Source organism: Tiliqua scincoides, chromosome 1 (genome assembly GCF_035046505.1).
Source record: "Tiliqua scincoides isolate rTilSci1 chromosome 1, rTilSci1.hap2, whole genome shotgun sequence".
NCBI lineage: Eukaryota > Metazoa > Chordata > Lepidosauria > Squamata > Scincidae > Tiliqua > Tiliqua scincoides.
The window spans coordinates 217,740,388-217,994,049 of NC_089821.1; the positions used below are offsets into that span (position 1 = coordinate 217,740,388).

The 253,662-nt window shown below is 42.9% G+C and overlaps 3 protein-coding genes across 10 annotated transcripts; 2 read left to right on the plus strand and 1 right to left on the minus strand.

Moving 5' to 3' along the window:
• Positions 1-12,409: 12,409 nt before the first annotated feature.
• Positions 12,410-190,578, plus strand: TIAM2 (TIAM Rac1 associated GEF 2). 5 transcript variants are annotated; one of them, XM_066615857.1, is made up of 28 exons: positions 12,410-12,478; positions 48,087-48,212; positions 81,798-81,890; positions 83,219-84,415; positions 86,608-87,043; positions 93,428-93,600; positions 94,343-94,567; positions 100,624-100,809; positions 102,754-102,900; positions 106,677-106,748; positions 112,527-112,694; positions 116,433-116,537; positions 117,894-117,972; positions 120,225-120,317; positions 121,740-122,000; positions 133,958-134,061; positions 171,210-171,383; positions 174,642-174,710; positions 175,107-175,232; positions 177,512-177,620; positions 180,060-180,239; positions 181,061-181,179; positions 181,983-182,091; positions 184,101-184,159; positions 185,007-185,112; positions 187,256-187,343; positions 187,676-187,830; positions 189,344-190,578. In XM_066615857.1, the coding sequence occupies exons 4-28, from the start codon at positions 83,225-83,227 to the stop codon at positions 189,982-189,984; spliced, it is 5,175 nt and encodes a 1,724-aa protein (XP_066471954.1). In that variant the 5' UTR covers positions 12,410-12,478; positions 48,087-48,212; positions 81,798-81,890; positions 83,219-83,224; the 3' UTR covers positions 189,985-190,578. The 5 variants fall into 5 exon arrangements, with proteins under 5 accessions (XP_066471954.1, XP_066471982.1, XP_066471972.1 ...); XM_066615885.1 differs by having other exon boundaries at positions 112,530-112,694; XM_066615875.1 differs by lacking the exons at positions 12,410-12,478; positions 48,087-48,212 and adding an exon at positions 60,346-60,428.
• Positions 185,431-233,386, minus strand: TFB1M (transcription factor B1, mitochondrial). Of its 4 annotated transcripts, none has more exons than XM_066615930.1 (8): positions 233,322-233,386; positions 229,716-229,873; positions 224,616-224,767; positions 222,347-222,455; positions 220,580-220,731; positions 217,246-217,365; positions 192,594-192,721; positions 185,431-190,877 (listed from the first exon to the last, which is right to left on the minus strand). In XM_066615930.1, the coding sequence occupies exons 2-8, from the start codon at positions 229,846-229,848 to the stop codon at positions 190,604-190,606; spliced, it is 1,068 nt and encodes a 355-aa protein (XP_066472027.1). In that variant the 5' UTR covers positions 229,849-229,873; positions 233,322-233,386; the 3' UTR covers positions 185,431-190,603. The 4 variants fall into 4 exon arrangements, with proteins under 4 accessions (XP_066472027.1, XP_066472000.1, XP_066472018.1 ...); XM_066615903.1 differs by having other exon boundaries at positions 233,206-233,361; XM_066615921.1 differs by having other exon boundaries at positions 233,201-233,361.
• Positions 208,044-208,709, plus strand: CLDN20 (claudin 20). The gene has a single exon (XM_066611846.1). The coding sequence runs from the start codon at positions 208,044-208,046 to the stop codon at positions 208,707-208,709; it is 666 nt and encodes a 221-aa protein (XP_066467943.1).
• Positions 233,387-253,662: the final 20,276 nt, after the last annotated feature.

Here is a 253,662-nt window from a genome sequence, read left to right on the forward strand (position 1 = left end):
AAATGATGAAGGGCACTTCAATGGCCTGCTATGACCAGTTGGATTAGTACTTGCTGGATATACTCCTCACTTCCATCATGAACACCACTTTAATGAGTCTTGTTGAGGTACATTTGGTGCCAATTTGTTCTGTGATTATGAATTATTTTCAGCCTGTTCTACTTGAGGATGTGGACAGGATTCTCTGCAGTATATGATCATCTATGTGTGCACTCAATCCTTATCCTTCCTGGCTAATAAAAGCTGCCAGGGCGGACTGTCCTGTTCTTGATGGAGTTACGCTCCCCTTGAGGAATCGGGTCTGCAACTAACAAAAGATACAGAATGAACATATTTTAGGATGCAATATTGGGGTGAATAGGGACAGTTACTCCCCCCCTGCCTGATATAAGAGGAGCATCACTTTAAAATGTGCCTCTTTGCCCAGTTAAGTGGGAGCTTTGCTCCAGTTTCAATAGCTGTGGAGATGAAGGGAGTACTGAACTCTTCCTCTATAATTTTCCCAATCATCATTTCCCTCTCTCCAAGCTGTTGTTCTTCTTCTCAAGGGGGGGGGGGGGAGTGATATGAACAAAAGATCTTTTCTTTTATGATTGGGAAAGTGGTGGGGTGAAATTTGATCTGGAAAATACCTGCAAACTGTATTATTGGAATGCCATCCTAAGAGTTTGTGCTAGTGAAGTACTAAGATTTTGGGCTGTGAGCCATGAATGGTTTGGACAAAATAATGCGGGTGTCAGGACCAGAAAGTGACCAGTTTGTCCAAGCAGTTCATGGCTAAAGCAACCAGGGATTTGAACCAGAGAGTTTCTAGTCTCTTGGTTACTTTGCTAGCTCAAACACTTAGGGTAGCATTCTAATGATACGCTTTGCAGCAGAGTCCATACCATGGCCTCATCACAGCAGTGTTATCTCAGGGCCAAATCTTATCTTAACTGTCCATCCATGGCGTAGCCATGCCAATGGGGCTTGTGCTGCATCCTGTGGTGGGAGGGTAATTATGGAGGCCTCCACAAGGTAAGGGAGCATTTGTTCCCTTGCCTAGAAGCTGCTTTGCAAGCAGCTGCAAAGTTGGATAGGATTGGGCCCTCAGTTTCCAGAGGGTTGATCGGGAAGAAGTACAGAGTGAGATTCTCTCGTGGCCCCAGAGGTGGCACAACCCAGAAAGCAGCCTTCTGCCATCTGGGGTCCGCTGCCTCTGCACTACCAAAAAACTCAAATCCTTACCACGTTCCTCATGCACCAGCAGTTCTGGTTTCATTTACAGAGGCAATGTAACAAGTGAGCAGGAAGCATTGTGGTAGGTTGCATGGAGGCAGTGGCAGAAGTGTCAGGGTGATAGTCACCCCACATCTCCTGCCCCCTTGGACCCCTCTCAATCTGACACTGATCAGCTGCAGGTCACTGATCACTGACTGACCTGATGCAAGCTGCATCAGGTGGCTTCATGGATGGGTTACCAGCATGTGCCCCAACCACACAGGCAAGAGTGGCAGTGCAACAGTTCCCAAGTCCCTGGACAGAGGCATAATGCACTGCCTTGGCACCCAGGGGAAGTGATGTCAGGATGTCATATGACATTGTGTCATGTGACATGTCTCTTGGATTCTCCCTGGAGGAGGGGCACTCACTGCAGTGCCTTCATGCCTCCTGTTCTTTCTCCTGTAGAGGCTCTCCTTTGAGGGGAGATTCCACAGGAGAAGGAATGGGGGTGTGAATCTGCCAGTGCCTCCTTCAAAATTAGGGCGGAGAAGTTATGCACCCTCCTTGGTGTAGCACCTGAAGCCGGTACCCCCAAGCTCCACCTTAGTTATACCTCTGCCTCTGGAGTAACATGCTGGCCAGTTCCTGGTCTTTGCTTACCAGCTGCAGTATGGAGATAATTGAATGAACCTACCTGACAACATTGTATGAAGTGCTTTGCATGGGCACTTTGGCAAGTTATTCTTAACAAATTCAGTATTTAATTAAACCATCTCTGAAGATGCTTATCATGTAAAACCACACTTTGTTCCATTGCTGAAGTACATTTTAAGACAACAACGTTATTATCTATGTTCAGGAGGGTTAAAACTCGAAGTTAGGAATGACCTTGAGAGCTTTAAAAAAAAATCCCTACCCTGACGTTATATTTATTTGTAAAAAGGATACTGCTTTCCCATCACAAGGATGTCAAAGGCGTTATGGATGTATATTAGGATTTGGCACCGCAGGTCTCTTGAAGACTATTAATGCTTTAAACTCATTCAGAGAACTGTCATTGCTAAACTGAACGTATTGTGCAAGATGTAAGCATTCGCATTTCCTTCCTTTGAGCACACAACAGTAAATCTTCCCTCCCGGTGTGCAGATGGTAAGGCTGTGACCTGAAGGGAGAACTGAGCTGCGCTCATCAAAGTACTCTGTCCGCATCAACTCCCTTCATCTCAATGGCTTGAGCACCAAGATGGTGCTTGGAGGATTGGGCTGCGAGTTCACTTTGCCTGAATCCTGGAGGGAGAAAAAGAGCTTGAAGAAATTGAGCAATGAAGAGATCTAATAAGCTGCATTTTTATTGCTTTTTTCTAGCAGCACACCATAAACTGAATAAATTGGGAAGTGTAAAACAAAGAAAAGCCTTTCTTTTTCTTAATGCATTGATGGTTTGCCGCTCTGGAGAGATTTTGTACTTGTAACTGAAGTGTTATTCTGGGTGTGTTTTTAAGGAGATGAGGAAGGGAATTTAGGGTGCAATCCTAACTGTACCCTGGGCCAGCCCAAGTCCCTTGCGCCGGCCTGAGAGGGTCACAAAGGTGCCGTAAAGCATGTTTGCGCCTCCTTAGGAGTAAGCTGGGCCAGCACATGGAGGTGTGCCAGCCCACGGAGGCTGCACCAACAGAAGATAAGTCCACACTGGCCGAGTTTGGCTGGTGTGGGGGTCTTGGGGGGCATGGGGAGGAGGTGGAGATGAGGTGTTTCAGGACAGGGGAGGGCAGTTAGGCCCATGGGTGGAAGGCAGGGAGCAGGAGGTAGGGCTAGGACGTGGCAGTTATGCTGGATCCTGACCCCATTCCCAGGCAGCACAGAACAGTTCCAGGTTGCTCAGTTCTGTGCCACCTCTTTAGGTGGTGTAGATCTGAGTAGACCCATTGAGGCTGCAGTGGACCTCCCCGGGGGAAAGGGGAAGCATTTCCCCTTGCCCCAGGTTGAGCCGCTTGCAGCCTAAACTCGCACAAGATGCGGGACATGCCTGTTGGCCTCCCTGTTCCCATGCAAGTTAGGATTGCACTGCTTGTAGAGCAAGTATAGCCCAAATGGCTTCCTTGTGACTTAAATCACTATAAATGGACCCTTGTATAAGGTCCAGCCAGAGCCTCCTGTCTAACCCCTTACCAGCTGTTTTTAGAAGGTTACAGGGATAATGTTTTGACTAAGATTGGAGATCTTGTAGATTTCATTAAGGGCCCTTTTCCACTCACACCTGTAGTTTGAGCTTTCAAATTTCCCTGAGGAATTTCAGTTTCCTCTGGGCTGAGTTACATTATATTGGCAAACACAAGTTCCCACACCTGAGCTGAGGTAATACAAGGTGGGGTGGGGTGGTTGCAGGCTGGTAGGCAGGCAGGAGGACGGATACTCTGCAGTCACCAGCAATTGTTCCCTTAAGGTTACTTTTCCCTTAGTCAATCTGAGAGCATTTGTGGGGGGAAATAGGTCAAAAAAAAGTCTTCCTTTTCACTGTCTTCTGCAAGCACCCCACAAACCTCCACATTAGTATCATGAGGTAAACATGGGGCTGGGAATCCTGTATTTGTCTTGGAATGTGTAATCTTTCCCTTGCATTGAGGGCTGCTGATAGCAGAAGTTTGTTCACAGTTTGTGAAGGTGTTAATCTGAACCGGTCCCCCTCATCTGAGTTAAACAGCAAAGGGTGGTCAATTTCTTCTCACGTGAACAAGCTTCACAGTCAAATCCCTTCATACCTACTTGGGGTGAAGTCTCAGGCAAAAATTGTGCTAATGAAACAGCTCTTGACAGTGTTAAACTAGCACAGCATATTAATGCTGAATGGTGGCTTGTGTAGAACCGGATTTTAAAATTACTTTTACTATTGCTTTGTGACAGAATAATGGTTTGCAACACATGTTGTCTAAATTAGACACCATCTGGACACAAACATCTATAAAGCTTAGGAACAGAGAAAACGGCCTTCTGTGGAATCAGTCCAGGGAGCCTGAGACGTGAGGCAGCCCTACCACGAGGTGACCTGATGCTGCTTGCATCAGCAGTGGATTGCAAGGGGTTTGCAAGGGGCAGCAAGGGGTGGCAGATTTGGGGTGCCTTGAATCCAGTTCTGTTGCCACCTCCCTCCAGCTTCCCACAGACACAAGCCGCATTAATCTGTTTCTTGCTTGCTCTTTACTGTGCTCCTCAAACCCAGAAGTGCGGGACTTCCGATTTGTTTTGCAGGGACTGTGCGAACAAAGGATCACCCTTCATTTGTGGGGTCCCTGTAAGTAAAACTGGAAGTCCCACTCTTTTGGGTTTGAGGAAACTTCATGAGGAGTATCACAAGGAGCCTTTTTTCCATACAGCATGCCATAGCAGAGGCAGTGGTGGTGGCAGGTGGCAGCCACAGTCATGCCTCTACTGAGGTGGCATGCCAAATGCTTCCAAAGGCTACACCTTCCTTGCCTGATGATGTGTCAGCTTCTGCTCCTCCCACTCTCCAATGTTATAGCTCAGTATTCTCCTCTCATCCACATTTTCTCTTTTTCTCAGTCCCCCTCTTCCTTTACCAATACAGGAATAGGAAGGAGAAGGAGGAGCAGTGAAGGCAAGTAGGCCAGGGGTTCCCAAGCCCTGGCCCTGGGGCCGCATGTGGCCCTCGAGGCCTCTCAATGTGGCCCTCAGGGAGCCCCCAGTCTCCAATGAGCCTCTGGCCCCCCGGAGTTTTGTTGGAGCCCGCACTGGCCTGATGCAACTGCTCTCAGCGTGAGGGTAACTGTTTGACCTCTTGCGTGAGCTGTGGGATGAGGGCTTCCTCCACTTCTTGCTGTTTCACATCTGTGATGCAGTAGCGTCAGTAAAGGAAAGGCCAGCCTTGCTTTGTGCAAGGCCTTTTATAGGCCTTGAGCTATTGCAAGACCTTCATTCATTCATATAAGTTCCACCTCTAGTATATTAATTTATGTAAACTTATGTAAATTTATTCAAATTTTAAATGTAAATTAATTCTTTTTTCCCCTGGCCCCCGACACAGTGTCAGAGAGATGATGTGGCCCTCCTGCCAAAAACTTTGGACACCCCTGAAGTAGGCCAACAGAGATGAGCTGCCCCTACCAATCTGCTGCCTGATGTGACTCCTTCAGTTGGCTTTATGGATGGGGTGGCTCTGTCACCTTTTTATCCATGGGTTCTGACTCAACAGCAGATAGCCATGGCCATTTAGAAAAAAAAACAAAAAACCCTGTCCATTTAAAAACATGGGAAATGTTGAACAAGTGGGAAAAAAGCAAAAAAAAAGGTTCCGTTATGTCAGCGCAGCAAGCTGAAGGGTTGAAGGGCAGTCTAAGGCACTCCCAGAAGCAGGTTGCAGGTCCCTCCCCCCCTCGGCCCTGCATCATGCCAGAATGCATTGTGGAAGTGCTTGGGGTGCATGGTAAAAAAAATGTACACATGGTGAAAAATTGTTTCCTCTTACACACGAGATTACAGAATACAGATTTTGGGTACTCACATTAGGTACAGCCCATTATAGCTGTAGCCTCACTGGGTCTTTCCTAGTGAAAATATCTATCATATACACCTACGGTGAGGCCTGCTTCCTAAACCAGATGGTTCACAAACTGCGCAAGTCTGAGATAAATATAAACGTTTCACATTATTGTTGGTGGCCACCCTGAATGTAAAAATGGAAGCACACAAACTAACAGCTACTCCTAGTTCATACAAGACAACTATTTATTATTTATTTTCCAGAGTTTTATACTGCTCTTCCTCCACGAGCTCAGGGCGGTGTACACACAGTAGTAGTTTATCAACATAGCCCAGTTCATTCTCAGACAGTATCTTGGAATGAATGCATAAGTGGAAATATACTTCCATCCTTTTGTCCTCACTACAACCCTGTGAGGTCGTAGTGACTGGCCAAAGGACACCCAGGGAGCTTCATGGCTGAGCAGTGATTTGAACCTGGATCTTTCGCATCTAAGTCAAACACCACAACCCTACTCCATTCTAGCTCTCAGTTTCACACCCTCTCTAACTGGTGAGTTTTCTTTCACACCACATAATTTGCAGAGCAGATGGATTTTGCCACCTTTCTTTCTGCTGCTACATTTTGTACCCATGAAGCTCAGTCATCTGCACAGATGCTTGCTTTTTAGCTGTTACATTTTCAGCCTTCCAACCTATCATGGAGACTGGGCAGCCCCATCCAGATCTGATTTTTTTCTCTGTGGTTCATCAACATAGCCCAGTTCATTCTCAGACAGTATCTTGGAATGAATGCATAAGTGGAAATATACTTGACACCATGTGGCTAACATCTTACTACTCATTAAAAATACAATTCTATGCTCACTTACCTAGTAGTAAAAGATAAACTACAATTCACAAACCACTTTATCAGTGGAAACTATGAGACGCTTCTCCACTGCTTTACCACAGGATGTGATGTCTACAACTATTTCCAGGTGTTTAATGGGGGTACTTCTTGGGTATATTTAAATGTGTGGACATACTACTGAATTCAGTGGATTTGGTACCAGACCACCTGAAAACAAATGGATATTCATTCAAGGAGTTGTTGTGTTCATGATTTTGAACTGCAAATGAATAAAGGTCCAATCCCATCCAATTTTCCAGTGCTGGTGCAGCTGTGCCAATGGGGCATGCACTGCATCTTGTGGTGGGGAGACAATCATAGAGCCCTCCTTAGGGTATGGAAACTTTTATTCCCTTACCTTGGGGCTGCACCGTGGCTGGAAAACTGGATAGGATTGGGCCCTAAGATAGCTACTTGCTGGGGATGAGAGTAGCAAACCAGTCCTAAACTCCACTGGGTGAAGGTGCCAAAATAGCTACCAGTGTAGTGGGGCCAGGGAGGCCGCTGGAGGTCTCCTCAGTAGAAGGGGACTTTTGTCCCTTTCCCCCAACAAAAGCTCTAGGCCCCACAATGGGGCTACTCAAGTCTGTGCCAGCTATTTTGCTGGAGCAGACTTGAGAAGCCCCATGTGGGGCTTTGCAGCTTGACGGTGGGCATAGGATCCGGGGCAGGAGGATCCTGTTGGTCCCACCTCCTCCAGGGCCAGTGCCTCCCCCCGATTCACCCTCCACAACCCAAAACTCTTCCCCCCATCCCAAAAGGCTGCACCACCACCTGGCATCCGCCTCCTCTTCCTCCTGGTGCTGAAGCCCAGTGCTGATGCACGTTTGGGACACCCAGAGCCAGTGCTGAGGATAACAGGATTGGGCCCTAGGCCTCTACAACTTCAGCTATATATGACAGCCACCTTCTTTTCCAGCAGCTCAACAAATTTCCTATCTTTGCTTCTACCTGGATAGTCCTAGATAGAAATTATCAAACACCAAATAGGTGACAGGTCTGGAACAGTGAGTCTGGAATATAGGTTTGGAATAGCGAGTAGATTCCACCCACCCGTATCAATAGTCTGGTAGACATTGAGGAAAGCTGAACAGAGGAAGAACGTCACATTTGACAGGCTTCTTTTGTGTCACAGGGAGGAAGTCCAGATGAATATTTCCTCTGTATGGAGAGTTTGTAAGGCTCCATGCATGTCTCTGTATTTGCTTCTTTCAGACAGTCTTGGCTGGCATGCTTGTAAAATAAAACAACTACCCCCCAAAAGACCATTGTTTGTTGTTGTCTTAGTACAAAAAGTAATTTTCTAAGAATGCGAAACATTGGTTTAGTGGTAAGCTAAGACACACACACACGGCACACTGAAAGTAAAGACAAAGAGGAATCCTGCCCAGAATGTCAGCCAAAGACATTTTTGATAAAAGCTCAACTGAAAATTAGATCACTTAGCGGTTATGTTGAAGTCCCAGATATTCCAACAGAGAGACAGGCTTACCCTCAACACAACACAGTGGCAGGAGTGGTGTAGTGGGATATGAAAACATACATTAGGGATTATGACATAGAGAGGCAAAAGACACTTTAATCTAATTCAGCACTGGTTTCTGTGTTGCTCTGCACTGCAGTGCACAAAATAGAACATTTGAGCTTGCTTGGATATTTCCAGAAATGTCTCATTTCTAACGCAGGTATAAAGAACATCAGACATCTTTATTTGGCTCTTCACAAATTTGCCGTTCCTATTAATTTTCTTCAGATAGATTTTAGCAGAGCAACCATTTTCATGGCCTCCGCTGCTTTGGAGTTCTGAGAACCATGGACAAAGCCTGGTGCTTCCTTCCAGGGTAGTGAAATCAGCATGAGAAGAAGCAAACATAAGTACCTCCTCCCCTAACTTTTATTCCTACTTGCAGCACACATGTGTATACCCATGAACACATGCCCATACATGTTCATGCACATACAGGCACTCTTTTTAAGTCCACCATGAAGCTCTCCGGTCTAGAACATTTTTCCTCACGGAGGGGTGCCTCTTCTGCAGGAAGCAGATTAGTTGTAGGAAGATGATGGGGCATCTTCCCAACTCAGGCACAAAGCTTCAACTTCAGATGCAGCGAGCATCTGTTTTGCTACGAAGGGAGACTGGCAAAGTTTTCAGGCTCAGCAGTTTTCTCTCTGTGTGTACCTAGGCAGGGACAGCGGCAGCCACAGCATCATCAGCCTATGGTAAAGAAGGTGGTGGTGGGGCACTCTGTACCCCTATACCAAAGATATGGTACAGGGGCACAGAGCTGCTGGCATCCACAATGTGCCTACCTGTCTCTAGTAACACACTAGTGATAGGCAGAGAGGATGCAAGGGCAGGGAGATGGAAGGCACAGAGAAGTGCTGGCAGGGCACTGATGGGCCCTGCTGTGCATTTAGGTGTTTGGCCAAACTCATATGTCTGCCAACAGCTCACATGCATGCCTCTGGCATCCCTTCCTTCTGTTTCTCTTGGTGGAGCTGCCCACCATGATCTTTGTCCTGCTGGCTCCCTGAGTAGGCAGGGAGCAAAAGAAGTTCCATTCTCTGCCTGCCTCAGCCTGTTCAGAAGGGGAGCCAGTGTTTATTTTGCTATTTATTTCATGTATTTATATTCCTCCTTTCCTTCACATTGTGAGTTGACTGGGGTTGTGGTGGAGGAGGTATTGTCTGCATTTGTCTGCACTGATCTTTTCTCTGCTCACTTCCCTTTTGGATGCAGGAAGGCCAAGGCAGTGGCTGTGCTGCAGTACTTCCCACAATACCTGCTTCTCTTCCTCTGGCACAGCCTCCACTGTGATTTTCTCCCCACTCATTGCCCTTTCCAAAAGAGATGCAGATCTCTGATGTGGATTCACATGCCAGAGGAGAGACTGGGATGAGTAGTGCGCCATGTGGCAGGCCAACGAAAGTGAGGGACAGGCAAGCAAAGGGCACCCAGCCAGTTAGCTGCTCCTCCTGACCTAGACCAATGCCTAAAGCAATTGCTTCACCCTTGCCACTTGTCATGTTGAGGTCATCTTCTTTAGTACTTAGCTTGCACATGGGAAGCAGGTTGTCCTCTCAACCAATATGCTGCTGTAGATGCCGCTGGGATCTGTGTGTCATTCATGCTGGAATGGCTAGCAGGAGAGTGGCTCTTGCCAGTGACTTTAAGCCATTTCTGCCCAATGTTGCACATACACAACAGGGACTAACAGCCCAATCCTATGCAAGTCTACTCAGAAGTAAGTCCCCTTAGAGTCACTGGGACTTACTCCCAAGAAAGTGTGGATAAAATCGGGCTGTAAATGTGTACACCTGTGGGCTGGGCAGAAATGGGTTAAGATGACAGACAGCAGCATCTATTTTAAGCACAGTGCCTTCATGGGCATTCACTGGGCTCCACAAGAGGTTGCAGATATTTCTATACTTCTTTAGTGAATTCAGCTCACTCTCCCTTGCTGAATTTGGGTGACTTCCCTATCTAGCATTCACTTCTCTTCATTAGAATAAGCATAGTAACATTCAAGCATTTGAGCAAGGCTTTGTGGGTGAACAGCTCAGGAGCAAAGAGAGAACCGTTACACAAGTTCAGGACAATTATTTTAGTCAGGAAAATAACACTATGGCAAACATATGATCAGAAGCATAAAAGAATGTTTAAAGTACTGTAAAATTCTGACTGCTTAGATATGGCAAAATCTAGGATATGTTTTTGAATGTCGAAGATAAAGGTACTGTACTTTACAAAGTTATAAAGAACAGTTACAAAGAATGCACTCTTAAATGACTATTTTGTTCGGGATAACACAGGCTGTCAGATACAATACATCAGGTATCTTAACATCAGGTGTCAATACAAACAGTACAATGACACACCATCTCATGGCTTTCTGTTTGAAGGAAGGAGGACATCAGGATCCTTTCTTCTGAAATCTTCACTATGTATGGATTTGCGCAAAGAATGCAGGAGTTCATGGAAAGGAAACTTAGAAATACCATTAATGTTATTAGCCCATGTCATCACCTGGATGAGCCTGAGAAAACAGTCACAGAGCAAATGTATTGGATAAGCAAAGAAAAGATGGGCAACCCAATCCTAACGTGCTCTGGGGGAGGCAGACCTGCCCAGCATTCAGAGCAGGGTTGGGGCCAGTTGCGGTTTAGTCTGGGGCAAGGGAAATTCCTTCCCCTTACCCAGGGAAAGCCCCAGCAGCCCCAGTGGGTCTACTTGGATCTGCGCACCTCGAAAGGTGATTCAAATCTGAGCAGCCCAGAGCTGCTCCAGGCTGCATGAAACCAGGATTAGGATCTGGCACAGGTGCCAAATCCTGGCCCCACCCCCAGTTCACCTGCCGCCTGCCCGTGGGCCTGCCCCCAAATGCCTTTTTCCCACCCTCCACCTGCTCTCCCAGATCCCTGTGCTGACCTCTTGGTCGATGCAACCTTACTGGTTCACTGGTCCAACGGGACTTGGGCCGGCCTGTTTCCTTGAGCGGTGGCGTGAAAGTGCTTTACGGCACTTTCACAACACCACTGGGCTGGCGCAAGGAACTTGTGCCCACCCAACATGAGGTTGGAATTGCGCCCAGAACAGGCATCTCCAAACTTTTTGGTCAGAGGGCGCATTAAATATCTGGCGCAGTGCTGAGGGCTGGAAAAAAATTTAAATATAAAATTTAAATAAATAAATTAGAGATGGAACTTAGATGAATGAATAAATGAATGAGTGGGCTCATTCACTCAGCCTCTCTGGCCCTCAGAACACCCTCCAGATGCCCTCTGGTCATGTTCAGTTGGGTGGGCCAGAGGCTTTCAGGGGACAAGAGGCTGGCTGTGGGCCGGATAGAGGCTTACTGTAGGCCGCATCTGGCCCCCGGGCTGGGGTTTGGAGATCCCTAGTCAAGAAGATTCCAAAATAATACACAGTACACATTTCGTAATTGTTGCTGCAGTGGGTTTTCTATATCTGATTTAATGTTAGGAATGAGCATCAGCAGAAATTGTGGTAGCAGGCAGCATTTTGGAAAGGAAACTGATGCAAGGCAAGAGTGCTTTGATTCCAAAAGAATGTCAGGCTTTTAGTCAATGGGTTTTTGAAATCCCCCCACATGATGGAGTCATGCGGAAAGGTTGCATCAGCATGAGACACCAAACTCTTTGAAGGAAAAACCTATGAACTGGTTAAAATGCATACTTAGACCGACTACAATCCAATGAAAAAGGATCTTTGAATGATCCTCCCATGGAATAACCATCCCCAGAGGACGATGACAGAGAGCAGCACTCCCGCGGGCTGCAAGACCTTTCCACGTGTTGGACGTTCCTGCGATCACTTCGGGACAGTTCAACATTGCTGCACCAGAACCGAGAGAGGCGCAGGGTTAAACCTCCCCTGTTGAATGCCTGCCTGCCTGCCTGCCTGGGGAAACTAGTCAGATAGCCGCCTGGCGCCTGCTCGTTCTGTAAGTAACCAATGTGGAACTGAGACCTCAATCCTCCGCATGTCTACTCAGAAGTCAGTCCCATTACCATCAATGGGGCTTACTCCCAGGAAAGTGTGGCTAGGACTGAGCCTGATTCTGCGTGTGCCTACTCAGAAGTCAGTCCCATTATAGTCCCCGGGGCTTACTCCCAGGAAAGTGTGGCTAGGATCGCGTGGACACAAAGGGGCCCCAGTGCCGCCAAGGCGGAGGGCGAGGGGGCGGGGGCGGAGTTGCTGGGAAGGCGAAGGAGGAGGAGCGCCTCCGAGGGAGAGGTCCTGCAGGAGGCTGCGCGCCACGGCCGTCTTGGCCACACTCTCCCGGGGCTGTGTGTGGAGCGGGCGGCGCTGCAGCGGCCGCCGCCAGAGCCGCTTCTTCCTCTCCTCCTCCTCCCTCCGGCGAGGTAAGGAGCGCGCGCCGCAGGGGGAGCCGTCCCGGGACCTCCTCCGGCCACAGCCTGGCTGGCCGAGGGGCTCCGCCGCCGGGCTGGGTCCTCTCGCGGGGTGTTGGAGGCGGACAGTCCTCAGCCCCTTCCCTTTCCCGGGGGACTGCTGTCCTCCCCTCCCCGCGCCTGGAGTTGGGGCTCCAGCTTATGCCTGTCTACTCAGAAGTAAGTCCCTTTAGAGTCAATGCGGCTTACTCCCAGGTGGGCGTGGATAGGATTGCAGCCGGACAGCCCATTCCTGTGCATGTCTACTCAGAAGTAAGCCCTATTATAGTCAGTGGGGCTTCCTCTCCGGTAAGTGTGGATAGGATTGAAGCCTTAATGTGGTGCAGAACAGCGGAGTAAGGCTGCATCCTAGCCAGACTTACTAGAGGGTAAGCCCCATTGACTATAATGGGGCTTACTTCTGAGTAGACATGCATGAGGTTGGGTTCTAAGTGGTGGTCTGGTGGGTGCCTTGCGGCGATGCTCCTGCGCGCTTAGAGCCTGATCTACTCAGAAGTAAGTACTGGGGCTTACTCTCAGGAAAGTGTGCCTTGGATTGCAGCCTTACTTGTGTCTTCTTGTTGCCTGGCGCTGCTGCGCTTTAAGCGGCTTTGAATGGAGTGTGCTTGAGCTGGCAAGGGTCAGTGCAGGCAGGTGACTTCTTGCCTTCTTGAAGCGTAAGGCGATGGGGTGGGTGAGACTGCATGTAGGGTGTGAGGCTGTGTGGCTGTGCCAACCAGGTTGCAGATTCTTCTGCACACCAACTATGCTAACTGCCCTGCTGCTCACTTGACAGTGGTGGGGGGTCCTTGGTGCAGATGGTGGAATCTGAGCATTGGGAAGATGCGCTTGCTCTGCCACAGGTTATGTCTCTCTTTTTGGCACCTGGTGGCACATTTTCAGGTTACAATGCAGAAGCATTGAATTGGGAAGGTGGGAATCTCCTAATGCCTTTGGTGCAGTCGTTCTTAAAACCCACTTCTGCCAAGCCCACAGGTGTACTCATTTGATCCCTGTTGCATATATGTGACACTGAGCAGAAATGGCTTGACTCTTTTGGGGTCATGGACCCATTGGAAAATTGCTTTGAAGCTACAGATTCTCTTCTTAGAGAAAAATGCACATAAATGTGTACCCAAAAATAAAAGAAAATTTTTTTTGGTACCTGATTCATAGACACCCCTCCCCCTGGGGCTGGTGGACCACAGATTAAGAAACCCACTTTACAGTGAGTCTACTCAGAAGTAACTCCCATTGTGTCCAATAAGGCTTGTGTATGAACAGGATTGTGTACAACAGTGGTTCTCACACTCACACATTTAGCATCGGGACCCACTTTTTAGAATGAGAATCTATTAGGACCCACCAAAAATGATGTCATGACCAGATGTGACATCATCAAGCAGGAAAATTTTTAACAATCCAAGGTTGCAGTTCTACCCACACTTACCCAGGAGTAAGTCCCATTGACTATCATTGTTAAAAGAATATACATATTAGTTTGTTAAAAGTACAGGTCTGTAGCATTTTCCCAAATGCAGTCAGATGCTATGGTAGCATCAGTTATAATATACTGCTCAAAACAATAAAGGGAACACTCAAACAACACAATGTCACTCCAAGTCAATCACACTTCTGTGAAATCAAACTGTCCACCTAGGAAGCCACACCGATTGACAATCAAGTTCACATGCTGTTGCACAAATGGAGTAGACAACAGGTGGAAATCATAGGCAAGTAACAAGACACCCCCAATAAAGGAGTGGTTCTGCAGGCGGTGACCACAGACCACTTAGCAGTCCCTATGCTTTCTGGCTGATGTTTGGGTGACCTTTGAATGCTGGTGGTGCTGTCACTCTAGTGGTAGCATGAGGCGGAGTCTGCAAGCCACACAAGTGGCTCAGGTAGTGCAGCTCATCCAGGATGGCACATCAATGCGAGCTGTGGCAAGAAGGTTTGCTGTGTCTGTCAGTGTAGTGTCCAGAGCATGGAGGTGCTACCAGAAGACAGGCCAGTACACCAGGAGACGTGGAGGAGGCCGTAGGAGGGCAACAACCCAGCATCAGGACCGCTACCTCCGCCTTCGTGCCAGGAGGAACAGGAGGAGCACTGCCAGAGCCCTGCAAAATGACCTCCAGCAGGCCACAAATGTGCATGTGTCTGCTCAAACGGTCAGAAACAGACTCCATGAGGGTGGTATGAGGGCCCGACGTCCACAGGTGGGGGTTGTGCTGACAGCCCGACACCGTGCAGGACGTTTGGCATTTGCCAGAGAACACCAAGATTGGCAACCTCGCCACTGGTGCCCTGTGCTCTTCACAGATGAAAGCAGGTTCACATTGAGCACATGTGACAGATGTGACAGAGTCTGGAGACAGCAGGGAGAACGTTCTGCTGCCTGCAACAGCCTCCAGCATGACCGGTTTGGCAGTGGGTCAGTAATGGTGTGGGGTGGCATTTCTTTGGGGGGCCGCACAGCCCTCCATGTGCTCGCCAGAGGTAGCCTGACTGCCATTAGGTACCGAGATGAGATCCTCAGACCCCTTATGAGACCATATGCTGGCGCAGTTGGCCCTGGGTTCCTCCTAATGCAAGACAATGCTAGACCTCATGTGGCTGGAGTGTGTCAGCAGTTCCTGCAAGATGAAAGCATTGATGCTATGGACTGGCCCGTCCGTTCCCCAGACCTGAATCCAATTGAGCATAAGAACATAAGAACAGCCCCACTGGATCAGGCCATAGGCCCATCTAGTCCAGCTTCCTGTATCTCACAGCGGCCCACCAAATGCCCCAGGGAGCACACCAGATAACAAGAGACCTCGTCCTGGTGCTCTCCCCTACATCTGGCATTCTGACTTAACCCATTCCTAAAATCAGGAGGTTGCGCATACACATCATGGCTTGTACCCCATAATGGATTTTTCCTCCAGAAACTCGTCCAATCCCCTTTTAAAGGCGTCTAGGCTAGACGCCAGCACCACATCCTGTGGCAAGGAGTTCCACAGACTGACCACGCGCTGAGTAAAGAAATATTTTCTTTTGTCTGTCCTAACCCGCCCAACACTCAATTTTAGTGGATGTCCCCTGGTTCTGGTATTATGTGAGAGTGTAAAGAGCATCTCCCTATCCACTCTGTCCATCCCCTGCATAATTTTGTATGTCTCAATCATGTCCCCCCTCAAGCGTCTCTTTTCTAGGCTGAAGAGGCCCAAACGCCGTAGCCTTTCCTCATAAGGAAGGTGCCCCAGCCCCGTAATCAGCTTAGTCGCTCTCTTTTGCACCTTTTCCATTTCCACTATGTCTTTTTTGAGATGCGGCGACCAGAACTGGACACAATACTCCAGGTGTGGCCTTACCATCGATTTGTACAACGGCATTATAATATTAGCCGTTTTGTTCTCAATACCCTTCCTAATGATCCCAAGCATAGAATTGGCCTTCTTCACTGCCGCCGCACATTGGGTCGACACTTTCATCGACGTGTCCACCACCAGGTGGTGGTGCACATCTGGGACATCATGTCTTGCTCCATCCACCAGCACCAAGTTGCACCACAGACTGTCCAGGAGTTGGCGGATGCTTTAGTCCAGGTCTGGGAGGCGATCCCTCAGGAGACTATCCGCCACGTCATCAGGAGCATGCCCAGGCATTGTAGGGAGGTCATACAGGCACGTGGAGGCCACACACACTACTGAGCCTCATTTTGACTTGCTTTATGGACATTACATCGCAGTTGGATCAGCCTGTAGTGTGTTTTTCCACTTCAATTTTGAGTATGACACCAAACCTAGACCTCCATGGGTTAATAAATGTGATTTCCATTGATGATTGTTGTGTGATTTTGTTGTCAGCACATTCAGCTATGTCAGGAACAAAGCATTTAATAGGAATATTTCGTTCATTCAGATCTTGGATGTGTTGTTTAAGTGTTCCCTTTATTGTTTTGAGCAGCTTATATTAAAAATATAATATTGAAATAAACGGGGACCCACCTGAAATTGGCTCGCGATCCATCTAGTGGGTCCTGACCCACAGATTGAGAAACAGTGGTGTACAGGATTGCAGCCTTAGTTATTCCTCAAGATCATGCATATTATATTTGAAATAGCAGAGTTGTTAAAAAGTTTTTCCAGGGAGTAAGATTTTCCCTCATCTTCTTCATGCATGGGTGAAGTGGGGACTCTGGTTTTGGTTAAGGATTTTCTGATTGTGGAACCAGATGGGATGGGTAGCCTGAGCCTCTAATCATTCAGAGTCCCTGGGTGTGTGTTTGTGTGAGTGAGTGAGTGAGAGACAGACAGACAGACACATTAGACCCCTATTATACTCAAGAGCAACTAAGCTCACTTACACTTCTTATGTTGTTGCAGTTATTTTAAGCTGCATGAGTTGAATTGTAGGCTCCTGGCTACAAATTGTTGCTATGTACACGTGCTTTCCTTCCTACCCTTCCGAGGAAGGCAAACCTACTCTGTGTGTCTGGTTAATTTCATTGCTGGCCTTTCATCAGAGAGCATCTAAGAGGATACTAAAAATATGTATGTTAACAGTTGAGAAAATGTTTCTGAACTTCTGTTGCTCTCAAGTCCTGGGCTACACAAATAGATTCGCACAGCAATTGGTTTACATTAGCTCATAAGTATTTTTCTTGCTGCTGCTTTAATGGTTCTTTGTTTAGGGGAGAAGCGCAAAGAAATGAGACAGACTGCTGAAGTCTCTCCAAGTTCTTGGTTTGTTTGTGGGTCTTTAACAAAGCCTGGAGACAGATGATAGTTTTCAGAGAGCTGAATATAGTTTGAAAAGAGGAATTTTGTGCTCTTTGTGTGTATGCTATTCCCACTTTAGCCTGTAGTAAAATGAGATCTGCAAGGCTTGTTATTGTCCCAAACCTGTTTGATTTGAGGCAAAATATTGACCCCATAGGAAGCAATGCCTTTTTCAGTCACTTTAAACTTTTGAAAAATGTCTGTTTCCTACAATCAGAGAATGTGGAGTAAAAAGGAGATGGTGGTGGAGACTCAACAGTCAAGAGCCTTGGAACTAGAAGAATAGGCAACATTCCTTACAGATTTATTAGGAACAAATCTCACTGAAATAACCTCAGAGAAAACACGCTAAGGACTGTGTTGTTAATCGGGTATAAAGACAACATAAGAAATCAAAGTGTTGTTAGTATTTATTGTAGTAAAGTCCAAATAATGGTCCTTCTCATAGTTAGATAAACTTTGAAAAAAACTTGCAGTTCTTTTCTTGTTTCTACCTCAAATGAGAAGGCAGCTAGAAATCAAAGTACTGACTAGAGGATTTGGGTGTCAATGCTAATAGAAAAGGGGAGAACAGACTCGTTCAGCACACTGGCTCCTTACACTCCTGAAGCTTGAAATGGAAATAGGGCTTTATGTGAAGACTGTCAAGATCTGCTGCCCCCTAAATCCTGTACTGCTGGAGCTCTTGCTGAACTGAGGGTCCCCGGTGCATGGCCTCAGGTGCCCACTGCCTGGTGACACTTGTAATGTTTAAGGCATCTGAGTGTTGTGATAAGACCATTATTCAAAAATAAGATGTTGCTGCCACCTTCAATCTCTTCCTCCCCCAGCTGCTATGGCTGTGACCTACTTATTAAAACAAGAGGCACCTGCTTTTCTTAAGCCTCTTCTTGAATTTAGGTTTGTACATCCCTTAACAGTTTTTAGAATCAAAGGCTACCCTCTTGTGCTTTAAAATGTATTTAAAACTAAAAACACTCAAGATGCGGAGTTTTTTGGCATCAGTAACCTTTGCATGGGAACTTTTTATTGGAAGACAGAGGTAAGACAAGTAGTGTGCCCAAGCTTATGGAGATGGTTGTGAGCTCCCTTTTCTGCTGTGAAAATATTTGCTCACTGTTCAATCATTTTCAAAAGCCAGACATCTTAGCAAGAGAATTTTTTTTTATTGTTTTAGTTTAGTAGCAGTAGTGCTGTGAAAATGGTGCCTTTTGATTGGAGAAGATTGGTCAAAATGTTTCCCTGGGGTGTGTGCACATGGCTGTTTCTCCTTTTGAGAGGATTGGTGTGTGAGAATCTGAGGCAATAACAAAATGTGTCAAGGATTTTATGCAAGCTGCATTTCTTGCTCCCGCCTCCTGGAGCTAAATGAATGTGTGTGCGAGTGTTTGTGGTGATACTACGTGGCTTTCTATATAAAGTTACATCTGAGCAAGAATGGACCATCTTGCTGAACTAGTGAGGAATTTGCATGCTCAATAAATGCAGAGTGAAGCTTGTTCTCTGGGTTGTTAGACATGCTTTTTTCAAGGGTGTTTCTAACAGCAGGATATGATGAATCCATTTTTTTTTGTAGTTTATGTCTTCATACAATACAGTGGATACTCCCTACATTTTTAAAAGAGCCTGTACGAGCTCAAAAGTGATTTTTTAAAGCCTTGATGTGGCAATCCGAGTTTTATTATTTTTCTCTTCCAAACTCCTCATGCACTAAATCTTGTATGGCAAACTTGGACAATGGTTAGCACAATATGTTTTCAGTTATCCTGCTAATCTTGGAGAGAGGGTGTCTTCTTAGATGCTTGAGTAACTATTTCTAAATGGAAGTATCCTAAAAGTAATCCCATGTATTTAATAACTATTTGAACAAAAATTGTACTAAGGTGTGATTAATGCTGTTCTAAAGCGTGGGAGTCAAAAAATCTGTCTTCTCCACAAATATACTCGCATCTGTGTGTCCCACCCAGTCTACACCATTTCAAGAAATCCTCTGTGCTGGCTATGGATTCCAAATGTATTATTCCTCTGATAATTTCCTTTATCATTCTGTTTTGTATTTTCTCTCTGACCCTAACCCCAGTGTAGCTGTAGTGAATTTATTCTTTTTAGGAAGTTGCCCACAATGGTTCCAGTACAAGTTAGGAATGTGTGAATTTTCGGTTATGCTACATACTGAATATTGTCATCCATTTGTCTTGGTTTTACTGAACATTTTCTCTAAGGGCATAAGAAAAGCCCTGCTGGATCACGTCAGAGGGCCAAGTGCTCTAGTACAGTTTCCCACAGTGGCCCACATTGCCTCTGGGCTATATTTTGTCTAAGGGGTCCATGCTATTGTGTAGTACCCTTCTTTGGCTGCAAAGTATCTCAGCAATATCACAGCTTTGCAATAACATCTCTATACACTCAGCAGTTAGATTGCATGTCATCGCTGAACTTCGAGTCGCTGACCTCTGTGCTGTACAGAGCTCAGCTTGGAGTTACAAGGCTTATAGAGAACACTCGCTGTGGACCTCTGGTAAGCCCGCGAGCTAGAGAGAAAGAGGCATACTTCTCTCCCATCATTGTTCCCTTTAACCTGTATTCAGAGTCATGATGCCGCTGGATCTGGAGATAGCTCATAACAAGAGCTCTTTACCCCTTTTACAGCTATCCGTGCTAGTGGCCATCACTACATTTTGTGGCAATGAATTCCACAAACTAATGGTGCACAGTGTAAAGAAGTACCTCCTTTTGTCTGTCTGAAATCTCCCACCAATTGATCCCAATCATGGTTTCTGTGACTAGGTTGCTTTTTAAGCATATGTAACATGGACGCATGGAGAATAATCAGCTTGTGTGCAGGGATTCTTTGTTGTGACCAGTGGCATGGCTATACAGTTCAGCGGTAAAAGGACAAGGTGACATGAACAACAAAAAAGATTTTTTTTGGTAGTGACTTAACAGAATAAAAAGGAGGAATAAGCCGTGCCTAGCTGAGTTTATTCACTTGTTCACTGTTAGCTAGACCTGGACATAAGTATTTCTAACCCCACACCCAGAGTTACTGACCCCCACAGACACTAACAGCCCAATCCCAATTATGTTTCCAGAGCTGATGCAGCTGTGCTAATGGAGTGCCTATTCCATCCTGCAGCGGGGGTCCTCAAGGTCAGGGAACATTTGCCTGGGGAAAAGGGGTGTGTTGAGAACAGCCCACAAAAGTTAGTGGACCAGCCCACAATGGCTCAGAGGCTTTGTTTGTGCTTGGGGAAAGAAAAGTTGGAAAGGAAAGGGGGAGCGGGGTGTTACTGGTGGGCTGTCTTAAGTGATGTTAGCACCTAGTTTAATCTGTATCTTTCAGTCTACATATAAAGGGTTCTTTTAGCCCATCCCGGTGAGAAAGGGGCTTATAGTCTAGTGATTATAGCTGAGAAAGGGGCTTATAGTCTAGTGACTTACAGGCTCGACTTTTTCTGTAGAAGCTACTGACGCTATGAAGACAGTGTATTTGGGTCAGATAAAAAGTGGTCAACATTGTGATCTTGTTATGTGCACATATGAATACTGCTGCTCTTGAGACAACTGTTGAATGAGAATTTAAGGATATACAGCAGTGGTTATCAAACTGGGGCGTTGTGACGCCCTAGCCTGGGGGCCCTGGACACTGCCCCCTTAAGGGGGGCGGGGGAAGGCAGCAATGCAATCCCCAGGATTGCATTGCTAAGGGGGGTGCAGGGGCTGGCATGTACTTACCAGTCCCTGCAGCAGCCTTCTGGGGGTGTGGAGAGCCCTGCGGGGTGCAATTACTCCACTTTCACTTTCAAAAGCTCGGGGAGCCCTGCGGAGGGTCGTGCAGGTCTCCCTGCACCCCGGGAGGCTGCTGTAGGGACTGATAAGTGCATGCCAACCCATGCACCCAACTCTTAGCGACGCTATCCTGGGGATCGCATCACTGCCTTTCCACTACCCCTGCTGCCTTCCATGCTCCACCACACATACTTACAGCAGTTCTCAAGCTCCCTGGGAGTTTGAGAACCGATGATATACAGTAATGAATCTCTTCAGGGACTTCCTGCATGTTGCATTTCTTCAGAGTTCTGGAAGCTGGTGGGCCGCTGTGAGACACAGGAAGCTGGACTAGATGGGCCTATGGCCTGATCCAGCGCAGCTGTTCTTATGTTCTTGTGAATTGGGTGCATGGGTCCTTATTAAATTAGCTTGCTGCTATCATGTCTGGATAAAAAGAGAATAGTCTTCAGATATTCACAATATGGAGAGCAAATGCATGTTAGGAGGCTTCTGGTGGGGCAGATACTGCTTAGCTCTACTTCCTGCATGTGAACTCCTTCTGCCCCCTGTGTGTTCAGTGTTTGGTCTGCATGGGATTGTTTCTCCCTTTGGTTGTTATTCTGGAACATTCCACCCAAGACCTATGCTGAACATGTAAGGGTGGGTGGGGCTTTGGCACATGTGGCTGTTGGGAGTGGGACTAAGCAGTGTGATCCTTAGGGCTCCGCATGCATGCACTCTCCACAGAGTGATTATCTGAAGAGGACTAGAAAGATACTGGGAAATGCAGTTAGAATGATCATATTACACATTCCTTAGATCAGGGGTCTCCAAACCCTGGCCCGGGGGCAAGATGTGGCATGTAGCGAACCTCTATTTGGCCCGCGGCCAGCCTCTTGTCCCCTAAAAGCCTCTGGTCCACTTGACTGAACATGACCAGAGCTGTGCTCTGATGGCATCTGGAGGGTGTTCTGAGGGCTGGAGAGGCTGAGTGAATGAACCCACTCATTCATTTATTCATTCAACTAAGTTCCATCTCTTATTTATTTAAATTTTATATTTAAATTTTTTTCTGGCCCACAGCACTGTGCCAGATATTTCATGTAGCCCTCTGGCCAAAAAGTTTGGAGACCCCTGCTTTAGATAATAAGTGTGTTTGGTCAAAAACATAAACATCTGTTTGCTCTGAGTGTACTGATATTTTATAGCTCCCTTCCCTCTGGTTCCTGAAAAGTTTCACACTGTGTAACCATAGAAATGCATAGTCTCTTTAGAAAGCCGTTTTCTGTTGGCCTGTGGGCAAGAATAATTAGCTGCCAACTGCTTACCAGATGTAAATTGGTTTATTTTCTAAGTGTTGATTAAAAATGTCTTTGTTCCAACTCTTCTTTTTTTAAAGATGGATATTATAAAGAGAACATAACCACACCCACTTGTGAAAAAGTTAAAGTGATGGAGTTTAAGCATCTTCTCTGGGGAAAACTAATTATACACCTTACAATATTTTAATTTAGTGTAATGCTTCTTTCCTTGTGTGTTCTCACACCCATGCTATCTCCTCAACAACTTAAATTATACTGTGTTAAAAAATTATACAGAATCTGAATAATCCAGGACCTGGGGACATCTGGAGCATATTGTTTCAGTATATTATGATCAGTTTGTGTGGCACTCTAGTAACAAACAAAAGATAAGCCTCTCTTCCGAGGAGTGTTCAGTTTATATTGGGCAGGGATATGATGGAGGAGAGCACAGCAGAAAAAGGGTACCTGTAATTGGATTTCTGCATTCTGAAACTTAGTTCTAGGAGGGAATAAGACATGGGTTTTATAGAAGATGTTGAGTCTGAGGTGGGATTTCAGTGGCAAGAGGGGGGTTATGTATAGATATTCAAGGAGAACAAGCCTGGCCTAGACCCTTTTGACACCTGCAGCTGGGCCTCTGAGATGCCCCGTCTGCTCCCCTTTTCTTCCCTCTGTCTCAGCATGACATGATCTGGGTCCTCCCTGGCTTCTTCTCTGTAAGCACTCTCCCCCTGCTTCTATTCCCCTTCACTGGTGATAGTGGAACGGGGGTGCATTTTCCTTTATTGGTTCTCCCTGGGCTGGTTTGGGACAGCAGTGAGGTAAATTGTTAACTGTCCTTTCCCCCCCATGCTTTGGTCCTGATCCAAGTCATGCCCTCAGTGATTGGTGCTTAGGGGAAAACATGGATGGAGAGCCAGTACTTAAAGCAACGCTTTGGCCCCCTACTGAATAGCAGCCCTTCCTTCCTGGACTAATAGTGGACCTTTTGGGTAAGGTCCATAAAATTTTTAACATTTGCTTTCATTGTAAGTATTTTACCACTTGGGTTTCTGTACCACTGTGGTTGTAAGCTATATTAATTTATTTTAAAAAGAAGTACGCATGCCATACATCAAGAAGTTAGACCTGTTTAGTCTCTTGTGGAAATATGTTAGTCTGCATTCTTTGCAGCCAGTGTGAGCAATAGTAATTCTGCATGCATTGTCTGCCCAAAAGGAAATTCCTACTTTACAGAGAGAGGGAGAGTGGCTAAGGAAAGGAACATATTCTTCTAATTAATTCAATCAGTTTGCATCATTAGGACACCGCAAACCTATGTGCTTCTCTTAGGGAACAAGCATAGGAGAACCACACTGGAATTATAGCTGTAGAGTGGAATGCACTGGTTTTAAATTCAGCTGCAAGTATGGGCACTGAAATGTAGACTGAACCTATATTCTGTCAGATGATTATCTAACAACCCAGTCCTAATAAGGCTCTGCGACATCATGAAAGCACGTATGACAGCATCCATGCCTTTACAATGCTGCAAACACTGCAACACCAGCAGCCATTTTGGGGATGCCACTGAAAATGGCCGTGATGGTCCCCGTGCAGTTCCACAAATGGTGACCTGCACTGAGGCAGGTAAGCTGTCATAGGAGGTGGGCAGTGAGCAGGGGGTGTGTCAGGAGTGTGGGAGGTGAAATGGGAAGGGGAGGGGATGGATCTCAGTGGCATTGGCATGTGCCAGGATCCTAACCCTGTTCCCTCTCCTTGAATCTCCTTGGACCTGCTCCAGGAAAATGGCTGGCACAGATCTGAGATGACCCATTAGGGGAACAGAGGCTTACCCTGGGGTAAGGAACAAGAAGGTATCTGGGACTGTCCCCTGGCAAGATTCAGTGTAGATCCATTGGCATGACTGCATCAGTGGAGAGGGGGGGTTAGTTAGAATTGGATTGCGAATATTTTAAAATTGTTTGCATATTCCCATGTTCAGAATTACTATATGATTGGTAAGTAATCATTTAGAAACGTGTGCTATAAAGGCTTTGCTCTTTTGTCATTAGCAGTAGAAAACACATTTGTATCAACTAAGTTGAAGAGATTCTTTACATAAGGAACAGAAAGTTAATTGGAAATCTTCAGTTATCTCTGTGCTCTACCCCAGTGAACATTGATAGTTTTCATTAATGCTCTTTGGTAATTGGCAAGGTGTAGGCTTTTCAAAATGGCTCCACAATTTCTGTCCTCATAATGCTGACTGTAGATGTTTTCCTTCAACAAGTGCGCAAGGTGTGAATGACAGATGCTCATCCTGATATTATATTAGCATGTTGAGCAGCACTGACTGCTCTGTGACTCCCTGATGTTTATACAGAGGTGTTGAAGAATGCACATCTGTCATTCTTCATGCTTATGTTTGCTGAAAGAAACCCCAATGCAATGCTGGTGTACCTGTGGCAAATGTGAATGTTTGTGTACATTGTGATGCTGCTCCTAGTCACAGCCAGCTGCTAGAAACTGGGAGATTTGCTTCATTGTGATGTGTAAGGAGTTGCAGGCTAGACTAGTGCTTTGAATACTAGGCAGTGGCATTGCTGGGAGGGTTGCGGGCTGCACCGGGTGACGCATGTGGGGGGGTGACACCACTACTGGCCAAAATTGTAAAAATCTTGGTATTTTTGAATAATATCATGTTATATGTCACTCAATGCAGAATTTAATGCCAAATGCAATGAAACAAACTGCATTGAAATGTATGTGTTCTATCAAACATTATGATCTCATAACTAGAAAAAGAAAACTCAACTGCCTTATGGAACAAAACGTGAATTTTCCTAACTCAGAACTGACCAATGAGACTGATTGTTATGAGAGCCAATGAGGTGTTGTTATGACACAGCAGGGAACCAATAAAATGTTAGTATGTGTCTGCTCTTGTGTCCATGTATCAGAGCTAATACTACAACATTATTCAGCTGTGTGAGTGTCATCGGGTTAGCCACTGATTTTTTTGTTGGTTACTGATTTGTTGGGTGACCTGTACTGTTATACATTTAATAAATAATGTTAAATGGGGGATTACACCAACCATAATTATGCCACTGCATTTCGGTTGTGCATATGATATTGTTATTTATCCTGTATGGTTGGTAGGGGAGGAGGTCCATCTTGCGGGTGATGCGGAGCCCAATCCTATGCATGTCTACACAGAAGCAAGTCCCACTATAATCAATGGGACTTACTCGCAGGAAAGTATTGATATGATTGTAGCCACAGTAAGCTCTTGGGTGACACAAACCCTAGTGGTGCCTCTGATAGGAGAGTCTAAATAGGAATTATTTGCTGCCGCTCTTGAACAATTGAAGCTCAGTCTCTGTGGAGCAACTATTTTCAAAGGAAATGTACTTAGGAGTGTTGCTGCTTTACAAGATCCCTTTGCGCTTTGTATTTATGTGTAAGTGAAAACACTGGGTATGTGTTTGACGTTTTCAAGGAATAGGCTTTCTGTGAGTCATAAAGGTGTGTTCAACATCCGAAGCTGTCCTTGGCTCATACTGTTCAGAGTTTATTTTGTGTATTTGAGGCGACCTTTGCTTCTGTTATGAACTTTCCATGAACTAACAAAAGTAGGTTGGGCAAAAATGTAGAAGCTGAAAGGAGGCTTTTGAGGTGACTTTGGACATTTTACACTGAAAACAAGGGAAAAGATTCTCAAGCAGCTTGCACTTCCTATGTAGTCTTAGGGCAAGTCATGCATTTCTCTCACTGGTAGGTGCATGCACACTTGGCTGCATGTATGTTTCAATCCTTTCAATCCTTTCAATCCTCCCTTTCAATCAGGAAGGAAGGAGGGAGGAGGAGCCAGCCAGGAGCATAAAGCTAGGCCTGCCATCACGTGAGGCTCTCTCCAGACGTGTGGGGCCTCTGGGAACCCTAAGTGCCTCTGGGACCCCAAGTGCCAGGTAAACTGAAAGTTTAGCATCTGGGCGAGTTCAGCAGCAGGGCGAGGAGGCCAGGGCCCCATACACTGCCCTTCCTCTTCCCTTGAGAAGAGGGCTGCTAACCAGTGTAGGGTTTATAAAAGTACCCCTAAATAAAACAACAACAACAAAAAAGCTATGCAGTCAGACAGCCAGCAGCAGGGAGGGGGCTTTCCAGTGTTCTGCATTGAGTGCCACATGTATGATTATATGCCTCTGGGGCATAAGTCATGGGTGTGTCCTCGGTGCAAGGAGCTCCGGGGTCTCAAGGAACGCGTCTGCTCCCTTGAAGCCTTGGTGGCCAACCTGGAGAAGCGCAGGCAGGCAAAGGAGGACCGTGGGGAGACTTCCGGGGACGATCAGGCTTCGTCCCAACATCAGGCGTGCAGCTCCTCGGCTGCCCGGGTGGGAAGTCTCAGGACTGGAGGACGTCATCCTGGAGAGGAGGGAAACAATCCCCTAGGGGGGACCCCTTCTCCAGGGGATGGGCCCGTATCCGAGCGCACTCGGGATACTCCTCGGCGGGAGGGGGGTCGGGGGCTTCTTGTAGTGGGGGATTCGATTATTAGAAACATAGAGGGGGGTTTGCGACGGATCTGAGGACCGCATGGTGACTTGCCTGCCTGGTGCGAAGGTTGCGGACATCACTTCTCGTCTAGACAGGCTAGTAGACAGTGCTGGGGGAGAGGTAGCGGCTGTGGTGCATGTCGGCACCAACGACGTGGGCAAGTGTAGCTGGGAGGTCCTGGAGGCCAAATTTAGGCTTTTAGGCAGGAAGCTGAAAGCCAGGACCTCAAAGGTAGCATTCTCTGAAGTGCTACCTGTTCCATGCGCAGGGCCAGCTAGGCAGGCGGAGATCAGGGGTCTCAATGCGTGGATGAGATGGTGGTGTAGGGAGGAGGGGTTTAGATTTGTTAGGCACTGGGGAACGTTTTGGGACAAGCGGGGCCTGTACAAGAGGGACGGGCTCCACTTGAACCAGAATGGAACCAGACTGCTGGCGCATAACATTAAAAAGGTGGCAGAGCAGCTTTTAAACTGATCCCTGGGGGAAGGCCGACAGGAGTCAAGGGGCATCCGGTTCGGGACTCCTCATCCCTATGGGATGAGGATGGGGAGGTTAGAGAACAACAAGACAAAGGCAGAGTAGGAGAAGAAATTGGGAAAGGTAGCGTGCTGGGATGTGATAGACGGTTTGGCACACTGAGAGGATGCGGGGACAAAGGAGCGAATAAGCAGCCCATCCTAGGGCATTCCATGTATAAATGCTTTTATGCGAATGCCCGAAGTCTACGAGCAAAGGTGGGAGAACTGGAATGTCTGGTGACAAGGGAAAACATTGACATAGTGGGCATAACGGAAACCTGGTGGAATGCGGAGAATCAGTGGGATACCGCAATCCCGGGCTATAAACTCTACAGGAGGGACAGGCAGGGGCGTGTTGGAGGTGGGGTGGCCCTTTATGTTAAGGAAGGGATAGAATCCAGCAAAGTAGAGATTGAAGGTGGGTCCGACTCCACTGTAGAATCTCTGTGGGTTAAATTACCAGGCTTGTGCTGTGATGTAATACTGGGGGCGTGCTATCGTCCTCCAGACCAGAAATCGGATGGGGACCTTGAAATGAGGAAACAGATCAGGGAGGTGACAAGGAGGGACAGGGTTGTAATCATGGGGGACTTCAATTATCCTCATATTGACTGGGTCAATTTGTGTTCTGGTCACGATAAGGAAACCGGATTTCTTGACATGCTAAATGACTGTGGCTTAGAGCAGCTAGTCACGGAGCCCACCAGAGGACAGGTGACTCTGGATTTAATATTGTGCGGTATGCAGGACCTGGTTAGAGATGTAAACGTTACTGAGCCATTGGGGAACAGTGATCATGCTGCGATCCGTTTTGATGTGCACGTTGGGGGAAGAATACCAGGTAAATCTCTAACAAAAACCCTTGACTTCTGACGGGCAGACTTCCCCCAAATGAGGAGGCTGGTTAGAAGGAGGTTGAAAGGGAGGGTAAAAAGAGTCCAGTCTCTCCAGAGTGCATGGAGGCTGCTTAAGTCAACAGTAATAGAGGCCCAGCAGAGGTGTATACCGCAAAGAAAGAAGGGTTCCACTAAATCCAGGAGAGTGCCCGCATGGCTAACCAGCCAAGTTAGAGAGGCTGTGAAGGGCAAGGAAGCTTCCTTCCGTAAATGGAAGTCTTGCCCTAATGAGGAGAATAAAAAGGAACATAAACTGTGGCAAAAGAAATGTAAGAAGGTGATATGGGAGGCCAAGAGAGACTATGAGGAACGCATGGCCAGCAACATTAAGGGGAATAATAAAAGCTTCTTCAAATATGTTAGAAGCAGGAAACCCGCCAGAGAAGCGGTTGGCCCTCTGGATGGTGAGGGAGGGAAAGGGGAGATAAAAGGAGACTTAGAGATGGCAGAGAAATTAAATGAGTTCTTTGCATCTGTCTTCACGGCAGAAGACCTCGGGCAGATACCGCTGCCCGAGCGGCCCCTCCTGACCAAGGAGTTAAGTCAGATAGAGGTTAAAAGAGAAGATGTTTCAGACCTCATTGATAAATTAAAGATCAATAAGTCACCGGGCCCTGATGGCATCCACCCAAGAGTTATTAAGGAATTGAAGAATGAAGTTGCAGATCTCTTGACTAAGGTATGCAACTTATCCCTCAAAACGGCCACGGTGCCAGAAGATTGGAGGATAGCAAATGTCACGTCTATTTTTAAAAAGGGAAAGAGGGGGGACCCGGGAAACTATAGGCCGGTCAGCCTAACATCCATACCGGGTAAGATGGTGGAATGCCTCATCAAAGATAGGATCTCAAAACACATAGACGAACAGGCCTTGCTGAGGGAGAGTCAGCATGGCTTCTGTAAGGGTAAGTCTTGCCTCACGAACCTTATAGAATTCTTTGAAATGGTCAACAGGCATGTGGATGCGGGAGAACCCGTGGACATTATATATCTGGACTTTCAGAAGGTGTTTGACATGGTCCCTCACCAAAGGCTACTGAAAAAACTCCACAGTCGGGGAATTAGAGGACAGGTCCTCTCGTGGATTGAGAACTGGTTGGAGGCCAGGAAGCAGAGAGTGGGTGTCAATGGGCAATTTTCACAATGGAGAGAGGTGAAAAGCGGTGTGCCCCAAGGATCTGTCCTGGGACCGGTGCTTTTCAACCTCTTCATAAATGACCTGGAGACAGGGTTGAGCAGTGAGGTGGCTAAGTTTGCAGACAACACCAAACTTTTCCGAGTGGTGAAGACCAGAAGTGATTGTGAGGAGCTCCAGAAGGATCTCTCCAGACTGGCAGAATGGGCAGCAAAATGGCAGATGCGCTTCAATATCAGTAAGTGTAAAGTCATGCACATTGGGGCAAAAAATCAAAACTTTAGATATAGGCTGATGGGTTCTGAGCTGTCTGTGACAGATCAGGAGAGAGATCTTGGGGTGGTGGTGGACAGGTCGATGAAAGTGTCGACCCAATGTGCGGCGGCAATGAAGAAGGCCAATTCTATGCTTGGGATCATTAGGAAGGGTATTGAGAACAAAACGGCTAGTATTATAATGCCGTTGTACAAATCGATGGTAAGGCCACACCTGGAGTATTGTGTCCAGTTCTGGTCGCCGCATCTCAAAAAAGACATAGTGGAAATGGAAAAGGTGCAAAAGAGAGCGACTAAGATGATTACGGGGCTGGGGCACCTTCCTTATGAGGAAAGGCTACAGCATTTGGGCCTCTTCAGCCTAGAAAGGAGACGCCTGAGGGGGAACATGATTGAGACATACAAAATTATGCAGGGGATGGACAGAGTGGATAGGGAGATGCTCTTTACACTCTCACATAATACCAGAACCAGGGGACATCCACTAAAATTGAGTGTTGGGCGGGTTAGGACAGACAAAAGAAAATATTTCTTTACTCAGTGTGTGGTTGGTCTGTGGAACTCCTTGCCACAGGATGTGGTGCTGGCGTCTACCCTAGACGCCTTTAAAAGGGGATTGGACAAGTTTCTGGAGGAAAAATCCATTACGGGGTACAAGCCATGATGTGTATGCGCAACCTCCTGATTTTAGAAATGGGTTATGTCAGAATGCCAGATGCAAGGGAGGGCACCAGGATGAGGTCTCTTGTTATCTGGTGTGCTCCCTGGGGCATTTGGTGGGCCGCTGTGAGATACAGGAAGCTGGACTAGATGGGCTTATGGCCTGATCCAGTGGGGCTGTTCTTATGTTCTTATGTTTGATTGCTTGTATGTTTGGTTACCATATATCTTCCAGCAATGAGAGGTGGGACATGTGTAGCTATCTTTTAAATGTTCCATCAGAAGCAAGCAAAGTGGAGGCATGAGTCAGTTACACATCCTTTCCCCCTTGCTTCAGCAACATCAAAGCTGCTTCCAAAAATATCAGTTGCTTCTTGAGGAGGGGGCTAGGTTTAAGTTTAGGGCTGATGACAGACAATTGTGATTGGAAAGACCCCGACTTTGGTGGTCAGATGAAAGTTTGTGGGGTATGTGCTAATTCTGTGCAGTGCCAAGCTTATCTAAAGCAGTGGTTCCCAAACTTTGTAGCATCAGGATCCACCTTAAAAAAAAAAAAAGTTTTGCTTTACCAACTGCTCAAGCTTCTGTGCTTGAGCTGTAATGGTGATTGGGCAGTAGTACTTCCACCCAAGTAGCAGGTTGTTTAACCCTTGTTGCACATAGCCTAATCTGCCTTCAGTTTTGCAGTCAACCCAAAAAGGCTGGTGGGCCCCGGACCTACAGTTTGGGAACTGCTGACTAGATGAAAATATAAGTGACTATACTTCCTGGCAATCAGGCTGGAACATGGTGAGTGGAACCAGGATGTGGAATAGAATGTCTGTATTTTTTAAGATAAGTACTCTTTGTGAAATTGTATGTGAGATCTTTAGTGTGTCTATCGCTCTGTGTGTGTGTGTGTGTGTGTGTGTGTGTGTGTGTGTGGAGGGGGTTTTTTCCATATGCAGAATAGAGCTCTGAATTAAGAGAAAATAATTGAGAACATGACATGCTTGCACACTTCAATATTATCAGAAGCGGCTCTTGAGCTATAACTTGGAACACTGTTTCCATTTGTACACCCTTTTTACCCAATGCTATTTCCAAGGTCCAAATAATTGCTTACAATAGCTTCTTTCACATAATACCTTGTTACCTGTGTAACAAGGTCCAGTAGGCTGTGGGTAGGTTGTAAGTATTGTCAGCCCTCATGCAAGATTACATTCTGAGGTTGGAGTGTAAAGCCAAAATCGTGTTTAGTCAAACCTATCTTAAATTCAGAAAATACACGCTGTCTCTTTAAGTACAAGAGGCACGCAGGAACTGAGACAACAGCAGCTTCATTCTCCCATCTCAGACTTGCTCCAGAGGATATATTGAGTAAGTAGATGGGTGGGTGGAATCACCTGCATTATTTAAACTGTTGTTTTCCTTTGTCTTTTTTTTCTTGGTTGAGCACTTGTACTTCAATTTGTGTATGTAAAATGTGTGCAAGATGTGGACCAACAATACTAACCTGGTTCTGTAGGCAGATTCTGGTGGTGTAGCACCAGCATCTTATAGCACTACTGTCATACTCACAGGAGGAGTGATTTGGTGAAGTATTGCAATTGGCAGTGTGTTAGCAAAATGACTCTTGGTACAAAACCTGGTGAATGAGTGCCTTCTCTTATGAATTCCATAACTGAAGCAAGGCTGGATATAAATAAAACACTTGTGTTTTGCCACTTGACCAATCGCTCTCTACACTTTTATCATGAGTCACTGGAATATTTGATGCAATTGTTGCCAGGCTGCTCTTCGTTTCTTCTCTTCCATCTTAAAGTTTGTGCCTGGATCCTGTGTCTGAATAAGGTTTGAGGTTTCAAAAACTCCTGCCTAACTATTGCAGCTGGGGTGTCCAACTTGTTTCATACAGAGGGCCGAATAGCATTCATGATGCCATGATGATGGTCAGAAGTAATGTCATTAGGCAGGAAGTGATATCATTAAACTGGTTATAACCATAAATAAGCACTTTTTCTCACATCAGAACTCATTAGCAAATGACAAAAGAGAAAATATGCAAATCTTGATCATATTTCAAGAAATGGGAGAGCCCAATTTTCATGTGGGCTGCCCTTTCAGCAGTAACACTTCAGCACTGCTTAGCAACTGAGAGCCCAAGGGCCAGATAAAAAGCTGCTGTAGGCCACATCTGGCCCCCAGGGGTGTCTTATGTTTCACGCCCCTGTATTACAGTGTCAAAATGACTTGTGATGGCAAGATTTTTAGCTAGTTGCAAGGGGATAAAGTGGCAAAATGAAATATCTGCTGTGATCTTGAATGTCTGTATATTTATTTAGTAATACTTGACCAAGTTCTGAGTCAAATAGCTCCAAGGCAACGATGTTTGTTCCATATATTCCTGCTTTCAGCTTATCATTCTGTGACATTAGCAGTTTGACTCTAATAGGTATGTATGAAAGGGAAGTTCTTGTCATTGTTTTAGAACATAGTAGTGGGGAGAAGAAAGGAAATCATGATACATAGTGACACATTGGTGTAATTTGGCACTTGTACTCTCTGCTTTACTTCTAAATTACATGCAGTATTTCTTTCCATAATTAACTGAAACTCTTGATCTTTTTAGGAAACTATCCTAGATCATAGTCCATGGCAACCCTGCCTTCTGGCACATTGCTTTTCTGATGGATGCTGTCTGACCACTGGCTAAGCAATAAATGCAATGAAAACATCACTTAGAACCTGGCATTTTCTTGACATTTCTAGGCCATGTACCAACTTGGATTTTACAATGGCTTGCTTGGCTGTAATGTGCTTTGATACTCTCTCCCTGGTAAGAAATCAGCTTTGCTTTGTGGATGTTGTGTACAATCTGCGTATTTATTTAGTCTTAAGGCCCAATCCTATTCAAGTTTCCAACCAATGCAGTCACCGTACAGCCCTGAAGTCAGAGAACAAAGGCTGCAATCCTATCCACGCTTACTTGGATGTTAGCCCTATTGACTATAATGGGACTTACTTCTGAGTTGACATGCATAGGATTGTGACCAAACATTCCCTTACCTCGAGGAAGCCTCCATGATGGCCTCTCCCCTTACCACAGCATGTGCCCCATTGTCATGGCTGCCTTAGTGTTGGAAAGGATTGGGTTGTTAGTATTGGCAAGTCATGTATCAAGACTCCTGTCTGTTTTCTTTCAGATAGCTTCATAGGGGAACTTTGAAACCAATGACAAAATCGATTGCAGTTGCTAGAAGAGAAGAATTTTATCAAATAATGTATGACAAAGTTACAATTTACTCTACTTGCATTATTCTTTAATCATTTTTTTTTGGAGTGGGGTTGTAAGGAGCAAGAAAGGAGGAAGAGGAGTTAAGAACAGAAGGTAATAGAAGTGTTTGGATCTCTGCAATGCATAGAAGCCTGATCCTATGCTAGAAAGAAATGCTGTTTGATTTTTTTCTTTCGATTTCTGGCTAGTCAGCATACAGAGCTGGCATTTGAGAGTTTATTCTTAAATTTCTGGATTATAATAAGTTCCTCAATGTGTCTCTGAAAAAAGAAGTGTGTGTGCTTGCATGTGTGTGAAATGTGGCCAATTGCTTTACAGTTGTGCTTCTCTTTGAGATTTGACTGGTCAAACCCTCCCCCTGCACCATGAGACCTTCTGTTAAGGCAACACCTGGGTTTGCCAATTTTGTTTCAGCTGCACCAGCTTCTCTTGCAATATGGTTCCATGTTTATAAAAGAATTTCAGCTTTCCTAACACACCCATCAAATAGTTGCAGTTTTATTAGCACACAGAGAGCTATTGTTTGTTGAGACTCTCTGCTGATGTATAAAAAGTCTCTAGGTTGGATTTTGAAAGTGAGATAATGAATAAAATGCAAGGTTCTCCTTAAGGAAAGCAAAACTGTGTGTTTTTAATACCCAAATTGGTTTTTAAAAACAACTTAAATCACAGCCATTGCAGAAGTTTGAGTGGCACTGCATGTTATAGGGGGACAAAAACCAGAAGTTTCCCCATTATGAACAGTGTGCAACATTCTCTATTTTAAAAGCTAGTTGGAATTGGCATGCTATAATTTGGCATACAAATGGAAGTAAAACCCAGATGCTTTGGGAAGCGTACTGAATATTTCTCAAAACTAATTGATGGTTATATTTCCCCCCTTTTAAAAAAGTATCCAAAACCATAAACCACATACTTTCACTTTTTATATTTCTCCCTTCACCCACATTTTCATAGATTCTTGTTCAAAAGCAGTGTATAGATGGATTGAAAAAGGACAATAAATAATTCGCATACTAGGCGTGTAAGTTATATGCCCACAGTGCATTGGGCTATGTCTGCATGTCTTCCTAGTCAACATATAATATAGCAACGTTCTTATAGTGATTGATATACATTAGTTGCATGCTTAGCATTGGTAAACCTGGAGCATTATGTACAGAGAACGATAGTACTCGGGACCAGCTCATCCATGATGTGAATGATGCATTGAGCTCTGAATAGTGCAGGGTGTTTGTAGCAGGCTTGGGATGCATTTCACCTCAAGTCTTCTGCCATCTCCTTCCAGATAGCTGCAGATGGAGGTGCTCCAATCAGCTTCTCTACTCCCTGAAAGGGGTCTTTCAAGAAAGGAGCCAGGCGAGTGGGCAAGGAAGCAGATAGCTGCTGCCCGCACACAAAAAAAAACCCCCACATGAGCAACAGCATCTTCTTCACTCACCTTACTCCTTCCTGGTGTGGTCATTTTAAATGCACAAGGAAGGAGCAAGGTGATGGGTTAGGCAGGCTTAGCTTAGTTTGCTCCTCCTTTGCAGTTCCTAGAATGATCTGCACTTCCTGTTTTGTCAAAGGGTTGCACAGGAAGGAGCAAGGTTAAGTGGCTGCAACTTGTTTTCTTTATGGGTTTTTGGGGGGGCAGCAGTGGTGTCAGGTGACAGATCTGGTTGGGCTGTACTGGATAGTACTGGTAGTTTACTCTTTGTTCTTCCTGTACCATCTTATGCTCAATCCTTATTCATCAGCTTAATACTATTTGGCCGATGGCTCAAGTTCCCAAGTACGTATTCAAGAAAAACCCACAAACAACCCATTTTCTTTGGCACCAAGGAATGCATGTATGCACAGAGCCTCCTAACACTGAAGGTCACCACTCTCAATGCAAATTGTCTTTCTAGTTCTATGCTATAGGACTGTATGATATACAATGTGTGTTTGGAGGATGACTGGCTGGTTGTGGCAGGGCTGAGAAGTGTGTTTTGCCCCATTTGCCATTTGTAGAATGCTGATTTTTGTGACTGTAAAAGCAAACTGCTGGCTTGTACGCAGGCTTGGACTGTCTGTTTTCTGCACTTCTCTAATTCTAACTCTTTTGTGAATTCTTTTTCCAGGAATGTTTTCTCTGTTAGTTACAAATGTGTAGCAAAAGTTGATCTCTCTTTGTGAAGAGGAATTCTCTTTGCTTTAACTTTGGGAGTGAAACTATGCGTTCTCTCACCCTTTATGATGTAACACTTCTGGGTCACTAGGCCTCCGAACGTGACTGGAACGTTGTTTCAGTCGCGTCCAGAGCCTTTCTGCCAGTATCAGAAAGGTTCCTGGATACAACTGGTGAGCATCTCCATTATGCCTGGAAGCACAGGTCTGGGAGATCAGGTGAGGCTCTGCCTCGCCTACCTTCAGTGACCACATGTCCCTGCTGAATAAATATGCAGCTTGCATGATGAACTTGAAGCAGGGCAGACCAGAGGATCTAGGATAGCCTTGTAGTGGCTTGATAATCTAATGGTTGTATTATTGAAAACTGTAGGTAGCACAATAGTTCAATGTTTTTAGAATCTTTTCCTCGAGCATAATGGCTAGAAATGCAGTTGTTAAAATAAAATCTTAGATTTGTGAACTTGCAGCTGCTATCAATTTTCCAGCGCCAGTGTAGCCACGGTGCAGTTCCAACATAAGGGAACAAATGTTTCCTTACCTTGAGGGAGCCTCCATGACTGCCCCCCCACTTCAGAATGCAGCACACACCCTGTTGGCTGTATTGGTGCTGGAAAGTTAGTTAGAATTGGGCTGTAAATTGGATTACATGGAAGTGCAAAGTAAAAATGGATGACATTTATGGTGTTCTACAGGACTGAGAATCAATTAGGCACATTTAATAAGACCTCCTGCAATAGTTTTCATTGACCTAACTCTTTTGCACAGGCCAAACCTTGCAATAACATCATGCTCTAGAGCAGTGGTTCTCAAACTGGTGGGTTGCGACCCACCAGTTTGTGTAAAGGTTCCCCGTCCCTTTAAGGGGCGGGGGAAGGGGAGAGGCAGGAAAGTGATCTCTAGGATTGCATCCGTTTGGGGGAGGCAAGGGGGATGCTTGTGACTTACTTTCAGAAGGCAGGGCTGCTGCAAGAGTTGTGGGGAGCCCTGCACAGCGCTCCCTGAGGCTTGGAACGTTCACTGAAAGCGGGCGCAAAGTGCCTCCTGCAAAACGGAAGTGCTTTGCGTCCACTTTCAGTGAAAGTTCCAAGCCTCAGGGAGCGCTGCGCAGGGCTCCAAGAACCTGCTGCAGCCCTGCCTTCTGAAAGTATGTCACAAGTGCCCCTCTCGCCCCCCCCCTTGGCAGCGCAATCATGGGGATCGCGTTGCTGCCCTAGCCCCTCCCCCACAAAGACTTACTGAGGGAGTAAAGCTCCCTCAAAGTTTGAGAACACCTGCTCTAAAGCAGGGGTCTCCAAACCCTGGCCCGGGGGCCAGATGCGGCCCTCAGCAAGCCTCTATCCAACCTGCAGCCAGGCTCTTGTCCCCTGAAAGCCTCTGGCCCACTACAACTGAGCATGACACAAATGTGCTCTGATTGTGTCTGGGGGTGTTCTGAGGGCCAAAGAGGTTGAATGAATGAGCCCATTCATTCATTTATTCACTCATCTAAGTTCCATCACTTATTTATTTAAATATTATATTTAAAAATTTTTACGGCCCTCAACACAATTGCAGATATTTGATGTGGTCCTCTGGCCAAAAAGTTTGGAGACCCCTGCTCTAGAGCATTCTGTTCTGCTGCTGTGGTTTGCTACCCAGATATGACTGCTTTGGCCCTCATCCCACCTTCAGTCTTGAGTTAGGAGAACCAAATGATTTGCCAGCAGCAGTTTTAACATGACACAATATTATACTTGATGACTGAGGGCTCTGATTTATACAAACCTCCTTCCTCCTCTCTTTATGAATTTTTATTTTCTCTTTGTACATTAATAGCAAACGTTTTTATTGGAATATGATAAAGTGCTGTATATGATACAAGTGCAAGGTAATGGCTAAGTGTCGTTCTGGACTAAAGCTGCAGCCTTAAAGCTGAATGTGAGGTGTGTGTATAGCTGGCATAGTAAAAATGTGGTATAGTGACACTATAATTTTTTTTAATTTGTCCAGTAAATATGTAGCTGTAGCCTGCTTGAAAGTATCTTTATGAGGATAAAAACCATGCACAGCTTTCGTCTTGAATGTCATGAACGGGCCTGGAAAGATTCGACAGTATAGCCTGAACAGCTTTCGTACATTTTTCACCTTATATGGAAAGGTGTCTGCAACTTGTCAGGCAGAAGTAATTTTTGCAGCTGTTGTCATGTTGCTTGAAGTTAGAAGAAATTGCTTATTCTTTACTGATATAATTGTTTGCTCATCCTCCCCCCATCCCGGTTCTGTTTCGTTTTTTAGCCAAATCGGTTCTGTTAATGCTGGGTAATTATTGTAAAACAAGACAATACCTCTGTTTATTTTTAGTGCTTTGTTAGTGGATTTTCCCCCCTCTTTCTTGGGCAGAGAACCACAGATGTCTGAAGCTAAATTAATGATCCTATTTGCAAGGGCAGTTGGTGTTCCCAGAATGGTGGAAGTGTTACAAGTCACATCCACTGTACCAAGCCTCTTCACTCATCAAAAGCCCTTCATCCTTGCTCCACCACAGTTCAACTCATAGAAGCCCCTCTAAACCACTCTGATCTCTGAATGGAACCTCCACATTCTGAGGAAGTATGCCTGCTGTATGCTGGCCAGATGTCCCACTTGTGAACTTCTAAAAGCATTTGGCTTGAAAATGTTGGGACACGTGATGTTAAACATATAATTGGGCTTTGTGCTGAAGTGGAGTAGATCGTAATAACCTCCCAAGAGCACAAACCTTGTCCAAGGCAGGGTGCTTAACCCTGTAGCAACCCAAATGCCATGGTGGCTGGGTGAACAAGTGAGCATGTATGCTCCTGTCCCTTTATTTACCAAGAGCATGGCATACAGTTTCCTTCCTCCATGCAGTGCTGGAGGGAGGAGGAGGCTGCCACCGCTGCAGTCTTCTCTCATCCGTTCAGAAGAGAGTCAGAGGGACAGGTTGGAGAGGATGGTGGCCAGGCAGGCTGTGTGCTACCCTGTTCTATTTTTGGGGGAAGGACTGTTGCTCAGTGAAAACATATGCTTTGCATGCAGAAGGTTCCAGGTTCAATCCCTGATGCCTCTAGGCAGGGCTTGGAAAGCCCACTGTCTGAAACCCGGGAGAGGCACCGCCAGTCAGTGTAGACCAGGGGTGCTCAGTACGTCGATTGCGATCCACCGGTCGATCGCGAGGCAAAATGAGTCGATCACAGGCTTCTCTCCAGTCCATGCATCCCTGGGAGTGAGCTCCGTCCTGGGAGTGAGCTCCCTGGGAGTGACGCATCCCTGGGAGTGAGCTCCTGTCCACGCATCCCTGGGAGTGAGCCCCGTCCTGGGAGTGAGCTCCCTGGGAGTGACGCATCCCTGGGAGTGAACTCCTGTCCACGCATAATAAAGACATTGGTTGTATTTTGTCATGAAACCCATCTTTCCAGCTATAAGGAAATGGCCTTTTAGATTTTTCTGAAATAAAATGGCAAGTTCAACTAATGAGAAATGCAGATATCCAAATATACAAGGGGTGTGTGTGTTTTACAAAACTGTGCGTGTTTTAAAGATGCTTATTTTCACACCATGCCCAACACTTGAAAGGTACTGAAAAATATTTGACATACCACATCATGTTACAGTTTGCAGAATCAAGCCAAGGGCCCAATCCTATCCTGCACCGATGGAGCCACTTTGGACCCCAAGAAACATTCCCTTACCTTGAGGAGACCTCCATGACTGCCTCCTACTACCACAGGATGCAGCACACAGTCTGTTGGCATGGCTGCATTAGTGCTGGAACGTTGGATAGGACTGAGCTCCTAGTGTTAAGCTGCTTACCATAGTACTTTAAAGTTCTGCATTTGGAACTTAAAAATGTAACTTTTATGTTGAGGTATCCATGTATTGATTTGGTGCAGGGTTAAGAAGCTTGCATGTTTTCCTTTCTTGCTAGTCCGTGTCTCAGATGAACTGAAGCTCTCTTACCATACCACTTCTACAAGGTTTTAAAAGTGCCCATATTTATGCTTCAGTTTCCACCCATGGGCTTGTGCTTTTCTATTTTAGTAGACTGAGAAGTCTATATATAGGAATGGTGGTAAATTAAATATTGTAGCATACGTTGCTGTAAAGATAGAAAGTTTTGAAAATCTAGTTATAAAGTAAATGATATTGTATGAAAACCAGACTTAAAAGGATTTCATTTTGGTTTGTTACTAAGCAAGTGACTAATGTTTCTGCTGGCATGCAGACCCTATAATTGGAGAATCTAGCATGCAAATGTTTTAAACACTGGGTTTCTTGCATTTGTGGTGCTCCGAACTCTGAAACGAGGATATCCTGAAGGTAAAAAACCTGGGCTTGAAATGTGTTCTTTCTCATTTTAATTTCAGTTGGACTTTGAGAGTAGAAGAGAACTAAGCAAACCTCCAGAAGTGTGTTGAAGGTTGCCATGGCCTGTGAAGAAAATTGGTTTTTTAGAAAAACTTACACTGAATGCAAGCAACATAGGATTGCACTTACATTTTAGGAATTTAGAAACTGAACATCTAATTATTAGTTACTGCTATATGTAACCCAATATAATACTGTCTTCTCTGCCTGGCAGCAACTCTAAAATTTTTAACAATTCTGGGCTGCAATCCTTACTACCCGCTGCTTCAAATTCTTTAACAGTATTTCTCGAACTGTGGGTCAGGACCCACTAGGTGGGTCATGAGCCAATTTCAGATGCGTCCCCATTCATTTAAATGTTTTATTTTTATGAAACTTGATACTACCATGGGATGTGACTGCATTTGGGGAAATGTTACACATCTTACTTTTAACTGGTACTATGTACATGCTATTAACAATGATAGTAAATGGAACTTACTCCTGGGTAAGTGTGGGTAGGATTGTTAAAAATTTTCCTGCTTGATGATGTCACTTGCAGTCATGACATCGCTTCCAGTGGGTCCACTTCTAAAAAGTGGGTCCAGGTGCTAAATGTTTACATTAGCACTACTGTAATGCTGTAATGCTAGTAGCATGATGTATTTAATTTAATAGGGCTTCTTTTCTAGCACTGAAAGGTCTGCAGTGGTCTGCATAGTATGGTTGATTTCAGTATTTTAAAATGCAAAGTGCATCTTTTTTGTATCTAATCAATGGATTGTATCTAATCAATGGATCAATGGATTGTGAGAGAGGTGGCCCTTGATTCATTTTATTCCATATTTGAGACACTCGTTGCCAAGTTGTGGTGTTATGAAGTATTGAATAAAATCTAGTTAGGGAAATAATGTATCCCAGAAAGTTCTGGCATGGAACCTGGGAAGAAAAAATCAAAGCAAACCCATTATTTTTGGAAGAAATTCTCTTTTTGGTCTCTTTTTTTTGTTATTTTTTGTGTGCATGTGGAGTTCCATCTTTCAGAGTGGACTGTGAAACTGTTGAAACGGATAATGAGTAGTACATCTGTATTAGTAACATCTGGCCATCCCAGGATAAAGTGATTAGGTTCAGGCTCATTACCCAAGCACCCTGCATTTGGGTGGAGTTCAGGCATGTTTTTGGCTCCCACCTTCTCTCTAACGTTCTCTGGACCTGAAAATGATCTGAGCAATAACCCACAGCAAAAAGTACCTCAAGCAGCAAACACCAGCAAGCTGCCTCTTGCACAGTTACTGTCTGCACGTGAAGCAGGCCTTGGGCAGTTGTCTTTTTGTACTTATCTTTGTCATGCAGATGTCCCATCATTGCACAGCATGTACAGAAGCTTGCATCTCCTTTGACAGGAGGGAGGGGTGAGGAAAAAGGTACACACGAGCACGACTTTCCAGGCTGTGTTTGCAAAACCCAAAATGTCTGTATCTGTCAAAAACAGAAAAATGATTGCTAGGTTAAGGCTGGAAACGGATGCACAAAGTGATTTGGTGGTGCTTGGCTTATTGGATAGCTGGAGGCAAAGGTTGAAAAGTTGCCATCACTAGGATCCTGGTTGTCATGTTTGCACAAGGAAAGGTCAGCATTTTGCTTCATGAAACTGGACAGTGCAGTGAATAAATCCATGATGTATTAATTTTCAGTTCACTCTGTTGTGGTGGACACCATTACTGTGGCTTTAAGAAGGTGTGAAGGTCTTCCATTTTCCCTCCTGAAAATGAATAAAAATGTCTTGCTATTATTTGAGAATCCAGCCCATAAACCTGGTCACTATTAACTCCTGCATGATTAATTTGCCCCTATTTTGTATTAGTTTTGATCTTAGTTTTAATTGTGTGAGCAAGTAGTATATTAACTGCATCCAGAAGGCACTCGCCCAGTGGCATACCACACGGGAAGTGTTGGGAGCTGGAAGCCCCATGTGCCAGACTGGAAGGGGGTACATGTAAGGCCCATCCATCACCATCTTTTCCAGAACACGAAAGTGATGTCATGTGACGTCTTTGCATCACCTGACATCATGGTGTCAGTGCCCCAGATTCCGTGGTCTTTAGATATGTCACTGTAGTCACCATGCTAGTCAGTAGCAGGAAAAATAGTCTTGTAGCACCCTCTTTGTCACAAAGTGCATTTTTTGATTTATTAAATTATTTTACAAATGGTCTCTTCTGATCACGTAAACATTTGTACGCATGTGTAGTCTTTGCAAAGACTTCACACCCAAAGAATTCACACCCAGCACTTGATATAGATGCAAGACTGCTAGTTCAGAACACTCGCACTAAAAGCCAATGTGAGCACGTCTCAAAGAAGCATGAGCCCCAAGAGCTTGTGCTTTCCAAAAGACCTCGCCTAGTCCTTGGAGGTTGTGCATCTCAATGTGGTACATGATCCATGTGCTCCAGGTACAGAGCAGGTTGTTCAAGTTCTGATGTGAATGTTACAAAGCATAAGAACACAAATGATGTGTACTTCTGATAGCCCCATTTTCCTTAGAATGCCCCAAGACCAGGTGCTTCAGAGTGTTTCATCACCTGCTTGTAGTTGGTGTAGAAATAGTTAACCAAAGAGTGTTCATGTTGGTGTTGAAGAGAGCAATTCATAGCAGAGCTATGACCGACTGAGATGGCTGCTGTGTAGCTGTCTGGTAGTCTGAAGGGCAAATTCAAAAGAGCAAAGTTGGAAGGGAGACTTGGAGAGTCATGGGCGTCCTCTCCTTCCTGCACCTCTCTGTTCCACTGATTGTGCATGTGACACTCTCCTTGCTGCAGGACACCAACCCATTTGGTGGAGAGCAGCAGCAGCAGATTCACACATGAAGAAGTGTCCTGAGCAGTTAACAGCAAGCCTGAGTCACTAACATTTTTCCATGATTTGTAGGGTCTTTCCTTTTCTGAACGTCATGTTGAAAGTGACTATTGTAGTTACGTCCAGGATTCTTGCTTTTAAAGAGACTTTCCCTTGCTCATTAAGGACATGGTTTGGGAATGACAAAATGAACAATCTCTTATGTCTGTGGGTGCCTGAATGTGTTTCAGAGTCAGAAGAGACCTTCAAGGTCGTCTAGTCCAAGCCCCTGCTTGAAGCAAACTAGTAATGCAGGAACAAGTAGCCACAAAGGCAATGGGCCTGCTTTCCAAAGGATATTGACATTTTCATTCAGTTACAGGAGTGCATAAGAACATAATGGTATTTTTCCTCTAGCAAATTTTAACCTGAGGTTTACGTATGTATTCTTGGTGTTGTGCAGCATCTATTAATTTGAATTTTACAAATAAATCTTGCTATATTCCTCACTCATAGCCCTTCAGCAGTTTTAACAGAAAATTGGTTTCTGTTCTGGTTGCATGTGAAGGCAAGAATTTGTAAGGCTGTCATGTCCTGTTTTGTATAATGCTGTAAGTAATGGTTGAAATCTTGACTATTTTTGATCAGCTTCCACTAAGAAATAGAGAGTTGTTTTGCTTTTGGGGAAGAATGTGTAAAAGAAACACAAACAGTTTTAATAGCTGGGAACAAATAATCTCTCAAATCTCATTACTCATGCTTCCTTTTGGGTGTGTTTTCCAGCATGGTATTAGTCTACATCAGCATTTCTCGACGTTTGTCCTCTACTGTAACTCTTCACATGGTCCACCAAATATCATTCCCTGGTACTTCCAAGTTGGGAGGCCGGATGCGACAAGAAAAACTCCAGTAAGAGGCTCAGGGTAGATGGGATGGCTTTTTTTGAGCACAGAAAAGCATGCTTTGGAGCTCTGCCCCCTGAACCAAGCCTCCTCCTGCTGTTTGTCACATTGTGTTGCTGGTTTTGCTGCAAAGAGGCAGAGATCCAGGGCTCCCTCAATTACCTTAGGTGGTACCCATACATGGTTTCACTCCTGCTTTCTACTGTTGTGACCGAGATGGCGTTTTGAATTCTTAGATAATTTGCTGCTGAATCCTTCTGGATCCCAAGCACTGAAATTTACATTAAAAATAAAACTTGAATTTTCCATTGTCAGCTTTCATAGTGTATTTTTAGACTCTTTTTCCATGAAGAGATGTTTTAATGTAATGGCAGTCCAGCACTATTAATTGGCTTTAGCTGTAGTCCTGCAAATAGACCAGATTATTCTGGATGATCCAGTTTAGAGTCTGATTTCCTAAGTCTTGGCATCCAGTGGTGTGTATGTCAATAAATTTCACTTGCCTCTAAACTCCATTCATGTCCAACTTCAAATTTACAGTTCCAAGAAATTAAGATATTTCATTATTAATATTCTAAAATCTTCCCTTTGGTTAGGAGATAGCAGTGCCCCCCCCCCCACACCCCAAGCACAACTATGGTCCATCTAGCTCAGTATTGTCTATCCTGCTGGACAGTGTCCTCATCAGGCAGGGGTTTTTCTTAGCCCTCACTGGATATGCAAGAGATTGAGCCTGGGACTGTTTGCGTGCAAGGAACATGCTTCTCCCCTGAGGTGTAGTCATATGGCTATTGCATGTATAGTGGACACAGGTGAAGGGAAGTGGAAAGTGGTGGTAAGCGCTGCCCCTTGACCTGTGTATGTTCATTAGACAGCCTATATGGTTCCTACACATTTGCAGTTAGAACTCTGCATTTTGCATTGTGCCCATTATGCATAGAGGCTGCTTATATGCATGTTGGAACCATCTGGTGAGCATGAATAGGGAGACAGTGGGGATTACCATTGCAATCCTTTGGCACCTCTCAATCCTTCCTACCTGCCCTGTTGCACTCTCATGTGGGAGTTGGTTTCTCCCTCTGCCCTGCACCTTCCAAAGGTAGATGCTTTTTGGGTCCCACTTGTATTGTTTAACTGAAACAGGAAAGTTTCTCAAGTTGATTTTTATGATCTTTAGAACACCAGTGTAGGAAAAGCAGACATGGTGACAGCCATCCTCTTGACGCTGTCTTGTTTTGGAGTTATCTTGATGAGAGAGCTACAGCAAGAATTTTGGTGTTTGCACCAAATGAAGCTATTTAGAATCCTAGTAATGTTGGAATACATGCTTTCTTCCACCAGGCAGTGTTATAAATTGGAAAGAGCGAACGCTCAAACATATTTGCTTCATCCATCAATTCTTCCAGTAATCGCTTGTATCGACAGTCTTCTCTCTTTGCTGGCGAAGGTCAGGTGCCACTGCTCTGTCTTCCAGCACCAGGACTCATTGACAGGAAAAACAAGGTGTTTCCTTTAAAACCTCAAGATTTTGCAGGATCCCATCTTTCAAGTGACACTCTTTCATAGACTGGGAAATTTTAATTTTAAAATGAATCCATTTCTCTTTCAGTGTGAAACTTTTGCAAATATAAAGATATATTCTGCAACTGCACTAAATTCTGGTATGAAACTGTTGAAAAGCAGACATGTTGGCTTTCATTCCATGTGAGGTGCAACCAACAACATCAGATGTTTTGCCAACTGGACAACTAACGTGGGCCAGAATGAAAAACTCCATTTAGCTATCTTAAAAGTTTATTTTTTGACTAATGAAGCAGGATGGTGATGTCTGACGTTTAGTTGACTGCAAACAAAATGATGGAGCTGGGGGACCAGTTGTTGTCTGGAAGAAGAACTTTCAGATGTAGGCAATGGAAGTAAAACCTCTGGAGCTTTATGTTGGCTGGAAGTTGACCGGAGATTGTATTGTTGAGAACTCCAGTACTCCGAAAGTGTACGTGGGTGTGCACACCCAACCTGTATTCCTTCCTTCCTGCTGTGCCACTGCAACATCCTGGAAAGGTCTTCAGGTTTGGCCTCCTTGGCGGAACGGGTCAATTCATGTCTTCTCTTGCTGGAGCATCCAGCTGAAGCAGCCTGAAGGAAGCAAAAAGCATTCATATAGGGTGGAATGGCTTCAATGATCTAGCTGTATCTGAACTACAGTTTCTGGCATTCTGTGAGGCAGGGTATCCCGATACCTTCACAGTGCATGAGACATTGCTGTGTTTTTCCTTCCTGGGTTACAACAGGCATTTGATATATGAGAGGAGCCCAACACAAGGCTGTTTCTTATGCTTCTGTCACCCCTCATAGAAACAGGGACAGTGCTGGAATAGTAAGGATCTGAGCTGTGGGCTTTTTGATGTTCCCAGCATGGCATTTTCTGCACTGTCCGGTAGTGGCTCTACAGTTTCAAATGGCAGTTTCCCCTAGACTTGCATGGCAAAATTGGGCATTAGACCTGGGTCCCTCTGCGTGCTAAGCAGGTCATCTTCTGCTGATCTTTGTCCCCTCCCCAGTTTTTTTTCCTTACCTATTCTCTGCTTCATGAAAATTCTGTGGACCTGAATGGACCTGAAATATATATATGGGTGGCTATTGACTCAGCTATTTCTCTGTTGGACCTGGCTATTGTGAAATAGCACAGCTTGCTCTGGCCTCCTGATCTGTTGTTGCTGTTGCTGTTGTTCTAAAGAGCAAGATTAATTTCTTAACCATTTATACTTACCTTCTGGTTGTAACAGAATTTCTGTCAAAAGTTAGAAACAAAACAGGAGCAACAGCTAAAAAGTCACATGCATTCTGCTGCATTTTCCCCAGACTGCACCTTATGGACTGGGAGCATATGATGCAGGGCTACTGCCAAAGATACAAGAGGTTGGCCCTGCTGTGACCTACTTTGAAAGGGGGCTGCTTGGGAACTCTGTGGAAGGGTCAGTGCAGATGTTCTACCTGCCAAATAACTGCTTATGCAGGAAAAACTTTGGTTAAGAATCCTCCTGGAAGCTGGACCAGCTGCTTCAGTAAAGTACGCAGTTGAGGATGCTGATGCCACCATTTGTGAAAGCTGCTCTTCCCTTCCACAACTTTTCTTAAGTGTTGCACTGCACAAGAAGGATACTTGTCTGAATAATTATATTTACTTTGTGGGCTAAGACATGGTCTTCAGCTTCAGTTTTTAGACAGGGTTAAAGTGAAGAACATCCTCTTTAAAAATTTTATTCTTGCTCTGACCACTTTTGTCTAATTACAAACATGTAATTCAAGGACTTTCCTGTAGTTGACCAGTTAGTCTGCTTGAGATTTCTCTCCTGGGAAGGTGTAGTTCCTTTTGGAAAGGAGCACACTACCACCTTGCTGGTGAAGAATCAGCTTCCCTTTATATTAGGGGTGTCAAACTCATTTCATACAGCAGGCCAAATAGCATTCATGATGCCTGCTGTGGGCTGGAAGTGATGTCATAAAGCAGGAAATGATGTCACTAAGCAAGTTGTGACCAGAAATAGGCACTTTTTCTTCACTTAGGAACTCATTCGCTGCAAATTACAGAAGAGAAAATAAGTAAATCTTAATCATATTTTCACAATATGGGAGAGTCCAATTATCATGCAGGCTGCCCTTTCAGCACTGACACCTCAACCCAGCTCAGTAGCTGAGAACAGCTGATGGTGGTGCTAGGAGAGGCCAAGGGCTGAATAAAGAGCTTCCAGAGGCTGCATCTGGCCTGCGGACCCTATGTTTGACACCCCACTTTACACTGCTGCTGCTTTGTACTAAGTGTACAAAGTTTCTTACACTTAGGAAGAAGTGTAAGAAGCTTCTTACAATGGAAGCTTCTGCCAATGGTGACGTCTAGTATTGGCCTCCCCACCCCCTACCAGATACTTTGGGATGTGTTTCTGGGATTGATTTCTTTCCAGATAACTGGCAGGAAAGCTGCCCTTGGGGGATTAGTTGGTTGATCGTTTTTGCTAGCATAATAACCTTTTAATGCATTCCCTGCTCTGGGAAGCAGGCGTATCTGAAGCAATGCTGGTTTACTGCTTTATGAACCAGGCTATAGTTTGCTGATTTGGAAAGCTGAACACCAGCAGGTCCTGGCAAGTGACTTCTGTTTCTAAATTTTCCCATGTTCAAATCTTGTTATCTTTCAGAAGAGCACCTCATCTGGTGGAGCAGCAGAGACAGTGCAATGTGCAGAGAAAGCTAACATGCATCTAAGCTGCTGATTCAAGAGGCGGTGGAAGGAAGGAAAAAAGCCACGTACCAGAATTGCCAAGGTTGGGTTTTTTGCCTTTTACATTTGCAGAGAGATTGTAGGAACCTGTATTCACTGAAGTCTTGATCCAAACTTTACTTAAACAAAATCTGTTGCTGTCGTAACTAGGTTAGGTCACTGCTCCTGGATGCAGCGTTGGCAAGGCCGGCACAGGCCTTTGTGCTGCCACTGCTGGCTCACAGGTTGTCGCAAACATGCTTTGTGGCACATTTGCAACACTCTGAGCTGGTTCAGGAAGGGATTGTGCTGTCAGAAGCAACAAATCACTTGGACACTGGGAGACGAAACTGCAGCATGATGTCTATTATTAACAGTATTTATATACCGCTTTTCAACTCATAGTTCACAAAGCGGTTTACAGAGAAAAATCAAATAACTAAATGGCTCTTCCTTAACACAACTCTTATATAAAAATAGATAGGCCTAAATCTTGCTGATGTTGCCCAAAGTGAGGAAGACTAGAAATCCAATATATGTTGGCTCATGCAGTGGTGTTATGCCATAGTGCAAGAGCATCTCAACTGCATTTCACTGCGCAGCTATAATGCTGAATTTTTCTCCAGTATTCTCTTTCCTTGCACACCTGATAGGTCTCACAGTAAGAGGCTGTGAACTGGAGCCCACATGACTAGTTAATGATCAAAATAACAAATGTAGTGCAGTTCAAAGCACAGGTTCAGTTCAGATATCCAGTTAAACCATTGTTTGTGTTGGCCATAATTGAGAATTTGCACTGTGTTTTGAGCTTCCAGGCACCCAATAGGCAAACAATGGTTTAGTGTAATGGTCTCTGCTTTTGTCTTTTTAGCTTCTCAGCATAAATTCACTTCTGTCTATGTAATACAGCAGTCCCTTGAGGCAGAGCAACAGCCATAACTGTAGTTTGAGTGTTTTGTGAACTTACTGCAAACTGTGGCTTGCAAACCAGCTCTATACTGTGGTTTGGAAGCCCCACACAAACCATGGTTTGTTAGGTGATTTGGATTCAGAAATGATAACAAATGATGGGCATTTTACAGCATAATTTCAAATGTCTGAAAGCAGATGCTATGTATTCTCTAAGTTAACTAGCACAAAGTTTTTGTGATTCTTTTTATTAAAATTGTTTCTTAAAACAATTTTAAGAAATACAGTTTGTACTGGGCTAATGATATCCCCAAGTTTGGTGGTGGTTTGGTTTTTATTTGGGTTCCAGGCATGTTGTGCCAGCAGGCAAACTTGAACATGAAACTAATTAAAAGCATTCCAAGATGCTGAATAAAGCTTGCAACTACCATCTGTTCACACTTTACAGAAAGTAATTGGCCAACGAAGCATTTGAAGGCATTTGATTTTTTCTTAAATTACACTTCTGTGTGATCACTGCTGCACAGAATCTACAACACACAGAATTAGACAGTATGTGTTAGTAGTTCTACAACCAGTTTAAACCATTAATTGTGCTATTACGTTGTATTCTGAAGCAGTGGTGTTGATACTCATACCTTTTTTAAGGTACAAACACCCCTCCCCCCAGCCTTATCCAGAATAATTTCTTTCATGTTATCTATAATGTAGTTCTCCATATGGCAAACTATTAACTACATTAATTTTAACACTATTGCTGTTTGGTGATTGAAGGATCTGTTATTTATCCCCCCATCTTGTTTTGTTTCGCTTTCTAAATTAATTGTGCATTCCAAGAATGTAGGGTGGGTAACAATGTAATAACGCAGATGAACCAAGGATATGACATATCTGTTTATTAATTCCTGTCTATTTTTTCCTATAACGTTTTTATCCCAGTCTTTGCCCTCCATGGCAGTGTGCACATGGGGATAAAATACAAAATAAATACACAAGTTACATAGGGCAGTTGTTAATGGGTGTGGTTTTAATACATATGTAACACACGAATACAGGGGAAATGTTTTATGTCAGTAGTTCCCAAATGGGTGGGTCACGACCCACCAGCCAGGTAAGCACTTGTCCCTACCCCTTTAAGGGACAGGGGGGAAGGTAGCAACTTGATCCCAGGATTGTTATGCTGCTGGGGATGGCAGTCCTGGGAGGCCCAGGGGGTCTGGGGAGCCCACTGCAGGACTCTCCAAGCCTCTATAAGTCTGAAAAAAAGAAAAAAAAGAGCACTTCTGGTTTTTGCGATGAAACCAGAAGTGCCCTTTTTTCTCTTTTTCAGACTTAGAAACTTGGAGAGCCCTGTAGAGAGCTCCACAGACACCCTGGACCTCTCAGGACTGCAGCACTGGCTGCAGGTAAGTAAAAACTCCCCTCCCATCCTCAACAGCAGCACAGTCCTGAGGACTGCATTGCTACCATCCCCCTTCCCTGCAACAACTTGCAGTGCTTCCAACTCCCTTGTAGGAGTTTGGGAAGCACTGTATTATGGGCGTGCGGACCGGATGCGGCTGATGGCACAACTTAGTGGAATGATGTACAAGACAGGAGAAGGCAGGCTTAAAAATCTAGCTATAGAGGGAATAACAATGCAGTAACAGGGAAGGGGTAATCAAGTAATAAAATGCAGTGCAGTATCTATTCAATCATTAGCACAAGACCCTAAAGGTAAGTGGTTTCTATGTAAAAGAGAGGAGAAAGAGGAAGTCCTTACAAGGCAAGGGGGGGGCATGTAATGGCACAGGCAAGGAGAGGAAACAGAAAGGGAAATTGGGACACTTGTCCAGGGGATTGGGGCTAGAAACTAGGGGGTTTTATGGTAGCGGGCAGAACTGGGAAGAGGAGTGGAACTGAGGGAAGTGAAGGAAAAGGATCAGGGAAATACTGTAGCTGTAGAAGACTGTTTCAAAAAAAAAAAAAAGATATTGCATCTTGTGGCACTAGACTAATACGTTTATTGTGATACTTTTTAAAGTGGGATAATTTTGTTAGCTTTGACATACCACAAGGTACTTAATTCATAAACTATATTGTTTCCATTAAGAACCAGCCCATACAAAATGTTCTTAATATGTTGCTGGGAAAAGCTGAGTTTTGGGTTTCATTGTGTCTTCAGGTGGACAGACGTTCCATGGTCCTGACACAACCATTGATCCTGCCTAAGGCTATTTCCTGTATAATGCAGGGGGTTGGACTAGATGACCTATTAGGTACCTTCCAACTCTATGATTCTATGATCCACTGGACAACTCTCAATAGGCCTCTGAAATGAAAATAGCTAATTTTTACTAATTTCAATGTACTGAAGATGAAAATTACAGTTATATCTGTCACTTGGCACTGGGCTTTAGGAGAAACTAAACACATTGTTTACATAGGTGGTGGGAAAGATCCTGACATTTACTAGTACATGTCTATGGAACTGTCTATTGCAGTTCTCTTACAAACTGTAGTGTGTGTCGTAGAAGCTAGTTTTTAAGCTACATTTTTTCCTTGAAGCCAGTGGCAAACGAAAAGGAACTCCAAGTGCTATAAATCATCAGCTCTAGATTTAATTACATAATTGTTCAATGCTGTTGTAACATGATGGATTGGACCGCATAACTAATTTTGTGTATCTACTGGTTAAAAAAGAATGATTCTATCACACATTTCACTGAACTCGTGAGAAACTATATTGCTGATTGGTGGCTGTGAAAGGAGGTAGAGTTCTGTTACTTGCAGAGTGGCTGAGCTCATGGTTCTTGAGCTTAGTGGAGGAAGGGTGGGATCCAAATGTGAACAATAAGGAGCAGATATATCAACCATGCTTGGCATGAATTAAAGTAACCCCTTGGGCTTTTGTGTACTTGTGACTTGAGGCAGAACTAGATGAATACTGATTATAAATGTGGGCATTTTTTAAACCTTAGTTTTTCTTTTAAAACAGTTACTCAAATTGTGGGTCGGGACCCACTAGGTGGGTCGTGAGCCAATTTCCAGTGGGTCCCCATTCATATCAATGTTTTATTTTTAATATATTAGACTTGATGCTCCCATGGTATGTGACTGTATTTGGGTAAATGTTACAGACCTGTACACTTAACAAGCTACTATGTATATTCTTTTAACAATGATAATAAATGGGACTTACTCCTGGGTAAGTGTGGGTAGGATTGCAACCTAGGATTGTTAAAAATTGTCCTGCTTGATGATGTCACTGCAAGAAGTGAATGCAGATCCCTGTGACTCTCCATATAAAAGGGAGGTTGTCCATAGCATCCAGCCATGTGGTAAATGGTAAATGTGGTAAATTAGGCTCCAGCAATTGCTCAGAAATCTAGGAAAGGTGACAAAAGAATATAGGATCCTGCCTCTCCATGGGCTGGGGGTATGTGTGTTTAAAGCAGTTCGTGGTTGGCATTCATCTGTTCCTGCTTTTACAAAGGGCTCCTTGGTGAACTCACAATATTTAGCAGTGACCTTTTTTGTCATCGCATCAATATTGTGAGTAGTGAAGGGTCCTTTCATGGTTCAGAATGCTACATCCATTGACCTTTTGGTAGTTCTTTACCTTGTTCTTTCAAGCATAATTTCTGGCTGCATCCTTAGTTACCTGACGTAGATCATCCTGGAAGACTATCCTGCAATGTTGTAGTTGTTTTATCTCTCATTATCTGCATCTGCTGAGCAATGTCTATGTGGCCGGTACTTCCATCAGTCTTAGTTTGTGTCACAAAGCCATAGGAACTGTTGGAAATTTATATGCGTTTTAAAATGTTAGATACAGATTTTATTGCCTAGAATTTAAGAATCAGAATCTAGAGACAACAAGAGTCTGCAGATGTGATGTTTATGAATGAGCATTAGTCAGACTGAAAACTCTCAAGAAAAAAGCAAATGACTCGCACACATACCACCACCACCAGTGGATTGGATCCTATGCTTTTCTAGCCCTTTTGTGAAAGGTCATGTGGTGTGATTTTTTTTTCTTGATATCCCTTCCATCCCCTGCCACACACACACCATTTTGTTCCAGGGGATCTGCTGCCTCTTGGAAGTGGATCTGGGGAATTGCAGGGGCTATCGTGCTGAGGAGGGGAGTGGGGCAAGTTTCCTTGTGTGCTCTTCTTGTCACTTTGCGTGCCTGTTTCATTTGTTCAGTAATTGCCAGAGAAATATTAGATTCTGTCAATTTTGTATTTACACTCTGTCCAGCATCCCAGGATTTTTTAAACCTCATGCCTTGCTGTTTCATTTTTCATTTTTAAAGGAGTGAATTGCTTTAATTTGACTGCAGACTGTTTGAAACAAGATTTTGTTGTTTTCTCCTGTCTATCACACTGCTACTTAAAAAAGATGAAAAAGACCTTTTGCTAGATTTAGGCATACGGTGGCTGCGCTGTTAAAGTTGGACAAAGGACCAGGTTAATAAGTCTTTTATCTTTTGCCCATGTTATTTCTGTAGTTCACAGGCTCCTTTATAGTCACTACTAATCTTCACAACTGAGATGCTGTTGCTAAACTCTTATTTTCACTTTGTGACCAAAGCTGGAATTGCAGAGTGCACTTTGTGTATTACTGTGTGCACACAGCATAATTTACCTCCCCTTGATAACACACTGATAACACCTGTCAAACTAAATGCAGATATTGGTGACCTATGGTATGCCAATTTTTCTGAAGATAAATGCCATTGTAATGTAGTGGTTAGCCCAGTGATTTTCAATCTTTTTTTTTTTTAATCTCACAGCACACTGACAAGGTACTAAAATGGTTAAGGCACACTGTTGGTTTTTTGACAATTGACAAGGCACACCATGCTGTTGGTGGGGGACTCACATTCCCCATTGGCCCTACTAATAAATGACCCTCCCCCAAATTCCCATGGTATACTTGCAGACCATTCACAGCACACCAATGTCCCATGGCATAGTGGTTGAAAATGACTGGGTTAGTTTATAGATCATAACTTGGAAAATCTGGCTTCAAGTCCTCCCTCAGCCATGAAGAACACTGAATGACTTTGAGCCAGTCACTCTTTCTCATTCTAGCCCACTACGCAGGGTTGTCGTGAGAACCCTTAGGGTGGGACCAGAATGCTGTCCTGACCTTCTCAGGGGAAGATTAGGATATAAATATCTGAGAAGAGCAGGTTTTTAAAGTTGGGGCCTCAAAATAGATAAGTGACTTTTCTAAATATGAACCTAGATCTGGTACAGCTAGCAAATGCATTCATAACTGCATTGAAAAGGAAACAGGATGTTGCTAAAAAAATTGTAAGGAAATGTCTAGGACAGAATCATTGTATTCCATTTTTTTGCTCACTTCTTAGTTTGTTGTTATTGGGAACAGACACAAATTGGATGAGAGACTGAAGCAGTTGTGAGGCGGTGATTTTAGATATATGTCCTTCTTTGGTTTTCTAACTTTTCCTTTTCCTCTCAGCTCAACTTTCATACTATATATGAGTTATGATAACCCTGTATTTTTATTGATGTAGAAATGTATTGCTTCTAGGACAATAAAGAGTTATTAACCCATTTTTGCCCGGCCCACAGGTATATACATTTGGTCCCTGTTGCATATATCCAATGTTGGGCAGAAATGACTTTTAACACAGCCTCACTCTGCTATCTCTGGAAGATTGCATGTCTCTTAAAAGTGGGAGTTTACCTAATGGTGGCTGCACCTTGTAGGTAGTTCTGCAAAAATTCCCATGGCTGAGCATTTGTATCTTCTGTTTTGCAGTGCCATACTTATGACACACATTTTCATTGTATTGGTGATAAACTTTTATATCCTGTAAAACTCTATTTGTGTCCAAAGAAATTTCACATAGGCATTCCTATCACGTTGGTGTTGCCCCCTTTTAATGAGTCCAGGCTGGCTTATATATTCTCCTTTTATCCTTTCAACAACCTTGTGAAGTTACTGGATAGAGTGTGACTTGCCCAAGATGACCCAGTGAACTTCATGGCTGAGTCGGGATTTATACCCGACTCTTGTCTCTCTGCTCTGCTCTATCATGATAGCCTTTCTCAGTCTGCTCTATCATGGTAACCTTTCTTTCTTGTGTAGCCATACAGTGATTTGACCAGACACCATGGCCAAGCCATGGTTTGGCAGTTGAGAGCATCCGGAAGGCTCATGCATTCCCTCCTTCCTTTCCTGGCTTGCTCAAACCGAAGTTTGCCATGACATACAAATCAGGCAAAATGATTACTACAGACTAAAACTAGGATCTGTAGTCATAGTTTACCCACTTCATGTGTCACAGTAAAGTATGGGCAAGAAAGGAAAGTGAGGAGAGAACTGAGTCCAACAAGAGAGGAGGGAAGTAGGTTAGACTGTAAGGTGCTCATGTTTTGCCAAACCATGACTTTGCTGTGACTACTTGGGTCTGGCAACAATCAGGCCACTGAAAATCTGATGGGTAATATGCTTATTTTACTCATTTATTCCACTGAGAATTGCAGTTAAAAATATGGTCTTCACCCATTGCCTCTAACAAATTCAATTTATTTTGTTTGTCATAATTGTACTTGCATCACAAGATTATGTCTTCTTTCCTTGCCAGTTTTTTTGATTTGCACAGTTGGCTGTCAAATTTTGATTGACATCAGTGTACTTTAAATCTAAAAAAAAATCCATCAGAAGCTTGCAACAGGAAATATTTTGTATATTGTTGTTTTTATTTAACTTTTTTGAATGGCAATAGCTGGGAGTTTTAGAGAAGCCCAGAGTAATGAAAAGAGACATGCAAACCTACAGCCAAACCTAAAGAATATGCCATTTGCCCTGACCACCTCCCTAGGGGGAAGGGGAAAGTGTAAGTTAGAATTATTACAAGAAAAAAATTATTCATATAAAACATGGACATGAGTCACCTTGTGCTAGTTTTTAAACCGGGAATGGTAGTGTGTATCCTTGTAATAAAAACAAACATGAACCAAATAGAAATTTTAATCAACACATGCACACAATATTTGTCTTTAAAACCCTACTTTTAAATAGAAACAAGGACAGGAAAAGAGTCTGCATTGATTTTGAGGAAAATATAGCTGCTTTAGCTTAACATTTATAAAAGCTTCTGTGTTGCTTATTTAGTAGAAAGAACATTCTCACCAATACAGCACTCAATTGTCAAAAAGAAACTACGATTATGAATTTATAAACCAAGTCAACACATACTGAATAGGATAATTTAAAAACAAATGCTACTAACAAAAAATTTAGGTTGGTGACAAGCCATAACTATGACATTCTGATAGTTCCTTGTGAATAAATTTATGTAGTATTCTATTTATCATTCATGTTAAACTCCACATTAGTTTTAACTCCCAAAGATATGGAGTTAGAGCAATATGAGTTGAGAAATGGGACTTCAAAGTTTGGACTGAGAGCAGATCCATATTGGAACTTGTAGGAACTCTAAGCTAAGTGTTTCTTGTGGTACTGCCATTTTGAGTCAGTAATCCAGGCTTATGTCTGTAACTTGTATTTCTGCCATGCACACAGCTCAGTTCATCCCTTTTTGTCCCACCTCTAAAATGTTTTTCAGCAGAGCTTTAGCTTCCCATTGAAGACCAAATGAAGAATTCTGACAATTTTTTCCGATCGCTCTCCTCAGGACTTGGGCCCTGGCCATGGAGAATGAAAGAACACTTTGCCTGGGTCCATGGATGGGCTGGCCTGGTATGCAAGCCCATTACGAGGAAGACACAGATGGGGCTGCATTGCAAGTCTTGTTTTAGGAATTTTATGCAGATCTGTTTTCCTGTGTTTCTATAGGATGTCCAGATCTTTGAGAGTTGCCAGAGCTGACCAGAAACAGTGTTAAAAGCACAGCAATAAACTTTCTAAGCGTTGAGCCCTTGGTCCAGAAAGACAGCTTGTATGGCAAACTCTAGGACAGCGGTTCTCAGCGTTTGGTCTCCGCTGTACCACTTCACATGGACCACCTATTGGAAGTACCACCGGAAGTAACTGGCAAAGACTTCAACACTCAGGAGAATTCCCAGTGTGTCCTCAGTGAAACTCATAGCATCCCAAGTGAAACTGACAACACTGATTGCCAGAAAGAGAGGCAATACTGTACTTATAAACAGACCCCTGGTACCTAGCATGTTCATAAGTGGGGGAGCTTCTGTATACATATGTATGCCATGGTGCCAAGTCTGAATATAAATATTAATTAGGTAGTCAAAAACATACAAAGCTAAGGGACCTAAGGAAGCTGTAGGACATAGATCAGTCGTCTGATTTTCTGAGGCTGCAATCCTATACAAACTTTCCTGGGAGTAATCCCTGTTGAATGCACCAGAGCTTGCCTCTGAGTAGACATGCATAAGATTGCACTGAAAGAGAGGCAGAGTGTTTGGGTGGGACAGCATGTTTGTACCAAGCTTAGAGAAATTATGCTCAGGCACTGGCTCTCCTATTACATGATATTGAAACAGAAGTTATCAGTTTTGGCCTTTTCTAACCACCCTGTTTCATTGTACTGATGAGAATTCACCTACAGGTCACACATACTGAATGGGAGTAAAAAATGTGCCATATGTACAGCTTATTGCTCCATAGGAGTACTGTACTGTTTACACTTGAGGAAAGGGTGTCTGGGTTTTTTGTTTGACTTTTGGTAAACCGCATTTTTATATTTGTCACCCTGCCTGTTTGTTTTTGTAAGGTGACACAACCCTGAGCAAATGCCTGAATGCAAACAGAAAACTGCTTCTCCTTGTTCGCTGTAAAAATCATTAGTAGCATCTCAGTCCTCTCTCTGTCTTCAGACCCTTATAATTCCTGAAAAGCTCTGAGAAATCTGAAGGACGGCAGATGCCCCATCTGGTTGTCTAGCAGTTGCAAGCTTTAAGTAGCGTGAGTTCGCCTTTGGATCAGAGGTAATCATATCTCTTGTACAAAGCAGAGTGAATGGTGATAAAATGCTGCAGTTGGGTCATGGAAAACTGGATAGTGTATCGTCATCAGTGTCCTAAAGAATATGAACGTACTGGAGTATGGGAAAAGGATGGTGGCATGTGCCCTTTGTGTCTGCCTAGTGACTGGTTGCCAGCTGTGCAGCAAACTAACTTGCTTCAGACTAAAACAATACAAGCTGATTAAGTTAAGACAAGCTAATCAGACAAAGACTGAGTTGCCCCTGTGTCCTAATATCCATAATGAGGTGAATGGGAGGCTGGGCGTCCGATCTTGTCTGCAAAAAAGAAGCCTTGAAGAACAGATTTCAGAGTGGAAGAGCTAGAGTGGGTTTGATGAAAGATACCTACTTTGCTAGCTCTGCATTTGCGGGGGGAGGGGGGGCAACAAATGGTGGCAGGCTAGTAGCAAAGAGGAAAGAAGGTTGATTTTTCTTAATGAAGGAAATTGGCCAAAAGAGAGCCAGCTGGATGAAAGTTTCAAAGTTTACTCATGTGTGTGAAGTGGAGACAGGCAACCAGAATGACACACACATTTATTATAGCACAATTGGCATACAAGTTTAGATGTGGCATTTGCAAGTCAGTCCCACACAGTTCAACAAGGTGAACTTCCTGCTAAATGTGTTTAAGGTGACTGCCTTAGTCAGAGTATTAACATTTGTTGACAAATAGAGTCTAGGATGACAAACTATGTTTAGGAGAAAAACAGGATTCGGTCCAGTAGCAAGAACTATTTGCATCTAAAAATACTATCCCTCCTTAAAGAGAAGTACACAAATATCTGTAGAACAAATATCATTGTTGAGATTGACCAGGTACCCTTTATTAACTCTGAATTTTGCAGAATTTTTTGTAAAAAAACAAAACAAACCCTCAATCTGTGGAAAAAACAAAACCATTTTATTATTTAATGGGGGGTTGCCTGTGGCCGCATCTGCTGACACTATATTACCTATGTAGTATACTTTTAAAGCTATTATAAATATAATGTATACTTTGAATGAAAACATAACATTGCTTTCTGCACTTCTGGAATTCCGCAAAAAAATCATTTTCTTCCATCTCTATAAATGGTATATTGAGAGAGGATTTTCAGACCCCCAAAGTAGCCAAAAGGTATATACCTCAAATCCACATACAGGTGGGGCCTTGGTATCAGTGGGGAATCTCTGCTGTGGTGTAGCTAAGTGTCAGGGGAGCGCCACAAAATCTTATTTGACGCATGTAGCAGATAGATGCCTTAGCTATGACGCTGACTGGGGGAGTCAATAGAGCAGGTGAGTGGCGAGCTTCAGGGAAGAGGGGGCAGGTTTTCCTCCCAATTGTCATTTTTTTAAAGCCTGGGAATGACTTCACATGTGGTTGTGACATCACTTCCGGGGCATCATTTTGATCTTGCACTGGGCTACACAATCATTAGCTATGCCACTGGTTCTCGGACCCCTCACTGACACCGAAAATAGCAGGAAATCAAATCAGATTTTCAGCAGTTTTTCAACCCCTTTCTACCTCCGATCATTTTTATGAAAGGCTAGAAATTCACCTTTAAAAAAATTCATTTCTTTCCCCACTTTGTGTCTTTTAATGTTTCTCTTGTAAATCTTAATAGATCAATATAATGAACTCAAACTGAACTTGTTCTTGCAGAAAAAGGACACACAACTACTTGGGTGGACTCTGGCGCGTGTATCTCTCTCAAGCGGATGTTCAGATAACGCTCAGCATGCTTCCTCCCCCCTTCCTGCTAGTGATTTCCTAAGTCAGAAGATGTACTTTTGGCTATTTCCCCTGAGTTTCACAGACTCCAGCTCAAATTGGTAGCTGCTTTCAGGAGCCTTTGCATTTGTTTTTATTGTGATTGTTCAGTGAGATATATTAGTAGACACTTTCTAGAAGGCAATGATTTCCCCTTGGATACGTTTCACTTACTTTTGGGGAGTGTGTGGTGTGTCATTCTGTCTTGTTATAGGTGATTTTGCTTCGCTTTGGGAACCCAGTGCTGGTAGTCACCAATTTTTAGAAGCCTTTTGATTACACAGTGTTCTGTGCTTTTCAGTTTGGATCCTTATAAAACTGCCTGATGCAATATACATCTTTTTTGTGGTGTGCATGTTTTAAGACAGTGATGTGTATCTGGTTCAGTTTCTCTTTCCCTTCCCTCTCCAGTGTGTGTAGTGGTTGTTCGTTACAGAAGAAAAAACAAAACTATACAAACTGAGCACCCAAATTACAATTGTATATCAACTCTCCCATGCTAACTTAGTGCTGACAGGTGCTCATTGAGGCTGGGTTTCAACTTTTACAGCACTTCTGGAAGGTTGTGAAGAGCTGGACTTTGCTGAAGCTCTAAGGTGGAGATGATGAACTTGTAACCCAAGAACTACATTTGAACGTCGCAGGTAGTGTAACATCTTGCTTTCTGGTGGTACTTTGCAAGGTGATAAACATCCTGTTCCTCTGACATCCCTCCCTGGTTTGAGCCACATATAGGCTCTTCTTAGATAAGCTGTTCAGTGGCTATGTAGCCACTAGGCTATCATCTTGTAGGCCAAAGGTACTCCAGAATTGTTGGGCAGCTACTGATAGTTTTGCTCTACGTGCCTTTGCTGTCCAAAGCTGTTGCACAAAAAGCAGTCAGGAAAACACTGCTGGTTGATATTAAAGGTTGTTATGGATGAAGAAAAATGAAAGTGGTGTGTGTGTGTGTGTGTGTGTGTGTGTAGAAGCAAAATGTTTAAAATTTTGATAGATTACTGGTAATGAAGTGAAGTGCCTTTTAAGGCAAATTTGCAGCAGTATAGATTAAAGCAGGGGTGCTCACACTTTTTTGGCTCGAGAGCTACTTTGAAACCTAGCAAGGCCCGGAGATCTACCCTCCAGGGGGGCAACTTGGGGGTGATGAGAAGTGGGGTGACTCCATGTGTGCGGCCACAGGGAGGGGTTGGTGAGCCCTCCGGGGGGCATCTTGGGGGTGACGGGAAGTGGGGTGACTCCATGTGTGGGGCCACGGAGAAGGGTTGGGGAGCCCTCCAGGGGGGCAACTTGGAGGGGTGATGGGAAGTGGGGGGACACCAGGTGTGGGGCCAGGGGGAGGGGTTGGGGAGCCCTCCAGGAGAGCAACTTGGGGGGGTGATGGGAAGTGGGGGGACACCAGGTGTGGGGCCACCCTCGGGGGATGCGCCACAGCCGGGGCAGCTCCTGCTCATCTCCGCCGCGGCTCTTCGGCACCGGATGCGATGGCGGGCCAATCGGGAAGCTCCGGGGCTCTTTCCCGCCCCTTTCATTGATTGAAAGGGGCGGGAAAGAGCCCCGGAGCTTCCCAATTGGCCCACCATGTTGAAAGGGGCGGGAAAGAGCCCCAGAGCTTCCCGATTGGCCCGCCACCCAATCGGGAAGCTCCGGGGCTCTTTCCCGCCCCTTTCAACATGGCGGACGGGAGGCTCGGCGCGCAATTGACCGGATTTTGCTTTGCGATCGACCGGTCGATCCCGATCGACGTCTTGAGCACGCCTGGATTAAAGTTTTGCTTTTCTGCCTTATGTGATGATTATCTGTCCTTACACAACTGACTGAAATAAGGACCCAGTGTACACAAGGTACATGTGTGACATTTGTACTGCTAGAGCAACTGATGAATGTGGCACTTGTCTTTGATCCATAGAGGAAGTGGAAAATGTGAGTGTTCTTAATCCAACAGTCACACACAATTTGGTTGGCTCTGAAATAGAACTACTATTCAGCTGTTTAGAAAGCACACCTGACTCTAGCCCAATGCTATGGGCTTTGAGCACCGGTGGAATGTGCATTCCACCAGCGCTTGCTGTTAAAAAGCAGCTCTAAAGCGCCTTCTGGCAGGGTGCTGAATAGCACATTGCCAGGACAACAGCAGGAAAGACAAAGCTTCGGCCACCTGTCGAGGAAGGTAAGATGGTGGAGGAGGTGGGAGAGTGGAATGGGGGCAGGGAGCGGATGAAACTGGGCAGGAAGGAACAGGGTACAGGGATGCTGTGGGAGGGGGTGGATCCGGAGGTGAAGGTGCGTGCTAGATCCCATCCCTTTCGTGATCAGCTTCTTTGCCCCCCTTCTCTCCTTGTGCTCACACCAGCTAAAGAGCTAAGGAGACCCATTGCAGAAACAGGTCTAAGGAGACCCATTGCAGAATGGAAGGCTTACAGAGGTGTAAGGGAATTTAAACCCTTTCTCTTCCAAAGCTGTCTCATCTCCTCCCTGCACCCACCCAGCACTGTTGCTCCTACTACTCTTCCCCCATTCCAGTCCTGGGAGTGGGAGGTACAAAGGCTAGTATATCCTCAGGTGTGGAGTGGTAAGGTATTTGGCAGGTTGCTCTGGGGAGAACTCCTGATTTGGTCTGCTGCTCAGGCACTTGTTTCTAAGATAGGGCATGTTCTGTTCCTCCACTTTTTCTCCTTGCCTTGTTTCCATGGCATGAACTTTCACCAAAGGACAAACTGCATTTTCAATACACTGTGCCCTGCTGTAAAAGAGGGTGTAATTAGGCCAGTGCCTAGGAACTGGATTTACATTGGCAGAAGGGCAATGTAAAATCTCTTGCCCAAGATAAGGAAGAGAGAGAAGTGATTGCCCTTGTTCCATACTCTCATGTTTGGTGGAAGATTTCTATGAATGAATGCAGAATAAACATTGTTGGTCATTTTGCCAGAGGTTGCTTTGTAAAACAGTGAGCCTAGACTTTCACTTAAAAGTAACTTGAAGGTAGACTTGGATCTTTTATTTGTTTCATTCCAGTACTGGAATCTGGAATGAATCTTGGGCTGAGTGAAAATTGGAGGGTCCTTTTTCAAAGCTCTGTGAATCAGGCTCCCAGTTGGCTACCTTTTAGATGGGATGAAATGTACACTGGTGCTATAGGGAATCTGTGCTCTGCATCATGCAACAGTGTGGAATCTGATTGTCCTTGTTTCTTGCCAGTGAGCATGCACGCTTATAGCGCGATGTGCAGGCAGCCTGAATACTTGAAGAGTCTAGATCAGCATTTCCCAAACTGTGGGTTGGGACTCACCAGTGGGTGCGACCTGATTGTTGATGGATCATGAAACTGAAAATGACAAGCTGATAGCTGATAAAGTGTATTGAGCCTATGGAAAGTGAAACTGAGCCATACATGCATGTTTAGTCAAGAGTGAGCGAATGTGCCTCAATCTGTTTCTAAGGACAGACTGAGAGGAATGAAGGCCCCAAAAAGCACTTAAAAAGGAATTCTCCCCCTTTAAGCTGACAAGGAAAAATGTATTGAAAGTGAAACTGAGCCGCACATGCGTGTTTACCCATGAGTAGGCAAACGTGCTTCAGTTCTTATCAAAGACCAGGCAAAAGAGAACGCAAAGCCAACAGAATGGTCCTGATCTAATGGACATGGAGTTCAACCAAAGCTCCAAAATGTGATTCCTCCCCACCATAATTAAAAGGATAAAAACTGGCTTGAGCGGCTATTATTTAGTGTCATAAAGCTAGGTGGATCCCAATTGCCTTTTTAAAAGGTGGGTCCTTGTGCTAAAATGTTTGGGAGCCACTGGTCTCGATCAAAGGTTAGTAGGAAGTTAAAACTGCTTCATGTTAATGTTGATTGAGTCTGTTCAAGCATTCAGGCTGCGCAACCTGCCTGCATGTTGTGCTATAAGCCTGCATGCTTATAGCGTCCTGTAAAAAGAAGAAACATTTCCCAGTAGTAAACATTTAAAGGATGTTAATGGGCACAGGGGTCATGTGGGCCGTAAAGAACCAGATCTATGGATACCGGATCCACTGATGGGGGGGGGGGGAGATGACCATTCTCCTTTTTTGGCTTTTCTGCAATAGCTTTCAATTTGAAAGTACATCTCATGAAAAAGGCTTTTGTACGTGAAAGCTCATGCCAAATACGTTAGTGTTTAAGGTGTCACAGCACCGTTTGCTGCTATAGATGAAAACAGTTCCTACTGCATTATTTTGAAATGATTTGTTTATTTAATGCCAGTTGGTGTACTTGCAGGGAGAGAGAGAATTTGAAAAAACTTGTTATGGTAACAGGGGCAATGTCTGTCTTAGGTCCTTACACTCCCCCCCCCCCCCACACACACACACAAGTAATGTCGATTTGTCATATGCTGTGTCTAAAAGGAATCCAATATAACAAAAGTTCTAGGAATTGAAACTGTGATGTTAAAACTTTCAGAGATGAAGGTAAATAGTTAGGCTTCCAGAAACAGGAAAAAAAAAAATCAAAATGAGAGAAGTGAAAGTATATGGCTTAAAGAACAGTAATCCTCCTTGTTCATCATTCTTGCCAGCTCTACAGAAGTGCATGGAAAGCATCTACTTCTGTATTTGAACTTGTTCTGATTGTGAATTACGTTCCCTGCTTGACAACAGCTTTATGAACTGATTAATGATCTGTGTTCCTGTAGGTGTGGGTTTCCTCTTCTGCTGCCAGTAGTGCTGTTAGCATTCCACAAGTGCTGCATTCCTAGAAAATTAGGAAAGCACTCCAAAAGGAAACTCTTGAGCGGCAAACTAAACAGAAAAAGGAGTTAATTTTCCTCTTTGAAAACTGAAGGAAAAGTGACTTCCATAAAATACCACCATCCTGTGTGCTTTTTAGTACCCTGATGACACATCTTCAGTTCACACCTGAATTGAATCTCCCAGCCATATATTTAGTTGCTTTGTTCCATACGTGTTGCTCACTCCTATTAACTCCAATTCTGGGCTGGAGGAATAAATTGCGTGGTGTCAGAACCACTCCCCACAACCAACTCCTGTTACATATGTTGGATAGTTATAATGGTTAACACAACTGGTGACCCAGATATTTTCTAATGCTATAGGTTTCTTAAGAGTGAAGAGCAAGGGTGGGAACTTGACTCATAAAGACTCAATTTTGTTCTGCAAAAACACGTGTTTTTTGTGATTTGTGTTAACTCGAATCATGGATGTCACTGACTTGGACCTGACTCGCGACTTGGGCCAGTGACTTGATAAAGAGTCATGACTTGAATAGATTTGAGTCCTGACTCATTTGTTTGCATGTGTTTGCACATTTGTTGTGTGTGTCTGCTTAACTCTTGCTTAACTCTTTTTTGGCCTTGCGTGACTCACCTTGCAACTTGTTTCTTGTAATGACTCAAACAAGAGTCGAAAATGACTCTACAGTGGCTCGGGATGGGTTGCGACAGCCACCTGTTATGACTTGTGAGTAGACTCAAGTCGACATTGAAAACTTGTGATTCAACTTATGAGTCCGTGCAGTGACTGGCACACATTCCTGGTAAAGAGGCTTTCGTAATTCATATTTAATGGTTCCACCCAGATCTCCTAGACTACATACAGATGTACTTGCAAAGAAGAGTGACTACAGGTTTTCCTCCTGCTTGTGGGCACATCTGCATAAGAGTATGTGTGCCAGAAATGTTTCGCGTGTGTCACAGCAGATTCACTAAAGAAGTGTGTGTGTGTGTGTGTGTGTGTGTGTGTGTGTGTATGTATATATATATATATATATATATATATATATATAATCTGGATGCAACCCTTCTTGTGGTATACTCATACCAGATTTCATGGGGCCATCATTTACCACCCCCCCTCCAGCTGCTTGAATAATGCGTGCAACCTTCAAAACCCGCCTTATTCTGACTAGTAAAATTTTGGGAGCTAATAGCAAGAGGATGGATACCTGACCATGGTTGGTAGAAAGAATGCTGGATGATTGTGGAATATTGGCCCAGTAGTTTTTTTGGTTTTTTTTGGGTGCTTACATGAAATGCCTGAATATTTTAGTCCTTGCAGTTGTTGTTTTCTGTGTTCATTGAACAATTGGTTGTGAGTTCTGAATTGTGAAATGTGGTGTGCAAATTCTCTAAAGCAGCAATTCTCAAACTTTGGGGGAGCTTTACTCCCTCAGTAAGTTCTTGAAGGGGAGAGACTAGGGCAGCGACAGGATCCCCGGGATCGTGTCGCTAAGGGGGGTGAGCAGGGGTGCTTTCCACTTACTGTGTAGGGCTGCAGGAGGTGCAGGGAGCCCTGCGCAGCCCTCTGACGTGCTCCCTGACTCTTGGAATCTAAAATAAAAGTGGGTGCAAAGTGCCTCCTACAAATGGAAGTGCTTTGTGCCCACTTTTACTGAAGATTCCAAGAGTCGGGGAGCGCAGCGGAGGGCTGCACAGGGCTCCCCGCACCTCCTGCTGCAGCCCTACACAGTAAGTGGAAAGCACCCCCCTTGCCCCCCTTAGCTATGTGATCCTGGGTTGCTACCTCCCTCCCTTTCCCCCTTCCCTTAAAGGGACAGGGAAGCGTTACACAAACTGGTGAGTCGTGACCCACCAGTTTGAGAACCACTGCTCTAAAGTTTAAATAAGGTCATTTCCAGGCATCTGTAGTCTCCAAAAATAGTTCTCTTTTGCATTCTGGATTCCTATAAGCCAGACATTAGCTGTGCCACTGCCTTTCTCAGCATAATAGCAGAATTGACATGGAGGAATGGGTGGAAATGAAAACCTTTGTACCAAACATCATCATCTTCAAAGCCCCATGATAACTAGTGCGTCTTTGATGTTGTACTTCCTGTTTTGCTTCTAGGTTAACAGGACCATCATGGGGGAAGCAGTCATCTGGAAGTGGAAATTCTACAATGGGATTGTTTGAGATTAATTTGAGCACACTAGTTCTTTTCTTCACATATTGTGTTTTTCTTATAGTTGTCTGACACTGGATATTTCAACCGCTCTTATGGCAAAACATTTTATTTTAAATAGAGCTACTTAATGTCATCTTCCAGTCACTTCATTACTACCAAACAAAACATATGAGCCTCTGATCATAAACTTAAGCATTTACTTTCATTGGAATCCTTTATCCTGATAGGGTATCACTTTTGAGAATGATTTGTGATGAAGCTAGCATTGAATAGATTAAGTTACATATAACTTTGTACATATTGTTACTCCCTTTGCAAATAATAAATATTTGTGATCATTTCACAAATTGATAATGAACCATTTTCGAGTTTACTCCATAGCCATTTAAACAGCTGGCTGTCTTTTCTCTACAATGTTATTTGTATCTTTCACTAGTAAATGCATACATATCTTATTAAAAATAACATTCAATTATCTCTTCAGAGACCATTGAAATGAGATAAGAATCCTATAGTTTTTCAAGAAAATCATGTAGCTTCTTTGTTCTAAATCTTGTTCTGCAGACTTGAAATCTTCATGGGGGGGGGAAGAGATCAAGCAAGGTAGTTTGAGTAGAGCAGAACTGGTTTCTGATCGCTGATAAGACAGGTCATTGTAAGGAAGCTTGCTGACTTCCTTGACTGAGCTGTTTTGTTACATGTGTTTGCTGTTTATCTGGGTCTTTTCATGGTCATCCATCAAACTGCACAATCCTATGTGTGTGTGCTCAAAAGCAAGTCTCCGTGTGTCTTTATGTGCTAGTGGGGCTTACCCCAAGGAAAGCATGTATAGATAGCAGCTGAAATGATTGATTATAGGGGAAAGGATTACCACACTACAGATTCATTTCTCACTATGATAATTTGTAGGATTAAGTTTTAGTGTTGTGCCTCACGCAGAAGGCGTCTCTGGTACTGTTTAAAAAAGTAAAGTATTGGAACAAGAATGTTGCATTTATTTTTAAACCCATGTCTTTTTAAAGCTAGAGAAGTATGTTCTCAAGTATTGCTCCCTATCCCTTTTGAGGATAAAGGACATTTTTTGTCTATTTAAATTGCATAATTAAAATGGACCACATGGTGGTTCACTTGATTAGCATGATAGGCTCTAAGGGAGTAAAAGACTGCCTGTGTGCCAATTCTTATTCTTCCCTCCCCTCCTTCCCCATGAGTAGATGGAGCCCTCTGAGACTTGCTGAATACATCAGGCCATTAAGAACCTGTCAAGTCAAACAAAAGCATCTCCAACCAGCAAAATGGTTGAGAGTGATTAGATGCCTTGGCAGATGTTGAACTTGTCTGTGTCATTAATTTTGCCTTGGGCAGCTTTTCTTGTTGCTGCAAAACAAATTCCAATACAACATTCAGCTTACAAGTAGTACTGCTGGAGTATTGCACATTTATTTTAAATTTTTCTCCTTCGTTTCATTTAACATTATAGTCCATTTTTTCCTTTGGATGTTGCTATTTTAGGCATGTATTTCTTGTCCATTCATTTTTATGTAGATTCTGTAAAGAAGCACTAATGGATAGTCTTTGGGCCCAATCCTGTCCAACTTTCCAGTGTTAATGCAGCCATGCCAATGGGGTATGTTCTGTATCTTGCGGTAGGGCAGCACTCATGGAGGCCTCCTCAAGGTAAGGAAACACTTGTTCCCTTAACTTTGGGCTGCATTGTGGCTGCATCAGCGCTGGAAAGTTGGATAGGATTGGGCCCTTTGCTTAATTGACAAATGTAGTACCCTGTGTAATATACTGCTTAACATTTGAAGATGATTTCTTTGATCAGTCATGGTGGAACCTGAATTCCCTCCAAAACTGTTACACTTAAACGATGAAAATTAGGGGACTGTTGTGGGAGCCAGTGAACTTTGATTGCATGTTAAAGCAGGGATATGGTGACCTGCATGTTGTTTTACAACTTGGTTCTTGAGAAGGGCATAAGAGCCATCTTAACAAAAATGGGTGCAGCTAAATGGAGTGAACGTGTGTGCTGATGTTTGCCTAGTAGAGAATATAAGAGCAGTACAGCAAGTCCTCGCTTAAAGTTATTACGTTCTTGGAAACTGCAATTTTAAGTGAAACGACTTATAACAAAACCTACTTCACCATTGGCTAATTGATATAGGTAAACAAGAGTTAATTTCCTATAGCATATTTCCGGTCACAAAAACATCACTAAACTTCTAAATAAAAACTCAAAGTACTTCTAATATTAAAAACTGAAATAAATGTGAGCTTTCTGGGGCAGAGAAAACCCACACAGACATGGGGAGAATGTGCAAACTCCACACAGAAAGTGGCCCCTTCCGAAAAACCAGAAATGCCTTTTCAGAAACATCAGGGAGAACTTCTGAGACATGGGGAGGCTGTGTGCAGCCTGCCCACTCCTCAGAAGTCCTTCCAGATGTGACCCGAAGGCACTTCTGGTTGTATCCAGGAGGCCTCTGAGGCATTCCAGGTATGGGCTCGGAGTACCTGCATATATTCAAATCTGTTGCTGTGAAGCCTGAAGATGGCTGACTGTATTAACACCGAGATGAATCTGTTTGCATTCTTTTGCTTCGTTTGTATTCATGTTATTAACGTGAGTTTTTTTCTCTCTCAAAGTCTCTTTTTTAAAGAATTAAAAAAAACTGATTTGGAAGAGATCAAAAGCTGTAAATCAGGTGATCAGGATCTGTAAGTTCTGTGAGACTTGGATAGCGATGACAGTGGTGCAACTGTTACCCTGCACGTGCCCGATCTCATCTGATCTCGGAAGCCAAGCAGGGTCAGACCTGGTTAGTAAGGGCAGGAGGGCTAAGCAGGGCAGGAGGTCTGGTCTGGTCTAGAGGGTAGAGCCTCTGTCTGCCTGAAGATAACATCCACAAGGTCGCCAGTTCGAGGCCACCGGCACTGTGCGACCTTGAAGCAGCTGACAAGCTGAAGCTGAGCTATTTCCGTCTGCTCTGAACGTGGGGAGGATGGCCAGAATGTGAAGCCAGATCAGAATGAAACACCTGAATGTAGTGGTTCTTGAAAGAAAGAACCTTCTTTTAAATTGTAAAAATCCCTATTTAATAAGGGATTTAATAAAGCCTGCCTAAAGACTTGAATAAAGTCTTGAATAAAGACCAAGAAAGGCGGTATATAAATACCTGTTATTATTATTATTAGTAGTAGTAGTACTTGGATGGGAGACAGCATGGGAATACCAGGTGCTGTAGGCTTGTACCATAGTCTTTCGAGACTGAAGGAAGGTTGCCAACCATTTGGTGCCTTTCAGTGTTACCAGTGAAGTGGATGCCTCTCAGCCATTCCTTCATTCCACACTGCTTCTATAACATTTCAAAACCATGGGTGAGGCCTGTCCCATTTGATTGCCACTTTTGGCCAGCAGTGGTTAAATGGGAAGGAGCCATGCAGCTGGCGTTATGTGGTTAAGCCCTGGTTTTAAACATTGCAGCAGCAGTGTTGAATGAAGCCACAGATAAGCAACGTCTGTACCACTGTTACAACATACGGAGGGCTGGCCTGTTATAATATAGTCCCCATTTTCAAAAGTATCCTTTGTATTTTCTAAAAATGCCCTTTGTCTTTTATATAGTCAGTTGCTTTGAAGCAAAGGTCTGGAAGTCTTTTTTTGATCTAGGACCCCAATTGCAAATTTATTTGGATTGTGGATTGTACCCAACACAAATGTTTTTGTGGAAAAGGACAAATTTATTGTGTGTACATGTGTGTGTCTCATGCAAACAATGCCAGCATAATACCTTCCTTGAGTTGCTGCTAAGAGAGAATGAAAAGATGCTCCTTACTTTTAATGGCACTTCCATCTGCTTAGGGTAGTAGAGAAAAAGGCACTTCTGCTCTGTTCTGTGCTTGTGAATGACTTAGCTGTCCAACTCTTTCCTGGTTTTCACATCTCTGAAGGGGCTGTCATAATTTATCTTTGTAGCTGCCTGTTGAATTAATGTAGCAGGCTTACAAAAGCAGCTAGCTTTCCCCCCCCAACTGTCTTATGCTTTCATGAAGTAGCAGCAGAATGTGCAAGAAAGGCAGGCTTGAAAAGAAATGTGTTCCAGATACTTCAGAAACTGGTAAAGGGATCTGTGTAGGAAACGGAAACATAGTTCTTGAATTCCGCTTAAGTTTGTTTTAAAGCCAACCAACCTGGAGAGCTCACAGCCGTAAAGCAAAATTGAGGCAGTTTCTAAAAACAAAAAACACCCAGGTCCATGCTTTTAATGACCTTCATTCAGACTCCTCCTCTTGTTCCCCTTGCTTTCCTCATAATGTATTCTAATAGAGTGTGTGTGTGTGTGGGGGGGGGGGATTGCCCAGTCCTTTACACACATTACAAACCTTTGTTAAAAGTTGATTTAGCAGTATGTGTATGTGCACTGGTTTGTCTGGACAAGCACATGCCCTCCCCACCATCTGTAATTAAGATGATTTCTGGGGGAAATAAGGAAAATGGGGAGGAACCAGGTTTTCTGTGCGTCATGTGTATGCATGTTATTAAATATGGGGCTGGTTGGATGGAAGTAGGCTACCTCAGAATGCCAGCTGCAAGAGAGTGACAACAGGTTGCAGGTCTCTGGTTGTCTTGTGTGCTCCCTGAGGCATCTGGTGGGCCACTGTGAGTTACAGGAAGCTGGACTAGATGAGCTTTTGGACTGATCCAGAAGGGCTCTCCTTATATATGCATCGTCAAACCAACCCTTTCAGGTCTAACCCAACAAGTTTACCTTGTAGTGTCAGCTTCCCTATTATGCTTTCTAATAAGGCACATTGTCCTGTACTGTTTTGTGTGTGTGTGTGTGTGTGGGGGGGGGGGGGATCATGACAGTTTAGATTCCTACTAGTCCATTCTAATGTAGCCAAGCTTATATTGGCCCATATTTCTAGCATTGCTGTAGTAATTGGGGTGGTGGTGGTGGAATCCACTGAATTTTCAACATTGCTTATACAGCACAAGCAAGAAGAGTGTCAGGTTTGCCTCCACCTAATATTATGTAAAATGATAACATTTTCTCAAAACTAAAACCCCTTCACGACTGTTAGCATTCCAACTGTGGTTTGGGAAGTTGTTTGTTTACCTGGGCACCGTATATGAAAGGAAGAATGTTTGAGGTATGCATTATTAATTAACTGTTAGAAAGAGACACTGACCCCCCCTCTTGAGCAAGCAAACCTTTATTCAGCAGGCCTGTTAGTAGCTTTCCTATGGCACTTTGGTGGTAATTCAGGAATGTGGGGTCAAACAACAGCCTAGTCATGGAGTATTCCCTGATGGCTTAGAGGCATTATGGCAAGCTGTCCCGGCTAATCATTTCAAGCGGCCCATGGAAAACCACTTTCTGGTTAAGTCTGCATCATCCCGTTCCACCAATGGAAAAAATTGAACACGACGAGGGTGTGTAGCTTGCAGACAAAAATATATTCAGCGTAGCACAGGATCTGTTTTTAGCCCACAACAGCTGAACGTTTTGGAGAGTTGGACACAGTTTCCTGGCTTTCCAGAGGCAGAGAGACAGAGAGAGAAGTCTGCGCCGCTAGGCACTGAATGATTTTGTGACACGTTTTGGAGAAACGGGCAGGAGCAGAAGCACTCAGAAGTAAGTCTGATGAGCAGTGGTGGGGATGGGGGACGGGACCATGAATCTTGCCAGAATAAGAAAAGGTTGGGAAGGTGCACAAGGCAGATCTGTTGGGAATCTCTCTCTCTCTCTCTCTTGGTTTTGGTGTTTTACTTCCTTTTCGGAACAGATTGGAAGGGATGCTTTTCCCTTTCAGCACTCATATCAGCGACTTTCCTGAGCTTGCTAGTTCTTCTAACCTTCTGAATCTTCTGCTATTCAAATTGCCATACAGTTTGAAAGCTGAGAGAATTATTTTCTTATAGGGAAGATTCCTGTGGTAGAGCCTGTAATACTACACACTAGTATGACTAATGCACAAACTACTCTTGGATTTTTGTCTACCCTGCCCTGTAATTTTGAGTGGAAATATGCAAACGTTAACTAGTTTTAAAACTTATTGTTTTATGCTTCTGTATTATTTTTATTTGAACCCAAATAAAACCAAAAGAGATGAATACTTCAGTCCAGGACTTGCTCTGATATTGGATCAAGTATCTTTTGAATCAGAGCCTAGAAATTTCCTTCTTCCTCAGACAAGATGGAGTGTTAAGGAATTGCACAGTTTCCCAGATGGAATGTCATTTGCCACACTATGTAACTATTCTAATGATACATTTGTTGTCCCAAACACCAATTATCTCACTGGTTGTTCTTGGAAATGGGATGCTAGACTAGAAGGACCCTTGGTCTGATCAAGCTGGTCTATTTTTCTATGCTTACTCAAGCAAAATGCTTTTATAAAGAGGAGGAATTGTCTTTATTAAGAGTGATTATTCTTCTTTGCAGCCGAAGGGACCTGGCCAAGCTGTTACTGCCAACTGCATTTGTTGCTAATGAATGAGTCAATTTTTCTTCTTCCTTTGGTGGGAGAAACTAAAACCCTATTCCAAACACATTATTTGGAAATGGCTCCTGTTGATTTTAATGAAATTTGTTGCAACTTTTTTAAAAAAAGAATTGAAGTGTTCTAAGGCCCCAATTCCATCCTTTCCCTCCCTCCCCACGAATGAAGGTGTGTCACCGAGTGTGCACCACATCCTGCAGGGAGCAGCCCCAAAGGTCTCCTCTGGATAAGGGAACATTCATCTGAGTAAGGAATAGGGGTAAGTCTCCAGAGCCTTCCCTGGTGTGCTTGGACCTGAGCCAGCCATTTCGCTGGTTCAAGTCTGAGTGGATCTGGGAAGGTGGATCAAGGCCTGGACAAGGGAATAGGATATTGGTTGCAATTTTCTGCTGCCAGCTCCTCCCCATTCCGCCCCTTCCTACCTCCCTGCTGCCCCTGCGCTGACTTTCTGGTACCAGGGGATGTGGAAAATCAACTGGTGAGCCATTACTTTCAGTGGCAGCCTAGCTTGCTCTGGACGATCTATAGCACTTAGTGACAGCCGTACCCTGCTGGAATGCTAGTTCCAGCAGCGGACCTGGTGCTGGGCAACGGGGCAGATGCTCTGGGCGCTGAGCTTGCACAATGCTAGGACCATGTAGGAAGCCTCACTGTGGCTGCCGACACTGTCAGAAACTGTGCCTATGGACCTGGGAGTGGGACAGGTTAAGTTCGCCACTGGCTAGTTCCAGCAGCACAAGGCCCACATAGGGTTGGGCTGCCTGTGATACAGTAGTAGCCATAGTATCTTTGTAAAAGATTAAAGGAAAAAGTTGCTTCAAATATTACCTTCTGTAGAACATCAAGAACTTGATAATTTCAGTTGTGTTTAGGAAGAGCACCAATGTTGCCCTTAGCTCCTGTTGATCATCCACTGATCATTTGTCTGGGACCAGTAGTAGCAGTGACATTTCAGAGTACCTCCGCAATGATGATGTTGGTTCACTGCTGCCTTCTTGGGTAGGTGCCAGTAGCTTTGATAGAAGGAACTCTGGTGGTCAGTAACTCTTAAAACCTCTGTTAGGGAATGGAGAGGATCCTCAGACTGGACAGCAAAGACCTTGCATGTCAAGGGAGCCTGTGATTTAGGTGAAGGAAGATAAAGCTGCAAACTCTGGCAAAAACTCTTCTTTCACTTGTACTGAATTGCTTACAGGTTGAGTTATTTGCGGGCATACCATTCCCAGAACTCATGTGGATGGCAAAAATAGCATTAAAGCAAATCAATTTTTTAAAAAAGTCTGTTTGCTAGGCGATTTAAAAACAGCCTTGCTGACTTTTGTGATGTAAGACAGAGTCATTAGGCAGACAATCCATCAATCAGTCTCTCCAGGTGCTTAGAAAGGCTTCACTCTGAGCCAGCGACCCCCCCTTCACCCAGAGTGCAGTGATGAGAGAGAATGCAAAGTGATTATCTTTCTCATGTGCTCGGGGGAAGGGAGGGTTGCTTGCCTTGGAGTGAAGCTGTTCTAAGCGCCTGGAGAGAGAATGGTTGATGGATTGTCAACTGGCTGCCCTCTCTTGCATTAAGGAGACTATTATTAAATGACTTTTTTCCTTTAATTTAAAGGACCCTTCTCATCCCATTTAGATAAAACCACAGGTGAAAAATCCATGGATAATTAGGCTATACCTGTACTGCATAAAGTGCTTTATAATCCTTCTGTTCAACAACTGTATAGTGAGGTAGGTGGAATAACTTCTTACCCTAGAAAACACACAATGTACAGGGATTGGAGCCTGCCTCTCCCACATCCCAACCCTACAGTTTTATAAGAACAGCCCCACTGGATCAGGCCATAGACCCATCTAGTCCAGCTTCCTGTATCTCACAGCCCACCAAATGCCCCAGGGAGCACACTCGCCTTCACCCTCCAATGCAGTGATTTTCAACCTTTTTCATCTCATAGCACACTGACAAGGCACTAAAATTGTGAAGGCACACCATCAGGTTTTTGACAATTGACAAGGCATGCCGTGCTGCCAGTGCAAGGCTCACATCATCCATTGGCCCTAGTAATAAATGACCTTCCCCCAAATTCCTGTGGCATACCCATGGACCACTTATGGCACATCAATGTGCCATGGCACCGTGGTTGAAAGTGGCTGCTCCAATGTCATTATTTAAGTAGTTGACTGACTTTTTTTGTTTTGACTAGATTTATTTTAGCTTTTGCACTGTTGGTCTTCATACCTGTAAACTAAAATGTGTGTTAGTGACACAGTAATTCTAAAACAAGAACTTTGTTTTGGGCCAGATAATACTGTTTCTGAGTATGACAGTACTAGTTTGACAGTACTAGACTCTCATGCGCTGCACACAGTCTCAATCACACTTGGTTGTGTGTGTCTCATGAAGACAGTTTCCATTCTCTTTTTGACTACAGTAACAAAGTAAAAAATTGCCATAATATCTTTAAATCTTGCTGCTGAACTGCAAATTTTCAGGATTCAACTGTAGGTTACATAAACAAACCAACAGCAGCAACAACACACTGATCAGCTTTCATGTGTATATTGCAACAAAAATAATAGCATGGCATGGCCATTAAGTTATAACATTGCATGTGTATCCTTGTTAACTACATGTGACAAATTCAACCCTCATTAAGGTGACTTTAAAATTTAGAAACAAGAACAAGGCTAATTAGAGTGCATGCTCAAGATAATTGATAGTTGCACATATTTACTACTCTTTTTTGTACTGGGATAGATGGTGTGGTACCACAATCTATCAAAACCCTTGCTTTTAGTGTCTCTTAAAGTTGTGACTACTATGTATTAATAATGACCCAATGCTATTCAGCGTTGATCAGTGGGGTTACTGGGCCACACTGAATCCAGTACTGAAATTGAGCAGGGAATATTTATTCCCTTACCCCGTGTAGAGCTCCAGCCTGCTCAGTGGGGCTACTCAGATCTGCACCAGCTAAATTGCTGGTGCAGAACTAAGTAACCCCTTTTAGGGCTTTCAGGCCTAGGAAGGGTTTAGGTTATGGTGGATGCCACTTCTGCCAACCCAACCCCTCGTGGGCCTGAATCACCTCCTCCTTGCCCTACCCCAACTGAAACATCCCCTCCCTGCCTCTGTCCTGCATTCCTTCCTGCTGCCTGACACAGCACTTACCTGCCCCAGCGACCATCGGGCTGGATGCGACACCCAGATTGCAAAGACCTTCCTGCCGGTGCTGCTTACTCTTTGGGTGTTTTGAAAAGTGCTTTATGGCTCTTCTGACACCCAGTGCCATGCTTGCGCTATGAGTGAGTAAGTAAATCTTTTAGATTTAGAAAGCTGAAATAGTATGGTCCAGATTCAATCTCTGAGACAGACTGTGTACAGGAAGGGTCACATATAGCTTCTGTAGTTGAATTGTGTCATGCCGCCATTCTTTTGTGATCATATTGGCAACCTTCAGTCTCGAAAGACTATGGTATCGCGCTCTGAAAGGTGGTTCTGGCACAGCGTCTAGTGTGGCTGAAAAGGCCAATCCGGGAGTGACAATCCCTTCCACACCAGGAGCAAGTGCAGTCTGTCCCTGGTCTGTCTCCCTGGCTATGGGCCTTCCTTCTTTGCCTCTTAGCCTCAGACTGTTGGCAAAGTGTCTCTTCAAACTGGGAAAGGCCATGCTGCACAGCCTGCCTCCAAGCGGGCCGCTCAGAGGCCAGGGTTTCCCACTTGTTGAGGTCCATCCCTAAGGCCTTCAGATCCCTCTTGCAGATGTCCTTGTATCGCAGCTGTGGTCTACCTGTAGGGCGCTTTCCTTGCACGAGTTCTCCATAGAGGAGATCCTTTGGGATCCGGCCATCATCCATTCTCACGACATGACCAAGCCAACGCAGGCGTCTCTGTTTCAGCAGTGAATACATGCTAGGGATTCCAGCATGTTCCAGGACTGTGTTGTTTGGAACTTTGTCCTGCCAGGTGATGCCGAGGATGCGTCGGAGGCAGCGCATGTGGAAAGCGCTCAGTTTCCTCTCCTGTTGTGGGCGAAGAGTCCATGACTCGCTGCAGTACAGAAGTGTACTCAGGACGCAAGCTCTGTAGACCTGGATCTTGGTATGTTCCGTCAGCTTCTTGTTGGACCAGACTCTCTTTGTGAGTCTGGAAAACGTGGTAGCTGCTTTACCGATGCAGCTCATGATCATATCATAATTCTAAGACTGCTAATATCAAAGAGATAGACATTTCTGTTTCCAGCTGTATGAAAGACCCTTGTAACAGGCAGGTAGCAGTACAGCTATATCTGGAGCACTTGTTTCAAATGAGGTAAGGAAGTTGCTGAAGACTAAATCATTTAAAAAAAAATTATAATTGGTTGTTGTTTGGATTCATTGCAAATCTTGGCATATAATTAAAAAAAAACTTTCTCTAAGTATACAATATAGAGTTACATTGGTAAGTTTTTGGCACAGCACTGTGGCTAGGATTGCAGAAATCAAAAACTTTGCTTTTGATTTTTAAGAGCATGTGATTCAAATGCATAGTTTTCAGAACTACATTAAATTCTTGCCAGGAAGTACTCTCTTATTTATTTCAGCTGAAAAGTGAATGTCATGCACAGCTCCAGTTATTTGATATAAAAAGCCACTTGTGGTCATGGCAAAAGGTGCATTAATGTTATTTTGTATGTGAGGGTTTTGTATAAAAATTTCAAATTGTACAGCTTGAAAAGGGAAAGCTACTTTATACTATATTCTTGTGAGTCTGTCAACTATATGAATTCCCTGCTGAGCAAGTCTGCTAATGCAAAAATCCTGATCATATCTGTATATAAACTTATTAGACATAGGAGGGTGAAGGGGGAAAATGATCTTCTGTTCGTAATTTTTGTACCCTGTTTGTACCCCCATTTCTACTCCTGCTAATTGGGTAAGAGGCACTTTTGCAAGTGGGTGCTCCTTTTTTTAGCAGGGGGAGAGTAATTGGCCCACCTCCCCCCAGCACTGTCTGTTCTAGTGGCTGTCTGCTGGTATTCTTTTGCATCTTTTTAGATTGTGAGCCTTTTTGGGACAGGAAGCCATTTTGATATTTCTCTGTAAACTGCTTTGTGAACTTTTAGTTGAAAAGAGGCATATAAATAATAATAATTAATAATTTGTAAGAATTGGAGAAAAGAGGGAGTTCAAACTGTTTTCCACAACAGGTCTGCAAAATAAATAGCATTATGTTCATTGGTGGAGTAGTCAGATGTGATTGTTGTGACCACCAGTGGAATGGCTACTTGACTGTAAATAATTGCCTTTAAGAAGCCAGCAATAACATTTATTATTTGTTTTGTGGATCTACAGTAGTCTCCATCCCACCCCTTCTCCTTGTCTGTTTCCATATTCTCTTCATTCTGATCTTAAATTCTAAGAAACATCCTGAGATCTGGTTATACTTTTCTGTATTGTTCCTTCTAAAATGATCTTCTGGGATAGAAAAGTCACTAGACTTATTTTATTCTTTTTGGTTTCTTCCTGATGTTACGTTAAAAAAAATTATTTGTGCAGTCTTCTATACAGTAAATAGACATACATGAGACCCATCATCTTCCTGCACTTCAGAGCCTTTTGAGACCGCCATCTAGGGCAACTGGATGGTCACCAGTTTTTGGTGGGGATCTGCCAACAAATGTGTGTGTAAACAGAGTAAACTATATTATCTTGGAGTGAGGGAGGCACAGCTCATGAATAAAGTTAACGAGATATAAACAAAACAATGTTGCTTATCAAGAGCAATTGAGACGGAAGCACACACAGTTTTAAGTCTTGGCAAGCTATCATGTTGTCTTTCTGGTGTTAGGAAGTTGCCTTATGTGATAAGAAAATATTCTCCATGACAGCACTTTTCACACGCAGCAGTTGTAGTCTTAACTGTTCATTGTGTTGCATGTCAGCTCATTTTGCATACCTGCCTTTGATAGACGTATTCATTAACCCTCTTCATTGTATCCCTGCACAATGGGAGTTGTATCAGTGGCTTAAGTCTGAAGGATTGGTGCTGTTATATTGAGGTCTATAACAGCAGCTTGCTTGCTATGCACTCTGTTAAAAAGGATTACCCAGTCAGTATGCAATCATGGTAAAGACCAGATGGTCTTTGATGGATTCTTTAGACAAATTGGGTTTTGTGAATGTAGTTTATGCTCCTGTAACATAGGGTTCTGAATATAAATGCCCTCATTGGAGACTTCCCTGTGTTTCAGGGCTCAATAGTACTTTGAGGACTTACATTTACTCAGTACCTGGAAGCTTGCAAAATTTGTGGGAGTGTTTTCTTTCTAGTCATCAGTATTGTTTAGCTTGTATCTTCAGCATAGGGCTGTGCCTGTTAACCTAACTGTGCTTTATGTTGGTGACATTTATATGTTAAAATAATTAGTACTTACAAGAAAGAAAAGTCATAAATATTTACATAGTTCCTTTAAAAAACTCCACCACGGGATGTTGGTGTAATAAAAGTCATTGCACTGTCCCATAGCCTTAAAGCAAAATTCCTTAGTGAAAATGTACGTTGTTTTATGTACATAGTTATTATAGCATATGATCCTGAAAGTTTTTGTCATTTGCTGATTTTCGGCCTTAGGTTTTGCTTCTGACAGTGCTGTTTTAAGATAATTTTTTAAACTTTTAACTATTTTAACATCGTATACATTAACATTGCAGACTAACCAAACGCCAGCAAGGGCAATGAGTTTTTTTTTGTAGTTTTTTAATTACAAAAAATTAAATTAGACAAAAATTAAAATAGAATGTTGGTTTCACTGGGGAAAAATGTAAATGTTATAATCTTTGTTCAGCTGGGGCACATGTTCTGAGAACTCGGGCTACATACTCAGCTTGATACCTAAAAGCTGCAAAAATACTTTTTCTCTTGCGTACTTTTGACCTGCTGCAACATTTTACTGAACAAATGTTTCCCTTTTACTTTGAAATGCAGCAGTACTGATTGTTTTCTGAAAATGAGATTTGTGGTATCCAGTCTCATGCTACCTGTTTTTGTCTCTTGGAGTGAGGCTGCTTCGGCGGAAGAAGCCTGGCCTGGCACAGCTGGCCACGTGCAAGGCGAGACTGGGTACGTCCTGCTCTCTAGCCTTGGACTCAGTGACTTATGGACTCTAAACCCACTGTGTGTTATATAAACCCCCTGAATAATAAACCCCCTGAAACCCCCCCGAAACGACAATAAACCCCCTGAAACGGACTTCCATACTATGCCTGAATGCTCTCTGTTTGTGATCACCAATATTCTCCCAATGTATGTAACAGTGTTTACTGTTTAGTATGCTCTTTAGTAAAGTCAGATGATATGATTCTGTTAAAGGAAGATGTGTTTTTTTTAAAAAAAGCATTATATATTCTAAAGCATCAAGAATCGTACATCCCAATTTTCTCCTTTATTCCAAATTTTGATGCTAAAACTATTTTTTAGCAAATTCCGCTTGTTAAAGGCTGGACCTGAGAGGGTGTGCTGCAGTTTCAGAGTTGTGTTTTACCAGTAGGATGTACAGGCGTGCCCCTGTACCCACAGGTGTTCCGTTCTGGAACCCTTGTACAGGTTGAGACTCATTATTCACGTGGGTTCCGTTCCAAGCACTCATGTGGATGGCAAAAAACGCGCTATAGCAAATCAATTTAAAAAACAAAGTTTCTTTGCTCCGATGATTTAAAAACAGCCTTGCTGACCTTTTGACTCTAAGATAAGTCATTAAGAAGACAATCCATCAATCAGTTGTCCTCCAAGCGCTTCACTCAGCCCCTCCCTTCACCAGTGCAAAGTGATCACCTTTCTTTCATGTGCTCAGGGGGAAGGGAAGGGTCGCCTGAAGAGAGAAGGATTGATGAATTGTCAGCCGCGTGCGCTCTCTCTCTCTCTCTCTCTCTCTCTCTCTCTCACACACACACACACACACACACACACACACACACACAGGAGGCTATAAAGGACTGTTCAGTTTTTCAACTGATTTTAAAGGGGTGCATTTTCCCCTTCTCCAGGGATCAGCACATTCCTTCTTATTTGCAGGGGCCATTCGTGTTGAGTCAAATCCATGTATAAAAAAATGCATGTATGAGTAGGCTGCACCTGTAGTTACTTGAAACCACGAATACGGGCGAATTCCTCCCCCTTCTTCTGAGCCCAGTATAGGCTGCAGACATCCATCTGCGGCCTCTGCCAGCCTCATACGGAGCCTGACATGAAAAAGTGTCTTCCATGATGTTTTTTTATTGCCTTATAAGGCAATAGGAGGCCGGGGAAGCCTCAGAGGACCCTCTGGAGGCGAGGAAAGCGGAGCTCCCAGAGGTGGCGTGGGGGGGGTGCAGACCCAATTCACTGAAATGGGATCCACTGATACAGCCTCCCCCCATTATTGCTGTTTCTCATGATTCTGTTTCTTTTCTCTGGAAGTATCTTACCTGATCCCTGAATGTGGTAGCTGAATGCCTACAATAAAAGATGAATGCTTATGTTTGACTGACAGCACACTGCTGTCCTTGTTTACTCAGAAGTACATCTCACTGAGATGAATGAGACTTACTCTTAATTGCAGCCTTAGATGTTTCTCCTTTGCTTCTGATTCAGGGATCCATATCAAAGTCATTTTGAAGACCAGCTATCAAGATAATGCCAAGGATACAGACTGCTCATTCTATGCGTAATTGAGTGATTCCATAGGTATGTCTGACACAATCCTTAACATTTTGAAAACAATTAAGAGGATTTCACAAAAGCCTACCTGATCATGCAGACTTTACAAACTAAAATAGTAAAAAGTAGTGAAGTATACAGTTATTCATTTTGGATAGTTTGGAAAGTCACTGTGAACAGAGCTTACTCCGGCTCCCTGAGACTCCATATGAGGTCTTTTTTTTTACTAACGGACTGCAAAATACAGGATACATCACACATTATGGAATGTAGGAATTCGTCTTATGTGGAAACAGACCACTGGTCCATCAAGCTCAGTATTGACTGACAGCTCATTGTTGCAGCCAAGCTCACTGTTGACTGGCAGTGGTTTTCCCGGGTTCCAGAACCTGAAATTGTCTGTATACAAAGCGTGTGTTCTGCCACTGAGCTCAGAGGCATGCCTATGGGCTGCAGTGCCCAGGGTCAGGATGTCCCCCAATGGCATCACTTTGGTTTCTCACGAACTAGAAAGGAGACCGCCTTCTCCTCTTTCTGTTTGGCGAAAGGGGAGTCCCTGTCAGAAGGAGGGTGGAAGGAGCCATTGTGCTAAGTAAGCAGAGCAGGCACCCAGGCAGCTGTATGAGTTGCTGAAGTCTGCAAAAGCGCTTGGCTTTTTTCTTTTACCTTTTAAACATTTTTAAAATGGGTCACTGGTATCCACAGGAAAAAATTATTTCCCCTCCTTGGTGTAGTACCTGGGCCCCCTCAGGTTCGTTACACCTTTGATGGAACTACAACCCTTCTCTAAGTAGTTGGTTCCGGATCATTGGGGCAAGATGATTTTGTGATATACTCAGGGCACAATCCTAACCCCTTATGTCAGTGCTTTCCAGCACTGTCATAAGGGCAATGCAGCTCTGAGGTAAGGGAACAAACATTCCCTTACTTTGAGGAGGCCTCTGTGAGTGACGCCCAACTGCAGGATGCATCACGTGGCCCATTGGCACTGCTATGCCAGTGCTGGAAAACACTGACATAAGGGGTTAGGATTGCATCCTCAGTCACCTGAAGTGTGACAATCTAGGCTTTCTTGTTAATGTTAATAAAATATTTATTTTGGAATGAGATAGGAGGGATCCATAGCAGTTGTAAGGCAGCCTTTGACACTTACTCTTGTATACAGTATAGGGGATCTTCATGAAAACTTGTATGCAAACTAGTCATGCTAAGAATGCATTTTGTCACCTGGATAAACCCAAATAAGTGTCATTTCATATAAGCAAACAGGGAAGTTCACAGATAAGAAAGTTTTTTGTTTTTTTTAAATTGACCTAAGTGTGCTGACCTCATTTGTTTATGCTCTCTTAATTTAGTGAAAAATGGGGAATTCGGAAAGCCAGTACAGTATTCAGGGAACAAAAAGTCATGCTAATTCTACATTTGGTGCCAAACAGAAGCCGTGCTCTTTGAAAATTCACAGCATCCCCACAAAAGATGAGAAGTCCTGCTCCTTACATGGATGGGGTCATAATGTCAGTGGCACAAGCTATAAATCCCGATCTCTAGCCAGAAGCTGCCTTTCCCATTTTAAGAACACTCAGCCTTATTCCTCTAGGCTCAACGACACAACAGTGAAAGTGTCCAAGAGCAGCATCCATGCCAAACACAGAACTCACACCTCAGGGAATTACAGCCAAGGGACTAACAATGCATTTTTGCCAGAAAACGGTTTTCACTACATAGACTTTGAAGTTACAGACAACCATATTGCTTCCAGGGATTGCAATGGACACTTCTTAAATTGTTATGGGAAGAATGAGAGCCTGGCATCTACCCCACCATCAGATGATAGAATGAGCCCCAAAGTTCTCATTAAGACTCTGGGAAAGCTCGATGGGTGTTTGAGGGTTGAATTTCATAACAGCAGCAGTTACAGCACAGTGTCTCGAGAAGACTCCAGTGGACCAGTTCAACTCCTAAGGTACTCACCTGCTTCAGAGCTGGAGAGAAATAACTTGCTTGACGTGAAGGAAAGTTCTAGTACAGATGATGGAAGCCATCACCTATCAGCCTCTGACTCCAGGCTTCGATCCAGCAAGGGGAGTTCCATAAGCTCAGAGTCTTCATGGTATGATGCTCCTTGGGGCAATAATGGTGAAATGAACGAACTGGATGGGTCATACATGTCCAGGAGCACCCAAGATGCAAATATCAACTTTCCACAAAATGACTTGAAGAAACCATTGAACCAAAGCTCATCTCTCTCTTCCCTCCGTGATTTATACAGGGATACAAATTTAAGAAGCTGTCAAACCTCTGATATAGGACTCTCTGCAGATTACATCAATACTCATGCCAGCTTAAGCAGCCGTGTTTCCTTTACCTCAGCCATTGATGTTCCTTCCAAGGTAGAGCACAGAGGGCTTCCACAGTACTCTTCCTACACACTTCCCTGCAGGAAATCCACAGGCCTTAATGAAGATGCCACCAAGAAAGAAACATTGAAAAGCCGAATGCGTCGGATCAGTGACTGGACAGGAAGCCTCTCGAGAAAGAAAAGAAAGCTACAGGTATGTGGAGCTTTTCACTGGATGCCTTATTAGGAGTATATGTCTGAGACCCTGACCATTTTGTGAATATGGTCAACTTGGCTTGTTAAATAAACTTCTTAGATAACTTATTTAAACATTAGATTTTCTTCTGAATGGTCTGGTAGAGAAATAGAGCACTGAGCCTTGTATATTTTTAATTTGAAATATTTACCTGCAAGATAGAATTCGACCATGAAACTATGTTGAATATGCGAATGAATTCCTGCTTAGCATGGCTGTCTAGAGCTTCTCTTCCTTAATTGGCAACTGTCTGCATAATTCCTTAGTTCCCCACTTTGTCCTATTTTCTAGTTCACGAGCAAGGGATGTGTATTTTGTTCTATTCACTGAGAAGCTGTGCAAAGTGATGACTTGGCAGAAACTGTGCAGCAGAAAGGGTGGCCCATGTGATAGTTGAGCTGCCCAAGCACTTTGGCAGCTTCTTCCTTTCTCATCCCTCTTGGTCTGCTTCTTGTACCATTCCTTGCTTTATGTGGCCTCCTTCTCTCTTTCTCCCTCCCAGCATCTTGGCAGAAGCAGCACTGCTGAAAGGATGACCTTGGTAGAGCCCAATTATCATGTGGGACACCCTTTCAGCAGTGACACTGCAGCAAAAGTGAAGCTGTTGAAAGTGGCCCACAGGAAAATTGGCTCTCCCAGTGCCACCCTTTTAGTAGTGCTGCTTCTGCCCATGAGTCACTTCACAGCTCTGCACCTGAGAGCAACTGATGGTGGTGCAGGGAGAGCCCAATTATCATGTGGGCCATATAAAGAGCTTCCGTGGGTCCGCCTGCAGACCTTGTTTGTCACCCCTCCCTAGTTAGTTTTACAGCAACAGAAAGGTGGGAAATGGAGGGAATTGTGCACATGTTCTTGTAACTTGCAAGTGCATGAACTTGGACTCACAAAGCACATTGCATCACCACTTGCTTGCTCTTAGGCATGCATTATTGTAAATGCTGGATGTCTGGGTTCACTGAACTTTCCTTTTCTGCTTATGACACTGAATAAATACCATTTGAATACTGACTTTTTATGGGAAACATGACCTTTCCAATGACAGCTGCAGCTGTGGGAGCACGATACTGCTTTTGGCAGCATGTTGGAAGGAAGTGGTCATCCTACTAAAACATGACACAGCTTTTTATGAACACCCTTTAAGGAGTGCACAGAGCTGCATGCCATGAGGACCAGAAGTGTACCATTGAAGACCAGTTCTCTTTGCTCTGCACTTAGATGAAAAAGCAAAAAAATGTGCAAAACAAGCCCTTTAAGAAATACTGTATAAACATCAGTGGAGAAAAAAACTTTGTGGGGATCTTTTGCTGGAGTTGTGAATAGATGCCTTGAATTTCTTTCAGAGTTTACTGACATTAGGTCATTGATCACTTATGAATTATTCTACACTACACATCTGCTACTTTAAGCATTTCAGTGATGGAATGTCAAGTGGGGATACTCGTCCCAGCAGAACTCCTGGTTCTCCTTAATGCCATTAAAATTGTGTCCAAAGATATGGGGAGATTCTCACAGTGTTTCAGAGCTCGGTGGGAATTGTGTAATTATTACCTTAGACAAATGTATTAGTAGGTCTAGGAAATAAGCACCGCCAAATTTAAAATTAAAATCAGATGTAAAGCATTCAACTCTGAATAGTTAAGTGCTCTGCTCTTATAAAAATTCCTTCGTGTAGTCACAGATAATACAAATGGATTAGTTTGCTCTAGTGGGTGATTAGACTTGCCGAACATGATGTTCAAAAAGTATGAGCCAAGTTGAACGCGTGTATGTTCTTAGTTGATAATTTTATGGCATTTTATTCATTTTTAAAGTTTTCGCTCTGCCTTTCTATTCCAACCTGCTTACAGTATTTCAGACTGGTTTGTACCATAAATGACATTCATTATATATCAATTTAAATTGATCAGGGTGTTTAGAAAAACAGTACAGCTTTCTATCAAAGATCAAATGCTTTGACAAAACACAGTAACACACAGTGATAGGTACAAAGATGTAAACGCCAGGTTGCACCGTGCATTTACACGACTACAGGACTACGACGAACGTTCGTGAGGGAACTTATTTGCAGCATATAAACCTATGAAGCCAATCAAGCTATGCTGTTTAATCCCTGTTTTCGTTAATTATGTGTGTGTTCTGCTTATTCACAGGAGTCGAAATGCAAAGATTCAAGTGAATATTTTGACGTTAGAACTGAAGGTCTTTCTCCAGACACTCTTGCTGTTCCACATTTCTCTGGATCTCTGTGGTCACCCAACTCTGGCCAGATCTTTCCCCAGAGAAGTGAATCTGCCAATGCCATCAGCAGCGATGTCCTGAGGCAGAACATTTACGAGAACTTCATGAGGGAGCTTGACCTGAGCAGGACCAACATTGAGAACACAGACACTTCCACCGAAACGGAAGACTCGAGCAGTGAGTCGCTCAGCTCCTTGGAACAACTGGATCTGCTGTATGAGAAAGAGCAAGGAGTTGTTCGCAAAGCTGGCTGGCTCTTCTTCAAACCTCTTGTGACCCTCCAAAAAGAGAAGAAACTTGAGCTGGTTACCCGCAGAAAATGGAAACAGTACTGGGTGACTCTAAAAGGCAAGTAAATGGTTCATTGTGTTTACCTGTGGTTCATTGTGGTTCATTGTGTTATAGAGTCTGTCATTTGGTACTCCACCTTAAATTCATTTCTGCGACAGTTTTTCACAATACCTTCCCACTTACTAGAAAGAAAATTAGCAAAATTATTTTCTGTATATGCTGGTGTGTGTTATGAGGTTCCTTCTATGTACCGACCACATAAGGTCATCTCATGCACAAACATTCACAATTCAGATTCTTTAACATGTATGGTGTATTCTGACTGTTCTAAGCTCATGCGCTGATAACCCATGGCCCATAAACCATGGATTATTTCAACTCTCATTTCCTCTTATGTTTTAGTCCAGTGGTATTCAAACCGGGGCAATCGTGCTCCGCTTCCCATTTTGCGGAGGTGGAGCATGATCGCCCCACTCTCACTTTCCCTTACCCGGGGGACCCGGGGAGCCCTGCAGGCACTTGCGCCCGGCTCCCTGCAGCCAAAAGGGGAAGTGGGGCGATTGCGCACTGACCCCGGAAACCCTGCCGAAGGTCGCGCAGGGCTCCCCGCACCGCCGGGGGGCTGTAGGGGGCTTGGGCAAGTGCACCAAGCCCTGCAGCCCCCCTGAGCGGTGCGATCCTGGGGATCGCACCACTGCCTCCGCCCCCGCAAAGACTTACTGCGGGATTCAAACTACCTGCGAGTTTGAAAACCGCAGGTTTTAGTCTAAAACTGAGCCAGGTGACTTTAAATTGCCCTGAACCTCCTACAGTAAAAGACACCAATAAGTCCTGATACCTTTGGATACCCTATGTGTGATTTTTTTTTTCTCTTAACTGTGTGTCTTTCAGCTCTAGTTGGCTGTTTTATCAGGTAGAGAAGAGTGAAATGTGTTTCTTCTCTTGAAAAGGTGCTGTTTTTGAACAAAAATTAAAAGTACAGTGACGGAAGATACCCGATGGCCTGGGCAGACTGTGGTTACCCAAGAGTCACTGCAGTTCAGGAATGGCATAGTAGACAACATGATAATGGGAAATAATTAAGAAGTTCAAGTGTTTAGTACTGACCTTAGTGGCTCAAATAGCTGATGCTGAGATGCTTTGAAGATTCAGATTAATGGCATGTAATTAGGGGCTGTGTCTGAGCAAAAGCATTAGGACCTCTAAAAGATGCTCTTCTTGTGTCAGTAGAATGTGTAATAATTTAGAAAGTGTTATGCTCATAAATAATTTTTGCTTCCTAATTATCTCTCCTGCTTTCTCCACCCATAAGCTTAATGTACAGGGTGACCCCAAAAAAACCAGAACCCATAAAAATTTTATTAAATCCTACAAAGGTCCAGTAAATTTCAAGAAACTTACTGGACTCAAAGTTATTGAGTTTGAGGAAGATTATTGTTCCAATATTTCATGCACGAAGTCGACCTGTATACCCTGAAAGAAAAAAGAAGAAAAATTAAAATTAACAGTTTTATTCAAAGATTTGTGGGTTCTGTTTTTTTTGGGTCACCCTGTATCTTTCTTCATTCTTTCTAGAGCAGTGAAGCAATCCTTTAAGGAACAATCTGCTTTAAAGATAAATGTCTCTTATGAGTAGCTGGATGGATAATTGACACTATAGCTGCCTATTTTCTGCTTTGGCAGAATGATAGAGACTGATATGTTCTTATTATTTCACATGTTAAAGTGTGAGGTTCACAAATCTGCTTGAAATTTGCTCCTTCTGACCTTATTCCTTTTGTTTAGGGCTGCATGATCCAGAAGGATTAACTCTTCCTGTTAATTGCAATCAAACAGTCATGCTTGTTTGTTGTAGGGCAGAGCACAACTAACCTAGAAACTGAAAGGAGAAGAAAGAAAAGTCTCAGGGTGAAATCTAGATCCAACCCATCATAGAAGGCTTTAAGGTTTCACTCTCCCAAGATCATTCTACTTGCAGTTTCCTAATCCAGATTTTTAGGGGGTCTGGGCACAGCTTTGTGATACGTACTTAGCAAGGAAGGAAAGATACTCCTTCTATGATCAAAGCCCCCTGTTGTTACTTTGCAAAACTGTACTCTGGTATTGGAATCATGTTCTGGGATCAAAGCTCCAATCATTAGTGCTGGATAGATTACATACTGGAAATGGATGACAAGGACTATGCTGGAAAAGTGCATACAGCACATTGAAAGGCATGCATTCGGAATAATGACTTGGAAAAGAATGCAGATTTTTGCAATACTGTAGTCTTTGGCAGTTATTCCTTTTAGCATATACTGCTCCTAAGAAATTTTTAAAAACGTACTTATCTGCTCATCATAATGCTTGGGAGACCAGATGGGGGAAAGGCATTTTTAACAAGGTTTGCCTTTGTTAACGTTTTCAGACTTTCTCTGATGCTGTATAGAAAATGCTGGCGATGCCCAAAGGGTAGAAGAATGTTGGTTAATTTTTTCCTCTAGTTATAGAATTTAGGCCAATGAACCAAAATACCGTTGGTCCAGTTGACAGGCCGCAGTTGCAGTTCTTTGTACATTTGCTTGGAGAATAAGCCTAAAATTCATGAGGCTTATTTCCAAGGCAATATACATAAGCTGCAGAGTGTATTTCAGCCTTCTTTATCAGGGGACAAAGGCCCTTGAATGATGGATTGGATCTACAGACAGCTTATGTAAAAAGGAAGATAACTGTATGTAAATATGTGCTTCCTTTGTTCTTGTTTTGTTGAAGCACAAATACTTGCTTGACTTGCCTTTCACAAACTGCAGCATTTTTCCTTCTCGTACTATCATTGACAGCTTGGTGCGCCTCAAGACACAGCCTAGGTACTTGGAACATTTGAATAATATCACAAGTGATTTCACTCATGTCACTATCTATTCCTTCTCTGAATTCTGATGATTTCTGTTGCTAAAATATCCTAGCCCTGTGGATTTTGAGGCAGAATTCTTATGTTTAAACATTTGCATTGTTAGGCATTTCAAAACCCAGTTTGCCAGCTTTCAATTTGTTGGTGTGTAAATAGCTATGAAAGGTGTATGTGTATTTTTAATTGAAGTCTCACACATAGCAACAAAGACTAGTGTGTTTGTGCTGGAATTTTTTTTTGGTGCCTTCTCTTGAGCTGTATTTAGTTTATCAATAATAGGAAAGATTACAACCATCTGGCTAACCTGCCAGAACAGAATTGATGAGTGCCCTGAGACTTCAGCAGCGCTTAGAGGGCCATCAAGATGATTCCTTTAACATGGAATGTTTTTCATGCCCATCTGTCTTTCCTAATTAATTTATCTGGGCAAGGGATACTGCATTCCAACTACTTTCTGTTCCTAGCTAGAATGCTATAATCTGGCCCTGGGGGCAGTCAGAAGAAGACTATCTAGTCTCATCTATGGGCAGAGGTTCTGACTGCTGTGGATGATTTCTTAACAAACCAACAAAAAATTCTTGCTGCTCCCACACAAAAAGAGGAATTAAAATAGCAATAAGTTTTCATTGTGGTTCAAACAAAATTACTTATTGGATATATTTTGGACTCTTACAATTGAACCTATAAGTGCTGTGCTGTAATTTTTTTATCTTGGAGTCATCTCCAGCAAACCCATCACTTACAAACCATGACACACGCATCCACCAAGAGCAAAAAAACAAAAATTTGTTTTCTCTCCAAACCTCTTGAGAGCACCTATTCTGTATTCAGGAAGAGTTGAAAACATTCTCAACAGTTGTCTTGGTTGTCTAGGTCAGTCTGAGATGTCTTGCCAAGTCTGTGGACCTTTTCATGCAAAGCGAAAAGTGTGACCCACAGTGTTGGCTTTTAGGTGATAGATCCACAAGTTCTTTTTTCAGTTGTAATAGCTTTATATCTTTTCCATTCATAATACACTGAGGAAGATAACTTGCTGCTGTTTCCACTGACACAAATCTGATGTTGTGCACATTTTAGTGTGTAGGAGAAGGCAAAAGGAGTTTGAAATTATTAGAAACAATTAACTAAGCAAAACGTTCCCAACGTGCTAGTCCATTGCTCCAGACTTAGCCGCTGTTTGCTGCTGTAAAAAACCTGATGATGATGATATGCTGCTGGGTAAGCAGGCCTGTGCTGGAGTTAGGCAAAGGGATGGGAGTGGGCAACATATTGAGCTTCAAAAAGAAACACCAGCATCTATAATTGGCTGCGGCTGTGACTCAAGGTCAGCCCAGCCATGATGAAAACTTCATTGGGAAAGGGGGTTGGGTGAGGCTGCAACCTGACAGGGGGCGCTTCATCCCCTACACTCACTGCTTGCCTTGAGACAATCCCCATCCTCTCTTTCTGTACTAGTGGGTGAGAGAAGGATGGGGAATAATAAAACTCCCTCCAGCCTGATGGTGCTGCCTCTGTTGCTTCCTCTAGGGGTTGATGGCATTTGTTTTAATGACAACTGGAGGACACCTGCAGAACCAGCAGTTCTAGATGCCATTAGAGGGAGATCAGCCCTTGTCACCAGATACTACCTTGTCACCAGCAGAAAACAAGTTAAAATCGATGAGACAGCTTGATGAAACAGAGAGGTTTTTACACCTCTCTGTAATCCATCTGTTTGCAGAGTCATGATCTCAAGTAGAAGGGAGTTCCATAGTCTGGGCATCACAACAGAAGAGGTCCTGTTGCATGATCCCATCACCCATATTTTCTGTGGCATCCCCAACTGAGCCTCCCTTGATGACCTCATGGGACAGACAGGTTACTGCTGTACATATTACTACAGACAATGGAAGTGAGACTCCTCTCTGGTGATTGCTGAAGGTATAGGGTCTGAAGGTATAGTGTCTGCTGGTAGAATATATTAAGATTCTGCTAACCTGTTTTGCAAATGCTAAGGTTTCTCAGCTACCTAAGTATAAGAAAAGTCTTCTGGATCAGGCCAAATGCCCATCTAGTTCAGCATTCGGTGTCCTACCAGCAGCCTCTGGGAAGCCCACAAGCAGGAGAGAGAGGCATATTTCTCTCCTACCATTGCTCCTCTGCAACTGATAATTCAGAGTTGTACTCCTACTGGATCTGGAGGTAGCCCATAGCCATCATGACTAGTAGCCACTGTTAGACCTGTCCTCCATGAATGTGTCCAGTCCCTTTTGTCATCCAAGCTTGCAGCCATCACTGCATCTTGTTGCAATGAATTCTGGACTAATTATGCTCTTTGTGAAGAAGGACCTCCTTTTGTCTGTCCTAAATCTACCACCAATCAGTTTCATTAGATGTCTTCTGTATCTAGTATTGTGAGAGAGGTAGGAAAAACTTCTCTTTGTCCATTCTCTCCACACTTTTCCTAATTTTGTAAGTCTCAGGCATATCTACCTTAATTCTCTTCAAGCGAAAAAGCCACAAATACTGTAGCCTTGCTCATAAGGAAGCTGTTTAGCCCTCTTGGTAACTCTCTTTTTCAACGCTACAATATCCTTTTTGAGGTGTGGCAGTCAGAACTGTACACAGTATCCCAAGATGTGGCATCACCTTCATGATCTCAACTAGAAAGGATGTATTAACTCAATCATTGTATTGAAAGTCTTGTTCCCGATTGCTTTCCTAAGCGGAACTGCCTAAGCAAATCACAAAAACATAAAATGTTTTTTTTTGTAATTGCTGTAATAATTTTGACTGATTTTTAAGGTTGCTTGTTTGAGACCAATGACAAATCTCCAGTTTATTTGAATGGATGCTGGTAGTATTGTGTCATTTGCAACTCCTTGTAGAGCTTTTCCTGTGCAAAATGGTTTTCAATACTATTCTTGCAAGTATTGCAACAGGTTTGCACAACAGCTTTTGTGCCACAACTTTGCACAATAGGGTTAAGCTGAGTGTTTGCGGGACAAGGCCAGTCTGTTCCGCAATCCTACTTGACATTCTGTCCGCTGCACTTGGGTGGGAATATCACAGTGACATCCTTGTGCATCCTTTGTTTTTCTTTACATTGTGAGCTGTGGGGAGGAAATGAGTGCTATTGTTTGAAAAATAATCAGTGACATACCTTGTGGTGGAATCATGCCTTGCACATCAGTGCTAAACTTAGGGGCATGTTATGCTGATCATTGTGAAATTCAGGGCAGCTTCACACATTCTTGGTTGATAGAAATAGTGATGTTTAGATCAGTGCTTTCCAAATGTATCTAGTCTAGATGTAATAAGTGGGCCACGTTTTCCAGACATGTACACCAGGGTGTTTTAAAGACATGTTGATGATCGATTTGCTGTGGGGGGAATTGGTGTAACATCAATATTTCCTGCAACAGTCGTAATGTGTGGCATCCCCTCCCTTTTCTCCTCCCCTACCTGGATCCCAACTGTGCATAGGTTCAAAGTGTAAATCCTGTCTTTCGGGAGGGTATAGGTTCGGAAGCCTGTAAACGTGGAATGCCATTTTTTTTCCTTTTCAAAAGGATGCACCTTGCTGTTTTATGAGACCTATGGGAGGAATTCCATGGAACAGAACTGCTCACCTCGATATGCCCTGTTTGCAGAAGACAGTATAGTGCAGTCTTGCCCAGAGCACCCCAAGAAGGAGAATGTTTTCTGTCTCAGCAATTCTTTTGGAGATGTCTACCTATTCCAGGTATTGTTGTTGTTGCTGCTGCTGCCTTAAAAAAAAGTCTGTATGGGGTTTGTTTGTTTTTGCCATATTGTAGTTAATAAGTACAAAATAACTATGGCCAGAATTGTGACCATGCCCTTGGGTAGCAGTTCAAGATCTGGTAGTTTGGCCTGACTTCACACTCAATGCTGCAGAACACTCAGATGTGAACCAGTTCTGCTTCATGAGGAATCCAAGGCACTGGACTGTTCATGAAGTGACGGTCCTTGTAGCAGAATACTTTACAGTGCCATTCTCCAAACAGGTAAGGGACAGGTTGGTTGCCGTGCTAGTAGTTGTGTCATAACGTTTTAGATGTAGCCCATTGGCAGCAGGAAACTGTTTATTTTGCTGTATAAACTATCTTGTGAATTTTTTTGTCAATAAATCAGTGATAGTTCTTTAAAATCAAGACAGTAATGAGCTGTGTAGTGGCCATCCCTATAATGTCATTTGAGTAATTTCATCTTTTGTACACAAAGTGCTTCATCCTTAGACAAAGTAAATGTTTACCACCAATTGTCAGCTCCTCAAGGAAATTGTAGTATATCAGTAAATTTTATCATTTGCAGTCCCGCATGTTGGAATCATGGGGCTGGGAGAATGAGAGGACTCCACTTAAGCTGACCCCCCCATATGGTTATCCTTGCCTGATGTTGATTTTGGAATTGGTTAGATGCTATGCTAACATTTTGTTTATAATAATTGTCTTTTTTTTTTTAAGGCTACAAGCCAGACTGACCTTGAAAACTGGGTTACAGCAATACACTCAGCTTCTGCTTCCCTCTTTGCAAAGAAGCTTGCGAAAGAGGATACAGTCAAGCTGCTGAAAAACCAGACCAAAAGCCTTATCCAGAAGATTGACATGGATAGCAAGATGAAGAAGATGGCTGAACTGCAACTCTCCATTGTTAGTGATCCTAAAAATAGGAAAGCAATTGAGAACCAGGTACTAAGTGATATATTTTCTCCATTTTGTACCTCTGCAAGGGCTTTTTTATTTGTGGTTCAGCTTATACTTTGTTAATACCCTAAGACTAGAGAACTAAAGCCCCAATGGATATATGCACTGCAAGGGAAAAAAATTACAGTTGCATGTGGACTGTGCTTATGTCCCTATCTCTATCATAGGCAGTTGTTCTTCAGCTTGGATTTCCCATGTGTGGAAATGGCTGTTGTTGTACATCAAGGACCAGAGGCTGCTTCATTCTGTTTTCAAAAGCAGCATCCTCTTGGCAACCACTATCTGCTCCTAGTGCTACACATGTGTTCACACACACACTGCTATAATATTTAGATGTTCTTACAGTTCAAATCAACCTTGCTGCAAGTAGATATGAAGGCCTTGAAATTGGGTATGTGTTTCTAGGGTTTTAAATTAAAGTGGTTGACACTTCGAGGAAACACAGTTGGCTCGTCTATATCGTTAGATGTAAAACAAGGTGGTCCTATTTTATTCCCATCCTTAGATGTAAAGACTTAGAAAAATGCCTCGCTTGTGAAAGGTAGTGCTGACTAGAGAAAGAAGCACAAGGAATTATTCCTTTCTTTTCATCGTGGGTTTCGGAGTAAACAGACCCAAGCAAAGTGAGATACTTCCAAAGTTGTGGTTCTGACTTTATGTATATGAGTAGTGCTGTTAGATACACAGGATCATTGCCAAGTACAAGGACATGCTTTCTTTTCATTAATTGTCTTTAATATGAATCATGCCACATGAAATAAGTATGCATGTTCACATGGAAAGGATAGACCTAGTTTCTATGACATAAGGAAGAAAGATGAACTCTTGTGTTCTGATATGTCTCTGTATGTTTTCCTGTATGTTCTAGTTGTTTTGGCTGCAGTGAGCCCCATATAAATACACGAAAATAGCCTCTAGTTAAACTTAGTGCCAGGTGATAGTTAAAAGAGGTGGAACTTCTCTATTGCCCCACATAAGTAAGAACAACCTTCCTGCTATATCTTCTTTTTAGTGTTATTCAGTTAAGCTCCTGGTGGGTTTTAATTTCATTGTACATCTGTTAGGTTGATGTAGTAAAAAGCAGAGGAGTTCTGTGAGCCTCCAAGCCATCCAACACATTTCCAAGGGTGGAAGGAGTGCCTCAGTGATGGGGATAAGCAGTCAGGCTTGACATTAGCCCAAGGGTCCTTTATAGCTGAAGGTTTAACCTGGATTCCAGAGAGCCATGCCAGACAAAGGCTTAGTGAAGCCATAGAAAATCTGTTGTCTAATTGGTTGCTGTGGGATAGGTAGAGTTTGAAACTTGAGAAGTCTCTGGGGAAAGAGGGTGACAGGAGGTGGAAGGAAATGGTACTGCTGAGTTAGTTGACCCTTGCTTGTCCCTTCACCAGAGAACCACCTGCCTGCTGTCTCCCCTTCCACAGCTCCCAGCCTTTATGTGTTCTAGTGAAAGTACTTGACTGAACAAGCTAATCAGAACTGCCTTTCATCCCTAATCTAGCCTGGTCTCAGTTATTCTGTTGCAACTGTAGGGAAGGAAACTAAGACAAGGACATTCAAAAGAGGGGGAAACTAAGTGCAAATGAGTATAAGTTCTTACCCACAACTTCCTGCTTCTTTATTGACTGCCCTGCCCTGGGGAGATGTAGATTTTTCCCTCTCCACATGAGCTTTCAGTTTAGGCTGCCTGGATTTACATATTTACTGCAGCAAAGTGGCTTTCAAAATAAGTTATACTAAAGAGAAAAACAAAACAACCCTAGTGCTTGGTCAGTCATTTGTATGGGTGCCGTATGGATAGTGTGTAAGTTGCAGAAACTGGAGTGTAAAGCATTGTTTGTGGCACTTTCTAATGTGGTTGAAAAACTCATTGTATAACTTAGCAGGGCATTTTGAGGAGAAAAGAATCATTGTGGGGTCCCAATTTCTTTTACTCAGATTGGAACTTAGAAATACTCAAAAGCTTCAGAATACACTATTGCACTACTTATTCATGTCAATAACTCACAAAAATTCTCTAACAATGATACATATACAGGGTACAGAGAGAGAGAGCGCAGGTGCCATTTTATATACAGAGTAATAAACGGTATCAATTTAAAGCTTTAAACTTGGAAAATGAATTGGGGGTGGGGGAGGCTTTTCTGAACTTGCTTTTTGACAGCTAAATAAATGTATTTCTAAAAGCATTTCTGTTTACTGTTTGAACAGTAAAACATGGATTTGCTCATAGGAATATGTTTAAAAACAGATTTCATTTCCTCCTACACAATACTCATCTTCTTGCTTTTGAAGCACATTCTGCATATTAAAACAGAAGCCTAAAATGACACTTTAGTTAAAGTAAAGCACAAACAACCTGGAGGAAGAATGCTTTGTCTTAGAATGTTTTTAGACCCAAAAGATGAAATAACATGCAAAGTAGATTAATCCTGTATCCTTGTAGCGCATTTATCCTACTTAGAAGCCAGGTTGTGTATACATTTTGTGTTAGCCTGTTGTTGCTATATTGAGAAGGAAGGGCTGTAAATGCCTCCAGAAAAGTACAAATTTCCATGTGAGTAGTGTCTGAATTTAATCAGACGTTCCCACCTTGTCTGTGAAAAGCAGACAGGTGGGAAATTCTCTCAGGTGATATTAGTTGCCCCTGGAATCTTATCACACAATACATTTGACTCCTTTCTCAGATTTCACTTCTGAGAGGCTCGTAAGTCAAAGTTGAAGTTCAATTTTGCTAACTCAGTTCTTGCTCACCCCTGCCTTTCCTTAACTACTGTTTCAAATTCTGCTTCTTGAAGGCACCTGCTAAGTTAACAGTGAGGTTCTGTTACTAAAACAGATTTGAACAAGGCTAGGCATCAGAATTCTGAACTACATGGTTTAGGACTGAGTTATCTAAAGGGCTGCTTTCTCCCATATCAGTTGACCTATTCTCTAAGGTTGTCAAAGGAGGCCTTTCTACGTGTACTGTCCTTGGGCAAACCAAGGCGTTTGGAAACTCCCTCTCTTTTAACTTGAGATCAATTTGATCAGCTTTCTGTTCTGTTTGGCTTTTCCACCTTGGGTTTTTCTAAAGCTTAGTCACTGTTTTTGCATTGCCTGTAACGACTGCTGCTAAATTGTTCTTCTCTGGGCTCTTCTACTGTTCTTGATTGTCTTCATTGTATCACTTTTACTGCTTCTACTGTTATGAGAGTACTGTTTTCTTTGCAGCTTGTTCTTCATTGTTACAGGGTATGGAAGGCCTCCTGTATTCGTATTGTTAATACATTATTATGCTTTTAAAATCCATGGCTGTGAGCCATCTTGGGTGTCCCATTTACTTAGCAACAATGGCGGAATAAAAATACGGGTGTGTGTCACTTACCAGTGTTCTAACTAAGATGGTGGCTTGGTGTCCAGAGGTCTAGGAGCCTCTCATAAGAACAGCCCCACTGGATCAGGCCATAGGCCCATCTAGTCCAGCTTCCTGTATCTCACAGCGGCCCACCAAATGCCCCAGGGAGCACACCAGATAACAAGAGACCTGCATCCTGGTGCCCTCCCTTGCATCTGGCATTCTGACATAGCCCATTTCTAAAATCAGGAGGTTGCACATACACATCATGGCTTGTAAACCGTAATGGATTCTGCAACTGCTTCATTGCCACTGCCTGCGGATCTGAAAGGCTGCTCTCAATTCTCAACTTGTTAGCTGCTGTACTGTGCCGCTGAAAGTGCTGGCTGCTCCAACAGCTGGAAATCACCCCAGCCAGCATTGCATGGGGCCAGCTGACAAGCAGCATTGTGGCTTGTTGCTGGCCCATCAGCTGACCATGTGTGATGCCCGCTGGGGTGATTTCTGGCTGTCAGAGCAGCCAGCATTTCCAGGTGTGTGGTGGAGCAGTCAACAAGTGGAGAGCAGTCTTTCAGGTGCGTGGGCAGCAGTGGGGCACTCGGAGTGTTCTCAGTGGGCTTTTGAGGAGGCTCGTAGGTACCTGTTTGATTGACACCACCGCTTTGATTAATGATGGGCTTCAGGGAATGTATCTCTGTTGTTAACTCTCTGTTAAATACTTGAATTTTCTGGATAACTTATTTTAAAATATCAGTCCATACTTCTGTAGCTACTACAGTATTAATTGGGTAGCTGGCCCAATATGACATACTGTTTGAACAATTATTCTGTTCTAAATTGCATTGTGTGATAGTTATCAGCTGTAAACCTTTCTATGATCTGTAAGCATTTTTTTTAGATTTTTCCGGTTTGAAGATTGTAATGTGAGGTTTGTAATATGCTCGTACCTTACACTCCTGTGTTGGCATATAGATAGATGAAGCCACTTTCCTTCTACATTATTCTACTTGTGAAAGAGATGGTTGAAGTGCTGTTGACATTTAGATTACCCTGGGAAGGAATAAGCATTTAAAGAAGGGTAAAGCCTAAACCCTAAATTGTGGGTAATTGTTAAAAAAAAAAATCTGAAACAATAAAATGCATGAACTACTTGAAATGCTAGGTATTTGGGAAAGTGTGTGTCATTAGTTCTGCTTTTTCATGTTCAATTCTGTACATTCTTGAGAGTGTGAATAACCATCTGCAATCACTTCTTTGGGATGCGTACACTGTTTTTCAACTCTGTTCTGTTGTAGTACTAGACCTTCTTGTGAACAGCTTTAGGAAATGGATAGCTCTTAACATGGCATCACATATGTGTTACTGAAAAAGGACTATTATGTATTTAGAAACTGTTGTATGGTTGACTGTAGTTAGAAACCCTTGGGATTTCCTTGGGCATCTCAATGTCTTGTAAGGCTTTAAAAACATCACCTCCGGTTTCATGGAGAAACCATAAGTAGCGTTTTTTTTTTGCTGTTGGGCTCAGTCTGACAGATGTCCACGGCCTCTGCTGGGCCCAAAGGACCCTCCTGAGAGGCATTTGGGGGGGCCTTGAACCCAATCCACAGATAAGTGAATTCATGGATACGGGATCCGTGGATACAGCCCCCACCCCCAGTATTTGGAGAAAAAGGCATCAAATGTACTACCTTATTAGTATTTATTTTGAAATATAATTTTTAAAAGAATTGTTGCACTGCACTGAATTCTTAGCTCAGGACAAAAATCCTGCAAGGATACAGTGATAGCATTTGATTTTGTGGTTGGGGTCTGTGGACCACAACTAGCCTAAATACTTACTGGCATCACACAGAAAGCTTTTACATGGCTGTTCCATGAATCCTGGCTGGCCAAATCTACTCTTAAAGGCAGAGGTTTTGGGGGAAATACTTGAGCAGAGTGGAGCTGAGTTAGCATAAGAACATAAGTTCACACTTTGCTGTTGTGCAGTGCTGTCACCAGGGGTTGCCAAAGTCAGGCACTGGCCAGGCGCCCCCACCTATAGGACTCCACTGACCAGGTCAACCTTTGAAGTCTCAGTACTGATACAGTGGTATGGTACCCAGGGAATTATTGGGGGTGCTTTGTGGGGTAGTGATCCAGTGCAGTCCTTTGCCTGAGTGAGTTCCCTACTGCCTTTCATTTCCTATCTCTTTCCTGACAAACTATTGGTTTTCATGAATTTGACTTGATGGAGGCCTTTCTATAAACGCTGTCAACTTTGGGAGGGGGAGGGATTTGGCACTAAAGGTTCTTGAGTGAGCTATCAAAAACAGCTTTCAAAATTCTGGAGCTAATTTCAGAATAGAATTATGTAACTTCAGAAACCAGATGTTGTCTATAAGTCTTGAGCATCACAAATTGTAAAAAAAAAAAAAAATCCTTTAAAAAAATATGGCTTTTGTGGGTAACAAAAGTACCCCCGCGTTCATAAGTTATAATGTCAGTATACACTGAAGACCACCAACTTTGTTTGTTTCATGCCATCTTTTGAAGATTGGTAATGCAATATGACTGCATACATTTGGGGGAAAGGAACGTGAATCAGGCCTCATGTCACTCCAGATGAAAGCAATTTTGTAGAGGGTTGCAGAGCTTAAACGTTCAAACACAACCCATTATTATTTTTTCCTTCTAATATTTCATTTGTGTATTTAAACAGATCCAGCAGTGGGAACAGAATCTGGAGAAATTCAACATGGATCTCTTCAGGATGCGCTGTTATCTAGCCAGCCTGCAAGGTGGGGAGTTACCAAATCCCAAGAGCCTTTTGGCAGCTGCAGGTCGTTCTTCGAAGATAGCATTAGGGCGGCTTGGCATCTTCTCAGTTTCATCCTTTCATGCACTGGTGAGCTGAAAGGGGGGTTCATGCAAGTACAATATAAAGAAGTTAGTTTGTTGCAAGATGTGAAAACTGTTTTCATAACAAGTACTTTAAATATTCTGCTGGTAAATGGTTATGCAACTCCATAGCCAGATTTATCCTAAAGCCACAACTTGTGTCCCTTTTTCCTGTGTGAGTAAAAACTTCTTTGAACATGACTAATGTTGTATGATGGAAATAATTCCATCTTGGAAAAAGCCTGCAAACTGCTTGTGGTGTTGGCACACGTGATGTGTTTGCTCTGTATCCATGCCCTAGCAAGTTGTAATTGGCTACAGCTTCTCTGCACATAGATGCAGTCAAATAGATGAGCGCATGGTCATTGCACATGATCTGCATGTGGTTTTTCTCTTCCCCCCTCTTTCATAGACCGGCTTACTGTTTAGGAAATATTGTTATTTTGAATAAAAATTAGAAGCAAACGAAGATTTTATTCCCTTTGTCCCCAAGGCAGACAAACAGTAATGATAGCATAACTATTACTTGCTAAGAGTGAGGTATCCAGAAGTCCTTTTCTAGCAAGATAGCATTTAAAATATTCCATTACAGACCTGTAATTCAGCCTTATGTAAAATACTCAGGGGCATCATAGCCATGGGATCAGTTTAGCTCATTGCATCAGGTGGCAGGCTGGGGAAGGCGATGGTGATGCCTAATGCTCTGTGCCCACCATCTGGCTGCCCCCATCCTCATCTTCAGTGCTCAGAGAACATGTGGGAAGGGCTTACCTTCTATTGCTCCAGTTCCACTGCTGGTATGTATAAATTGGCGAGTGGAAAGATTGCTGGGAGTAGAGGGGTTTTCTCCCTGCTGAGCCATTTTGCTAAAACCGGCAATGAAGCAGGAACAGGATGTTGAAGATGGTAAGGTATGTTCTCGTGGGGGAGGTGAATGTGCGTTGTGGGGGAGAGAGTGATAGACTTTGGAGGGGTGAGTTGCAGAATTTGGGCATGGGTTCAAGTGATGCAACTTGACGTTGACCACCCTTGAAAAAACATGGCATATTTCAATGCATCCCTCGTTTCTGGCATTCAGCGAAGGGACCAATCCTATCCAACTTTCTAGTCCAGATGCAGCCCCAAGGTAACGGAACAAATGTTCTCTTACCTTGAGGAGGCCTCTGTGACCACCACCAACCCCCAGTTTGCGGCACCTGCCCCATAGGCATGGCTGCATATGTGCTGGAAAGTTGGATAGGACTGGGTCCTAAATTTCTTTCTAAAAGCTTCTAAGTGTGTGGCAGGAGAGCAAAGACAGAGGGCAACAGGTGCCTTGGTTGTGTGTGTCTTTGGCTGCAATCCTAACCATACTTTCCTGAGAGTAAGCCCCATTGAACAAAATAGGACTTACTTCTGAGTAGACCTGGTTAGGATTGTGCCCTTTGTTTTTAAACATTCTTAAGTGCCTGCTTTTGAAAAGAAGGGAATACCTTTTTGAATAGTTATTCAAAATGGCTAAGCTACTACTGTCATGTTTTCAGGAAAAATTGACACTTTTTCATCTCAGGATGTTTGTTTTCTAATACATTTGCTAAAAAAAATTCAATTGAGTATGAGATACTCCAATGGACCTGTCCATATTGTAATGTTAGATGAAGAGATAGTGTAATAGGTATGTGCAGATAGGATCATAGGGCTTGTAACAACATAACAACCCTCTCAAAATGTTTGGTGATAGGAAGGGGGGGGGGGTTGGACACATTCCTTCAGCCTGAACTGGAATAAGAATTAGGTGTGCAAATAATGCACCCCAGCAGCAGAGTAAAATTCATTTCCTGACCTTGGACATAAAATCTGTGATGAATTTAAAACTTCTTTTATTTCAGACTTAATTGTAATTAAGTTGTTGTCACCTTCTGTTGAACTAGATATGAATATGCCTACACTCACCTCCTCTTTTTAAAATTAGATCTGCTCCAGGGATGAGGCTGCCCTTAGGAAGCGAACACTCTCTCTGTCTCAGAGGGTACAGAGTAAGAAGGGTTTATTTTCTTCTCTGAAGGGACTGGACACTCTGGCAAGAAAGGCAAAGGAGAAACGGCCTTCTGTCACACAGGTAGTTTCTAGATGTTACATGTCATTTTTATACAATCTTCCGTGTTTTTAAAAAAATGTTATAATAACAATTGTACAAAAACAACATGGAAATTCAGTTTCATTATTATTTTGATACCTATACCAAAAGGAGAGAGGATAAAATTTTATCCTATCAAGTATAATGCTATGTGTCATATTAGAATTTGCATTGTTTTGCCGGTATAAAAGGTGTGCCATTGCCCCTGAAATTGGAAGCCGCTCTGAATCTCTTCTTTTACAAATTACCACATGTCCACATTTATAAATTTTTGCTGTTTATCAGTTTGGTTGATCTGTAAAGTGATCTAAAATGCTATTACCTGTCATGATAAAACTTTATGTTCCCATTCTCAATGAGATATAAAAGTATATACGCTTCTTTTCTTTTCATCAAAACTTTCCTGCTGTTTGGTTGGAAGTTAGTAAATGGGCAACCCAATTCTAAACTAATTTTTAAGTGTTCTGCCAGCAATGGCTGAGCTCTGGTAATGCACGCTGCTTGAAGTGCCAGTGGGAAGACTGGAGTGTTCCCGTGCTGGAGGGAGGTGGGAGGGCAGGGGAATGGGGGCAGGGAGGGGGTGAAACTGGGTGGCAAGGGGAGAAGGGGCTGCAAAGGCTGTGGGAGGGGGTGGATCCAGCAGCGCTGGTGTATGCCGGATCCTATCCTCCTTACCTGCAGTATCCCCACTCAGAGGATACTGATTGTCATCAGACTTGCGCTAGCAACATTATTAGCACTGAGAGAGATATAGAATCCTTTATTGGCATAAAAACAAACAAATCTACAACTATATACATTTGGTCTGCCAGATAACAAATCAACTTCTTGATTGCGCAGCTCAATGACCTGATATAGAAAAGTTGCCACAGTGTCTGTTATTTCCTCAGAAAAATCAGTTAGGAGGTAGCGTATTCTTGCCACGTCTGTAAGTCCTCCCCTTGTTCTCAGTATAGGATCCAAATATCTTTGACGGATCTCAGAGTAGAAGGGACAATAAAGAATAGAATGGACAATGGTCTCAACACAGCCCAGCCCACAAGGGCATCGCCTTTCAGAATGAGCTATGAAATTTCCCAAAAAGGACGGCTGACAGGAATACATTACATCTAGCAAGGGAGAAAGCCCTCCTTTTTTTGATAAATGTGCAGCGAATAAAGATATGAGGCTACTTGACCATACAATACAGGGATCTCCAAACTTAACGGGGAACATACTCTGTTTGCTATCCTATAAAGATCCTGCCTTTCAGTGTCAAGAAATCTGCATTTGATGCACTGATATGCCTCTTGATATGGAAGCTAGCCTAAACGTTCAAAAGACAGCCTGACTGATTTAATTTTCTTTTCCAAAATCGATATGGCAAGGGGCCGATTAGATTCAAATAACATCACGTAGAGCAAGCTTCGAGGATCATTAGCACTGCTCTGAGGAAACCCATTGCAGGGCAGGAAGTTTGTTCTGGGCAGGACACAGGAGAGTCTTTATGGCAGTGACACATATGGAAATCCTATCCCCCTTTTCTCACCCTGAAATGCAAAATAACTGGCATGGATTGGAGGAGATCCATTGGAAACCAGGTGGCCTACGGGGGAGGTAAATAAGCAAGTGCAGTACTGGGACTAGCTGGTTCCCCCCCCCCCCCAATAGCTTGAAGTGTACACTCTGGCAGCTGTGCTGCATGTTAACCACTGGTGGGGGATAGGATTGGGCTGTAAGTTTGTTTAATTTATAAACTTTACTGGCACTGAGTGTTAGACTTCACATAAGTAGTATAGTATAGTAGGGGCAGAGATTGTTCAGGGATCTGTCTCAGCGCTCCTCACTATGGTACATTAATACTAATGTTTGAATTTGGGAGTTGTTCATGCAGTGATAATCTGTGGACTAATGACTTGATCATAATAACGACTTTGTATGATCATGATCAAACATAGCACCGGTTTCGTGTTGTAGCCCTCCAGTCATAGTACAGGGCAAAGCAAAGAATCCTGTATTATAGTCAGTGACCCAGTAGGTAAATAAATGTGTCTTAAGCCACTTAGCTAAACCGAACCAGTCTCCCCTTCATCCGAAAAAGCAACATTGAGAGGGGATTCTCAATATGAGTTTCCTAAGCACAACTGGTCCATTGAACTACTTTCAATAAAACAGCATTCCTTTTACGGTGCAGAAATTATGATGAGGTCATTTAGAATTCAATAAAAGGAAAGTGGAAGATATACAAAGAGAGTGCAGCCAGTACAACTCAAGTAGAATTTTATTATGGTTGTGAAATCATCAGTGATACACAAACTGCCTGTTGTTAGCTCCAGAAAGGTAATGAAAGATAAGGAGCAACCTGTTTGATCACTGAATTCTGGTTATTCTGAACATAGGTGGCTAAAAGGTCAAGATGTCCAAGTATTGTCATAAGAATTGTCTTTAGATTATTAGTCTGTGAAATAGAATAGCTTCTGCAAAAAATTCTCCGATTGTACTAGAAAAAAGGGAGAACCCCCCCTCTTTAATCCTTTGTCCCGTTCCCCCCCCCCTTTGTCCTCCAACAAATTGGTGGTTGAGAGGAGTGGTTTGGGCTCAGAGGTAGCTATCTCTGAGCCAATGATCTTCCACTCTCCAGCAAGCAATTTGTAGAAGGGGATTTTGCTTCCTCTGAGCCCAGGCTATGTTAGAACAGGGCAAAAGGTTATCAGCCAAAAGAATTGCTCTTCTACTGCTTGCAAACAGGCTGCTTGCAAACTAAGGCACCAAAAAAAAAAAAAACTTAGACCAAAGGTTAAGATTGAAAGGAAGTTTACTTACAATCTGATGTAAGTAAGCTCATACAGACACTTATATCAAGATTCTCAACACTGAAAGACCAGGAGCCCTCAGTAGTTGCCCCTGGATGCATTCAGGTATAATAAAAACAGTAACTAAAACTGGAGACTAGGAAACACACATCTGTAGTACAACAAAAGGTCAGCAAAAAGGAAGCTATATACACACAAAAAAGAAATCACCTTTTACAATGAACATTAAAGGGACTAGTTACAATATTACTTCAAAGAACTAGATGCTCCTTCTACTGGTGGATACTACTCAGTGTTGCTATTCCCCAACAGGCTATCTACCAATGGTTGCTCCACAGACAAAGGGAGGACTTCAACTTTATCCCTAAAAAAACAATTGGTAGTACATACACCAGAGAGGAGACACTTCCTTTGAATTCAGTTCTTTCTGCCTAGACTCTTTCCAGACTCTTGGGTGGGTGGGAGTGAGCTAATAAGAAGATGGTAGTGTGTTGTGAGAACCTGAATATGGTGGTGGTTTCTCAAAGTCATCCTGTCTGGTTGTTCTTTGTGATGATTGGTGCAAGAAGCGAGGTGTGTGTCTTCCTGCTTGGGTCACATAATTCTCCCATGGCCCTGGCATAGTGTCTTAAAGCTGTCCTCTGCTATCAGGGATAGATTCCTGCAGCATTATGTAGTGTTGGGTGCACAGCAGTTGCCTGGGGTGAGTGCTAGGATTTTGGGGGACTGGTTAATGTTCTGATCCACTATGGTCTCCTTATGGCAAGGGTTTCCAACCCTTCCTTTTTCAGAAGTTCAGCTCTTGGGATGTTCAAATGCCAACATCCCATTTTCAACAGAGATAACTCTTTTGCAGCTGTTCAGCATCATGTATTTATAGTTCCTTTTTCCTTCTGTTTTCTTGTGAAATAGTTATGCTATGCAATGTGTTGTGTATACTTTAACCTACGCATTTATTTTAATTAGATTTTTGACTCTGCTGGAGGACATGGATTTACTGGAAGCCAGCTACCTCAGAATTCCAGTAATTCTACAGAGGTAAGATAAAGTAACCTTTGCACTGCAACATTGCACTTTCTTAATATGTTTCTTAAATCACAGAACGTTAATATATGAAAAAGCATCAAGCCAGAGGGAAGTCTGTTTGGACAAATTGATGGATCTACTACTCTTCTACTGGAGATTGGTCAGACTTGGTCAAATCAGTCAGGCTTCCTGTCTATGTTAATAAAGGAGAGGAAGAGTAAAAACTTCCATGTTTCATTCAGCTTATCCTGTGTGGTCTCCTATTCTGAAATCGTTAATACTATCTCTTCATTTTGGTCCTGCTATCTGTTTTCCTATTTTAACATGGTGCTATTTTATCTGTGTTTGATGTGTTGGTGTTTGTGCAGTTTTATTGTATTTTACATTTTCCTTTTAATATTTTGTAAGCCCTGTGGTTTCCTTTTGCAGAAAAGTGTGATAGAGCTTGGACTCATTTTGTTGAATATATCTATCAATGAATTTACTTTGCCTGGATATTTGTACAGACAGGATTGGGGCCTTGTTGTATCAAGAGCTGACTAGTACATGATCTAAATGCCTCCAAGTATTTTTTTTATTTGTGTTACTGATGAAGAAATGTGCTTTGGGTTCAGCAATCAATTCTAAGCAAGAAATGTAGATTTCTCAAGAGATTACCTGAGATTTCCCAAGTAGATTTCTCAGGAGATTACCAAGAGACTATGGGATTTGAAAATTAGGGGGATACCAGGAAAGGGGGGGGGGTTGAAGACAGAACCCTAATATACAGGGCTTTGTTTCATTTGATTACAATAAACTCCATAGTCCCGCAGGAACCCTTTATTTGTATCCAATCTCTCACCCCTGAGATATGCCCCCTTGGGAGAAGGTGGAGGGCAGGGTCCATCAGAGTGATTTCTGTTTCTTCTCCATCACAGTGAAATATATGAGCTGTGCATATATAACTGGAACACATACAGGTGTTCATATTGCACAGGAAACATGGAAAGAACTGCTTGTTTCAGTATCTGAAATAACTAAATTTAGCCCCCTGTCTCCCTCGCCCCCCAAATTCAGCTGCTTAATACCTTTGTCACCAAAAAGAGTTTAGCCAGTCACATCCATCAAACATGGGCGAGTATTTGTACATGTGAAACTGATGGCAATTCACAACTTAAGTTATTTTTCCCAAACCTGAGTGTCTTTTATTTTGCTGGAATACTGTATCTTTCTCCAACCCCAGTAACAAAAAAAACACACACAAAACAACTCAGGGCATGCTGCGTCTATCTGTATTTAAAATGAGTTAGTTCAATGGTCGTAGTGTGATGCAGATCATTTCAGAAAATTAGGAACTCCCATATTCTTACATCTGGCGTGGCTTACAGTAAAACCAAAGGAAAAATTGTGATCTTTTTTCTCCCTTATATTGGGCTTCCTGTTTGTATTTTTTCCCCTTGTGGGCATGTGCTAGGAATACTTTTTTCCCTCCTGCACAAGAAATTGTCTCATAGATTTCCTTTGGCATAAGCAAACTTCAGGACCAAACCAGCTGTCATAACCAAAAAGCTTTTATTGAGCGAATGTTTCAATAATATCAGACGTGGGGCTGGCCGGGCTTCACTTTGGGGCTGCTCTCTGTGTTATGCAGTAGGGTTCCAAGTTTAGCCCGTGTCCTTTGGCTTTTGCATTCCTGAACACTAGAAGTGTCCCAGCATCCATAGTGAATTGTCCTATTAAACCCCAGTGGATCATTCTTTCAAATAAGGTCAGATTTTGAGGTTGTATGCCATTTGATCCTGCAACCTTGAAAAGCTCCCCCAACAGTGTAGCCGTTCATGTATAGAAGTCCTGCTTCTGTGAAGTACTTGTGCTCCACAATTGGACGATTCCAGTTGTGTTATACAAGGTGGATAAGTTTGTGTTTAACAAGACGATTTTCAGGTTTCACTTCAGAGTTTGAGAAAAGCTTCTTGTTAGCATTGGGAATGTTGTACTGTGCTTTCTGATCCCTTTGCCCTTCTCCTCCAGACAACTGAAATAGCTGCACAAACCCAGCATTTTTAAAATTTATTGGAATATTTGCTCGTGTGTTTCCATCTGTCCATTTTCAGGACAGATGGAAAATCTGTAATTTATAATGAGCCTAAAGTGGGGAGCCACATTGCCCCTTCTCTGGCAGTTGCTCTCCTGAATGAGCCTGTGCCCTTATGAAATAAATAAGATTGGGGCATCCTGGCTATGTATAGGTTTTTTAATTTTTAATTTTAATTTTTTTAAAGGCTTTGAATAACAGTGTCTGCAGCTTTGCAGGGCTTTCTACAGTTCCTTAATGCTCTTCCAACAACTTGAAAAGTGATTCACCGTTAGCTCGCAAAACCACTAGGGCTGGAAACAAGCCTATTTTGTTAGGAAATTTTGAAGAAAAACAAAATCAACCCGTTGCAAGAGACTTCCTGATGAGTTCAATGAAGCACAGCCCCGTTAAATATTCCATGCAGGTTTTCTGAGGTGTTTCATATAAAAACAGTGACAAAGACAGGGAAACTGTGAAGTAACCAACTGCTCTTCAAGCAACACCGTGGCATAACACACGATACTCTACAATCCTGGCACATGTTTCTGGAAAACTGAATGTGTTGTCAGAACTCTGTGTGGCAATGAATGAATAAAGTATTGTGGCATGAGTCACTGTGCAGACATAGCTGGAAAAAACCCCTTAGCTTCAATGGAAAAGGTGGATAAAACATAACCAGCTAAGTGTTTTTGTCAAACATAGAGTGCAGGGGCAGCCCCGTCCATTAGGTGGTTGCCTCAGCAACAGACAGTGGGGACAAGAAGATGGCAGATTCAAGGTGCCCTTCACCCCAAGTCTGCCACCACCTCCTGCCAGCCTGCTGCAGTTGCAACTGACCCTGATCCACATAACCAGCCTTAGGAGCTGCGGGGTCCAATGCAAAACATTTTTGTGGGGGGGACACCCTTGCACCCCCCCCACAGTCACCAGGATGAGCAGCAGCAGTGAAGCTCCTGGCAGCAGCATTGCCACCAACTGCTTGGGGGGGGGGCAATTTCAAGCCAATTGCACCTGGGGGCAGATGGGAGGGAGGGCTGTCCATAGTTGGTGCTTTGCTCGCCGCGCTTTCCTTGTGATGTGTCAGCATAGAATCTTCTATGCCAGAGCATAAGCTACAGAGTGAGGCACCAGATGCAGCTGTGGGCACTTCGCTCACAGCCCCCAGTGTGGTGCCCCTCCGGGCATGGGGCACAAGTTGGTAAAATTGCCAGCCCTGCTGATCCATTTTCCACCCTGTAAGTGAGCAGAAGATGGATCGCCTGCTTCCCTACCTTCCTCCAGGCATGGTAGGAATTCTTCAAACACAGAAGTGTAGGAATTCTAGTTTGATTTACAGAGACCAAGCTAATGAAAGAGCTCCTCTGTTTGCGCAGTCTCTCTCAAACAAATCAGAAGTCCTGCTCTTCTGCTGATGAAGAAACCATGTGAGGAATGTTGTAAGTGGCAGCATTTTTTTGGGAATTGTGCAATGGCGGCATCAGGCAGTGTTCAGGTTGTGCTACCTCTTGATAGGATGCTTACATCAAACCATCAGGCCTTTGCAAATATCTTTGTTCCGTTATTCCTGGTAACTGAACCCTAAAACAGTTTGTACTGTTCGTAAAGACTCATGGCTATGCAGCTGAACAAAGAAAACTCTCACAGAGCAGGCCTTCCACTGTGTTACCCTTAAATTTGTCTCTATCTGTTGGCAATTGTGTCAGTGGATTTGGTAGGCTGAAGATAGAAGTGTGACAGGAGTGCTGCACTGGACACACACTGGCAGCACTCTGAAGCATTTGGGTTCAGGATCGCTAATGTGTGTTCAGACAACCTCCGCCAATGACAGACAATGCTTCTCTATCTTTATACTTAGCAAGGAAGTTACTGCTGGACTACATGCTGGACTAAATGCTACTACTCTTAGTAGCATTTAGCAAGACATTTGACTGCAGATTCAGAGAGATTCTGGGTCTCGATTTCTTTTGCAGGCTTCATATTGGAGGTTTACTGCAGGGAACACCCTCTTCCATGATGTGTATTGGTTGCTTTGTTTCTGTTGTCACATCTTACATGAGAATATCGGATGGTTTTCATAGATGTAGTCATTTTAATATCGGGGAGGTGATAAAACATTTAAGCCTGACTTCTCCATTATTATATTTCCTTATCCAAATGGCATTGAATTGCAGTGCCCTCTGCTGATGAAATGCTTTAATGAGCCTCAAACTTCTGAAACCTATTGAATAAAAGTTCTACTTTAAAAGTACATAGAATGCTCTCAAGCCATGCTTTGTGATGCAGACGGTTCTGGATGCCACCTCAAATGTCAGCCCACTTTAAAGATGGGAGTAACTTGCTTGTAGATCAGCATAGTGGCATGCTTAAGATTGCTCCTGTTCCCTTGAAATCAGTGATGCACTACAGGAACTGAAGTTGCACAGAATCAGAGTGAGAAAGGTCACTTATTCAATTCTTGCACAGAATTTGTGTCCAACTTGCATATTGTGTTGCATACAGGGGACATATCTAGGAATATTCTCATTCTGAATATAAATAATCAAGTTCTGTGTAAGATGTTCTCCAGTAACTGTGCCTTTTAAGAATTGGTTTAATCTTCATTTTCATGGAGCCTTCTCTTGTGAATGAGCTATGATGGTGTGCTGTTAGGAACTGGATGGAAGCAACCAAGTGACTTTCACCAACAAAGGAGCTTTAGAGAAGGGGGTTTATTGCTGTTTGCATATTGGAAAACTGTAATAATTAAAGGGAAAAAAGTAATGTGAAACTTTGGACAAGGCCAGAACATGATGCCAATTTAATAATTTGGGGGTGGTGGTGGTGATATTACAGTAAATTCTAACTAATCACAAACCTGCTTTACACAACAGTATTCTTATCTTCTGTTTTCCTTGGAAGCCTGTATTTTACTCTATCTAATTTTATTTTCTAGTTTTCATATTTTACTGTTTATTTTGTATTTAAAAATACCGCAGTGTACCCTTAATTATCAGCACCAAATCTGTGGGGACCCCAGAAATGCAGTGGAGCAGCTGCACTGATGCCTGCCATCTTGGATGCAAGCACACGTCACATCACCAGCATGCAATGGATGTGTGCATTACAGGAAATCCAAGATGGCAGATATTGGCAGCATGGCTGCAGGAGAGCATTTCATGTAGCTACTAAGGTAAGCCTCCAAAAGATTTGAAGAAGGTTTACCTTAGTGCCCGACTAGAGCACTTTCTGGCAGCTGCACAGCTGGAACTGACCACCTTGAGCATGCTGTCTGCTGGTCTTCTCCACTCAGTGCTGTCTGCTAGGTGCTTTCCCAGTGCTAGGTGCTGTGAGGATTAATGGGGGACCAGCAGGCGTGCTTGCACTGGGACAGTGAAGTAGGAAAGCTGAGTGTTTTTTTGTCTCTGCTTTCCACTGCTACCTGACGTTTCCTTACCAAAATCCTCATGTTCGTCCTTGCTAGCTTGTCTTCCTCTAAGGCTATTGTTCCTCTCTCAAAATGTATTCTGTGTACTAAAATACTACCATAACAAAATGCTGTAGCTGGCATAAGGAAAGCCTGAGAGTGAAGCATTTGCAGCCAATAGTGAGAGAGCTCTTAGGTAAGATTTGTAACCTGTTTATGTTTAAACCATAGACACTTCTGTATTTCAAAATGTTTAGTAATGTGTAGCAATGTCTGGGTAATATTGCTGTATTAAAATTTTGCATGTGTTTCCTTTTTTTCTCTCTTCCAGCAGAAAGTAGATGAATTTCTCAATGTATATTGTTCAGCTCCAGAGAATGTGGCAAAGGAGAACACATGGGACATCCAAACATTTATTCACTTTCCTGATGGCCAAGGAGTAACATTAACTCTCAAACCAGAACAAAGAATAGAGGATGTTTTGGCTCTGGCTTGCAAGGTACACAATTCTGCACCTTATTATAGTGTGTTAATCAACCTAGTTAGGTCTTTAAAGCCCAGCTGTTTTCTTGCAAATGGTAGTGAGGTGGAAATGGTGAAAGCTAGGTGATGTTTATTTATCACATATTCTGAGCTACATGATAAGACAACAGACTGAGAGGGCATATTAACCTCAGAACAATCAAGCATGAGATTTTACATCTTAAACCTTTTTCTGTTTGTTTCAGTATTTTAATAGGCAAATATTTAATAATAAAATATGAGAGATTTAATCCAAGAACCATAAAAAGTACTAAAATTACTACTTGGTTGATAAAGTCAACAACATTCACAATATCTCCTCTCCGAAATCACAGAAATAGTTAAATGGATCAGCCCAAATATAGGGTTGGGCTGTATTTATTTAAATGATTTCTATACTGTTTTTCTATGCTCAGATGTATAGGAAATGGGGATGCAATTCAAGACATACTTGTTGTGAAGCTCTTTTCATGAATGGAAGGCGAGTTGCTCTTGTGCAGGGACCCCTTTCATGAGTACAGTTCTCTCTACTCATAGAAGGAGTTTCCTCAAGTGCCGAATTAAGTTTGAATGTTCAGTCTGTTGTCATCAGTGGCTTTGATCTAATTTATAAGAATGCAGCCATAGTCACTTGAGTGTAACTTGTGTGACAAATGCACAGAATTGCAAGCAATGGTTAAAAGTAGCCAAATGTCTTAAGGACACAAAAACGAACAAAATTTAACAACTGAACACCTGAAAAAACTCAAGTCCAAATTAAGACAAATTACATGGAGGATTTAAATATGATTTAAGCATGGTCAGTTTTTTGAGTGTATCTCTTTTAGGTAGACAAGGGAGGAGTAGAGAACAGCACCGCTTGTGTGTATGTGTATGGTGGTGAAGGAGAGTAGGGTGGAGAATTTGACCCAGAGACTAATTTGCTCATCCTTTATTGTTAGTTGAAATTTAAATTGGTGTGTTCCATCTTATGGATCTTCTTTAACTGCAGCAAATAGGACTGTCTGGGAAACTCCCTGTCTGGCCAGCCCCAATACTTTTCCAACCAGGGTAGATTGCCTTGTAGCAAAGTAGAGAAATACAACTAAGCTTTTTCCTGTAATCCCTATTAAATGAATAAGGGTGCTAAATCCACTGAGCTGTAATTGTTCTGACACAATATGAAGATATTTTATTATTATTGTTAATTATTAAGAATATTTATATATTGCTTTTCAACAAAAAATTCACAAAATGGTTTATAGAGAAAATTCAATAAATAAAAGCTGTCATTGTTCATATCTGTTCCCAGCCTTAATACACACAGTGGACTTCTAATTTCTATTTTTATTTTGTAATTTTGTTTCGTATGAAATAGTAAGGGAAGAAAAAGATGAGCTGTTGTAAGCAATTGCAGAGTGACCACTAGGCGGCATGAGAGAGCTGAAGTCAGGGGAATCCGTTTCGAGGAAAATATTGCTATTTGGACTCAGAAGAACAGTAATTATTTTGGGCAAAGTTTAGTGGAAGCAAATGTTTTGTTTGTTTGTTTGTTTATTTTAGTGGAAGCAAATATTTGATTGATTGATTGATTGATTGATTGATATTCCGCCTTTCTCCCCAAAGGGCACCCAATACTTCCTCTATTGTGAAAGAATATCTATTTATGGAAACTATATAACTTTTTTCTTTTGCGTCTATCACTTCATTGATCTGAAGTTATTTCAATTTCTTTTTCAATTAAAACTTCTTTTCTTTTTTATCTTTCTTTCTATGTTGAATATTTAAATGTTTTTCATAAGCAGTCTCTTAATGCTGACTCCTTTCTGCCACATCTTTCCTGGTTCTTTTTTCTTACCTTTCCACACTTCTCTGGTGAGTGTCGGGAATCTTCATTCTCTAGCACAACATGGTGTTTGAATGTATGTGTGCGTTTGTTCTTGTGTGTGTTGTAGGGTGGTAAAGATAAGGGAGACAAGGGTGCTTGGTTCTTAATGGCTACCATGAGATTTAAGCCATCTAACTGTCACTGTGGAGTAGATGCAGTTGAATAGATAATCTTCGTTATTTACTAACTTGTCATCTGTATGTTTGTGTAAGAATGGTTTTGTTGTACAGTTCTTAAAACCGACTGCTTTGTAAAGCATTCATTCTATTAAAAACGCTTGTGTGCAATCACTATATCCATAAAACGCATTTGAACTTCTAGATGTTTTCAGGCAATTGAGCCATGATTGCAAATGAGCTGTGGAAGGTTTCTGACTTGCATGTCTCTTCCTCTTTCCCCCTTAAGCAAGTGAGGGTAGGAAACCAAAAACATCCACCTTCAGGTTTTAAATAGATTAGTTTTGCATTTTATCCAAATCTGAGAAACTGTGGTTTATTCTAACAAACCAGGATCTGAAGCCATGGTATATGCCTGATTTTTTGGTGTGTTAACCTTAGATGATCACCCACATAGAAATGTCACTGTCTTCTTCAGCAGTTTATATGCATGGCATTTGTATTATTTAGGGTCTTTCAAGTTAGTATCGGGCCTGTGATAGCATTTCGGGTTTTTTTAAAAGAGAAAAGCAATAGATTTTATGTAGTAGGTGATTTTTTAAAGAAATTTGCAGAAAGACATAATTGGAAATGTTGCTATTTTTGCTACTCTTTTCATTGCACATGCATATAATATATATGTGTATATATATGTGTGTGTGTGTATATATATAAATTTTTTAAACATAGTATCATTAGAAGATTTTTTTGAATAGTTTCTTGAGTTAGGCTCACAGTTGTTTGTTCATAGGAATTAAAAATGCTTCTTTTTTTGCCGATACGGTATGAATCGGGAACTATGTAAACAAAAAATATGGGCTATGATAGGGATATTTGCACTGATTTCAGTTGCAATGAATTAAATAAGACATTTTGAAGAAATAGCCAAGGAAATTTTAAATCAAATGATGTTGTGCATTATTTAAATAAAATGTTCTGCTCAGTTGCCTTGTCAAGCTGAATATCTAGTGTCTGAAAATTCTGCTGCATGGAGAAGACAACAGTGTACATCTGGAAAATAGACAATCTATACCACTTGGAACAATTGTGCTATTGACATTAAAAATAGAATCAGTGCATCATTGACAGAACTGCAAGTTTTTAAAGAACAGCATTTCAAGGCCAATATCCTGAGCAAAGAATTCCCCTTTCCATTATTTTGCCTTTCTGGAGATAGCACATGTCATTAAAAATAGGTGGTGTTTCATAATCTCAGAGGAAATTGGCAGTAGAAAATGAAATTGAAGCCAGTCTCATGCATAACACCCTTCTCTTAACAGCCTGTGAGCACACATGGATTTTATGTATCAGATGTGTATTTTTCACTGAGCAGAATTCAGCCATCTGGAAGAGCTATAGAAAGCAAAAGATGCCAGCATAAACTGAAGAAGAGAACATGGTTCACAGTTTATTTACACATCATACCACTTGCTTAACTTTTACACAGAGGAAGTAACTTTATAAACCTCTGGGCACTGAGAAGCAACCCAAATTGGCACTGGTATGAAAATTGTACTGCTAGGTTTGTTTGTGACTGTGCATGGAGGTTTTTTTGGAAATTGTTTGGGAAATGACTCGTTAAAGGTTGCCTCTGCATAACTTGAAGGGCTGCATCTCTGTGTCTGCCATGATGTCTGGACTTGGGCAGATTGTTTCTGAATTCCAAATACAGTACATTCTTTTCATTTCTTAGATGAAACAGCTGGAACCAAGACACTGTGGTTTGCAACTCCGAAGGCGGGTTGATGAAAATATTGAGTACTATATTCCTGAAGCATATGAATACATCCAAGACCAGGCAAGTGGCATTTAATTGAAAGATATGAGATCCCTTATTTGGGATAATGGTTGGTACTGCTGCTGTTGGGTGGGATAAAGAACAGGCAATGCACTGCATAGAGGGATGGAGGTATTAGTGTTTTAGTCCATAAGCTGTTGTCCTAGCTTCTACTGAGGCTTTGCTTAGAATACGAGACCTGTCTGTTCTCTTATTGTTCTGACTTGCCCAGGGTGTGTAACTCTAGTTCAGTGTTCATCAAACTGTGGCCCATGGTCTGGATCCGGCACAACAGTTCTCCCCATTGTGAGCCGTGCTCACTGTTCTGCCACGCTGCTTCTAATCTGTACAGATCTGTACAGAGTGAGCTTTGGGCAGTTGCATCTTCCCAGAAATCCAGGCACAAAGCCTGCTGGGGCAGTGGGCAACAGATGTGACTGCCCAGAGTGTCGCTCTGTACAGATTGAATGGGCAGATTACCTGCATCTCAGCGGAGCAGTAACCACCACTTGGTACAGGGATGACTTTTTTGTTGCACATTGGTTGCATGTTAGGTGACTGCTGCTCTAGTTATATGGTTTTAAAATCAGAGTAAGCAAACTCAGAGGTTCCCAAACTGTGGGTCTGTGGCCCACCATTGGGTCATGACCCAATTTTTGGTGGTTCATGAAACGGACAGGGTATATTGGTAGCAATGGGTCCCAGCAGCAATGGGCCTTTCCCCGGAGCAAGAGGACAAAGAGACCTCCAGACTGCCCAGTTCTCTACCAGGGTGCAGCACAAACTGCAGTGGCACCACTGCATTGATGCAAGGGAATTTCCATAGGATGGAGCTGTAAGTAAAATAAAGCCCCCTTTGTTTAAAGACAAGTTCAGTCTAACGAAGGGAAAACATGGTGATGTTCAAAATGAAACAAGAATTATACATGAATTTGTCTGTCTTGAAATATGAAATTAGTGATATAAATGGAAGGCCTCTCAAAATATATACAAAGCACAGTTTACTACCACAGGTACTAAGGGATCCTGGTGACTATAAGAATCTTGCTTTATATCTTTGTAGTTCATTATTGCCACAGGATGTGGTGACGGCATCTGACCTGGATGCCTTTAAAAGGGGATTGGACAAGTTTCTGGCGGAAAAATCCATTATGGGGTACAAGCCATGATGTGTATGTGCAACCTCCTGATTTTAAAAATGGGCGATGTCAAATGCAAGGGAGGGCACCAGGATGCAGGTCTCTTGTTATCTGGTGTGCTCACTGGGGCATTTGGGGGGCCGCTGTGAGATACAGGAAACTGGACTAGATGGGCCTATGGCCTGATCCAGTGGGGCTGTTCTTATGTTCTTATTGAATGACATTTTCTCTCCTGCAGATATATGATGAAATAGAAATATTTCCTTTAAGCATCTTCCATGTGCCTCTTACTAAAAATGATGGTGCCACTGATTTTGGTAAGTCTGTACTTTCCAATGTGTATCTGTCACCTTGTTTCATTTAGTTTGTTTCTTATTTCTTGACTGACCCTCCTTCACTTTATTTTCTTCTGTAATGTCTTTTGTCCCTAGTCTTTTGTCCCTACCTTAGAGTGCAAATCTGTGGACAGGGCCTGTTTTATTACAAATTTTAAACACAAAATTTTTTTTAAAAAGTTTCCAACAGTGCTAGGAAAATGCTCTGGGAAGTTTTTGAGCAGAACATGGGTAACATTCCTGCCTGCTGCATTTGTTGTTCAGAAACTTCCAGTCATGAAGGTTCTCTTTAGCTGTCATGGATGATAAGACGGTTTCCATGAGTGAAGCCAGGGAGGAGATGTGAATGGGTGGAGTTGAGAGCATGTATAATGGAAGTGATTGGGGGCATTCTTGTTTTTTAGATACCAGCTGTCCCTGCTACAGTGTGTTCAGAAATAGAAACATACACTGCTCAAAACAATAAAGGGAACACTCAACACAATGTCACTACAAGTCAATCACACTTCTGTGAAATCAAACTGTCTACCTAGGAAGCCACACCGATTGACAATCAAGTTCACATGCTGTTGCACAAATGGAGTAGACAACAGGTGGAAATCATAGGCAAGTAACAAGACACCCCCAATAAAGGAGTGGTTCTGCAGGTGGTGACCACAGACCACTTTGCAGTCCCTATGCTTTCTGGCTGATGTTTGGGTGACCTTTGAATGCTAGCGGTGCTGTCACTCTAGTGGCAGCATGAGGCGGAGTCTGCAACCCACACAAGTGGCTCAGGTAGTGCAGCTCATCCAGGATGGCACATCAATGCGAGCTGTGGCAAGAAGCTTTGCTGTGTCTGTCAGTGTAGTGTCCAGAGCATGGAGGCGCTACCAGGAGACAGGCCAGTACACCAGGAGACATGGAGGAGGCCGTAGGAGGGCAACAACCCAGCATCAGGACCACTACCTCTGCCTTCGTGCCAGGAGGAACAGGAGAAGCTCTGCCAGAGCCCTGCAAAATGACCTCCAGCAGGCCACAAATGTGCATGTGTCTGCTCAAACGGTCAGAAACAGACTCCATTGGTGGTATGAGGGTGGTATGAGGGCCCGACGTCCACAGGTGGGGGTTGTGCTGACAGCCCGACACCGTGCAGGACGTTTGGCATTTGCCAGAGAACACCAAGATTGGCAACCTCGCCACTGGTGCAATGTGCTCTTCACAGATGAAAGCAGGTTCACATTGAGCACATGTGACAGATGTGACAGAGTCTGGAGACAGCAGGGAGAACATTCTGCTGCCTGCAACATCCTCCAGCATGACCGGTTTGGCAGTGGGTCAGTAATGGTGTGGGGTGGCATTTCTTTGGGGGGCCTCACAGCCCTCCATGTGCTCGCCAGAGGTAGCCTGACTGCCATTAGGTACCGAGATGAGATCCCCAGACCCCTTGTGAGACCATATTCTGGCGCGGTTGGCCCTGGGTTCCTCCTAATGCAAGACAATGCTAGACCTCATGTGTCTGGAGTGTGTCAGCAGTTCCTGCAAGATGAAGGCATTGATGCTATGGACTGGCCCGCCCATTCCCCAGACCTGAATCCAATTGAGCACATCTGGGACATCATGTCTCGCTCCATCCACCAGCGCCACGTTGCACCACAGACTGTCCAGGAGTTGGTGGATGCTTTAGTCCAGGTCTCGGAGGCGATCCCTCAGGAGACTATCTGCCACCTCATCAGGAGCATGCCCAGGTGTTGTAGGGAGGTCATACAGGCATGTGGAGGCCACATACATTACTGAGCCTCATTTTGCCTTGCTTTATGGACATTACATCGAAGTTGGATCAGCCTGTAGTGTGTTTTTCCACTTCAATTTTGAGTATGACACCAAACCCAGACCTCCATGGGTTAATAAATGTGATTTCCATTGATGATTGTTGTGTGATTTTGTTGTCAGCACATTCAACTATGTCAGGAACAAAGTATTTAATAGGAATATTTCGTTCACTCAGATCTCGGATGTGTTGTTTAAGTGTTCCCTTTATTGTTTTGAGCAGTGTATATTATATTGTATTGATAATTCTCTGTTAAAATGCATATAGCTTTTATTGAAGTTAAGCTGTACAAAATATTGATGAGATTTAAAATAAAAAGCTTAATGGTAATATAAAGTAAGGTATTTCCCATGGGACTATTAGGAAGCAGGATCAAATTTTAAAGATAAAAAAATTGAAATAAAGCAATATTTCTTAATTCTAGGGTTTGCAGTCACAGCGCAAGTCGATGAACACCAGCGTCTCACCCATATATTCATAAGTGATGTCCTTCCTGATGGGTTGGCTTACAAGGAAGGTTTGTATTGTGTCTTTCTGCCTGTTTTCTTCCTGTTTCTAATCATGTGCATATTGCATTGAACAAAGAGAGGTTTTCTGCATGTCTCCATGTTCTGTGTCACAATGTGTATTCCAATCAACCAGGGTTGTTCTCCTGGCCCACTCTCCCTTCTCATCCTTGTGCAAAATGCCCCTAAGTGCCCTGGTTTTTTTCCACAGTGTGTTATATATGAAAATCATACAAATGTCTATTTTGCCAAGTATGAGCTTGCTTGAAAGGCAAAGTTGGCAGGAAGTTTCCAGCAAGTCCATGCTCTGCAAAAAGACATCTGTACAAAGTGATAGTGTGAAAATATTTTGTACGAAGCAACCTTGAGCTGTCCCTTTTTGTTGGCTTCATTGGTCTGCCTCCTGATGAACACATGGCAATCACTCATTTGGAAGCTGAATGTGATAAGAATATTCAGAGCTTTACATAATGATGTGTCAATACATCTTTTTTTATCCACACATTTTAGTTTGTCTTTCTACAGTTTCTGCCTTATTTTTACTGATAAATTTTCATAGCTGTCAAACTTTCCTGCCAAATGTTCTGCTCTTCTATGAACACCTTACTTTTTGCATGTTCCTGTTGCCTGTGTTTTGAAGAGCTTTGATTAAATTAAACTTTCTGCTTGGTGGTTGTATGGCCTGGCTTGGGTTCCAAAGAAGAGAGGAAGGCATCACAGGTGTAAAACTTTGTTCATACTTTGATGGTGCATCTTAAAAGTGAGTTAGGGTCAAGTTAAACGTTCAGTTAAAAGTGTTAAGAAACGTGCTTAAACTTGGAACAGCATCTTCATAGACTAAAAGCAGTGATGGGATAGTTCTGGTAGGGCCCATGGGGAGAGGGGATGCTGCCCTCTTCTGTCATGCTTTTGCAAATCTGACCATGAAGCTGCAATTTTACCCTGAAATGCTATTTCCTGCTAGTGGCTATTTGGCATGCGTATAGCAGCTTGGGGTAGGTGAAGACTGTTGGTGACGAAATGGCATAACAGAGAAGGAGCTAACATGTGTCACAGTCTTGATCAGAATCCTGTCATGCCCGTTTTTATTATTTATGACACTTTTAAAGCAACGTTTACTGTTGCAATGAGCTGCACTTTTAGTTTAGACTTAGACTCTTTAAATTATCGGGTTGCAGTTTCACAACAAACTGAGCTTTTGCCTTTTTTGAATAGAAAGTAGGATTTTTTTAGCTGGCAGGTATAACTTTTTCTTTCTTGTTATTGGAACAAGAAGTTGTTGTTGCATTTAAGAAAAATGTTCCATGAATTCCAGGTAATCTGAGGATCAGAGCAACTGTTTGAACAGTTAGATTGTAATGTAGCTTGATTGCTGTTCCTGACTTCTGGAGTGTGTTGACGTGACTCTTTCATATTCTTTCTCATGCTCCCAGGTTTGCGTGTGGGTAATGAAATCCTGATTATCAATGGAAAGTCTGTGTCTGATCTTGACCTCCGACAGATGGAGTTACTGTTCTCCCAGAAAAGTGTGATGCTGACTTTGACCATGAATCAAAACTGCAATAAGAGTACATTATGCGTTTCATGGTCAGATGGCGATGTTTCCAGGGAAGCAAGAAATCAGTTACCCCCTCCTAACCAGTCACAACTCCTGGAGGAATTTCTAGACAACTTTAAGAAGAGCACATCAAATGGTGAGATGCCGCTGGTGGTTTTGTGTTTCAGCCTCTCGAAGCTGGTTGTTTTTGGCTTATGCAAGGGAATTAAACAAAACCATCTACCCTACTTTTTCCTCTATGTAAATAGAAGCCAGAAACATTAATTTGAATGTTATCTAAATTCCACACATTTCAGTAAAGAGAGTGATTTTGTAGAAGTTAAAATTAATAACAATATTGTTTGTATAAAAAAACTAAAAATTTTTGGTTAGCAGTGATCTTAATTACTACATTTTAAAATGATTACCAAAAATTAGTTTCCTGTGATTCCCTCCCTTGCATCAAAAATGTAGCCAAACAAATGCCCGCAGATTCTTCCTGTTGCCCGTAAAAGATAGTCAAAGGGTCTGGTTTGTTATTGTCTTGTAATATGGGGTCCCCTCTATAAGTCTGAATTAGGGACCAGAAAATATGAAATTATATGAAATAACTTATAAAGAGGAATTGTCCCCCATTAAAATAAGCAGTTGTAAATGGAGGTTCCCAGGGATTAGCAGCAGAGTGTGTGTCAGTGCAGCAAATCCAAATATCCAGGGAGGGCAAGACAAAAGCTGCAGTCCTATATACATATGCCTGAAGTAACTTCTATTAAACTCAGTGGGGATTGCTTCTGAGCAGATATGCATTCAGTCACACTGAAATACACTCTCTAACTCCAATTAATTATTTTAGTATTAAAATATTTCTGTCCTATCTTTCACCTCTAAGAGAAATGTTTAAAACAGTTAACAATGATCAGAATGGTATAAATATCACATTAAAGAAAATCAACAGTATTAAAAGAGAAGCATCGATCCATATTTGAAACAGAAGAAAAAATTAAGAGAAATGTGGAGAAAACAGAGTGGAATAGAAAAGTCCTTAAGCCCTGACAGAACACATACAGAGAAGGGGCAAAGCACAAGTTGTCTTTTTATTCTTTCTGAAAAGCTGCCAGGAAAGGCTATGCTTATGATTGGGGTACATTGGAGAATAAACTGCACAATCCTTTTCCATATAGTTATTTTTTTTTTTCATTTACAATTGTCCCCCATGCTGCTTTCCACATGTTGGAAAAAGATGCAGGTACCCATTCCCCTCTCTTTCAGTGGAAGAAATATGTTTGGAAGGTGAATTTTGACCAAGGAGAAAGATCTGCATTGAAGAGGCTGAATGCCATCTTCCCTACTGCTCCTTCAGTGATGTTACAATCCTATGCATATCTATTCAGAGGCAATACCCATCAAGTGGGTATAGGATTGCAGGCTTCAGTTCACATTTTTTTCCAGCTGCTTTTTGTGAGGAGAAGGTCAGGAGATTTAGTGCAGTTGAAATTTATCTAGTTTAACTGTAGTTGCAGCTTATTTTTTTATAATAGCAGCTTTCATAGGTGGCTAGTAATATTCTGCCAAAAATGAATGGAAACCTTTTGTTTCCAGGTAAGCGATTCATATGCTCAGTTAAGGTAGCAATGGCTTTTGATCCAATCCTTTTATGCTTCAAGAGAGGAAAAGTCACAAAGGGGACATTTTTAGGTTGATTTAATTATAAAGCATCTTCATTAGGTCATTTTTAAAATAAAAAATTGATTGCCAGATTTGTGGTATAGTTTGTAGCGCCTTTCTCATGGGTCTTAGTTCAATTTAAAATACTATTAAATTGAGCGTTGGCATATAAAAGCTCATGTCATAAAACAAAAATTATGGAGCTAATTAATTACCCTTTTTTAAACTGGGGCTTTCACTCTGCTTGTTGCTTGATATTATAGGCCAGCATTACCTGGTGGGTTTGCCATCATAAATGCATATGTCCATTTATCAAATTCATTATTCCTGAAGGATACATTTTTTGGCTTCCTGATGCATTCTGTTATAATATGAAATTGTTGGAGCATGTGTGCTACTCTAGACAATAAAGGGTAAAGAGATATTTTGAACTTTGCTGCCTGGTTAAGAGAGTAGCCAAGGCAGGCATGTTTATCATTAATTGGGTGGGGTGGAATTATTCTAAATTAATCTCTGTGAGAGTGTCTGTCACATTTATCAGATTATAGTGTGCTGGCATTTAGTTTATGCCATTTCAAATGGCTTGTTTTAGAAACAAATGCAAGCAGCACAGCTTTGATTGAATGCCTTATTTTAATGGGTTTACCCTTTTGCCCTGTTGTTCTTTATCATTTTGTGTCCTGACTTCATTTGCAATGGCCCACCCTTGCTATTTGAAACTTGTAAAATTCTCCACTGGTTTCAGTTCACGGTCTCCAACCCACAGCTCTGACGTTTATTCCTAATTTCTAAACCTATATACCGGATAACTGAAAACATCAAAACTGAACTAATCAGGCCAAAGTCCAATCTAGGACTAGCACTCTGTCATATATTCCTCACAAGAAGCCCGTGAAGGCAACTTCTTTCCTTTCCTTGTCCCTGGAAGATGTGCAGTTGAAACCTAACTGCAGAATCTGAAGTGTGTGTAATCTAACAGCAGCAATAGCCTAGATTTTAGAAATGGGCTATGTCAGAATGCCAGAAGCAAGGGAGGCACCAGGATGCAGGTCTCTTGCTGTCTGGTGTGCTCCTTGGGGCATTTGGTGGGCCGCTGTGAGATACAGGAAGCTGATGGGCCTATGGCTGATCCAGTGGGGCTGTTCTTATGTTCTTACTTCCTGTTTGAAGAAAAACTTGAAAGCATGTGGTCATGTTAATCCAAATACTTAAAAAAGTAGGAGGTTGGGCAGTTTGGTGGGTAGCATTCTGGGAGTAAGGACCATTCTTTATCCATCCTATATCCAAGTCTTTTTGCTTATCACCTGGTGCCTGTTCAGCTTTAACAGAGCTGTTGCCTAGAACAGCCAGTGAGGAGCAGTGCAACAGACTACAGAGGCAAGGCAGTAGAAAAGAGGTGAGCAGGGCATACAATGGTAGGAACTTGAAGAGAAGGACAGATTTTAGAGATGCTAAAAAGAAGGGAACGGTGGGATTTGTCACGGGGTGGGGCAAGTGCCTTTCCCTTTAAGATGGATTAAGTTGTTGGTTTTCTACCCAGGTGTAGTGTATCAGTAATTGAGAGAATAAAACCTGGAAGTGGGTGCCTGAAAAAACACACAGCAGGAGGAAGGGAGCTGGGGGTTTACAGCTTTTACACTGGAAGAAATGCTGAGAGACTTGTAGTGGTAATTTTAGCCTCTTTTAGCTTATGATCTTTTCTTGTTTTTAGCTACTGTAATGCATGTAATATGTTTTTTGGAGCAATTTGTAGCTCCCTTAAAGTTACATGAAAATTGAGTGCAATAATTAACCAAGGACATGTATGTTAATAGGACCTGGTGCTTGAAGTAAGCAAATAGAAAACATTGCCCTTGGGGGTTGGTGGAGGATGGTGTAGGTCAGGGGTGCTCACACTTTTTTGGCTCGAGAGCTACTTTGAAACCCAGCAAGGCCTGGAGATCTACCAGAGTTTTTTTACAATGTTCGCGCCATCATAACATATAACATTTATGTGTACAATGTATGTTGGTGTACCTTGCATAACCGCATGAGCCAATATTGCACAACACAACATAATTAACTATAAACATCTTTTGTAATTACTTGAGTTTACTTTGATGACTTGCACTGAAGTGAATCAGCCAAGGATGCATAGCCCGGACAGTAGCTGCTGACAGCCAGCTTCAAGCACACTTCCAAATGTTCATCAGTCATGGTGGAACTTAATGATCTTCCTGTAGGAAAAGGCTGACTCACATAAATAAGTGGAGCCCTTCCTGCTTCAGGTGCTCTTATATCCCTGAGGGCCCTATTGCCTTCCAGTGGCTGCAGCTGTGCCCAGGATGCCCAGGCCTTACCCTTAAAGGGGCCACTGCTGACACCACATCTACCTCCTCACCAGATCTTCCTCGATCACAATACAAGTGGGGGGGGGGAGCAGATCTCTATACAGACCAGTGCAAAAACAAGGGAAAGGTGTGAGGGAGGGAAGATCTCTATATAGGCCTCACAGCAAGTCCAGTGCAAAACCCCTTGCACACAGAACCAACAGATGGAAGTGGGGGGGGGCAGATCTCCATACATACCAGTGCAAAAACAGGGGAAAGGTAAGTCATCCCCAGGAGAGTCAACGGGGCTCACTCCCAGGGATGTGTGGACGGGAGAGAAGCCTGCCAGCGGCTCCTCTCCAGGACTACTCACTCCCAGGGAGCTCATTCCCAGGGCGGGGCTCACTCTGGGTGGGGCTCACTCCCAAGAATGCGTTTTGCCTGGCGATCGACTCATTTTGCCTGGTGATCCACTGGTAGATCGGAATCGACTTATTGAGCACCCCTGGTGTAGGTGGAGGAGGGTTAAATCCTGGTTGACTTGGGAATCTCCCCTGGTCCTTCCCTACCACAAGGGTGATGTTTGTGACAGGATTTAAAAGACTGAATGAGTGAAGAATTGACATGGAACAGATAGCAGTGCCCCAGTAGAGACAGACTACATATTGAGAGAAGGATTTATATGGGAAAACTAAACTTTGCCATGTTTAACTTAAGATAAAGATAGTAGTTGGAGATCCAGGAAGCAATGACAGACAGGAGGAAGCAAGAACAAAACAGTAGATTTGGGCATCATCCACAGAAAGCGCATTGATAAGAATGAATGCAATTATTCACTGAGTGCAGGAGGAGGGAAATAAAGTCATAAAATAGGTGGAGGAGAATGGGATTAGCACCAGTGGAAAAGGCAACAGGCAGGTCAAGGAGAAGGTGGTATAAGAAAATAATTTTAGATCTGGGCAGAAGAAAATCATTAGCAAGAACATTAACAAGAACAGTTTCAGTGGCCTAGACTGGGCAAAAATGTCGGGCAAGATCAATGTGCGAGGAGGTGAGGAGGATTTTGCTGTGCATCAGTTCTCTAGATTGACCCATGACCTGATATATTTTTCATTTCAAAATCTAGTGTACCCTAGGATGAGGAATCCAAGGCAGCAGGGGAAGGGGGAGATGACCTTTGAATGAAATGGATTCAAAACTAACATTTCTTCCAATGATTACAGTCTGTGACTTAAGCTTGAGCATTTCAGTTTCACAGCTACCCATGTGTTTGCTACCATCTGTCAATTCAGGCATTTTCATTTCCTTTATGAATCAGTTTTTACTTGCATAAGAAAGTGGGTAAAATAAACCCTGTGTTAGGGTTCTCTGCGCAATGAACAAAAGAAACATTTCCTTTTGAGAAAAGGAAAATAGAGTAAGCCCCTCCCCAGATTTTCCCAAGTTTCTCCGCTTGCACATATCTAGTTGGCCTTTCAGAGGATATATGAGAGCAAGCCTGGGCCAGAGGGGGTCTGCTCCTTGCGAGTTTCCCCACAAACCCTCCTTTCCCCCTTGCGGTGGAGTGGCGGCTTTCCACTGGGGGGAGGGACAGACAGTGCTTACTGTGGTTGCAAGGTAAACGCTGCGAAATTGACCATCTGGTCACCCTTTCCCTGTATGGCTCCAAATGGAGCTGTTTCTGGGGCCAGGGCTGTGCATGCACAAAGGAGGGGGATGACTGCACAAGTGCAGGGGGTTGACATGATGACATTATGGCATTATCACGTCATCGGCCCCAGATACCTGCACCCTCCCCAGGCATGCTACTGTGTGATATGATGGAACAGTCATCCACATTCAGTGACTTTCTGTGATACTTCAGTGGCTGCCCAGATCTAAGTAGGAGGAGAACTCCTGTGCAGATGTTTTGCTGTGCTCTGCCTGGCAGCTATAATAGACAATGCCTGTTTCCCTCCCTTCACCAACATAAGGTTAGTTTCATATCAGTTTTCTCTCCTCAACGGCCCTATAGGATAGATCAAGCCAAGACAGCAATTAACATCACCTAAGTGAGCTTCATGGCTGAGAGGTGATTTCCACGAGGTTTTTCTTGCCTGCATGTTTACTTCCTGCTGACTCTCTTGATGTGTCTGCTTTGTGCAAATTTAATTTGATACTGAACATCAATTCAAAAATAAAAAAAATATGAATAATTAAACAAGTATACTTTACATGTTGAGCTGAAATAGACATATATTTGCCTAGTGAGTTTGCTTGGGGAAACACTAACGTTGAGATTTCTGCTAGGTGAATCAGCTGAGTAATCAGCTGATTTGCCACCGGTACTTATTTTAATTTGATTCTGAAGCACATGTACTATCTGCCATTAAATCTCCCCAATTGCATATTTTTATACAAGGTTACAAAGCAAGAGGTTAATGCAATAATTTAACAATTAAAGATGCACAAGGCAATTTGCATCTGTGGTGAAAGAGCAGCAGAAGTTACCTTATTTTCAGCAGACTAAAAGCAAGGCCTGTGTTTATCTCTCAGGCTGAACTGTTAAAACCACAGATATGTTGATTTTTTTTTCAGGGGGAATTGTTTTGGAGCTTGTTCAACGGCTGTTTCCATTCTTTAGGGATGCAATATAGCATTTCATTTGCCACTCCCTTCTACTTTGTTCCAGTAAGTATTTAAACACTGAGACCACCGTGTTTGCATCTTCTTGAGGTTTGGCTTGATTCCTGAAACACTTAAAACTGAAGGCCTCAACAGCTTGCCTGACTTCCGATCAAGCTAGTCAAAAGACACTCCTGATTTCATAGCTTAATAAATGTGACCTTCATTCATGGAAACACCCATAGTCTATGGTGAACCTTTTCACCCCATTTTTTCCTCCTTGCTGCTTTTACTTCTAGATGTGAAGTAATATGAGAGAGGTATTTTTGAAACTTTTCCCATATTTTCAATCTGGGGTTGAACACATGTATTTTAAGCATCCTTTGTCAGTTATTGCTTTATGTTGTTTTTAATATATACAGGTCATCCCTCGTTATCTGCTGGGGTTCAGTTTCAGAACCCCTAGTGGATAAAAAAAATCCATGGATAAAAAAGCAGTGGAAAAATAGTTTTAAAGACCCACTTCCAGGTTTATTGCCTCTCCATTGCTCCTAATGGAATAAGGTCGTGCCTTGACATCTGCAAGGCTTTGATTCTGGGACTCCCTGCTGATACCATAAAATGTATTAAATAAAAGCAATTTTAAAAAATTAAAAAGTGCGTCCCTTTTACAATTGTGGTTTGAAAACAGCTTTTCTTACTGTTGTAGAAAGGCAGTCAGCAATTAGAAATGCAAAGGACCCTCTGCCTTTGCCTGGCTCAGCTGAAGAATGGCATGATCACTTGCATGACTGTCTCTCTACAACAGTAAGAAAGAAAAGCAGTAGAGATACGTTTTTTCCCTTTTTCACGGATCAGCACATTCCTTCTCATTTGCATTGGCCATTGGTGTTGAATCAAATCTGTGTACAAAAAATCAGTGTATAACAATGTTGGACCCGTACTCTATATTTTGCTGGTCAAGCCTGTGTCTGCAAGTAGCTGTTCTCTTTCTGAAAAGACTGATAATGGCAGTTCAGCTCTTCTTGAATCATCTCCCTTCTATACACCAGGCCTTTTTTTCCGATGGGACAGGGAACCAATGTGCATGGAGGGTGCTATAGAATAACAAATAATTTGTTTAGGATTACTTGTGGTACTTCAAGAAAGCACTGGTGAGGAGTCTTGTTTGGAACTATAATCTGTAATATGCCATTATAGTATTTTGAGTCTTAAAAGATGTATTGGGGAGGTTTTCTTGCAAGGAACCATAGGTTCTTGCTTTTCCAGAACACATACAAATAAGTTGGACTAAAGCTGTCAGCTTGGAGCCTCTGCTCAAGTAAGTAACCATTGGACTGTAGCCTAAGCACCTAGAGCTCACTTCAAGAGGACTGATACCGTGTAGTGGTTAGGAGTGAACTTCTCTGGTGTTTAAATCTCATCTTTGTCATGATCATCCTTGGTTGCCTTAGGCTGCAATTCTAACCTCACTTTCCTTAGAGTAAGCACCATTGAACAAAATAGTTGTTTTTGAGTAGTTTTTGTTTTTGAATAGTTACTTTTGAGTAGACCTGGTTCGGATTGTGCCCTCAATGATTCTCTCTCAGCCCCCTCCCCATCTGTGAGGTGAAAATAATAATACTGCCTTGAATGGATGCTCTGAGATGCAATCTAGTACAGTTTCTACAGTATTGTAGAAAGTACAGTAAGGCGGTATATAAATACCTAGTTGTTGTTGTTGTTGTTGTTGTTGATTATGTAATACTCTTGCAAATGTCCTCTAATGTTAAAGATTGATTTAAACTTGGTGGGCCAGCCTGATCAATGTGGTCTGGCAGAATGTTTTTGATGCCCATGGCAGACAGTGAAGTCTGTATGGCGGTTGGCAATGTCTTGCCTTCTAGTATTGCTTGCTCTACCACATCTTGCCCAGTGGTCATCTCTCCCTGGGCTACTTTTGTGTATCAGAACTTTGGAACTGGCAGGGCATTGTGGCATGGCCCACAAAGGGGATGTGATGGCTTCTTTTGATGGAGAGTAGAGTGGTTCCAGCAGGCAGGGAAGTTGGCAAACTTGCCTAGCTGCCTGGGCACAAGAAACAAACAACTTTTTCGGCCAAAGGAGGGGCAGCAGCATTGTCCAGACCCTGACTGCCTCTGGATTCCTAGCCAGATCCCCCCCTAGATCCTAGCAGTGGCAGGCTCAGTAGGAAACCTCTTTTGTTCTTCACTGAAGATCTCTCTCTCTCTCTCTCTCTCTCTCTCTCTCTGTATGTGTACACACGTTCCATAACAAGGCAGGACATACAGGGATTGCTTTGGCTATAAAGAGGAAACTAGTAATTAAAGGATGACCAGGAGAGAACCATAAATGATTGAGAGAGTCAGTATCAGTAGTACTGATAGCCGGTTTCAGATTAAATGCCGCCAAACAGGGAAACCTCTGCTGATTTAGAACCAGTCGGGATTTCTGTGCTAAGTTAACGAAGCTGCAGACCAGCATTATGGAATTGTGGAAAAATAACACTATAGTAAGTTTGGCCTAGAACCATAGTTTCGATTCTGCTTCCCGCTGGTTCTGAAAAGCCGTGCCTCAGTGCTAAAGCAGTGCTAAGATTACGTAGTATGGAGAGAATTTAATTTTTCTTCAGTCACTTGCATTCCTCCCTTCCCTCTGTTACAGCCATTTCCCCTGAGAGCATTCATTGTTGTTGAACAAGAAGATTGTCTGCTTTCTCCGTTTATAGGCTGTGAGTCCCACAGGCCTGACCTAGAAAACGGAACAAATTTGCCTATGCAGCTCTCTTAGCTTGCAAGAGGTTGGGTACATCTAATTTTGCTGTGCCATCTGCTTTTATTTTTAGACCTCCATTTCTCTCCCCTCCATTACTGTCAGCGGAGTAGAAGGTGAAGCGTACCTCCTTCATCTGGCTTGGAACAGAGGGAGTCTTCACTACCTACCACACTCTTGACATTTGATAGCCCTTGATGTTTTGCTGATGAGCAATAAGACACTTGTTCAAATGGGTGAATGTTCAAAATAGAACAACTGCCAAACTACGAGTGGTGGGAAGGCATCCCCGCAGGCAGACGTTTAAAAGCAAGCTCCCCATTTCTCCTTATCCCTCATTGTAATTTCCCCTTCATTTGCAGAGAGTTGGTAAGAGCAGTGCTGATTAGGATGCAATTAAGCCTTCATTAATTAAATGGGATAAGGCAGCATGTGAAGCTCACATCTGCGATCTCTTCCTACGTGGTGGAAAGGCTTGCTTCCTCCAGGAAAGATGGATGCTAGCTTTATTTATTTATTTATTTAGAGGTAGAGATATTCCTGATTTGTTTCCTGGCCATAGACATTCTAGAAAAAATGTGAAGAATCTGTACGGGTTTGTGCCTTGCCACTTTTGCCTATGCTCAGATAGGTTTCATATTGTCTTGGCTCTGCTGCGTGGTCTGTACCTCTGTGGAAGAGCAGAGGCATTTGAAGAATCCATGGGCTTGCTCTACCTTCCTTCACGGACCACTCCATCTGTGCATGGTCTGCTCTGCTTGAATTGAATAATGAACGGGCTTGGGAGATGTGATGCTCTCTTTGAATTCTGGTGGTTGTGTGATCATTTCTCTTGAATGAAGGTGAATCATTGATCTGCCTGCCAACACAGCACAACACTGTTGGTAATACAATTAAGGAGGTAACGTATCAAAACATTGGAGCATACTGAACTGAATGCCATCAAACACTAAGCTCTTGTGGCTCTTGCTGCAGTCATTTGCTCTTCTGGGTACTCTGGTTTCTGTGCCTTTGTGCCTTTGTCACAGATCCGTTGATATGTTGCAAGATATAGTTTCATAACAAGGAAGTCTGTTTGAATGTGAAGAATGTCCTAACACTTTAAATCTATTGTCTTTGTGTTATAATTCTGAGGCTAAAGCTAATGACAAGCAGGCTGAAATATCGCCATTGAGCATTTGTCCACAGACTATTGGATCTGTAACTGCAAATGCAGTCAAGTATGAGATGATTAAGCTCATTACTTGCTTGTACATCTCCTGTTGCCCATGAGGTCAGATGTGTGTTATTAGCGCACTTGGACTCATTTGTAATAACTAACCTACCTGGAAATCTTGGATATAATAATCAACTCTAACTTTTTAGCAACTTACCAGTGTTCTTGAGAGCATTTTTGTCCTCCTTGAAGCCTTGCAGTGCATGCTGTGTAGTGTATGTTTAGGGCTGAGTTGGCTTCTGCCTGTCAGGCCATCCTTTCTCCCTCCCCCCCCCCCAAATGATATAGTTGGTACTGTGACAGCAATAAGAGAGGGCTGGTAGATGCTATGCCAGCCTGCTTGCTTCCCATATGGCACAGTGGATCTTAACAAATGGAGTGAACACAATTCCATACATTTCTTTAAAAGCCTGTATATTGCACTTTGAATGTGATAGAAAAGAAAACTACAAAAATTGTGTGCGATCAGCAGCACATCACAAAACATTTTTAAATTATAGTGCTATGTATAGTGCCAAAGTACAAATTCTACAGGGAAAATTAATAGCACTTATCGAGTGCCACTCACAGCTAAACATGTGTGGAATAGGTTCTAGATTACACACAGTTTACAAGGCATGAAATGAGGTCCAGCAAGCCTGACTAGTGTCCTGGCACAAACCTGAAAAGTGCCCTCCATCAAGAACGTGTCCCAGAATTCTCTACAGTGTGCGGACCTTCTGCAGACAACATACAGGGGATTCCTTGATAGTAGTAAGTTTTAAGCACCACTGGTCAGGGGGATTGAGTTACTATAGCTTTCGCCCCATTCCAAAACCCTCTTTCTTACTTTGCTCCCTACCATACTAATTCATGTCAATGTTTCCTTCTGCAAAACTCAATCATGTTAATATGATGTGTTGATAACTCATTTGGCATAAACTATTTAAGTGCAGAATTTGCCCTCACTTAGTGTGAGATCTGAATTTGTTTGCCGTTGTGTGCATGTGAACTATTCCCAGGTGTCTTTATAATTAGGGATTGTTATTATACCTGCCAGTGACAAAAACCAGCTCCATTATTATGGACATCTCTTTGCATGGTTATAGCCAGTTTTATTTTTCCTCCAAACTGTTGCCATAAACAAGATGTCATATATAAGTATAAGAAGGAAGCCAAGGTGATTTCCCCCCATTTGGCCCACTAATCAATTTAAGAACCCTGTCATGTTTAGAACATTGTGTTCATCCAAGAGAATCACTTGATACATACATTCATTTTTATTGGTTGTTCCTTTCAGCAGGCACAAAATGTGCTACATTGTAGACAGATGATGCTACATTAGGAATTGAGAAAGAAAAGATTTGTTATAGCTGATCAAATATGTGCATTACTTCAAAGAAGCTATGTTAGCCCTACAGCTTTTTTTTCTTTGAAGTAGCAAATCTTTCAACACTGGGTGTGGATTTTTTCATCTACGATTGGAAAGCACCTATGAATGAAGCGTAATGTATCTTTCTGCCTCTGATGATCTAACTCTCTGATGCTTTGTTTTTCTCTTGTGTGCAGATTTCAGCAACGTGCCTGATGTCACCACAATTTTGAAAAGAAGCAGTACGGATGGCACCCTAGACCACATTCCACACAAGGAAAAACTTGAGTTACCTTTCAGGGTAAGGGCATTTTGAACATGCTAAAGTTGGGTAATGGGTAAATAGCAAGTTACAGGAGAATTGCAGACACTTATGGACCATTCTTATGGGTGTGGAATAATTTAGCAAGAAAGGGAAGTTGATCGTTTATCCATTTATCTAACTCAGTGGTACTCAAACTTTTCCGGCCCATGGCTCCCTTGACCCCTGTGGCTATTGGCCATGACTCCCCATCATATTCCTGACCACTGGAAGTGACATCATTAAACAGGAAGTGGCCAGAAATATTAACTATATTAATTTATAATCATATCATTAATTAAATGCAGATCTTAAAAATATATTATTAATACACAGCAATATACATGCTTTATAAATGATCAGCTGCTGATCACTGTTGGAGACAGGAAGCTGGAGTAGGTAGATTTTGTCTGGTCCAGGAAGACTCATTCTTTTTTAACTTAGTAAGCATACCAATAGAATTGTTTTATCAAATGAACTTTGTGAACAACCAGTCTGACCAGCATTACACACACACACACACACACACACACACACACACACACACACACACACCCCTGTGGACCCCAATCCAACTAGTCATTTCTCCCATTCTCCTTGGATAGGATTGAACCCTTTATTAATTTAATGAAATTAAATTTTTCCAGCAGCTGGTGGGGAAACCAAAAATAGACCATGAAAATATATCAGAGCTGATAAGGGTTTGGTTAGGAAGCTTCTTTGTCTCCTATACTAGGAGATGCACAGCTCAAGCCTATGCATGTCTACTCAGAAGTAAGTCCCATTAGAGTCAATGGGGCTTACTCCCAGGAAAGTGTGGATAGGATTGGGCTGGCAATCACTTCATCAATGGCTGATAAGTATTCCCTTCAAATAGCAAGATTCATCACTTTAAAAATACAGCCTTTCCTCTTCAGTCAAACAACAAGATTAATAAATCACTTTAAAAACTGTTCCCTTTTTCTGCACCTGGCCAAGTAAAGTGTGTGCTTCTCTGTCCCTTCCCCCTTTGCCAACTGCATGGAAACAACTTTAAGGGAAGGGGGAGGAAAGCAGGAAGGTTTGGAGATGGAAAGGGGGGAGTGGAAGAGGGAGGGGGTTGAAAAGAGAGATTTCACTTTGATGAGAAGCGATCCCAGGCTGGGAACTAGGAACCAACCAGACAAGGATCAAGGAGAGCTTTGGAAACAACATGCAGCAAACACAGAAGATGGCAGCCTCGGAGTGGAGGGAGAAGAGGGTGGGGCGGCAGCAGCCACTCTCGTAGCTGAGCAACTCCCATTTCTTCTGCTTTAAAAAAAAGCGCAGATGACGGGCAGAAGACGGACTCGTATTCTGCCCAGGGGTGTGACTGTATCGCTGTGAGTGGACATCCCGCGCCTCCCCTTTGAGTTCCTGGCGTCTCCCTAACCGCGCCTCACAGTTTGAATAACACTGATCTAACTGTAATCTGTAGTGTCTTTTGGAGTCCATCTGTCTTTCCTATACGCTTTAACATGATAGTTACATACATAACAGTATGTAAAGCTGTAGCAGCTTGGAGGAGGCCAGATGTGTATTATTTTGCTATTTTGTGGAATTTCCTAGGAGTGAGCTTAACTGAAGCTTATTAAATTCTGAGTAAACATGCATAACTGCTACATGCTGGTGTCTGCAGTCTTTAGGTGGCAGGATGACCAGGTGGGAGACCTGGGTTCAAATGTTCTTTCCATTAAATGGAATAATAATCATAGTATAATTGCAAGAATGAATGCAAGTGAGGATTTGTAAAGCAGTTTGCTTGCTTAAAAGCGCTTTGGCTCAAACTATAACTTCAATACCTGTTGCTTTTGCATAATTCTGTATGCAAGCTCAGTCAAGCACCAGAATTGGTGAATTTTTGTCCTCAGGAGTCTGTCCGTCTGTGTATTTTGCAGGAGGTAAAGGAAGAGGCATTCTTGCTTCTTGTACTTCTTTAACCTGGTTTGTGTTTCTGCTCTCTGTGGCTTGGCCTAGTTTGCCAAAAAAGAGATTCGCTTGAGGACTTGCAATCACTGCTCGGCTGGGAAACTCCAGGCATGATTATTAGGGGTGGTCAGGAGACCACAGTACTGCCATGGAGGTGTATGAGAAGGTGTAGGTATCTTTAGAGGCAAGGGTGTGGGAGACATTCCTTGCAGCCAGAAATGTATTTCTTACATTGCATAGCTAACCTTGTGATGTTGCTCTCCAAGGCAGTCAAAGAAAAACCTTCTGTCTGTAGCAACAGTCTCATCCTGGTGCAGAATTGCTTGGGAAACTGTCCCTGCTACTGTTAAACATTTGTCTGGTGTTAGTGAAGTGCAATTTGCTGAACTGAACAAACTGCACAGTCTCTTCCCAGAGCCCTAACAAAGTGCGCTCTGATGTTTGACTCTCACAGTCCTGGCCAATTTCAAGCCAGGTCTAGGTTCAGCAGCTTTTGGCTGGAGCTTGTCACCAGTCTCTGTCATGATGAAACTACTTACACATTTTTTTTAATAAGCCATTAGCCGTCAATCTAACCATAGAACAAACCCAGAAAATAGTAGTCTGTATATTGTATAAGGTCATCTGTTAGAATAGGTCTTGGATTTTTTTAAAAAAAAATTTCTTCTGTTGATAGAAAGCAGTTAGGGTGCTTGGGGGAGACTCCTTTGACAGGTGCATTCCAGAAAGTGGGTTTGCCAGTGGCTTTGCTGCTTGTCTGTGTGGATGTTATTTGGGTGAGGGTATATGAACCCAAGTTTTTCTTCTGGATCATAAAGGACAGGGAAGAACATACAACAGAAGGTACTCCCTGCGTTGCATCATTTGACCTTTAGCATGGGAAGTAAGGTGCTTGAGGCACCAAAATCACCAGAGGAGAAAGCTACCCAGTGTGCAGGCCAGTTGAGGGAAGTTGAGAAGAGTATATGTTTCAGTGTACCATTAAAACACACTGTAATCAAAGCAGAATCAACTACCAAGAATAAACCAACCAATCTGTTTTTGTGGTTTTCCTTTCTTGGATGTTGCTTTAACTTATATAAATTGGCAGCAGCTGGGAATGGCTATCAAATGCGTTGGTGACTTTGTAGTAAGTTGTTAAATCTCAGAATTCCAGGGGGATATCTAATATCTCTACCACTGCAAAAGTAGTGGTTATGCCTCTTCTGTTCTCTTTTATTGATATGACTCAAGGTGCTAAGAGAAGGTATTTAGTCACAAGCCCTGGCTTTTCTTTTCCCAGCATTAGTTTTATACTTTCCAGGATATCCATAGACCTGGGATTCTCATGTGACAGCTATGGGGAAAGAATAGCTATGCTCATGTGCAGCTGTTTGTGCTGATGGTAATTTGATCATATAGATACTCTGTGACATTCTGAGTCCAGCTTTTTTGCATGACAAAGCTAATCCATGTTGAAAATGGTTTGTAATGGCAAGTCAGAAGCCAAAATCAGCCCATGGCAATGATGCACACAGCTAGTTTGTCCCTGGCTGAGGCAGCCTGAAATCAACATGAGACTTTTTTTTTTTTTTACCACAGTTGCCCCATGGGGACAATTTGGTTGTGGAAATAGACCTTCAGTAGCACCAGCTGATGTTGCAGCTGCATTATGTCCAGTTTGTACTCCATGAACCATGTGAAAGATGAAGGTGACAGTAATTTTCTTTCCTTCTTGTCACTGTAAGGAAAGGTTAAATTGACTGTGAAACCATAGTCCTTTGTCTATGCTGTGAAATGGTGGCTTTTTAGCACAGTAAGGGCATTTATGCATATGTAAAGAGGATATTATGGGGGTGCTTCACAAACGCACCCACCCACCCACCACCCTTTGAAAGAAAGGATCTGAACTTCATAGTACAAGTAAAGAGCGAGGGTGCTGGCTCTTATAGAAGCAAATGTTGAATTGTTGATGTAAAAACTAGAGCAATTTGTTGGGAACTGCTTTTGAGAGGATCCAGGGAGAGTAGCAAGAGATGAACAGGAATATAATAAATGAGGAAATCAATAGTGGGATATGCTGTACTCTGTGCATCTTATGCCAAGGCTGTAGTTCCAGTTTGACTGAAAACAAAGAAAGAAAGAAAGAAAGAAAGAAAGAAAGAAAGAAAGAAAGAAAGAAAGAAAGAAAGAAAGAAAGAAAGAAAGAAAGAAAGAAAGAATACTTTGGTCTTAAGACAAACACATGAAGGAAGACATTCTCCTTTCAGACTTCAGATGACTCACATACCTACTGGCTGCAAATAAGCCATTGGTGAGGAAAGTGACTGCAGGCAGATCTCAGATGCCACCCAAGGCCTTTGTTCTCTCAATGGCAGTCAGTCATCAGTCTTGAGCCAATTTTCCTGGTTTTTGTACCACTATTAAACAGAACCGTGGGGTACAGAGTTGTATTGGTCAGAGGACCAGCCAGGCATGCTTAATTTAAGACTGTGATTTCAGCTTGCAGCAATTTTTGCTTTATTTCAGCTGCAGTGACTTATTGGGGCAAAGTGGCAATGTAGCACTTAACAAGTGAGTGAACTTGGTTCCACAGAGAGAATTAAAATAAAGGAGAAAAGGGATGAGAATTGCCAGTGGTTCCTTAGCTGGTGGCTATACTTGGCACTCAAGGGATAGGAGAAAGGAATGAGAAGAGGCCAGGGAGAAGAGATTTGAAGGCAAAGAAGGAAAGCACAAGGAAGAGAAGAGGTAAAATGCGTGAAGAGGCAGAGGTGACTTTCCTGGCTCTCTGGGACAATTGTCTTTTGACTGAGAATGTAGGATGGCGTTTGGGCCTCTTCAGCCTAGAAAAGAGACGCTTGAGGGGGGACATGATTGAGACATACAAAATTATGCAGGGGATGGACAGAGTGGATAGGGAGATGCTCTTTACACTCTCACATAATACCAGAACCAGGGGACATCCACTAAAATTGAGTGTTGGGCGGTTAGGACAGACAAAAGAAAATATTTCTTTACTCAGCGTGTGGTCGGTCTGTGGAACTCCTTGCCACAGGATGTGGTGCTGGCGTCTAGCCTAGACGCCTTTAAAAGGGGATTGGACGAGTTTCTGGAGGAAAAATCCATTATGGGGTACAAGCCATGATGTGTATGCGCAACCTCCTGATTTTAGGAATGGGTTAAGTCAGAATGCCAGATGTAGGGGAGAGCACCAGGATGAGGTCTCTTGTTATCTGGTGTGCTCCCTGGGGCATTTGGTGGGCTGCTGTGAGATACAGGAAGCTGGACTAGATGGGCCTATGGCCTGATCCAGTGGGGCTGTTCTTATGTTCTTATGTTCTTATGTTCTTATGATGCTACAATCTTACCACTATAGGGCATTCCAGCTGGAAGTTGGGAGATAGAATTCTGAACTGTGGTTATCTGGCCATACCTTTTATAAGGCCTAGCATGTAGTACTCATAGCCTGGCATGTAGCCCTTTGATAAGAACAGTAGCCCCCAAACCACAGCCCAGGGGCTGGATCCGGTGTCACAACATTACTTGTCCAGGTGCAGCAGGGGTGAAGGCTTTCAATTCTGCGCAGCAATCTCTACATTAGTAGCCAGTCTTCTCAGAACCTCGTACCTGGCAGCCACTTCCACTCAGAAATGGGGGCACGAAGCCTGCTGGTGGAATGGGCAACAGAAATGGGTAATGTTGCAATACAGCTGTCTGTGGTTTGGAGACTGCTGGCTAAGAACGTAAGAAGAGCCCCACTGGATCAGGCCAAAGGCCCATCTAGTCCAGCTGCCTTTATCTCGGTGGCCTACCAGACACCTCAGGGAAAACACAAGATAACAAGATACCTGCATCCTGTTGCAGCTCACTTGCACCTGGCATTAGGAGGTAGCCTACTTTTAAAACCAGGTGGTTACATAATGGCTTGTAACCTGTAATGGGCTGTTTCTCCATAAATATGTCCAATCTCCTTTTAAAGGGCCTCTAGGCCAGGTGCCATCACCCCATTCGGATGCAAGGAGTATCACATGCTGGGTAAAGAAATATTTTCTTTTGTCTGTACTGACTCTCCCAACGCTCAATTTTAGTGTATGTCTCCTGGTTCTGGTGTTCTCCTGAGGCATGTTTAGGCCTCCTGTTGTCTTCTAAAGTTGGATCTCAGTTTGGGTCTCTTGCTTACTCCCTGTTCCTGAGGGTTATACTTGGTGGCCTTTCAGAAGATAATTGGATCAAAATTGGAGCAATAAGGAAATTGTCATTTCTTTGTCTATAAGGAAATTTTCATTTCCTTATATAACAAAAGGCAGGAAAATTTCAGTCAAGGGTTTGGTATGGAGATGGTTGGTTTGAGTCTGTTGCTGTATTTCAGCATCAAATGGCCTTGTTTTGGGTTTGCACAAGGTTTCTTCATATCTCAAGAGTGGATCAGGCACTCTGGGTGTGATTTCACCCTTTACAGACACTTTGGTGAAATTAACATACTGACTTCTCTTCAGGCTTTGCTCATAATAAGAATAGAAGAATAAGACTGGTGGATTATTGGAGTCAACAGGGAAAAAAATTTTGAGGCTGCAATCCTATCCACACTTACCAGGGAGTAAGCTCCATTGACAATAATGGGACTTGGTTCTGAGTAGACATGCAGCATAGGGTTGGGCTCTGAGTCTGGCTGTCAGGCTTCACTTTGGCCTGGCCTTAGCCAAAGTTTAAAACATGCAATGTAGGTCACCCCACTGCCATTGGTGGTGGGTACCTATTCATCATATTTGCTTATTCAAAAATAAATAAATTAATTAAATAAATAAATGGGGAGAGGTCATTGTGGTGTCTTTATCTGCCTTTGTATAAAACACATAAGCAATATGTAACTTGATGACTAAAGGAAAAGGACTGCTTATCAAAAGCATTTCTGCTGCCTTTGTCCTCTGCTCTGCAATTCTGGAAATAAGTTCAAGAGATGGCTGTAGACAGAAACAATGTATTTATAGTGCAGACAATGCAAACAGTTGATTTTTGCCTTCTAAGCTTATGTTCTGCAGATGCTAGTTTAACAATTAACTGGAAGACAGGTGTTTGTTTCTTAACTCTTCTGTATGTGTGTGTTGGCAGGTTTTATGCTATTGTTCAGAATGTGTTAAGATGATTTTTAATAATAATGTGGTAGATATTTTACTGCTATTTTAAATGGTTAGCCTAAGATGTTCTAGTTTTTTAAGGTACAGTGGGGGGGGGGGGATGGCTTGCAAGCTGTCTGACTTGGATAAACCATCAGCTGTAACCGTGTCTTTGACAGCCCTACAATTTTTGCAAATGGCTTATAATCGATTGCCATTTTTTGGTTGGAGGGTGCCTATTACTGTCAGAGCAATTTATATGACCCTGTCTATGTCTCCATGCACTTCGGGGTGTGTGTAAGCATGTGTGTGTGTGTGTGTGTGTGTGTGTGTGTGTGTGTGTGTGTTAAGTTAGAAAATACGTAGTCTTGTTGTACAGATCTTGAGTGAAAGGAGAACGAATAAAATGTTTACTTCTTCTCCAGTTTTATTTGAGAAATCTTCCTACTAAATAGCCGTAAGACTTGCAGAACAATATACTATGGGAGATGCTCGCTTTTCACCCCCTGCTTCATTTTTTTTTTGCTTGACTTGACTGAGTGCACTTTTATGAAAGTACAGTGGCTGAAGCATCTTGAAATTATATAACACTGTAAAGTGTGGGGCTGAGAGGAGTCTACATATGTAAAAACACAATGAGAAACGGGCGGTTGTGACACGTGGAGGTTTTTCACTGCTGATTGGGAGAACAGTCAGTTTTGCGATTATTTCCTGACACAGATTGCAAGAGGTGCTCATTTCCCAGCAGACCAGCTTTAGCTATATAATCACTTGGCTTGGAAGGTGCAGAATCTTTCCTTAACAATATGTAAGTAAAGAATTAGAACTGTTAATGCGTCTAGACTCTCCAAGATGTGTGTGTGTGTGTGTGTGTGCACATTACACAAGAATGTATCTGAGTTTGTTTCCTTTTCTTCTTTTTGCTGTTGTATAATTTAAAATGTAAAAAAATAATCACTGTGCTTTGAAAGTTAATGGATTTTACAAAGTCTACATTCTTTGGTGAGGGTTGGGCAGGGAAGACTCTATGTACATTTAAACTCACTTTGCAGCCCACTTTGCTTTTCCAGCTCAGGCTGTGGCTGGCTGAATGAATGAGTGAACAGAAATGCCTTCTGTTTGTTATCCTAAAATTGAATTCAGACAAAAGGAGCCTGACAGGCTAGTTAACTTGCTGCAAAGGATGTATGTTCAGCTATAAGGAGTGACTTGCAAATAGATGTGAAAGCCAACATGTTCCTGATTTTATGGGATTTTTTGTTTTGTGAGGCTTCTTCTTTGGAAACACAAGCCAACGTTTTTGCTAAAAGGTCTTTCATGAAAACCTTTTGCTAAAAGGTCTTTTTCCTTCAGAATTGCGATGTGTTGAATGCATATGCACACATATAATAGTTGCCTTGAAAACATGTAGGAGTAGAATAGACGACATCTAGGAGAAGAATAGAAGATCTTGAAGTATCTAAGAACGCAGCGTTATTGTTGATTGAACTGTATGTACTCCGTTGAATGATATCTTTAGGACCTGTGTATTCTTTGGGTAAATGGTGAGGGATTTTGGCAGTAATCAAGGGTCTGTGATTTACGCACGCTACCTGCTATGTTCTGCATGTCACTTATTAAGTCATTTGTCTAGCTGTTTTTGTTCATATACTTAAGTCCCTGAGAGTATTTGTTGCCCAATCTTTTGCATATTCTCTTGAAAACAAGTTACAGTGAGTCCAGTGGGGCTTACCGCCAAGTAAACGCACCTAGAGTTTCAGGTTTAAACAGATTTCTACAGAATATGGTTCGTATTTATTAGAAATCTCAGAGTAATGCAAAACAATGTGTGTTATTACTGTAAGTTGTCCCCCCCAATCTATTCAAAGTTAGTATAAATCAATGCTTTAGAAAATTACATAGCTTGTTTTGTTTTTAAAACTGTCTTATGCTGACACTTCTTTATAGGATTGCTATAATATGATCAGCATGCAGAGTGGCTGTTTCCACAAGTTTAGGCTGAATATCACTTCCTTCTCCTAATATATCTCCACCTTTGCCAATTTAAGGTGTTCATTTTTTGGCCAGTGTGGCTCACCAGGCTGTGTATCTGTGTGTACATATTCAGATTAGAGCTCTTTTGTATGGCAAGTAGCGTGGGAAGATGGTTCTAGGAATGTGATAAAAATTAGTATGTGTGGGCTGTATCAAAACGCAATATGTGTAATAGCCAACATGCACACTTAGCAGTCCCAAGGCTGATAAAATGGTTGGCAGCATAGTTTGTGCTCCTTAGAACCTTGGTTCCTTGGATGCATCTGAAATAATGGGTACAGTCCTAACCAGGTCTACTCAGAAGTAAGTCCTGTTTTGTTCATTGGGGCTTACTCTCAGGAAAGTAGGGTTGCAGCCTAAGTCTGTGTTTTCTTTAACGCTTTCCTGCGAGTAACCCCATTGGAGTCAGTGGAACTTACTTCTGAGTAGATATGCCTAAGATTGTGCTGATGGATATCCTGGATAGAGTTTACTCCAAACCCATACATCTGTTGTGTCCTTCCTGGAAAACAATCGAAAACTTAGAGTGTGTAGCTCTCTAAAACAAACATTAAGTATTCCTTTAAATACAACAGGAAACCAGCGAGAATGGACTTTAAAAGACAGCAAAGATGTGAAGGGAATACTGAAGGAAGATGGGGATATTGCACAGAAGCTGAATGAATTGGGACCCGATCCTAACTGGGCTGGGTACTGGCACAATGCATGTTGTGCTGGCTGTGGCTGCTTTTCAGCAGTCACAAAGCGGCCTCCACTGGCACGCAGTGCTGGGCCACTGGCACGGAGGCCGAAGCAGTCTCCTCTATGCCTGCAAGCGACCGAAGACCCACTGGAGCAGGTAAGGTCATGGGAGGAGGAACAGGGCAGGGTAGGGTGAAGTAGGGGAGGGGTAGGTGGAATGGGTTGGGGACAGGGTGGGGAGGAGGTCAGATCAGGCTCTGGTGGCAGCAGTGGTGGCAGCAGCCCGCACCAAATCCTGAATTGTTTCCTGGGCCCGATCCACCTTCACAGAGGACTTGTGCCAGTGATCAAGCTGGCACAAATCTGAATTGATCCATAGCAGCCGCTGGGGTTACCCTGGGGCAAGGGAAAATATCCTCTTCCCCTGGGGAGGCCTCCAGTGGCCAAAAATCCCGTGTGGGATACAGTGGAAGCTGCACCACTGCATCAGTGCGCAGGGATTTAGTTAGAATTGGACTGTTTGGCTTTTGTTGCTCTTTGCTGTGGAAAATGCAGTAGACGACTCATACCCAAATCATGTTTTTTGCAGAGAACATTAGAGGAGACAGATAATAAAATTTTAGAGCTCAAAAATGGCATATTAAGAAACCTCTGGAGCCAGATGACATCGACCCAGGAGTTCTCAAAGTACTCAAATGTAAAAATTGCTCACTGGCTGGAAGAAACATGCAACATTATAAAAATTGGCCTCTTTACCAGAGGATTAAAGAATAGCAAGTATTTATAGCAAGCCAATATTTAAAAATGGGATCTACGAAACTTCTGGCCCAGTTAGACTGGTAAAAGAATGACTAAGGCTGCAATCCTAACCTCACTTTCCTGGGAGTAAGACCCATTGAACACAATAGGACTTACTTCTGTGTAGACCTGGTTAGGATTGTGCTCTATATGTTCAAACATATTGAAGATTACACCGTCCTGTTGATAGATCATCATGACATCTACAAAGAGAAATCTAACCTTCCAGAATTCTTTGAGTGTGTCCATAGGCACACACTGGTGATTTACATATCACCAATGTAAAAATTGGTGATATGCCCCACACACGCCTCTCCCCCCCCCCCCGGCCCACTGCCTGTCCAGCCACTCCTGGCCCCATCCCATTCTCTTCTTGCTCTCTGTCTTCCAGGGATGGAGAGGATAGGAGCCAAGGATGTGCAGTCATTGGAGGCAAGTGAGGCAGAGCGTAACTTGAGCTCCCAGACGTGACTGAAGATGTTCTCCAAAAGCCAGGAAAGGCTTGGCAAAGCCCCACCCTCGGGCAATGTTCCCCCCCAAGGTGGGGCACCCACTCCTGGCTTCCTTGAAGGCAGGAGCCTTCATGGAAGACGGGGAAGGCTCGGTAAGGCCCTGCCCTCAGGGAGAACATTGCAATGTTCTCCCTAAGGGCAGGCGCTTCTCTGCACTCCCTCCCATAGGAGACAAGACAGGATGCAGCAAAACCCAAGCTCTGCCTGTGTGTGTGTGTGGGGGGGTGCTTTCTGAAGCCCGCAGAGGCTGTGTGAGCTCTCTGTAGGCTTCAGAAAGGCTCCGGACACAACCGGAACTAGGTTCTAGTTGCATTTGGAGTCTCTGCATGATCCAGCAGTATTACATCACTTCTGGGTCACTGGGCTCTGACGTTTTATGCCTCACCAGCACAGAACATCATGGTATGGCCCTGGAGTGAGCATGAGGAGTAGGTTGGAAAGCAGCTTATGACCTCTTCCAGTGTCACTGCTGAGGGTTGCAATGGTGGAGCTGTAGAAGAAGAGAGCTGTCACTGCAATTCTGTTCTTGATTGCTCTTCTTTCAGAATAATGATCAGGAGAGGGACATTGCTGTCACCATGTCCACAAAACAGGATGGATGGAAAGGATCCTGGCAGCAGAATAGGTTTTTCTCCTAGGAAAGATCTTTCTTACTTGGTCAGTTTTGCAGATGCAGTGGCAGGAGACTGAAGGGAACCACTGCTTTTGAGAGAACCAGGTCTCTACATCAAGTTCTGATTGGCTTAGGTTGGGGCTGGATAGGAGTAATGTTTTTGCAAAAGAAAGGTGCAAAAAAAGTGCAGTCCTCCACTGATCTGAATTGCAGTTAGCACTGTTTGACATTTATAAATGATTTGGAGTCACGATGAGTGTCAAAGGAGCCAAATTTGAGCTTTCATGGTTTAAAATCACCAGTCTATACTGAGTGAAATAATTAGCCCCACTAGAATTCAAAAGCGTTTTCACATGTTATAAAGTGCACCCTCTTATTCAGGGATTCTTTAGATTTGTAGAGAAGAGGAGCCTGTAAGCAAATGCCAAATGATGACTGAGCAGTGGGCAGGTGATTCACTGCACTCTGGCCAAGATCTATTTCATTAGTGGATGGAAAAATTAGATATAACTACATCTTTGTCCAGACCTTAATTTGGCTAACTATTTGCATGAGTAGTTCAGAAATGGAAATTTGGGGTGGTCATCAATCAAACTGGACAAAACTTGTAACTTGTTTTTTTCATGGAGTTTTTAAAGCTGGCCCAAGAAATGAAAAAAGTGTTTTCAGACAGAGGCATTTGTGACTGTCAGGCATGCTGAATTGGTGTACTTCTTGCCCTACAATTTTGATGGGGGGCATGGCAAATCAGTATACTTGCTGCTGTTGGCTCAAGGGGGTTAAGGAGAAAGAGATGGATAGATAGCTGTTTTGATTAAAAAGCATTCAAATGATCACTTTCTTTCCTTCCGCTGTTTAGTGGCTGCAATGAAAACCTCTGCTTTCATGAAGTCTGCACATTAAGGCTGCAATCTTATACACACTTACCTGGGAGTAAGTCTCATTTAATTGAATGGGTCTTACTTTTGAGTAGACATGGCTAGGATTGTGCCTTGTGACTTCAAACTAGTGAGATTCTAATTCAGTTTTACCCCTGCAGATTTCATTAATTTGAAATTCAGAATTTACTGCTTATTATAGGTTTCTGCATGTTTTTCTACCATCAGGAGGTGGAAGCATCTTAGCATGATATTATGACTGTAAATCATAAACATAACAGAAGAGCAGAAACAAGAAACCATTGTTACATGTTTTGGTTTTCCCAACACCTGTTTGAGATTGCATCTCGAAGTAATGTAGAAAAACTCAGTACAAGTGTTCTACCTGAGCATATACTTTATTTATTTTATTTACTTCATTTGTACTCCGCCTTTCTCCCCGAAGGGACCCAAGGCAGCTTACAAAAGTCATTAAAAACACAATTAAAAACATGAATTAAAAACAAGATAAACACATTAACAACAAGAACATTTTAAAAACAGCAATCAGATAAAAAGATATAAAAGGAGCAAATAGCAGCAGTTTATAAAAAGGCCCCAGGCCTTGAATCACAAGTTTTGTCTGGGGGAGAAATCACCACCTAAAAAATCCAAATTCTAGCAAATGTCTATACAGAGACAATATCCGCTGCTGAATGACCATTGTCTGCTCAGAGAAATGGAAAAACCAAGACAGTCCAGTACTGTGTTCTCTCATCTCCTCCTTAGGTAGGTTCAGAATTTTGCTCTTTCCTCTCCTATGCAGAGACTTCTGCAATTGCAGCAAGTGCATTAGTGAAGAACTGGGTGGTTGGTTAAATGGCCCTATCATATGATATATGATATGGACCAACTTATTTTTGTGATCAGCATAATTTAGCTTCTGTGCTTTCTGCATTAACATTCAATTAGGGGGGGACTTTAGGGGGTTGGGTATGTTCAGTGGGACAATTTATCCCATTTTTCATTCAGAAGCAAATGTTTCTTGAGTGGCTTCTGAAATGTCAAAAAAAATTGGCTTGCCAAGCAAGGCTAGGGAGGTGACAGATGCATCTGTTCATTTGTTTTACATATTCATTCAAAAACCCTAGGGGTACAGAGTGAGTCCTGCAGTTTTAGGGACTCTGGGCCTTCTGTCCTCTTGGTTTGTTGCATTTTCTGACATAAGGAAAGTCTTCACCTCTTTTAGCTCCATTATTACTAAGATGATATAACCAGCTCTGTTCCTGCTTCATAACTAGAGAAACTGAAGGTAGAGAAGGTGAGCCTGTTTGTACTGTTTCCCATGGATTTCAAAGGAGGTGTGAAATTGACCAGAGAATATTGTAAGCCACACCTGGAGTACTGCATCCAGTTCCGGTTGCCACATCTCAGAAAACATATAGTGAAAATGGAAAAGGTACAGAGGAGAATGATCAAAATAATTACTGGGCTTGGGCAGCTCACTTATAAGGAAAGGCTACAGCATTTGTGGCTCTTCAGTCTAGAGCAGTGTGCCCAAACCCTGGCCCAGGGGTCATGTGTGGCCCTTGGGGACTCCTGATCCAGCCCATGGGGAGTCCCCAGTCACCAATGAGCCTCTGGCCCTCCGGAAACTTGCTGGAGCTGACGTTGGCCCTGACACAACTGCTCTCTGCGTAAGGGTGACTGTTTGACCTCTTGTCGCTGTGAGCTGTGGGATAAAGGCTCCCTCCCCTGCAGCAGTGGCAGTGAAGGAAAAGCAGGCCTTGCTTTGTGCGAGGTCTTTTATAAACCTTGAGCTATTGCAGGGCCTTCATTCATTCATATAAGTTCCATCTCTAATATATTCATTTAAGTAAAATTATATAAATTTATTCAAACTTGAAATGTAAATTAATTCTTTTTTCCCACTGGCCCTGACACAGTGTCAGAGAGATGATGTGGCCTTCTTGCCAAAAAGTTTGGACATCCCTAGTCTAGAGAAAAGGCACCTGAGGGGGGATGTGATTGAGATATACAAAATTATGCAGGGAATGGATAGAATGATGTTCTTTTCCCTCTCACACAATACCAGAACCAGCTATGGCTTGAAGCATTATGAAAAATTGAGTGTTGGGAGAGTTAGGGCAAAGGAAAATATTTCTTGATCCAGCTTGTAATTAATCTGTGGAACTCCTTACCACAGTATGTGATGATGGCATCTGGCCTGGATGCCTTTAGAAGGCGATTGGACAGATTTCTGGAGGAAAAGTCCATCGCTGGCTACAAGCTGTGACAGGTATGTGCGCAACCTCCTGATTTTAGGCTGTTTCAGAATGCCAAGATGCAAGGGAGAGTACCCAGATGCAGATCTCTTGTTGTCTTGGGTGTTCCCAGAAGCATCTGGTTGGCCACTGAGTTACAGGAAGCTGGACCAGGTGAGCCTTTGGCTTGATCCAGTGGGGCTTTTCTTATATTCTGTTCTAGTCAGGCTTGCTCTTAAAAAAATCTGTACTTTTTTCTTTCCTTTTTCAAGCATGTAGTGAACTGTACCTTTCACACTATTCTCTGGTTATTTTCTTGGGGGAACAGACAAGTAAAGGCACTTCAGGAGCACCTAACAGTTGCACCAAAAGATATGCTTGTCTGTTACTGCAGTTATGGTTTATTTAAGGGCTAGTTTCATCTTTTTTTTCCTGGTATAAAGCTTGAAGCATTATGAAATCATGCAAGCTGGTTTTGACTATAGACTTTGATGATTGAAAAGTTACCATTCAGATATCCACCCTTCCAGTAACAGTAGTAGCTGAAGGCATGCCTACCATCGCATGTTTGCATCAGCCGTTGCCAGGGCTGCATGGGGGTCAGCAGTGCTGCCTGGCAGTAGGATTGAGCTGCCAATCACCTCTGAATTCCTATGCACATGATAAAGTTTGCATCATCCTTGGACCTGTTCCCACTCTTCACCACGTGGAATTGTTAGGAAGGCGAATATTTGAACCTGCCCTAAAACCTGTCACCATTTAGGATATTCCCATTAACTGTTCAGCTTGAAAAACTTGTGAAGACATTCCTCTTTTGCTTGGCTTTCTGGTACCTCAGTTGAGTTGTTACTGTCTTTGTTTTAGAATTAAATTGTGTACTCCCAGTCTGCTTTGTATTTGCTTTATTGTTTTTTAGTTTTAGCATTTAAATGATTAATGTTTTTAAATAAAATTTCAGTTTCAGTTTTTGTTGTTGTAAGCCTTCTGGCAGATTCCTTAATCTGGGGCAGTGGCCCCCAGACATTGGCCCACAGGACATATCTGCCCCCAAAGCATTTTGATTGGCCCACTGAACCCAGTAACATTGTAATCACATGTGCCCCGCTTCTTACTGTTCTCCTCTCCCACTTGCCACCCTTCTCTTTCCAGCTGAATGAAACAGCTGAATGAGATCAGTCTCACTGGGAGCCCTGCTGAGGAGCAAGAGAGTGTACAAAGCACACATCTGCATATATTTCCCTGATGTTCTCTCATTGTGAAAATGCTTGGCTATGCCCAAAATGTGTGCAGTGTAAGTTTTCTGCAACTGACCCACTCTGGCCCACCATAAGAACAAAAGCTGTGTGGTGTGGCCTTGGCTGCTGAAAGTTTTGAGGACCTCTGCTTTAATGAGATCAAAAGGTTGTGAATAAAGACATTTAGAGCACAATCCTATGCATGTCTGTGTCCAGTGGGGCTTACTCCCAGGAAAGTGCATATAAGATTGCAGCCTTCATGATATAATTCAGTTGCCAGCACTTCTCTGTTTCATGGAGAATTCTGCAATTGCCTTGCAGTGGTGTGCATGTGGAACAGCATCAACTAAAGGAGTTCATTGTACAGTGCACAGTCCACAGCTGTAACTCCTCACACAGAAAGCATTTTCTCAATTATGTGGAGATGGTATCCAGGATTTCTGTAATGCACCATTTCCCTCTATGCATGACCAGCATCAGCACTCAACAAATGCTGCCTCAAGACCTTTTGATATTTAGCATCCCAGTTAGTGACCTGGCACTATTCCTAATCTGCTGTTGTGCTCTGGAGACCTGTGGGGTGGATGGATTATGGAATGGGGAAGTGACATGAGTGGCACATTCTTGCTGCAGGAGAGTAGATCCTTAGTCCAGGATTTTCTCCATAAAACTCCAGAACTCTCCTTATAATGCAGAAGTGAAACACATGGCTTTATCTTCCAGAAATTGCACCTTTGGGATTTTTACTTCTTCCATTTAGAAGAAGCCAAGCAAAGATATCATCTCACTTGCTGTTTGTTTCTGTGTGATTTTAAACCTGAGCCAAAAACTCAGTAAGATAGTGATGCTCTAAACTGACTTTTAAACATTCCAATAAGGAAGCATGGATTTCGGTTAGTGAGAACAGAATATTAGATTATTCCCCTGCACTAATGTAATGAAGCATCCTAGTCATCTACCATTAGAAGGACAGAGTATAGGACTGTGATCTTGAATGGCCATTTATTTTATTTATACAAGTATTTATATACCACCTTTCTTTGGTCCTCAGATTACTCCTCAGCTTTAATCCAAGGCAGTTTACATAGGCAGGCTGTTCTAAACCCCCGTAGGGATTTTTACAATTGAATAGTTCTAGTCTTTCATAGAACTCCTCCTTCCAGCTGGATTCCTTCCCGGTCTGGCCTCTCTCTGGCCCTTCGCCTCCCACACTCCACTTGAGGGCAACTCCTCTCTACCACTGAGTGTCAGCTCATCAGTATATCAGCGTGTTGTCAGTTCTCGGGTACTTCCTGTTGTTTCGAACTGGCAGCCTCAGATCTTCAGGCGTACAAGGCGGCAGCTCTACCAGCTGAGCCAGACCTCCTGCCCAGGCCATGCTTTCATCTTTGTTATTCCATAATAAGTGGTGGTTCTTAAGGATTCAACTGGAATTAGATTTTCTTTTAAATTAAGATAACTCTATGAATGGCAAAGCCAAAGCGGTATTAAAGCAATGAGTGATATTGAAAATGAATTCTCAATGGTTACCATAGTTTCAGGCTCTTGGATATAGAACAAAGCTCTGTCTGTGTGCATGTGTAATTGTCTAAACTTAAGTGAAATGTTGATAGTGTGGTTGATCTTTCAGGCTTTTAAAAAACCCAAGTCTGGATTTAAGCATTTTGACATCACGTAACTGAACTTCAAAGATCAAATCATTCAGCCTGAAAAGAACAAACACAAATGCAGTTGGAGAAGCTAATTTAAAAGAAAAACTGCAACTAGATGATAAATTCTATGTATCAGCTTCTTAGATGAATTTGTCATTAAACTCTATTCAAAAAGTTTATTCAGTTTATTCATTCAGACATTCAGTTTGGAGTTACAGATATCTAGATACTGTATACAGAGAAGGCTGGATTTTTGAACATTTTAAGGAACCCTTTAGTGAAGTCTATATTGTGTGATTGCAAGAGTAATTTCTGTTTATTCCAAGGCTTGAAATCCTATGCACACTTATCTAGGAGTAATAATAATAATAATAATATACAGTATTTATATACCGCCTTTCTTGGTCTTTATTCAAGACTTTATTCAAGGCGGTTTACACAGGCAGGCTTATTAAATCCACGCAGGGATTTTTACAAATTGAAAGAAGGTTCTATCTTTCAAGAACCACCACATTCAAGATGTTACGCTCCGATCTGGTTTAACATTCTGGCCTCCATCCTCCCACGCTCCGAGCAGATGGAACAGCTCAGCTGCAGCTTGCCAGCTGCTTCAAGGTCGCACGGTGCCGGTGGCCTCGAACTGCCGACCTTGTGGATGTTAATCTTCAGGCAAATGGAGGCTCTACCCTCTAGACCAGACCTCCTGCCCATGGAGTAAGCCCCATTGAACTCAGTGGGATGTGCTTTTTAGTAAGCATATATAGGATTGCAGTCTAGTATCTTTTTTTGTTTCTTAAATGGGACATATCTGTCTTTGGCTATTATCAAAATAACTTCTATGGGTTGTCTTCAGACCTTGTATGAGTGGAAGTTAGCTTATGCAAGGAAACATTCCCACACCAACAGACTTCTGTAACTACTCCAAAGCCACTTCTGAGGGTCTTCACTGATGGGAGAAGGGTGGGAATTGAGTGCAGGGAAATTGCCAAAACTCCAGTGTCACTCTATTGTCACCAATAGGAGCAAGTAGGAAATTCAGTGGCGATCCTGGCCCCGGTACCACCTGGGGCCATGACCGCATGCTGTAACCCCTGCCTCTCTTCCAGAGGCCCAGGCAGGCAATGCACACCCTCCCCAACTCTCAGAAGGCCTTGTAAAGGCCTCAGAGGGCCAAAAAAAAATCACTTCCTGTTTCATGGAGGAAACCAAAAGTGATGTTTTTATGCCCTTAGAAGGCATTCTGAGGGCCAGGAAAGCCTCCCCAGACTGGCAAAGGATAGAAGGTACATTCAGTAGGGTTCATGTGTTAAAAATTAGTCACTGTGTTTAATAAAGTAGCACAAGTTAAATCCGAGTATAATCTGGTATCTTCTTTGGGGTGTGTGGGGTACATGCCTGGGGGCGGCGCAGGGGCGGCCATCTACCTACCCCTGAGAGAAAGGAGGCACTGTGACCTGGAGACTGGCTTACACAAAAGATTTAATCTGGTGATATTCTTAACATTCATCAGGGCCGTGTTACACCACAAGGGCCCTGGTATATAGTCCTCAACAAGAGTTTCGCCTCCATGCAGGTACAACAAAGTGGAACGGTTCAGGACACCCCTTGCAGGTTGGCTGTCTGGCTGCTTGGTTGGGCTTCCGGGGGCCCCCAAGACTCCCAAGGACTACAGCACCCTGTTCTGGTCCAGGTGTGCCTCCCCTGGAAGGGAGGGACCAGTTGCCCCCACCAGGGACCCTTTTGGCCCCTACAGGAACAAGTAGAGGTAAGGGATTGCTTACCCTTCCCCCAGCCACTTCTCCCCAGTCAGAGCCCAGGGAGGAGCAACCTCTCCCCATGTCTCCCAGGCTCCTTATGAAGCCAGTAGCTGACCCAGCCAGCCCTACCCTTTCCAACCTTGTGACGGTCTGGAGATCCCATGAGGCCTTAGGCCCTACCCTCCGGGAGATGCTGTGCCTAGGAGCCCAGTCCAAACAGTACTTGCGATTTACTCCTTAGGAGACCCCTACTCCTGAGGAGATCCCGGCCACCGGGGCTGGGCCCAGGTGACAGGGTGTGTTGAGGGTAAATAGAATGCCAGATGCAGGGGAGTGGCAGTGTGATGCAAGTCTCTTGTGGTCTTGTGTGCTCCCTGAGGCATCTGGTGGGCCACTGTGAAATACAAGAAGCTGGACTAGATGGGCCTTGGGCCTGATCCAGCAGGGCTCTTCTTATGTTGTTATGACCTTCCATATCCTGCTGACCACTAAACCAGCTCAGCTTTTGCCGTCTTCTTGCTTCCTTGCCTCTTTAGATCAGAACTGTAACCAGTTTTGAGGGTTCATTATTTTTTCCAGTTTGTGGTTGTCTTGATATTTTGCATTTGTCCTTAGTCAGAAGGGCATGCAATTTTCAGGAGTGTGGAGCAAGCACAAGTTGCCACTGGGCTGTTGGATAGCACAATTAATTAGGCACTCAACAAGTTTATTCAGTCTCAGCAGGCGAAAGATAATCTTCACAGAGGTGAGAAGCTGGCACAAAAAGCGGTTGCATAAAGCAGCCCACAATTGGGGCGGGGGAAGGGGACTGGAATCTGATTTGGTCTTCAAATTGGTGTGTTGTATGGAAGATCAGATGTGACCCATGCATAGATTAAGGCTGAGTCTTGATCCAAGCTGTGTTCAGATGTTTCTCTGTGCGTAGAGGGGCAGTGTGCATGTGCCAGCAAGCCCCACCCCTGCTGCCACTGTACTCATAAAGCTCCCCTCCTCCTAGCCATTAGCATTTGCCTACAACAGGGGTCTCTAAACTTTCAGCCAAAGGGCCGCATCAAACATCTGGCACAGTGTCTAGGGTCGGAAAAATAAATTAAATATAAAATTTAAATAAATACATCAGAGATGGAACTTAGATGAATGAATAAATGGGCTCAAATGTCCAGGATTTCTCCAAACACCAACAAAGCCCAAAGCACACACTTAAACGGGTCCCCCATTCCTCCACCTCACAAGCACAACTCTGGTTGTGTTTGGTCAACTGGGCCAGAGGCTCTCAAGGAATCAGAGGCTGGCCGCGGGCCGCATCTGACCCCTGGGCTGGAGTTTGGAGACCTGGCCTAACAACATCAAATGCTGAGCATGGAGAAAGATTCTCTAATTGTCACCTGGGATGTTCCAGGGTGGTAGTCAAAGAAAGAAGAGGTCCCTGCATTCAGCATTGATCACTGAGGACAAATACTGACCTCAGAGAATAGAGTTTTATAAACTTGCTAGCAACAGCGTGCTCACACTCCATACCCCCTCCCACACCTACAGAAACATGTGCAGCAAGTATCTGAACAGTTCCCCTGAGTATGCATGTTGTATGGCACACTGGATGAGTCTAGATGTATCTGAAACATACTAAGGCAGTGTTTCTCAAACTGAGGGTCGGGACCCACTAGGTGCGTTGCAAGCCCATTTTAGGTGGGTCCCCATTCATTTCAATATTTTATTTTTAATAGACTTGATGCTACCATGGTATTTGACTGCATTTGGAGAAATGTGACACATCTGTACTTTTAACAGGCTACTATATATATGCTTTTAACAATGACAGTAAATGGAACTTACTCCTAGGTAAGTGTGGGTAGGATTGCAGCCTAGAATTGTTAAAAATTTTCCTGCTTCATAATGTCACTTCTGGTCATGACATCACTTCCAGTGGGTCCTGGCAGATTCTCATTCTAAAAAGTGGGTCTTGGTGCTAAAAGTTTGAGAACCACTGTATTAAGGCATTCAGATGACCAAAAATACATAGTTGTTGCACTGTGTCAATCTTCGTCTCCTTCAAACTAGCGTGAATGAATCAATGAATGATTTGCTTCCACTTCAGTGTAATGAGTAGTGGAGTGAGCGCTGTTGATTTCAGTGGGTTTTACCAAGTAAGTGAAAATATTCAATTTACACCCCACTTTTTTATCAAATGAAGAAAGTGAGATATTAAGTGAATTTGTGCATTGCTCTTATAGAAGGAGCAGATCACATGAAATATTTCAGATTTTTATTAATTTGATAATCCTCATGTGCTGGTTTTTTTTTAATTGTATCATTTGCAACACCAGTAGTGGAAATCTAATCTTTCAGTTAGCTCATTAGGCTGAAATAAACTAATTTGAATAGTATTTCTCTTTCGTGGTCCTTGCTTGTTTTTTCAGCTTCAGGAGCAGATCTGATCACTGGAATATTTGAGAAAATAAAAATGGTTGCATCTTGCTAATTGAGAAGTTGTGCCAGCAGCCATATGGCCAGTTTGTAATTCATGAAGCTGCTAAATCTGTTGAGTTCCGTCTTGCCTCCAACGTGGAACTGAAACATTTGCTGTGTACTTTAAGAAGGGATGAAGATATTGTTGACTCTAGAACGAAGCAGCCTTTTCCAGTCAAGCAGTAACAAAGTGTGGGAGTGTTTTTAAGATGAATCTCTGGAGAATTGCACATCTCACATTGCTGTACATTTTAAAAATGGTAACAAATGGAAGGGAGAAGCAGGGTTAGTTTGTTGAGGGATTGCTTAAGGAAGGGCTCATTCACATCTTTTGCATGGACACCAACTAAAGGACCTTTTCTTACTCGAAACATTTTTAGGCTGGTTCTCACACACACACACACACACACACACACACACACACACACACACACACACACACACACACACACCCTTTGAGGTTCCTATTCTAAACTTCCCAATTTATGTTTCACCGAATTTAAATACTCAACTTTTTGAGTAACTAGATGTAAAGATTCTCCTCATTTAAGTCCTTTACATCTCCCAAGCCTTTGCCACACCTGCACTACCTTTCTTTTCCTCCTCCCACCAGGGCCTCTGAGAGGAGGAAGGGAGTACATTTCTTTTCGGCCCCTTCCTGAAGGGGGGAGGGGATGGGTAAAACTGCGAGTGGTGACATGGGTGGGCAGAATGGGGACAGGGAGGGGGTGAACAGCACAGGGGGAGGTGGCAACAGCCAGAAAAGTCTTTGGAGCCCAGATCTAGTGGGTGTTGGCAGCTACATACAGTAATACAGAAAACCAAACACACTCCTAAGTCTCTCTAATATCTTTAAATATAGAAAATCTTTGCAGAAAACTTATATCATTGTATTTAGGCTCACACTAGAATGGCCCCGTGTGCACCAAAACGTACTTCTGCATCAGCTCTAGTTCTTTAGCTGTGTCCCTGAGCTCCTATACACTCCTTCATGGTAAGCGGGTCCTCAGTTAGTGTAGCAGGCCAGTTTCCTCCCAGATCTGACACTGTTACAGAATGCCATGTTTGCCTTCCTCAGCCCAACCCATATGGCTTGCAATAGCGCCCCCAGTATCCTGCGCGGCAGTGAGTCTAGGTAAGATTGGAAAAAGTAAGATCCCAGGAAATTTCTGGGGTTTTGACTCCTGGGCCTCCTTTTTGTCCCTTGGCCCAGGTAAAAATTATCCCCTGTACCCTCTTATCATGGGCCCTGCACCCTCTGAGCTCAAGGTATTAGCCGGGCTGATGGATTAAAGCAGTCCTAGGCACTGGGACAGACAGGCAGAAACAAATAAGTGGGGAAGAAGAAATCAGATGAGACATTATTCTAATGTAGGGAGAGAAGCAAGGGAGGTCACCAGGATGCAGGTCTCTTGTTATCTGGTGTGCTCCTGGGGCACATTGTTATCCCTGTTATCTGGGGCATTTGGTGGGCCGCTGTGAGATGCAGGAAGCTGGACTAGATGGGCCTATGGCCTGATCCAGCGGGGCTGTTCTTATGTTCTTAAGCAACCAACAAGCCTTAAAACAAACAACAAACCCCCCCTTCTGGTAGAAGCAAATATATTCACACTTGCTGTCTACTGTTGGCTCTGTTTACATGCTGTTGCTCTTCCAACAAAAGGGACAGAAAAAGAAATAATGTTGATGAAATAGGGATACTTTGGGAACAAGACTTAATTCTGCTTTGTTTTAGTTACTGTAATAAGTATTAGGGGAGGGCTTTTATTTGTGACAGAGCTCAAATAAATTTGTTTGGAACAATGAGGTGTGGGAGGCTCCCTTTCAGCAGGTCGCAATTTAGAATTATTAGTAGTAATATCATTTAGGTTCATATATTTCTTGTGAAATTTTTTTAATACTCATACTGATGTAAAATTCTGTGTGAGGGTCATTATTGGTTTATAATGGCTGTAGATGTTGTGTACAACAATATAATGGCTGTAGATGTTGTGTACAACAACGCTGTACAAGAACAAAGGTGACAGGGGTGACTGCAACAACTACCGCGGCATCTCTCTCCTTAGCGTTGTAGGAAAGCTGTTTGCCTGAGTTGTACTAAAGAGGCTCCAGGTACTTGCAGAGAGCGTCTATCCAGAATCGCAGTGTGGATTCCGAGCCAACAGGTCCACCACTGATATGGTATTCTCCCTTAGACAACTGCAGGAGAAATGCAGGGAACAACGACAGCCACTCTTTATAGCCTTCATAGATCTCACAAAGGCTTTCGACCTGGTCAGCAGAGACGGCCTCTTCAAGATTCTCCCCAAGATTGGATGTCCACCCAGGCTCCTCAGCATCATCAGATCCTTCCACAAGGACATGAAGGGCACTGTTGTCTTCGATGGCTCCACATCAGACCCTTTTGACATCCGAAGCGGAGTGAAGCAGGGCTGTGTTCTTGCACCAACCTTGTTTGGGATTTTCTTCGCTGTCCTGCTGAAGCAGGCCTTTGGAACTGCAACAGAAGGCATCTATCTCCGGACCAGATCAGACGGAAAGCTCTTCAACCTCTCCAGACTGAGAGCAAAATCCAAAGTCCAGCTGAAATGTCTGCGTGACTTCCTCTTTGCCGACGATGCAGCTGTCACTACCCACTCTGCCAAAGATCTCCAGCAGCTCATGGATCGTTTTAGCAAGGCCTGCCAAGATTTTGGACTGACAATCAGCCTGAAGAAAACACAGGTCATGGTTCAGGATGTGGACTCACCTCCCTGCATTACAATCTCTGAGCATGAACTGGAGGTTGTCCATGACTTTGTGTACCTTGGCTCAACGATCTCCGACACTCATTCTCTCGATGCCGAGCTAAACAGGCGCATCGGTAAAGCAGCTACCACGTTTTCCAGACTCACAAAGAGAGTCTGGTCCAACAAGAAGCTGACGGAACATACCAAGATCCAGGTCTACAGAGCTTGTGTCCTGAGTACACTTCTGTACTGCAGCGAGTCATGGACTCTTCGCCCACAACAGGAGAGGAAACTGAGCGCTTTCCACATGCGCTGCCTCCGACGCATCCTCGGCATCACCTGGCAGGACAAAGTTCCAAACAACACAGTCCTGGAACGTGCTGGAATCCCTAGCATGTATTCACTGCTGAAACAGAGACGCCTGCGTTGGCTTGGTCATGTCGTGAGAATGGATGATGGCCGGATCCCAAAGGATCTCCTCTATGGAGAACTCGTGCAAGGAAAGCGCCCTACAGGTAGACCACAGCTGCAATACAAGGACATCTGCAAGAGGGATCTGAAGGCCTTAGGGATGGACCTCAACAAGTGGGAAACCCTGGCCTCTGAGCGGCCCGCTTGGAGGCAGGCTGTGCAGCATGGCCTTTCCCAGTTTGAAGAGACACTTTGCCAACAGTCTGAGGCTAAGAGGCAAAGAAGGAAGGCCCATAGCCAGGGAGACAGACCAGGGACAGACTGCACTTGCTCCCGGTGTGGAAGGGATTGTCACTCCCGAATTGGCCTTTTCAGCCACACTAGACGCTGTGCCAGAACCACCTTTCAGAGCGCGATACCATAGTCTTTCGAGACTGAAGGTTGCCAATACAATACAAAGATGTTGTGTTCTGGAATGATATAAATGAATACAGAGGTTGTACTGGCTTATATGTGTATATAACTCTATGCCACTCTCTGCAGTCCCTATTCTTACCTTATGTCGTTCCTTGTGGGAGAGAATTCCCCTCTTTAAGTCCAACATAGGACATGGATGTACATATGATTTCCATTAAACTCTATTTGCAATACTTATTTTGGGGCAGAAGATTCCCCTTTAGATGTCATTTTGCTATATGTTTAACCTTTTTAGACCCTAAACCCCCACAAGGACCTCCCGGCCCGGTGCATTTAATACTTAACAGCAGAATGTGTGACTCAATTACACTGTAAAGCATGGTGCGTGAACTGATGTGAAAGGTCCTGTTTGGTGTCTGACAGCACTAGCCTATGCATGTCTACTCAGAAGTAAGTCCCATTGTATCTAGTGATGCTTACTTCCAGGAAGGTGTTCATAGGATTACAGTCTGGGTCTCCGATGGCTCATTCACACATGTTAGTCATCACTTGACGGTGCAGCAATCAAGTGCTGAATGTAAATGTGTCAGCCAGGCTTTGATGGTTTTACTTGGCTCATTGTTCTGTTTAAAAAGTATAAGCAGTAGCATCTCAGGACAATAGTAAAGAAAACCTACAGTACTATATTCACCAGATCACATAGGTTTTAACTTTCTCCTTTCCCCAGCAGTTGTTGTCATTCCTTTTGACTTCTGCTTGCATTCCAGACTTGGACAACAGAGTTCATGCTAAGGAGAGCCGTTCACAAGAGAGAAAGGGAGTGGTTGATAATGCAGCTCCTGTATTTCCTTGGTTCTGTCTTGAGCCTCCCCCTTGATCTAGTGAGGCTGTGTAAAGCCACTCTATCTTTCTGAAAAGGTGCGGGAGCAACAGTGTCATGACTAAGTGGCTTTAAATTTCATCACTTCTATTTTTGTGTAACTGTATCACTTCTATTGTGTAACTAAATCACTCCAGTTACACAAGCAGCTACTGACTAGATTTTTTTCTGTGAGGATCTGTGTTTATATTTTTTTAAAGAGAAAGGCTGTTCTTTTATATATTTACAACTGCAAGTTAAATGATCTTTTCCTTTTGGGATCAGTTAATAGAGGTGTATTTGTTCTATGGCACAGTCCTCTGCTATCTCAACTGTGGAAAGTGTGTTCCTTGCGGTAAATCCTCCTCTTTCAACTTCAGTTCTCCATCCATGTGAACTACCCTGCAGGACTGCTGAGAGAAAGGAAAAGATGAGCATTTTAAAATGCATTGTAAAATGGCTTTGTGCAGTGAAAATGACTTGTAGTATGTCCAGTGGCTGCAATGTGTAAGATAGCACTCCAGTGCTCCCATGCTTGTGACATATTGTGTGCTCAGGTGGCCCAATTCATAAACAAGAAGAGCTGCTGCAGGCCTGAAGTTCTGTGTGAGCATTGGAGACCTGTGTAGCTCTGAATTGTTGCCCACATCTTTACATTTGGGCAAAGTATTTGGTAGACCCACACATAAGTTAGGAGGGCAACAACTGGGCATTTCTAATAACCATAGATACTCAGGTATAGTACGTGAAATTTTTGCCAAGTAATCAAGCTCCAGTTCTCACTTTGCCTTATCTCCGGTTCAAACAGAGGGTAGAGCCTTTCAATTCTGAAAGGTTTCATTTCTCAGCTCAGGCAGGCACCTCTTGCCCATCAGAAGCCATACAGAGATCGTTTCTATAGTAACTGTCCTGGGAAATTCCAGCTAAAGTTAACCTTTTATTCTCCTCTTTGCAACCTGGTTCCTTTTTTCAAATGCCTGCATTTGGCAGAAGTCTTTTTTTTTTTCAACACCAGGATGGGAATCCTCCTTTCCATCTGAAGAAGGCTACAATTCAGTGTGCCTTTACTTAAGAATAACACCCATGGAAAGCAGTGGGTCTACTTCTGAGTAAAAAGGGTTGCAAATATATGTAGCTGCATCTCTCTGCTGTGAATTGAATTGCACACTCCCAGTTATGTATTATGGGTTGTATGTTGTATGTAGAGCTTCTGGCTTAACACACCAGACACCTTAAAGGTGGATTTGATTCATGGTTCTCCTGCAGTGGTTGCCAACCTTTTTCACTTGCATACCCTTTGGCAGCCCATTTCCATAAATTGTACCCTTCATATTAGCAATATGTTTGTAATTAATAATACAAGCCCTCATCTCCTCCATATGAAAGCCCAGGCTTCATGTATTCATCACAGTGTTTTCTCTTTTTATTTGTTTGAGGAACAGAAGACTCTGCCTTTGCACTGTTTTGCACCAGAAGTGTGCTGAGAAATTCTGGGTGATTGATCAATTTCCATATTATGTTTCAGCTTTTTTACTGTGCTGGTTTTCAATCAATGGTTCATAGATGAATTGATGACCAAAAGCTAGCTATTGGTGTTGCAAGGTTGATAGAGCAACTCAAGACTCAAGAACAACTTGGTACTTCACAGTGAAGGTTCGAAAGTTTTATTTGAATTGCATGCAATTGGTCCACGGGACTCATGTCCAAAGCATGGACCCAGTTTGATGGTGTCCAGAACTTTTTATAAATTTCACAGCTCTTTGTTTGAAAATCCTGATTTCCCATTGGCTGAAATTTGACATCATAGATGGGGCTAATTCCTAATAAGATATAGATAAGATACAATTTACATGAAAGATAGAAAATAGGTGGGCAATAACTGGGTAAAACCATTGATTGGCCGTGATCTACATACAGGTGGGGTTTCACCTTAAAACTCAGCCAAAATTACACTATTTCCAAAAGTTTCCAAAACCAGCAGGATGTGCTGTAACATCATTTACTCAGTTTTGAACCTTATTCACATCCATCATTTCAATTAAGAGTATTTTTGACATGTCCTCTTACCAACCTCATTAAAAGAAAGCAGTATAACACAAAGACAGGTGTGAAGGCCAACTTCATAAGATATTTTCTCGGCAGAACTTACTCATCCCTACTCATCCCTTACTCATCCTTATGTACGAGCGGCCTATCTTATCTCTTCTGCGTTCTCTTTCTATGTGTTAGTAAAGTACTGGGGCCCTCTACCAACTTCTGCAAAGCAAAGGTTTTTAAACTTCTAAACTTCTTTTATTAAGTGTCTCTTAAGACTTTTCTAAAATCAAGCATTTTGGTTTCTGTGGCTTAATTCTATATAACTGTTGTGACCCTTTTACCTTGGGTACAGTTTGGCATCAAGGGATCACTTGGTTTCCGTATGTATGCTTTTGCTCTTACAGCATGAAAGTATAGTTACAGTTTTTCTGGGGGACACAGGTGTGTTTAACTTCTGCCAAGACTTACATCTCCAGTCATTGCCTGATAGTGTTATCTAAGCTAAATTCCAAAATGTATAACACAGTCTTTGAGGTCCCAAAATCAGACTAACCTTATTGCTTTTAAAATCAAGCAGCTCTTTACCAGTGTGCGTATGCTATAGTATTAATGGGCTATCCAGTGGCTTTACAGTCTAGGGTCAAAGGTCACCTTGCCTAATTGGTTGGGCTTTCACAGCCAACTAGCTACCTTCCTACCTACCTTGCTGGCCCCGCAAAGCATTCTAGAGCACGACCTGCCTTTTCCTGCTATTATTCCATTCTTTTTCAAGTACCCCTAAAGGTTCTGTTGAGTGTCCCTGGGAGTACCTGAATACCAGGTTGGGAACCACTGTTCTACTGGTATGTTGTTTACAGTGCAATTACTCTGATAGTGTTTACAAAAAGGTGGTGAAGACCAGAATTTAAAAAGAATAAAAATGTATCTTATGTTCTTTTACTATGTTTTTAATAAATTAGAGACTGTACAGTTCTTAGATAACAATTAGTGGTAGGTTATTTTTCAGAATCTGGTCTGGGGTAAAATCAGACAAAACTATAGTCAGGCATCTCCCTAAGTTTTTTTAAACCCCCCCCCCCGACTTATCCGAGGGTCATAGAAAATTCCATGATGGCTCAAAACCTGCCCTCGTCTTATCTGTGGGATCGACTTATGGGTGAGTATCTGCAGTGCTCGTCCTCTCATGGCTCTGATCAAGCATAAATGTTCTTTTTTAAAAGAGAGCATTTAAACAAAAAAACAACCAAGCAACAAAAACTTTTCACAGTTCTCTGGATAACTTACATTGCATGGAAAATTCACTCCTCTTTCTTCTTTCTTGAGGAGGAACCTTTGTATGCAGAAGGGCCCAGTTTCAGCCCCTGGCTTGAGGGAGGTATTTGCATGTTGGGCAGTGTTTCTTTCCTATATACTGTTATCCCAGGTGATTCTGGAAAAAACCTTTCTCTGCAACACTGGAGAGCCACTTCCAGTCAGTATCAATAATATACTGACCTGGACGGACCAATGATCTGACTCAGCTTAAGGCAGCTTCCTCGGGTCTTGTGTTTACCACACTGTGACTCATTCCAAGATACAGTATTCAAAAGGTGGCTGTGCTCTTAATTCTAACCTTAATATACCCTCTGGTGTTGTCAGTGTTCCGTTGCCATGTCTTGTGTTATAGACAAATCAGTGGTAAATTTGCATGCATGTAACATAAAACATTTTCATCTTGTCTGTCAATCTTTAGATTTCCAAGGTGCTTAATGAAGAAAAGAATAGTAATAATTGGTTGCTGGGGATATACAATTAAAATAGAGACCATTACGGAGGTTACAACAAAGTATGGGGAGTTAAATGTCCTTTCAAGCAGGAATTTGTTAAGGAGCACAGCTTAGATTTTTGTGTCAATGTAATTGCAACTAGAGAGTTCAAATAAAGGACAAGAACAATTACATAAAACAAAACACTCAGTGAACTGTGTGTTACTTCTGGCATTCTCCTTTTTCAAATCTCTCCACTTTTTTTTGCTTTTAAATAAGTCCTAGCATTTAATAGCCAAAAGTCTTACCAGAGCATCAGTGTCATTGAAAATGTGTGCTGACCTTCGGGGCTGTCCGCTCCCTCTGTTCTTTCCATACCCACCCAATTTCTGAGATCTCCTGATGTTTTTGTTTATGTTGTACGTAGATTTCATAGGTTTGTTAGTTGGTAACTTCCTCCTGGGATTTAATATCCAAAATCTATATCTAACCTGCAGTATTTCTTTTTACCACATATTGATATCTAAATGTATATCTTTATTTCAAGAGAATAAATGTTGTGACATCTAAATACACTTTGAAGATTTTGTTTTGGTTTGTGTAAAGAGTTATTAGCAAGCAGAGCAGTGTTCCTTTCCTATATGTTGTTATCCCAACTAAACGCAGGACAGCAGTATATCAGGTTGACTTACGTCAGTGCACAAGGTAACTGCTGCTGGATAGTGTTTTTTCTGTGTTCGCTGAGTGCACCTCATATTAATGTGTCAGAGTGATAAAGGGTTCGATTGCCTTTGGGTTTGGGGCAAAAAATGTTGTAGCAAGTTATAATGCCTGCCTTCAAGCAAAGTAAAACTAGTGTTAAGAGTTTAGCTCTGGAAATAAAAGTAAAGCAGCAAACATTAGCAGCTTATGGATCCCTGCAGAGGATGGTTTCTGTGGTAAGTGTGTGGTTGTTTATAATTAATTGATCAAACTTGAAAAACAGAGTTAGAGAAGTTAAGGGTGCGGGGAGGGGGACAGTGGAATTTTTATATATAAACATAAGGACTATCATTCTGATAAATGCACAGAACAGTTGTTAGCAAATGTCATGAATCCATAGGGGACCATGACAGTAATGAATCAAAACTGGAATAACAAGTAGATACCACTTGCTTTGTGTTTTATTTTAGTATTTTGTAAACAGTTGGGTTTATGAATGTCAAACAGTTCCACTAGATCAGTGTTTCTCAAACTGTGGGTCAGGACCCACTAAGTGGGTCACGAGCAAATTTCAGGTGGGTCCCCATTCATTTCAATATCTTATTTTTTCATATGTTAGACTTGATGCTATCATGGGATGTGACTACATTTGGGGAAATGTTGCAGATCTGTACTTTTAACAAACTTCTGTGTATATTCTTCAAACAATGATAGTAAATGAGACTTACTCCTGGGTAAGTGTGGGTAGGATTGCAGCCTAGGATTGTGAAACATTTTCCTGCTTGATGATGTCACTTCTAGTCATGACATCACTTCCGGTGGGTCCTGGCAGATTCTCATTCTAAAAAATGGGTCCCGGTGCTAAATATGTGAGAACCACTGCATTGCAACATTGCATTGCAGACCATTGCAACAAATCTGCTACTTTGAGTCTTTCTCTCTCCTCTTCATCCAGCTGCTAAACTATGAGTCTTCATGTAAAAGAACAAGAGAAATACAACTCCCAAAATCTTGAGAATGCATTTATGAGGTAGTGAATTACCACTGCATCAACTGCAGACAAGAGCGTTTCTTAGGTGACGGTTCTGTCCAAATGATGGCTTCCTCTTTGGTTCTTGACTCTGGTCTCTGAATTCCACCTTTTAGACGTGTTTACAGTTTGCGCTTGTAGTTCTGAAACATACAGAAGGGGAGCAGTGACATGATCCACAGGATCACACCACTGCAGGTGAAGGGTAGCTGTTTTTTTATGTTACTTGCTGCCGGGGTTTGAGGAGGTGCAGAGAGCCCCGCAGAGTGCTCTGCAGGGCTCCCCGTGGCTTGTAGAATGTTAAAAAAAAATGATTGCGACCCACTTCCCAGTTGCAATTGCTAAACTGGAAGTGGGTTGCAATCATTTTTTAACAGTCTGCATGCTGCAGGGAGCCCTGCAGAGCTCTCCGCAAGGCTCCCCACACCCCTGGAGTCTGGCAGCAAGTAAGTAAGATTTTTAAAAGCCCCCCTTCCCCCACAGCAGTGTGATTCTGGGGGATCATGTCAGTGTTTCCCCCCTGCCCCCATCCCTTAAAGAGGAAAAAGGGCAGGAATTCTCAGGCTGGTGTTTGAGAACCACCGGTCTAGAGTTTCTGTATTTACCTTTTCACTATCAGTGAGTCTAGTCCTAAAGACACTTGGTCTGCATTCCTGAGTTGTGTTTTCCCAAGACTAGGGAATATTTATTCTTGTTGTCTACCCTTTTTCTAAGCTGTACATTCAGTATCAAAGCATTTCTGATTTAACCATTGTAACACAGTGACCAGCATTGCCTCAGTCATAGCTGTACTGCAGCTTTGCTCTGTTTACACTTTATTTCTGAGGCCAGTATTAAAGGATGAGTGATCTTCCATTAAAAAAAGGAGGTAGGAGTGATAAGAAAGCAAACTCTGAAGGCTGCTCTTACTTTCAGTGTCCCACAGATTGCTGGCATTTTGCAGGGGCTCTTCTCTTGAAGCACAACATGGGTATGAATTGATAGCACAGCATCTGGCTAACTCCGAAAACCATTTTTCCCATTTGACAGGAAGCCATTTGTCTTCAACAAGCTACCTAGAGTTTGTATGCCTGAAAGTACTTTGATTAGAAAATACTGTACTATGATTGCACTGACACAAGCGATCGTATGAAAGGTATGAAGTAAGAGTCACGGAAACCTCAACCTAGACATTTCTAGACAAGCCCAGGAATAGTTGAGTCATAATACTGTTGGAAAAGAGGAAGGCATTTTAGGTTCTATAGTTTCTTTTCTTTGCACAATAGACCCTTATAAAGACCTTCATTCCTCTGGTAAGAGGTGGTCATGTCCAAACATTTGGACATTATTTTTATTCCAAATTATGCTAATGGCGAGTTCATCTTGGCATGTTTTGTCCAATCTACTACTGATTTTGTTATGTGAGGGGAAGCTCAGTTCATACCACATTCTGCTACTTATCGCCTGATCTAACGCTCTAGTTCTAGGTTTCCTCACACAAAACGTACAGTATGCCTAAGAGTATTTCTGCAACTGATTTGGGTGGAAGCCTCTGGGGTTCCACTTCTATACCTCTTGCCCATTGTACTTATTCACTAAAATAGTTTTGTCTTCTACTGATTTCTTTATAATCAGAACCTCTTTGGACCATTTCATCTCAGTTACTTTCAAGTACACTTGGGTGCCACTAATCCAAAGGGATGGAGACCGACATCCCTGTCTTCAAGCCGGGCTTGGTGCTTTGTGAAACCTCTGAAGGCGAGGGGAAGCTCTGCTCCCTTTGCTTTTGGAGGCTTTTCTGAGCCTCTGTGACCTCAGAATGCTGGAGTCGCACGAGAGACAGAAATCACGTCTTTTGCACAATTGGAGCATTCTGAGTCGTGCAGAGCAGCATGTGAATGTGCGCTGCTTCTGGGAGGCTCAGAAAAGCCTCTGGAGGTGAGGGGAGCAGAACCTCTGTGGAGCCTACAATTCTAGAAGGTGGAAACAAATAATGAATAAGAAGTACATTAAGATAACTGTTTTATGAACTACCTTTTGTTAAAAAACAGATATTCTTAATAATAACTAATTAGAACAGAGTATTTTGACAACTTGAAGATGAATACATTTATTATATCAAGACTCTGTGGTAGCACTGTGGTATTGTGATGTTCTTGCTGCTACAGAGTAGCATGGCTACCCCATCTCTGAGGTGGGTTGGCAGGTTGAGGTGGGCATATTCCACCAGTCTGCTGCCTGAGGCGATCCTTTCAGTTGGCCTTATGGGTGGATTGGCAAAGTTGTAACAGCAAACCAGAAAAAGACTGTTTTTGTCACTATCAGCATTTATCTGTTTTGGTTGGTTTGTAAGCACGATGGCAACATTTTGTTCTGTTATTGGCATCCAGCGTCCTCAGAAAACAAATTGAAGATAAATGGTGACAAATTTTCTGCAGGTGCAGTAATTTGTTATAAACGTGCAGGAGTATGAAGTATCGACCGTTTTCACTCGCTGTGCCTCTTGCTTTCTGCAAGGTTAAAAATTGCAAGATAATGTTTTTATCAGTTCACTGTCCTACAGGAAATATGAAAGGGCTTGCAACATGGGGGCTGTGAAACAAAAGGCCTTGAATATAATAGCACTGAAACAATTAACACCATGACTAACTGGTTTAATTCTCAGTGAGATAATAATGGATAACTTGTTACTATGTAAACTGCTTTGTGAAGTGCTTTTTGTGGAAAAGCAATATGTAAATATTCCCAATAAAACCATTGGGAGTCCAGTTACAAAAGACAGCAGACGCATCTGCTCCAAATAGGGGAAAAAGGTATCTCTAAGGCTGTAATCTTTTAACTGTTTGCACTGTTAAGCAAGCAAGTAAAGTTGTCAGGCGCATGTGGCACGGGGAGTTGGGGGGAGGGAGCTGCAGTGATGAGCACGAGAGAGAGAAGATGAAGTTTAAAGAAGCTGCTACCACTCAACATCCCATCAGAGTAGCTATCATGAAGCATTAATTGTAGAACTTTAAAGGGGGGGGGGACACATAGCAAAGTTAAAGGTACTCACCTAGGTGTTGAACCAAGACCAAATTCTGCATGTCCAGTACTCTGTCAAGCAGGCCTGTCTCATTCAACTTGTAGCATGGCGGGTTGAGAAGACTGAGAATCCAGCAGCCCTTGGAAACTGTGACAAGGTGTATTTGGAGCAAAAAATTCTTCCAATCCATAGCTATGGAAAACCAGGACAGGGGGTGGGATGAAAAACTATTCATTGGTATGGCCAGATACAGAGAGCTGGTATTCTCCTTATATCCCTTTCTTGTATTTCCTTAGCCCTGCCCCATTTTGCACAATAACACAGATGTGCCGTCTGCAGACTAGTAGCTATGGTGGCCCATATGCTCGGAGGAAGCAAAAGGTAGTTGAGGGGAGGAAGCTGTTGTGTACCTGATGGCGCTTTTCCATTTCTTTGAATTCCGCCATAATTGGCGTAATTACGCAATAATTGGCGTAATTACGCCATAATTCATGTAACAGGAAGCTGTTATGCCTGCACATTGCCAGTGTGTGTTTTCTGCCATAGCGTGCTGCAGGAAACGGGTACTGGCTGAGGTTCCTCTGCTGTTTTTATGTGGAAACACAAAGCATCCGCGGCGCATGGTGTCTTAGCACTGTGACATCTTCGTGTCTGTGGCACAGCCTGACTCCTATTATGTTTGTATGCTAGATTGTCTTCTCATTTCTCACTTCTCATTAGGGTGTCCATTACTGTCAATAGACAGTAAACTCAAACAAAGAGAGTTTAACTCTTGAAAGTCCTCCGCCATCTTGGCCACTTTGTGCCTGTTGTAAATTGACGATGCATCTATGAACTGGAAATGTCATATTTTAAGCTTTTTAAAAGCTGTGTGACCTGCAGAAGATTATGGCTCATTTCCTTCTGAAGTAACTAGAATTACAGAGTATTGCTTTTGCACATAGCATATCTACAGAACAGGCATTCTGGAAAGGCTGCTGAAGTTCTGAGTTGCGCACAATATAAAGAAGAACTAAATTAGCTTTCTCTGATAGAGAAAAAGCCTAGCTTCTTTGTAGACTACATTAACCGCAATTGACCCTGTTTCTGAACATATGAAAGAATAATTTAAAAGGTTGCCACGATAAATCTTAAGTTGATTTGTTCAGATGTAGGCTGAAGCGCTGTTGCGTGGACAGAGGCTGCTTACATCTTATGTAAATTCTTCTGCAGCAAGATACCCATCCAAAGTATTGAATTAAGTACCTTCCTTGTAATTGTGCAATTCTCTGTTTTGTTTGTCTCTCTTGTTGGCCATCTGGTGTCCTTTGTGTTGAATAATACACCGCTGTATTAACACTCTAGGGCAGGGTTGTAATTAAGCCCCCAAATATACCTGCCTGTAAATATTCTTGTTCCCTTTCTGGGAAGTACCCACTCCATTTTTTTTCGTTGGCAGTAGGACTTAATGGCTCTTTTTTTTCCCATAGCACAGACAGTGGCTGCATTTTTTTTCCTTTTTCAGTATTTTGTTGTTGTTTTGCAGGCAGCAGCAGCTTTAGTGATGCTAACACTGCTAGCATTCCCAGTTGGTTGCATCTTTTTTGCCCTTTTAGAATGTGTTAAGAAGTGACCCAGTGGCCTATAGGTCACCTCCTAGCACATGCTAAGGTGGGGGGGGGGAGGAGAATGGCAGCCTGCCTGGAAAGGCATCCGGGCTTCAAGCACTGCTTAAGCTGCCATCGTCTGACATGACAAATGCCCTGCTGTAGCTGGGCATTGACATCAATTCAAGGTCACCAGTGACGAGTAGTTACAGCAATTACTGTTCTAGAACTACTCTTACGAACTTCCACAATTTGCATTGTGTATTTTCTGATGTCAGATTATTATAATGTTAAAAAAAAACATAGGGAATAAAATAAACAAAGCTAAGCTTTTTCAGAAATCCCTTTTCCCCCTTGTTACAAGTGTTCTTAAAATGCATGTCTGACTCATTGTTTTGCCAAATTCCTTTTCCGAACTTATCCCCACTTTAAGCTAATCAGCTAATCAGTTCCCCTGTTCACTCAAAATAACCATAACTCTGCGGAAAGCACTGCTGGACTATACTAATTTATTTCTGGACATGTGCAAATTAGTATCTAGAATATGCACCTTTCCCCTTGTATATTCAAAGCCTATTTAGCGTTCTGTAGCTCATACTTGCATCTGAAATCTTTTGTGGGAGGTAAGAAGGTGCAATAAATGTGCCAGGGCCCAACTCGAGGCAAAATGTAATAAATGCTTTATGGCTGCTGTTTTTTGTCCTTATTTCAACCTACAGAGCTCTGAGCAGATCTCAACATTGTGCCTGAACTTCCATGAAGCCCAGGTCAACGGTATGGAAGGCACAAAGGAAGTCCCCTCTATGAAGCCACTGGCACGACAGCTTACAGATGCAGATAGACTTCGGAAGGTCATCCAAGAACTTGTGGACACAGAGAAATCATACGTAAAGGTAACTGGAGTGTTTTACTATATTCATTTTCTTGGCAAGGCTTTCTTAAATGGGACCTTAGTGTTCACTTGCATATGTTAAATAGTGGCACCTGCAGTTTATGTGAAGTTTCGTGACCTCTTGCGAGTATTTTCCCTGTGACTAAGAGATGCAAGATTTGGAGGGGACAAAGGACAAAATTCCCCAAGTGTCTTCCCCATGCATCACTAGACTCCCACAGTTTCTTCTTGCAGCTGCAGCTCCTTGCGCTGCATTGGATGCCAGTCTCCTTGCAGTCTTTTCACACTCTCCCCTTCCCTTGCAAGACATGTCAAGTCAAACAGCTTTTAAATTTCTCATATAACTCAGCAGAAAAATAACATCAGTGAGAGAATTTCAAAATGAAGCACTTCAGGCTTCAGGTTACAGCACCATCCTGAGCTGCACTTGGGCCAGCACAAGTCCATTGCCCTGGCCCAGGAGGGTTGCAAATGTGCCATAAGGCACGTTTGCGCCTCCTTGTGAGTCAGCTAGGCCAGCACACGGAGGCTGGAATAAGCCTCCACGCTGATGGAGGTTCTGAGTCTTGTGTTGACCAAGCTCGTCCAACACAAGACTCTGGCGTGGGCGGGGAGGAGGCGGGAGTGAGGCATTCTGGGGTGGGGGGTGGACAGTGGGCTGCTCCAGGAGCAGACGGGTGGGAAGTGGAATGTGGGGCTGGGATCCGGCAGTTATGCCAGATCCCAACCCCCATTCCCAGGGAGTTTGGAGCGGCTTCAAACCTTTCCGCTCTTCTCGGATTTGTGCTACCTCAGGAGGTGGCGCAAGTCCAAGGAGACTCATAGGGACCAGGGTGGCTTACCCGGAGGTAGTGGGAAAAGTTTGCCCTTACCTCTGACTGAGCAGCTTTGGGCACTTATCCTGCACTGGATACAGTGCAAGTCTCCTGGCTTGCCTGTTCCAGCGCAGGATAGGATTGTACCCTTAGTTTTCAATGTACTTTCAGTCTTAAGAACTGTAAGTGTTTGTTAAACAAAAGCAAAATGCACCAAAGTCACTTCATTGACAGAATTGAAACATGTGAAAGTTACTACCCATGTGTCCTTGTTTGAGAAAGTGTGTCAAGAACCTTGGAGTCAGCTCTGTGTGGGCATGTTTGATGTATAAGCAAATAAGGATATAAATCCTCCAAGTATTTTGGTTGGTGAGAGAGGTAGTGGCTGAGAGACTGAAGTACAAGATGGGAAGACCACAGTTTGAAACTTGAATCCATGGTGTGGCCTTAGGAAATCTCCTAGCCTCAGCCTTCCATCTGCAAAATGGGGGCAATAATTTTGATTTACCTTTCAGGATTGTTGTAAGGATTATAACAATAGGAGATTCCTGTTAAATGAGTAGTTGCGTTAAAAGATTTCACTGTACTAGTGTATAGATTCATACCTATAATTCAGTATATGAATTGCCTTTTTAAAAAATGGCTTACACAAGCTTTCCACTTGTGAAGTACAGCTGGGAACTCCTGCTAGAGAAGATGCAAGAGGGGAGGGGGCAGTTTTTGACCAAAAGGCACAGGCAGTTTGCTGAGTTCTAGTGCCTTGCCAGAGTTGTTATGGCCTCACTGCGTGCACGCACGCTCTTGTGCAGCCAGTTCCTCTTTTCCTTACCCCCTCCCTCCTTGGAGTGGTACATGTGAGTGTGCCACAAAGGGTGAGGAAAGAGTGAGGGGGCTGCACTTGGACTGTGGTGATGGCGGCAGTAGTAGCAGGAGGAGGCTGATGTGGGAAGCCTTGGCTGGTTTGCTGCTGTCACCTTGTCTTTGGGATCTATGGAGATCATTTGGAGATGAAATACATAAACAGCAGAGTAGAAATTTTATAGTTTTCCTAATTGGGCATCATTCTGTGCTCTATTTTGATCGAGTTTTGGATTTTTGGAGTGAATTTTTGAGCACAAGAAGCAATGAGAAATTATAGCATGCGATCCTGAGGGAAAGCTATTTCCACTTTCCAAGTTTTCACCTTAAGACGGAATTATCTGTGTTGCTCATGTAACATGGATAACTTGTATATGAAGTACCTTAAGCGCTCTGAAACCATTCTATAAATGCTCTATATTGAGTACTAGTAGTGTGGTCATCATGGGAATGACTTTGCAGGGCACCACTGTGAATGAAACTTCAAAGAAACCCTGTTGGGACCATTAAGGAAAAGCAGAATATAAATTAAAAAGTAAGAGCAGGAACAGTCTTTGGATCACATCATATTGACTTACAGCTCAGACTCTCGTATTGCTATTGCATAATTATGAGTCGCAATAAGTAGAACTGGGATTGTCAAGAAACTACCTCAAGAATCCTTAAATGCATTAGGGCGCAATCCTAACCCCTTATGTCAGAGCTTTCCAGCACCGACATAAGGGCAATGCAGCTCTGAGGTAAGGGAACAAACATTCCCTTACTTTAAGGAGGCCTCTGTGAGTGACACCCAACGGCAGGATGCAGCACATGTCCCATTGGTGCCGCTATGCCAGTGCTGGAAAGTACTGACATAAGGGGTTAGGATTGTGCCCTTAGTCTGATAAAAAGGATGGTGTAATGGATGCCAAAGGCATTGAATATTGTCTTTCTACTATAATTTAGCTGATCTTGCTCCTTTTGGTCCTTTGAAAAGCCCTCATGTGCCTGTATCAATCATTTATTTAATTTTGTTATGGCATGCTCCATAGTGAACTTGACATTATGTAACTACAGATTGCTGCTCCTTATCCACCGATTTGGACCCACGGAGTTGACCCAATGTGGGTCCTGATCCACATCAGGATGACCCACCTGTACCTACCAGACATGACCGGAAGAGTCTTCCACTCATGTCTGGGAGGTGGCCTGAGGCCACGGGAGGCTGTGTGTGGCCTTGCCAAGCCTCAGAAAACCTTCTGAAGACCTTAGAAACACACTTTCTTTTTTCGTGGTGTGGCCTTGCTGGTCCTCAGGCCACCTCCTGAACCCGCGTGATGGCCCCCACTTGCAGATTCAATTGTTTGCAAGTTTCAGTATCAATGGAGGGTGTAGATACAGAGGTTCAGTTGCTACTATTTTTCTGGATAGTAAGAGTGCCGCAGCAAGGGTGTTCAAACAGTGGTGTTAGAATACTGTTGGCTTAGGTCTTGATGAAAAATTCTTTTTCAACACTTATTCCCACATTAAAAAGATCAAGGGGGTTATTTTTCCTTTCTTTTGAAATCGTATTTTGAACAGGTGTACACCTTTTTCTGCTCCTTTAGGATCTGAGCTGCCTCTTTCAATTATATTTGGAGCCTCTTCAAAGCGAGACCTTCCTTACTCAAGATGAGGTGAGGGGGCTTTGTTAACTGTTTTCCAGTGTTGTGTGATATTATAGCCTTGGGTTTGGGGTTTGTGATGTTATAGCCATTTCCACAGTATCACTCGTGGAAGAAAAGACAAAGTGTGCTGTTTTCCCATCAGCTGCATTAGTCATGCCTTGGATATGAAAATGAATGGCGCTTCTGATGAAAATATTTGTACGAAATCTTTGTTTCAGAAAGCACTTGTCCTTCTGCATTCAATGCCAGAACTGTTATGAGACAAATCTGTTAATGTTAAGTATCCATTTGTTTATCTCCTGCAATACGTCGATTGTCTGCAAAAATGCTGCCCAGTAATTGTAGTAAGAGCAAAGTACAAACAATGAAAATTCCCTTTTCATCTTTCATTTTCTTCCCATGCAGATGGAGTCTTTGTTTGGCAGTCTGCCAGAGATGCTGAATTTTCAGAAGATATTTTTAGAGACCCTTGAAGATGGAATTTCTTCCTGTTCTGATTTTAACATCCTTGAAACTCCTTCTCAGTTCCGGGTAACTATAATATCTCCAACTTAAACATATTCCTGTACGTACAAGGAGATTCTGACCATATAGTTTATTTCCTTTGCTTCCTCTTCTTACTCTACAATTGGAAGCTTTTTATGCATTAAGATAAGGCAGCTGTTTGGGCACAGACTGAATTAATTCAGAGGAACTCACTGCATTTTTGTAATTGCCTCCGTTGCAGTGGATCTGCAGTCAGTTTATCTCTCTCTCTCTCTCTCTCTCTCTCTCTCTCTCTCTCTCTGTTTCTGGCAATTGGTGTTGTCCCAAAGCCACTCTTTCCATTTCTTGCTCTAGTGTTTAATCTTGGCTTTTTGATGTCTTTATTCAGATTGCTTAAAGGCACAGTGGATTGGATCCAAACTTACCACTGTACCTACAGGAGCTTTTCTGCTTGCAAAATACAGGCTGATTACCTCTAATCTGAAGTGCCTGGGACTGGAAGTGTTTCAGGTTTTGGGTTCTCCCAGATTTTTTTTTTTAATTGCTGTCCACCTTATATTTGGAGTTATTGCCCTTCCTATTTTCCCCTTAGTGGGCCCACTACATCAAGCCCACCTACTTGCATGCTTCCATGCCACCTTCTGGGTTGCGGCCACCTGGTGTCCAGTGCAGCAGGCTTCCCTGGCTGGACAACACCCCAGCATGCTTTGTGCTATGCTAACCAGGATAATGGTGCTCAGACTTTTGAAATTATGGATATTTGGAATTCCAGATAAGGGGTAATCGACCTGTATAAAATAAAGGTCCAAAAAACTAATAGAGGCCTACCTTTGCACTTGCTTCGCTTTTTCCAAGAGCTCATGCTTTCAAGTATGAGTGATAAGTGGAGACCCAGAGCAATGTAGTGGTTAGTGTAGTGGACTGACAGCCCAGTCCTAAGCTACCCAGCTCACAGGGCTGCCGTGGCACTGAAAATGGCTGCCGTGGTATCTTAAACGCACCGGGCAACCACCAGCAGCTCCTCAGAAGAAGGGGATGTTCGTCCCCTTTCCCTGGGTAAGGAAAGTAGACCCACAATGGGGCTACTTGATTCTGCGGCAGCCTTTGGGCTGGACAGAATCAAAAACTTCAGCCCAACACAGAGCTCAGGATCTGGTGGAGCTGAGCTCCACCGCCCCACTCCCTCCTCCCGCCTGCTCCCTCCCCCAGCATGCCTCCTCCCCGACCTCTCCTCACCTCCCCCCACTTCAGAACACCTTTTGCCCATCCTCTCCCATGCCCACACTCACCTCTCCGCCACCTGGCGTTTTGGGCCACCGCCAAGCAGTGGAGCACCAGCTTTCTACCAGCGCTAGCCCAGTGCTGGCTGGCGCTGGGCTAGCTCCAACACTGGGCCAGTGCTAAGGGCTCTCAAAAGTGCTTTATGGCACGTTTGCAACAGTGTGTGCTGACAATGAGCTGGCACGCACTGTTTGGGAATGGGTTCTAAGGCCCCAATCCTGTTAGGGCCTTACAATGCCAGAACTAGTGTTCTGGCAGTGTCAGGTCCTTTATGGTGGCACAGAAGCTGGGCCAATGTTAGGGACTGCTGGGCCACTGCTGTAAACAGAGGTGTGGTGCATGCAGCAGCAGCCCCAGGAGGTTCCATGGACACTGGTAAGTTGGCAGCAGGAGCAGCCTTTTGGAGGAGGAACTGTGTGAGGGGGGATGTTGGGAGGAAGAGGTGGATCTGTCACACGCAGGATCTTTCCCCCCATTTTTCTGGTTCTCCTTGGAGTTGCGCCAGCTATATAGCTGGCATAAGTTTGAGGAGATCCATAGGCAATAGGGGAGCCTATTGGGTGGGGGTAAGTAAAAAATACTTCCAACAGGTAGTCCAGTCCCGTCCCGTCCCCCCGCACTCTCCATATGCAGGGGATGGATTGGCAGTAGGATCAGAGAGATCCAGTTCCAGACATTCCAGGGTGGAAACAACTGGATCTCTCCCCATGGTCTTAATTTGTTGCTACAGACAAAGTCTGATCATGGGGAGGATGGGGTGAAACCAAGCTTGCACATCATTCGCGCACTCATAGGAAGCCCTTGTGCATTTGTCTCTGTGGGGAGATGAGTGCCTGAAAAGGGCTGTTTTCTTGGTGAGTGTTGATGCTTTTTGGATTGTACTGTTTGTTTCCTCCTTTAAGAATCATGTTGCAAAGTGGGCTATAAATCTTGTTCATAACTGCAGCTTCTGTATAAACAATAAGGATTTTCTTTAACACCTGGATAGATGCACATAAAATAAACTGGTTTCTGTTCCAATCTTCTGATTATGTTGGTTTCAGAAACTGCTCTTCTCTGTGGGAGGTTCTTTCCTGTATTATGCTGACCACTTCAAATTGTACAGTGGATTCTGTGCAAATCACATTAAAGTCCAGAAAGTTCTTGAAAGAGGTAATTGTCTTGATGATGTAATCTCTGCATGAGACTGACTGAAGCAGGAAAACAATTATTTTGCATGGTGGAAACAACTTTTTAGTTTTGCAGTCTAATATTAAGAGAATTAAAAACTGCTTTATTTTGCAACACTTAAAATAAATATCCCTGCACCATCATACCTAGCTTTTTGCATTTGAATTTTCCTATGTGTGTCCCTAATTCTGGAATTTCTCTTCATATGTACGCAGTTCTCATAGGAAGACCACATTTGGCATTCAAAACACACACCCCTGAATGTTTGTAGACAGTTGTTCATACAGGACAATCTATGTGTAATATTAAATACATTGTTTGTTCCTGTGTGCATTATACACAAGTAGATTTGGAAAAAAACAGGTAGTTTATACAAAAAACATTGCAACTGTTGCACATTTTCTAGTGTTTGCCCAAAGAAGGGAAACAGTATCATTTGTGATAGGATTGGTACCTCTTTAGCTACCACATTTCAGAGGCAGATCCCAGAAGTGAAATCTTTTGTGGATGATTTGTGGACTAGGCCTCCTCCCACCCCAGTAGCTTGGTACAGACCTACCCATGATGACACAAGCCTTTTTCGTAAACCTGGGTCGCGTCTGAAACACGCGAGGTTCTTTGTGAAATAATATGGTAGTCTAAACTCAGTCGTGCTAATTGTAGAATATGATGACAGACCACTAACAGTTCTTTTTTCTTTTCTGATTTCCCATGTTGCCTGCTGCATCTAACAATAATATGTATGATTGTGTCCTTTAAATTGCTGCTTTGCAAGCAGGCGAAAATAAATTTGTTGGCAAGAGCATGAGGCTGCTGGCCCCAGAGAGGGCCACAGACCACCAAACAAAGGTTTGAGCATTGTGGTGTCAAACCTTTCTGGGAATGACAGCTGATGTAGCCTTCAACAGCCATACCTCTGCTGTGAAGCCACTGACATGATACATGATCATTGAATGGTTTTCCTTACCATTTCATAATTGTGGTCACCTCTAAGGCATGCACCTCTTTCCCCCCCCTTTTTTCTCCAGCTGTGGAGCCAGAGGGGGAATGTGGGGCTCAGCTTTTTGGCCACCCCCAATCAAGGCACCCTGGATATTTCAGCTAAGCACAACCAATGCAGCTTCGCTGTGTTTCTGCCAAAGCTCACTCACTGCCTTTGCCAAGGGTGCAAGCCCACTTGCCATAATGAGGATGACAACCTAAGTTGTGGATGCCCAAGTGGAATCTGTTGATTCTCTTTAACAGCTCAGTAGCTTTTGATGCCAGTGATCATGGTATCCTTCTAGACAGAAACAGGTAATAAAATAATAATAATAAATAACTATTTATATACCACTTTTTAACAAAAAGTTCCTGAAGCGGTTTACAGAAAAAAAAAAATCAAATAACTAATGGCTCCCTGTCCCAAAAGGGCTCACAATCTAAAAAGATGCAAAAGAACACCAGCTGACAGCCACTAGAAAAGACACTGCTGGGGGGAGGTGGGCCAGTTACTCTCCCCCTGCTGAATAAAAGAGGAGCACCCACTTGAAAAAGTGCCTCTTACTAGTTAGCAGGTAACCATGTAATCGAAACATTTCCAGCCTACCAAAAATTTATTTTCAGTGGGACAGTGTAAACAAACCACGGTGTGGCTTTGAGTAAATCTTGTCTGACTGAGCAGTTGACCAGAATGTAGATTATAATGTAGGGATGTCAAATTTGTTTCATGCAGCAGGCTGAAGTTAGTATTCATGGAGCCTGCTGAAGGCCGGATGAAATGTCATTAAGCAGGAAGTGACATCATTAAGCAGATGATGACCAGAAATAAGCAGTTTGTTCTCACCTAAGAACTCATTAGCTACAAATATTAGGAGCTAAAATATGCAGACCTTGATCATATTTTCAAGATGTGAGAGCGCCCAATTATCATGCAGCCCACCTTTTCAACAGCACTGCTGCTGCCAAACAGGGTTCCATCTCATTCTTTTCCCTACCGTGAGTAGTTAACGAGCAGCACATAACCACTGTCATCTTAAAATGGGTCGTGGCCAGTGTGACTTAATTATAATGACCACACCAACACATCTTCCAATCTTCCCTCAATCAGCGCTCCCCCTCCAATGCTGCCTTCCTTAGTCACCACACCCTGGCCCTAAGTTACTGACTTACTTAGAAGCATTACTTCTATCTGATCTGCACTCATGTCTGGCTTCCAAGCAGATCGCTTATATCAGTGATCTGCACTCCTTGCTTGGCGTCCTTCCAACAGGCTCCAGCAGACATGAGGGAGATAAGAGATAAGTTGGTGGGTGTGACTTCACAGCTCAATTATAAGGAGCTGTGGGCCTTATGTTTGACATCCCTGTTATAATGCAGAGAAGCAATGGGTTTGCATTGTGTACCTTGGCCTGCTAATGCCTCTTATGTTCTTCCCTTTAGCCAAAACAGATAAAGCCTTTAAGGCCTTTCTGGATGCTCGAAATCCCACAAAACAGCATTCTTCAACACTGGAGTCCTTTCTCATCAAGCCAGTTCAGAGAGTGCTGAAATATCCCCTGCTCTTGAAAGAACTGGTATCTTTGACGGACAGTGAGAGTGAGGAGCATTACCATCTCACAGGTACTTCTGTCACAGTCATCATTTTTTCTTAAGTTCAAAGTACAATGTAAAAAGTGCCATAGCAATTTGTACCTGGGAAAGACATGTGGCACTGAGCAGTTTGAATGAGAGCCTTCTTGTTTGGAGCACAAACTAGTTTGACTGAAGTGTCTTTCCATGTGATTTGGGCAATTGTAACCATGCAGGCAAAACTCCTCCATTTGGGAGAAGTTTGACTGATCTAAGATTGCCAGAATCATGAGGGGGGAACCTCCTTATCAAACACCTTCCTGAAGTTTATGTTCCATTTACAACTGGTATAATTTAAGAACTGACTCTGTGAACACTTTTCTTATTATATATTTCCTAAATGGAGATGCTGAACAAAAGCTTTTTCAAATGGCTGTTACTCATACTTATAACAGAAAAGATGAACTACTCCAGTGTGCAATCTCAGCATGTCGTGGTGTGTTAGCAATAATTTTTTTTCATTCATTGTCTGGCTTTAAGTCTCATGCAAAAATGAGATTCCCTTGCAAATAATTAGTTCACAGAACTGACTTTTTCCCTTTTCCCCAAAGATTCAAAACTTAATTTGTTTTTCCCCCCTCCTAAAAAAATACCTGTGGTTGCATGTGGTCCATGATTCCAGTTTTTGCCTCAGTAGTCCATGGGCTCCTAAAAGTTGGGAACCACTGGTTGTATCTGAAACACCACGACAGAATCCTTGTATCCTGTTTATCTTAAAATGAGATCCTCATTTTTAAGTGAATTGGGTGCCTGCTTTTACACTCATCTGTTCAATTATTTATTAAATTACGGGCATGTCTTAAACTCTATAGAAGCATTGAAGGCAATGGAAAAAGTGGCCAGTCACATTAATGAAATGCAGAAGATTTACGAGGATTATGGAGCTGTGTTTGATCAACTTGTTGCAGATCAAAGTGGAACTGAGAAGGAGGTAAGAGGCCTAGGACACTCTATTCCTACAACTAGCTCAAGGCTTAACCTTAAACCTGCTGAAATAATTACATTTAAAATTGCTTATATGTACATCATTCTACAGCAGTGTAGCTATACTCTTATTAAAATAGGTAGCTATAAGATCCTTAGGAGGGAAAAGGGAACATATTAACAACTTCTTAAACAGTTTGGATTGCTCATGGTTGTTGGCTAATGACACATTATTTAAAGTGCTTCATTTTAAGTTTATTTTTTGAAGGTAAGTTAAAAATAACCCATTTTAATTATGTGTTACTTTTCCCACCATGTGTTCGGCCTCAAGCCAAGAGCATCAAAGTGCAATGGAATAGGTAGACTCTTGGCTTTAAGCCAGCATTCTTGAGATACAGTTCACCAAGTCATTAGTTTCAAAGGTTAGGTTCCTTTCATAAAAAGATACTACTATAGATGCTCTAGAAAGAATATCAGTCTGTGCAAGGTGTATTAGTGAAGATAAGGAGCATCCTACACCCAGTTTCCTGCCAAGGAGACAGCTCATCAGCCTGGAAATCCTGAAAGATGTGATGGGGGGTGAGGAATGGGATTCCTCCCCTGTAAGTTGTATATAATGGCAAAAATTCCCACTAAGCAAACTAACAGTTTTCTTGCATTTTCTGGTAGCAATGTAATTTGTCTGTTACTCTCAATGAGACTTTTGCTGTTGAATAGAGGATGGTGTAGATTAATTTGTACTGTCTGGTTTGTCTTCCATTATAAAAGCGGTTTAGAATTAACAGCTCTTCTTATTTACGATGGTCACAGGTCACAGAACTTTCAATGGGAGAACTTCTTATGCACTCTTCAGTATCCTGGCTAAATCCATTCCCATCATTAGGCAAAACAAGAAAAGACCTGGAACTCACAGTGTTTGGTGAGTCTACTGAACAATCACCTAAAACAGACCATTAGGGAACAAAGAGGCAGTGATTACAGGTAGTCATGTTCGGTGTTGGTGTGATTATAGCTTTTCGTTCTGTAGATGAGCTACATATAGTGCATAGTAGAGATGGCAATTGAGATGAAATCTGTATTTTTCTACGACTGGAGCCTGGCATTAATAATATTTATATGCTGTGGTTCTTAGTTCTAAAGCATCTTGCACAAGTTTTGCAGGAATCCTGATGAAAAAGATAGACCAGTATTCTTACTATAGAAAATAATATCCTTATATTACAAGAAAGGGGATGAATACTGAGAAATTGTAATTTGTCTAATACCACTCAATGAGATCAAGGGTGATGCAAGATTTGACTACTGCATTATGCCAGAACTCAAGGAATACAAAGTGTAACTCAGATGTTGTTTTTTACTCCTTTGCTCGTTGTCGAGTGGCTGAGGAAAAAGAGAAACAGGCTGGATGGAACAACTGCCTGTAGAAGCCCACAGATGTACTTTAGGAGGCTAAGAATTCAGTAGGGCTACTTTGCCAAGCAAGGCAAACCCGCTTACAGATCCCCCATGAGCAGAAACCTCCTACATTTCTGGTCTTCCTCTAGCAATTGTTAGAACTACATTTCTGATCTTCTTCTAGCAATTGTTAGAACTAGTCTGAGCAGGCTGTGATTTGTGGTATAGCTCTAATGGCACTGCCACTAAAACCGTGATTCCGCAGCATGATAGCCAAATGGCACAAGGCACTGACATGGCCATTTTTCACAGGGAATGCACCAGTCTGCATGGCAGGCAGCTGACCAAAGGGATGATTCCCAAAACAGAGTCATTGCCATGCAGAAGCCTTTTTAAACAGTCACCATTTGAGGGCAGTAATGTTTCAATTAGCCTTGTGTTACAGGCTGTAAAACAGATTCAATGAGAATAATTGCAGTCAGGTTTTTATACTACCTGCATATAATATACAATTTCTGAGCTGTGTGTCTGCTTATCGTAAACAGCTCTTAAGAAGGGATTGGCTAACAATCTTGTAGAATAGTGGTTCTCAAACTTTAGCACCAGGACACACTTTTTGGAATGAGATCCTGTCAGGACCCACCGGAAGTGATGCTATGACCAGAAGTGACAACAGCAAGCAGGAAAAATTTTAACAATCCTAGGCTGCAGTCCTACCCAGGAATAAGTTCCATTTACTATCATTGTTAAAAGCATAGACATAGTAGCCTGTTAAAAATACAGATCTGTAACATTTCCCCAAATGCAGTCACATACCATGGTAGCATCGTTTAATAGATAAAAAAATAAAATATTGAAATGAATGGGAGCCACCTGAAAATGGCTCACCACCCACCTAGTGGGTCCTGACCCACAGATTGAGAAACACTGTTGTAGAGTTCAAAACTACTGAGGTATGATTTTGACTAACACTTTTATTGCATTTCACTTCACATTCCACACTGAATTTGCACTGTTTCATTTGTATACTGCCCTCCAATAAATTGCATAGTTGATTTAAAAAAAAAAAAAAAAGCCAAAATGATGGGGGGATTATTCAGGTGGACCTGGGAGGCAGCTAGGCTTAGCTTCTGTGAAAGAAAAGTGTGGACCAAAAGTAGGGGAAGCCAGAAGAAAAAGACTGTAATAGGGACATATGAAGCCACCTTATCCTGAGTCAGACACTTGCAGGCAGTTGCTCTCCCAGGGGCTCCGGGGTCTTTAATTATGGAGGAGTCAAGAACAAGGACAGAATAAGACTTCTGCCCAGTCAGACAAATGCTTGTACTTTTTAAATGACATGCAGTTAAATTTTGCACAGTCTCCCTACCACCACCAGTGGAGAGTAAAAAGTGATATCAAGTGATACCCTTGTGGAGAGTAAAAAGTGATACCCTTGTGCAAATATCAGTAGCAGATTCTATGGAACACTGAGTTCAATGTTAACAGAAAATGCCAATGAATAATATGAGTATGTTCCTCTTCTCTCCTCAGTGTTCAAAAGGGCTGTCATACTGGTATATAAAGAGAACTACAAATTGAAAAAGAAATCGGTAAGTTTTGTGGTCGAAAAGAAACTCATCCCAACCATGCACTAATATGTAAGACTAATGTGATCGCTGAAACAGTTGGGTGTGTGTGTGTGTGTGTGTGTGTGTTCCCCCATCACGGAAGTTGTTTACACTTATGGTACAGTTTTGCATGAATTCCCACTGCATGATAGATGAGGCCGGTCAACATAGAAAAGCAGTGCAAGAAACTCTGGCCAGTGTTATGTGGATCCCGTTTTTTCAGTGCAGTAACAAACTTAGGGTGCAATCCTAACCCCTTATGTCAGCAGGGCAATGCAGCTTTGAGGTAAGGGAACAAACATTCCCTTACTTTGAGGAGGCCTCTGTGAGTGACACCCAACTGCAGGATGCAGCACATGCCCCATTGGCACTACTATGCCAGTGCTGGAAAGCACTGACATAAGGCGCTAGGATTGCACCCATAAAGTTAATGTGTTGATTAACTGAACAAATGAAGCAATTTAACATTGAAGAAAAAAACTGTAAGGCTGATATTTTGTCAACAAGCGGTGCCTGCATTGATTACAAGTAATGGAGTAGAATCTCTTTCAAAGCCCTCCTTCCTTTGAGCACGTCTTCTACCCCTTCGCCAACTGCCTCTGCAAAAGTTAGAACTTATAGATCTCTTTCAGAAGGAAGGAAAAAGGGTTGAATACCTTCTCCCTATGGGCCCTGATCATGAGTATCAGCCGCCCATTTCCGCAACTGCTGTTTAATTTAAAAGCACACATGCAGGGCCAAGTTGCATATTGAAGGGCCAAGCAACATGCACATTAGCTGCCTTCATACCACAACTTAAAGTGACTGACCATCTCTCCCTCCCTAATAGGCAAGCAATGTCCGTCCTGCACACAGTCACAGTGACTTGGATTTGTTTAAGTTTCGGTGGCTGATTCCTTTGTCTGCTCTTCAAGTCCGCCTGGGCAATACAGCAGGTAAATTCTATTTTAATAATAGCCTGCACACACAATCCATATTGTTACTCTCTTGAAAACAGGTCAGCGTGTGACCCTTTGTATCTGGCATTTTCATGACTCCTGTACATGTTGAAAGGATGGTTGAAAACCTTTAATTGGTATGGTTAATCAAGTAATGCATTCATTAAAAAAAATATGGATTTTAATTCCAGCTATGAATTCCAGTGTTTGTAAATAATTTAACTGTATCTGCGGCAGGCAATGTACTTAGTATGATTTCCCTAACAAAAGCCGTGTATTGGGCAGTCAAGAGAAAATGTATTTCTTCTATCAATATAAAATATACACAGTAAGAGTTTAATTGGATAAAAGAAAGTTAATTGATTAAAAGCTTTCTGTTGAACAACAAAAACCTTGATTTCATATTAACCAAGTGGCGTTATAATGGATATTATTAAATGTCCTCTGAATACAAATGAAACTGTGGCGGTGAAAGAACATAATGATCACATGACTTTTAAAAGAACATAAAATGCCAGGAAGACGTTTCTCCAACCTGCTGTTATACCAAACTTTTTCCATTTGTACTTAAATCTCTTATCCTGAAATATATGTGAGAAACATGGTGCTTAACATCTTAAGTGCCACCAGCATCAGTGTGGCAATATAATCAATGGAAGAGTATAAACCATCAAGGGTAGTGCATATTTTACTCTAAATTAGTAGCTGCCAAACTGTGGGCTAGATCCGGTGTGCTGGAAAAGCCGTCCAGGAATGGCGCTTTTACTTCTGAGCTGCAGCTTCCCATTGTTCTATCTGATCTTCTCAGGAACTTGGGCCAGGCAGCTGCTTCCACTGTGTGTCACCCCAGCAAGCTCTGTACCCCAATTTCCAGGTGGAAATAGCTGGCCAGTGTGAATTTCTGAGAAGATTGGATGGAAAGATAAGATTCTTCACAGAACGGAAATTGCCACACCAGGACATCTTTTCCAGCATGCAGTGGTCCATGGTTTGGAGACCACAGCTCTAAATACAGATTGGTTTTTGAATGCAGGGCATAACTTTTGTCTGCTATATAAGAAAATTCTAGCAATTGGGAAAGATAGAAATACATTCTATAAGTTTTTCTTATCATTAGAGGAACAGACATTTTTCTAGACCAGTGGTTCTCACACATTTAGCATCAGGACCCACTTTTTAGAAAAATAATCTTGTCGGGACCCACTGGAAGTGATGTCATGACCGGAAGTGACATCATCAAGCAGGGAAATTTTTAACAATCCTTGGCGACAATCCTACCTACACCTACCCAGGAGTAAGTCCTATTTACTATCATTGTTAAAAGCATATACATAGTAGTCTGTTAAAAATACAGGTCTGTTAGATTTCCCCAAATGCAGTCAGATGCTATGGTAGCATCAAGTCTAATATATTAAAAATAAAATATTGAAATGAATGGGGACCCATCTGAAATAGGTTTGCAACCCACCTAGTGGGTCCCAACCCACAGTTTGAGAAACACTGTTCTAGACATACCAGGTCTGAGCTGCTTCTGCTTAATATAAATGCCCTGTTAACCAGTCTCTTCAGCCTTTAAAAAAGGAAGGTTGAAGATGCTGGGAAATAGGGAAGGGCTTCTTTATTTTGGAAAAGAGTGGTGAAAAATATTTCTGAAAAAAGATGAATTGTTAAACTATAAGCAGGCTTGCTGTAACAATAGGCTATGCAGTGGTTCTCAAACCTTTAGCACTGGGACCCACTTTTTAGAATGAGAATCTGTCAGGACCCACCAGAAGGGATATCATGACCAGAAGTGACATCACGCAGGACAATTTTTCACAATGCTAGGCAGCAATCCTACCCACACTTACCCAGGTGTAAGTTCCATTTACTATCATTGTTATGGTAGTATGTGTATATATATCATGGTAGCATCAAATATTAAAAATAAAATATTGAAATGATTGGAAGTCACCTGAAATTGGCTTGCGACCCACCTAGTGGATCCCGACTCAGTAGTCCTATAGCCCTGTGTTTCTCAAACTATTTGGATATCTCAAAATCTTCAGTGGAGGCTTTATCAGTCTATGACAATTATTTGGCTAAAAAGCCTTGCAGACATCATGAAATATTAACAAGGTGGCTTCTTTTCCACACACAGGAACAGAAAACAGCTGCATCTGGGAACTGATCCATACAAAGTCAGAACTAGAAGGAAGACCTGAGACAACCTTCCAGCTGTGCAGCAGGTAGAGTTGCTGGTTTCAATAATGGAGCAGGCTTTTCTTTTGCCATTCCAATTTAAAAATCAGAACCTCCATAACCATCATATTTAGACTTTGGGCCACTCTGATGAAATTTATCCGTGAAATACCATCGTGCACTGATCCGATTGATTATATTGATCCAATGATAGCCATATGTACACACTGCTTGCTCAAAAAACCAAACCTTGATGCTGATTCTCTAGTCACTTATTGTTTCATTTGTATCAAACAAAGCCCCACACTGAAAGGACAATTGCAAAGATGACATGTTTGAATATTATCTAACACACAGTTATTGTTTCCTTGTGCTACAGTGATTCAGAAAGCAAGACCAATATAGTTAAAGTGATCCGTTCAATTTTGAGAGAAAACTTCAGGCGCCAAATAAAATGTGACTCGCCTTTGGAGAAAACATGTAAACATCGCCTTGTCCTGCATAAGAATCGAATTCCTGTTTCAGCAAAGTTGGGTAAGAGACTATTCTTTCACAACACGTGTATATACACTAGCAGTTGCATTTGACCTAGTCACAGAAACAGCCATATATTTAGGTTTCTTTGGGAATCTCAGTTGTTGGAAAGATCAGCTTGTTTCTTCTGGCTAGGGTCCTCTGGCTGCCTGACTTAAAGTAGCAGGATTTCCTCCTTGGGAAACACATACAGCCAGCCTACTGCCAGACTCCCGATGGTTCAATTAAGGCTTGATTCAATTGAAAACAAAGCAATTCCTTATAGAACAAAACAATGAATAATTTTCCATGTTGTTGCATCAGTTTGTATCTTCATTTGGGAGTGAGTTTATATACTGAAATTACACATGAGCTTGCAGAGAACAGTCAACCCACCACTGAATTAGCTGTAATGTATTTCATCCTTGTCCTGTGGCTAAAATGGCAGGTGAATTCTGTACATACAGCAGTGGCTCATCTGAGCAGAAAGCAACATTAGTTGAAAGGTACGCAGCAATGGCAGCATGTTGGAAACGAGCACATAGCATGCATCACCATGTGTTGACCATGACAGGTGGCTAGATGGCATCCATTTGCTTCAGCAGCCTCTCCGCTGGTTTTGCACTGCAATTTTGATTTCTAGACTCTTCCTCATAGTACAATCTTCTTGGTTGACCAGCTTTCCCTAATGACTAGATTATAGAAGGCCCTGGTTTCCCCCCTCCCCTTTTTGGGTGTAGTGTTGCTTTGTGGTAGCATCTAGTGCAGGTCCTATTTCATGTTGAAATGCTCTAGTATTCATGAAGTTAACGTTCCACAACTATTCTCACAGGGCTTCATTTGTTCACCACAACGATGCAACAAAGATCTGTACATCAGTGCTAAAGACATTGATGAGCATAATCAACAAAAGGAATATATTAGAGGTTTTGGGCCAGCCCATTCCTCCAAAGCAGTTTGGTTCTTAGAAAGGAACCCCCCTCTTCTTTAATCTGTTCACATGATCTCATTGTCAAGAAAATCATGCTATCCAGTTAAGTGCGGCTTTCGATGAAGTGTTTTACACACTTGCTTTGCTGGTGTGTTTTCTCTGGTGTATGCATTTGAAATGGAAGGGGGGGCCTTAGGCTCGCTGGCACCCTCAGAGTGGAAGAATTGTGGCAATGGCTGCAGGGGCTGACAGGACATGATCACACAAATAAGAAACAGTCCTGCTGAGGGAAAGAGGCCCTGTCTCCTTTCCCTCCCCATCTGTGAAGAAAAGGTGAGGAGTTGCTTCGCCTGGGGCTAGACATCTCCATGAGAATCACTCCCTGTCCTGTCCCTTCCAGCCCCCAACCAGAAGCAGTGGAAGGAATTTTTCCCTCCCCATTTCCTTATCACCACATTGCAGGAAGGGGGTGAGATTTCTGAAGTAAGGATACATCTTCTGCTGGTATCAGTGATGACACTGAATTAGAAATGTAAAAAATTATGACTACTGTTAGGGTTTCTAACTTTTGGTACTCAACTGGGGTATATTTCTCATTTGCAGCTTCTTCAAGATCCCTGAAGTTACTGAAGAATTCTCCCAGTAACGAATGGAACAGTGATGTAGGCAAAGGAAATGAACTTGATTCTGATGAATGTAGCCTAGGAAGCAGTACTCCCAGCAGCAGCTGCCATACAACTGACAGCATCCTTGAATCGAAGCATTCCTCTCCTGTGAAACAGCTGCAGAGCTGTGCATCAGATTTTTCCAATAGTCCTGTAAAGGAATCTGACATCCTAAGTGATGAGGAAGACGACTACCAGCAGATTCTAAAGAAGGGCAGCCTCACCAATGATATAGAAATTCAGTTCCAGCGCCTGAAGATTTCTGAAAATCCTATTGATGACACAGAGGCCGTTTATCCAACTGCAGGAGAGAATGGCGATGGGAGTGGGGCAGGAGAGCACCCTAAACTAGTGCGTGCCCACTTCTGCCCTATTAAACGAAAAGTTAACAGTACACGGTGTGACAAAGGAACCTTACTGGCCATGCAGGGGCGGCACCAGTCTCTTGACAGTCATCCTGATGTTGCAAGTTTTGATCTGAATTCTATTTTAGAAAGGGAATTTAGCGTACAAAGTTTAACTTCAGTGGTGAACGAGGACTGCTTTTATGAAACCGTGGACAGGCATGGGAAGTCCTAGCTGCCTAAAAGCAGACCTTTTTCTACAGCCTTTTGACTTGCATTTTAAAACAGGTGATTGTTGTAACTTGAGAAACTACTATTAAATTGAATGCACTACTGTGTTTTTCCCCACAGAAGTAGTTGTAAAGGCTTAAGTTATTTTAATTTATTGTGGAACAGAAAAATTAGATTAAGCTGCCTGAATCTGTAAACAGTCCTATCCTTTTTGAATAAGATTAGGGAACATTTTTAAAATTGTAAAAAAAGGAGTATAGAACAAGTATGACCTACATTTTTTATACAAACCCAGACAGATTTAATTGTTTGGGCATTTGATTGCCAGGTTTAAGTTTTGCTTTATTCAAAGCAGAATTAAGTTATGTTGGAAAATTAAAGTCCCACGCTATATTGCACTAAGTTGCAAAAAGTTGTTTATACTCAATTTCATATTATATATATGTAAATATAAAAGCCTGTACTGTAATCTTATTTTATTGTATTTTTATTTTCTCTACAAGCTTGTACAGTAAAATGCTAAATGCAATAGCAAGTTCTTTGTTACTTTCCTTATTCCGTAGAAGGTGAATTCAGGCTACTGTGCATTTAAAAAATAGCCTCAGAAATATGTATTAAACCTCTTAGTCCCTTACTTCTGGAAGCATGGTTTTATCTACACTGCCATCCTCAGTTCTTTTACATTTGCTTCTCTTCCTGTCCCTTTTCTCTTTCAGTTCTTCCCTATAGCTGTATGCAAAAAGCTTTGGGTCTTCATCACACATTTTTCTATAGACATCACAAAGGCTTTTAAAGTGATACATGGAAAGTTGAGTTGGCCGTAAAGTTGGATCAACATCTGCCAACATAAGCAGCTGTTCTGTTTTTTCCAAACGTTCAGCTTCTGGAAATAATATCCTGGAAAAAAAGTGATAGAGGCCATCAAGGAGAATCATCTCAATTCAGAATTCTAAATCTAATTCACTGATCCCAACCAATGAAATTACTCTGAATGAACTATGTGCAGGTACCACAAAGATGGAACTCACTCACAAAACTGCAGTTTGATGATACACACCCTATTCTACTTTTCTATATAACCAGTGCTTAAGAGCCAAAAGGTGTTCTATGTTAGGAAAAAGCAGGTTCTAGCCTGCACCCATACCCTACTCATACCCACCTGAAGTTGCTTAGCCTGTCTTTTCCCATGCCCTGGCTTTCCCTATCCAATTTATCTGCACCTTTCTCTCATTGACAAATGTAGCTCCCCAGTTCCTTAAATGCTATACGGTCATAGCACTAGTCTTAATCCTTCTGGAAGATGCTCCTGTTTGCACATCTGCAGGTAAAGGAAATTTCACAGTTATGAAGCAGCAGCCAAGAACAACCTCACTCTCTTACGTGCAAATTGCACACAGATAGCAAGGCAAAGATTTTATAGGTTAAAAATACCAGCTCCAATTGTTCCTGGCAGACGTGTGCTGAAAACACTGATGTAATAGGCTTCCAGTACCCTGCCTGTTTGTTGAAACATAAGTTCTGCCACTTCCAACAACTTAAAAAGGTCTGAAAAAGCCTCTGACCAGCAGTTGCTTCTTTTCCTGTACCTCGTTATGGATAATTAATTCACCATATATTGTATGTATATTCACATCATGGAAGAGGCTTCTTTTAAGAATGAAGACATTCATTCTTCAGAATACAGCCCAAAGGAACTAGTTATTAAGTAATGATTACATCCCACTAAAATCAATGGGACAGTCATGATTAGTTTCTTTAGTCATGATTAAACATAGGGGAAAAAATGATATTTTGATAAAAGCAAAAGGAAATATGTTCAAGAGAGCTGCTTGGTATTAAATAATGGACCTGCACAGTTACACTTGCTTTAGAGACAAGAATAATTATTCTGTGAGAATACCCTTTTTGTAGCTAATCCTCCATGGAGCTGACCTACAGCCCTTGTATAGATAGAATGGGATAGCACCAAAGGATATTTTTCTACATTCAGTTCCTATTCTGCTTGGAGGTGAATACCTGAGGGTCATATGCACAGGTGGCAAGTTAGATGGAAACCATACCTATAAGTAGTATCTCCATTTCTTCTCAGAAATGTACATATCTGGAAGGTATTGACATTCGACAGAATTTTAAAAAGACAAAGTGGCAAGTACAAAAATCATCGTAGGTACTGGCCCTCAGACAAGCTTATTCTTGATTTCCCTCTAGTATGTAATTGCTTGGTGTGTTAGAGTGAAAAAATTTAATTAAAGTGAACACTCTTCAAGGGAGTGAAACATTTGCCACATCAAACTATAGCTTTCAGGGCCCATTCTTAAAGTAGGAGAATAATGTGGCTGAAGTTTCTCACACTGCCACTCCCATAATAGCTGCATATAGGCAATCATGTGGGATAGGCCTGTGCCATTATTGTCCATGCAAGTGAGCAGAGCTAGTGGAGTGGCACAAAGTATTAAAAAGCCCAAACATTTTCTGTCTCCAACGGCCACTTCTCACACCACCCCTTACTGCAGTTGTCAAGTAAATCTGCCTGTGTCAATTCATTGAATAGCACAGCATCAGTAATATTCTGAAGAGAGATTTTATTTTATGTAAGAAAAAAATAGTTCTTACCCTACACCGTGATGACAATATTTCCTTCTGAACTGAAAAACACTTCGAACAACTTTTTCTACCAGTTTAAATGGCTGTTCTATCCTTGGTTGCACCAATGGCGTAAAGTGAACAACAGTCACATCCACCTGCAAAAACAACATTCATTAGACTGGTTCTAGAAAAAGAATTGAGTCTAATTGTAAACTTCAAGGTGGCGCAGTTAAAAAAGGTGGTAGCCAGTTCTAAGTACAGACATACTCCCATATCCGTGAGGGTCCTGTTCCAGAACCCCCTGCAGATTCGGGTATCTGCAGACACAAGGGGTGCCCCCATTCTTCAGAGGCAAGCTGCATGCAACCACTGCAGGCCTCAAAATGACTAAAAAGGCCAAAAAAGCGACTTCTGGTTTTACGATGACACGGGAAGTGCTGTTTTAATGCCTTATAACATAATGGGAGGCCCAAGGGAGCCCTAGAGGCTTCCCTGGGCCTCTCAACGCTTTATAAGGCATTAAAAACCACTTCCCATTTTATTATAAAACTGGAAGCTGCCTTTTTTTTTGCCTTTTCAGTCATTCCGAGGCCCGCAGCAACTGCAGGTGGTCACATGATGCCTCTGTAGGCCTCAGAAGAGGCTCTGAAGGTGAGAGGAGCCCAGCTTCCCTTGCCTCCAGATGAGGTGCATGGGGGGGGGGGAGATCTGATCCATGGTTAAGTGAAACCGTAGATACAAAATCCATAGATATGGGGCCCGTCTGTACGTATCCCTGTTGGTATGATATCAGAAATGGTGACAGTGGGGTCTGAAGTTAATTGATATGTTTATGTAAACAAGAGTTGCATTCCTCCAGTATATTTCCAGGCAAAACACATCTTCTAAACCAGGGGTGCCCAAACCCCGGCCCGGGGGCCACTTGCGGCCCTCAGGGGCTCTCAATCAGGCCCTCAGGGAGCCCCCAGTCTCCAATGAGTCTCTGGCCCTCCAGAGACTTTTTGGAGCCCGTGCTGGCCCAACGCAACTGCTGTCAGCAAGAGGACGACTGTTTGACTTCTCACCTGAGCTGTGGGACAAGGGCTCCCTCCACTACTTGCTGTTTCACATCTGTGATGCAGCAGTGGCAGTGAAGGAAAGGCTGGCCTTGCTTTGTGCAAGGCCTTTTATAGGCCTTGAGCAACTGTAAGACCTTCATTCATTCATATAAGTTCCATCTCTAGTATATTCGTTTATGTAAATTTATTCAAATTTGAAATGTAAATTAATTCGGCCCCTGGACACAGTGTCAGAGAGATGATGTGGCCCTCCTGCCGAAAAGTTTGGACACCCCTGTTCTAAACAAAGGCCCAAAACATTTTAAGTATTAAATACTGAAATAAATGTGAGCTTTCTGAGCCAGAGGAAACCTGCGCAGATATGCAGAGAACATGCAAACTCCAACCAGGCAGTTGCTCTAGCCAGGAATTGATTTTTCCCCCTCATCAACTTTATAACAAAACAACTTAAAATGAAACAACTAAGGACTTGCTGTATAGCAAAAGTACTTATAAAGAGGGAAGAGTGTACTTTGATATATGCCTTTTGACCTTTTGGTTCTGAAAGCAGGGTACACAAGCGTTAAAGGATGTATGTCTGTTCTAGAATGGGCAGCTTTCACTCACAAAGGCTGCAATCCTAACCACACTTTCCAGAGGGTAAGCCCCATTGAACAAAATAGGACTTAGTTCTGAGTAGACCTGGTTAGGATTGTGCCCAAAATCAATTAATGGGGAGGCCTTCTTCAAGAATACAAACTGATCACTTTTCAAGGTAGTCAAAGCAAAAATGTAAAGTTTCTCTTGTGGTCTGAACACTTTTCCTCAACGTGTTTTGTGAAGAAGCCACTTAGAATGAGTTTTGGAAACAGTTTTTAAAATGAAAGTGTAGGTAAGATAATGAAAGATTTCTTAATACTCAAGAGAGGCCAGAGTCTTAAAAAGACATTTTTTGATCAATTAGATCAGTGGTTCTCAAGTTTTTAGCACCAGGAGCCACTTTTTTCAAATAAGAATCTGTCAGGACCCACCAGAAGTGATATAATGACTGGAAGTGACATCGAGGAGGAAACATTTTTACAATCCTAGGCTGCAATCCTACCCATACTTACCCAGGAATAAGTCCCATCTACTATCATTGTCTTAATGCCAATAAAGGTCTCTAAATCTAAATCTGCTATCATTGTTAAAATATACAGAGCAGCCTGTTAAAAATAAAGAGGTGTAACATTTCCCCAAATGCAGCCACATTCCATGGTGGCATCAAGTCTAATATATTAAGAATAAAATATTGAAATGAATGGGGGTCCACCTGAAATTGGCTCGTGACCCACCCAGTGGGTCCGACCCACAGTTTGAGAAACAACGGATTAGATGAAAGTTAAAGCTAAAAGATACTGTGATCGCAAGGTACACTTGGGTGTTTTATTCTGAGGAAATACAAAGCACTTCTCACTCCTGACTCCATTTCCTGGAACACTAGGAAAGCTGCTTCGTTACTACGGGAACAGATACAGGAAAATGCTGTTCACTTGTAATTGGATGCTTTGAAATTACAGGCGTATCATATTTCTCAGCTGAGCATATTAACATGCTGTATTAACATGTGTGCCCGTTGGGCAAAAAGGCGGGGTACAAATTAATAAAATAATAATAATAATAATATTACAAAATCTAGCAGAGATTGCACATAAAGACCTAACATTGTTGATGATCACACTAGCTTCTTCACTTTGCTAATATTTTTAACAGAACAGAAACAGTTATGGCAAACAAAGTGTAAGATCATCTAATTAGAAAACAAACTCTAGCATAAATTGCACTCTGTCACCTCAACTCCCCAAGCTTTTCTGAATGCTCAAAAAAAAAGTGGATTTCTTCTATGTACAGAAAAGAGTCCAGCAGAAACATGTAATTAAGCCTGGATTTTGTCCAATACAGTTAAGAAAAATTAGACTTCTAGATAAAAGAGTCAGAAAAGAACTCATAGGATAAAGAATACATAATTTGCAACTACACTATACTTAATCCTCCTGTTTTGCTCCTACAGCATTACCATCTTAGTTGCTCTGAAGTTTCTTGCTTCTTGTAACTCTACCTGTTCTCCTTGCTGCCCACTAAATGCTGAACTCCCTTCCAGAACAGCAAAATGCCACCACCAGCCCCCTTCCAACAATTCTCTTATGTGCTGAAACCTGTGGCTTAAACTCCTTAGACTTCATCCTCAAAGAAGCCCAAACATGTAGAAAAATTTGCTCACCCTGACTGTTCTCAATCCTCTCCTTCCTTTTATTGTTTCCTCCAGTGTTGAAATTTAGACTGTAGACCTTTCAGGAGAGGGACTAGCCTTATTTGCTTATGTTATGATGCAACACTATATACAGTGAAAGAATTATGTAAGCACACACATTTACAAACTACCTTCTCACCTTCTGCTTTAAGAATGGTTTAATTCACTTTGGCTCCTGACTTGCCTGTCTTGTGGTTCTTGAACCTTTCCGGCCCACGGCTCCCCATTACAACACCTCGCCTCAGTTGCCCCCAAAATGGGGATGAAGGTGTTTAATTATACACTAGAAACAAAGAAACAGCTGCCAGCACTTGGAGGCTGCAATCCTAACCACACTTACCTGAGAGTAAGCCCCATTGAACAAAATAGGACTTACTTCTGAGTAGACCTGGTTAGGTTTGTGCCCTGAGTTTGTTAGCAGCACACCTGGAGGGTTTTGGAAAGGGAGGGGGGATGTGATGAATTTGCTGGGAGAGGGGAAGACTTTGTTTTGTGTGTATCTGCTAATTGCAAACTGAGACTCAGAGATGGTTTGGCTGCAATCCTAACCTCACTTTCCTGGGAGTAAGTCCCACTGAACATAATAGGACTTACTTCTGAGTAGACCTGGCTAGGATTGTGCCTTTTATCTTACAATAGTAGCGAACAGGGTACCCCGCCCCCCAAAAGGAGGCAGGAGGAAAAAGGGAGATAGCTAAAAAGGAATGGGTATTTTTATTTTTTAATCAATTTTTGGAGACAAAGCCATCAAGAGCAGCTTTTTTTCTTTTTTGAAGGGGGAGGAAAAAGAGAAAGGTGAAGATCCTTGGTTAAGATGACACAGAGGTCTACTCAGGTCTACTATGTAGGTCTACTCAGAAGTCCCATTTGAGTCAATGGGGCTTACTCCCAGGAAAGTGTGGATAGGATTGTAACTACACAGAGCAAGATTGCAACTCACCCTCCAAGTAGATGGGGGCATGCTCACACACATACACCCCAACATGCAGATGCCACCACTATTCCCCCCAGGCAAGATGGAGGAATGCAGGCTGTGGCATTTGGACCCCCTCCCCCCCACTAAGAGCAGGTTGGGCTCCCTCCTTCCCAAGCAGAGGAAAGTGCTGCACACCTCCCAGCTTCTCCCAGTCAGCCTTCTCTTCACACCTTCCAACCAGCCTTCCCTCTCCTGCGCACCCCCAGCCAGCCTTCTCCCCCACTTCCCCCCACCATGTTTCACAGCCGTCCCCACCTCACACTGCCCCATGCACCTCCTTCACAGCTTCAGAAAAGCAGCAAGTAGGGAGGCAGCACTCCCCAAGATGCCTTGCGACTCCCCTGGGGGATAGCCATGCCTCCCAAGGGAGCCCCGACACACAGATGGAATACCTCAGTCTTAGAATAAGTTGTACGACTATTACAGAAGGGGGCCTGGAAGAGTTCCCCGTTCACTGCAGTAGGACGCACAGAGCTTAAGATATGGACAATATTCAAAGCACACTGACACAGTAATAACAACAACAACAACAACAACAACAGGTATTTATATACCGCCTTTCTTGGTCTTTATTCAAGACTTTATTCAAGGCGGTTTACATAGGCAGGCTTATCTAATTCCCTTATTAAATAGGGATTTTTACAGTTTCAAAGAAGGTTCTTTCTTTCAAGAACGACTACATTCAGGTGTTTCATTCCGATCTGGCTTCACATTCTGGCCTCCATCCTCCCACGCTCAGAGCAGATGGAATTGCTCGGCTTCAGCTTGTCAGCTGCTCCAAGGTCACACGGTGCCGGTGGCCTCGAACTGGTGACCTTGTGGATGTTATCTTCAGGCAGACGGAGGCTCTACCCTCTAGACCAGACCTCCTGCCCAGTAACACAGTAACATGTTCAACTGATTTTAAAGAAATGTACCTTACCAGAAAGTGTGCTTAGAAATGTAGTTTACAATATTCTAAAATTTTCTGATGGTGTACACAGAGATTGTTCATTATAAAATTCAACCTTATACAAACTCTGCCTGCAAATGAAAGTATTACATTAAAACATAAATTACAACTTCACTAAACCAGAAGGCAGTAAACTAGTAGTGGCAATAGGCAAATTGCTGGATCTGAATGTAATGACAGAGGTTCAAATTCATCCTTGATGCTGAAGTGTGGTGATTGGCCTTGGGTAATGATTTAATATGAAGTAATTATTTCTTTGTATAAGCCTGGTTCTGAGAGGGAATATTAAAGAAGAAAATACTGTATTTATAAACTACAGTTAGGCAGCACAAGAATCTACAGAAAATAAAAGCACCAGAGCTTTCAGACATTTAAAAACCCCCACAAACCAAACACCAGAAATCAACACACACACACACACCACTTATCCAACCCAATCTCCTCAGTTATAGTAGGCACCTTAGCTCCTCTTTTAAGCATGCAAATTTTTCTTGCATTTAAAACTATAAACCATTTCTAGTCTTCCTACGTTTAAAATGTAAGCTTAAAACCATAATGGGGCCAAAGACACCAGAATCAGAAAGCAAACAAGAATATATCAAACATTAAGAGTAAAATATCCTAGAACATGCTTTAATCTTGTGAGTTTCGCACAAGTTTCATGGGCCAAATTACTTTTAACGATTTAAAGCTAGGTGCAGCTGGGCTTTGGGGCCTGTTGCTTGAATAAAAATCATATACAGGTTGAGCCTCATTATTCGCATGGGTTCTGTTCCAAGCACTCACGTGGATGGCAAAAAACGCAATATAGCAAATCAATTGAAAAAACAAAGTTTCTTTGCTCCAGTGATTTAAAAACAGCCTTGCAGGCCTTTGGGATGTAAGGTAAGAGTCATTAAGAAGACAATCCATCAATCAGTCCTCCTCCAAGCACTTACAAAGGCACTTCACTCAGCCCCTCCCTTCACCAATGCATAGTGATCACGGTGTGCTCAGGGGGAAGGGAGGGGTCACCTGGAGAGAGAAGGATTGATGGATTGTCAGCCAGCTGCCCCCCCTCTCATTAAGAAGGCTATTGTTAAAGGACTGTTCAGTTTTTAAAACTGATTTTAAAGGGATGCATTTTTCCCCTTCTCCAGGGATCAGCACATTCCTTCTCATTTGCAGTGGCCATTTGTGTTGAGTCAAATCCGTGTGTAAAAAATCTGTGTATAAATAGGCTGGACCTGTAAACATAAATGCCAATCTCAGATCAATGCACAAGTGAAAACAATAAGACCAAAGAGAGCTTTTTTTCCTTCACTACACTTCTACTGCAGAAATTCCAATGGAGATCTACTTGGCCATTTCCCTGCTGCCATTCTGAAAGCAAGTAAAACTTTTGTTTTTAGATCTGTTGCAAGTAGCTGAGTGAACTTTCTGCTTAAAAATTGGCTGAAGTTGCTGTCAAGGCCTGTAATTTGTCTACTGTTGCTGTTCTTACCAGTGTTTATTACTTTAGAATATGTTTGGGTTTAAGAGTGTGTTGCTTTGGGTGTCTTCAGACAGTGAATTAGAGAACCAACAACAAAGAACTATTTAACCATACAATTGCATTCCTCCTTGACTTATATCACGTGCACTGATGAACTCTACTAAGCGTGAACCAAGATCTGCTAACTGGTTCATGTATCCAAAAAGGGTCAAAGCAAAAGCACAACACAATTTGACAAAGGTCAAATGCCAGTGCTAACTTACATCAGATGCACAAATAATTTTGTATAAACAAAACATATGTCTAAATTTTTACAATTGCCCACGCTGTCCCCTTGCATTGGTTAGTTCCCTAGTCTTTTCTTCATTCCCGCCTTTCACTCCGCAGTGTTTCATACTCTTAGAAGAATTAGATTCCCGTTTCCCCTTCACAGCACCATTTATATCATCATCATTTGTAGAGGTATTGTGCATTATCTGATTGTTTTGTTGTACTTTGAGCCACCAGAGGTTGCCTTGATAGGCAAGAAAGGCAGGATAATGTTTTTTAAAAATTATACAGGCCAACACATATTTTGCTGTCATAAAAGTTAGACCTGTTCCTGGGTATATTTTGGGTGCCGATTTCAAAAATAGCATCAGTTTTGCCCTATCACATATAGTTTCAAAGATACAGCACAGCCTTGTTAGTGAACTGTTCAAGCATGTTCCTCAGGTGGAAACCTACACCATGGCTTCCTCCATAAATTTTGAAAAATGTTTTTCTGATCCTCAGTTTCGCAGGCCTGTTACTGACAATTTTGTAACTGTTATTTAAATTTAGTAACTGTTTTGTTACTAACAATAAAGTAAGCATTTTATTTATAAGGATGCAATCTAGGGTTGTAAGAACATGAAAGGAAAAGGGTAGATTTAGTTATAAATACTAGTAAGAACATAAGATGACCCCCCCCCCCCACTGGATCAGACCAAAAGCCCATCTAGTCCAGCTTCCTGTGTCTCACACTGGCCCACCAAGTGCTTCAGGGAGCACACAAGACAGCAAGACACAATCTGCCTACTGGTGCCACCCCCTGCATCTGGCATTCTGAGGTGACCCACTTCTAAAAACAGGAGGTTGCACATACACATCATGGCTTGTAACCCATGATAGTAATAATAATAGTACCAATTAAGTAATTTACACAGTGATATAAAACAGTAGTAGCTTCACAACAGAAGAAGCTCTTCATGCTTACTGGATTAGAGACCAGTTGCTGATTAGAGAGTTCTAAGAAGATATCCTGAAGGAATTGCAGGTGAACTTCAGAAGGGCATTCCACAAAATGGTCTAGGTAAAAATCTAATGATGGAGTCAGACACAAGACTATTTTCATCTCTCCCCCAGCTCTAGTGCTTTCCTCTGCCTCAGAATCTTGCCATAAGGTAGGCTGGCTCTCTTCAAATTCCAGCTCCCTCATTGATTTGGAAGGATTGTTTTAGTTCTGAGTATGGTAAGATGACAAACTCCTCAGCGTTCATACTCTTAGAACAGTTAGCTTCCTGTCTCCCTGTTACTCGTAGTTTGTCATCTTACAGATGACAATTTGCACCTGTTGAAATTCCTTATTCTACACAATTGTTAAAGATCCAGGAGCCCTAACATTGAAAGGTTGACCACCCTTGAGTTAGCTAGTCTAGTATCATCTTAAATGGTTTATGAAAATATACAGGTTAGCCGTGCTCTGCCGTCCTGTGATACACTTCTAATGTCAACCACAATACATACTAAACATGTTACCCATCATGTTACTTGAAACATGTTACATTTAACTGATTCAATTGCATGAATTAAGTCCCACTGAACTCTAAGGGATTTACATGGAGGCAAGTATTCACAGGATTGCAGCTCTCTTGAACCTACAAATCTCCCTGAAGCCACCATGGAGCTCTAAGCTTTCTCATGAGCAGAAGGAAGACAGGAGTTGCATTACTACTGTACAAAGCTTTAGAGGCAATCACAAGAGCCAATTTCTCACTACCCGAGTCCTTCAAAGTTCAAACAGACATCGGAAACCTTGTCCCTAGTCAGGGGGTGGGCAGGATTGCTGGTGACTACAAAGATTTGTTGGCTACCAAGGACAGAGTTTATGGACCACTGTTTTATTAAGTGCTATGAAACCAAAATATGACCTTACACTTATTGTGCAATAGTGCAGTCTTCAAAACAAAATACTGCTCAAAAGAAAATGCAAAGCTGCTGGTACCTCCAGGATAATGAAACAAGTAATAAAACTACGTAGCTGTCAATGGCTGCGTGCTACAAATTCTCCTTCCTTTCCATGCACTGAAGAGGGTCAGAAAACAGGGAGAACTCATTTATCTTGCTGCTTGATCAGCAAGTTCCCATTTCCACTGTACCTGATTCTCCTCACTGACTTGTCAGAACTTCAGCAGTGCTCTGCCTTTATCACATAAGCCTCACCAGAAAGCACTGCTGGGGAGCGGGGTGCCATGATCCTCAGAGGAAAGTTAACTACCTAAAGAAAGAACTGGAGATGTCTACCAGTTATCGGTACCAGGTATGTAAAATTCAAATACATTTGTTGCTTTAAGTGTATATCCCAAACCTTATTAGGATTTATCTTAGTGTAAATGATTAGAGTGGTTCTTTTTGCAATACATATTGCCTTAATTTTGCTTTTTCATTGCAGTGAAGTTTATAATCATGTTGGCATCCTTCAGTCTCGGAAGACCATGGTGTCACGCTCTGAATGGTGGCTCTGGAACAGTGTCCTCTCCAGTGCGCGAAGCCTGGGTAAAGTAGGTATGGAGGATAGGCTGTTACCCGTGCAGCAAATCCCCCCTCTCCACGTCGCTGAAATGGTCCAATGGAAAGGCAGAAGCCAATACGGTTGGTTCCAGCGGCGTCGCAGGAATTGCCAGGACGTGACTGTGTTCAGCCATGAACTGCCTCAGGGACTCCGGCTCTGGATTTTGCCTCGAGGTTGACTCCTGAAGCCTTTTCCACAACTGGATGTAGCCACAAGGCAGTGGAGGTTTGGGATCAGAGTTTTGAAGTTTATACTAAAGTTTTCTATTCACAATCTTAGAGCAGCTTTTAAAAGACAAGGAATTTTTTTTAAAAAAAAAGATTTTTCCTTAAATACAGGATGTTTCACATTTTCCAGATTCTCAAGATTTTCAGGCTACTGCCAAGCATTCATTATGAGGTCTGGAAATCATTATGTATTAAGGGCTAAGGGTTACATGTGTTTTCTCCATAATCTCTCCGCTTTTGCTCCCTAAACAAAGTATTTTTGCCCATTCAGATTCATTAAACAAAGTAGTCCTTTATTCTCTGGTAGATGGTACTAAGATGGAGAATGGGCAGCAGGGCTGTGCTTGTAGTACCAGAGGGATCTTTTTCTTTAATAAAAAACCAATGCAAATCTTCTATGAAGAAGAGGAAAGAAGGTCTACAAGAGAAGTCGTGTAAGCCATTTCTACAACTTCCCCTGCCAAGACCTCCCACTCAGCAGTAAGTATTAATACTTAAAATGAGACTCTTAAAACTGCCGTTTATGGCACTATAAAGGATTATGCAAACACTATATCTGGTGTCCTTACCATTTAGCAAGCTTCTATCAGTTAAGATCTCAAGTTATTATTGTTCTGAACTGCTGTGCATTTTAATTATAAAGTCGCTGAAACAATAAACTGAAGCAATAAGTATGAATAATACGAGATATACAAATGGATGGTGCCACCCAGGGATGACTCCACTTCCCTGCTCCGTAGCCCATGAGATATGTACACAGGAAGAAACACCAGCCTGCTCGGGGTGGCTGCTACTGCCTCTGGCAAAGGCTCAGAAGCCTCTGAACAGACTGAACACCACAGGGAACCACCAAACCCTGCAATTAATGTCACCCAAAATAATGCTTGTGGGAGAAGAATTGCACAAAAGGAGTGAATTCAAAAATCTTGGCTTGTTAAGCCACAGAATGAGAGGCAGAATAAGCAGCTTGATCTCCTTTACCAGGCTGACTGTCATGTCTTCAAAATCTTTGCCCACCTACTGACTAGGATCAGGGTCTCCAACGTTGGTCTGAGCTTTGGAGGTACTGAAAAAGTGTGAAACTGGCGGAAGCGGAGCGTGATCACACCACTCTCCCTTTCCCTGACCTGGGGCGCCCTGCAGGCGCTTGTGCAGGGCTCCCTGCAACCAGGGCCGCTGCTGCAGGGACTGCAGGGTGCACCCCAGTCCCTGCAGCCCCGTCAGAAGGGAAAGCGGAGCAGTCGTGCTCCGCTTCCGGTTTTGCGGAGCGGGGCGCAATCGCTCTGCTTTCACTTTTCCTGACCTGGGGAGCCCTGCTGAAGGTTGCGCAGGGCTCCCCACACCCTCAGGAGGCTGCAAGGAGGCTTGGGCAACCCTGCCTTCCCCCTGTCTCCTGGCTGCCCCCGCCCCTTAAGGGGGCAGAGGCCAGGACCCACAGGCTGGGGCATCGCACGACCTAGTTTGAATACCACTGCTTTAAGCCAATGAGGGAGCTGGGATTTAAGGAGAGCCTGCCCCCTAGAACAGGTTCTGCACATTTTCCTGCTACACAGAACTCTGTAGCAAATGTGAGCTTCTGAAGCACACAAGAAAAGCTTGTCCATTTAAAATTTTTGAGTAGTTTCTGCAGCAGATATAAAAAGACAGGTCCCTTTCCCCAGCTGATATCATCTTCATTCAGCAGGTTCTGTCACAGTTAAGTGATAAAAAGTCACTTAAGGTGAAAGAAGCTATGAGGCGTTTCTGCCACTGTGGAAATTATAGCTTCATCATCTGGTCACCAACTGCTTGGTTAGCTAGCTACTGTATTTCTCAAAGCACGTAGCTCATTGTAGGAAAGGAGAAGAGAGGATCTGCACTGATCTTTAGGAGGGACTAAACATAGTCCCTTACTGCCAAAAAAAAAAAAAGGAGGCAGCACCAAAACATTAGTCATTTGGCTGATCAGTTTGCCTGTTGATTTAAAAAAAAAATCTTGTTCTCTCCATGCCAAGTTCTGGCCATTTGATATTCTCATTTCCTGTTTAGGACAGGACTTTACCTGCAACAGGGTACCAACAGGCAAATTAGCAAGAAGAACAAAGAGTGAGCCCCTTTTACTCTAGACCAGGGCTCAGGAGATGGATCTGAGGTTTGGAGTAACCCTTCCACCCCGTGACCAGCGCTTACTGTTCCGCTGGATCGCTGCATGACCTACTGAGATCAAAGGACAGGGACATTCTGAGCAACTGCGTCTGCCTGGATGATGTGGCCCAGCCTGCTGGGACACCGGGCAGCAGATACAACTGCCCAGAGTGTCCCTGGCCCCCAATCTCAGTCGGTCATGCAGTGACTCAATGGAATGGTAAGCTCCGGTCTGAATGGGGACAGCTTCTTTGTAACGCAGTCGTTGCGTGTTTGGTGACCACTGCTCTAGAACAGTAACTTTATATCATGGTGGATATTTAGAAGGGCATCTTCAGATAATAAAGCTAAAGACATGGCAGTCTGCATGGGTATCTGAGCAAGGTAAAATCCACAGCACATACTTTATTTTTAAAATAACTGTTATTGGTAAGCAAAGTATGTAGAAATAAAGTTACCTACTAACTTACCTTCTAACACAGTTGCATCGCCCCAGCCTGAGGGCCCTGGACTCTAGTCCCCCCCTTAAGGGGTGGGGAAGGGGGAAGGCAGAGACACAATCCCCTGGATCATGCCTCTGATCAGGTTTTGCAATCGAGAAACAGGAAGTGGTCATGATCGCATTCTGCAGGGGTCTGCGCTGTATGAAGAGCCTTGCTGAGGCTGGCGCTGGGCTCCTCCAACCCCTAGGAGGCTGCTGCAGGTGCGGGTGAGTGGAAGCACCCCTCCACACTGCCTTCCTCCCGCCCGTGCAAGGACTTACATGTTCTCAAACTCTCCCAGAGAGTTTGAGAACCACTGTTCTAAAGATTATTTATTAATTGATCACATTTTTATACCAACCTTCCTCCAAAGAGCTCAGGGCAGTGTACATGGCTGCTCCCTCCTTTTTCCCCCTCACAACAACCCTGTGAGGTAGGTGAGGCTGAGAGGAAGTGACTGGCCCAAGGTCACCCAGGAAGCTTCATGGCTGAGGGGGGATTTGAACTTGGGTCTTCCAGGTCTGAGTCCACCTCCCAAACCACTACACCACCCTGGATTAATAGTTCAATAACTAAAAATATTCTAAAAATTCACATAGATAACTAAGTACTTAATCAATTAAGCATATTCTGCTCTGATCCCAGGAACAGATATTCAGTGAGAGAGAGAACTGGTGTCATGTACCTGCTAAGAGAAAAAAGAATCTTTCTCTAAACACATACATATTTAGTGCATATGGAACATTATTCACAGAGGTGGTCAAAAGAGCATTTTAAGAACCACTCAGTTCCTCAAAGTATCTCAGCAGGTCAACAAAAATTTAGGCTCTCTCAGCAGAGGAATGCTTACTTCTCTTTTTATATGCCACCAGCAGTTTTGGATTGTTAATCTTAATGTACCCATGAGAAATGTACAAGCAGAAGCAGCCATTCATTACTGGCTTGAGAACTCTATGCTTGGGCTTGTTTTTCAAATTGCATGCTTCTGTTCACAGGAGCACCAGCTCATCTGCCACCTGGGTCTACATGTTTAAGCCCCTTCAAGTCAAATATATAGTAGCAGCAGCAACATTTGGTGGGATTAGTTTTTAAAAGGTATATGTAATTTAGTTTCCAAGTGTGAACACCTGTTCGCCGAGTTAGACTCCCAAATTATATCAGATCACTGGTCTGCCTAGCGCACTATAATCTTCTCTGACTGGAAGTAGCCTTCTGCATCACAGCATGTGCTGCTCTACAACTGACGCTGTATGGACTCCGTACCTTGTACGGAGCTAAAGTAGAAGACGGGAATCTTGGGGTTGGACAGAGCATGAGAGAGTCACCCGTCCTATGCAGAAGATCAACAAGGTAGGCCACCAAGCAAAAACTTGCTTTTGTTTTTTATCCTACTACACAGTCCTCTAAGCAGGGTTCTGATGAAGACTCACCAAGGCCAATGGACTGGAAGCTTCAGCACTATAACGTTAATGACAAGGGAATGGAAGTAACTGGTACTAGTGATTCCACTGAACAGAAGTAATGGGTCCTATTGAAGCATTAGGAGTGCTTGTGAGTGCCTGAAAGATTATGACCCAGAGGAGCAGCCAGGCTTAGGTGGACTTATGTTCAATGAGTGAGCAGAAAAATGAAAGCACACAGAATTTTAAGATTAGCATTGTAAAATGAATGACTTTCCTATTGCTAAAGCCTCCATATCCCCTCCTCTTGCAATCCAAGTCATCCGAGTTGAATGCAATTACTGCATAACATGTTATTGTGTTGTTTCCATGTCAATGGAAAACATTTAAGCTAAAATAAAAGGTCTCTATTCAACAAAACAAGAGGGGACCTGAAATAAAATGTAGCATCACCCTAATGAACCCATCCCTAACACTCATCTCCCAGCTTGTAAAGGTTTCAACTACCAGCCAATTCTCTTACCTCCACCCATGTTTTTCTGTTGACTTCCAACCGCACCCCTCAGCATTTCCTGGTTCCTGTAGGCCACCAATGCGGTGTGTTTTTAGTGTTTTACATTTACAAATGTATGTACTACTGCATACCTAGGCAGACTCTTGAGGACTGTATATAGGAAACCATTGACTTGTTTGTGGGTAGCTGTTTTGCCTGCAATCTGATTGACACACAACCACCTGAGTTTGCTGTTGGGATACAGATACTGAACCAGACAAAGCTGCCTAGAGGTTTAAAGGTATCCCAATTTGCCCAAAGCAATTGTACTATCTATGAGCTGTTTCATACGAATGAAGGCATGGGGTAAATAAAATTCCTGGTCTTCGGGAAACACAAATTTTAGCTCTAAATGGGCAGCAAATAAGTCTTCTCTAAAAGTAGCAGTAAAATAACAGAGATCTTTGTTAAGAAGACAGCACTAGACAAACACAGCAACATTAATATTAATATTTGGTTCATTAAAATAATCAAATTAATATTGCCTGGGAGGGACCAAGACAAGATAATGTACGTTCAAGCTATTTCTGCCCAATGTTGCATATATACAACAGGGATCAACTGTGTACATCTGTAGGCTGGGCAAAAATGGGTAAACCCTTGTTTTAATTAATGGTAGGCTTCAATCCTACGGATCCCTCTGTTCCTTTCACTACCTTCAGGTCAAAGGACAGAATTAAGACTCCTGAGTTGGTTGTAGAGGGCATGAATTGCTCAGTTTTGCAATTTCCAGCTTTGGGGTGTTTACACTGTCCTAAGCTTATGCCTTAACTCTGCATTTAACCCAGTCTTCCCCTCCCCTCACTACCCGTTATCAAAGAGTAGCTCCTTGTGCTCAGTTGCTCAAACACAGTGTTCATTTGTAATCATTTTTGTTCAAGTGCCCTGCATACAGCTGCTCAGTGCTTTTGTAGCCTTCTCATCTGCTGCAGGGTCACGGTCAGTCATTCATTCAGATAGCTGTGATTTTAAATGCAAGCTCTCTTGTTTGCTCATTTCTCTTCCCTTTGCCCTGCTACTCTCCCCCCTCCTCTTTCTGTCACATACAGGCGGCTACAGCCGTGGCTGGGGAGCTATCAGACCGTTACACACACACACTGTTACAACAGGAGAGAAACAGGCAGACAAAAGGTGACAGGCAAATCTCATCATGGCCTCAGCAGCTCTACAGTTCTTTGCTTTCGTTTTAGCTTTGCTTGGCGTTTTTGGCGCAATCACAGCCACCTTGTTGCCCAACTGGAAGGTGAGTGCAGATGTGGGCTCAAACATCATCACAGCCATCACTCAGATGCAAGGGCTCTGGATGGACTGCACATGGTACAGCACTGGGATGTTTAGCTGCACCTTGAAATACTCCATCCTCTCTCTCCCAGTTTACATTCAGGCAGCACGGACCACCATGGTTTTGTCCTGCATCCTCTCAGCCTTTGGTATCTGCATTGCCACTGTTGGGATGAAGTGCACCCGCTTGGGAGGGGACAGAGACACAAAAAACCAAACCTCATTCGCAGGAGGAGTCTTCTTCATCCTCGCAGGAATATTTGGGTTGATACCAACAGCCTGGTACACACGAGAGATCATTTCCAATTTTCTGGACCCAAGCGTCCCAGAAAGCAGCAAGCATGAACCCGGAGGAGCCGTTTACATTGGATTCATTTCGGCAGGACTTCTGCTCACGGCTGGGGCCATCTTCAGCACTTCCTGCTTTCAAAAGCAGCAGGGGGCATGGATTTACCCCAGCAAGCAGCAGCCACCCTTTCCAGCTGCCCAGCAAGACCACAACACCACAGGCTACAACCTGAAGGACTATGTGTAAATACAAAGTTGTGTGTGTGTGTGTGTGTGTCAGTTTTCTTTTCTGCCGTTGCTTTTTAAAATATCAAAACTAGTTTTCTGTTCTTGATATAAAGGGGGAGTTATATTTTGGTAAAATAATTTTTTTCGCAACAAAAAGGCTGGTTAAAAAGGTTTAAATAACTGCAACTGTTAATGTATTGCTTTGTGAGACGTGTACCAGGAAAGGACAAAAATGCAGAGCAGAACAGTTTACTTTTCTAGCATGCAAAAATTAGTTCATATTTGTCATGTACCAAATTTAATTTTACCAAGAGTCTCATTTTAATTATGGCACCAGCAAAACTATTCTGCCTCTATGTGGAGCCCTATGTATTGTTTTTAAAATCATAGCTACATCTGTCTTTCATTGTCACCTCCCAACTACCATGGTAACTAGATTTTTTTTCCCCCAATGAAGAAAAATAGTCACGCATTTGCACATCACAAAGCTGAAGGGCCGACATGGCTATTCAGATGTTGCCAAAACTGCTCCCCCCCCAAATCACCACCTGCTGCAGGTTCCATTTTTGTTTCAAAAGAAACGTCTGCTAACTATCTCTAACTGCTGCAAACATCAGAATGGAGAAAGGGACACATCAAGAAGTATGTCTTCAAGGAAACTTTTTAACCTTCTAACTTTGCTCTAATTTAACCCTCTACTTTCATTATTTTAATCTATTTCTCAGGTTCTGTATGCCTTAGCTTGTCAGACAACTGAAACATTTCTGTTACTAGGGAAGATTAACTGCTTCAGTGTTGCTTTAACCTATACTTGGTTCCTTGAAAACCTAACTTTATATGAACTAGTTACAAGGTACATCTTGATCAGGGCCCAGAGAGATAGGCAGTCGGCCACACTGAGCTCTTGCAGGTGACAGCAGCACAGTTTGCAATTACTTGGCCAGCAGGAGTTACTTTAATACTCCCTGCTTCTCAGAACCTTCCTTTTAATATACTGAAGTGATTATTAGTCACAGGTAGGAACCGCTCATTTCCATTCAGAAGGTGAGGTCGAATTTGAATTTTTGGGTGGAAGAGTTCAAAGAAGTGAGCTCTGACCAGCAACAGGACAGCTCTCAAGACAGTCACTCTTTCTCTCACACACGCACCGAATACTATATTTCAAAACTAGCCTATTCTTTAAAGACATGCAAAGAGGACACAGTCAAAGAGGTAATTCTGTCAATTTTGCATGTCATGACCTCTGAGTGGGAGGTACAAGCATGTCTTTGTAAACCACATGTCCAGCTGATTTTAGAAAAAACCATTTGTTCTAGCAGTCATAGAAAATTATTCACAGAATTATGAATAGAAATGTTAAAAACTGGATGAACCAAAGTTCTCTGACTACTTTAGTGCTTCATTCTGCAAGGTAGCTATATCAGATCTGTAAATAGTAGGATACCTATAATGGAGGATGCGGAGAGTTCAGTGTCAACTTTTTTTAGGATGAGCAAAGAAGTGATGTATTATTTTTTATCATATATATCTGTGTGTCAAAGTAGAGGCATACTCTATATTTCAGTGTCTAAATAAAGTCAAAAGCCTCAAAGCAAATAAAACCAACAAAACATCAGGCCTTAAAAGCAACAAGAAGATCCAGAGAAACATTAATAAAACAATAATAATTGGTATTTATATAACACCTTTCTGGTCACTGGATTGCTCCTCTGACTTTATTCAAGGCAGTTCACACAGGCAAGCCTTCTCTAATCCAAGCGGGTTTTTACAATAATAAATAGTTCTATCTTTCAAGAACTATCAACATTCCAGGTGGATCTTTTCTCTAGTGAACTTTCTAGCTGCAGTTGCCTCCCAAGTAGCCTTTATTATTATTAACAGTATTTATATACCGCTTTTCAACTAAAAGTTCACAAAGCGGTTTACAGAGAAAAATCAAATAACTAAATGGCTCCCTGTCCCAAAAGGGCTCACAATCTAAAAAGATGCAAAAAAAAAAAACCAGCAGACAGCCACTAGAAAAGACACTGCTGGGGTAAGGAGGGCCAGTTACTCTCCCCTTGCTGAGATCTGATCTTTAGGCCTGAGATCTGATTAAGAGAAAACCCAAAATGCACATTTCAGTGCCCATAAAATCCAGAAATTCTGTCATTTTACCATGACAGAAAAAGCCAGGAGGAAACCAGGTACACTGCAGCAAGGTGCCTGGAGGAGGACAGGACATTACGGAGCTACAATCTCCAAAACACACTTATTCCAAAGCAGGCTGTTTACTCTAAAGCAGTGGTTCTCAAACTGGTGGGTCATGACCCACCAGTTCGTATAAAGGTTGCCCCATCCCTTTAAGGGGCGGGTGAAGGGGAGAGGCAGGAAAGCGATCCTCAGGATCTGTGTTGCAGGAGGTGCTTTGCACCTGCTTTCTCTGAACGTTCAAAGCCTCCGGGAGCACTGCAGAGGGCTGCGCAGGGCTCCCCACACCTCCTGCAGCCCTGTCTTCATAAAGTCACAAGCACTCCCCTTGTCCCCCCCTTAGCAGCATGATCCTGGGGGTCGCCCTAGCCCAGGGGTCGGCAACCTGCGGCTCTAGAGCCGCATGTGGCTCTTTCAGCTGTCTGCTGTGGCTCCTCCCGGTGAAAGTGGCAAAGGAGTTGACAGGAGGCACCTGTGCTGGGAGGGCAGGCTGCTTCCCTCCTCTCCGAGCTCACTGCCCTCCTCTCCCTTCACCCCCACCTGCCCCACATTGGTTTCCCTTTTTAATTTTGCCGGCTCTGCAGGCTTAAGCTCCCTGTTTTTCCCTTCCCCAACTCTCCAGCAGGCTCAGCCAATCAGCATCCAGCAGGCTCCTGGCTTTTTCTGTTGGAATGGCTCAGGGCCCTTCACTGGCTGACCACCAGCCAATCCTGAGCTTCCCTCTTCCTCAGCCATTGCAAGCCCTTGCAGCCCACCTTTCCTTGAGCAGGTCCCCACTCAGTGCAAGGAGAGGCTTTTCCTCCACAGCAGAGGAGACATCCTGTGTGTCTACTCAGTAGTAAGCCCCATTACAGAAGATGAAGCTTATTCCCAGGAAAGGGTGCCTGGGATGGCAGCCTTGGAGCCCGCTCAAGGCCAAGCGCAAGGATGGGTGAGTGGGAGCCTGCGCAGGTCTGTTCAAGAGTAAGCCCCAATGTAGTCCCTGGGCTACTCCCAGGAAGGTGTGCAGGGCTGTAGCCTCAGCCTCCTCCTGTGCAGGTCTACTCACAAGTAAGTCCTGCTGTAGTCAGTGAGGCTTCCTCCCAGGAACTCCTGAGAGTTCCAACCAACTTGTCTGCTCAGAAGTCCCATTGTAGCCAATGGGGCTTACTCCCAGGACAGTGTGGAGAGAGTTGCAACCTGAGGGAGGGAGGGCAGGCAGGCAGACAGGGCAGAAGCTGGCCTGTGGCTGCCCCTCCCCCTTCTTCTCTTCCCCACCTCTGGAGTCTGTGTCCTTTTTTCCTTCCAGCAGGGTGCCTCTGGAAGGTGGGGGCAGTTCTTTAGTATCCATGTAAGATAAGCAGATGTCATAACCACCATATGTATTGGAATCCTGGAAGAGCTGGTGAGGAGGTAGATGTGGTGTCAGCAGTGGCCCCTTTAAGGGTAAGGATTGGGCATCCAGCAGAGTGTGCTGCACAGCTGCAGCCACTTGAAGGCAGTAGGGCCCTCAGGGATATAACGGGCAACTGAGGAAGGGGGTGTGGGTTGTAGAAGGAGTGCAGGTTGCAGACTAGACTAGACTAGGCTTGGCTGGGCTGGGCTGGGCTGGGCTGGGCTGATTGACTTTGATACTCTGACTGATTTGACTGACTTTGGAATCTGATCTTGGACTGTGACTTGGCTTATTGACTTTGGACTCTGCCCTGAATACTCTGACTGACTTTGTGACTAATGGACTGCTGGAGACACTGGAGTTTGGTGTGTGGCTGCTGTGCCCAAGACCTGCTGAGGACCAAGGGACTGCTGTAGTGGTAGGAGGCTGCTGGCAGGAGAGAGGACCTGCAGGTTGAACAGGCCAGCTACCCTGGAGGTGGGGTCCAGCAGGACTACAGGGCAGAACTAGGGTCATTTGTTGGGGGAAAGAAGGGAAGCTAATTTGCTTAAAGTGGACATAATTCTCCAGGCAGAGAATGGCCTTGGAATCAGGCAAAACACCATAGAGGACCAGGCGTCTGAAAACACAGGACAAGAATGTATGGCAAAACTAACTAAAAGCTACAAGAGGAGGCTACATTATAAAAATGGGACCTATAAGAGCATAAAGGTAAAAAAAACCTATATATGCAGTATTATCTTCATTTTAGATGTCAAAAGGGTTTTGTGGCTCCTGAGGTTTTTTCCCCTCTGGAAAACGGGTCCAAATGGCTCTTTGAGTGATTAAGGTTGCCGACCCCTGCCCTAGCCCCTCGCCCGCAAGAACTTACTGAGGGAGTAAAGCTCCCTCAAAATTTGAGAACCACTGCTCTAAAGTAAGCAGTGGTCCGTACTGCATAAATCAGGAAAGACCACAGAGGATGCTACTGTGATAGCACCGTTGGAAGTACTGACCACTGAGCCAAGAAAATTCAGGGTACACTCCAAAGCTCCAGTCTCCACCCTCCTCAGTTCAAGGACAGATGAAAAGGAGACCACAGCTCTGCCAGTGGTTACAGTTCAAGTGAACCCAGCAGAGAGGCAGAATGTGCAGTTTCTTTGAAGTGTTTCAGCTGAGCAAAAGAGCCAGTAAGAGAGACACTGTAGAGAGTGACAGTATAAACACATTCTTGGGGAAGGGGTACCCTCTTTAAAAGCGCATGGAAAGCCACCAAAGGAGGAGGTAGATTAGGGGTGATGACCATGGCGAACCAGAGAGAAGTCTGCACACAGGGAGAGGAGCTCAGGTAAGCCAAACCAACCTGCACTACTCTTCTTTTAATCAGAATAGGATCATTCTCCTAAGCACAAAAATAAGATGTGCTTAGGATAATTCCAGAACACACCAAGACTGAATAAATGCAATTCTACAATTTTGGGCCAGCCAGTGGGAGCATCTCATTGTCTCTGCTCAGAGAATCTCTGAGAGACTTGTCCATGATACAAATCCTAGTAAGATGCATTGCCTCTGCCTTTACTTCTCAAGGAGGTGGGCATATTCCATCTCTGGAATGTTGACTTTTTAGACCTTAGGCTGCTTAGAGGACACAGGAATGTGGGAAATGGCAGCAAAAGCCTGTTCCAGGGTAACATGATAATTTATTTGTGTTATGAAAGTATTACCACCATCTTAGTCTGCACAAATAATTAAAACATGTTGAGTATGTATGATAGCTCCAAAAATATGGTTATTGGGGAGTGGGGAGGATGAGAGAGTCAAAGCGAGCATCAGAACAGCTTTAAAGCAAGACAGCAGCCTGACAATTGCTGCTGCTCCTTCATACTGGCTATGTAATTTGCCAACATATTTAGCTGCCTGAAAAAGGGTTTGAAATATAGGCTGTTGTCAGAGTGAGATTGCAGATGCAATTCAATTATTTCAAAATGGACTACAGAAGTTTGCCTTAGCACCAACACCACACCATTCATGCACTACAGTTTAATACAAGCTAAGCTTCTTTCATATTTGGCTAAAAGATATGATAGTCGGACTCTGACTGAGCCCACAAATATATATATGCAGGAAGAGGACACCCAGGAATTACTGCCAACAAAGCCATGTCAAAGCAAAAGAAATACCACATGCAAAGATACAGAGAAGGACAGCAGTCATTAACAATGGTGCGTCCCCTCCCTAGAGGCATGTTCTGCTGCCACAACAGTCATACAGAAGGACATCTCATCCAGTGCAACAAAGAACACTACAAATAAAAAATACCAAGTGCAATCATAAGCAGAGCAGACAGATTCACACATTCATACAGTTGAAATTCACACAAAAAAACCCTCTCCACAACCATGATAATCTCTAGGGCAAGCAGGAAGCCTGCTTCCTGTTAATGTTCTCGGAGTTGCCCCTCTAGCATGCAGGCTTTCTGCCTGCGATTTTCACACACTACAACTTTTCCCGCTGCCCCAAGCCTCCAACCACTGTTTGGAGTGGTGCGATCTCCCTGCCGGGGCAGCAAGCAGCCCATGACACCCCAGCAAGTGTCACGCAACACCCCAGGACATCATGACACACGGTTTGGGAACTGCTGAGCTGGGCTGAGAGGTAGTGCCCAAAGCTAGACAGTAAATTTTATAGTTCAGCAGCTATTTGAATCTAGGTTTCTACAATCAAGCCTAAGCATCCTTTACCATGCTGGACTTCTTTCAGGCATCAACATCCTTTGTCAGAGACCATATAAAAAATGCAGTACACACACACACACACACACACACACAAGTACTACATTCCAACCCTGTGTTGAAATCTGAACCCAGGAAGCTGTAACTCATCAAAATACTTCAGAGAGCAAGGGTCACCCCTATCCGGCATAATTTACTCTGTGCTATTGAGAATATTTTTAGTTAGCATTTTGTTAAAGACCTCCAAATCAGACTCAAGAAGGTTTGCTTGGCTACAGCAAGATTACTGCTTTTCAAAGTAGCAACTGTGTATCAAAGTTATCTGGAAGAGGTGGCCAGTTTATATTGGTGACAACCAATATAAACATAATCTGCTAAGCATAATCTTTGAGTCTGCATTCTTAGAATGGTATTTATCACATCTTTATCTAGATCTCTCATTGAGTGAAGTGGCTACTAATCTATTGGCAAAAGCAGCTTCTCAGCTTACATTCTTTCTTTAGGTATCTGACCATTATTTTACAGATGTTTCAATGTGCCAGTTACCTGGAATCTAAAGATTTACAGGAATTGTCTCTAAACACCATTAATGTTGCTAGTTCCATGAATCTCACAATTTTGTTTTGGGAATTTTCTCTTCACATAGCAGGCTGCATTAAAAACTGCAACACCATTAAAATGCATGCACCATTTACAAAACAATGGTTCAAATTAGCCAATTGAAGAAATGACTCAGAAGATAACAGATGCCACACACATCATAAGAGTAGTCACCACTGCATTCATAAATATGACACTAAATCCTACCAGGAATCCAGTTCTAGAATATACACATCAGCAACAATATCATTGCTATGGGACTGCAGATTAATTTTACTTGGGTAGAATTTCTGTTCTTCTCAAAACCAGAAGACAGCCAACTCTGAGAATCTTCCATTCCAGGACATGGACAGCAGGGTCAAACTAAATGTCTTGAGGAGTCAACTTCCCTTACTACCCTCCTTGTCATGAGAAGGATTTTTCCCTTTGCAGTATTTTTACTTTTGAGATGAAAGGTGCTTAACCTAACCTCCAATCTAAGCCACTGATTTTCAACCCTTTTCATCTCAAGGCACAGTGACAAGGCACTAAAGTTATCAAGGCACACCATCATTTTTACAATTGAGAAGGCAGACCACACTGAAGGCAGGAAGGGGCCCCTCACATACCCCAGTGGACCTACAAGAAAAGGATCCTCCCCCAAATTCCGGTGGCATACCTTCAGACCATTTGTGGCACACTATTGTCCTGTGGCACAGTGGTTGAAAATTGCTCATTAGGCAAGGGGGTACTTCGGCTAGAGCAGTGTTTCTCAAACTGTGGGTCAAGAACCTACTAGGCGAGTCACGAGCCAATTTCAGGTGGGTCCCCATTCATTTCAATATTTTATTTTTAATATTTTAGACTTGATCCTACCATGCTATATTACTGCATTTGAGGAAATGTGACAGAACTGTACTTTGAACAGGTTACTATGAAGATGCTTTTTACTCCTGGGTCAGTGTGGGTAGAATTACAGTCTAGGATTGTTAAAAATTTCCCTGCTTTATGATGTCACTTCTGGTCATGACACTTCTGGTCTCTTCCAGTGGATCCCGACAGATTATCATTCTAAAAAGTGGGTCCCGGTGCTAAGAGTGTGAGAGCCACTGGGTTAGAGCTTTGATGTGGTAACTCCTTCTCTTGGAACATGTCCAAACTGTTTATCTGTGGGTTCGGAACCTGTGGTGGAGGGCCAAACCTGAGTTCCCAGAAGCGACCAGAGGTGTTCTCCAGTTGTGTCTGGGAGGCCTTCTGAAGCCTATAGAAGCTACAGATGGCCTCTGCGGGCCTTAGAACACCTCCAGATATTACCCGAGACATCTCTGGTCACATCCAGAGGTCATATTGGACTGGACCCGCAGATTATCTTACTCACAGGTTTCAATATCTGTGGGGATCTGGAAACAGATCCCCTGTGGATACTATAGTCAGACTGTATAAAGATGGAGGGACAGAAGGAAAGTAGAGGGTGAGCGAGATTCCTCCCTTTTTGAATCTGGGATACACTGTCATCATCTGGAGCGAAATCTAAACAATTATGAGCAATTTTAGTTCTCATTCTTTCCAATTTTCCTAAGGTGTATTAAAGGAGTATCTATCCAGACCAGATGATCCATTCATCTGTTATTTTTTCATTTTGCTAGCTCTGTAAAAAACCAAACTATGGTTCTGGGTGCTAAAATAAAGAACAGACTTACCTGTGGTTTGGGGACAAAAGCTTTGCCTGAAATCGTGAAACACTTGTGAACAGTGCATAGGTGCTGAGACATAATGGAAAGTCTGCTACGCTGCCTGGTTCCTGTACTAGCTACTAGTCTCTGTGGAATAAAAACAAATGGTTTTGTGAGTGACTGCATCCAGGTTAATGAAGCAATTGAAGATACATGCAAAAACTAACCTAACCAAAGTGGAGTCGTAAAGTAAATTTCTTCAACAGGAAACGATCAACTGTTTGAGGATTTCCACTAATATATGTGTGAGACAAACATGAATCATATTTTGCACAATATAATGAAAGTTTTTTACTGAAACTTCAGACCGCTTACACAGAAATAGCTACAATGATCTGAGTGATAGATAAGATATAGTCAAGTCATAAGTATCTGTTAATGTTACTTATTTATGGCCAGGGGAAGATTCAAGCAAGAATGATTCAAAAGAGACTTTCTTTAACTGCAGTACAAGATAATAACTTGGAACTCATATGTTTACTGTAATCATAAAACTGAAAGGCATTTTAACAAAAGAACTCAGGTGCAGCATTTCACCAAGCTTCCCAAACTAGAGCTGAGTTCACACCACATTTAAAAACAAATTCTAGAGGTTCTATATTAAATTCTCTATGACAATAAGAAGCAAAGACTAAAGGACCTAAAGACTTAAGATTAAATCTTGTTTGCAGCCCTACAGCACACCACTTGGAACAATCACAGCCCAATCCTATCCACTTTTCCAGTGCCAGTGCAGCTGCGCCAATGGGGTTTGCACTGTATCCTGTGGTGGGGGGTCTGTCACAGAGGCTTCCTCAAGGTATGGGAACATTTGTTCCCTTAGCTGCAGCTGCACTGGCACTGGAAGGTTGGATTGGATTGGGCTCTCTCCCAGTGAAACAGTGATAGGGAGATGCTTAGTGCCAACAAATCAGTATCTCATGAAACAGAAAACATATTCCCTCTTGTGCTGGGTGGCTAAGCTTCCTATATGTAAATCATTGTTTACACTCCATACAATTGAAAGACAAATCTCTGCACATCTTGTGTGACAGGAACACCAACAACAGATAAATGACTTGTGTGTGGGTTGTGCACTATAATAAAATTACTTAGAAATAATTTAGCCTATCTTATGCTCCAATCCACCAATTAGTTTGTACCAGTACTGAGTGTGTTTGAAGAACACTCATCGCACACTCAAAATGAGCTAATCCAGTCTGCCTACACAAAATCCACTAGAGCAGTGTTTCTCAAACTGAGTTGGGACTCACTAGGTGGGTTGCGAACCAGTTTCAGGTGGGTCCCCATTCATTTCAATATTTTATTTTTAATACATTAGACTTCACGCTGCCATGGTATCTGACTGCATTTGGGGAAATGTTACAGGTCTGTAATTTTAACAAGCTACTCTTTATATGCTTTTAACAATGATAGTCAATGGGACTTACTGCTGGGTATGTGTGGGTAGAATTGCAGTCTAGGATTGTTTAAAATTTTCCTGCTTGATGATGTCACTTCCCCATTAGGACATCTCTTCTGGTGGGTCATGACAGATTCTCATTCTGAAAAGTGGGTCCTGGCTCTAGAAGTGTGAGAACCACTGCACTAGAGGATGCTGTCAGGTATAGATAAAATTAGTGCAGGTTTGAGGGACAAACTCTGTCTTCCTTCTCCATGGCTACTATACATCTACAATACACCTTGCTCTGTCCCAGCTTTGAACACCATTTGCATAACTCTGAAACTAGCTCTTTCCTTACATAATCTAAGGGTGACGGGAGATCTGTGTTCAAATTGCCATTTAGCTCAGTGGGTAATATTAAGCCAGTCACTATCTTTCAGTTTAATCTACATCACAGGGATGAAAGGATAAGGGGAGTCAAGGGCAGAAAATACTATAAAAAAAAGAAGTAAGATCAGATGCAACTGACAAAACCAACTTGTTCTATTACTATGATCATATCACTGCATTTCTTCTAACTTAAGATCTTATCAGCTAAGTATAAGAAACCTACTGTGCATGCTATTTTACATCTCATTTAAGCCACATTAAACACAGAAACACTATAATCTGCATGTCATGTATGAGAAAAAACTCAACAGCATATACAGCTGGCTGGCTATAGCTATATAATGCACAGACTACATTTATCATGTTCTTCAACTCTCTAATTCTTTCTAGTTGCCAACATACTGTTCTTCATTTCAAATTGGTTTTGCGTGTGAAAGCCTAATCTGCTGGCTGTGTTAACAAAACTCAGAAGAGCAGTTCTCACTATCAGTTATTTTAGCAAAATGCAGTGGAACTTTTGTGCCAAAAACCATATGTGCAGAAAACTGATAGAATGGGTCTACTCTGCTTCAGTAACTGAAAAGCTCGGCTCTGATTATCCCTAGCTCTTGATGTTCTAGTCAAGAGGCAATCCTGAACACTTCACTTTCACAAGCTACACTGCACATGAAGCACTGCATAAAAAGCCACTGTGAAGACACAATGTTACTGAACTAGTCTTCTGGGCTGTAAGGATCATCTTCAGCACACCCAATAAGAAAAAAGGAAATCTATACACAGAAGCACCATAACCCGAGAAGAACTCTAGCCTGCTCCTGATGAGCACTGGATACAGCGGAGGCCCCACGGTGCCCCTGCATCAGTGCTTGTTACAATGACAATCATTGTAATGCACAGCTTGAACCTCAGCTTCAATGACAGAACAATGCTCGAACAAAGACACATTAAATGCTCTAAACCAGTGGTTACCAAACTAATGGGTCATGACCTACCAGCCAGGGAAGCATTTGTCCCTGCCCCTTTAAGCGGCAGGGAGGGAGTCAGTAACATGATCCCTGGGATCACACTGCTGCCAGGGATGGGAGGGAACTGCAGCCAGTGCTGCAGTTCTGGGAAGTCTGGGGGACGATGACTAGGGAGCCCTCCACAGGGATCCATGTTCCTGCAAAAGCCTACAAGGGGGGGAACAGGCACTTCTGGTTTTGTTACGATAACTACAAGTGACCTTTTTTTCTTCTAGACTTTGGCAGGCACAGGAAGCACTGTGGAGTGCTCCCCAGACCACCCTGGACTGCAGCACTGGCTCAGGCAAGTAGAAAATCCCCCACCCATCCAGGGGATCGTGTTGATGCCTTCCTCCCTCTGCCGCACACACTTACAGTGCTCCCAAGAACCTTGCAGGAGTTTGGGAAGCACTCCTCTAAATGCTTATACTAACTGCCATACTGGTGCTACACTAAAGAGAACAAGCCATACGTATATGCCTTTTATAGTTTTACAATTTATAACAAAACAATAAGCAGTTACCTCCGCTACTTCCTTCTGAAAAGTAAGCATCATCTGTGTCCTACCATAACTAAAAGGTCCATCTCTTTTGGATATATTCTCAAGCCACTTTACTATTAAAGGGGTTGAAACACTGAAAGGTAGATTTCCAATAATATGTATGTCTGGCGGATCTGCAAGAGAAAGGAAATCTCTTTAAAAATATCAGCTAGTATAGAAGTACTCACTGTACTTATGTAAGCAGGCAACCAACCTTTTTATTAGCGAGTTTACATGAACCTCAATAGAACGTTATACTTTCCATCACTCAAATAGGATTAAACACCAAATTAGCTTTCAAATTTCAAGCTTCTCTGCAGGGTATTCTTTTGGCTACTTGCAGAAATCCCCATCTTAGGCATCTTAGCAAGGGAAAGGTTTGAAACAAAATTATATTACTGTTAAGTTATACAATTCTTTGATCATAAACTGCTTCTCCATCAGTTTAACAAATAAATGGAGAAACGGAAATCATGATTAAGACTATATACGAGTAATTTGATCAACAGTGATATTAGTTCGACTGTTGTATAAAAGATAATACATTTCTCCTCATTGCCAGTGTTAAATCTGGGACAGATTCACTTCTCTGCCCCAACTCAGAAAACATTCATTGTTATTAGAACAGAGAGAATTAATCCATTTATCATTTTTCCAGTTTTAAAAGTCAGCTAATATTGAGATGGATTGCTTTAACCAATGTGCTTCCCGTGTCTGTCTCTCACAAACGAAAATGGCAATTTCTTCCTATGGCAAAGGCTGAAGGAAGCAGAAAGAGATTAGCAAGGGACTATATTGTCCTGAACTGCTCCCGAGACACTGAAATCAGTATGGAAAGGCTGGTTTCATTTTCCATGGATAAAATGCACACTTCCTTCATCTTCTGCAAGATGGCCCTCATCCCCTTCGCCAGTATGTTTAACTAAAAAACAAATGTTCAATGCATTACTAATTTTTAAAATATGCACATGTGCCATTGCAAAATGAAATCACCAACAAGAAAAAAACATGGTGGCAGGCAGTATATCAAATTCTTTGGGTAAAAAGCATCATATGGGTGTAGCGGCAAACCTAGAATCTGAAACTTTAGGTTTGTAACAAAAAGCTAGGGACTATGGGTGGAGCAGCCCAAATGAAACAACAAGCCCAGCAAAAGAGGGAGCATTTCATTCTCCACATCTTTGATTTTTCCAGTGGAGACTTTCCAGCACTGGGGCAGCCGCAACTCAGCCTCAAGGTAAGGGAACAAATGTTTCCATACCTTGAGGAGGCCTCCAAGACTGCCTCCCCAACACAGGAAGCAGTGCATACCCCACTGGCACAGGAGCACCAGCACTGGAAAATTGGATAGGATTGGGCCCTAAGACTGGGAAAAAAGAATACAAGCTTTCAACCAATATTGAAATCAATACATCAGAACTTGGTAAATGCTTTGAAGTGGCATCTACATCCTGGATACAGATCAATCACATAATGATCAGGTTGACAGATATCTTGTCAATTTCAGGTTGACAGATACCTTGTCAAGAAACCAGTATCCACAATTACTCTGAGAAAGCACATAACTGGCCTAGAAATATTTTAAATAAGTAACTGATGCCAAGACAATGATGTCCCATTAACAATAGGGAGCTATACAAAATATATAACCACTATATGTTCAAGTAAACAAGCCCATTAGTTACATACTGTTAAGAGTAAATTCATCTAAAAAGGTGTTTGGGACAACTAAGGGTCTAACATACTGACCATCTTCCCAGTTCTTCATAAGTTGCTTTGGAAAAGCTTTCTCCAACTTATATGTCAAAATATCCCCATGAATGATGCGAACTTTTCCTGGCGCTGCATCAGCAAGCATCTAAGATTTTCCAAAAAAGGATAAAAGGATTTATTTCATCAACATGTTTGAAAATACATTCCCAAGGTAACTTGTCATGACATAAATAAAACTAGAGAGAACCTTAACCTGCATGAGTATGAAGAGCTTACAGGCACACACAGACAAGAACGTTAAGATGTCTCTTCTGAAAACTATTATTCGTACTCTGCAAGGACATGAAATAAGTCTGGGGGCAATTCAGATGTAATCCCAAATCATGTTTTGGTGTTAGAAGAAAGAGCTTCTGGCTTGCATCCTCATATCTGGCAGTCAGTCAACACCTAATTCTTCTAGGCTGCAAATCAGTCTGCCATTTTCTCCTCACCTGGCAAACTATGGTTTGTGCTTGCCCTCAAACCACAGTTTGATCCTAGTTTGCAGGCAAGCACAGACAACACCATGTCTCATTTGAACAAATGCAGACTAGGATTTGCTAAAAATAACTGGAAATTTCCAATGGCTGTGCAGGAGGGAAGAGGCAGCAAGGTAGCAAGCCTCATAGCTTGGTGAACAGATGTGGTCTGGCATTATATCTGAACAATCTCTGGAATTTTAAATACAAAGATTTCTACCATTTTTAATTCCAAGGAACACTACATTACATAGTTATTCTTCAGACGACACTTATTCAATTGAACAAAGTGGTGTCAGCATCATCTATGGATATTCTTCATGTTAGTATATTGCCTTAATATACAAAAAATTCAGAGGGGTGGGCAATTCTTTTTTTGTGCCATGGGCTTTCAAGATTCCCACTCCGATAGTCTGTTGCCACCATAATTTGTTTTGATGTTAGCACTAAGCATGCACTGGCAACCATGATTTCAAACTATCAAAGAAGTTTTGAAAATTATGGTTGCCAGACACTTCTGGGTTAGCCCTAATCACAGAGCTCCCGAAGAGTATATCATTGCAACTATGGCTGCAGCAAACCACAGAAGGCAAGAGAGAACCCATAAACAAATTGTGGAAGGGGTGCATGACCCTGCTGCATACTCACAGACTCCAAACCACTATTTGACAATCAGGAAACTATATCTTACCTGAGAACATACTGCTAAAAAAAGGTTGTAAAGCTCCCAATGCATTGGAACCATTTTGAAAATAAAAGTAGCTTTTTTGATAACAGCTCTCTAGGCAAGAAGGCTGAGCAAACTACAGGATTACAGAGACCACATATCTGAAGTATTTTGAAAAGTACTACATAAATGATAGCAGTATTAGTCGAAAAAAGCCTAGTCCATAGCAACAGAAAGATATTAGTTTACCATATTATAATACAACATATTATATTCTTCTTCTGCATTTGTACTATAGGAACAAACTGAAACATAGAGCGATTCCCAGAATATAACACAATTTTTAAAAAAATTGTGAGGTCTAAATTGTGAGGTCTGTAGAAATAATCTCTACATCAAAACAGTCAGATTTTAAAAATCTTTTAAAATTTCCTACAGATACAACCATGTATCCCTTCAAAATTTTCTAACAAAGGCTGAATACTATTTATTCTCATTCACCTTGATCAAATGACATATCTCCACAGCACTGAACAGCCCCTCAAGAGCATGTTGATTGCTGCTGTGAAAGATGGTTACTCATATAGAAAAGTGACTCATTCTTTCAAGCCTCAATTGTGAAATTGTACTGATGTTCAGGGCGTTCACTAGAATGAGTATTCACTAAACCACTGTTGTGCTTCATGGGCAGATTACAGCTCAGCCTAATGAGCTACATTCTTGATCCTTCTGGTGCTTGATGTATGAAATAACTGCAAGTTTTATTAACTCACTCCAAAACGTTTTGAGCAGGCATTGAGCAAAATGTTTTGCTCAAAATTTCCTGCAAAACTCAGAAAACATCACCAGCAAACAGACGCTATGCTGAGGTGACATGGGACAGTTACTCTTTCCCTGCTAAATACAAGAGGCACAGCCATTAAAAAAGTGCCTGTCAGCCCAGCTAGCAGGCTAGATAAGGATGTACACCGAGGTCACCCAGAGCCAATCCAAAAGACCATAACTGTTCTCAGCTAAAGAGGACAGGACAATTTTCAACTTATGACCAAAAAAAACCAAAACAGTTTAATAAAGCAAAATGACTACTACCAGATGGGACTGGTCAGAAATATTTAGATACCTGCAGCCCCGGAATAAAACGAGGATCTTTCTCAACTAAGAGAAGTTCTGCAGCACCAGCATTCAAGATGGATCTTGTGATTCCTCCTGGCCCAGGGCCCACCTCACATACATGGGCATCTTTCAGATCACCAGCATTTCTCACTATCTTATCTGAAAAAAAACAAGCACAGGTTTTTTGTTATAAGCTGTATATAAATATTCTGAACACAGAATTAAATTTTTTTTTTTAATGAAAAGTAGAATTCTCTTCCTGCATAGACATGCTAGCATCACTAAGGGACATGTTTAACAGAATCTCATTTCGACTATGACTGCTGTTTGGGTTGCAATCACCTATTTTACGCCTAGCAGTTATCTGTAACTGGCTCATAGTCAGTACTCCAATTATAAATATTTCTAAGTCTACATACGAATGAATAAAATCTTCTGCTTAGAAAGTATCTAAGTAGTAAATGCAATATTTTGATTTAAACCAACTTTTTTCCTTTTAAATTAATCTATCCCGGCTTACCGTAAAAGCTAAAAGAGTAGCATGTCGCACAGAATATTCAGAATAAGAGCACAATTAAATAAGCCCATGTCCAGAACTCATAACAGCAGTGGTGAGAAGCAGCAGCCATGTGCCTGAGCAATACCTGTGCATATGGGACCCACAGCCCGCTCCACTGCCTGCCAGCCAGCTGGGTGGAAGTGTGAGTTAACTGAGTTTTCCAATTAGTTACATGCTGGTTAAGAAAGGTTTTTTTAAATTGCACCAGGGGTTAGTGAAGCACAAAATCAAGAGAAAAATGCCAACTCTCTCATAATCTCTTCAGGTGACTTCACTGACTACATAACGCTGCCAAGACCTTGCCAAAGCACTCTTGCTCAAGGCACTATAAAATTTAAGTTTAACATTTGAATACATTTGTGCACTGCCTTGAGCAATTTATTGGAAAGGCTACATATAAAGAAAAGCATGAACCAGGCACTGGACTTTGCAGCTGTCAGCACTTTTGGTCCCCTCCTCAAAGGCCAAAATAGAGTCAACGGCTAATTTTCCTGCCTCGCACTCACATCGCCATGCCTCCACCACAGCTGTAGGACAGCAATTACATCAGAAAAGATTTTATACAAGTGAAAGCATTGTAATCGCCAGAGGCAAACAGATTTGAAATATTGCACACAAGTTCTTTTGTGTTTGGGTTAGTTCTTCTTTCTAAACAAATAGTGCAAAGGATGTAAAACTACGCTCTCAAACCTCTCTTCGGGAGGTGCCATACAAGCACACCTCCCTGCAAGCCCGAAGTCTCAACTTTAATTCAGTTCAGACTTCAGTTAAGAGTCTCGGGTAGCATAATTGGAAGAGACCTCTGCCTGGAATCTTGGAGTCACTGCCTTTTGGAGTAGACTGATGGTGGCCAACTTCTGGGGCCTAAGTACTACAAGTAAAGTTCAGAACTATTCTAGAGTGTATAGGTGCATATATTTAAGCACATGCAGCTGAGGCAATTGCATATGTTCCCCCATCTCCATTTTCACTCTCTTTCTCTGATTTGTGTGTGTGTTTCTACACATTGTAAGCTCCCCTGACTGGGATCCTATCTGCTCACTCTATGCAAAGTGCCATATAAAATGATAGTACTACAGGTGGGGCCCCAGTATCCTTGAGATCTGTTCTCAGACTCCCCATGGATACGAAAAATCACAGATAATGAAATCTGTGGTTTCAGCCCCTTTAAGCCCTCCGGAGGCAACTGGAGTTGTGCTCTGCTCATCCCTGGAAGGCTTTCTGAAACCTGCAGAGGCCACTTTGACAACAACTGCCCTAGTGCCCAACCCTATGCATGTCTACTCAAAAGTAGGCCCCATAATAGTCAATGGGGCTTACTCCCAGGCAATTGAGGATAAGGTTGTAGCCTTAGTTGTGCTCAGCAGCAGCCATGACTAGCCCCATGCTTGTACTGCCTGCCGCATGAAGTTCAAAGCAGCCGCTTCTCCCACACATGGGCGCCCAGTTGCTGCCTGCCTCCTCTGATCCCGCAGCACACCTGAGGCAGCCCCGTGGCATACCACCGTGCTGCGGCACAGCAGTTGAAAATCGCTGTTCTATAGGCTTCAAATGCCTGTTAACTGGACAAAACTGTTGTTTTCAAATTCTGCAGGGTTTGCAGATCTACTTTTACAGTTTAGAATAGAAATGTTCATACCTTGTTTTGCTTTAGATTCACCTATTTTTCCATTTTTCCCTGAGACTCGATGCCATGCAGGGCTCACTTTGCAGGACACCAAACTCTAGTGTACCCAGCAGACTAAGGATAGGGAATTTCTCCACCTTCCTCTAAATGTCTAACACTTCTAACATTTAAACTCCCACCAATCTTCTTCCCTTTCATTGGGTATCCATAAGCAAGAAAACCCGGTGCAAGCTGGCAGCCTGAATTTCTCTCACTTGTCTCACTTAACTGAAATAGGTTCTGTTCAGTCAGGCACAGGTTATCTTCCATCCACAACCATTAAGTAACTTGGCTATCAGCTACATTGCCTTTTCCTGTTTTTTATACCTTTAAATAAAGCCTATGTTGCTTAGGAAACCTCTGTCACATGGTTACCACAGCCTAGTAAGTGGCACTTTAAGGGTGTTTGCTCTGACATCTAGTCGGCAGTGCCACAACAGCCATTCACTGGGTCTTGGCCTTTCTGGTTACTAAGTATAAATTCTCCCAATTTGGTTTTAATTCTGGGTTGAGCAAACCTAGACCCAAGAGAGCATGTTTACACATGCACTGTAAATATGTAGGGGGGAGCAGTGCTGGCAACAGACGACTGTAATGTGTGCACACTGAAATCTTCTCTTGAGAACACCAAGCAACCCTTCTCTCTCTCTCTCTCTCATCTTTCTGTTTCTGTGCTTTTTCTTTTACGCACAGAATAACTCAAAAACTTAACTACCAGAGGCAGTAAACAATAGAGAGCTAGGAGGTATCACTTATTATTAATATGGTTGCTGCATTTATTTGTGTTGCAAGTTCATTTTGCTGTTTACACATGGTTATTTGTTTCACTGTTCCTTAGTAGTTTATGCTATTTCATTTTAAATTTATGCTATTTCATTTTCTTCCATTTGTGTGTTTTAACAATAGGAAATTTACACTCCTTGAAACTGGATGTGTGTTTGCTCCTTACTGTCTACATGGTTTTGTTTTTTTTTTTTTTCCAAAAAGAGATCAATAAAAGAACCACATTAACAGAGAGTAGGGGACAGTTACAAAGGTCCGATTCAATGTCACTGCCAAATCCAAAGGCCATAATGGCATAGTGCAGGAGACCACCAACTACTGTGGTGTGTCCTGCATATAATACTTGTGCAATAACCTAGCCACTCCTGACATACACAGTACTGGGCTAGAGAGGCCAGTGGTCCAAATCCACTTCCTCTGTTCCTTGTCATATACCAGATAATGTAGAGCATTTTATACAGTGGGTATAAGTATACAGTGGTGCCTCGCAAGACTAAATTAATTCGTTCCGCGAGTAGTTTTGTATTGCGAAAATTTCGTCTTGCGAAGCGTGGTTTCCCATAGGAATGCATTGAAATTTAATTAATGTGTTCCTATGGGCAAAAAAAGTCAGAACAAAGTCAAATTTGGTTTACAAAGTGTATATTAAGTGCTCTTTAAAGGCATACCGTATTTTTCGCTCCATGTAAAGTGAACAGCAGTCAACAGTGGCATTAAGAACCATTATCACTGTCATTAACATATGGAGAGACTTAAAGGTTTGAGTACTCTAGTTTTCTGGAAACCCCAGGAACTCATTATCGCTAGAGTCAGAATTTATGAAGCTCATTTGCTCACAATCACTGACATCACTTTCTTCGCTGTCTTCCTCCCCCTTCCTTAGGGTGAATGTGAGCATAAACTGGCATGAAGATCCTCCCCCTTCCTTAGGGTGAATGTGAGCATAAACTGGCATGAAGATCCCCCTCCTTCCTTAGGATGAATTTGATCATAAACTGGCATGAAGATCCCCCGCTCCTTAGGGTGAATGTGATCATAAACTGGCATGAAGATCCTCCCCCTTCTTAGGGTGAATGTGATCATAAACTGGCATGAAGATCCTCCCCCTTCCTTAGGGTGAATGTGAGCATAAACTGGCATGAAGATCCTCCCCCTTCCTTAGGGTGAATGTGAGCATAAACTGGCATGAAGCATAAAAAAAGATTCGTCTTGCAAAGTACGGTCATGGTCATTAAAATTTGTCTTGCGAGTCACCAAAAAATCACAAAACGCTTTCGTCTTGCGAGTTTTTCGTTGTGCGAGGCATTCGTCTTGCGAGGCACCACTGTAATTGAAATCTTGAGCCTTAATGTACCTCGTCCCCTGGGGGCTGGGGATAAGAATAGGCCCTCAGTTTGGCTGTACTTGTCGTAAGAGGCGACTAAACAGCCACCGGGTAGATGGGACTCGTTAGCCTGGGAAGGCAGCTCATCTGAGAGAAGGAAAACTCTGATCCCAAACCTCAATTGCCTTATGGCTACATCCAGTTATGGAAAAGGCTTCAGGAGTCAACCTCAAGGTAAAATCCAGAGCCGGAGTCCCTGAGGCAGTTCATGGCTGAACACAGTCATGTTCTGGCAACTCCTGCGACGCCGCTGGAAGCTACTGTATTGGCCTCTGCCTTTCCATTGGACCATTTCAGTGACATGGAGAGGGGAATTTGCTGCATGGGTAACAGTCTACCCTCCACATCTACTTTACCCAGGCTTTGCGCACTGGAGAGGACACTGTTCCAGAACCACCATTCAGAGCGCAGTACCATAGGCTTCCGAGACTGAAGGATGCCAACATAATAATGTACCTCAATAAATACTGTAACAAGTAACCCAGGTTCTAAGTCTTTAAGGTTGCACTCCTATCTACACTTACCTGGGAGTAAGCCCGATTGACTATAATGTGACTTATCTCTGACTAGACATGCATATGTTGGGTTGTAAAACTGGTCCATCCAATTTAAACAAACATTGTCATATTAGAAAGCTTCTATGCAAATATATATTTATGCACAGCTAAAGCTGTTTAGAGAACTATAGTTATTGAATAAAAAACAGATAACTAACCTGTAAGTCTCAGGTCCAGAAGAAAATTCTGTGACAGCTGTTTTTCAGCTTTGAGCTTGAATAGTTTAATAATCTCCCCAATTGTTGGAAGAGGTGGCAGACGGAAAGTAGTTATTTGTCTTGATGCAGCCATTGAGCACAAAGCATATTCTTTTCCACTAAAGAAACAACCAGAACAGAAAAGCCTATGTTAGAACAGGTTTGATGCTACATGGAATTATTAATTATTCCAAACTACATGAAATATGGTCAACAACGAACAAAAGATTGACAATATCATCGACTGTCATTCAGTAATTGATACATCTCTGCATGAGACCCAAGTATCAGCTAGTTATCAGCACAGCATGTACGATATTTCTAAAAGTGCCATTTTTTGTAGATCTGTTGGTATTATTTCAGTAAGCTGCAGTTGTTTAAAATAATCCACAAAACTTTTTGTTAATTGTTCCAGCAACCACACTGGTGTGTTTTGTTCATAGTTCCGTGACTTCAGTGGCCAGGTCTCAGTAATAAACTTCATTATTTCTTTCTAGTTCTTTTTCATTGACTCTGACATCTCCAGAAACTGCAGTATCAATTATCCATACTTTTCTCTTATATCAGGTGTATTATGTTTGAGATGTCCATTTAAAGTCCAACAGGATCTTGACTTGCTCATTTTCCAACACCCTTTTGACCTTTATGTTTCCAAAAGTTTTTCCAATGCTGGCAAATTATGCTTTTTACATAATGACCAGTAGATTGATTTTGCAACTCTGTTGTCTCATCTTATAATTTGTTTGTGCAATTTTATACATTCGCATACTAGATGAGACATTTTTTCTTAGCAAATTCTGCATTTAGGATTTTCACTAACTTGAAAAATAATTCTTATTATTTTTTCAAGAAGTATATAAATATTCCTTAAAGTTCACAAAGCAGTTTACAGAGAAAATCAAATAATTCAATGGAATGCAACCCAATGCCACCTCTGCACAAAAAAAGTCCCTTACCATGCTCCTAGCACTTCCCACACTTCAGGGTTTCACGAAATTGCACCAGGAGCAAGGTAAGAAGGCAGACAATCTTTTAGTTAGAGGAATGAAAGAGGATTGATGCGGGTTGCATCCACATTAGGCTGGAGGGGGTGGCAGCAGTAGCAGATTTGGGGTGAAGGGCACCCTAAATCAACTGCCCTCACCCCGCCCCTACTGCACCACTGATGCAAACCACATCACTTAACCTCACGAATGGGTTGCCCATATGCCACAACATAATTACAATGGTCAAGTATCAAGAATCTGAAATAGGATCTCAGTTCTGTATACAATTGCCCAGACATGAATGTTTCTTTTTTCTTCATTTCAGCCAGCAATATCAAATATGTGCTTAAAAGTGTGTGTGGGGAGTTGAAGGTCCATTCAGTCCTCATAGCAGTGAAACAGATGCTTCCAGGAAGCTCAAAAGCAGGGCATCAAAGCACTGATTACTTGTTAATAAAATATATTTGATAAGCCCCTTTGTTGTTTTATGTCAAACTTTCTCAAAACAACATCCAAAAACATCTCATAGCTGAATTTGAGATGGAAGACAGTGGCCCAGAGCAGGTGCTGACAGTAACAATTCTAGGAGATAGACTGCAAAATCATGTAGCCCTTACCTTCTACGTGCAAGTTCCCTCCACATCTCTGTGCTAGCTCTATAACAGTTTATCTCCTGCTGTACCAATTTTGCATGGTCTACCTATTGGAAGTAATCACCAGAAGTAACTAGTGATGACATTTTTGCCAGTTACTTCCAAATTGGAGTCCAGATGCAACATGACAAGCACTAGTAAGAGGATCAGCGTAGACCGGAGAGCTTTTCTGAGCACACAAAAAGTGCACAGTGAAGCTATGCCCCCTGTTCTGAGTCTCCTCTGCTGCTTGTCAATTTGCATTGCTGGTCTCACTGCTAGATGGCAGGGGTCTTGGGGTCCTGCAAGTACCACCAGACACCATCTCAGTACAACTAGTGGTACAAGTAGACCAGTGTTTCGCAAACCAGTGGTAACCGTACCACCAGTGATACTTGAGGTGGTGTCTGGTGGTATTCATAGGACCCCCAGATCCTTGCTACCTGGCAGCAAGACCAGTAACACAAGATGAGAAGCAGCAGTAGGAGGTGTGGCTTGGTGGGCAGAGCTCCAGCATGCACTTTTTGCATACTTGAAAATGCCCTCTCATCTGCCCTAGGCATCTTACCAGTGTTTGTCACATGGTGTCTGGCCTCCCAATCTGGACATAACATCACTGCCAAATACTTCTTGTGGTACTTCCGATGGTGGACTGTGCAAAGTAGTATAGCAGGGGACAAACACTGAGAACGCTGCTCTAGATTACAGGCAAAGACTGTCCATCCTTGTTAACACAAACACAGGGATGCTTCTAAACTTTACAATGATGCAATTCTTTGACCTTGATGCAACTTGTTCAATTCAGGAAGCATCAAGATACAGAAGCACCCAGATGCTACTTAAGAACATAAGAAGAGCCTGCTGGATCAGGCCAAAGGCACACCTAGTCCAGCTCCTGTATATCACAGTGCCCCACCAGAAGCCACAGGGAGCACACCAGACAACATACCTGCATCCTGTTGCCACTCTCTTGCCTGTGGCATTCAGCCTACTTCTGAAATTACAAAGTTGCACAAACCCATTATGTCTTGCAAGCCACGATGGACTTTTCCTCCATAAATTTGTGCAACTGCCTTTTTTAAAGGCATCCAGGTCAAGTGCCATTACCACATCCTGTGGCAAGGAGTTCCACAGACCACTTCCAACAACAAACAAGCTCATAAGAAGAGCCCATCTGCATCAGGCCAAAGTCCCATCTGGTCCCACATCCTGTATCTCCACCAGATGCCTCAGGGAGCACACAAGAGACCTGCATCCTGTGGCCACTCCCTTGCACCTGAGGTAGCCTATTTCTAAAACCAGGAGGTTGCACATACCCACTTCCAGCCCAGACCTATCCACACTTTCCTGGGAGTAAGCCCCATTGACTCTAATGGGATTTACTTCTGAGAAGACATGCACAGGATTGGGCTGCCAGGCTTGGACCCCATGAGGGGCTTTTCCTCCATCAATCTGTCCAAGCCCCTTTTAAAGGCACCCAGGCCAAGTGCCATCACCACATCTTGTGGCAAGGAGTTCCACAGGCTCACCACACCCAGGGCAAAGCACTGTCAGTCCCAACTCCCCTCCAGGCTGACCCCAAAGACCTACAAGACTTCAGCCACCAAACAGCTCTGGGCACAGTGGAGGGAGCGGGGGCGGGGAGCGACCCCTGCTATGCCTTGGAACAGCAGCCTGCCTGGAGGCCTTTCACGGCCCGCGGCCCGACACGACCACACGCTGAGGGGCTGTAGCTCCGGGCAAGGCAAGGAGTGGGGCGGAGAGAGAGCTCAGCCCAAGGCGCGCAGATCGGGAGAGAATTCGAGGGCGGGAGAACAGGAAGACTTACGGTACCTACAGCCCCTGCGCACGCGCACTACGAGGTGGGCAGGGAGGCGTGGGGAAAGGTGACACGAGCGGGCCGAAATTACAGAACTAAAAGCGCAGCAACAATGTTCCTCCGTTCTCACGTGTAAGCGATGCGCCTTGGTTTTAAAGGCAGCACCGGAAGTCCGTGCCCCGGAGCCGGATGAGCGCTGACAGGAAATGAGTAACCCTTCCTTTGAGTGACGTTCTACCTCCTCCTTCTTGTCTGCTCTCCTCCCTCTGGAGGAACCCCAGCCGGTATGAGGTTTGCGCTCGCTCATTGGCTGGCGTGCCTGTCGGTCTCTAAGGTCTTGGCAGCCTCTTGCGAGAGAGTAACAGGAGGACGTGGGTGGCGCTGACTAATTAACCCCTTGTTGACCGTGCCGCCGTCACCTCTCCTCCCATTGGGTTCTTAGGGCTAGAAGTCCCAGGCTTCAGCTCTGGCTGTCCTCGCTGCGGGGAGACCTGGGTCCCCACCCAGACGTACCTGCTGGGAGACCAGGGATGTGCGGTGGGTGGGGAGGCAGGGCCTCACCTATGGTAGACCTGGGCTCCAATTTGAGCTTATGGCCTCTGTGGCCGAGGTTTTCCTGCCTGGACTTGCAGCCCAGATCTACCTGCTGGGAGACCAGGGACATGCCGTGGGTGGAGAGGCAGGTGAGGCAGAGCCTCCCCATCAGACTCTTCTGAAAAGCATTGTTGCCCACACCCAGAACACGTGGGTTGTGGGTGCTTGGGTGCCTCACACAGCGAAGGCTCTTTTCAAAGTACTCCAGTGAGGAGGCTCTCACCCACCTGCCTCCCCACCCACCGCACGTCCCTGTGGTAGACCTGCTTCCTAGCTGAGCTTATGGCCTCCATGGCCGATGTTTTCCTGGGTGGGGCTTCTGCCTGGACTTGGAGTCCTGATCTACCTGCGGTAGACATGGGCTCCCATTCCAACTCAGCTCCACCCAGTGGGTGTTCCCCAGACATCCAACTTTGCTCCCTGCTAATGTGACTGTTTGGGGGGGCTACACACTACTCATGGCCCCCCCTGGATCCACCCATGCCTGGGAATGTGCAGAAGGGAGTGCCTCTGGACATGTGAAAAGTGGCTTTCACTTCACTGCCACAGACACTACTTGACAGTTTGTCAATTCATTTCACTATTAGAAGGCATAGCTAGCAAGTAGGGTATGCAGGCTTCTTTTTTGTGCTATTATGCACAATTGTAATAGCGGGTTGTGCTGTTCTGGCAGCACCACACACTTTCCAGCATTTGCAAAATGCAATACCACTGAGAGCAATGAGTGGTTGGCTTTGCATGGCAGCTGTATTGGAATCAGACTGGAGTACAACTAGGGCTATATATTTTTAAGCAGAGAATGATACTCCCCTAGCCTCAGATGAACCTTTTCTCTCTGATTAGAATCTCTCTCCCTCTCTCTCTGAACCTGTTTGTAACTAGGGTATGCAGAAGTATATAGAAGTTACGCACTGCCTGGGACTACACCAGGTCTAATTCATCTGCAAAGCTGTCATATAGCCATAGGGGCATCCCCATCCCATCCAGAGTTACAGTGCCATCCTATGCATGCTTACTCAAAAGTAAGTGCCACTGTGTTCTATGGGACTTACTTCCTGGTAAGTGTGCATAGGATTTCAGCCTTATATGCAAGACAGACTGATTTCAATGGGCTGAGTCATGGATGTGATGCTTGAACTATTAACTATAGGGCAAGCTAAAATCCACATGAATAAATAGCAAATCAGTCAACTTGGATGGAGTAAGAATTTTCTGTGATGTTATTACACACAATAGTTGCTGTTGTTTTTAAATCCCAGAATGAACCATGCAAGAGGAAATACATTGGACGTTATACTCCATCTCCGTTTAAGAAATAAAGGACAACATTCACGGAACTGCTTTGGCACACTCAAGGCTGTGCCCAGTCATAGTGGAAGTTTCTCTCTCTTTCCCCCTCCCCCCCCCAAAGAATCACAAACTTTGGCTAACCAGTCAAAATCTGTGCTCATCACCAACTCTGACCCATTGTCACGGCAGAGATACAGGGTCTTGACTGTGATGCCAGGCTGCTTTGGAGCACTCTGTGTGCTTTCAAGGGCCAGCATACCTGTAGTGTGAGCCTCTGCCCTCCTCCCCAGCTCCAAAGCTTTTTAAGGGACATGGGAGCTCCTTCCTATTATGCCAAGCCCAGAGAAGGGCAGGTGAATCTCCTAACACTCATGCTAAGTCCAGAAAGTTGTTGGGTGCCTCCTTATTTTCTGTAGTTATCACGGCCTAGGAGGTTTCTCAGGCCTTCTTTAGGCTTGACAAAAGGGTAGGGGGCCTTAACCTAATTAAAAAGTGGTCCTGCCAGTGGTGATCTGTCAAGCATGTTTGGCAACCTTTGTCCACCCTGTAACGGCATGGAAAGCTTTTGACATTCATTGGTTTTCCAAGATGTTTGCCATATAGCATGAGAGGCCACCACTGAAGAAGCACATGTCCTCTGGCTGTATGGAACTAGGTGTGCAGCTATTTGGACTAAGGCCATAGTAATGCGAGTGTCTCCAAGGACTTTGCATAACTCTGACATGAGACACATTGACTGCTTTTCTGAGGTAATTCTGCTGTCATAGATTTCAATCTGGAAGTAGCGAGCACCTCTGGAACTGCAGGCCTGTGTGTGCTCCCTATCCTTAATTTAATCTGACTATAGTAAGTGTTTCAAGTGCTCAAGTACTGTGCCTTATCGGGCCTTTTGGTGGCATTCTAACAACATAAAATGAAGCAAGCAATTGAAATGTCACAAGTTAGCATTCCAACTGCCAGACGTCATGGAGCTAAAAATACATGTAACTTCTTTGAACATTTTCTAGCAATGATTGCCAGAAGGGCCCCGCTGGCAGGGGAAGTGATTTTGGCAGGCCATTTGTGCGAGTATTCAGCACAGCAGAGAAAAATGTTCCCCTCTCAGTGGTACTGTATAACTAATGATGGGTTTTAAGAATTTCCTTTGGATTTTGCCTGTTTTCATTTCTCCCTTGCTGTTCGCTGCAAGTGCAAATGAATGGCAAGGTACTGTTTTGTGGTAGTGGAATATTAAATACAAGTGCACAGAAGTTGTCTGGGTGAGCAAACACTGTATTCATAATAATAATTTTATTTTTACCCCGCCTTTCTCCCCGAAGGGACTCAAGGCGGCTTACAACAGATTAAAAAACATAATTTACAACAAATAAAAACATATTAACACATCATAAAAACAGGAGCAGCAAATCATAAAAGAATCAGGCCTGTAAAAAATATTAAAAGATGTTAAAAAGGCCGAGAACTCAGAAGGCTTGTTTAAACAGAAGGGTCTTCAGGCCTCGCTGAAAGGTCTCAAGAGAGGGAGCCATTCTTAAGTCAAGGGGAAGGGAATTCCATAGCATTGCTGCCACTACTGAGAAGGCCCTATTTCTTGCCGCCACCCCACATACCTCCCTAGGCGGCGGCACTTGTAAAAAGGCCTTCTCTGATGACCTAAGAGGACGAGCCAGATTGTATGGGAGTAGGCGATCTCTAAGATACCCCGGCCCAGAGCAGTATAGGGCTTTAAAGGTCAAAACCAGCACCTTGAATTGGGCCTGGAAATGAATGGGCAGCCAATGCAGCTGCTGGAGAAGCGGACTGACAGGGCAAAGATATTAGGCAAAGATAGAAAAGTGAGCATTACTGAAGCCGTTCCAGCAAGTTAACCCCTCTTCCCTTCTCAGCCATTTGCCCCTGTTCAAGTGTGGAGGAGCGCAAAAGGGAACAGCCATATGTTACTTGGATAATTAATAGCGAATGAAGTGAAACAAGTTGCCAGGAAAAGAAGGCAGCCCGAGTGACTTATAAAAATCCCCAAACACTTGAGTCCCAACATCATCGTAGTTGTTATAAACATAATCACAAACTCTTAGTTACTGCTGTTGAGCACCATCAAATGATTAATTTCTATCTGGGATGTTTGCATACAGTCTAAGGGTCAAACAGGCATTGAAGCAAGACAAGTGAAATAAAAGAGCCCTTAGAAAGCTAGGGCTTTTTCCTCACCTGTGTTGTCACCTGAAAACAGCAGGTAATCAGTCCCATGATGAGTCACTGAAATGGACAGAGGGGACGCATATCATTTATTCCACTATGGTCGCAATCCTAACCCCTTATGTCAGTGCTTTCCAGCACTGGCATAGCAGCACCAATGGGACATGTGCTGCATCCTGCAGTTGGGTGTCACTCAAGGAGGCCTCCTCAAAGTAAGAGAATGTTTGTTCCCTTACCTCAGAGCTGCATTGCCCTTATGTCAGTGCTGGAGAGCACTGACATAAGGGGTTAGGATTGTGCCCTATATATTTAACCAGAAAGTGACTGGATGCAGTAAGCAAGTACAGGGCTATAAGGCTACAAGGCCCTGAGGCTCATCACACATGTAAACAAACCTGGAGAGAATTTAAAACAATAATTTCACTGTCACCTTAGGCTGAACTCATGTAATGATGATGGTTTATTGTTGCTGTACGAGCTAGCGTGGTGTAGTGGCTCAAATGTTGGAATTTGGCTAGGGAAATCAGAGTTCAGATCCCCTGGCATTTCCAGTTATTGATGTGAAATGTATCATATTAAACATGAGGAAAGCATACCACTCAAAACATTATTATTGCAGGAATGAAAATTGTAAACACATTGTCGAGAACACTGTCGTAGCATCTGGGTTGAATGGTTTCAAAGAAAATGCCTCTTGAAATCTTACCACTTGCCTCTAAGTAGAGGCTTTCCTACCACGACATTACAGCAATCAAAAGACAATTATTTTCTGAAAAGTTGGATTTTGATTATTTTGTGGTGACGTGTTACTTTTATCAAGTTGGTGACTGCCTTGCCGTTGTGCTGTGCATGGATCTCTTTCACAATTTCACAGTGAAATGAAAGCAGCGGGGCTTAGTAGAGGGAATTCATTTAGCATTATTGTCTGCTTGATACAATACATTCTGTCACTGCTTATTTTCCAATTTTCCTTTAAGCCATTTGAAAAACTTTGCACCCTATTTTTAACTTGTGTAATTTGTTTGTATTTTCTTTTGTTATAAATAATAAAAATATATTTTTAAAAGAGCAACTTTGCAGCAATTTCTCCACACTTAATGATAATCACATACAGTGTATATCAATGGTGATCATCATGTCAGAGAGAGAGATCGAGAGAGAGATCCTCTCCTTTGTGGAGTCCTACAGCACAGTTCATGATGAGCACTCAGTTACAATCAGTGTTCACGATGCCATCCCACTTCTTTTCAATTGACATAATAGAGCCTGATGTAACCACAGATGTGATTGAATCTGGCCTGACTTGAAACAACACCATCCTTTATCCTCCCATTTTAGGCATTGGGTTAAATTGGAACAGGTGCTACAGGGATGGACTAAGAGATGCAGGAGAAAGTTGGTTGGTGTTGGCAGTCAGGCTATGAAAATAAACAAGAAACCAGCACCTAAGTCACTGTAGAATCTTAGCTAACATGACAACAGATAAGGGTTGTAAGCTGAGCAGCTGAGTTTATGTGAATGAAGACAGTGTGGATGTAGATGTACACATGGCTATGCATTAGCATCTGGACTGCAGTACTTATCTGAGTCCATTAGAAAAGCATTTCCAGTTTAAAAAGCAGATGGTGCAGTGTGGTCGCAGCTTACCATTCCGCCCTGCAGTCTTTTATTTGCTTCTGATCTGTAGCAAGGCAGCCACTTCCCCCAGGGAACATGGGGCACAGAGTCTTCTGGGACATTGGCTGCCCATTAAAGTTATGGATAGTTTGGCCCTGATCAGATGCAGTTTTTACTGGGTTAATCTTCATCTGTCTTAAGTAGTGGGTTTGTACGGAGTGACCCTGGAGGGAGAAGAGCACACAGGCAGGAAAAGGAATGAAGTGAGCAGGAGGTATAGAAAGCACTGACAAAAATGGAGCCAAAAGGATTGGATAAAAAGAGATAATAATAATAATAATAATAATAATAATAATAATAATAATAATAATAATAATAATAATAATGCAGGTATTTATATACTGTCTTTCTTGGTCCTCAGATTTCTCCTCAAACTTTATTCAAGACGGTTTACATAGGCAGGCTAATTTAAATCCCCGTAGGGATTTTTACAATTGAAAGAAGGCTCTATCTTTCAAGAGCTACAACAATTCAGATGTTTCGTTCTGATCTGGCCTCCATCCTGGCCTCCATCCTCCATCCAGATCCAGAGGTGGCAGGGAGCAGAATATTATGGTGAAGAAAGACAAAAGTTCTGGGGTAGCAAAAAGACACAGAATCCATTTTGGAGTGGAAGAAGAAATGCAGTCCTTCAAAGGAGGCTCTGACAAAATCGGTTTCAGATACCTCTATTCAAGCTTGTGCATGGCATAAGTAAAATTCCAATGTAAACAGTACAATCTGATGTTGGGCTTGTGCTTTCTGCCTAAATGCAGCAGCGCAGTGAAGCAAAACATCTTCGATCTTCAACTCTTGAGAGATGTAAAGATACAGAAACAAAAATAGAAGATGAAAACATTCATATGGGCTGACTAGTGTGACCACTGGGTGCCACTCTTGTTCCATGCTAACCGAACTGTACTTTCAATCTGGTTTTTAAAAAGTTTGAGTGAACAGAATGCCCTAGATGGGAGTTACTCAGATATATAAAAACTGTGTCTAGGAATTGTGCTGGAAGGTCATTGAAATATAAGCTACCTGGGAAAAATAAAGGAAATTACGCCTCGTAAAATCAGATAAAAACATGACTAGTTAAGGGTAGATTCACATACACTTTATGTGCAGTGTGAAGCAATTGTTTTTTGCCTTCAAAATGATACTTTCCTGGAGCTCGGTGAGCTGGCTGTTGAGCTCAAGTGAAGTCTTGGTTGCATGCAAATCCAAAAAGTAACCTTACTGGGGAGGGAAAAAAAATAGCCTTGAGTAACCTTGAGTAATTGTAGGGCACAATTCAACATTACAAGAAATTCAAGTAATTGTCATATCCTTCCCAGCTGCACATTACTGGCCACCACTGACAAAAGCAGGGAAGTGGGGTAAGGGCTAGCTACGACAAGGTGTAAGTTGCCCTAAATGTTACAGAAGAGGGTTCCTGATGGCTGAAAATGCTTCAGCTTCCTTTGTATTTGCATAGCATTTGCATAGTTGAAAGTAGCCCTTTATATCTGTCTGTAGTTCATTGATACCTAGATTGGAACCAAATCCAGTCGAAGTGTGGACCAATTTGCATTCATCTTGCAGCTGACAGAACAGCAGCCAGCCAGCTTGGAGGGGATGAAAAGAGAATAGGAGAGGGATTCTAACTCAAGGGGATAGGGCCCTGCAAACGACTTGGGGCTATGAATGTACCTTGTTCTCATGCACAGTGCAGGTGGACCACAAAATGAGTGAACAAGATTACTTGAGCAAACTGCTTACAATTAAATCATATACATTAATACTAAAAAGAGTCATTGAGTAAGAGTTCTCATTCAGCATTAAGCACTCAGGCCGAGGGGAAATGCACAAACAAACCACAAAAAAGTCTGAGGCTTGCTGGAGCTTCCTGTAGTCTATGTGTGTTTGTATATAGATAGCAAGATAAAAATAACATCAAAAAGATTAAGGCTGCAATCCTAACCTCTTATATCAGTGCTTTCCAGCACTGGCATAGCGGTGCCAATGGGACATGTGCTGCATCCTGCAGTTGGATGTCACTCATGGAGGCCTCCTCAAAGTATGGGAATGTTTGGTCCCTTACTTCAGAGCTGCATTGTCCTTATGTCAGTGCTGGAAAGCACTGACATAAGTGGTTAGGATTGCGCCCTTAAGGGAACATTTTCTAAATACTTCTGTTAAATTAAATGTTGTAAAAAATTAAATATTGAGGTTCCAAGATAAGTAGGCAAATTGACCTCATACTTAAAAATCATTAGGTAGACCAAGACTAATCAGGCTCGACTTGAATTCCATACCTGAAAGCAAAACTTCTTCAAAGGTGGGTGGACAGTTCCCCAAAGTTTTTGCTAGCAATAATTTCCAGAATTCCAATTTTCTACCACTGGAACATTTCATACTATTCCTAGTCTGAAAACTATAGTATTATTGTCCAGATTAATGCATCCAGATGCTGACTTTAAAACCCAAATAAAACCCAAATAATTGAGATTGTACCCAAATAATACTTTTATTTAGAGCAGTAGAAGAATTGCACTAAAGAGGCTGCAAGTACTTACAGAGAGCGTCTATCCAGAATCGCAGTGCAGATTCCAAGCCAACAGGTCCACCACTGATATGGTATTCTCCCTTAGACAACTGCAGGGGAAATGCAGGGAACAAAGACAGCCACTCTTTATACCTTCATGGATCTCACGAAGGCTTTCGACCTGGTCAGCAGGGATGGCCTCTTCAAGATTCTCCCCAAGATTGGATGTCCACCCAGGCTCCTCAGCATCATCAGGTCTTTCCACAAGGACATTAAGGGCACTGTAGTCTTTGATGGCTCCACATCAGACCCCTTTGACATCCGAAGCGGAGTGAAGCAGGGCTATGTTCTTGCTTCGACCTTGTTTGGGATTTTCTTTGCTGTCCTGCTGAAACATGCCTTTGGAACTGCAACAGAAGGCATCTATCTCTGGACTAGATCAGATGGAAAGCTCTTCAACCTCTCCAGACTGAGAGCAAAGTCCAAAGTCCAGCTGAAATGTCTGTGTGACTTCCTCTTTCCTGACGATGCAGCTGTCACCACCTGTTGCAAGGTTGATAAGGCAACTCAAGAATAACGCGGTACTCAGGAGTGAAGGTTTGCAGGCTTTTTATTTCATTGCAAGCAATGGGCATCTCACGGGACTAATGTCCAAAGCATGAGAGCAATCCCCATTATGGATTCCAACTTTTTATACAATTTTTGGCCCTTTGTCCCAAAATCTAGACTTCCCATTGGCTGAAATTTGACATCAGAGATGGGGCTAACTCCTAATAGGATACAGATAAGGTACCATTTACATAAAAGATGGGAAATAGGTGGGCAATAAGTAGGCAAAACAATTGATTGGCTCTGATTTACATACAGGTGAGGTTTCACCTTAAAACCTAGAAAAATTACACAATTTCCAAAAACCAACAGAGAGCAGCATAACACAAAATATTTAAGCTTAGGTAGAGAGCAAGATAAATCACAGGTGATAAACCATATCTTGGCATGCACCCACTTCAGACTCATCCTAATTAGGGTGACCTGATACAGTTGCCTAGTGTTATCTTTACACCTGTTGCTTAACGTAAACACCGTGGAGCCCAGTTTGCAAAGCCAAGGTTTTCTGTAACACAGCAAAGCAACTTTTGGTTCCTTTTATTAAAGAGGGTTTTAAAAGCCTTACTAAAAACAAGCAATTTGGTTTCCATGGCTTAATTTTATATAACTATTGTGACCAGTTACCTTGGGTACGGTTTGGTATCAAGGGTCACTTGGTCTCCATATTACATATGTATGCTTTTGCTCTAAAAGCATAAGAGTATAGTTACAGAGTTTTCCTAGTAAGCCCTTATCCCTTGCCAAGGTGTGAGCTCATTCCTCTTCAGTAGCTGCCTAGCACCTGCTATCTTTTGAGCTACAAAGTGTAAACACCCTGAGCTGAGGCTTCAGCCAGCTTCTCTTAGACTTTTAATCAAACCTGCAAAATGATTCTGTCTTAATACCAAGCAGCTTTTTATTCTGTACATGTGGGTTACAGCCTGGGGTCAAAAGTCACCATGCCTTACAGCCACTCTGCCAAAGATCTTCAGCAGCTCATGGATCATTTTAGCAAGGCCTGCCAAGACTTTGGACTGACAATCAGCCTGAAGAAAACACAGGTCATGGTTCAGGATGTGGACTCACCTCCCTGCATTACAATCTCTGCGTATGAACTGGAGGTTGTCCATGATTTTGTGTACCTTGGCTCAACGATCTCCGACACTCTTTCTCTCGATACCAAGCTAAACAAACGCATCGGTAAAGCAGCTACCACGTTTTCCAGACTCACAAAGAGAGTCTGGTCCAACAAGAAGCTGATGGAACATACCAAGATCCAGGTCTACAGAGCTTGCGTCCTGAGTACACTTCTGTACTGCAGCGAGTCATGGACTCTTCGCTCACAACAGGAGAGGAAACTGAACGCTTTCGACATGCGCTGCCTCCGACGCATCCTCGGCATCACCTGGCAGGACAAAGTTCCAAACAACACAGTCCTGGAACAAGTTGGAATCCCTAGCATGTATGCACTGCTGAAACAGAGATGCCTGCATTTGCTTGGTCATGTCGTGAGAATGGGTGATGGCCGGATCCCAAAGGATCTCCTCTATGGAGAACTTGTGCAGGGACAGCGCCCTACAGGTAGACCACAGCTGCAATACAAGGACATCTGCAAGAGGGATCTGAAGGCCTTAGGAGTGGACCTCAACAGGTGGGAAACCCTGGCCTCTGAGCGGCCCGCTCGGAGGCAGGCTGTGCAGCATGGCCTTTCCCAGTTTGAAGGGACACTTGGCCAACAGACTGAAGCAAAGAGGCAGCCCGTAGCCAGGGAGACACACCAGGGACAGACTACATTTGCTCCGAGGGTAGAAGGGATTGTTACTCCCGAATTGGCCTCTTCAGCCACACTTGAAGCTGTTCCAGAACCACTTTTCAGAGCGTGATACCATAGTCTCCCGAGACTGAAGAATGCCAATGATGATGAGTAGAAGAATAAGGATAAGCCCAGCACAATCCATTCTGACATAGCAATTTCCAGTCCATCATCCTGTTCCCCACAGTGGCTCACCAAGCTCAGAATGGAATTTGTTTTCCTCACAGCTGCCAACAGGGCTGGGTGAAGATTCGGTGCTGCCTTTCCCTTGCATCCACGGCTGCCTTCCACACTCCCCACACAACCTTACCTGCAGCACCAGCATGGCCTTCCAGCTTCTCTTTCTCCACACTGGTCCTTTTTGAAATATCTTTTTGAAAGCCCAAGTATACAACACCAACTGGTTCACTTCTATCCACCTGCCTGGTGACATTCTCAAAGCACTTTATAAGATTATTGAGTCAGGACTTATCTTTCTGGAAACCATGCCAATTATCTTCCACAAAGGCTCATTCCTTGATGATTCACATAATAATTTCATCTTTAATTATGCTTTCCATCACTTGACCCAGCCACTGAGCTGACTGGCCTGTCATTTCCTGGATTCCTCCCCACTCCCCATCCCTTTTAAAATATCAGCATTCCACAAAGAGAGTCTGGTCCAACAAGAAGCTGACAGAACATACCAAGATCCAGGTCTACAGAGCTTGCGTCCTGAGTACACTTCTGTACTGCAGCGAGTCATGGACTCTTCACTCACAACAGGAGAGGAAACTGAATGCTTTCCACATGCGCTGCCTCCGACGCATTCTCGGCATCACCTGGCAGGACAAAGTTCCTAAGAACACAGTCCTGGAACGTGCTGGAATCCCTAGCATGTATGCACTGCTGAAACAGAGGCGCCTGCGTTGGCTCGGTCATGTCGTGAGAATGGATCCCAAAGGATCTCCTCTATGGAGAACACATGCAAGGAAAGTGCCCTATAGGTAGACCACAGCTGCAATACAAGGACATCTGCAAGAGGGATCTGAAGGCCTTAAGGATGGACCTCAACAAGTGGGAAACCCTGACCTCTGAGCGGCCCGCTTGGAGGCAGGCTGTGCAGCATGGCCTTTCCCAGTTTGAAGAGACACTTTGCCAGCAGTCTGAGGCAAAGAGGCAAAGAAGGAAGGCCCATAGCCAGGGAGACAGGCCAGGGACAGACTGCACTTGCTCCCTGTGTGGAAGGGACTATCACTCCCGGATTGGCCTTTTCAGCCACACTAGATGCTGTTCCAGAACCACCTTTCAGAGCGCGATACCATAGTCTTCTGAGACTGAAGGTTGCCAATACATACTGGCTCTGGCACAGTCCTCTGGCACAGAACTGATTTAAAGGACAAGTTACAAATGTTTGATTGTGGTTGCCATCTGGACCCAGTGATTTGGTCATCTTTAATTTGTCAATACTGTATGTTCTAGAATCTCATCTCTTCTCGTTGGCTCATTTTTTCCTACTCCCTCCTTGAGAAGGTCAGTTCAGGCACAGGGATCTGCCCTACATCTTTCCTAACGAAGACAGATGTAAAGGATTTGTGCAGCTTCTCTGCAATCTCTCTGACCTTGATAATCTTCCCAGTTATTCCCTCATTATCTAACAGTTCCAACTGCTGCCCTGGCCAGTTTCCTGCTTTTTGATGTATTTAAAGAAGTTTTTATTGCTTACCTTGATGTTTCTTGCCATGCCCTCCTCACATGCTTTTAAAGCATCCCTTAATGTCAGCCTACATTTCGTTGGCCAGAGTTTGTGTTCCTTTTTGTTCTCCTCATTTGAGAAAGACTTCCATTTCTGTTTTGTTTTTATATATATGAAAATGTTCATTAAACAGCCAATAACAACGTTTACAGTTCGTAATAAACTAAAATCTTGGAAATGACCATGTCATAAAATGTGTGCATGTTCCTTACCCTAAAGCTCATAAAAACGGCAACACTGTCGCAAACTGGGCATCTTCAAGACAGATTTCATTGGATTTTAGTGTTTGTCTGGATAATAATTGGTGCTATTGTTGGTTTTTATGTATATCTGTTAAAAAATTTTGTTAACTGATTCCAGTTCTTCTATTAAAGCAGAAAGGAGGGTTAAAAATGCTTTTCAAGAAAAAAAATGCTTCAAAGATTTACATAGTGGTTGTTAAAGCATACTTATTTCCTGCCTTTCTGAAACTGTTTTAGCAAAGAGGAATGTGCAGCTCTCTCCACCATGTCCATTCCCACAGATGACCTACCATGTGGAAAGGGTCACTGTTTTCAAAACTGGTTTCATCAACTGCACTCCAGATGTATTAGATATGAGCTCAGTGCTTGAATGAGGGGGAAAAAATAGATGGACTTTTCTTTGTGACAGATCAGGAGAGAGATCTTGGGGTGGTGGTGGACAGGTCGATGAAAGTGTCGACCCAGTGTGTGGTGGCAGTGAAGAAGGCCAATTCTATGCTTGGGATCATTAGGAAAGGTATTGAGAACAAAATGGCTAATATTATAATGCTGTTGTACAAATAGATGGTAAGGCCACACCTGGAGTATTGTGTTCAGTTCTGGTTGCTGCATCTCAAAAAAGACATAGTGGAAATGGAAAAGGTGCAAAAGAGAACGACTAAGATGATTATGGGGCTGGAGCACCTTCCTTACGAGGAAAGGCTACGGCGTTTGGGCCTCTTCAGCCTAGAAAAGAGACGCCTGAGAGGGGGACATGATTGAGACATACAAAATTATGCAGGGGATGGACAGAGTGGATAGAGAGATGCTCTTTATACTCTCACATAACACCAGAACCAGGGGACATCCACTAAAATTGAGTCTTGGGAGAGTTAGAACAGACAAAAGAAAATATTTCTTTACTCAGCGCGTGGTTGGTCTGTGGAACTCCTTGCCACAGGATATGGCGATGGCATCTGGCCTGGGCACCTTTAAAGGGGGATTGGACAAGTTTCTGGAAGAAAAATCCATTACGGGTTACAAGCCATGATGTGTATGTGCAACCTCCTGATTTGAGAAATGGGCTATGTCAGAAGGCCAGATGCAAGGGAGGGCACCGGGATGCAGGTCTCTTGTTATCTGGTGTGCTCCCTGGGGCATTTGGTGGGCCGCTGTGAGATACAGGAAGCTGGACTAGATGGGCCTATGGCCTGATCCAGTGGGGCTGTTCTTATGTTCTTATGTTCTTTAGCCATTCTGGGAAGCTGCAAAATGGGCAGGTTTTATTTATTTATTTTGTCCTCCAATTTTTAAAGAGTAGCCTCGTTCTCCAAATTCTCAGAGAACTGCTATTATCTTAGAGTATGGCTATTATCTATAGCATGTTTTTAAAGTACTCAGCATGATTAGGAACATGTTGCTAGCTTTCTGGAGAAATAAACATGATGGTATTATTTGAAAATACCAAGATTTTCACAATTTGGTCAGTAGTGGTGGCACTACCCCCCCCCCAAGGGTGTCACCCAATGCAGTCCACATACCCCCGTAGTGATGCCACTAGCTGATGGGAGGGGTTGAGATGAGAGCGTGAGAGCCTTATTTCCATTCCCATGTGGGCATTTAAAAAGACAGTGCAGAGCTCTGGCCGCTTCTGAGACAGTATGAATGGTGAAGCTAGGAAAGAGTTAAGCACTGGCTGGAATACCTTGGGTGCAAAGCTGCTCTCTGGTGGACTGATCTAACTTGTTGTTGTCCTTTAATGTTGAAATATTCAAAAATTAACCAAAGATACTATAAGTCTCCAGTGAGCCTTACTTTAGAGGAAGTCAGAAGCTAGTGAGCGTTGCCAGGGAAATTCTCACCACTGGGAAGTGAGAGTAACAGGATGAACAATTGCACATGGCTAGTGATGCTTCTTCGGCTCCCCAGATTGATACATGGACCTCTATGTCTGTGCTTGGCAAAATACCATATTTACAAGTCATCAAATTTGGGATTGGTAAATATGCCTGGGCCCAGGTGCGTATCCAGGGTTTGTGTTGGGGGGGGGGGCATGAGTACTACCTTAGCTCCAGAATCCAGGTCAACAAGGTGGGTAGACCTGGGCTCTTGGTTGAACTTTGGCCTCCATGGCCAAGGTTTGCTAGGCACATAGACCTGGGCTTCTGCCTAGACTTGGAACCCAGATCTGCCTTCTGGGTCGACCTGGGCTCCCATTCCAGCCCAGGTGGTAAACCTGGGCTACTTGGACTGCCTCCCATCCTAGTGGGTGCCCTTCCCCACTGGCAACAGTTTGGGGGCCATGCACCCATTCCCCTCCCCCTCCCAGATCCACCCCTGCCTGGGCCACGGCTCTAGTTCTCACATTGGGTGACAGATTCTTACTAGGTCACATTTTTAGTGAATAGTATATATCACTATTGGTTTTTTGGTGTTATAATGTTGAAATATAGTCCCACTATATGAGCATAACACTTCCTATCATGCTTATGCTGTTATACTTTTTGCATGTTTTTAATTTACTTGCTTATTTAAAAAATTGTATATTAAAAAAAAGAAAGTAGTGTATTTTTTTTAAAAAACAAAAATTATCACCATGAAAGAACATTGAAATGGCTATCATGAATGAATGATTGAAGAGTTCTTATTCCCATAGCCCAGTGGTTCCCAACATTTTTCACTTGCAAACCCCTTGGGAGCCCATTTCCATAAATTGTACCCTTCATATTAGCAAAATGTTTGTAATTAATTTAGTTGCTGTTATTCCAAATCTATGTTTTCAAGTACTGATCCATATCTGATAACATAAGAATTGATGACCAGAAACTAGCAGTCGCTGGGGCTTTTGCACCCAGTTAGCTGCCTTCCTTCCTGCCTTGCCAGTCCTGCAAGGCTTTCAGACCTGCCTTTTCCCACCATTATTCAATTCTTTTTCAAGGACCCCTAAAGGTTCTAGGTACACATACCCCAGGTTGGGAACCACTGCTGCAGCCCAATATTTTGACTGTAGCTTCGTCTTCAGATACTCATACCACCCGACACAATCCATTTTCTCCATGGTAGTGCTTATAAGTCCAATAAATGGATGTGAAGGACTTTGCAGCCTCAACTCTGTAGATTCATTGTTCAGGTTGTGGAGAAGCACATTTTTCCCTGAGTGCCCCCAAGTGCCGAACCAGAAAGTTAACAAGGTAGAAAGGTGCATGTGAAAGACATTTATGTATCTCTCCTTGGAAGCACTAAATCATTTTTTTTAATACTTTGGTGAACCCTAATGCTTCTCCCATAACACTCATCCATGCAGGAGAAACTGAGCATGTGATTAACCACTTGTAGAATAAAGGAACAGAATTTTAAGTGGCTGCATAGTGAGAAAACCCACTGTGTTGCTGCTGTCATTGTGATTGCCTGGGCTCAAGCCTATAAGAACACTAATTGTTTCCAGCCCATGAATCAAGCTTGGGATTGCCAGATTTCTCAATTGACGGTGCTTGGCTCGATTGATAGTACTTTCCCTGCTTAACATGATAACTAAATACTTTGTCTATTTAGATAGTCATTAGAATTAATGAACAAAGTCAGGTATGACAGTAAAATTGGGACAAGGGGAGTACTTTACTTTTCTTCTCATTTTTCTTGATATCCCACTGAGAATACATTAATCTTGCAACACTGATCTTGGGCTTTCCTTGGTAGAACACATGAAAACAGAACAGTACCTGCCAATCAAAATGTGCCACGTTCATCTCTTTCCTCCAACAATTCCTAGATACAGCCCACCATTTTACAGTAGGGAACAGAGAGAGCAACATTAGGCAGTCTCTTTAATGTTCATTCTTGATCACAAGGCATATTGGCTATTTTGGTTCTGTGCCATCTGTTCAAACTTTGATCTTGTCTCTAACTTAGAAGAGCAGAAGATTATTGCCCAGTTACAAATCATTGCCCATCCACTTGACCATGGCTGAGGAAAGACTGAGGAGATTGGGTTGGAGCCTCCTGTGTAATTGGTGTAGCCAATAGGAAAAAAGTAGGATCTCAATCCCATCAAACGCCTTAAAAGGTGGCAACTGGATTGAGATGTGCATTTTGTTCCAGCACTCATGGGGTTCAACTGCACACTGTAAATGCTATTTGCTGATTCTGTGTCCCTTCTCTTTCTTACAGATGGCTTGTGACCAACACTACAGGTATAACCTAATTATCCACAGATTTTTCACCTGCAACACGATGAGAAAGGCCTTTTTGATTAAAGGAAAAATGTCCTTTAACAATAGCCTCACTTACCATTGTAACAGCAGGCAGGCAGGCAGGCAGTCAATCAATCTTTCTCCAAGTGCTTAGAACAGTTTCACTCCAAGGCAACCAACCCCTCCCTTCCCCCTGAGTAAGTGAAAGAATGCTAAGTGGAAGTGATTATCATCTCCTCTTTACATTCAGGTGAAGGGTTGCTGCCTAGGAGTGAAGTCTTTCTAAGGGCTTGGAGATACTGACTGATTACCTGCATCTGTCCTGCATTACAAAGGTGAGCAAGGGTGTTTTTAAATCACTGAGCAAAGGGACATTGTTTTTTAAATGGATTTCCTTTAACACAATTTTTGGCATCCACATGCTGAAGCTCAACCAGTAATAAGGTTGTGTACTTAGGCTCAGAGAAGTTGGGCTCCCTGGGGATTTCTTTAACTACTGGCTTCTATGCTGAGGGGACCCTAGTAATTGGACTCACCATAGTTGAGGGTGGAGTGGGAGGGCATTCCCCATTTTTGAGCTTGTCCTTCCTTATAGTGGATAATATCCTTTCTGCAATTGTTTGCATCAGCGTACCATGCCTGTCACTGTCAACCCGTAACGTAGGCAAGGGCATGCGGGGAGGTCAGGGGTATGGACTGTGTGCTCTGCTTTCCTTCCATCCCTGCCCAGTGGACCACAGCAGCTTCAAAAGATCATCACACATGAGTACAACTGACAGCCAGAGCGAGGAAGAGTTGACTTGAGAAGTCACAATCTGAAAGGGAAAGCATAGTCTGGGAATAAGGGAAAGCTTGGCCATAGAGGGCAAAAGACACTGTAAGTAGGATCAGAACAGCACAGGTCTCTGGGATGTAGATAAACAGAAAGAACATGGAAAATGGTTTGCTAAGAACAATTTATCTCTAGTTCAGACCCATTTGCATATGAATGATGATATGATACTGTTCTAAGGCTGCAATTCTATACCCACTTGCCTGGGAGGAAGCCCAACTGAACTCAATTGGACTTACTTCTGAGTAGACATGCACAGGCTTGAGCTGTAAGGGCCCAAACCTAAACAGCTTTCCAGGGCGGATGCAGGAAACAAACGTTCCCTTATGTTGAGAAAACATCTGTGCCTGCCACCCCCTACAGGATCCAGCACATAACCCATTGACATGGCTGCATCAGCGCTGGAATGTTGGCCAGGACTGGGCTCTAAGTCTTATTCACCAATATTTGATTCAGCAGTTGCAATGAAAAAAAATCTGAATAGACATATCCATAGATGCAAGTTTATTCACTGTATTGTTCTCCCCCCCGCCACACACCCCTATAAACACAATAATACAAGCATTACATATGCCTCTGAATTGTAGTCAATGTGTAAAAAATTGCTTCTCCAGGCAGAGTTCAACCCATCCTCTTTTTATTATCCGTTTTGATTTCTACTGCATCTATAATGAAGTGATCTTCATTCAGCATAAATACAGTTTCATTCTAGCCTAACAAGCCTGGCAAGACTTTCCCAGACTCCTTTTTTTCTCCTTTATTCTAAGGCACTCACCCTGATATCAGGGAAATTCGCCTTTCACAGTGATAGCAGTCCTGGTGCTCAATGAACAACAGCAAGGGCTAAAAAAAAAAATCTTCTGTAGTATACCACAGTGGTTTGTGCAAGTGGGAATAAATCAAAGCAATGAAGAGGTGCCATGTCGAGCCAGAAGCTAAACATTACATCTTGTTGCAGGTGGCTGACTGAATACATGGTCAGCCCAATTTCTTGATCCACTGCCACAGCTCCTGGTGCAGCACTGCAAAAGGTGTGCTGCAGGACTGCTGGCACAAACAGCTCAAGGCTCCATGCATGCACCAATGGCTCACCAAGGCCATGCCAGAGTGGGTTAGGTCGTGCATGGGCAGGTCGTAGGTGGTTCAGGGGAGGATCGGGATAGGATGCAGGCCAGGCAAGGGATGGTTCAGGGGTGGATCTCAGTAGCAGCAGTCCACACGGGCATCCTATTCCCATTTCTGGGCCCGGACCCACCCTCTGAGTCTCCTTGGAATTATGCTACCTAAATAGCTGGTACAAATCCAAGGAGACCCATTGGCAGTCAAGCAGTCTACCAGGAGGTGAGTGAAAAACTCGTATTTTCACTTACATCTTCTGGGCCATCTGGCCCTCACCCTGCTATTGGAAGCAGCATGCACTTTGTTGGTGCCGCTACACTGCGTAAACTGTTAGGGAATACGATTGGTCTAAATCTCCTACATACATATAAGTTAGGTTCAGGAGATCTTCTCATAAGTTGGGACATACATAGTGAGGTTGAAACAACCCAGTTCCTGCCGGTCCAGCGTGAAAGCACCACCAAAGGATGTACTGCGTTTGCATGAAAGGCCAACACTGCCATCCGTAACGTGGACGTCTGTAACTCAGGGATCCAGAATATTTTCCCTGAGTGTGTAAGTGCATGTTTCTGGCAGCACAGTAACTTTTTGCTCATTATGTTCCATATATATACTAATTTATATTTCAACATATTATTTCACACAAGAAACCTGATGTATTCTGACGTCTCTATATGCCTGATGTCTCTATATAAATGACATCTCTATATAAATATATATTTTTAAACATGTCAACTTTCCCTGAGGTTTAGCACAAGCACTAAGGAAGGGGGGATGCCTCCAGGCATACTGACAGAGGCTCATTCATCATGTAGTCTACGGCTCTGGTCTATGCTCCACATTAATCATTTCACACAGGAAGAAAAGAACCACCACCACCCTTAAAACTATTTGGAAACAAAGATGCAGAGCCTTAAACTCAATAATACTACAACTACATCTTTTATTGCAAGGTTCTATACAAATTCAATCCCGAAACGGAAGATTATAAACGATACCTGTAGTGTTCAGCCATAATTTTTATCCTTCCGTGGGTTTTCCTTCCCTATATACCAGCTTATCTTTTCGTGTGTGTGTGTGTGTCTGTGTGTGTGTGTGTGTCTGTGTGTGTGTAATGCTGTCATTTGTCTTGTTCATCTGGTGACACACATGGGATGTTTTGTACTTGAGATTTTATTGCGTGGATCTGTAAATGCATTATCTGATCCCCCTGATCAGTATTTTACAACTCAATACAAATGTAATACCTTTCTTGTGTTTACCGTGGAACAAATCTACTATGTAGTAATTCTTTGGAGTTTTCAGACTTTTTTTTTTTCCTTTTAGTAACAAAAACTTCACCAAGGACTGCCTGATGTTATATGCCATAAAGATATTATAAGTGGCTTATCAATGAGCAAACAAAAGAAAAATAGCATGACTGTGAAAGGAGGAGGAAAGCTGGGAGAAAGCTATGATTGCAGCTGGAATATAGAAACAAATGGCATGAATGAGGTAGAGAAAATAAGAATAGTTAGTATAGCATCGGTGCATTGACGAGACCCACTTGAGTCTCCCTGTCTTACAATGGGATATCTGTGAGGATGCTGTGCCTGAAGTATCTCCATCACGTCACTTCAAACTTTTCTTGAAATTTTCCAAATAAGGAGATACCACACTTTAACAGTTTTCCCTGTTGCTGAATAGTTCTTATAGGCCAGGATCCAAAAGGAG

Coding starts and splice junctions, on each gene's coding strand:
- TIAM2 (XM_066615857.1), top strand. CDS start 83,225: ATGGGGAATTCGGAAAGCCAGTACAGTATTCAGGGAACAAAAAGTCAT. Junction 102,901..106,676: donor AACGGCCTTCTGTCACACAG/GTAGTTTCTAGA, acceptor TATTTTAATTAG/ATTTTTGACTCTGCTGGAGG. Junction 182,092..184,100: donor CCTGGAACTCACAGTGTTTG/GTGAGTCTACTG, acceptor TTCTCTCCTCAG/TGTTCAAAAGGGCTGTCATA.
- CLDN20 (XM_066611846.1), top strand. CDS start 208,044: ATGGCCTCAGCAGCTCTACAGTTCTTTGCTTTCGTTTTAGCTTTGCTT.
- TFB1M (XM_066615930.1), bottom strand. CDS start 229,848: ATGGCTGCATCAAGACAAATAACTACTTTCCGTCTGCCACCTCTTCCA. Junction 224,768..229,715: donor TCTGGACCTGAGACTTACAG/GTTAGTTATCTG, acceptor GTTTTTTTTCAG/ATAAGATAGTGAGAAATGCT. Junction 217,366..220,579: donor TTCAGAAGGAAGTAGCGGAG/GTAACTGCTTAT, acceptor TTTATTCCACAG/AGACTAGTAGCTAGTACAGG.